Source organism: Falco rusticolus, chromosome 6 (genome assembly GCF_015220075.1).
Source record: "Falco rusticolus isolate bFalRus1 chromosome 6, bFalRus1.pri, whole genome shotgun sequence".
NCBI classification, from domain to species: domain Eukaryota; kingdom Metazoa; phylum Chordata; class Aves; order Falconiformes; family Falconidae; genus Falco; species Falco rusticolus.
In genome coordinates, this window is record NC_051192.1 from 62,973,560 (window position 1) to 63,201,359 (window position 227,800).

Genomic DNA, 227,800 nt, shown 5'->3' on the forward strand with positions numbered 1-227,800 from the left:
AAAATCTGGTACCAAACTAACAAAGCTAAAAAAAGGGGTATTTTGAACTTAAAAGGAAGTATGTTGCTCTGTGACCTTCATACATATTTATAAAGGTAACCCCAGCGCTGATAGTACATTAAAAATCAAGAATAAGCTATCACAATGATCGAACAGAATAGAATGTGTCCTTCCATTACATACCACACAGTCTTTTCAGGCCAAACGCTGTGAAGTGTGCATAGTGAAACCAGGGGCTTCAGGAGCTGTTCACATCAGCATTGATGTTAAAAGAACTGCCTAAATTGCCTGAAGTGATTTAGGCCGAGATTTAAAACCCCATCCTGCTTCTATTTAAAGCAGTGTCAAAGCTCTGGTTCTCTGAACAGGGCTGGGATACCTGTGAAAGCAAGAACCACCTTGCCAGAGTGCACCCAGAGGTGTCTGTGAAGGTGAGAAAGGCAGGTGTGAAACTAACCTGCAAATCATGAAGAAGAGTGTTTATATTCATCATGCTGTCACGGAACACTAGAAAACTCTGGAAAACTTCTGATGGATCTTCAGTATGTATGTCCCATTCTAAAACAGCAGCAAGCTTTACATATGGAAAGGCGTTTTCTGTTTCCGTTAAGGTCCCTATTAGGACAGAAGTGCAGCAGTCAGACAGCAGCAGTATCTTCATTATTTGTACATGTAATTCCACATAAACGTGTGCCACCTTTCCCCAGAACTGGAAAGGAATAGATGGAAGACTGGCAGCACCATCTCCTGGCAGATACAAGAAATAGGGACCACTTTGTACCGGAAAGTAAGGGCAAGTAAATTCTTTGTGGATTTTAAAAAGAGTGTAACAGGAAGTAACTTCACAGGAGTATATTCCCTCCCTAGGAAGATTAACTTATTCATGCTTAAGGGAAGAAAAATATTATGTGTTATTGTAATTATGGAGAACACATACAATTATGAAGAACAAATTCAGGTTGCTTCTGCCTTTAAAAAGCTCTCTCATGTTGGCCTCTCTGCTTTCCTTTATATTGATAGTAATAGCAGATTTCAAAACTAGCACAGCAAGTAAGTTAGTCCAGTTGCAGTGTATTAGTGTCATCCTGGAAGACCACAGAAGACCACAGAAGTTCCCTGTAGTTAGAAAATAAGGCAGTGTGTAGATTTCAGGAGTCGTAGCCAAGTTTCTGTCTTGCTGAGTAAGTAGGGGAAATAGCAGGAAGAGCTATTAATACTGTAAACTGCTGGATCATTAATGTGGAATGCTAATATACGTATTTGGAAAGTGACAACGGGCCAAACAGCACTAAGTAAGGGTGAGGCCTTTGGAGTAATGAAAGGCTGTACAGGGGAGAATATCTATGGAGATAAAAGAAAGGAGACTAAGTCAGATGACTTGGTGAAAGACAGCCATAAGGGAACAGTGGAGAAAATAAAACTAAAAAGGCGAGGAAGAGAGGAATTCTAGAAACTTCTACAGTTTTTCCTTGAACAGTACAGAATTGGCATGCCACAGGACTCCAGATCTCATTTATCAGAACAGGCTCAATCAGCAAGATGGAGAAAACTTAACCTCGTCGATCAAGACCTCAGTATACCAGTCTTCTTGTCTGTTAACTCTTGCAGATCTGTTCTTGCTATTAGGTCCCATGTTCCATGGTATTAAACAAACACAATGCCCGCCTTGTGTTACACAAACATGGATGATGGTTTGTTGTTAGGGTTTTTTCCATGGTTTGGAGGTTATTTTACTTTGAGAAACTCCCAAGTGCCTTTAAGGAAGTTTTTTGCAGATGATCATGAAAATGGAAGAGACTTACAAACTCATTCATTCCATCCTCCTCCCAAAGGAAGAACACTCCTTATAAGACAGCACATTTCCCAGGACTTCACCCTATTAAGACTGAAAAGCCACAAGTAATAGGGGCTCCAATAATTCCCATGGGAAAATGTGCAACTTTATGCAGCCTACCAGGGTGGGGTGGGGCTTTGCTTATCTTTTTAGCTCAGAACCAAGATCAGGCCTTTTTCCTCGGGGCATCATTTACTATTCAAACATTCACAAAACAAAGGTAATCCTCCATCCTCCTCCAGGCCCTGCCACAAAATCTACCTTCCTTTCTAAGCAAATTATTAAACGGTATATTTTAGGAATCACTCTGGTTAGTGGGCTAACCTCTTTCATCAAATACTTGTTCTTAAAGGAACTCTTCTTCTGAACAGGGTTAGCTGTCCCTGCACTTCTCTAGCTTTCATTAGTAACACAGGAAAACACACTTTACTGGCTATATATATATAAAATTATTTTGTTTCATTTTTTAGTCAATGTGCTGTACTCGTGCTGTTCCTCACCAAAAGACACTACATGCAGTTTCCCACTCATTTCTAATGATACCCTATGTATTTATCATATCCTTGTTTAGGCCCTAATCACATTAATAAAATGTCAAATTCCTTAATGGGGGAAGCTAAAAATGCGTTGCTATCAGTACTGAATATTAACACACTCCCAAAGTGCTCTTGTACTGGACACAAGATTGTTTATTTGTCTGAATAATTTTTTTAAAAAAATCACACTCAGACATGCCGTTAAAGTAACCTACTGATACAAAATAATTGTTATTATTAATGTGAAATAATCAATGCTGCTAAATCAATTACACTTTCCCTAGCTACTGTTTACCTTTTTGCTATTACATTCTCTAAATACCTTAATCTAACAACTCCATTGCTATGGGCTTCGTCAAAACACAAATCAAAGACAGTCTATAACCCTAAAAATATTTACAACCAATCAACTTTTATTGTTAAGGTGTCCTTGTGAGATAAGAGGTAAATGGAAGAAACAAACAAATTCATTGGGAAAATTCAAGTGATAGCAGAAAAAGAAACCTTTTCTTTGGTTTACAAGTTACAAAATAGTGAGAGACAAGAAAGCCCACCCATCCACAAAAAAAAAGGATCTGTACTGGGACCTCTGCAGTTCAAGATATGATCTGAACATAGAGATAAATAGTTTGCAGATAAAACAATGCTATTCCCAAATCAAATTAAAGTTGATTCTAAGAGCTGCAGAAAGATCCTGCAATATTAAATGACACCTGATAAAATGGCAAATGAAAATTGTTTATAAATGGCAAGTATAACCTTCACCAGATACTCACAATGATGAGCACTTGTTTAGTTGTTACTACTGTGGAAAGAGATCTTGGAAAGGTGGTGGAACATCAACTACTTGAAATCTCAACTCTGTACTCGGTATGTTATCCCAAAACTGGCTTCTTCCCCTGGTGTGCAAAAGCCAATCCACGCACAGTCGAGATACTTCTGTCTGCGCAGAGATGGGTGCTAGGTGGTAAATCCACAAAGCTAGCACACCAGCTAATACATGGTGAAAAATTTTGTACGTTCTGAGTGACTGTTATCAGTTCTTTCACACCGACGTTCAGTCACCCTTGTTCTCATTGGCTCTTGCGATGCCTCATCTTCACTGGAAGGTGCAGCATTTTCTCTTTACGCATGTTGCGAAGGGCCTTTGTTAGGGGGGGCAAGGGGGGTCTTTCTCTACCCAAGGGCAGTTTTTCTACTATATTAATTAGGATAGTTCATACATAGTTCAAGTGGTTTTCTCTTTGGCCTTATCAATCATTTGGTTCTCCTTGGGCTTATCTTGGTATTTCCTGGTTTGACGGATTTATGGTGTCACCCTATTCCTTCTCCCAGGGCCACGTCTTGTTAACTATTCGCAGAGGTTGATTAATATACTTTGTTTTAAATCCCATTGACCTCTTGTTCTTCATTATAGATATCTTGTTACTCATTATCCATTGATGCATATTTCTTTAAAGTAAATAGTTTTTGAACAACTAGTCATCAAGCAGAGGTCAAAAATTAGGAAAGTCACTAGAATTAAGACATGAGCAGAGGAAAAGGATATATTATATACTTCAGAATGGGTATACTATATCTAAAAAAACCCCAACACATTAAGAGGTAACTAGAACAAGTACAAACATAAAATCATTCCACACAAGGGAAGACTAAACAAATAAGAAAAAAAAAATGGGGAAAAAAAAGCCACAGAGGGTTACAATAGATCTCATGAATGACATGAAAGGAAAGAGTTATAAAAGGTATGAAATTAAATAGTAAATCCTTTTCAAGAGGGTTTGAGAGGATTTCAGTAATCTTAGTGTACCAAGTACCAGAAGCTTGGTAGGTTCTGAAACCTACCAACTGAACTGGGCATAAAAACAGCACTCAGAGATGATAATAAGGCCATAGTGGAAAACCTAAGAGAACTTCCTGTGCTGTGTTCCTCTGCTGGAACACTTAATCACCGGCCTTCTCTCCCATCTGTTTCGAACTAAGATGTTGACTTAAGAAAAGATTCATAAATTAAGAGTAGACAAAATAAACAGTAACATTCTCAACAGATTTTTCTCTGTTCATCCAAGAAACTCAAGGGTGTAACACCTGAAATTCTAACTGTGGTGTATTTTTGCTTAAAATTTTCTTGGCATCTAAGGAGTGGATTGTATCAAATGTTACATTATTTTTTAAAAATATTTCTAGAGGAAAGCTGGAGAACTACTAACTATTCAAACTTACACCTGTTCTGCAGAGATTAGTAGTAACTAGAATTTGTGCATCTGTGGACAGATATGATTTACTATGGAAAGATCAACATGGGTTTTGTCAACATTGTTTTTCAAAAAGAAGTCTTGCCTTATAAAATTGGCATGACAGTTTCTGAATGTGTCAGCAAGCACTTGGATAAGAAGGATTGGAGAGAGGGAGTTTGCTGGGATTTCTGAAAAATTTTCAACACCTTTTTGCCAAAGGCTCTTAAGGAGACAGCAACCATGGGATAAAAGAGACCCCTGCATGGATTAAAATGTGTTTAAAAGACTAAGAGCAAATGGTCAGTTTTCACAGTGAAAGGAAGTCACTAATGCACCTTCACATGTCTGTGCTTATTCATAAATAATTTGAATAAGGAGGTGAGGAGTGGTGAGACAAAGCTTGCTGATGATATTGTGTTATTCATGGAAGGAAAGAAAAGGTGTGGCTGAGAAGAACTGCAGAAAGACCTTGCAATACTTGGGGCTCAATTATCCATACTCATGCTCTATGATGTGAGAGACATCTTAATGGCTCTGGCATAGGACATAATGGAGACCCATGCTCTTCTGGAGCCTCGGTAAGACACCCTCTGGCATCTGAAATAGCACTAGACGCCTACACATGGGCAGCTGAATTGAGCCTTCAGTGACCAGCAGCAAAACGATGATTGTGAATACACACAGATGCAAAATAATGCACGTGGGAAAAACACAATTCTGCATTACACGTAGAATAACAGTGTCTGAACTGACCATTACACCTCAGGAGTGAGATCTTGGAAATTTAATGTTACTTTTAAGACAATGTCACCTCAGTGGGGGTCAACAGCACATCAAACATTATAAATATTTATGAACAATATTGGGAACTAGACAGGGAATGATGTTATGCCACTTTATAAAATCACTGTGTGCCCCTGTCTTGGACACTGTATGCAGTTCCAGTCCCACTACCACAAACAGGAATGGTAGAAATGGTAAAGTTCATAGAATAGCAGCAAATACTTTCCATTGAAAGAAGAACTAAATTTCACTTGAATTTGTCAGTCTGCAAGAGAAACCTTGCCAGACTGAAAGGGGATTTCATGGAGGTTATAAAGTGATGAGTGACACAGAGAAAAAATTGTTTACTGTCCTTTCCAAAGCAAGAAGCAGGGGTCATCAAATGGTGTCATGAAATGCCTGGTTGAAAGCAAAGTGATTCTTCATACATAGAATTAACGTTGTGGATCTCCCAGTCACAGGATGTCATGGATGCTACAAGTTTACAAGCAGTAGAGGGTCAAGTGGATGCACATCTAGAGGAGATACATTGTGAGCTGCTAAGGAACAAGCCAAGGCTTCTGATTTAGAGTCAGTAGATGTAAACTGTTGGAAATTCAAAGCAGACCCACTGGAAGCTTCACCAGCAGTTTGGCCTCTTATAATCTTCCCAACCTTGGATACAAGAAACGGGAAGACATATGTACACTCTTGGTTTAAGCACCGTGTCAGTCCTTATGTTCTTATAAAAAATTGAGTAATTTTATTCATGCTATAGCTATTTCATTATTTCAGGGTAACTAATGAGCAGTGCGGCAAAAAGCAGGATGGGTGACTCTGTCAATTTTTCTCCATTTTTGCTGACTGCATTACTTGCCATCATCTTTGCTAGAGGCATCTGCAAATAGGTTAAGAGATCAAGCCAATTCCAGAAAACTGGCACGCTACAGTGCAGCTGTAACTCAAGTATGTTTTCCCTGTGTTTTTATTGAAGTAAGGTGTGCTGTTTGGGAACAGTTGACTCACGGAGTCATTATTTATATCAAGTGCCACAATCCTCAGTCGTGCTAAGAGCCACACAAATCCAAGTAAAGTTGCCTAGTAAAGTCACCTGCACGAAGTGAGAAAAACCTGTCTCCTGCGAGCTGCACACGCAACTGTAAGAGACATCACTGTGCATGTGAGAAGATGCGGGAGCGCTGGAGTCGTCCCCTCCCCGCCCCGCGCAGGCCTGCATCCCCAGCTCACCCCAAAGGGGCCTGCAGAAACACGGCGCCCCCTCCCTGCCCTCCTTCCCGGGAGGCAGACGGGAGGCCCACTCGCCCTCGGGCACAGCAGTGAGGGCGCCGCGGCGAGGATGCCCCAGGAAAGCGAGTGCCCCTGGGTGGCGGGACGGGGCAACCAGCGCCTCACGCCCTCCGGCCCCGGAGAGAGAGAGCAGCCGCGGTGACGCCTCCCACGCCGCACCGAGGGCGGGCTGCCCCCTCTGCGGCCCCGCCACCGCCAGGCCCCGGGCCGGGCCTCGCCTCCCTTCAGCGCCCGCCCCCGCCGCCTGAAGATGGCGGCCCCGCCTGCACCCACAATGCTCCGCGGGCGGCCGCCGCGCTTCCGGGTGCGGGCCCAGGAGGGCGGCGGGCCCGGCACGGCGCGAGGGGCCGCGGGCGGGCGGAGGGCGAAGCGCCCCCGACCGGATGTGAGCGAACGTAGCGGGCGGACGGTGCGGGAGGGAGCCGCGCCCGGACCATGAGGCTCCGACTGTGGCTGGTCCCTGCCCTGGTGTTGCTGTGGGGGCCGGGTGGGCTGGAGGCGCTGGGGCGCCCGCCGCGCCGGCAGCGCTACGGTAAGGGGCAGGGCGAGACCACGGCAGCCGCGGCAGAGGGTGTGAGGGAGAGACCACTGCCGCGGGGCGGGGGGGGCGCCTCTGCCGAGGGGTGGCGATGGGGTACGTGGGATGTGGAGAGACCGCTGCTGAGAGGCGGGGGGAGGACAGGGGCTCCCCGCTACCGAAAGGAGCGGTGGGCTGAGGGAGAGACCGCTGAGGGGTGGGGGAAACCGGGGGGAGAGGGGCGCAGCAGGCCAGGGGTAGCGGTGGGGGAGACGTCACCGCCGCGCGGCGGGGGCGCGGCCACCCTGCCGGGGGTCAGCGGTGCGGGAGAGGGGGGTGGGCGGTGGGGCAGGGCCGGTGCCGTGAGGCGATGGGGAGGAAGGGGCTCTGCGGCCTGGCCGTGCGCCCTGCTGGGGGGCGGCCCTCGGCGGCGGGCAAGGCCGCGGCTGCGCCCCTGCCGGCCTGCGGGGTGGGCGTGGGGGGCGCCCGGGCCCCCCCCCTCAGCTGAAGGCGGCGTTGGGGTTCGCGGTCGTTGCTCTCTGCGGGGGCCGTGTGTGATGTGACCACTTTATCTTCACATTGAGGTCTGCTAACGAGCTTTTCTCCCAAGAGTTTATGTTGAATTGAGGCAGGATAATCGTACAAGTGGCTTCATCACAGTCCTGGGTGGAGAGGCACCAGTGCAGAGAGAGCCTGAAGCTATTGGAGCTGAACGTGGCTTCTAGAAAAGCTTAACCCGGAGAACCGTTGCTTTATTTAACTTCCCTACACTTAGTTTTGCACCTAAACTTTTACTTCAGAATGAAGAAGTTGCAAAGTTATGTTTGGTAAGCAAAAGCTTATCGCTGAAATGGCAGTTGAGCTCTTGCGAGAGGCAGTGGTTGTGTCTTACCCAGTCAGATGTCCTGTCTCCAGTTGGAGTGGCCGGTGGCGAGTGCTTGTTCCCTTTGCTTGCTTAGATCTCTCAGCAGACATCCTGATGGCTGTGCCTCTGCCCTCCTCTCCCACACCTGAGGTGGGCCTGTGGTTCTGTGCAGATCTCAGCAGCTGGTGACTGCAGGAAGCTGGGAAGGATGGGGTTCATTTGTGGATGCTCCTGGAAGCGTAACAGAGACAGAACAAACATAGCGTGTCCTTTCAACATCAGGCAGGCCAGGGAGCTCCTCATACAGAGATTGTGTCTTGGGCCATCAGATTTTTATGCCTTCTAAAGGTTACACAAATCATAGCTCCTTTATCTAACAGCTTTTGTATTCTTGGCCTCTGTAGCACCATGCCTGGACTATGAGCTCTTCAATTTTACGGAATACTGCGTAGAGGAAGAAGTCCTTTCTTCTGTTTCTAAACTTTGACCATTTCTATTGTCAGAAATGGTCAATATGGAAGAATTATTAATTTCACACCTTTAGTGACTTACAGACCTATGTAATTTGTCTCCTATTTAATATTTTTCTTCCCCAGTGGGAAAATCATGGTCTATATAATAATTCTTAGTATCGAGGGAAAAATTACTTTATTGATCTTTATTACTTTTGTCTGTATACTTTCTATTTGTATCGGATTTTTATTCTTACTTATTTGAGATGTGTGACCAGGACTGCAAAGCAGTATTTGTGATGCAAAGGTACCATGGTTTTATAGTGATTGAATGCTTTCGGGTTTGTTTTCTTTCTGACTATTTTGTGGCCTTTTTTTGTTGTTTAATAGTTACTCCGAGATCTCTTTTCTTTTAATTTTTTTTATTTTTTATTTTGTGAGTGGCAGTAACTATGCTGAAGTACTTTGTTGCATAGATAACATGGAGGTTTTATTTTCCTCATGTTATTTCACATGTTCACACACTGAATGTCATCAAACGTTTTGTTCTGTTGTTCAGTAAATATATAAAAGCATTTCATGAGGGAGCTTGAAAAATCCAGGTGTGCTCCATTAATTGTGTTACGTTTATCCACACACTTCAGTCTTTCAAAACACTAATATATATGGGGCAGCCACAGGTCTAGTAATTCACACTTTGTTATTATTACCTGTTTTTCAGGTAGGGGCACTGAGTGTATTTGTTGATTAGGCCTCTAGGTGATACCTGGAGTGGAAATTGGTCTTGTACTTACCACTTTTCAGGCCACCTCCAGCAAGACCAGTGGCACTGTACTTGCATACCATGATTAGTAGTTGACCAGGTTAATTTTTTCAAATCTTTATAACTCTTGGGTTTATACATTTATGTCCTGTTGACTTATTGCCTTTTTTTTTTTTTTCCCCTCCTTGTTATAAAGCCCCTTTTCTTGAGTCTTGGAGGTAGGTCTTTAGAATCATCCTATCAAGGCAAGCTTTTGGGGATTTTTTTGGTCTCTGCAGTAAATGCTCATGTCAGCTATTCTTTTATGTTTTGGTACTGGCCTTAAGCATTTGTTCTTGGAGCTGTACTTACAGCTTACTTGTTTTAAAAGTCCCTTTGATTATTTAGCTGAGTGGTTTCTTTTGATACAGAAAAAGCCATTTCAAGTATTAGCTTTATGCCTTTTACAAGCTGCTCTTCAAAAGATCTTTGCCTACTTTACTGTGGTTTTAGGTTCATACTTTGCTGGAGTTCTGTTGTCTTCATCTTACACACAGCTTGGTTTTCTGAAATATTATCTTTTCCTTCTGATAACTTCAACTTTGCTATTTTGAGAGCTCTGTTTAACCACAGCTTTTGTTTCGTGAACTGAAATCAGATTTCTGGCGAGCAGTATCTAAGGAAGTTTCAAGGATTACCATTTTGTGATTTCTATTAAGAACTTTCTTGCTTGTTTCTCTGTAAGTTCAGTTTTTCAGGAAGGAAAAAAATGATTATACAGTGAGAAACAGAATTTGACAAGGAGTAGAATAAGGAGATAAAAGACGCGGGTCGTTTCCCAGCATTTTTGAGCTGAAGTAATCTTAGGGTGTGGTGCTCCAGCAGGCTAAACAGATCTAAATCGGGACTGCCACAATCCTGGCCTCAGCTTTCTGATCCCTTCCCCATTCCTGCGAGCACATTCGTGGAGCTAAGCTGCCTAGAAGCTGATTGCTTTTTTTCCATAAGGTGTAGTGTGTCTGCTTTCGGGTGTTTTCTGTTTGTGGTGTCCGCTCCCTGGACTACCTTACAGCATGATTGTCCAAGTACCTGCCCTGTGTGTTGGGGGGTGGTAGTCATTGTGCTCAAGGTGAGGGATGAAGGTAGGATGGTGTCCACCTCAGTTTGCCTTTAGATGATCTGGAAGCTCTTTTTAATAATGTTGGCAGCAGGAATTAATTTCTGGGAGAAGTGTAACTCTACTAGTCAATACAATGACTGTTATTATAGTTTTGCCTCTGAAAAAATAATGTCAATGCTTTTAAAAATTTTATCCCTCTTGTTTATCTCTGAAGATAACCTTTTATAACTATTAAATATTAATGCTGTTTGTCTTGGAGCTCAGACATATCTGGATGATAACAGGGTCTAATGTACTTGAGAAGAGTAACACTGCAAATACTGAGTTTCAGTGCTGTTGAACGTATCTCTGAATGTGTCTAAAGAACTGCTTGAATCTGTTTTACAACACAGTGGTATTAGTAGTCTGTAGCAACTAAGCAGCATGCATCCAGGATTGCCCAGAGTAGAGTCTGTATGTAAAATGTGTCTTACTTAATCTGTTTTGAATGAGATTTTTTTTTTTAATCACAAGCTAGGCAGGGAACTGAAAGAAGTAAGATAGCTGTTCCTTCCTGGATGGATGATATTCTTTGAATCACTCGCTGGTGGTCTTTTTCTACCTGCTGTATTGCACTAATAAAATCTGAGGCAGCTAACCTGGGCCTGAATTGTTTTTTCTCCACAGTGCTCAAATAATGCAGAACACAAAATGAGCTGAAATAATGACCCATTTTAAACAGACTTACGTAATGCACTTGAAAAAAATAGAATTTACAAGTTGTTAAGTGGAAAAAACAAATGTGGTGTTGGTGAATAAATTGGGGGACCCAAGTGATACAGAGGGCAGCTTAACGTCATTTGCAGTCAGTTTTGAATTCTGCTTCACACGTGTGACAAAATGCAGGAAGTCTGTGAGGCTAGGAATGTAAATGGCTGCCAAAGAGTTTAAGGGGCTGGAAGTTTAGCTCGGTGTCAAGAGCATGCAGTGAGATAATTGGTGACAGAATCCTTATGCAAGATTAAACTTTATCCTTCTGGATTGAAGTGTGTTGGAGACTAAGGCAAAACCCAGGTAAGGGCCAGATGTCTCGTTTCCCTGCCATAGTCTGCCATTTTTGTTACTGTTTCTTATCCCATTTTAATATCCTTTGAAGGGAGACAACTGTTTTGGGTTGAGCTAGTTTTGCAGTCTGACTCTGCAAGCTGGAGGTTTGGTGTGTAGCTCGCCAGGCCAAGGAGGAGATTCCAAGAACACACAGCCTAATAACAGTATGCTGCAGCATGTGCTACCTGCCCAGGATGTGGTGGGATTGTTTTGAAATCATTGCAGGAATTTGTAGATGCAGTGTTTCTATAGGTGGTATTACAGGGTAGGTGATAGTCTTCTTACACTGTGTCTCCATATAAACAGCAAATGTTTCATGTAGTCGCAGCCTTACTGAATTCAAATTGTCAGTGTGATTTTGGGGTTGTGGATTGCTAATATCTATTCTGTGGAAGTACTTAATACCAAGGTTTTAAAGTAGTTTTGTTGGGTTTGTTTTCTTTTGTTTGTGTGAATCAGTCAATGTTTCCATTGCCAACTGAAAAAAAAAGTGATAAAAGTGTAATTCCTGAGAAGTACTCAAAGTCAACAAAGGGAAGAACATCAACACTAGATTAGACTAATTATTAAGAGTTACCCTTAACTATTGCAAGATTTTTGTAATGGGAACGTAATCAAGTGCTCAGCGAGTATGGTTTTCAGTAGTGCCAATATGGTCTGTCCTCTAAGCAGCCAGAAAGTAAAATTCTTGTTTGCATTTAAGATTTGGGGTGGTTTTATTTTCCGTTCCCCCCCACTGTAAAAACTGACAGCTTCACTGCTGCTGTTCGTGCTGATAGCAGCAGTGACTCATCTCAGCTTCATGCTTCTGCTGCTCTGGAATTTTTGTGTGTGTGTGCAGAAGCCCCAGCATAGCTTTCTGCTCTGTCTGGAAGGGCCAAGTGAGGAAGCACAGCCAGCCAGCTCTTCAGTGCAGAGTTCTCTTAATGTTACACCAGGATTTAATTGTGTGTTTAGTAGACAGTAGAGATTTATCTTTGAAATAGAAGTTTATGTCTAACTTCTGTTATAAACAGATAGTTTATTTTTCCCCAACTTTTTTATAAATCACAGGACTCTGAGTTTGCCTGTTTCCCAGACTGATCGAGGGAGGTCCTTTGTTGTGTGTAATAAAAGGTTAAAGGAGAGGCAAGTTTCTTTAACAAAGAGCAGTATATCCTGCTGTCCTGTTCTACAGAGTCCATATGCCACACTGAAACCTGCTTATGTTGGGGATATCCTGCAACATTCTCAATGGTTCTGATGGTCTTCCCGATGTCTTTTGTTCTTACCGATGTATGTGACTGTACTGCCCATGTTTATGTCACTTGTGTCCTGCATCTCTTCACAATATCCATCCCTGTTTTCCTGTGCTGCTCTTAGGATGTGTGCATTATTTGTATTTTTTCCCTTCCTTGATACTTGCATTTTTAACATGTGTAGGTATATGGAGTGGGGGGTAGGAAGGGAAGGGGGCTCTTTTATGCAGGGAGGCACCTACAGCTGCCACCCACTCAATGTTGATCCATAATTACTGAGGTGCTGAATGAGAACATGGTATCCCTTGCATTCCTTGGTTTCCTTTCTCACTTTTTCAGATTGTTACTGAAATCATGAAAGTCCTTCCCCCCTCAGTACCTGTGATGTGCCTTGAATTTTGGAAGGTCATGTCTGAGCGAATCTGAAGTCGTATCCACAAGAAGAGATGCAGTCAGATGGGGAGAAGGGATTGGTCTCACAAGTGTAGTCCAGGCAGTAATTAGTCTTCACCTGGAGTCAGCTGCACTCAAACTTACTTTGTGCCACAGCAGGATTTTGTGGTGTGGTACCTAAGCAGAGTATTAAGGCTGACAGTTTTTGGAGAGCCAGACAAATGATCTGTTTCCAGAGAACACTACATCCTGTGACTTGGCTCTTCTTTCTGCAGGATATATGGAAGCATGTGATTTTTGGTTTGGGTTGGGTTTTTTAGGGTTTTTTTTAAGCATCGAGTCTTATGATGCTGTTCAGGTTTAAGGTGAAAAAGCTGTATTGCCCTTGTTTTACTTTGAATATGAAGATGTTCATTCAGTGGCCTTCCTTATTTTTTGTAATGTCAGTATTTGAGCAGGATGTTGCATTCTTTTTTTTTTTTTTTTCTTCAGAATGTGCTTTCTGCTTTCACTAATAGGATAGACTGAGTTACTGAATCAAGTAGATCCAACAATAAATTTTGTTCTCAGTGATCCCCATTTAAGATGTGTTTAGTGAAGAAGAAAATTTGCAAGGTTGCAAGTGTGTGGGGTAACATGTAGGAAACATTGGGGGTATTCAGCTGTATTGAAAACCACTAGAAAGAGCAGTTTAATTACCTGTACAGCTTCTGCTAAACAATTTGCACCCTTAAGGAAATACACTGTCCAGAAACAGATGTGTGTCTTACTGTAAGCAAAAAACTTTGGAGTAGTAGGAAGGGTTCAGCTATATAAACAAGTTTTTCCTGAGGTGAGCTAAAGGGGGTTTTGTAAGCTGTTAGCTTTTCCATGGTTTCCATTGCTGGTGCCTCTGAACGTGTGGTGAGTAGAGAGTAGTTTACCCTGTGTAACTGCAGGGAAAGTATACCATGGAGTAGCTGGTAGACAGTAAATCAGCAGCCTACCTTGCCTCCCAGTGTGAGGTCTGTGTATCTGTACCCCGAGGCTTTGTCTGTGCTGTACTGGTGACTAACTGAATTCAGGCACCTTGTTTTCTCACATGGTTTAGCAAGTTTGGTGCAGTTGGGATCAAGTCAAAAACATGCCTTTTAAAACACTCAGCAATGCTGACGTGGCTGGCTGTTCTTACTAACAGGTTTGTCTAGAAATGTGTTTAAACAGAGTGTAAACCTTTATCCTGTTACCGTTTATAAGCAGGCTGACGTACATTTGGTTCTTACTTTGAACCTGTTTCTCACACAGGTTCTTCTGTTCACATATACCGAATGAGCAAACCAGCAGCCACTCTTTGGTGGAAACAAGTAAATGATTAATCTAAACTGTTAAAAGCATGGGCTGTTTCACGTGGGATAAATGTTTCAGTTCACTTTTTCTGTCTTTGGCAATGGCTCTGTACCAGATGCACCAGAGAAAGATGTAACAGCACGTGTAATGAGCTGTTGGGGAACAGCGTTCCCACAGATGGAACTTCTCAACACATCCTCTTCATCAACAGTCTCCTAAAAGCAGTGTAAACTGTTAAGAGAAGGTACACATACACATTTAGGCATGACTGCATCACCTCCTGGCTGGTGAAGACCATCTGAGTGCTCAGTTGAGATATGAATGTATTTGCCTTCTACCTTAGCACTCCCTGGAATGGTGCTTCTGTCAGACGATCCCACTATATCGCAGCCAGTAACCGGCTGTTACCACAAACACGAGGGCAGCTGTTTTATTTAGGGTGATGGAGACCTGCTTTAGCTCATATGGTTAAGGTTGGAAAGACTCCAGTCTGTGTTTCCTGGTCCAAATTCAGACTGAGGCTGTGAATTATATTTGAAGTGACTATATTTGGTTACTTTAGTTAAAATATTTTAATATGTGAAGAGCAGCATAATTTGGAGAATACAACCAGAAATAGTAACAATAGTGAATACAGAGACCTTCAACCATTCAGGCGCTCCCCCGCTGAACCAGAAAAACTCTTATTAGTTAGCTGCTCACAAGCTTTTGGTAGGTGTTTGATAAACATTGGAAATCGGCTGGAGATCAGTACATGGGTTGTAGTTAACAAGTGCCACACAGGCTAGAGCCCTTTTTTCAGTCTGGGAGACGCCAATGATTTAACAGTCACACTGCAAAATCCTCACCAAGTGTGTTTGCTGTGCTTATTGTAGGACTACTCTCTGTAGGCTTGTCATCCCATCCCAGTGCCTTTTGACAGGAGATCTATTTCTGCTTTTATTCCCTTTGGGATGGTTGGAGAAATAACTGCAGGCATTCCTGCAAACCTCTCTGGTACTCTTGTGGCCATTTTTAAATCCTGAAAGTAATATTTTTTTAAGTATTGTTGGATCTTGTGTTTTAAGTAGAGATATTTTCTATCGTGGGATAATTGTGAAGAGTTTTTAAAAAATATTGTATCTTCTGGGTTAAAACATCATGCTTCTAGATAAGCTTACCTTTCTATAAATAATGCAGTGCAAAAAAATGCTTATGAAATGGCTGACTTGCCACATTGACTTGTTGCTTTCTAGGCAATAGATTGGGCATGAGATCATGGGAATTTACTGTTCTGGTTATGAAAGCTGAGCTGGTTGGAGAAGGATGCCATTGGTATTTGAACTGGTAGTTGAGCACTTGGAGAGAAACCTCTTCTTTTGAAGTATACGTAGTGGCCTCCACTCAGTGAGCTAAGCTGTTGCCCAGCACATTTTTGAGCTCTGTGCTGCTGCTGGGGTGGCCTGCTGCAATGGGTACCGACCATAATTTATCCAAAAGATACTTTCCTGTGCTAAATTGTGAAGTCTAGTGGCAGTAGGGTTTTAGCCTTGAAGTGAGATGAAAGGAGGAAACGGTTGATGAGTTCAAAGTTGGGGGCAGGGCGAGAGTCCCTGCTGTGGATTTCTTCTTGAGAGCTTTGCGGTATTGTCTTTGTCACCGATATTCCTTCCCCGTTTCTGTTCCAGACCTGGGATGTGTATGTTCTGGGGAAGTCCCCATCCAGGAGAGAAGTTGCAATGAAGTGAAGGCTGGTCATCACAAATAAATAAATATTTGGACTATCAGGATGAAATTAGGGTGTCCTTCTCCAAAAAGAGAGGAATGCAGAAATCTAGGAGGGGTTGGGAGGGAAGGAACCACGGGAAAGTGGTTTAGGAAAACCTGAGTCAGCTTGGTGCTGTTGAAGCCCCTGGGAAATGATTCTTGGACCATAGTGAAGATAATGAGGAAGGAATGCCAGAAAGATTATTAAACTTGAACAAAAAGTAGTCGAGTATATGCTTGCTGTGGCTTCCATCCACAGACTGCTGTACAGTTGGCCCCTGTACAGTTCTGTATTTTGTTTAAAATAATGACATTTCATCTTTTATTTTCAGTAAGCCATGATCGTGAATTCATTTTCACAGTATGAAAATTGTACTGAAAAAATTTTAAGTGTTACCAATGTATTTTTTTCCGCATCTGTCTGTCCCTGAATCAGTTCACAGATTTATGCCTAGAGTCTTTACTTATGTTGCAAGTAAAATCAAAAGCAAACAAATTTAGGAAGGTTAAGAGGAAATGCGAACAAGTGCATTCTTGTTTCAGGGTTACAGGAACTAGGAGTGTCCTGTGTTTCATGCGTTAGTTTAACAGAATCATCTTACTCATCTTCAGCGCTCTGTAGGTCTTGTTCTTACTACCCTTCCTGTGTCCCTGTGAGGCATTTCCAGAAGGGTGTTTGTGTGTGCCTTGAGGTGAAGCAGGACTTCTGAAGTTCTTGCCTACCAAATAAAATAAAATTGATTTCTTTGGCAGACTTCTCAGTTCTCTTGCTGTGAAACTGAGACATTTTGTCTTGGCTGCAGTGACAGCTGCGTCTTGCTCTTTGGCATGACCTTCCCCTGGTTCTGGGCTGGTTTCAGGCAGAGGTGGAAAGGGGCAGAAGGAGTAGTGTTTCACAGCTGGGGTTGTGCCCCTCGGGCAGATCTTGTGCTTGGTAAGTCCCCGTGTCAGTAGGTCCTCGAGCAGAGCAGCAGTGGTACCACACCTCTCTTGCTTCATGGCCCACATACCACACGCTTCCTCTGTATCATGAACCAATGTTTAGTGTCCTGTGTATCCACGTTCACTTCAATCGAGGAGTCTGCTCTAGCTGAGTGTGTTGAAAGAATCTCAGGTTTAATTGAAAAAATTCAGGACTAGACAGTTTAATGAGGGGTTTTTTTGTCACAATTAATTTTCCCTGCCTGTCCCTACCCTCCTCCCAAGCGGTTCTGGATGAGGGCAGGTGTCAGACCAGGAGCAATGAGTTATAATGGGCTTCTTCAAGAAAAAGGATGCTTTGAGGAGTTTTAGGTAGTTGCGTACTGTGTGGCTATAGTGAACCAGCTCTGCAGCATGTGGCAAGCTAATGATGAAGGCGCTGTCAGGCATGCAACAACTGGGCACAGAATGGGGGGAAAAACCCACAACACAAAAACAAGTGATGGAAACTTGCCTTTGCCTATAACCTGAAACACGTGGTAATTGGTTGCAGGTTCTCTCAACCTGTGGGTTGTAAACAGAAATCAAGAAATTGCAGCTGCACTGCCCTTCCTGTGTTGCTTAATGCCAGGGGAGGGGCAGCCAGGTGGAAGAAGCCTGGGAGCCACTGCTCCATGGCTTCTGCTGCATGAGAAGGCAGCCGTGTCACCTGTCCATCACCGCTCGTGGGTCTGGTGCAGGACCGAGAGGGCTGTGAGGGTCATCTTTGTTTCTGCAGCTGCCTCGCTGCCAGTGTACACAAGCATGTGTGTACATATGTGGGTGGTTAATTCTCCCCACCTGCCCCCTCTCAAAAAAAAGCAAAGTGATTGCCTTGCCCTGAACAGGTGCGGCTTGGTCTTTAGAGGCACGTATTTTGGGGTGAATGATGGTATTGAGTGTAACGTTAAAAAAAAAAAAAATATTCAGGAGCTATACCAATCTAGAGTTCAGGTTGGCAACCTTGGCTTGTTGCACAAGAGGCAGTAAAACTCCGCTTACTAGTGGTGCTGCTTACTTAAAAGTCCAATAAAACAATGTGATGTTGGTTGGCTGAGTGGTGTAAGCTAGTGATCAGCGGCTCTGAGGAAGTGGAAGGCTGCTGTTGGACAGAAAGGTAATAAATGTTCTGATCTGCAGTGAATTTGGTGGAAGTTTCCAAGGTTACATTATTTTCTTCCTTGGACTCAGGAGGGGATGAGCAGGTGAGGAGCACGATTTCCCCATTTAGTTTCCAGGGGCAGACAGGGAGGGCATTAGCTCTGCACAGCTGTGGCAGTAAAAATGATGGGGTTGGTTGCTCAAAAATTGCTATTAGTGAACTAAATTCCTTGTTTGCCTCTCTCAAATCCTGCCTTGTCTCACACTGTGATTTCTACTTGCCTACATAAAATGTGCCATTACAGAAATGTACAATAGTTAACCTAAAATCAGAGCAGACTGTGGTCTTGCTGTTGAAATGAGAGGTTCTGTTTTGCTGGTTTAGGTGTGCGTTTGTGAAATAGAGAGTGTGTTGAAACTAAAACTTTCCTTGTTGCTCTTCCAGACACAGTTGAGTCCATGCTTTCAGACTACGACATCCTTTCTCAGTCTAGCATCCAGCAACACTCTTTAAAGAAGAGGGATCTGCAGCCTGAGACACACGTAGAGAGGCTCTTAAGTTTTTCAGCCCTGCAAAGGTAATTAAATCATCAGTAATAAAATAGCATAATATTTTCCTTCCGTTTGTGATAATGTGCAGTTCCAAACCCAGAAATAGTTGTCTTGTGTTCTGTCATGACTGTCCAGTTCTTCTAAGTTAGTGATCTGCATGGTTATATGATTTTAAGAGACTCAGAGGAAACAGAAAAAATTGCATTGTATTATTCTGCTGAAGTGACAGTGATTTAAGAATTCTGTTGCTTTGTTCGTAGCTTTAGTTCTGTTCTATTCTGTTCTTTCAATTCTACTTGTTGGGTTGGATCCCATTCATACCTCATCTAGCTACTTTGTCGTACTTCTCGACCGTCCTCTGGTTCTTGAAAATCTGCCTTCAGTTCAGGGAGCGTGTATTGTGTTGCCCAAGAGATGTATGTTGTGTTTTTTTCATAATGCTTAATCCTCTTCGTACCGAGTGTAAATTCCCCCTCAATGAAACACTTCTTTTAATCATTTTTTTAATAAGACAGGAAATAGAAGCACGGGTGAGAGGGGAAGGAGGGGTGGAAGAGAGCAGGGATGAAGGCTGTTGGGATTTTATTCTGAGTGTCAGTCAAGTGCTCCGAGTGTTGAAATGGTGAACCCAAAATGGGAGAGCAGAGTGAGAATAACACTTTGTATTAACAAGTATAGGTTGATTTTGGTCATCTGATGTCTTTGTCTACTGTGCTCTCATGTGCCTTTCCCTGTCTGTCATCTCCAACTACAATTGTCACGCAAGTTGTTGTGCGTTGTTGTTGAATCTCTAAACATTTGGAGGGGGTAATGTTTAAGTACCAAGTATAAAAGGTTAATGGGATCAAATATCTGGCTGTTCCTGTTTTGCACTGCCTCGTGCACCCTGACTTTATCGTGAGGTTGCGATACTGCCAGTGATAATCACAGAATAATTGCAGAGGGCCATGCCAAAAATCTTTGACTCAAAGCCCACATAAACCAAAAGTCCTTGAGGCTCCTTCCACGGAAGGTTCTCTACTTCTTGGGATAGCCTTTAGTTTTTGTGACAATATATCATAAAAATATGCAGAGTTCAAGTTTCTCTTTATGGTCTTCTGACTGTATTATTTCAGAAAATAAGAACTGTAATTTAATTTAAAATAAATGAACAAATTCTGTGGTCTGATTTTCTTTAAATCGTTACCAGTAGCTGTTTTTGCTGGACTGCACATGGAGAAGGTGCATCATGAGCAAACTGTGACTGTTTTGGATTTTGTTTGGTTTTTTTTTTTTATTAACATCTTTGACTCTTTAAAGATATTTGCAGTTATGAATTACACGGTGTATGTTTTTGTAGCCTCCTTATCGGAGGTCATGTGTTCTAACTTCTTTTGGACTCTCAGTAAAATGGAGACTGGATGTATGTGTTACGTGTATACTTTGCTTAAAAATAAATGGAAGTAAATTCTTTTACAGGCACTTTAAATTATACTTAACTGCAACTGCTGAACACTTTTCAGAAAAATTTCAAGCATTAATTGTGGATGGTGAAGGCAAGGAAAAGGAATACAGTGTTCAATGGCAAGACTTTTTCACTGGACATGTTGTTGGTTAGTATGGACTAGACACTGCGTCAGTGCTGAGAAAGCACAGCTTTGCACAAGTATCTTGACCAAAGTAAATGGTGTGTTGCCCTCATTTTCACCAGATATGGTTAGGATGAAAAGTAAACTTAATTTTCTTGCCCCTTGGGTTTTCTGGTTTTGTTTTTGTGGTGGGTTTGTGGTGGGTTTTTTTAGGTTTGGTGCATGGTGGGGTTTTTTGAGCTACTGCATTAAGGTTCTAAGATAGGACTCTTCTGTTTAGTTTGGCAGAATGCAAAGGTATAATTTACTGAAGCAGCAGCTTGTGATTTATTTTTTTTTTTCAATGATGATGGTAGCTTTAATTCCAACTGGAATGTAGGACGTGAATGTTCCTTGTCCCAGAACACAAAGCCCAGGTAGTGGTGATGCAGTGTTGTGCAGATTGTTATATTAAAACGCTTTCAGATGGTTCTTCACAGATTACTTTTCTGTAAAGAAAGAGTGTCTTACTCCACTTTAGTCCAGCACTAAAGCTTCTGCTAAGTTGTTTTGATTTTCATGTTGCCTATGTGATGTGGCGGAAGTCTTTTCCACTGGAATGCAGGCTGACGCCATGAAACTGCTGGCTGATAGCAGTAAGATGCCAGCTGCTTTTGTTGGCAGAAATATTCTGTGTCCCATTACTAACCCCCAGAGTGGTTTCAGCACTTTCTGCAAAATTAGCAATTAAATCTGAGTCTTGATGACTATGACCATTGGGAGGTTAAGATTGCGGGGGAGTGCTGGTTCATTTTTTTTCTTTAAACTGGACAGTATAGTGTTCTTCAGAGACTGAGGAAAGTAATTTGGCATGAAGTTTAGAAACAATTATAAAAATCCAACAAGCAGTGTCTGTGCAGGAGTGCATGCAAATAGAGCTGAATTAATTTATATTTTCCTTGCTTATGTTAAAGGAGAGCATAATTCCAAGGTTGTGGCACATATTGGCAATGAAGATTTTACAGTGAGGATCAGTACTGATGGAGAAGAATACAATATCGAGGTATGCTTTACTGCTGAAAGCTATATTCAAACAATAATTTCTTTGTTGGTTTTTTTTTCCCCTGTGGGTGTTTCTCTTTCTAGCTCGTCACGTTGACACCTCTGTAGCTCAAAATAGACTTGGTGGCGGTGTTTATTTTGGGGCAAGGAGGGAGAGAAATGTGAAACCAATTTGACTTTTGCAAGCGTTGAGTTTTATTAGTGAGTGATGTTCTCTGACATTTGCATGTTTTAGATAAATCACAGGTATGTTTTAAACAGGAAAGGTTTTTAGAAACATAAATGGATAATATTAGGAATTAGTGGCGATTATGTCCTTTAGAATAGCAAATGGTGCAGCTTTTTGAGCAGAGTCAATGTTGAGCTTTCTAAAATTTTGGCTTTGTTACATCTTGGAATTTTTCCCATTCTTAGAGCTTTATTGGAAAATTTGGTATTTTTCCCTGCTCCCCTGTTTCTGTTTTTCACCATTTTCATTGCTTGTTATTTTAAACCATTGGTTTAAAAACCATATTCAACAAATATATAATTAGAGACTATCCTAATGAGTTGTTCAGTGCAGTATATTCCCACGCGCAAGCTGTATTAGAATGGCTGAATAACAGTTATTATGGCTGCGTGTTATATGGATATTGTAATTGTCTCGAAACCCAAGGATATGCAGAATTATGGGTAAACCTGGGAAATCCAGTCATGTTAAAGAACAAAAATGTGACTAGAACACCCAAACCACTGTACTTGTGTTTTACATTAAGAGCATATAGTAGCTGTTTGATTGTGATTGAAAGCATTTTTGTGTTTGTGGTTCAGAGTAATGTAAGCATGTCTCTGTTCTCCACACAGCCATCCCCCTTGCTCTTTGTTGGCTGTGTCTGTACAGCTAAACAAAGGCAGGCAATGGCATGGAGGCTCCAGCTTGCCCATGCTGCTTAGCTATTAGCCTCCCCGGGTCAACTTTGGCCCCTAACCAGCCATGGATGTGACAATGCCCATGCGCAGTCAGAGGTGGTGTGTGCCAGAGAATATTCTCAAAAGGCAGCATGCTCTGTCATTGTCTGTCTTTGTTTTCGTGGTTCTCCTGTACCATTCAGAAAGGCTGAGTACCTTCGTATAAACTCGTGGTGTCCGCACACCTTGCCCTAGGGTGCAAAGCACGTTCCCTCACTTTTGTGCAGCAGACGTGTGGCTGCTGGGCTGGCACAGCCTTTGTGTTTCAGGACCTTTTTGCTGTGAATGAAAGCACAGTATTCTAAATAGCAAGCAGTTCTCTTTCAGCTTGAGACAACGAAGGGCCAGAGGAGACCCAGACCCAGGTGCTCTGCATTGTGGATGTGGGCAGTCTATGCTACTTGGCCTTGCACAAAGAACAGACCCTGTCTGTGTTGTATTTGGTGGTGGTGCTGTGAGCTCTTATATACAGATAATAATAGGGATGTGTCAGTAAAGAAAAAACACGGTTCTTATGCATCTGCTGTGGGAATTAGCGTCTTACATTGGGGTTTCGTGGTTTCCTTGCTTTCTTTGGTTTTGGGGAAGTTTTCATACTTCTAAGTGACGTGGGTAGCTATTGAATGTTGAAGAGCCTGCCTTCTGCCTTGAAGACTGTGTTCTGCTGTACACTTAAATATTAAATACTCTGTTATCTGCCAGCTCCTGTGCTTCTGCTCAGTGTATGTGTTAGCATAGTTTAAGCATCTCCACCCTGGCTGTGCCAGTCTTTATACTGTTATGGAGGGAGCGGAGGAGCCTTGAGATGCCTCCTCAGCTTGCTCATATTCTAGAGGGGAAGAAAAATTCTGTCTTCTACAGCCTTATCAGGTAGCTGCCACCACTTGGAGATGATGATAGATTCTTGGATGCATGTGTAGCATGAAAGAGTTGTATTCTGTTGGCTTTCTTGTGGATGTAGTTTTATCAGTAGGCTTACTGCTGTGGGTGAAATTATTGTAGTCAATGTGTTTGTGTGTGTATACGTAAAGCTGTGGAGAACTGATGGTGCATACGTATAATTTTTTACTTACATAGACTTAGTCTTTGTTTTCACTGTGCTCCTAACTAATTGCATTTTGGTTCTTCCTGTGCTGTCAGCCACTGTGGAGATTTGTAGAAAATGTGCAAGATGAAAGGCTGCTGGTCTACAGATCTGGAGATATTAAAGATTTCTCAAGATTGCAATCCCCCAAAGTGTGTGGTTATTTAAAGCTGAACGAAGAAGAATTATTGCCAAAAGGATTGGAAGACCGGAAGGAAAATGAAGGTGAGTGCGCCTGTCCCTTGGGAGAGCAGAGCCCTTCTGGCTGTGTTGGCCAATAAGATCAGAACCTGGGCAATAATCTGTGTTGCTGCTTCTAGTTTAACTATTAGCTCTTTAAATTCATTGGGGGGGGGGGGGGGGGGGGAAGCAGCACTCCTCCTCATGCTTGTTCCCCATCCAAAAAAGCCCCAACAACTGATGAAAGGAAGAAACTGTCGCTCAGGGCGTGTTTCTTCCTGGCTTGTTGAAAGGATGTGTCACCCTACCAGCGTGTAGGCTAAGGAGAGGAACCTGTTTCATCAGGCCTGAGTAGTGTCTGTTGTGATAGCTGGCAGCAATGGAGGTACGCTTTCTAAGGTGAACACTGAAACAACTCTGTACTTCTGTGCACTGTGCAGCAGGACCAGTTTGGCCTCGGTGGTCACTCAAAGCATCCATCTTCAGCTATGATGGGTTTTTCAGAGTTTTTAGTCTCTCTCTTTCCTCTGTCCTTTGGGTTTGTCAGCTGAGGTTGGGATGATGACTAGGAGCAGGAGGAGGAGAGGCGTTGAGGCTGAGGTTATGACCGTAAAAGCTCTATAGGTATATTTATTGAATAACTCTATTACACTGCTGTACACTCCTCTCCTTACAACAAGTTTGAAGACTGCTATGAAGAAAAAATTTAGGAGTAGTTATAAAAAAAATAAAATCCAACAAACTGACCCCAAACTAAACATCCCTATTCTCCCCACAAAAACCCACCCAAACTCACATTCGTGTCTTAAATAAGGATAATAGACACAGCAGTGTCAGTTTTAACTGAGTGTTTATTTAATTGTATTTAAAATGTTCACACTAGCAAGCATCCATCGGAAGAAAAGAGCTGTTCCAGAGAGCTCCAAAAACACATGCAAGATGTTGGTAGTGGCAGATCATCGCTTTTTCAAGTACATGGGCCGTGGGGAAGAGAGTACCACTATAAATTATTTGGTATGTAAATATACTCTGTTACAATTTGCTGGAATAAATGCAGGAAAAAAAGTTAATTCAGTAGTTAACATACACTTTATACTACTTTGTACAGCATAATGGATTTACATCTCATGGCTGTGTGTGCTTTTTACCTGGGAAAGTGCTAAATCAAACCTTAAAAATACTTTATACTGGTGATAGTGTAGTTAAGTAGTCTTCACGTTTCACTTATAAACAAATCCTTTCCCTTCACATACTTCTTGCGGCTGTGCTATTTGCTGCCTAAGAATTTTTTTTCCAGTCGGAGCTTCAGAATCTGGATTTTGAAATCTCCTGCAAACAATCCAGGTATCTTTAAAGTTCTAGCATGTTTAAAGCTCATGAGTGGCACAAGCAACTTGTTTAGATTCCTCCCCTGCCCCCCCCCTAGTTATTTCAGAATCCTCTGTTCAGAATGATAAAATTAGAAGCGGGTGCAGTAAACAATTTGTTTGGTTGTACATGGGTGTTGTGGGTTAACCCCAGCAGGCAGCTCGGCCCCACCCAGCCACTTGCTCAGTCTGCTGGGTGGGATGAGGATAGAGTTGGGATCAGGAGAGAATTGGAAGGGTAAAGGTGAGACAGCTGGTGGGTTGAGATAATAATAGTTTAATAGGTAAAGTAAAACCTGTGCATACAAGCAAAGAAAAGAAATTGATTCACTACTTCTCATCAGCAGGCAGGGGTTTTCCCAAGCCACTCTTGGGAAAGCAGGGCTCCATCATGGGTACCGGTTACCAAGTAACCCAACCAAAACCAGTTGTCTATCTGACAAGTTTTTGTGAAACAGAACGCCTGCCCACAGACTTTTGGCAGCAGTGGAGAGGGTGGGTTTGGGGGCTGGAGACAAAAACCAAATGAAATAATTCTTGGAGGTCTGTTGTTTGTCAAAAGTCTCTTTCTGAGCCTGAATCTTTGAAATGCTAATCACTCTGTTCCACCTTTGCTTGCTTTTTGACCTTTCTGTTCCCAGAAATGTTTACATTCCCCAGGTGATGGAGCCTCAATTCCTGTGTTTGCAGAGATGCTATTATCTCAGCATCTGACGTGCTGAGGCTAACCTGCTGTTCTGTTTCCTGGATAGATACGTACTGTTAACAGCACAGTGATTGGGAAACTAAAACATAAACTACTATCAAGTGGCTCTGATTGTAACTTCTCGTTCATTTTGCAAGTTTGGTAGTTTTTGAGAAGATGAGAACAGCTTGAAAAGGGAGGTATTGATAGTGAGCACTGATGAGAACCTTGTGTTTGAATTGTAATGGGGAAAATAATAGGTTTTTGACTGGGAGAGGGAAGCAAGCCTCAGGGGTCAGTTAAACTAGGTAAGCGTCATGCTAAAACAAAGCAGTAGAAACAGCTCCCTCCTCTGTCCTTCCGCTCCCTCCTCTGTCCTTCCCCTAAATAAACCTGGAAAATGAGTATATGAGTGAAGTGTTTCCCAAGATGTCTTGTTCTTTAATATTAATCTCTCTACCTAAACAAGGGTGATAAGTGGGAAAGTTTGTACTGCTTTTTTATGATGGAAAATTTTCAAGGATATTTGATAATACTGTCTGGATCCAAGTACTGTTAGTTTTGGATCAGTGAGTATGTCTGTTATGTTATATGAGGTTCAATTTTTAATTTGAAGCAAGTGTTTCTAGATAAGTATGTTGCAGCTTCTCTGAGTGCCTTGATCTTCATTGCATGAAAACTTGGAACTAAGTAACTCGTTTTTCTTTTCTATGCAGATTGAATTGATAGACAGAGTAGATGACATCTACCGAAACACTTCCTGGGACAATGGAGCCTTCAATGGGTACGGCATACAGATAGAGCAGGTATTCACTGAACTATGCAGAGAGTTTCCAATTTAAAGGATAAGAACATGGTTTAGATATCAGGGTTTCTGATAATTTTATCTGCATTAGAACTAAAATAATCAAATCCTACATTAACTCCAGCCAAGAGCACTCTGAAATACCATCTTGCCAGCGGTGGCAGTAATGGTCTGACACGGCATGCCCATTTTCAGTTCCTTGCAGGGTTTGAGATGGGCATTTTCTGGGAGAATCTTTCCATATTTAATCTCAATTTTAAAGTGGTTTTTTTTTCCCCTGAATATGAGCAGTTCTTGTTTCTGTCAGACATACTCTTATGCATGTATTTAATGTTTGTGTCTATGGCCAGTGCTTAACTTACGAAGCCTGAATGGGCCAAACCCGCAAATCCTGCCTGAAGAGCTTTAATGACTGCCTTAGATATGATAGTGTAGAGGCTGGTGTAAGGTAGATGCAGGGGATGTAGTGACTTCAGTTTATATGATGGCTTCTGAATGTTAGTGCACAGAACTCTGGAAAAGGGCATTAAAAAAAGAGGACTCCACCAGCTCAGAGTACTGCAAGAGTTGTGGTGTGGAACGTGGAGACTACTAATGGTACAAGCTAAGCTAGCTGCCTCCGTGCTGGAAAAAGGTCGGCAGGAACAAAGAAGAAGGGTTAGTTGGGCAGGGAGGGGGAAAGAACGTGATGCACTAATTCTAGGTTACTGGGAAAGTGGCAGTCCTTTAAACTGTGTTTTGGTTAACTAGAACTCTGAAATGGTTTGGGGTTATTTATGCTAGGTATAAATCCTGGTTGTATTTGTTTTTTTTGATAGAGTAGCATGCATCTCAGTGTATAGTGTTACAAAGAAAACTGTTGATGTTGTCCTGTGAAAAGGCTGGTGTAGCTACTTATGTTGTAGTTGGTGTATCTTAACTAGCAGAGGCTGAAGTTAGCATTAGAAGCATGACGAGTTTGAGTTTTTCTCCTTGCAATTCTATTGAGACATTTAAAATTACAGTGAAAGCTTTTCTGTAGCTATGAAATTGACCAGAATTCCTCTACATTGTTGTTGCCCTTTTGGAAATGTAGATTATCATCCACAATGAGCCAAATCTTGTAAAACCTGGAGAAAAGCATTACAATATGGCAAAAAGTTACCCAGATGATAAGAAAGATGCCTGGGATGTGAAAATGCTGCTAGAGGTAAGTTGTAACCCTTAAAAATTTGTGCCCCTTGCAGAGAATTACTCATTCATACAGCTGCTCTGTGGTAACAGACTAAACCCTTCTACTTTTCATGACGTGTAGATGTTACACAAAGGCAAACTAGCTGATGTGCCCTGTAGCCCATGGTAAAGGGCTCCGTTGCATAATTACAGAGCACACACCAATTAGTGTTATTAATATGTGGCCTGAGTCAGAAAGGCAGTCCTGATATCTCTGGCCCTGAGACGGGCTGCCTTGTGACCTTCATCAAATTATTGTACTTGGTTTTCCCCTCTGTGTGAAAAGGGGAAATGAACAGACAAATTATGTAAATGAATGCATACGATGTACTTGGGTACTCATTTAATTTTCTACAGCTCTGTAGGACAGCTAAACGGCTGCTTTTTTCTGACTGAACCAGATCTAGGAGGTGCTTGTCTGGCTTATTAGATAAATGTTCTTACCTTTAGACTTGTAGTATGCACTGTGAAGTGTCTTATAAAGATTTAATTTTTCTTTTTTTTTTTTTAAAGCAATTTAGCTTTGATATTGCGGAGAAAGCAGCTCATGTGTGCCTTGCTCATCTCTTCACGTATCAAGATTTTGACATGGGAACACTTGGACTGGCTTACGTTGGCTCTCCCAGATCTAACAGCCATGGTGGCATTTGTCCTAAAGGCAAGGCTTCTTTTTCTTCCATCCCAGTTGTAGGTTGGAAGCTAGTTCCTGTTATTTGCATTTAATCCTCTTCTCCAGCTCTCACAGAGCATGATGTATTGTTTGCCTAGACTCTAGTTACTGGTTTTTGGATAGAGTAGATGACCATTCTCTTGGCTGGAGCTGGAAGAAGAAAGGAGGGAAGGATAAAAGTCACTAAGCTATCTGGTGTGAACAAGCTGGCTAGAACAAACCCTGAACCACGGGCTGCTTTGTCTGAATGCATCTTGCAGTGGTTCAGGAGTGTCAGATGCCGATATCTTGGAAATTTCTTATATTTTGCCCTTTACTGCAATACACGAGCTGTTTGTGCTGTGCTTGAAAGATTCCCTGCTCCAAAAACTGGCAAGAGACAGGGTCTCATGGGTGAGCCTATGAGAACGATAAAGCTATTCCTTTCCCCAAACAAGGATCCCTCTCTCTCCCCGCAAAACCCTTGAAACCCAAGAAAAATGTTTGTCAGTTGTTGTTTATTTCTCACTTCTCTAGCTTATTATAGTCAAATTGCAAAGAAGGACATCTATCTGAACAGTGGCTTAACCAGCACCAAGAACTACGGGAAGACGATCCTCACAAAGGTAGGAGAGTGTCCTCCTCTGCACAGTCTGCTGTATGTGTATGTGTGTTGGTGATGTGTGCCATGGGATTTTGACAAGCTTCTGTGCCCTCTCAGAAACAAGCTGCTGGCTTTCTGATAAGTCAGGTCCCTGGGGACAAGGATGTAGGTCGTAAAACCAAAATCATTGGGTTTTGTTCTTGCTGACAAAGGGGAATCAGGACTGAATTGGAAGATTGAATTCACTGCAAAACAGGAATGAGGAAACATAGCTAGCGTGTAATAGGAGCTATAGTTGTCCAGATATAAACAAGGTTTTGATATATAAAGATGAAATCTAAATGTATTTTGCTTTAAAACAAAACACCCCAAAACAACCAAACCCTCAAACAGAACAAGCAGTATTGTACAAGTAACCTTACATTAAGAATAAAATCAGTCTGCTGACTCAAATAAGAAAAGACTCATGTGTTTGCTACTACAGGCACCTAAAACATGCAGTTGGATGATTGTGTACACTTGGTCAGTTCCATTTGCAAGGTAAAGCAGTGAAAGTAGTGCAGGCAAACTAGTTTTAGTTTGGGCCTTTTAGTGAAATTCCTCTACGTGATTTCTCTGTGTGTCCTGACAAAGTAGAGCAGAGAACAGTATAATGCATAGGGCTTATTAGTGCTAATATTAAGCCTAATGTAAATTGTTGCTGTCTGGATTTTTTTTTTCCCCATACTTGATAAGATAGTAGATATATAAAGGCCTGAATATGAGCTTTGTCTCACTTGTACCAGAGCAGTGCCTGTGTTTGCATCTACCAGATCTTTGCAGTTGGGCATATTTCTCTTCTGTTGACTTCAGATGACTTAGCTGTGCTTTTCTGTAGCCTGATTATAAAGGGAATTTGTAATTGATGTGTGAGCTAAAACTTGGCACAGAAGCTGTCAAGAAACTAGAAAAAAAAGACAGTGAAGCTTTGTGCTAGAGGGATGTTGACAAAGAGCTATAGCTGTTGCCATGCTATTTGCATTCATTGTTCAATCTCCAAGCTGCAGTTCTGTCTTGGATTACAAAGGAGATTGTTTGCTGTCTTCCCAGCAGCAGGCACAGAGCTTGGGATGAGGCAGCGGGAGCATTACGGATTGGTTTCCACAGGAAAAGTGCTGTATGGTGGCCAATTGTGTTAAAAACAAACAAACAAAAAATAAAAAACACCAAAAACCCCTGAAACAAAACCAAAACCCTGCTTAAAAATCCTTCCCCAAATTAAACACAGTGAAGCACAGGAGTGATGTCTGGGCAGCTCTCCTGTCTCTGGCTCTTGCATTAGCTATGCCTAGACACAGACATTGGTGCTGCTCGCTGCAGTACTTGGTCCTCCCTGTGCCTGCAGAGCAGCTGGAATGACAGTTAGCTCATCAGAACTCGGTTCTCTCTCTCCTGAACTGCTCGGTCTCCTTGTGGTTAAGGTTTATTTCTGATCCAGTTTTATTTGTGGTTGTCATCTTGTGAGCGTGATGCCGTCTGCTGGTGAACGTGCTGTGAGGGGCGCGTGGCAAGGCAGAGCCGGTTTGGCACCCTCAGCAGAGGAAGTCCTGTCTTGCATAAATGATGATAGAAATCCTCCCTGTTGGGCCACATTTGCAGATGTCTTTCCTACTAATCGTGGAATAGAAGAGCTTATTCAGCACTCCTAATGTCATCATCCATTTAGAAGAAATAATTCTAATGGCAAGATATGTTAAACAAGAGATTGACTAATTGTAGTAGCCGGTGTTTGTTTGGACTGTTCTTTGTTTCAACTTTTTATGCCTTCCAGCTATTCGAAAGCAATTTTTCATATTTTAAATATCTGCATTGTATTGAAAACAAGATTGAATCTCTATTCTAGGACAGCGTTTTGCCTTTAACAGTGGTTTAGTATTCAAACCTAGTCCTGGAACATGTGTTTGGAAATGGATCATAATTTTACTTGCCTTCAGTTCCTCAATTCTAAAGAAACAACCAAACACACATAAAAAAACCCAGCCCCCCCCCCCCCAACAACTTCATAGCGGGAAATCCTTTTCCATCTCAGTGTATCTTAGAATTGCTGGTGGCCCGCAAATAGCTGGGATCTTCTGTCCTGTCCTGCTCACACTAGTTTTTTTTCCACATTGCTTTTCTCATGTTCAAAAAAGGAGGCTGACCTAGTTACGACACATGAACTCGGACATAACTTTGGAGCAGAGCATGATCCTGACAGTCTGCCGGAATGTGCGCCCACTGAAGACCAGGGAGGGAAATACGTTATGTATCCAATTGCTGTCAGCGGAGATCATGAAAACAACAAGGTATAGCTGCATAGCGTTGCTTCCACGTACGAGTTTCTGCTATGTCAGTGACCCTTTGTGTGGAAGGGCTATTTAGTTAATGATTCCTGTAGCTTGAAGCCATCAGAATGTAATGGATTAGCTATAAAAAGAAAACATCCTTGCATGTTGTTGGGTTCTCTGCAAGATAAGCTCATCTTTGGTTTCTGAGTTTCACTGGAGTTCATAGCATGTCCAGGTGGTTTTTTATTTAGTTTTTTGTAATAAGCTGTGGCCACATGCTGCTAAAAGCAAGTCATCAGCGAGAGTCAAACGCAGGACCTTCAGTACCAAGTAGCATTTGGGTGGTCCATAGCTGTTCTTGTTGGAGAGAGACTGCCGGGCGCCACAGCCATGGCGCTTGCTAGTCTCAGAAGCTTGCACTGGCAGCGTGGACTTGGCCTTGTGCCTGTTCTGCAGATGAGAAACCAAGATTATGGAGGGAACGATTAGTCTGCAGTCTACTCTGACTTGTGGTTCATGCCTAGTCCCGCTGCCGAGAGGCAGCACAGTCTCTCCCTGTTGCTACAACTTCGCTTCCATTCTTGGGTTGCTAGTGCTCCTGAAGCTGTGGGAGAGCTGGAGTTAGCTCTAACCCTGAACCAGACTGCGTGCGGGTGGCCCTGCATTGTAACGTAGCAATGTCCTTTATGGACCCAGCCATTACTTTCCTGTCTTAAAATTTTCCCAAGGTATCAAACTGGCAGTATTGAAGGAGTAACTGCTTTCTGAGGCACCCAAACTGGAGGTGTAAGGAAGCTGAGGCTGTCCTAGATGCCACGTGTTGATAGAAGGGTATGCTCCTCAGTGCTGCTCTTTTCCCTCGTCACTCTAGATGTTCTCAAGCTGCAGCAAAAAATCCATCCATAGGACCATCGAGATCAAGGCCCAGGAATGCTTCAAAGAGCGCAACAACAAAGTGTGTGGGAACTCCAGGGTGGATGAAGGGGAGGAATGCGATCCTGGCCTCTTGCACCAACAGGCTGATCCCTGCTGCTCTGCAGACTGTAAACTGAAAGCTGGCGCGAAATGCAGGTAAGGGGAAGCTGCAACTTCTCTTAACGTGGGAGAGGATGGGCTGGGCTGAAGGCTCCTAAAGCCACCTGCAGTGTCACAGACCTGTTCCTTGCCTTTAAGGCTTAAATGTGTGAGCTGAAGACAGTAAAGGAATTTGGGAAGGGCTGCTGTGTGTATGCACTGTTTGCATACATCAATGTTTATAGCATTCTTTTTCTGACAAGTGTCAAGAGCTACAGGCTTGAAGCAAACTTAGACAATCAAAAATTAATTTTAAAAATATCCTGTGCAAATACAATTTTTGCTTGTATTTCAAGGTGGCTTTGAACCGAGGTCACATACTGGTATTTTCAAGACTGCTGCAAAATGTGTATGAGCAGACAACACAGTGACTGCACTAAATAAGCCCTCTTTCTGTTCTTGCTCTTTGTGGTGTTCGTGGCCCTGTTGCAATGTAGTATCCAATCTGTTTTTTCAGAGTTCAGCGCTGCACCACGTAACAGTAGAGAGCTTGTGCAATTCCTGTTGTTTAGCAAGAAGTTCCATCAATTTTAATGAGTGCTTTTGACCTAAGGTCCTTCTTGCATTAGGTACGGAGCATTGAGTGTAAAGACAGCACAGAATAAAGAGTAGTAAACCTTCAGGGACAAACAGAAGAGGGGAGAAATGTGTAGGGAAGAGTGTATGGAGATCTTCTCCAAAGTTGCCCAGCAAGTGACAAGAAGAGGATCCAAGTGCCTTGAATAAATATGAGTCCCTGCGTAGTCTCTCAGTGTGTTGTACTTTCTGTGCTTTTACCTTTGATAAATGAAGAGCGAGTGGGTGTGTAGAAAGGCAGTTGTGGGAGGAGGCAGAGGGCAAGGGTTTTGAATCAGTGAGTCTCCAAGAAATACCTTTTATTTTTTTTCCCCTTAACATCCTTTTCCCCTGGCTTTGTCATACTTGTACTTCTTTTTTAAAAAGTTGCTTAATAATTCTTTCTTTCTTTCTGATCTTTCCGTAGTGATCGGAACAGTCCCTGCTGTAAAGGCTGTCAGTTTGAAAGTGCACAGAAGAAATGCCAAGAAGCCATAAATGCCACTTGTAAAGGAGAGTCTTTTTGCACTGGTAGGCTGTGGTTCTGTCCCCTTTACGTCAGCTAGCAAAGTGCTTCAGGCTCAGTGTCCTGTTCGATCTGCTTTCAAACTAGTGCCCTTTATGCATCCAGTACATGTAATTTTAGAGATCAGTTAAGCATCATGGAATTACCTTACAATGAGTTCTGTTGTAGTTGAGGAGTCACTCGGTGATTTACTGCCCAGAAGAACATGAAAAATGTTGACTTTTTTTTTTTTTTCCTTCTTTCCCTTAAAAGAAGAAAAAGCAGAACACTGTGTCACTGGGAGGGGACAAGAATGAGCTGAATTTTGCCATAGAAAGGGTGGAATTACTGCAACTCTGCTTCACTTCCCCACTTGTTTACTTCCTCCTCATAAACTTTCCCGGAGGCAAGGAGTCATGTCAGAGCGCCTGCTTTGCTGGTGGTGCCTCCAGGGTCTGCTGCCTACTGCTTAGATGCCAGAGTGCCACAGTGCCAGAGTTGTTGAAAGCCTCCAGAGCTTCCGCTGTCTCTTGGAGGAGCTGGTAGGCAGCCTGCAGATGAATCACAGAATGGTCAGGGTTGGAAGGCACCTCTGGAGATCATCTAGTCCAGGGGTCCTCAAACTACGGCCCGCGGGCTGGATACGCCCCCCCAGGGTCCTCAATCCGGCCCCCGGTATTTACAGACCCCCCGCCGGGGGCTGGGGGGGAAACCAAGCAGCCGCAGATGACTGCCTGCCACTGCATCCGCGCGCCGGCCCCCTGGTTAAAGAGTTTGAGGACCCCTGCTCTAGTCCCACCCCCCGCTAAAGCAGGTTCCCCTAGAGCAGGTTGCACAGAGGCACATCCAGGTGGGTTTTGGATGCCTCCAGAGAAGGAGACCCCACAGCCTCTCTGGGCAGCCTGTGCCAGGGCTCTGGCACCCTCTCAGTACAGAAGTTCTTCCTCATATTCAGGTGGAACTGCCTGTGTTGCAGTTTGTGCCCGTTGCCCCTTGTCCTGTCGCTGGGCACCACTGACAAGAGCCCGGCCCCATCCTCTTGGCACTCGCCCTTCAGACATCTGCAGGCGTTGGTAAGGTCCCCTCTCAGTCTTCCCTTCTCCAGGCTGAACAGGCCCAGCTCTCTCAGCCTTCCCTCACAAGGGAGATGCTCCACTCCCCTCAGCATCCTCGTTGCCCTCCGCCGGGCCCTCTCCAGTAGTTCCCTGTCCCTCTTGTACGGGGGAGCCCAGCACTGGACACAGCACCCCAGATGCAGCCTCACCGGGGCAGAGCAGAGGGGACAATGACCTCCCTCGACCTGCTGGCCGTGCTCCTCCTAATGCACCCCAGGGTCCCATTGGCCTTGGCCACCAGGGCACACTGCTGGCCCATGGGCACCTTGCTGCCCACCAGCACTGCCAGGCCCTTCTCTGCAGAGCCAGGACAAGCTAAGAACAGGCTATTGGGGTTCCTCCTCGGGATGAGTCTGGATTTCCTTTATTTTCCTCTTTTCTTCTGCACACTTAGGTGCTCTGCCCTTTGCTGTAACACAGTCCTCCTGCTCTGTTGACCCCCATCTGTAGGGAACAGCAGCGAGTGCCCCCCTCCAGGGAATGCTCCAGATGATACAGTCTGCGTGGATATGGGGAAGTGCAAGGATGGGGAGTGCGTCCCTTTCTGCGAGAGGGAGAAGAACCTACGGTCGTGTGCATGCAATGGTGGGTGACGTGGGACTGATCTGAAATGTGTGCTTCATCTCTGCTCCTCAGTGCTGGCTTTGCTGTGGGCTTGCCCGTTGGAGAGCCGAGTTTATGGTTTCTGAAAAGTTTAAACCGTTGTTCCTTTCAGGGCTCGTGGTTTCTGTTTAGAAAAGGCCTGTGAATGTCCTCCTGTCTTCTGACAGTCTGGGTTGAAGTCATTAAGATGAGACTTACAGTCTGGCGCCCTGGTTAGAGAGGGCGCTCTCCTATCTTCCACGTTCTCTGTCATAGTGGACAGGAGGGATCATAAGGAGATGTCAGCCAACCTCCAGACCAGGCATGGCACAGGAGTAGTGGCCTCCAACAAGTGGTTAAAGAAAGATTTCAAAGAGGTTAAAGTTCTTGAGAACGTAAGATCCTCAAGTCCAGTCCCCTGCTACTGCAAACCTGTCTGCCATGTACTTCTGTCAATAAGTTTTGCCGCTCGCTTGCTCTCCGTGTTGATTGTCTCTGAAATGCGGGGAGGCAGCTGTGAGTAGGCGGAAAGCTTCAGTGAGGCAGCGCGAGGAAGCGCTGTGAGCGCCGCCACGTTGAGATGGAGGGCATAGCCAAGGAGAAGGGAGCCTAGAGGACCCAAAGCCCAAGAAGTATTTGCATCTGTCTTTTGGATGTGTTTGGAGCCTCTTTGCTGCCCTGGTGATTCCTGCGGTGCTGGGGTATCGGCTTGGAGAGCTTGGTCCCACTGTGTCCCCTGATATGTTGCACAGGGCACGTGGTTGGGTTTTGGGCTTGGTCGTCAGAGTGCCTGGCACGGGGTGACGCGCACAGTCCTGCCCTCCCTGCGGGGAAGCTGGGCAGGAGCATGGTCACCCGGGGCCACGCGGCGTTATGGGTTGCAGGTGACTCTCGGTGCTTCAGAGGAATGAGTTTGTTGCTTCGTTACAGAAACGGATAATTCCTGCAAGGTGTGCTGCCGGGACGAGCAGGATAGGTGTGTACCGTACGTCGATGCTAACGACCAGTTCCTGTTCCTGCGCAAGGGGAAGCCCTGCACTGTGGGCTTCTGCGATACCAATGTAAGTTCTCCCAGCTGTCAGCGCACTGCATGCTCTGCTGCCGCGGCTGGGCGTTGCGGAGTCCTCTGTGACGAAGCCTCTGCTGGTAAAGCGAAGGCAAAGCTTGACGCGCTGCTGAGCGGGGCGATACTGTTAGTACCTCTGCGTAGGATAAATCTGAAAGGGTGTCCGAGGCTGCAGGTGGAGGTTGGTTCTGCAGCAACCTGTGCAAGGTGAAGCTGTTGCCTTCTGCCGTTGCTTATCACCCCCCTTCTGCCGCCCCCGCAGCTCAGCCAGCCAGCAGTTTGTGCGAAGGAGGCGAATGAGCGCTGCTGTAAGCTCGGCTAGGTTTGCAGCGCTTGCTGTGTCAGTTGTTCACGTTAGCTCAATTAATTTTGACTAAAATATTTCAGGTTGGGGAGCAATCACGTGGAAGTCTAGCTTGGTGGTATCTGACAGGGGCAGGGAGAGTGGCGGGTTGCTGGCACTCGGTGACCATCGTTTCCGTGGTACAGCCACACAGCCGGCCGCCTCCCCTGCAGCCGCCGGTGGCTGAAGCCACACTGGGTGTCCGCAGAAGTCCTTTTGGGGGGGGGGGCACGCCCCAGCCCTTCTGCTGGCAGAGCTGGGGGGCCGATGATCTGCTGTGTTAAACCAGCACGGCCCAAGGGTCTGGCTGTTCGTAACCTTCTGCAGCCTTCTCAGGGGGCGATGGGAACTGAGGCTTGTGGTGCTTAAACCTCGCCAGAAGCTTCAGTTTTATGTCAGCTAACGTGGGGCAAGGGTGGGGCAGTTTTTGCAAGTTTCGAACGTTAACATTTCATCTGTTTCGGGCAGCAATAGAATTGAAACCATTTTGCCAGAACTAAGAGCGGTGCAAATGGGCTGCAGCTGCTGGGCGTGAATGTAAATCTGTATGCAGAATGCGAGTCAAGTGCTGCTGTGTCTGTCGTTTTAATTTCATTACTGTCTTTGTATCTTCTTCCCTTTGCAAGAAGGCGGTAGTTAATGCTTAGATTATTTTGTAAATAAGCGTTTACTTTTGCAGGGCAAATGCGAGAAGCAAGTGCAGGATGTGATTGAACGATTTTGGGATTTCATAGACCAGCTCAGCATCAATACTTTTGGTAAGATACGTAACCATATCCTTTGGGGTTTTTTTGAGTTCATGACATGAACCTCTGAAGCCCTGGAGGGAGTTAGCTGGCTGTTTCATTCGTACCCTGTATGCGAGTGTAGCTAGTAGCTGTGTTTAAGCGCTGATCTTGCCTTTTAAAGCTGAAAGGATGGGCCGCCACTTCGCATTTTTCCACTCCGTTATTTTTTAGGCACCTTCCAAGCTTGTAAAGGAGACGATAGCTTCTTGTCTGAATACCAAGAAGTAGGTCAATTAGAGAAAAGGAAATAACAGACAGTCTTTTTAGAGGTCAGCTAGATTCAGCACAGTAGAAAGTGGGCCACTCGGTAGGATTTAAATGCCAGCAGACTGGGAGAGGAAAACCTCATTTCTCTCTTACTTAAGAGAACCACGCACCTCAAGCTGTGTGCTTGAACCGTGGCACTGCCCGGTGATTGTGAGTGGGCCTCCTTGGTCTTCATCCCCACCGTGCAGTGCCAGCAGGTGCCCCCCCCAAGTGTCACGCCATGTCTCACTCCACGTTACTGGCACCGTACAAAACCCTGTTAAGCAGCCGGCGCTGCGTAACTGCGTGTGCTCACTGTACTGCTGTGCCCACACAGTGTAATCTGGGTTTGGGGCTTCCAATCTCGAGTTCTAGGATCAAAAAAATTATTTCTTAGGTAATTGTTAAAGCTATTTAATAGCCTGCTCAGGTAGGGACAGTTTGATGTTCAAATACTTTGTTTGTGGAGGCTGTAAAGTCAGGATTTAGTAACAGACTCGGGGTGTGTCTTGTGTAATTGAGAGGGGGAGCTTGGCTGGCTCAGTGTCGCCTGTTCCCAGTCAATTCACGTTAAATGTTACAGTCTGCCAGCATTTCTCACCAGAGAAGAACAGAGGAAAAAACCTGTTCATGTTCAAATACTGGATACAATTTTCTAAAATTACAGAATTTCTTTTATTTTTGCCTAGTCCTGCAGCTTGTGCTTTTCTGAGCAATTCTGTGGCTTGGCTTGCATGAGCAGTGGCTGCAGAATGGGGTTACACGTGTATGTTCATGAAACGGTGTTTGGGGGTAACTAACGGATTTGACCTGATTTCGCAGGGAAGTTCCTAGCGGATAATATAGTGGGCTCTGTGCTCGTCTTCTCCCTGCTTTTCTGGATTCCTCTGAGCATCCTTGTGCACTGCGTGGTAAGATGTCTTTGAGCTGATTGCCGTGTTGGGTTGAGCTGTAAGAGAACACCCTTCCTATGTGAACTGGCAGACGTCTGTGGGAGAAGGTGATGGGAAGCTTTTAGCAAACCCCAGCGGGGAACCCAGCATATGTAAGACTTACTGCTCCTGCAACAGGCGAAACTCGGGCTTAACTCTGCCGGGCTTGGCAGGCCCGGCGCGCCCGTGACTGTTCCCTGGAGCCCTTCCCATTCTCTCCTAGGCAGGCTTTCTTCCTCCATCTCCTGAATCGTACCCAATTATAAGTTCGGTGATTTCTATTAAGAGTCAAAGTTTTCTAAAGCCCTGCTAAGAAATAAGACGCGTTTTGTGGGGAGACCCATAGCGGGAAGTGGTCCTGGCTGACGTTGGGCGGATGGGTCAAGGGAGAGCTCGCGGCAACGGGGAGCGTGGGCACATGGTGCGGATGGCAGTGTGGGGTTAGAGCAGAGGATTGCTGTGCCCACAAGCACTCCGGGGGGGATGGGAAGGTAGAAGGTAGGGGAAGGGACAAGAGCCCCACGCACTGCTGTGTACCTGCAGGGAAAACGGGGATCTTCTAACTGTGAAACTTAACCTTTTTTATTTTGTGTGTGTCTGTGTTGGTTTGCGTGTGCGTGTGTTTGTTTTCCAATAGGACAAGAAGCTGGACAAGCAGTATGAGGAGAACACGAAGTCCCTGTTTTGCCCCAGTGTAAGTTGCTGTCAAATACGAATTGGCAGAAAGCTCTCCGATGTGTGTTAGCAAATCTGAACCTAAGGTGGGCGCAGAGTATTTATCAAAGGAGCGATGACAGAGAGACGTGGAGCCCTGTGCCTCACGCTGCGGATGGATGGATCAGTTGGAGGGGAAACGGTCTTCTCCCACAAGCCAGTGTTGGACGTATCGAGCACTGCAGCTCGGTGGGGCCTGGCTGTTCCTTCCTGTAGCAGCTGTGCCTTGACCTTGTTGCCGGAGCAGCTCTCCTGCAGCAGCCGCAGCTCCCAGGGCAGGAAGCCATGCCGCTCTGCGGAGCACCGCCTCGCGCAGTGGGTGCCCGTGCGCAGCGTCCCCTCAGCACAGGTCACTTGGCAGCTTCAACCACAAGCCGCTTGTTCCCAGCCAGGTGGTGTCAGCAAAGCGCGAGGCTCAGCAGGGCGACGCTGCAGCAAAACCTCTGCCAAACGCAGCGGCTTTGCTGCAGAGTGGTTGGTTGCAGGAGGTGCCTTCTAGGGGCCCGATGTGCTAAAGCCTTCCAGTTGCTTACGGGAGAGCGGGCCTCAGGGTGCAGGCCACCCATCGGTGACCCTTCTCACCTTGTAGATACCGAGCTGGGAAGAGCAAAAAAAGTGCCTAGATACATTTTAATTACAGCACAGCACAGGGCGCCTTCTGATGTAAATTTCTGGGTATCCTGTCCAGTGCTTTGACACCTCAGTTCTTGATTAATAACTGAAACTTTCAGCTACGGAAATGTCCTTTTGTAACGGGAGGTGGAAAAAAACCCTCCTGCAGAGCTTTCTTGCCCAGCCCCCGAGGGAAGCACACTGAAGTCAGAGGCTGCTGAGGCAGATTGCCTCTGGCACCTGCTCTGGTGTAACTGGAGGTGATCTTAGTTTAGGTGCCCAGTAGTTGGCCTTGAATATCCTAAGAAAAGTCACCTTAGAGCTTTAATACCTGAATTCAGTCAAGAAGATGCCAGAAGCAGGTTGTAGCCTTGTTGTAGCACAGGTACAGTTAATGGGTTCCTTGCACCAGCAAGAGTTCTAACGAACAAGTCTTGTGTCTTTTGGATTTGCTGAGGATTGAGTAGTTGGGAATGCGGTACTGGCAGCAGGTCAGCCTCTCATCCTGCCCGCTGTTGGCATTTACTGATGCCAAAACAGCACAGAGTAACTGCTCAAGACACAAATTTTGTCTTTAAGCAGCAAAGGTATTTATTTCATGCAATGTTAGGGAGCTAGCCGATTTGCATTGGACAAACTAGCTCCCAAGTTTTCAGTGAAAAGTCAGGTAATTTATACAGTTTTCATGAGAGGTTACAGCATCTTTACATGCCTATTCATTTGATTTTGACACCTAATCATTCTGTTCATAATAGGTGGGATCTAGGTGGAGTGAACTTTTCAACTTTCTTTGTTTAACAGTTTCCTGACTCATGGTCTCCTTATCTCCTTCAGGTGCCCACCTTACCTTTCCTATATTCAGAGTACATTCCTTTCACACAAACAGAGCATCACCCAGAGCATTGTACCAAACTCATCCTTACCAATCTTTTTAAGACCTTGCTCTGTTTCATACCAGGGGTTGTGAGGATGTCTTTTTACGCCCAGAAATCCCTGGATATTTTCCAAACCATGCTCAAAATAGAACAGAAACCAGTGGGCTTTAACTTTAATCTGAGGTGCAGAGTCTGGGTATGATCGCAGTGGTCCCCCCGGTGTTCAGTGCAACTTCCTGCACGTGAAGGGGGGAACTCTCCAGTTGGAAGAGTGGGATAAGCTGTACCGTGGCCAGTTTCCCTGCACTGAGCTCTTGGTGTTGTCTGGCTTGACCGTGCATTTCCAGTCCTGGGTTTTGCCAAAGCAGTGTTGGGCCCCAGGGGAGGTGGGGCTGAGTCGTCAGCTCTGTCCCGGTCACCCGTGGTGCTTTTATGGGGAGAAGGAACACGCAGAGATAAAAGGGCCTTTCTGCCGTTAGCGCTCAGCGTAGCTGAATTTCTTGAGGAAAAACCTACTCAACGAACGACTTCTTTTGGATGGTCCCTTGCTCCTACGTTATGTATAAATCTACTGTGAAACTCAAAATCGGACTCCTTTCCCCCCCAGCGCAGTGGGCTCAGCCTGGCTCGCGCAGGGTAACCTGCAGCGCACACGGCTGCTGGGGGCGGCGGGGAGGACGCGGTTGCCTTTAAACCGTTCTAACAGCAGTGCGGGTGCTGCTCAGATGGTGCCCGTTTGTTGCCCGTCCCCTTTGAAAACGGCGCAACAAAAACTGAACCTTGGACTAGATCCCGGTTGCTTCTCCCTGTGACGAGGCTGCTTGTGTCTTGCAGAACGTGGAGATGCTCAGCAGCCTGGACTCTGCCTCTGTTCGAATCATCAAGCCCTTCCCCGCAGCGCAGTCGACCAGCCGGCACCAGCCGCTGCAGCCCATCACGGCTGTGCCGGCTGTCGCTGCAGCACCGAAACAGGACCACCAAAGAATGGACACTATCCAGGAGGACCCGAGCACTGACTCTCACATTGACGAGGACGGGTTTGAGAAGGACCCTTTCCCAAATAGCAGCTCGGCCGCCAAATCTTTTGAGGACTTGACGGATCATCCTGTCATTAGGAGTGAGAAAGCTTCGTCCTTTAAACTACAGCGCCAGAACCGTGTAGACAGCAAAGAGACGGAATGCTAGTGTCTTGCTGCCTTCTAAATGTGTGACTTGTATCTGCAAAAAAAGGATCTAAAACCATTTCATTTATATAAATATAAATATATGTATATATATTTTTGTGAGGGAGTGGGAGAAATAAGGAAGTGACCTACTGCAGATGCTGGTCATGTGTATGACCTTCCTTAAATTACAATTATTAGAGCATTATATCTTTTAAAAAGGAAAATCCAAACTAAAACTGGCTTGTTTTTGAAGCTTTTTGGATTTGTTTTTCTATTTCCTTGACCTTTAACATTTCCTTCAACCTGTGGTGCAAAACCAAATATCCTGCTGGATATTGGATTGTGTATATCAGCCTTTTTTATAATTTAATATTTTGTAGACGGACAGCACTGATAGACAGAATTAAGGGGCTTTTAAAAACAAAATGAAAACACAGCAGTATGTTCCATGTAGATCATTTAGCGATTTAAGGTACATGCCTAAACAGATGCCTTGAGAACAGAATGGGATTAATGAAACGGATAAAAATACAGTCTCACAGCACTGAGTGAAGATGCATGATCAGAATCAAGAAGCTTAACACAGCTTCTAAAGAAATAAAACCAAAAGGATAACAGAGAGGCTGTTAAACCTTGCCCGATGCATGGAAATGCTCCTCTAGCAGGAACCTCTTTTGCCTCTAGCCTTGTCTTTGTGGCTTTTGTGGGAGTTTCCCACTCTGCTGAGAGGCCTGTGTGTCACAGGTGGCTGGTAGCAGAAGGCAGTAAGGAGGGAAATCATTGACGTGGATGAGGACTGTTTTAACCAGCTGTTTACAGCAGCTGTTTCAGTGCAAAAATGTTTCTCCAAATGTTATTTTGAAATGGGTAACACTGTTGTTGAGATGTTCAAAGAGCTGAGCCTCAGTTGGCTGTGCCCTTTGGAAACTCCTGCTGCATAAATAAGGGGTGGTGGTGGAATTTACTCCATTGCGGGGGGGGGGGGGCATTTGTTTAAAAATAGTGAATTTAACCAAAAAAGAAAGAAACCTTTGTTAACAGGGCAAGTATAAGGAGGAGACTTCATGAATTCAAATTCCCACACAGGTCGTAAAATGTGACATTAAAAAGTTGGTAATCTAGTGGTGTCCTCTGATACACCTGGAGATGTGTAAGGTGAGCCAGGATGGTTTAGGTTAGTGGCAGATGGGCTGACAGTGCAGTCACAGAGCAACCGTGATAGTAAAGCAGAATCTTTAATTCTACATACGTTTGCTCCCATAATACTCTGCTGATAGAACTGACATAAAGGGGGACCAAGGGTCAAACCGTTGGAACTGTTACAAGCCTGTGCTCAGCTACGGGGGAGCCACAGCTGCAGGAAGCATCTGTGTGCTGAAAGGGTTCCCCCCCCTCCTCCCTGCCTGAGGATACCTGTTACACTAATACTTGAACTGTGTGCCTTACGGTATTTCTATCTGACTGGCTGTTGTGTTTTATATACTGATTTTGAACTTTGTTTGGGGTTTGTTTTTTTTGTTTGGGTTTTCTTTTTTTGATTCAGTGCAAAGTACATGTGTGAGGAGTTAATTTAATTCCCGGTACAATAAAAGCTTTTTATACTAAAAAAAAAAATAATAATTAGCCAGATGAGCTGTTTCTGTCCATCCTTTTAGAAAAGATGTAAGTTTTTCTGTTGTTAAGCCTGGCTGTGCAGTCAGACTTGAGCCAGTCAGAAGTAACTGCTCCCCTCTGGAACTCAGCTGCTGCAGAGGCTAAACGCTGAGCACCCGCAGGGCTGCCCTGCTTCCCCCAGGGAGGGAGCTGGTCTTGCCCTGTGTGTTATGGTCAGTTCTAATGGTGAAATTCGTATCTAAGGTATGGGGGGGTGCTTGGATGTCTTCTCGGGTAGCAAACCTGTAAAAGAGGAAAAGCAGGCACTTGGGAGCACAAAAATGGAGGTTTGGAGCAGCCCTTGGAAATCACAGAATCCATCCCCAATGTGAGCCTTGCTCTAGACACTGTGAAAGCGGCACCTGCAAGTGCATTTGCAACACCTAGTGCAGGGAGATCCACAGCTTCCACAGGGAGCTTCCTCTGCTGCTTAGCCAGCCCTTCCTGTAAGCATTTCTTACAGAAAGGACAGCCCCATTTCAGATATTCATCTTTATTTATAAATCAAGCTAGCTTCTGGTCTGGCTCCAGGCACATGAGAAATAACTACTTATGCTGCACTTCATAACACCCATTACATAGCGGAGGACAGTCTTGGCCAACTTGTCTGATTTGAGGAAGCAAAGGCAGCCTCACGGCGCAAACAGTGCAGGACATCTTGACGCGCTCTCATCTGTCTGCCTCACTCAATGCGTAACAAGTACATCGCTATCGGCCTCATCTGGTTTGTGCCAATGTAACGACAATGGTGACAATGCTGCACTGTATGTCATTTGCCATCAAGTGAAGGAGACCTTTCAAGTGAGCTTTGGTATTCATCCATCATTTAACTGATACAACAGATGAGTACTACATACTACGTATAGCTTTTGTTCAAGAGAACACAAACTATGAAAACTACCTTCACAAACTGCAAAAAATTGCCTGAAGCCTAGATGAAATTCAATAAGCATAGAAAAAAAGCAGTTTGGGAAATAATTAGCTAGCCAGATAGCAGCAAAAGTGAGGATACTACTGGACCACGGATTAAAATCAAATAAAGAGATGAAACCCCTACATAATTCTGGGCTGTATTAACGTGCATCACCAGCTTTATACCACCCAAGAACACCCACTGCTTTGAAATCTGCGCCTATACACAATGGCCAGGTGTAGAGAAGCTGCTGCTGGTGCCAGAAGAAGTTAAACTTTAAAAGCCCTGCTCTGAACTACAATACAGCACTATAAAAAGCCTCACTCTCAAGCTCAGATAATGGCTTTTACTGCTGTATTACAGCCAAATAAATTAATCTGGACTAACATTAATGGCTCTCAAGAAGCTCCACGCTCCTGCCTCTTACCACTCCCAGGTGTTTAAAGCCAGCAGATTGTATTGACCAAAGTGTAACCCCCAAAGCTCAACCGAGCCGGGAACGCCTCAGGGCAGCCAAGGCTCACTCTCCTCCAAGTCTTCCAAGGAAAGACCTGCTCGTCCCCACAGCTGTCCAGGCTCCTGGCACAGGCAGCAGGCAGACAGACCACCCCACAACACACCCTGTGTGGTCTCACCTTTATTCTCCCACAGAGCAAGAGAGGGGACACGGAAGAGTACTGACCGCGGGCTCCCCACTACCCCACGCGTGCAAGGTTTGCGGCGCGTTGCTGTCTGCACGCAGACCGGCTTTCTCAGGCATGGCTGCTCTGGCTCCTGACCGCCGGGGATCTCACAGGAGACTGGCCTCGGGGTTCGTATGGTCAACGTCGCGCCAATAAGGAAGCAGCGAAGGAAGAGCGGACAGTTTTTTTTCCAGGCGTGACCAAAGTTGTGCTGCTAGAAAGCTGTTGCCTTTTGTTGATAAATGAAGACCATCAGACAAATAGGAAGAGAAATCCTACGGGGGAGGTTAAAACCATGATTTAATGTATTTGCTAGCTGCAAATAGAAGGTCTTGAGTAATGAAGTAAATTCCTCAAAGCTAGCTGGTATATATACCGGTTTCATTTTTCACCGTTTGTATTAATATATTAAGAGAATGGTCTGATGGCCAAGGCCACTGCTATTCATCAGGAAAAGATCTGGGGATTGATGCAGTCGAAAGATGGACTCTACTGCACCAGGGAGCGCAGGAGAGAGAAAAGACTCGGTGTCTGAACTGGAGTTGCCTGCTTGCAGGAAACTGTGCAATCTGTCACATGGACCAATTTGGGTACTTGGCCAGAAGCACCAGCAAGGTACCCATGCCACCTGGTTAAACTTTGAAGCCAGTCCAACCCTGCGCCGTACTAGGTGCCTCCAGAGGCCCCTTCCAACCTGAACTATTCCATGAATCAAAGTCCAAGGAAAAGTTATTTACATGTAATGCACCCAGGGGACATCTAACAAACATAATGGCCAGGGTGTATTAAGATTTATTTCTTACAGCACACTGTGAAGCGTTCCGGATTATTTTTCCTTCCCCAAAGTGTAGTTTGGATATATTTTATACCATTTCAGTGATAATGCAGCACTACTGGTTCCTCTACGCTAAATAATGCATTTCACAATTCATGACTGTTTCAAAGTCTTTCTCAAGACATCATACCTGATCTTTTTGCATCAGCGTCCAGAGGTCGAGCACATCCGTTCCACAGTCCTTAGCTACCTGAACACAGGCCTGAGCGTATTCCCCAGTGGTGGCATTGCAGCGATTTAATTTGTCACCTATCATTCAGAAAAAAAAGAGAACATTTAGCAATTGCAACTGATACAGCTTGATTTCAGTCTTCTGTGGTACATGCGATGCATATCCATTTGTTAAACCAGCAGACATAGCTAATTACAATCTAAATCCAAAGCACCTCAATTTCAGTTGGAAGCTACAGCTCATTTAGTCTCTTTCAGGGCTCTTTTTGTTTTTGAGGCATTTCAAAATACATCTCTTGTTAACAGATGCATGACAGGTAAAAGAGAGGCAACAGCAACAAGCACGCAGCATAAAGCTCGCTTCTGTGCTGCTTGCAGCCTTCACCTTCTGGCAAGCTTCAGGTGAAATCAGTGCACAGATTCAAAACTGTTCATACACCTGCTACCAGCGTGTAGAACAGAGTTGAGCAGATGTAAATCTACTTACAAGTTTGCCTTCTGCTTCCTGGATGGCATTTGACATTTAATATCTCCTTGCAGTAGCCTCCTTGTTGTAACATGCTGGTGGACCGGGGTACGTTCCGGTCCAAAGCTTTACTTTGTGACTGCCAAGCACTTGCGACTGCCACGTTTGTGCGCAGACACCCTGGGAGCTGGGCCTTCAGCATATGCTCAGTGCCGGCTACTGTAAGCCAACAGCTTTGCACCGACCACTGCGACACGTTAGGGCAGGGTATTACTAAGTTACGTTGTTTGGTTTTTCTTCTTATTGGGACCTATAATGCAGTGCAACTCCTACTCCACTCCCTCCTTCCATGTAATGCACCTAATGATTCTGACTTTGCAGTGCCACCTCTTTCCTCCCATCATTTCTTTTCATCCTAAAAACATCCTCAGCCTCCTCAGTGGTCCTTCCTCACCACGGTATGTTTCCTAACTCTTGCTTTCTTCAACTCTCTTCCTGGTTCAACTCTCCCATAGGCTGAGTGGTCATTCAGCCTCCACCACACAGCCCTTCGTTGCCAAGATCCCTGTACCGACCACAACTTCACCTCCCTGCGCGTGACCCTTCAGTCCTGTCCCTTTCCCTTTCTATGACTTCTGATCTAGCAGAGCCGATAATTTCTTACTCTGCCTTTGCCTTTTCTTTCATCGTTAGCATTACTTCTCGACTGTTTCACCTCTTCTTCCATTCTGGAAGCACACAAACACACATCTCCTCCCAACGTGCAGCTCTGCAGGTGCATGTGCTGGGTCTACAAGCAAAGAGCAGCAGCCAAAGGAAACTCAGGGAATATAGGGAGGGGCGTCTCCTGAGGGATCAAGGAGCCAACCTGGTGATTCATCTCGACCCGCACGTACCCACCCAGCTTGGGAAGGAGGACAGCCGGGAGCAAAGGGTTAGGGGACACTCAGAGATGCCAGATGCATCTGGGTGTGTGGGACTGACCTGAAGGAGCTGCCTGTTGCATTGGTCAGCGCCTACCCCCTACAAACATTCACAGCTAACGGGAGACCGAGGGTGAAGAAGGTTAACATTACACCCACGTTTAAGAGAGGCAAAGAAAAAGGACCTGGGGAATGGCTGATCACTCAGCCTCACCTCATTGCTGGGAAAGACAGCGGGATTGCCTCCTTTTGAGATTCATTTCCAAACACATGAAGGACAAGAAGGAACTGTCAACATAAAGTTAGCAAAGCCAGTGCCTGACCAACCCAACTGCCTTCTGTGATGGAATGATGACCACCCAGATGATGAAGAACAGTTCTGACTTTAGTAAGGGCTTTGACTCCATCTCCCACAGCACTCTAGTTTGGAAGCCGTGTTTATTTTTGCACCTCTCTTCACACCTGGATGAACGTTCCTGTGAACACTATCCTTCTGATGCTTCGCATCTCTCCTTTGCCCTCGTATTGATCTGACAAAACTAAAAATAAGCAGAACATTTCTCCTGAATACTGGTTGAGGGCAGATGATGCGATGTTGCTGCTTACTGTGCCAATACTTGTATCTGTGGTCCACAGTCTGAGATCACCTGTCTCCTGTTCCGTCCCTAGACAGCAATCTCTTTTAGACAGATGCTGGCAGATTCAACACTGTAAATGCAAGTTTCCTCCCTTGCTACCCCATAGAAAGGATAGCTGTAAGACAAAAATGAATTAACGTTTTAGAAGTGTTACTTGACAGCTAGGAGCCAGCTAAGCAGCGTTCATGGTGTGCTCCCCTGAGAGATCTTCAACAGGACAATACAGGTACACATTTTGCTAACTACAGCTGTTGCAGCTTTAGCAGGACCTGGGCACACACGCCACGAAAGGCTGCTCTGCACCTGACCTACCCCCTTACGCCCTACGCAAGGATCTACCGCTGTCACATGCACAGCACTAGCCCTGTCTGATGTCTGATCGGATCTGCTACTGTCTTACACAATTTGTGAGCATTACTCTAGGACTTTCTCTTCTTTTCCAAATTAAATGTAAGAACTACCCTGCTAGATGAGACTGAAAGTCCACGTAGTCCAAAATCTGTTTTGCACAGCGATCACGGCTGCACACCAAAGCCCCCTAACGCAAAGTCATGCGATACATAGCCTAATTTAATGCAGTTTAAACATGAGGCCACCTTCAAAACGTCACCACTTTGATTGAGTACACAAGTCAGGATGCAAATACCACCTACGTTAGAGAAAACCCTGCAAATGCTAAGGTGACAGCTCTCTACTTACCTAAATCTAACTCAAAAGACTTATAAACATGCAAGAGGTGGACAAGCTGTCCCAATGAAAAAGAGGAAACACTCTCAGAAGGTATCAGCTGTCGCTGCTGGAGTCAGTGGGATTACAGCATTTTCCAACAGTTGAGTAACATCAAGTAAGCAGTACATCTCTATTTCTAGAGTTAGCTTGAACAACATAATGAGAAATCATTTATTCGCTTCTTGCTTCTTTTTAAGGTACTTCTATTAGCATCCTTAGAATGTGCTATTCTCTGGGGAGATTTTAAAATTTAAAATAAACCTGCCTAGTACATTACTGCTTATCCAAACAGATGTGAAAGACACTGTGCCTATCACAAATTTTTCTAAGGCACACAGTGCCAAAATTTCTTCCATTAATGTTATTTTGGAAGCTGGTAGGACATGATATAGTCTGCCTAGGACATCTTGGCAAAACCTATGTGCTCAAAGGGCAGCCACTTCTGTCAGTTTTATGCATGAACAGATCAATCAACACTTCTGAAAGGATGTTGCTAATTAGTTGGTAGTTACTCCATGACCTTATCCAAAAGCTGTTTAGCAAAACAGCTAGCAGTCCTCTTCCATCAACTCAAAGAACATGACTGCAATCTGGCACAAGCACAAAGCTAATCATCTATCAGCCTGGGATCAGTAACTCACACTCTGCCAGTAAAACGCGGAAATTCTGCCCATCTGTACCATTCTTTTACCTTTGGCAAGACACTCCTTTTCCCAAGCGGACTCCTGAAGAGGTGGTGGTGTTATCAAAATAATCCTGTCTTCAGTAATGTCTACTGATTTCAGATACTGTATCATGCTCTTTAAGTTTGCAGCATATTCCTCCAAAGGAACGTGTTGCTTAGGGTTCAGATCTGTTAGGGGATAGAGCACATGCATTAGCGATGTTAAACTGCTCACAGATTCATTACACCACAGAATGTGCTCTTTACACAGCATATGAATGTGGGCACTCATTTTCAATATGCACTTCACCTCCACCATCGATTCAGGAGATGGGGCAGGAAAATGCTATTCCTCAGTAGCCAAAACAGACGAATCAAGAGGTTAAACACAACACTTCCAACTAACACAAATAAGGCTCGGGGCAGGGGAGGGGAATAATAAAAATCACCTTTTAAAAGATGCTTTGTCTTACAACTCCGCATCTTACTATTAGATAACATAATCACCTCAAGCAAAACTTAAGATTTTTAACTCTCTTGGGATGCAAAGAAACTTTTGGAAATTCCCATGGATGTACAGTCAGTCCTTTGTGCACCGATGTTATCATTTTGAGTAGACTAGCTCTGCATGCTGCTACGCTTGTCTTAAAGAGAATCCAAATGCTACCGTCCCTCATTTCCTCAACCCATCTGCCACGAATTCATCAGACCGCTTTAAAAAGTAGAAAAATCAGCTAGATGCACAACTCCAAGTTTAGCCAATGGATATAAACTAATTCTTGAGCATCTTGAAATTTACTTTTAATATTAAAACTTGCTGAGAGGGAGAGAAACAGAAGGCACTGCATGGTTTAAATACAAATAAAATAATTGAAAACAATCCACTGTAAAAATGGAAAGAGGGCAACCAGATCATAGAGAAGCAGCAAGAAAAGTCTGTGTAACATTCTGTCTTTTCTGCTAAACTGTAAAACTGTCTTAAAGAGAACAACTCATGGGGAAAAAAAAAAAAAAAAGAAAGAAAAAAAGAAAGCTATCATACCTTTCAAAGCACTGTCATTAGCTCCAAAGAAAATAGTAACCGCAGCAGTACTCTCAGCACCAGTACTTTTAGTGATCAGTCTTGGAAGGATCAATTTAGCCCATCTGGTGTTGTACCCTGAGAGCCCACGGTTCACAACATCACATTTTCTGAAACAGAGACAAATATCAAAAAGAACATATCTCTTCTGCCCACCAGAACGAAACTTGGTAAGTTGTGAACCATCCTGTCAGGATACCTGCCTCTGCTTCTCTCAAAGACAAAGAGATATCACAGGAGTTTTCAATGGGATTATAACTTTACATTTTGAAAGTGCATGCGCAGATTGCATGTGTACTATATGCCTGCCACTCAGACTATGAAACCAGAAATACAATCTTGACAATCACTAAGGACTTTTTTCTTTCCAGTCAAGCTCTGAGGGGAAAGAAACACCCAATGAGTATTTCCACCAGTACTGGGCAGGTCACCAGTAAGGCAGCTCCACTTCAATAAATAAATAGATGCCAATAAATAAATATACAGTAAATATTAACTTGCGTTTGTTTTCTTTTAGAAAAGCTGCATGACTTCCTGTGTGCTAGATAAATTACTTGAAATTTAAGCTCTTACCTGACCAGTCTCTCAGCAAGGGATGCCCCCCAGCCATTTTCCTGGAAGGAGAACTGAAAGCAAGGAAAAAGGTTAAGACTTTCACTGGAAGAACTCCCTCCCCAGCTGGTGGTCCCAGCACCAGCACCTTGCCCCAGCATTTCCTCCCTGCCAGCCGGCCCTGTCCCTGCAGGGGTCAAACAGCCCTGGCCTTACTAGACACAGGACTGGCATCAGAGGCAACCTGGTGCCCTGTGGTCCCTTCATAATCAAAACCAGCTGCTGTCAGGCTTTAGTTTTATTTTGGCTGGTGAGGCCCCTTTTTTTAAAAATCTTTTTCTACTTTATTTCTAAGATCCTTTCACCGTGCCTTCATTCTGGAAAGCACCTCTCAAAAATCCTTTCTCCACATGCTGCTTCAGAGTGCAGTTTGATACCTACCTCTTCTAATAGTGGAAAAATTAATGGGAATAATCCTTATTCCCCTGCTGCTGCATCACCCTTCCTGTTACAATGCTGCACAGCGAGTCGGTTCAGACAACCCGTCTCCCATTACCGATCCCCTTTGTCTTTGTCCAAAACTTGTGCCATCAGAGCGGCTCTGCGACCCACCCCACCACGCAACAGAAAGCAGGGACACAAGCTGAACACCAAAAAGCCGGTGCTGCATCGAAGGAGACGTGAGCGTGTCTCCAGGGCAGGAGCTGGATGCAGGGAGCCGCAGGGAAGGGGCACACCAGCAGCTGGGCTGGGGGGAGCGTGGGGGTCAGTACAGACAGCAGGCTCGCCTGCCCGCCTGGAAAACGCCACTGCCACCGCGACGCCAGAAGCTGCACTTCAACCACATCACGCCTCTCACACTGGAACTTCAAGAGTTTCTGCGGGAAGGCTCCAAATCTCCCAGAAAACCATCAGGTGTGAAAGCCCCCGGGGCACTGGCGGGAGGTCCCACGGGGACGCGCCTGTGCCAGGCCTCGCTCCCCTTCCAGCCGCCTCACGGCGCCAGGGCCCCCCGCGGGCCGGGGCCCAGCCCCGAGGGGAGCGGCGGGGGCGCCCCTCACCCCGACCCCACCGGGCAGGGCCCCCGCACCGGGACACACGCGCCCCCTCCCGCCGCAGCCGCCGCCCGCTCAAGGGAAGCCGGGCGGCCGGAGCGAGGAACCGGGATGTTCGTGGGGCCCCAGAGCTCCAGGCGGCACCGGCGAGGCCGGCCCGTCCCGCGCGGGGCTCCCCGCCGCCCTGAGGGGCTGCCGCAGGGCCGCTACCTCAGTGATGGAGTCTCCGAGGAGCACGACGCGGGGCCAGAGCAGCAGCCGCCCGCGGGCGCCCGCCTCCCCCAGCGCCATGGCCGCCGCCGGGCGTGCGCGGGGGGCGGGCCGGCCCCGCTGCTTCCGCTGAGGCGGGAAACGGGCCGGGCCGGGCCGCCCCCGGTTTAGGCCCGCGTTAGAAACCGGCTTCACGTTCCAGCACCGGCAACGCGTTACTGCTCCTCCGCCTCTCCGAGTGAGGCTTACCGCGGGGCGTGAGGTGGGGGCAGGGCGCCTGGCGCGCCCAACCCCCGCCTTTGCGCGGGCTGAGAGCACTTTTTTTAAAAAAACCAAAAAGGCGTAATTTTAAAAATGAGATTTTCATCGGTTCCAAAGAAAGACTTCCTTTTTAAAGAAAATACTTCCGTCTTCTTTAAAAGACTTCATACTCTTAGCTAGCTAATGACATGCAATTTGGGGGGCTGTCACTAATTTTGCTAATACTAATAACACGCTAATACTAACATGTTAATTCTGCTAATTCTAGCAGGCTAACAGAGCTATAAAGCTTATCAGGTGCCAATGTGATCAGCTGAGAAGGGGCGGTGGGGGGGAGCTGCGTGTCCAAGAGGCAGAGGAAGCCCTTCTGCGGCGGGCGGGCTCGCCCGGGGGGCCACGCCGCGGCAGGCCGGACACTGGGGGATAGCCCCGCTGACCCCCAGCGTGGCGCTTGTGCCTGGAATCCTTCCCTAGGGATATGCCGTTCCAGCCTGCCAGGAAGGCCAACCCACCAGCAGCCAGGCCCTGCGGGAGCAGCGGCTGCCCAGTGCCGCAGGAACAGTGACGGCCGCCATCGGAACGGGAGGCTGCTGCAGGCCGCAAGCGCTCACCTCGCTTGAAGCTGGTTTTGTTCAGGTAGTCCCACGAAGGGTGACACCTGTATACATAGACTGAAAGCTCCAATTAACCCCGGTATGCAAACACTGATTCCATTTTAAATGTGTTCAAGCCCCCTTTGACTTCCAGGAGATACAAGCGTGCAGGTAATTCCGTCCTTGCCAGGCACAAAATTATGTACAAGCTTTAATTCTGAGTATATGCAAACCCAGTACATCCAATTTATCCTACAACTGGTCGGTAATCTTCAGAAATATAACACTCTCTCAACTTAATTGTTTTAATTCTTTGTTTAGATAGGTTACAAATTTTCCTTATTTCTTGTATTTGCACATAAGAAAAAAGAACATATGCACTTTCCCTGATTTTACTACGATCTATATGCACAAAGATAGTTGCTATAAGGTTGCTCATCCATTATTTGAAATAACTCAGCACTTTCACAGTCACAGAATTAATACATTTGACTTACTGAAGAAAAAGATTTTATTTACTCTTAAAAAATAGTCCAAATAAATTGAACATTTAAAAGATTTTTGGATGTGACCTAGGTATCTACAGAGGTCAGTATACCGGGCTGAGGGCATCATAAAGCCTCTGTGCAGCCAGTTCCACCATTTCACGAAGGGATTCATCATCTTCGCTTCCTGGCTCACAGTCAACTGTCTGGGAACAAAAAAAGTAGTATATTAGCACCTCATATTCCTTTTTGGCATGTGAAGAATGGTCACAGGGTGAAAGGAAAAAGAAATAATGCAAACTGAAAATAAAGTTATCAACAGCAGCAATGTGTGGTTTTAAATGGTCTGCCAACAAGTAAGACTTCACAGAAGACTTACGCAAGTCCTGCTATGGAACAAGAAGCTTAATCTCGAGTTTTATGTTTGATTAATAACTTGTTTCGAAACTACTATGTAAAATGCATTACGTTCTGTAGATTACATTTAATTCAAAACCAAATAAAACCACACAAGGTTCTGTCCTTGGAGATTTCATTTTATCTGTGAATTCACCAGTGTTGTATTAGGTTGATCACCGGCGTTGCATTAGGTTGATACTGTAAAACACGTGCATTCATCACAGAGGTGCAGACACCTGTAATCAGGGAGTCTCCACACTGTTGTTTCCACACCAGTAAGATAACATTTACATCAAAATAAAACCCCAAAGAAATTAATTTATCACTAACCCAAGCCTTCCTAGAGAGAGATGCCCACCCTAAACATGCAAGCTGATCAACCTTCAGCCCAATCCCTTGACTGCTGTATCACAAAACCAAAGGGCATCATTTGCATAGTAATACTATTCTTGTTCCTGTGGACTTTCTAGGCTGTAAGACTGTACCTTCTCTTAATTCAGTATTGTTACTCTTCCAAACATGTAACTCCTTTCAATCATAAAGGTTTTTTTGGCAGGGGGTTGGGGGGAAAGGCATTTGAAACAGAGAACGTACACTTACCGTTACCTAACAATGCTGTTAAAAGCATGCTAACTGTAAGAGCACTGTTTTAAGAGTTAACGGTGGAAAAAATAAATCCACATGCCCCACCATATAGTCAGATCTATACTAAAGAGTTATTTTAAAGTTATTAAAGTATATAAAGTATATATATATAAAGTATATAAAGTTAAGAAGATACATATGCACATAAAGAAGGACAGATCTTTCTTGTAAGACTTGGTTCACAATGGCACAAGGTTGCCATTGCCAACACAGTATGTAAAATAAGTATTACAAAGATTAAGTATTACAGTGTTGGCAGCTGAGTTGCCATTAGGGTTTCTGTCAGTACGTAAGTCTTTTAACAATACTGACATATACCAGTACAACATGAAAATGAAATCTAACTTCTTGATTCAGCAGTACGCATTTTTTTCCAGTCTTGCTACTTTTTTCTCTCCATTGCAAAAGCTCTTTTCATCACTCCTGTATTTCTCTGTACTACGTATACACTGAAATGTAGCACATGTTTATCAAAAAACTAAAAAAAGATGACACAGCAAGCATGGTGTCTTAACTGCAACACTGTAATTCACTACCCTCTTAAGATAATTAACATTCATTTGTTCTGTTTCCATAGGTAACAAATTTTGGGCAGGGACCAACCTTTTCTTCTGGGTTTGTAGAATAATTAAAAACATTTGTTGTGGTCCCTAAGGACAGCATCTGAGAGCTACTCCAGTGGAATATGTTACTACTATGGATAGTGGTAATACATTATATATTTTTAATATGTATTAATAATGATAGAAAGTCAACACATTAACATGCTTAAGGACACAAAGGATGTGGTTTCAACCATTCTTTACAGTTCCACATTAGTTCAAGCAACTAGTTGTGATAGCTTCTTAAAACAGCCTTCTGACACGCGTGGCATCCAACTCTGAACTTGGCTAGTAAACTATTTCTTTTTGTGAGTATTTCAGGCTTACAGTTTAGCCACAAAAGGATCAAGATGACCAAAAAAAAGTTATTAGCAACATTCCTACTCTTTGATTGTCCAATTATTCCGACCAAAGCCTACGTTATAAGAGCATTTTAAAAAAATGTGTGGGTTAAATCTGTTTCTCCTCTACAAGCTTTCTTTATTCATTTTTATACGAGTAGAGAGCTGCTGAAAAATACTGGGTTTTCCTCCAAATTTACTGCATTTGTCACAGAAACATTGCTAGCATTTTTTTTTTTAATGAAGGAGAAGTTGTCTAGAAATGCTTCCATAAGAAATTCAGTAAAGTCAGCTTGCAGGCTGGATCAGTACTTCTCTCAGAAAGGCTGGGTACTGATCGACTCATGAGAATGTCAATGAAATCAATGGAAAGCAAATAGGCTTAAGTTGTTTTGATACCAAATACAAAAACATTTCCTTAGCAAATGGCTATATGATATTCTAGGCAGCACTGTAAACTAGACGGAAGACTCACCTCTGCTAAACACAGTTCACACAAGTGCTTTGCTGTACATACCCGAGTGTCCAGTGAGACGTTTGCAGTCTTTCCATCAACTGTGATGCACAAGACAGAGCCATCCTTTGAACTCACAGAGTCTTCTCCAAACATATCCCTAAAAAAATAAAAGACCTATGTGTGTAAGATGTGGCCAAACAGCAAACCTATGTTTTTATTTCTATTAAACTTAGGGCTCCAAAGGCATTTTTTCAGCAGAGTGACTCTCCTTTCAGCAACTATTTTTTAACCCACTCAGAAATAATTAACAAACACCAATCTAAATCATTATGAGAATGGGTATCACATGGGTAAGCATTTTAGTGAAATAAATCTTATCATAAATGAAGGGAAGGATTCCTTTGATTTCAAAAGAGGCAAGATTTTTACTTAAATAACAGAATATACATCAGAGCAAGTTTTAAAAGAGACTTGATCCAAAAAGGTATTTTCATAACCATTTATAGCGTAATTTTGGGAGACAATTTAAAAATCTGCTTCTAGAAGTAAAAACTAGGCCCTGTATTCAAAATTTTAATGATGCTGAGAACTTTTTACTGTACACCTCTTTCTTTAATTAATTCCTGGCTTTCACAGAAATTAAGACTGAAGTAAATGTGCATAAAGTGTTTCTAAATAATTGTATCTTTAAACTGTATTATACTAAAATTATTGTATTTATATGATTAACAGTGATAATCTTCCTTTAGAAAAATATATGCCAACTTACTGAAGCATGATCTCCATCCTCTTCCTATACACATCCATATCTACTTTTTTGGAAATTTTATGTACTGCAGCTGAAAAGAAAAAGTCGTTTTACTTTCACAGACATTTGCTGAGAAGGAAAATTGGCTAATTGATACATCTGGTTTCTAACTGATTTTCATGAAAAACAATCCAAAAGCTACACAAAATCTGTTTAAGCAATTTATAAAGAAAATGTTTTAAAAAAGACGGAAGAGTCAAGGAAAGATGTACATTTTAAATATATATTCCCTGTATTTACCACATTTTAAAACAGAAAACTTTGCAAGTCTAATTCTCACTTTTATTGTTAACACTCACTACTTCTAAGAGATTTCCTTTTACTTAAAAATGAAGATAATTACTTTCATCATTTATTTATAATCCCTCCATTTTTTCTTCTTAAAGGAAAATCCTGTATCATGGAGGCTAGGAGCATGCAGAGAATACATAAAGTACAACTGGACAAGGAACGTGAGTAGTAGTAAGAGGCATAGACATTCCTGGAATGTGTTTCAGCATAGAGAGGTTGAAATAAAAATAGCAATACTGGTTTTAGACTTGGATTTGAAATCAAAAGGTAGTTTAAAACAAATAATTTTCTTTTGAATGTTATTATTTAAGTATTTGATCATTAAAGGAGCCAGAGTCTACAGGAAGAGATAATTGTGAAAATCACTACCTTTTCCACTGATAGATAAACAGATAAGGCTTTTGAAAAACTAGTTTTCAATACTTCTAAATCAGCTGAAGAATTCAGAGAACTGAACACAATGATAGTTAGAAATTCTTTGAATAACTTCTTGCAAGAGACCAAGCAAATTTATCTTAAAAATTTACCATCCCTTAGATAAGACGCAGTAACTGAATGTACAAAGCAAAATAACTTTATTCTGGAAATGAGGTAAAAGCAGGCACATCACCAGCTAAGTAACAATAACTTAAGATGTTTTAATTCACTCACTCTAAAATATACAGCTGCAAGAACTATTTACAATGTGGTTTTACTCCCCCCAAAAAAGCCCTGTAAGAAGCCACACCTGAGATTAGTTGGCAGAATCACCACCATGAAACAACATGAGAAACAACACTAAAAGGCACAACATAATACAAAGAGAAATTAACTGGAGGCAGGGCAGTGAAGCTAGATACTGTCATGTACGAACCATACAGAGGAAGCATAGACTACCAAAAGTCAGGCTAATATATACTGGCTGATGTTACAATAAGAAATTTTTAAAATTAGCAAATCAGCCGAAGATTTTTCCAGCCATATAAAGAAAGCCAGCGTTGTGGTTTAACCTCAGCCAGCAACTAAGTAGCCACTCGCTCACCCCCAGTGGGATGGGGAGGAGAATCAGAAAAAAGGTAAAACCCATGGGTTGAGATAAGAACAGTTTAATAATTGAAATGAAGTAAAATATACTACTACTACTACTACTACTAATTATTGTAATAAAAAGGGAGATAATAAAATGAGAAAAAGAAGTAAAATTCAAGGGGAGAAAAAAAACAAAACAAAAAACCGCAAAACAGGTGATGCACAGTACAACTGCTCACCACCTGCTGACTGATGCCCAGCCAGTCCCAGAACAGCGATCCCTGCCCCGGCCAACTCCCCCCAGTTTATATACTCAGGATGGTATCATATGGTATGGAATATCCCTTTGGCCAGTTTGGGTCAGCTGTCCTGGCTCTGCTCCCTCCCGGCTTCTTGTGCCCCTTCAGCCCCCTCGCTGGCAGGGCCTGAGAAGCTGAAAAGTCCTTGACTTGGTATCAATGCTACTTGGCAACAACTAAAAACATCAGCGTGTTAACAACATTATTCTTACACTAATCCCAAAGCACAGCACTGTACCAGCTACTAGGAAGGCAATTATTTCTATCCCAGCTGAAACCAGGACAGAGGAGGGACGAGAAGGAAAAAAAAAAAAAAGTAAAAAAGTACCATCCAAAGAAGTAGCAGAAAATAAAATTATAAAATTCCTTTTTTTGGTTGGTTTCAGTAGAGAACATGAAGGTGTGGCTAAAGGGGCTGTATATACTGAAAATTATCACAACCAAGATAAGAGAATTACATCTGAATTTGCTTAGATCAAGGTGACTGGAAAACCTCAACTGCTAAGTGCATTTATAAACTCAGGAGAAAGGATTTTTAATAAGTTTTTTGAGTCAGGTATGGGACTAAGCACCTAAGGAACACTGATTGCTATTTTATCTAAAATCATTAAGATAATGAAAAGACAAGAGAAGTAATCCAGGGAAAATAAACATTATTTGTGCGTATAGCTCTAGTGCTTTCCATGCTGGTTTGGAAAGAAAAATCTACTAGAAGTGTTATGAATAAAACATCACATGGGGTTCACAGTCAGATCAAGCCTGATTCCTCACTATCAGTCTCTGGTAATTTAAAATTATCAGTTATTTTAAGGATACCTTGTGGATCTTGACCATCAGACTTCGGTAGAGGCTGATACAGAATGACATGAAAAACCCTTAGGTAAGATGAGAAGATGTGGAAGAGTACAGAATTTTTAACATTGGAACTCATTAAAAGGGAGATGATGACAGAATGAGTTGACAGGGAAGTTGGAGGCTGAAGGGGTGACAAGTACAGGATATGGCACAGGATCTAAGACTGCTCTGAAGGCTTCTGGGTTCAAGTGCACACCTCAGATGTGTCCTGGGTTCTTGTCAGAAGGACCTCCTCCCCAGTACTCTAGTTCTCACACAAAGGAAAAACGGGCACTCAGGTCCCCGGTCTTAGGGTCACAGAACATACCCGCTGGACATTACAGACACAGCCCATGAGTTTTTAAGGTTTGACCTTGGGATAACTTAATAAAATCTCTTACTTTTATTGCCCTTTTGCTGAAAAAAACCCAAGAAAACCAACCACCAAATGGTATTACTTTTACGTAACACCCAAGGAATAGAATTTTGTGTTCTATTTGCCTAACCACATCCAAACTGGAGATGAATAGTACTCCAAGATGGATACCCAACTGTTGCTTATTTCACTAGGTAAGCAAACGTACCCAAAGGCAGAATTTATTAAGATTTCTGTAAGTTAAATAGTAATATATATTCCAAGTAATGATGCAGGTAGTGGGAAAAAAGTGATTTAAACCCCTAGAAAACAAAAAAAATATACCTTTAATTTAATGATAGTCCCATCTATCAAAATATCTGTGTCACTGTGTTGCCAAGCTGCCAACATTCACCCTCAGTGGCCAACCCAATATTCAATACTTGCTCCAGTTCCTTAGCACAGTGACATATGTTTTCAAAATCAAAACAGGGGAACAAAAAATATAAACTATCATCAGTAATGATCCCAATAAAACTGCTGTGATTCTTGAACAGCAACATGAAACTCAGTATCTGATGATGCTATCGCTACCCAATAATATTACTTGGTTACAGGGTCTATGAAGTGTAATTGTGAAGTTAGTCTGACTTTTTTTCAGCATTGCCTATTTAACTCTTGCTGATGTACAGGCATAGAAATACCACTCATGAATGGTAATCACAGCTTTCAAATGAGAAATGGAAATATTTAAATGAGGTATCACAAATTGTTTATATACAAAAATCTGAAGTAAGTAACATTTAACTTATTTTAAGTAAGGTCATGTTTCCAGTCAGCTACCAGTTGCCAAGAGAAAGTTTCAACAAATGAATGCAATACAAATAATAAAGACCAAGCTGTAATTCTTAAGTAGAAAATTAATTAAGTAGAAAATTTTACTCTCTAAAAAGTTTTACAAGGGGAGGAAGTACAACAGGGGAATTGCAATCTATTGCAAAGCATTATATCCCTATAAGCTTGATGTAAAAAAATTAAGAAGAAATGCCTCAGTTAAAAAAGCATACACTAAACTTACTACCTTTCTGTATTTTGGGATTTGACTGAACTTCCAGTATCACTGTTGTCACGGTGTCTGCATACATATCATTAGCAGGATTTGCCACCCACTGGAAGGTAAAAAAAATATAAAATCGTAATTTGAGCCCATTATTTGGGCTTAGTGAATAATGCAACATAAAAACAATGTAACAGTCCTTGCATTCTGCCATTTGCTTTTCTTTGAATTCTAGCTTCAAATGACTGTTACACATTTTACAACGAGTTATTAACTACTAACTTGGTATATTCCAGTAACTTCCCATGAAAATACAAGTTGTCGAGTGTTCCTGAACACATTTATGAAATAATTATTAATTACCAGAGTTATGTGGGGGGAGAAGGGGGAAGGAGGGAACACCATTTGACATTTTTTCCAATTACTATTTGCCAAATGAAAAAAGGGCACTGAATCTGCCTTTACACTCCTGAGTCACGACAAAATAAGAAACTAGCAGTGGCTAAATGAAACGACATGCCTTAACACAGGGCCATAGCTCAAGGGAAACTTTGTTCTAGCTTTCCTTCTACTTGTCATCCAACAGAAAACTACTTGAAACACTTAATTCTGCATGGCATCTATATGATACTATTTTGCAGAAACTGGAGAACAAAATACTTCCTTCTCCCTCACCAATGCCCACCTCAAGGACTACCATGCCTGGTTCCTGGATCACAGTAATATTTTTGAAAACCTTCAGGGCTGGTTTTTGTTGGATTTCTATTTCTTCTACATCACCTAGTAAGTGAGAACAAATGGTTAGCAAGAATACAATTATACTGAAAGCAAGACTAACTTCATCTGCATAAGAAAATTCGCCGTTTTAAGAATAAGAGGGGTTGTCTATTACTACAACTGCTCAGAGTAGCCTACAAAATATAAGCACATACTCTCTTCCCTTATCTGACAATATTGTGTTCTTTGTTCTGGATTGTTTGGGGTTTTTTTAGTATGTAATATTGGCCATTTTACTCGTTTTGAATTCTCTCATTTGACTAGCTCAGTACACTGATGTGAATACACCAATTAAAAAGAAAACAAACAAGAAATTTAACGCTCCATTTGCAGAATTAACTAGCTCCTCCTATACCCTTAAAGGATAATCCATTGCTTACGGAAGTGCCTCTGTGTGCCAGGCAGCGCTCAGGTTATGAGACCTGAACACCAACTGAACACACGTTTTCGCTTCACTAATATGAATTAGATGCTGACACTAAAGAAGAAAAAAAATTCCTGAGCTTTAAAACTGGGAAGAAACCTGCAAAGCGTGCTTTTAACAAACTAGGACAGGAGTTGCCCTTAACCTTTAAGAAAACTTGACAGGGGTACCAGGGATCACACTAGAGGCAGATTTAAATTGCTCCTGACTCAGAAAAAGTCAACAAGGCTGAAGTAACAAGGTTATATTCTTGACACTTGGGGAGGGACAGAAGAGGCTATCTATCACAAAGGCGGTCAGAGCTTTTGTTTTTATTAAATGCCATTACCCATTCTATTTTGGGGCTGGAGATAAAAGATCAATTAATACATTTTATATGAGAGTGGCTATAGCACTCACTTTGGGGGCTGACAGGAGACAAAGATCGGCCTAAGCTCTATATTGCTATACGTTAATGATCTTGTGAAACAACTACAGCAGAATCCCCCCAAAAAGGATGTATCATACTCATGAACTGGATCTGGCAGAAGCTGCATAATCTAATGAAAGTTGTAAAATATGAAACAAACTGTGGCACCTCAGTTACTGGCAAAGAAATTTCCACTCAGAAGACCTCTAAAGACTAGAAGTTGTTCTAAAAGTTGACCACTATGAACCATAACCATGTCTGCCCAAATACACACCAGTAAGTTTTTGTAGCTGGTAACAGAGCAGATTAAAAGGGCCCGTGTATGGAATGGCTTGTGTCTGTGTTACAGTGCTCATCGCCAAGTCTGTATAATCTGAAAGAATTTTAGAAAGTAGGTATTAAAAAATATCCATCTGAATTTACTTCCTAAAAAAAATATTGCCACTATAGATGAACAACGGCATCAACACATCTAAAACAGAGTGTTAAAAACGACAATCTGTAAAGAGGAAGGTGGAGCATCTATTGTAAGATAAATAATATATTTGTGGTTAAGAAACCAGTAAGAGCTTGTTATTTTGCCATACCCATTAGAGGCAAACAATGAACTAGAAATTCAGTGCAATTGTTTTCCCCCAAGCTCTTCTGACCTTACATTTAATTAATCTTCTATTTTGAGAACAGATCCATTTCTTTAGGAATAAATAGCATAGGAGTAATGCAAACATTTTCACTGTACTGCAATTTTTTATACTAAAAACTAATGCCATTTTAGAAACTGGGAGAACACTTGATCAAGATGGTCTTTTGTTCTCGCTGGCACGTTTTATGCATATTCAGGCAGAGGAAGAAGTTTTAAGTAACAAGAAGGGAAATGGAATTTGGCTTCTTTTATCTGACAGAAAGAACAGAAGAGATTTTAAACTTCAGTGGACAATGAATCGAATGCTTTTCTTCTCACTACAACAGTTCAGAACTTCAGGTAAAACTTAACCAACATAATCCCAAGATGTTCACTAATTGCTTATCAAACACAAAATTACAGAAAAAACACCCAGTATTGTATGTGTTCTAATGGCAAAAGAAGGATACAGTAAGTTTCAGTTACCTACTGAGCACATCACTGTCTTTACTTACTGGACAGGTCACATGGAGAAAGGATGTGATAGTTAAAATTTCTTTTAACTAGGATCCCAGAAATTCTCTGTCCTTGCTCTGGTTTCTTATCTGCTAAAGATCCCATCACCTGGAATCAAAAGGACACACAGTGCAACAAGGCACTCTGAAGTATTCATAGCTTAAAGGTAACTATGGAGATGAAATACAGTTTTCTCAGAAAGGTCAAACATAGCAAAAAATTAACTCTGAAAATAAAAGGTCAGAGTAACCAACAAACATTCTGAGATGTAACACAAGAAAAGGCTGGAAGAGTGAAGAGAAAAAACAATGACCACCAACCAAATAAATAAGTAAATAGCCCCCAAACCACCAACCAACCAAAAAAAAAACCCCAAAAGCAAACCCCAAATACAAAACATTCACATACTTTGAGTCCCTGGAAAACATACACAATCTGAAATCAATTAAAAAGACAGGCTTGGAAGAAAATGTTTTTATCTCAGAGGAAAATACTGTTGTACAGATAAGAAAATATTCATTTTATACCTTGGCAAGTTTTTCTCCTCTGAAGTTTAATGTCACAGCTTCAGTATTCCTAGGATTATGAACTTCTATGTGAACTTCATCATTATCCTCATATTCCCGTATCAATGCTGCTTTCAATCTGGCCATTTCATTCTGTTCACCATGAACCAAAATCTATGGGAAAGACAGTTTCCCTTTTAGCAGAAGTTATTTGTCCAACTGGACATGTTTAGTAAACAAATTATCCAAGAAAACTGCCCCCTTGTATCTCATTTTTATAAAAATGTAATTTTATGAGGTCACGATACACGAAACATTAGCTCAATTATATTACATAGTTCTATGTGTGTCTTTGATTTCTATGCAATATTCAAAGGCCTAGATCTCACAATTCTGAGTATTAGCAGAAAAATACATGCAATCAAGCCGAATGCATTCCAGAGATTCCATTTAACCTTTCATACACAGACAGACTGTTATATTATGAAAGGTAATTATTAACTTAAGTTCAACAATAAAAATCAGTTAGCTTTACATTTTTGTGTCTGCATGTAGATAAACATAATAAACATGAAATTCAGACAGGATGCTTCACAGTTCACAATTTTCTTTGCCAAGTTAAATCCTCTTTTATTCTGTTATAATTTGTTTTCTTTCTTATCCATGCTGGCACATTGATTCTCCTCCAGTCTCATTACGTTTCAGATCCTACTCCCCATTTTCATATTCTCGACCTTCACACCTCCTGCTCCCTGTGATTTGCTCACGCTTTTCCCCCTCAGGTGCTGCCTTTGTCTTTTGCTGCCTGCTACATACCTTCCATCAATGTTTTCTTGTTTATTCTGGGGCAAATTCAAGTGAATTATTCCAATACCAGTGTCCCAAACTTAATGTTGTCCTACGCTGTATCTTACTTATGCAAAACACTGCTGAACAGGTTACGGACCATACCACTTTCAAGAAAGTCATTCCCAGATACCCCACATGCAGACAGTCAAAAGCAAGTTCATCTTTACTTTGCTAAGGTAACATGATGAAAAATGGTTACACAATCTCCACCTTTTATTATTCAAAGCACAGGGATGCTAGCTAGTGCTAGACACCAGTACCTGCCTTGATGACTCAAGGCTGTGAACTGGTGTGATGAATCCCACTCTGGAGAAATGGGCAGCATGTATACTAACCACATGTGGAGGTTTCAGAGCCCGGATAAATTCACTAGTTTGTTGATAATCCGTGTGAGCAGAGAAAGAAATGTAATCCACAGACATCTTCAATGGGAGTTTTTGCCCTGACATAGTTGTGATCTCTTCAGGTTCAGACATGATGTGCTGGAAAAGAAGAGTACTCTAAATAAAAAATTGAAATCCTCCTACAGACACCACACAACTAATGCTTTACATTTCAGAAATCAATGAGATAATACTGGCAACCAGGTTTAACGTGAGGAACTGAAAAATTCTTGAATTTCACAAAACGTACACTCACAAATGAAAATAGCACGCACAACACACACCGTTTCATCTGTTGCATTCTCAGCTGATCCAGGAGTTCATTCTTCTCTCAGATACATGTCTCTCAAATTTGCACTGAAATTATAACAAGTGTGTGACTTCTATTTCTAAAGATAAAACTAGATGTTCTGGTCACCCTTAGCTGCTGGAATTTGGAAGGAAGGATTTCATTCTCTGCAACTGGACAGTGGCACAACAGCTGTAAGGCAGTCTAACATCTGATACATAAGTACTGTCAGATTTAATATCAACTCCTCTAGAATTAGTTAGGGCTCCCCTCAAGAAGTTAAATGGCGGAGGGGTCTAAAGGTGGATAAAAGTATCTATCATTGTTTCTCATGGCAAGATAACTGCTGCTAGAAAAGATTATTCTGTATAACATCACTGGAAATGGCCATATGCACATTTTCCTGTACTTTTCATTAGTATTAGCCAAAAGCAATTAGTTTTGACTACATAATTATGCATACCTGACAAAAATCTCAGTAAATCCAAATAAAGACACTTGCTATGGGCCAGTTCTTTTTAAACACAACTTGAGTACTAGTTTGTATTAAGAAGTTGTGGTGCATTAGCAACTCACCTTGGCAAGGGTTCCTTCAACACAGTACCCTGCTATAATGACTCCGTTTCTCTTATCTGTGCACCAGCTCTCAAACAACTCTCTGGATAAGCCACTCTGCATCATACCTGGGGAAGCCATCACAACACTTGGGCCAATATCATCGAAATGATCCATACTCTAAATGGACAAAGAGCAAGAATATCAGTTACCGTAACTCACTTAAATGAGGGCAGCCTAGCTGCACCCTTGAACAACACACAAGTGAAGTCCTGTGTGCACAGATTATACCCGATCTTTGTACCAAGTGCCCTGTGCAGGAAAGTGCCTCCAACTGATGCCTGTAAGGAGCAAACCATAAGCACAGAGATCTACAGTGGAAGAAAATTTGGGCATAAGCTCCCCTCGGCCAGCCCTCTATAAACACTGGGATAGCAGGTAACTCAGATATAAACCTGTACCTAATCAGTCTGTTAGGGTAGTACCCACACCAACTACTCAGCAAGTATGAACTCTTCTGTCACCCTTCCTCTTTTGTAAGACAACCTTATCTCAAGCTTACCTTCAGATTACTAATATGCTTGAAAACAAATGGATTGTTGATGTTAATTTGCTTGCGGATTTTGTCATTCATGGCATTGACATATGTCTGATAAACTGCCATACATTTCTTTGCCAAAGAGGAGGCATAGTATATAGGGATATCATGGAGTTCAGGGTGATTCTGCCAGTATTCATCTAAAACAACCAAACAAACAGGCAAACAAAAAAGAAACAGATGAAATTCATATATTTTTGGCAGGCCAAATTCCAATCAATCATCAACTTCAACTACAAGGTATAAAGTATACCTTACGATATTACACAGCAATAAATCTACTTTTACGACAATTCAAGTTTTACCACACCACTGTAATAAAGCTAAAATGTCTCTGTCAAATATTAATTATACATGTAACAGCTAGGGACATCTGCATAGAATATATTGGCGAGAACTCACTACATCAAAAGTTCTGTAGAACAAATCCATGGAATTCAAGGCATAAAGGGATCACCCAGTTACCAAGTCTGGCTTCCTGTGTACCACCAATAGTTATATTTTACAAGCTTAACTGAAATGAAACCAGGAAAAAAGGCTCCACTAACCACAACTTATTTTACCACTGACGACAGTAACCATGACCTTTACTAAACACAAAAAAAGGAGATCTGAATGCAGCTCTACAAACATAACTTACTTGTTTTCCCACTTGGATACAGTTCTGCTGGTCTAAAATCTATTTATATTGCAAAAGTGAGGAACAATCATCCAAAAATAGAGGCACACTCTTTTGGCTGTATTTGTACATTTAAAGAGTACGTCTGATTTGCAGACAAAGCTTTTCAGAACATGTCAGAGAGGCTCACTGCCATGACTGTCTTAATAAGCTCAAGTGTAAGGTGGAAGCAGCCAATAGAAGATAACCAATAGCAGGACTTAGAGTAACATTAAAAGACTGCACCCATTGTCACCATTTTCTACACCATAATGCAGTATTTATTTTTTTTGTCATACACTTATGGAAAGAAGAAAAACAAAAGCAGAAGCCTGCGGGCTCAGTTGTGTAGGCATGCTAGGTGCAATAGCATTTTCTACTTAATTAAGCATCCAATTGCATGTCTAGCTTTACTAGACGTATTTTCAAGCCTATCTTTAGAAACTCACTTTAATAGCTACACACAGTAAGGAGAGGCCAACAAATTACAAGCTACTGGCTACTTAAGATTTAAAGTGTTCAGTTTTTATCTTCTCTATAAAATAAAAAAAAAAACCCTCAATCAATGATAAATAGTAAATAATCCTACAACATCGACACCTATTGCTTAGGTATTCTACGAATAGAATACCCATGCCTAGATCCAAATTTCTTGTTAACATTTAAATACACCAGTAACACATTTTGAAAACAAGCTAGTTCCTAATATTGAGCTAAACTGAAATGGAAAGCAGGAAGAATTTCAAGTATTTTAGGTGACACTTTAGATGCCACACCCCTAAAAATAAGTATTTTAGTTTTGAGATAGTTATCTTTTGATCTTGCCTATATTTGCACGAGCAAAAAGACTAGTGAAAAATCACATTAACATAGTATGAATTAAATGTGGTAAAAGGAAGTGAAGAAGCTGGAAATAATTTATTTTAAAACTGTTTAATCTGAAGTACCATGTAACAGCTACCTATATATTTAATGTGAAGTGGCTTGTTATGATCATGTGTAATTCCCCTCTCCCCACCATTTTTGCTCCGCTTAACAAAGCCTAATTTGCTTTCCCATCATCATTAGGACTTTAGAAATGCTAGAAGTGTGTGTTATGGTCTTCTCAGCTTTTCCTATAAAGAATTCTTCATATAGGTTTGTGAATTAAAGGGGAAATACAGTGAAACTTTGGAACAAAATACACCCTTTTTTTTACCAGTACAGTTTAAATAGAACAGCTGTCATTGTGACTGCTTACTTTTCAGTCTGTTATAATAGTCCCTATTTGCCAAAATCCTGGTTCAACAAGATTCAAAAGTCAAGCACATACTACCATGCTATTACCCTTTCTTTTCTAGGTCTCCATCCCAACTCACAAAGCAGAACTGTCTCGTTCGGTTTATTGGATTTTTTGCATTTGAACAAACATGCATTGTATATTCTCAGGTAATTAACATGCTAGAAAATGACTGAAGAGTTATTTAAAAAACTATGATATCTGAAAGACTGCACATGAAAACATTCTCATTTACCTCTATATGACTTTTATTAAGAGGAGCTGGTAATGTACATACCTAAAATTAAAAGTAGTTCTTGAGCTCGACCCAGGGCAAACACAGGAATGAGACCTCTACCTCCTCTATTTACAATGTCGTGAACGGTATTACAGAATCTTGCCTCTCGTTCTTCCCTTTTTTCATGAATATGAGTACCATAAGTGGATTCCTACACATGGAGAAACCAAATACTAAAAGCACTGACAGAGGCTACCTCTTGTTCTTCTCCTCTGAATCCAACAAGAAAATGCAGAAAAACATACTGGTATTAACATGGCAGGGAGGGGAGGGAGAGGGGTAAGGTGAAGCGAAACATCAAAACCACCCCCATTAAGACAAATAACCAAAATTTCCCCTCTCCCAAAGTCCTCTCAGCAATCTGGAAGACAGATCCTGTTTGCAAAAAGAAAGAAAAACAAAACCAAACAAACAACCAAAAAGAAGTCAGAACTATTAATTTTGATGCTTCTTTTAAAAGGTTTCAAATTTAGCATACTTATTTTCCTAACTGGAAATGCTGCCACTGCTTTGATGAAGGGGTTATCATGTTCACATGACTCAGTAGTGGTACATGTGCCACAGTTCAGAAACACCTAGCCTAAAACATAGGAATACACAAAATACAAGATTTTGACATGACTTAGAATGAACTTATCAGTCATAAAAAGCTACAGAAAGTTAAAGAAGGGACATAATAAATGAAATCTTTTTAAGAATTACTCTGAAAGATCCCACTGTTAATTCCCAGATGCAACTGTTACTTTTAAAATTTCCCCTGAGCTTCTAATTTTTCAAACATAGATTCAAAAGAAAACCATTTTGCTCAGAGAACAAAACAAAAAAACAACAAAAAAAAAAGGAATAACACTCAGGGCACCTCCACCCAGGACTAATTCTCAACATGACTGGAAATAGGTTAGGATCTACTACAGAAAGATATCTGGCTAAATTGGGGTTTGTACAACATATCTAGCAAACCCAAGTCAAAACCTAATAAATCTCCCATCTTGAAAACCTTTGTTTAGAGTCTTAAGGAATGTAATCAGAAGAATTATAAAACGAAAACTAGAGTGAAAAGAAATGCTGGGAGTGTTCTGAACACCCAAGCATTTGGATATTTAACAGACATCATGTACTGCCATTAAATCTCCACTGTCTTTCTCATTACATTTTAGCTTTCATTAAATAATACCCCTACACATATTTAATTGCTGATTAAAGAAACAACTTTGTAAAACTTACAATTATAAGAATATCAGGTTTAATATTGGGAATCTCTGCTGCCATCAGATGTCTGTCTTCCTGTCTTGAGAAATCACCTGTATATAAAAGCTATTGAAAACAAAGAGAAGCAGTTACTCTGATTACAGGTTCCACCATGTCAGCAGTCTTTAAAAAGCTGGTGTATAGGATACTTTTAAGCAAAGATGGTTTTAAGGAATTTGTGATAATAAGGTCACTTGCACTTTAAATAAAGCCTCTTCTGATGTGGACAGTGCTTACAATATTAGACCAAAAGTACTACAACATAAATATTTTAACCACAGGAAGTGAAGGTATTTCAAGCAGTAGTGTAATTCCAAGGGAACATGGTAAACAACTGTTGAGATTTTATCTTTCTTTTGGGACATAAAGGTGCCGTTTTCAGCCTTTTGCATATGTGCACTGTCCATTAAGAAGAAAAAACTGTTGCAACAGAAAATATAGCAGGTCCTAAGTTGAAGTAAAAAGCAGATAAAACTGCATTTACATATCAGAATGCAAATATAATGAATAATCCAATAAAATTACTTATTAAAAATTATTCTAAGATTTTCTGATACTAAAACAACTGTAATCTAGTATTTCCCAAATGGAATGACCATGTTCACCATTACACCAAGAAGTAATTTGTGACTGTTAGTAAATGGGTTTTTAACTGCAGGGTGGAATGCAGCTCTCTGTGCCCAAAATGACGGTTTCAAAACCCAACATTTTTTACTTAATCATTCCATTGATGAAAATGTGAGTAATAACAAAACACATAGTCAGCAACAGCAAATAACTGGTAATCTACTATCACATTCCTCATTTGCATCACAGGAAATTAAAGAAAATTATGGCTATTAAACCCCAGAACTTTTGAGTCATGCATAGTAAGAGGGAAATCTCTTTCTCCATCACGCTTTAATGAGGGGAAAATAAAAAAAACAGCAGTAAGATGTCTAAATTTTATTGCAATCATTGTAAATTCAGTTCTATTTCTATACTTCTTTTTAAACTTTTCGAATTCTCAATCTTTGTAAACCACAAACAAAGTCCTACTAGACAGCAAGCCTCAGGACCACCACCTCTCTTTCCCCTTCAAGGTTGTAGGAAACTTTGCTTGGGCCACAATTATCCTACTGAACTCCAATTCATGAGATTAGTTTCAAGTATCTGTTTTTGACACAGCGCTGCCTGTGATTACATGATGACTTATTTAATTTCTCTGTACCTAAAATTAATAATAATCCTGTTTCTTTAGGTACTTTAGACTGTTACATAATTCACATACTTTGACAAATGCGATTTAAGCACTCAAGACAGGCAGACATGGTAAATAGGAATTACAAAAAAACCCATCTGTTCACAGATTTCACAAAAATGCATTTTTTGTAAGGCTGCATCAGCTATCAGCTATCTCTGAGCAGACCAGGAAGGAAAACTACATGTTTACTGGTTCCATGTCTGAGTCATAATTCGCTCCCATAAAATCCAAACACCCTACCCGGTTCAACACATGCGCCACCTGCTAGTTCTAATCAATGAGAAATTACATGCTCAAATTCAAGGCCTCCCACCAAGTCTACTTGACAGCTCCTGTCACAGCAGTGGGGCTTAACACACAGTAACAAATAATTAATGACTACATTAGAATTCAGGCTTGATTTCAACTTTATAATTAAAAAATACCTTCACACCAGCTATTTCAATCATAAACATGGCTGCTCCCAGAACGTGGCCTGCGTGGTAACACCAGAATTTGATTCCTGCCACCTCTTTCACTTCATGGAAGTTGATGGTCTCAATCTTGTCCATGCTTTCTTCAAGGTCTGTTTCTGTATATAGCATGTCATCCGCTGATATATTACTGGATATAAGTGAAATGGCTAAATATCAGCTCATTTTACCAGCTTAGATTATATAACAGATGGAAAAAAAACTTCCTGGATTTTTCCCCACTGACAGTAAGACTTCCATTCAGTAACGCTGTGTCTCCTACGTTAGAAATCAAGTCCAGGTACTCTAATGTAGTTCACATAAGCAGAGTTAAAGCATCTTTCTTTTGAAATGCCATGCTAGAATAGTCTTTTTTACTTCAGGATCTGGTCTGTATTTGTCTAGAAGTACCAAAAGATTCCCAGCCCTGGACAGAGATGTGCCACTTAGCTTGTAACAGTCCTCAAACACCGAACTAAACCACACATCAGCCCAGAAAACACAAGTACAAGAGGACTGTTTATCAGCTTTCTGACCCAAGCTAGAATCTGCTGAACTGAGGTATGCTCAGGCCCACTGCTCAGGATGTAGGAAAAGTGTGTCAAGGCATGTAATGGAAGAAAAAAAAAAAAGGGGTGGGGGGCTGAGAGAGTAATCTCCTCCCCCCCCGCAACAACATGTAAGTAATAGAGAACTCTTTGTATATTTAATATTTAATCTGACCTTGTCCTGAATAATGATTTATATCTTTAGGGGCTTACAATTCAATACTTCTGTGAAGCTTAATTAAGAACAGACATTAAAAAGCATGCGAACAAAAGAGTGTCTTAAGAGAGACAGACGGGGAGAAAAAGGGATACTATTAAAGGTCCAAACAAGGCAAATGAAAAAAATGAGGAAAGAAGTATTTTTTTTATTGATAGGAAATTATTTGAGAGACACATTATCCATGAGGCAGTAAGAAGATTCATTACTCCTAACCTGGTTCTAATGTTGCTACCTGTGGCGATATCCAGGTTCATCTAGCCACCTTTGGTGGCTTCATCTTCGGTTTCCTATTGGATATATAGGTGAAATAATTCAGGAGGTGAAGACACACCCATGGGTCAGCTTACCTGACTTTGACATAGTCTGAAAGTAGCCATCTATAAATAGCTTTTGTGGCATGAGTCATAAATGTCCTTCCTTTAAAACTTGTTTTCTGCAAAAACCATGGTAGAGCCCCACAGTGATCTAAATGGAAACTTAAAATAGACACACAAATCCAATTAATACACTGACATTATATAACATCAATATATAACATATAATTCAGTAATCCACTGGATTAACATGGTGTCATGAAAATCCAGAAACAGAATTTTCAGTCTTATTGTTAGCTATGCTGGTCTACATTCTATATATTTAGTGACTAGAAATGCAACCAAGAAAAGGTAAGAGTAATACAGGAAATTCCCCATTAACTGCAAAGGTTTTATCTATACAACTTAAAAATTAATACTTTTGTAATTTACATAGAGGAGGAAAAATAACAGGAACCAGGAACACAATATATGTCATAGAAGAAAGTCACAAATGTGATCTTAAGTTTGCATGTTGGACACTACAGACTAAAACATGAGCTACTAAAGTAATATTATTTGGCCACACTTCCAGTTGGCCCTATCTTAAGAATGTACTTTTGAAATACAGGTCAAACAAGCATGTATCATGAACACTCGATATTTTATAAAGACCCTGTTATGACTGGTTCAATCATTTAGAAATGGCTTTCCTTGTCTCTCAGCCAGTAAACAATACTTAAACCACATTCAAAGCTTGCTTAAGTCTCTAAGAACATTCTTCATTCAAAGCCAATCGAGCAAAACCCACAATGAATACTTTTCAGTAGCCTTCGTGTAGAAAACTCATTTTAGAAGCTGTCACCATGGTGTTAAAGCAGGCCAGGTTATAAGAAAGTCAGACATCACAGCGAGCTCAGAGGAGGGCTGTAATGTCAAAAATGGCTGAACTTCCTTAATTCAAAGAAAGTTGGCAACTAAATTTTTGCCATGCCATTACCATCTATGTAACACCCATTTTCAGTCTGTCAATAACCTACAAGTGAACACAGCTCAGCTTATTTGTTCTCTTAGGTGCAACTTACTGACTAATTAGGAGGAGATCGATCTCAGCAGGATCTATCAAATCAATATAAGGAAGAGCATCCATTCCTTCCAGTCCAGGATGGATTCCACAATCAAGCTTGAAAATGAAAGAAAGTTAAAGCTTCTAACAGAACATGTGAAAAACTCTCTTCCATTCTGGTCTAAAATAGTGACTGGTAACTTTTAGAATCATGCAAAAAAAGTACCGTTTCCTTAAACACAGCTTTTAGCATTGGATTTCACATCTCAGGTTTCTGTCTAAACAAACGACTTGCCTTCGTTGAGAAACGGAACACCTTTCACAAGATCCCAGTCTTTGTTCACATTTTGTACCTATGCAAGCCTTCATTCACACTTCAACACCACCTGCATATACAGAACTAGTGTATGCAAGTTATTTCAGCCAACATCACACCTAAGACAACAGCTGGAAGACGCGTGTGTTTATATGTGACTGTTTACACACAACTGTTGGTAAACATTAGCCTTAGGCTCCACTGAAACCTAACAGGCATAAATGTTAGAATCTGTATTTCAGACACATAGGTTCTGTTTGGGGATATGGATTTATTCTGCAGGACAGCCTCTGTACGTCTACAGTCCTATATGCTATATTGTTCCAGAAAGCTACAGAACATGCCTCTTCCAGCACAGTGCCTGACTTCAGTGCAGGAGGCTGAATTTAACCCGTAACATCTTTCTGTGATCTGAAGTATCATAATGAGAGGGTGTACAAACACATTCATGCAATAATTACCATTATTTTTCTTCCTTTAAACTCCAGAATAATGCATGACCTTCCTACTTCTTGGCCAGCACCTCTGCAAAAGGACATCAAAGTTGTAAAAATTAAAACAACCTACACCATACAGATGTAACTGTGTACTGGATGCCTCTAGAGGGATTATTTTTCTGCATAGAAATAATGATTGTACAGTCCTTTTAAACTCAGATAAAGTAACTGAACAGCTACATTTATCTCAATGGAAATGAGACCCTACTTAATGCAGCAGAAATAAAGAAAATCTGTTTGGGGAAAATATTTTTGTCTCTTCTGGTTTTTATTGCATGCCTGCGCACTCGAGTCTCAAAGTACTGTGATGTATGATGAATGGAAAGTTTATGTAGGTAGTAGCATCTTCAGGTTGTCCAGAAGACAACTCTTGTGATGCTGCCAGAAAAACCTTCAAACAGCACTGGGCATCTTTACCAGAAGAAAAAAATTTCAACTTAAAAACACTACAAAACCTATGATGCTGTCAAAGCATAAGAGGAAAAAAAAAATTTCTCAGATAATCTTAAGTAGTGCATCAGGGCAGGACGCAATCCTTCTAACCGAGTATGACAGCTACCCCTGAGCCTGCAGGCTGCCGGCTCCTTGGAGAAGCAACCAGAGGAAAAACAGGACGGGGGAAAAAAGCAGCTCGGGGGATCCCGGCGCCTCCAACAACGTTTCGCTCGGTCCGCCCAGGGCACGGTCCCGCCTCACCCATCCCGTGGCACCACCGGTGCCTGGGGGAGGCGCCGGCCCGCGGCCCGGCAGCAGCCCGGTCCCGCTCCGGCCGGCGGGCCTGCCCGCTAGCCGCCCGGCGGCCCCGGCCCCGCCAGCCCCAGGCCCAGGCCCAGGCCCAGCCCCAGGCCCGGGCCCACCGCGCAGCTCCCGCCGCCGCGCCCGCCCCGGGCGCTCACAGGGGCCGGATGAGCAGCTGATCGCTCTCCTCCGCCGGGATCAGGGCCTCGGCTTTCCGCTTCGCCGACATGGCGGCGCCAGCCCCGGCGGCGGCCAGCGCGCTCCCTCCCGCCGCCGGCTCCCCGCCCCCGCCGCCTTCCGCTTCCTCCCGGCCGCGCCCGCGCCTGCGCCGCGACCCGGAAGCGGAAGGGTGGGCGCGCGGCGGGCTGAGGTGAGGGGCCGGTCGGCTGGGGGCGCGCAGCGGGTGCGGGCTGCCGGGGAGGCGGGGGAGGCCGCGGCAGCGGCGCCGGGTGGAAGGAGCCGAGGCGGAGCGTCCCCGGGAGGCGGGGGGGTGCCGCAGAGGAGCGCTCGGCCCGCGGCTGCGGCGGCCAAACCGGCGCTGGGCGCTGCCCGCCCTGGCGGAGCCGCGTTCCCGCCGGGGCCCCGCCTCTCGCCTCTCCGTGGGAAGCGGCGTTGCCGTCGTTGCCGTCGATCAGGTTATCGTCTGGGGCTGGAGGGAGGAACGGGAGGGAAAGCCACGCGCGGGGCCGCCCTTCCTGGCTTCTCCGCGCCCGTCCCGCCGCAGCACCCGGCCTCGGGCAGGACCCGGCGCTTCCCGCGGCCGCGGGGGGAGGGGCGCACCGCAGGGAACGCGCTATGGAGCTGCAGGAGCTCCCTAACCATCTACCGCGTTGGGAAAGCTCGTGAATTACTATCTGCTGAGTTGTGCCTTCCTCAGAGACGGCAGGCAGAATCAGCGAAGGGGGGGGCTGCTGGATCCGCGCTGGTGGCTGGAAGGAGCTCAGTGGGGTGCTGGGTGCCACGACTCCCTGGCAGCACAGCTTGTCGCGAAGGGTGGCTTTTGGTCTGCCAGAGACCAAGTGTTCGCTTAATGACAAACGCAGCAGCAGCCTGGGGACTGTAATCCAGCACTTCATCGCAGATCTAAGCTCCTCCTTATGCATCTTCCATTCTTTTCTGCAGTGTCGGCTGTCTTCAGTAGGCTGTCTGCCTCCTCTGTCCTCTTCCGTCCACCTGCTTAGCATGTCTGAAGCCCTGTAATTAAAATATTCTTCTGTGAAGCTGGGAAATAGGGGTTTTGTGCTCCTGCTTTTTGACACGGGCCAGCCAAATGTTAAGCAACTGAAAGCAGTAGAGCAGATACAGGAAAAATACTTCTGGAATACACTCGGAACTCCCAGTAAATCAGTTCTAAGGCACTAAATATAACATCCTTCTTGCTTGGAGTTTTCAGGAACATGTTAAGTAGTAATGGCTGCTCAGAGAAGTATTACAGTCAGTAGTTTTTCAGAAGTAGGTTTTTTTTAATGGGAGCATAATCTTTGGAGCAGGGATTGCATTGGATGCATTTTGCAGGGCACTTAAAAATCATTAATGCTTTCAAGTGATACTATACATTTTAAGTTTTGTCTCGTTTCTGAATCTGCATCAATAGAAACTGACCTTTGCAATAGTCTGTAAAGTCGGTAGCAGCATTTTTTTGATTAATCAGAGGACAGGGAAGTTTTAGCAGAGAGGTTGAGGGACTTGCCACAGTCACACACAGAGCGCACCAGAGGAACATTGCTACTTCGGTTCTCAAATCCTTTATAAATTTCCAGGTTTTGTCCACAGTTACTCTGTTGTTTGCCAGGAACTCCTTCCCTTGATGGTATGACAAGCATTAATTTTTATTTTTCCTACCTAGAAGATCTTCCTTGATCCAATTATGAAAAAATGTTTAGAAAAGGAAAAAAACGACACAGCAGCAGCAGCTCACAAAGCAGTGAAATCAGTACTAAAAGCAAGGTAAGCTGAATTTAGTATATACTCTGTTTATGGAAGCACTTTTGTTTGTACCAAGCTGACAGTTCAGTGGTTCGCTTGCACTGATGGTAGGGTATGTTTCCTATATAGGATATAAAATGCCATGTTCCACAAGGACAACTTTCTACTTCTGCTGTTCCTCAGATTGTCTTATGAGAGTTAAACCCCCCCTACTCGTTGTAAAGCCCTTGCATTCTGAGATGACTGCTCGATTGCTTCCACAGTGAAGCCCACAAGAGTTTATGGCAGCACATAGTGAGTGAGGTTTGGAGGAAAAAGTAGTACGTTTGTTCTGTAGTGCTAAATACTGTCGTTAAGAAGATGCCTGGTGCTAGGTACCAAGAATTAGTTTATTCTTCAATACTAGTTGGTTACTCAGGATCTCTAAAAAGTATTCTTCATTTTGAATAATGTGTCCATTTTGTCTGATAGGTTTTGGAATGATCATTTGAATATTCTGGATTTTCCAAGGTGCCGTTTCACTTCCCTTGCACTGCTATGCTATTCCAAGCATTGGTGACAAGCATGTAGTTGTCAATTTCTTCAAGTTAAGATGCAGTACCAGAAAAGTCTGGACATAACCTTAAGGTTCATTTTCTCTTTTTCTTTTATTTCCTCCTTCTTTCAGAATATTTGTGGACTTCTCAAGGGTTCCTGCTGTTTTTGTATCAATCTAATCTACACTGAGGCAGAAAGATAACTTCAGGAAAGAAATAGGTGTTGTTGTTTTTTTTCTCCTCATTTTGCAGTGCTGCTGAAGTAATTAGAACGTAAACACTAATTTATTTTTTTTTAAAAAAGAGTTGAGGCAGGGTATCTAAAAGTGAGTTTTTAATATGTTCTCAGTAACTTTCTGATGATCCCGATTTTTAATTTTTTATTTATTTTTTGTAGTCTGTAGATTCCAGTCTTGGGGGACTTTCCAGGTCTAGTACTGTGGCTAGTCTAGATACAGACTCCACGAAAAGTTCAGGTATGTAATCGCAGTTTGAGCAGATACTTGTGGAGCAGGATTAACTTTATGTGTGTTCATATGAAAAAGCAGAGAATGGAAAGGGTTAAAATATGTATTTTTAATAATTGTGAGTGACTCTGTAGGTAGCCTGTTGACTAATGTATGCATAGCTCTAGGCTTCTAAAACATTAATAATGATTCATCTAGGATTATGTCACTGTTTTCAAAGTAAAGTGTCTGAGTAAGAAAAACTTAGTTGCAGTACCAGTCACGGCATAAATCTGGTGTAACTTTTTGGAAGCTATGTTTCTTGCTTTTACATTTGCCCTGAAATAATGGAAATAAGATTTGATTTCACCTGTTCTTGCTCACTAGATCACAGTGTGTCACTGTTGGACCAAATAGTTCATTTAAAACAAATCTATATAGAAAAGGAGAACCAGCTGATTCAAGGTTGTCAACTAAAAATGTGAATTAGTATAAACAACACTGTATCACAGATTCATATGAAACTGTTGCCTTTTCCAAGGACTGTTGTGAATCGACCCAGGACAGTTCATTAAGGAGATGATTTAATATACTGTGGTAAAGTTTAGTGTTTGATGAAAGTCAGCAAAAATTACGCAATTTAATGTTAGTTCCATTGGCACCAATTAGAATAGTGTTACTGTTCTGGAATTCTTCAGAATTGCTTTGTTTTATTTTGTTGCAGGACAAAGCAATAGTAATTCTGATACGTGTGCAGAATTCAGAGTTAAATATGTTGGTGCCATTGAAAAATTGAAACATAATGAGAGCAAAAGTCTTGAAGGGCCATTGGACTTGATAAATTACATAGATGTTGCACAGGTAAGTGGGTTACAAAAGACAATACCAACAACATCAGAACACTAAGCTTTTAGGCGTATTTCTTTCGTATTATCATGTGATCTGACATCTTTTTATGTAAATTTTAGACTTACTAGAATGAAGTAGCTTACTTTAAAAAACATTGTTATGAATCTCAAAAGCTGTCACACAATTCCATCCTACTGAGTAACTGGAGAAGGTGCACCCAAAAAGCAGTTTTGAAGAAGCAGGCTCAGGGCGAAGGCACTTCTCGTGAGTCATTACTGTATAAGTAGCCCACTTGAAAGTTGTTATATTGTCTTGAAAGTTGTTGTATTGTCTTCAGTGCTGTTAGAATTACTATCCAGGAAATAATACCTCCTCCAGATTTCCTCAGTACTGTAGAAGTTTTCCCATAGAGGAAAATGTCAAATTTCTGCTTACAATCACTTATGAACCCATGACCAAAAAACTTGAGTAATATTTGGGTCGTCCTTGCCAAAGTGTGGTTACCTGTACTTACTTTTGTGCTGAAAGCCGTAACTGGTTGTTCTCATTATGTAGGTGATTGTCTGTATCTTCAAAAGCACAGAATGTCTGTTTATCTTACAGCAACTTGACATTTCAAGTACCTGAATATACACTAAAACTCTTTTTACATAACAAAATTGCTGCCAGTGTGGAACATAGATCACCCAGGGTCAGCGCAGCATGCCAGGGCACACGTTATTTCTCAGCCCATCTGATTTGTCCACAGGGCCAAACTCCCCCTGAGATGATCAGTTCCTTTCTGGAATCATGTAATATTTAGAACACAACAGAGTATTTCAGTTGGAAGGGACCCACAACGATCACCTAGTCCAACTGCCTGACCACCTCAGGGCTGATCAAAAGTTAAGCGCATGTTGTTAAGGCCATTGTCTAAATGACCCTTAAAAAGTGACAAGCTTGGGGCATCGACCACCTCTCCAGGAAGCCTGTGCCAGTGATTGACCACCCTCTTGGTAAAGAAATGCTTCCTCATGTCAAGTGTAAACTTCCCCTAAACATTTTTCACATAATGTTAAGAGATGGGAGGAGTGCAAGTGTGGCAGGCAGACTCCACGCAGCAAGATACGAGCCGGGTCAGTGATGTTGCTGATTCTGTAGGCATAAACACATTTTCTATTATGTATCTTCATTGTTCACGTTCTTCTGTCTGCACTAAAGGCTTTTGTTTGTTTCCCTCCAAAGCAAGATGGAAAGTTACCTTTTGTTCCAGGTGAAGAGGAGTTTATTATGGGAGTTTCCAAATACGGCATTAAAGTTTCAACATCTGATCAGTATGTAAGTGACTCACAACAAACTGTCTTTTTGGTGAGAGTTGGAAAGTTGCTTTTATTTTTTTCACTGACAGATGAACTGTTTGACCAAAATGTCACTTCAGGCTTTAAGCAAAAGTCAAAGAAACAGACAAAAAAAGCTCTCACAGCAGCACTGCTTAATGTTGTTATCTCCTCAGGGCTCTGTATTTCCTAGTTGGATTGATTTGGCTTAGGACAAAAATCCATCCCTTTTGAGATAGAGCACCAGACAGAAGGCAAGCAAGCCCTTCTGCTCTTTGGGCGCACCTTTCTCTCTCTGTAGTTGTCCTGCCATCCTCTCATGTGGAAGAGCAGCATGACTCTGGTGGCCAAGACCGCTCCTCAGCCTGAGTTAGTAATGCAGTTCCTGTGCAGTTGTGGAGAGGAGAAAACAAAGCATGGGGCTTTTTTTCAGTAATACTTGAGTTATATTCCTCTTTAAAGTTCCAGCCTTGCACCCCTAATCCAAGAGTGTGAGTTTGCTGCAGCATTAAAGCCTCATGATGCCGCTTTATTGACCAAGCCTATTTTTCGTTTGCATCGTTTCTTACAAGTAGTTTATTTTCCTTTAGTGCACTTCCAAGTAGCTTTTTTTGCTAAAAATAAATAATCCGGTCTCTTCCCCAGGGCCCTCTAGTTGCCTTTGTGTAGCTTTGTATTGCAGCCGTGTGGTTTCTTTCTGGTGGCCCTCAGGGCCCCAAATACCATAAATACTTGGCCTTGATGATGTCATGACCCATCAACAACCCAGGAATGCCTGTTAGTACAAGCCTCGAGTATGAGGACGGTGAATAGCATTGCTCAATAGCTGAATACTCTGAAGAGAACCAAAAAGTTTCCTTTGGTCCCCTCAGAAAACACCACGCTTGTTTCCAGTGCCTGGGAGGAAGTGTAGTAGTTGTTACTCGAACTTTGAATTCTTTCGGGTTCTGTTTTTGCTGTCTTCCTAAATTGTTAATTCTCATTAAGAACATAGGTTACACTGTTATTTGAATTCCTTTGTACTTTGATAAAGATCAAATAGGTATTTTTAAGACTTTTATCCATCATTCTTCCGTCTTTAAGCTGAAAGCATGCACAAGCTGATAAAGCCTTCTGTGATTAAGCTAGCTTGCACTGGCATTTTATTGCACTGCATTCTACTTCCCAAATTCTGGCTTTTTGCATCTTTTGTCATGGCGGACATTTAGTTTGTCCTTTAGTGTGTTAGTCCACGTAACTTTTCATAGAGCTCCAAGATGGGAAGGTTTTCTCTGCGTTCATACAGAGAATTCAGTCTTTTATGACTTTGGGGGAAAGGCCAATTCTGTGATTTGTAGATGTTTTTGCAGGTGAATAGGCAGCTATTTATTTCAGATGCCAAAAAGAGAACGGATTGCAGGATACAAATGTTTTCCTCATGGATTTCAGCCCGTGTTTGAGAAATTATTTCATTAGTGACCTAAATATGTACAGATATATAATTCACTGGTACATTTCCATTGTCGGTGGATGCAACCGTTAGAAACCAAAGGTGAAGTATTTACATAAGTCACAGAGTCTTTGCCCGCCTTCACATTCCATTTGTGTGTGCTTGTACGTTATATGTCTGTACATACACTTATGGCACAGTTTGTCCACCTGTCACCTCATTTCTCTCTCAGATGTGAAATCCCCTCAGAGCCAAATACTGGAAGGAGGGAAGGAAATGAATTTGTACAGAGTGACTGCGTACTTAACAGAATTCTATCCTCCCTCTTTTAGTGGTAATCCACATGCACATTAGCACTGTAGCAAGTTCCAAGCAAGTAACTAAAAAATTACAAGCAGTTTGGAGCAAAATCATGGCATCTTTCATACAGAGACTGGAGAGTTGATCCACTAAGTTCCGTGTCAGCTCCAGCTGCCTTCAGTATGGTACGATGGTGACGGTATGAATATTGTGATTGTCGAGTGAATGTTTTCATTCATTTCATTCACGAGTGATGGAGATGTTCTTTGGCAAGGTGATCTCAGGAGCTCTGACAGAGGCTTCTCCCTTCATGGTTTCATAGTAGGGATCAATCTCACTGTCCATTTTTACAGCTTCTATATCGAAATGGGCATTTCTTTAGACCCTTCAGCTGCTGGCAGGGACAAGGTGTTTGATGCCGTGAACATGGAAAACGAGCTGTATGGAAGCCGTAAGACCCTAGAGGTGGTATGACTGGAGTAAACCAGATGAGCCTTATTGGCTGGGTAGGATGGCTTGAGAAGAAAGGCTTTGTGTAGGGTAGGTCTGCAGACCTTGCACTGGATGACATCAACCAACCTTTGTGGAATGGCCAAGATCAGAACTGTTGGGACTGTGCTGAAACCCTGCAACTGCAGTGTGGAGAAGTCTCCTGGACTAGATCTCTGCCAGAGTCAGGATCCATGCTGTGGCCAGAAGTGGCCTGGCTATATCCGCATGGCTACCCACCCCCAAAGCAACTAACCTTGTCCATGCCCTCTTCTGGGAACAGGGGAACAGTTTCTCATGCATACGCTTCCTGGAACAAAGGCAGGGGATTGTCTAGAAAAATACTGTAAAAGCAGAAAGTTGTTTTAAGTTACCTCTGTGCCAGAGGTACAGTGTACCACCGGTCCTACTCACAGAGGGCGAGTGAGGACAGGTTGGAACCCGATGTGTGCTTCTGCAGTATGGCCAGGAATAGAGTCCATATATGAATGCAATTCTAAAACAGAAGCAAAAATTAAAGCTAAAACTGTGTTAGACCAACACTTATTTTTTTAAAATGTTGACTACACTCTCATTTAAAAAAATTGTAATTTTGCCAAGGAATACTCTTCTCGGTAAAGAAGTATTCTTTTGTAGGAGACAGAATTAAATCAGGTGGAAAACTGAAATAGCTGTTGCAGTGTTCCAGAGTAACTTTTATTTGCCACATGGTTTCAGGATGTGTTACATAGGCATGCTCTCTATTTAATTGTACGGATGGTCTGCTATGATGATGGTCTGGGAGCAGGAAAAAGTTTACTGGCTTTGAAGACAACAGATGCAGCCTCTGAAGAATGCAGCCTCTGGGTATATCAGTGCAATAGTTTGGTAAGAGTTTATGTTTAAAGTATTTAATTTAGGTATCAGTATTTTGATTGTAAAGGGAGATTCTAAAACCCAAGGCCCTTGTGAAGGCTTTTTGGCAGAAGGGGAATTGCTCAATCGGAAGAGAGCATAAACCTGGGGAGAAAAACCCTGCTGACTGCATTTGATCAGCTTTGAGGAAAAATATTTCCATTCCCTAAAATTGCTAATGAATGTACACGCCAGAGAAAGCTCTTTGCGATTTCAAGAGTGCTGATGTAGCTGCTAAGGACAACCCTCTGTATTTTCAAAGACAAAAACCTTTTAAGATCGGACAGGGCAGGAACAGATCAAGTTAACAATTCTGGTAACAGAGCATGCATTCATAGTTATAAGGAAGGGAAGCGATCCTTTCTTAAGAGTAGGAGAATTCATTGTCAGGATACTTTTAAGACACACACCCTTAGCAGCACTGGGGGAACACATGAACTGACTTTCTGAATGCTGGTATCATGCTATGATGAAAGCTAACAACTCTGACTTGTTTCAAAAGAGTTCATTTAAAACAGCTTCCCACATGTCATCGCAGACCACAGAAATCAAATTAGATGTCATTGTGCTACTCCACTTTGCATGTCTGCCTAAAGAATGATAAAGGCCACATTGCGCTTTAAATGAGTTTTGAGACATTTAGAGGTTCTTCAGAAAGTGTTAATATGTGTGTTTGGGTGTGTTTTTTTGTTTTTTTTTTTAGGAACAAGCACAAGCTATTTGCAAAGTGTTATCTACAGCCTTTGATTCAGTTTTAATGTCAGAGAAGTCCTGATTTTCCTCAGCAGCACGTGACAGTGCAGTACAAGAGGCCTCTGCATAGGGACAAAACAGGGCTCCTCTGTGATACCGCAGACCGGCTGTAGCTATACACAAACCTAGAAGAGATTTGCTGTGCAAACAAGAGCCATGCACCACTGCACATGGTACTTTGTCATGCCCCAAACGTGACTTGAAGGAATTATACCATCTTCGGTTTCCAGGATAATAGAAAATTTTATATTTAACATTATTTTTTTCCTAAATTGTGTTTTGTATATTAATGTCAATATTGTAGAAATGTAAAATAAAACTGACACTTGCTTCTATCTCTTTGTCTGAAAAAGAATTTGTTAATATAAGCTTCACTTCTGCTTAGCCTAGATACTAGAACAAAACGAGAGCAAAGCGATAATAGGTAGCTGTTTGGTTATTTACACCTCTAATTTCATCTTAGGTGTGCTGTCTACACAGTTTCTATGTTCAACTAAAAATCCAGAAGACGTAGCACTTGAGCAAAAAAATGTACTTGTTTGTATTTCTCCTTTATATGTCAAAAGGAACAATATTGCCTAAGCAATGCAGAGTAACAGAAGAGACGTAGCCAAAGTGATTTTAAAAGTAGTTTTATTTTTCCAGACATTTGACTGGTTAACAAGAGTAAAATTTATTAATCATGCTCTAATTATAAATCACTGCATCCAGGACATTGAAAATAAGAGTTGATTTTAGGTTATACAATATGTACAGTTGCTCTGCAACTAAAGAAAATAAAAACAACTGAATTGAATATTATACATCTCATAGCATTCTAAGCTGCATTTTAAGTGTCACTTGCTCCTTTTTAAACAGTTAACACAGCAACCTAATAGTCTGTCTATTAACAGGGTTTTTTTGAATCATTATTTTAATCAGATTTGAAAAGTTGTATGAAATATGCCAAAATTTTGGACTTAAAATTCTTAATTTTATATTATAAATAGATATCTACAGGCTCTAGAATTTCTTTTTCCCTCTGCCAGAGGAGCAAACTTTGAGAAACATGGAAAAATCGAGGGGTAAATTTTGTTTAGCTGCTCTTTATTGGTCCTCAAGATTGTAGCTGTATGCACTGTTAGTGCCGTTATGTTGTGTTCTACAAGTTTCCTGGTTTCTAAGTGACCAGGGAAGAAGGCTGTGATACTTTAAAGTGTATTCCTCTTCTAGCAGAACTCAAGGAAAATTTGCATCGTTTAACTTTACGAGTTGTTACATACACTATAAGATTCTGTGTTAAAAATACTGTACATTAGGAGATCTGTGCAAAATAATATGCCCATTTACTCTCTAGACTCTATCAGGGATAGAAACATACAAAATAGTGTTGCAAACTGAACATATCAGTAAGTGAATAAAACTGTAGTGCTAAACTATTACTCTATGGTTTTACCGGGAACTTTGAAAATACAGACTAATTTGCTTCAACTTGCAACAAAAATATCTTGAAACATTCCAGTTTGTTCCCCATTTATTACTGCAGCAACAGCATCTAGGAAATCAAAGTTATGCATGGACTTGGCTGTACCCACACTTTCGAGAAGCTGTCAACCAACTGTACCATGTAGGAAAGGCAATACAAGGTAAGATCAGTGTTGCTCTTCCAGCACTAACGCAACGGGATTTTTTCTCCACATAAGCATATATGGTGCTGGCCCATTTTCCATTCCGTTCAGTATGAAATGGCCAATTTAAACACCATTTGTCAGAAATTCAAAGTTCTCTTGATAAATCTAGAGATACAATATTCACAAAATGTGATCAAAGCCAATGTGACCTAGACATCAGTTTTTCTTATTCTATGCCATCAGTTGTTTTCCTGTAGCATAAGCAAAACCTGGTACAATTTCACAATATACAAACATCAAAATGACATCATTTTGGTGTTGGTGTTTTGTATTCCATCAACCAACTATGAACTATCCATGGCCTAGCCTTTTTTTTTTTTTTTTTTTCCACAAATTATTAAAACAAATTTAACAGTGTAGCTACCATATATGTGGGTATATTATATAAATACAGAGTGAGTGAGCAAACTATCATTGTTTGCAAGGTAGTGGCACACAAACTTTATAAAACGGAACATAACGTAGCGTACTTGTGAGGTGTCTGATACCCTATTGACCAAGGATAATTATCTTAAGTGTTCCACCAAATATGTTCTCTCTGTGAACACATTGCTGGATGATTTAAGAAAATTCAAGAATTTAAAAACAAAGTCTAATCACTATAATGAGACAAGTGTAAGAAATGCTCTGCAATCCATCATCATAGTTGAGTACATTTCAGGAAGTGCAGTTTTCATATCCTTGAGTTAATGTAGTAACTCGTTAATATTGCCATAGTTTAGTTAGCCAGCAGTAGTCACATTAAATGACCGAAATGGATGTAACGTACATAAAGAACATTCAAAAAACAGGTTCTACACACGTGCAGCATAGAAAAATGAAACAGTCTCAAGCTCACAAAATTAGAACTAGGAAGTTCAACGACTAACACAGATTTCAGATAACTTTACGCAAATATCTACATCCGTTCTGAAAGAAAGAAGTTTCTCTTGTGGTAAACTGAAATACTTTTTTGCTTTTACCTGGCCAAAGACACCCGATTAAAAGTTTCTTCTACAATTGTTGACATCCTGGATGACAGCCAGTGTGGCAAGATGCTGAAGTCCTTTTAGAACTATGCAGCAGCTCGCGTGTTTTGGTTCCAACACTTCAAATGGCACTGAGTGTTGGATAAACTCACTGCCCTGTTAGATGCACACGATTTCTTTGACTGGGGAAGCAACACTGAACTGTGGTACTGTCATGTTACAGAAGGGAGAGTAAAATTACAGTGAATTGATTGAAAAGAACAGTCATAATGTTGTGATGTTCACACACTTAGATGGATTTTGATTGTTAAAGCTTTTCAGTTCACCTTGAAAAATACAGGAAGAATTGTTTTCTTTAAAGTGTAAACTGCTCACAAGAAGTTTTCACATAGAAAAAGTTTTAGAAGTCCCAAAATCAGAATGATGGCAATAAAAAAGTAAGCTACAGTACCTAGGACTTGGGCAGTGCTCTGGCAAGGCATCTGCAGATAGGTAGATGAAATGAAATAGAGCAAAACATATTTCTGTGACCGCTGGAAATGAGAAATGTCTCCACTTATCAGTAGCAATTTAGTCAACAATAAAGTGCACAAATGATACAGGGAAAGCTCCTTTCCGACTGGGATCTCCATCAATATGACCAATCTGAAAGAGTCCAGATATTTTTCAAGTTAATTTCAAAACGCTATTTCAGTCACACCAAAATGAATACCAGTCACCTTCCTGCCTATAACATGCAAGCCTCTCCCTACATATTTTTTGCAGTAGTGGTGTTTTTCTTTTGTGAAGAGGAAAATTCAGTCCTACTGGGTGCACTCATTTTTCAGCTGTAGACGTGTCTTTTTTTTTTTCTAAATTCAAATGTATTATCCAGTTCTTTGAAAGTAACACCTCTTAATGCAGTATACTGCTGCACCATTTCAGCGCATTCTGTAATGCCTCACAGCCCATGTTCTGCCTCTGTTAAGTTGCTTCTTTTTCCCCCACTTACCAATCACCGAAAGGTAAAAGGATAGATGAAGCTTCAACAGTTTTGGGTTTTACATGCATCTATTTGTGTTTCTGCAGCATTATTGTCAACTTAGATGCAATTTGAAGTTCTATTCTTTGTTAGCTAACAGAGTAATGCAAGTATTTTCATGTGTAACAATTTCCCAAGACTTTGTAGCTGATGAGAACCTGGGATGTAAATAGTTGAGATGGTTTCCCAGCTCAAATAGACCATTTCTCCCTCTCAGTCAGCTGATGAGTTAGGACAATACAAAGCTGTCTTCTGAGGCCCACCACCCAGCATCTGGAACAGTAGCAGATTCTTAATTCACTGACACCTCACCCCAAGAATTTCCTGAATCACACAGACCATGTCCCCTGTGTATTGTGAACCTCACTAATCAGGTTTGGTTTTTTCTGAATGAGAAAAGCTGAAAATTTGTCTGGTTTGATTTTTTTTGAGCAAATGAAATGTCTGGAATCAGGTTCCCATGAGATGAAACTTTTCTTGTTATTTGGAAAAACAGCAGGGGACCTTCTGAAGTCAGTGTCAACCTCTAGATTTCATTTCTTTCCAAGTGTGTTGATAGAAAATGCAAAACACTCACCCACCACTCCTGATCTTCTTCACCATCAACCACGATAATATCTCCCTCCGAAAACGTAAGCTCATCTGGGTTATCTGCTACACAGTTGTAAATTGCTTTTACTCTCTTGGGTTTAGTTTTTGACTGAAATATAAAAATATGTAAATGTAAAAAGCAATATAGCAGAGAAGAGACAGAAGAGACTTAGAGCTGGTCTATAGGAAGCTTCAGAACTGCTTCAAACTGCTACTTTTCATAGGTTAGAGTTCAGCTGTATCTTTTACGCTGGGTGCTCATGCTTCAGGCTGAATTTGGCAGCACCCAAAGCCTTTTGGAACCAACGGCACCTCCAACAGGGGCCAGGTTCCCCTTAGCAATCTTCCACTGTGACTCATCCAAACCTGTCCTCAGAGCTGTGTATCACAGCAGTGAGAATGATTTCATGCAGGAGGCAGGCTGATCAAGTTCAAGTGCTACACAGCAAGTGTAACAGCACCAGCATTATCAGAAAGAGGCTTGAGCCACCTGCCAGTATGCCCCTTCTTAATTTGCTAAACCCATTTCAGCAGTGTACAAACCCTCCGAAACATCCTCTGCCTCTCTGTAGTGCTTTGAGGACTGCAAGCTACAGGAGTGTGGTTTGGCAACTCTTCTAATACGTAAGTTTAATAAGAAGTTGCAATACTCCAATATTGCAGTGGGACTCCAATCCTAGTTGGGTTCTGTTTGAAGTGATGCTGAAATTGTTTTGCTCTGCTATCACAGTATCCACTGTCCTAATCTCATACCCCTCTCGGTGCAACCCAAGCCTTCTGCTACTTTTGTTTTCAGCCTCCTCATTCTCTATTGCTGACTGACAATAATGCTACCTACCTAGTCTTTCCATGCAAGGAGTGAAGAGGCACAGGACCTGGAGGCAGGGCATAAGTTCCTACCATGAGTCCACCCTTTTCCCCTCGTTGCCCCAGCCACAGCCAGCAAAAATCTCTCCTTTCTACCCTAAGATGTGAGAGCAGAGCTGTTAAGTGCCATTTAGATCCAGAAACAACTGTTAATGCAATGGGTGTATGGGACAGAGGCTCCAGATGGGATAAGGAAAAGAAGGTCTCATCACCATCCTGGAGACTCCCAGGCACCAGTCCCAGCCTCTAGTCAGGTCAGCCATGGAGCAGGAAGCTTGTAAGGAGGGAAGAGAGTCCACTCACAAGTCTGCTTCTTCCTACCAGCAAAATGCTCTGCTGAGGACAGTACTACCCAACAGCTTCTTAACGTGCAATTTTGTTAGAGCTGAGCGCCATGCAGAAAAAGGAGGATGTGTATGGGGAAGGAGAAGAGGTAGCATGATGTTATGCTCCTCTGTAACTATCCATTTGCATTTCAATATAAAAAACTGGCCCTGCCCAGACCAGGCATAACTTTAGGCTCCAGCTGTTGGGCACACCCTTGTGAGCTGGCAGCCTTGCACGGCATCAAGGCAATTTTGCCAGATGCTCCATCTCAGTCAAGTTACAGTTTGAACCACAGCCACCTTTTAGGTCAAAAAGGAAAAGCTTCACACCAGTACAACAGTGATATAACCACTAACTTCAAAGTACAGTAATTACAGGTATTTCTTGTTCTTTTGGAAGGCAAGGAAATGAAAATAGATCCCATTCCCAGAAGACTAAAAACTTCCAGGAAAGTTTCCCATGTATCTACAATATGGTTCCAAAAATCTAAAATATACATAGAAGAAAAAAAGATGCATCAGGAATTTCCATGTGAAAATTAGACTATTAGGCAAATGCACTGTATAGGAGATAAGCTGCTGGCTACATGCGCACGTCCAACTAGACCTCTTTTTTCTTTACTCTTCAGAAGTAAAGCACTTGTGCAATCATTTCCTAAACCTGGGCTGGCTTCTGGATCCTCTGGCAGGGTAAGGACTCAGCAAAAAAGCTGGAGTATAAGGCTAAATGGAGCGATTTAGCCAAAGTACTTTAGCTAGACTGATCTAGCTAAAAGCTCTTTAGCTGAGGGGCCCTTGACTAAATCTCAGCTAAGATGCTTTAGCTAGATTGATTTAGCTAAAGCACCTTAACTAGCACATACTCCCTAAGCCAGGTTTCCCTTAATTCTTTGTCCTATGACAGAAGAAAATCATCCAGCTGATTTTCTCAGTCTCACAAAATTCACCCTACTGAAGCCCTAGAGACACCTGAAGAGTCAGATCTGTTCTTCATATTACGTGCAATTAATATTAGACAGTGGAGATACTGACTGTTCCCTAGAAACTAGCCAGGATAGCTCATTTCGTCATAACTAAAGCAATTTGTCCTATAAAACTAAAAAGGAGTGAACAAGATAGAGAAACTAATACAACTTTCATTTATACAGAAACCCAGGTAAACAGCCATTTCAGAACCAACGGATGTGTTCAGAGTATGTGGCCAATGCTCACACCTGAATCCCAGAAAACACAACAGAAATTGTGATAAGAGTTCAACAGCTTCACAAAATAAATATGGCAGTTCCCTCTGTGCACGTAAGCAAAAGGGATAGATATTCCATTTTACACTACTCAGACCGTTTTGTTTTCTTGTAGCCTAAAACATGGAAGTTGTTTTGATGCAAGAAAGACAGTAACTTGATTGAACAAGAGTGGGGGAGGCAAGAAAATAGAAGATTTTATACTCCCAACTAATGCAAGATGAACTCCAGATGCCTCCGTGGCTTTTCAGCATTATTATATGAGAAACAGCTAATAGTAGTTCTAAATGCTCAAGATAAACAAGCAAGGCTATGCACACAAATACACTGAAGTCTGTCCTGGAGAGCTATTATTTCAGTAGATGTATATTTCAGTAGAAGGGAAAATGGATGAAGGAAGAGAGGCAGAGAACTGAAGAAGGCAGGTCTTCTCGTTACAGCTCATTAATATGACAGTCGCAGAGCCACGAACAGCACATCTCCTACCTCTCAGTTTATTATTCACCCACTGAACCACACTCCTGCACAGAATGTAAAGCATGAAACAGCCCAGACGTAGTCACATACAGCGTCTCAGAAAGTATGGACTCTCACAAAGTATGGTGATTTACTTACTGCAGAGAAATACTGTTACGATCAAGCGTGTATGAATGTTTTATGTCTATCACACGAGAAAGCAACATAAAACGAGAGCAAGGACCAAAGATCTAGCTGAACTACACATAATGTACAGCTCACCTGACATATGGAAATGCATCCCTTTACCTACGCCAGTGTAAGAATACAGGTATTGACACTAACATGTGTGTTACCATTCATGGTCCTAGATTATAAATAAAAGAAGGCCACACAGTTGTATCAAGAGACCATCTAAATCCAGCATCTCTCTTCTAACAGTCACTGTAAGGCTGGGGGAGGGTGCAGAAGAAGAACATACAATACTTGCAGCCTTCCCCTTCAGCCACCTTCCAGCTGGGGATGTCTCAAGTCAGATGCGGTTTCTGTGTACTCACTAAGAGATTTCTCTCCTGTCACCCAATGAATGAAAGACAAAGAGATGCAAAGAGAATGAACCGCACAAAGAACCAGTTTATTTTGTTCTGAGCTTGACTCCTACTAGTCTTGTCTGAAACCATTTGATCTATTGATGCGAACAACTCTGCTAACTTATATTACAAAAGTAAGCACAAAAGCTCCCTTATTACTTACTTCACTGAAGGTTAAGAATGAAGCTACGTATGATCTACAAGTGACTCACTCACCAAGCTCACCTACAAGTAACTAACTTATGAAGCTTACATACCTTCAGCAAGTTATACCATACATTCTGTACATTGTGTTGGTCACATTTGGACAACAAGTAAAGAGCCATCTTTTCTTTGCTTTCTCTTTGGGTTTTGTTGGTGGCTTTTTTTTAAATTTAAAATTGCATACTATCATATAGCAAATGCAAGAAAAGCACAGTTTTCATAAATAATTAGCACAGTCATGCACATATTTAACACAGGATACGGGTTTTTTATTTTTCATGACTCTCACACTTTCTCCATAACAGGATACACTATTATATCAACACCGTGTCTGACAGAAACCTAGATTGTCTACTTACTATTTGTGATTTCCTTGGCATTGGTGCTGGTGGCTGGATCTGTGCCAAAGTATTTGTTGTAGAACCAGTTTGTGTTACTGGAATTTCACATACAGAAGATGACTCTCCTGCTCCTAAGGTAAGTAAAACAAGTAAATTTTAGGCATGCTTTAAAATAACAGTAAAAGTGATTCTACAAATTGAAACCAAATTAATTATTCTTTAAAAGATACAAATAATTTTATATCCCACAAGTATTTCATTTTTTAATGGTTCCTTCAAAATAAATGAACAGAATTTTTCTATCCTTTTCCTTACCAAAACAGGCCTGTTTTCCCAAAGACAACTGCCTAAGACCTTTAATACTGCAGACATGCTAAAAGAGAAAAAAGCCTATGACACAGATGAGAGCAGAACCAAATATTCCATTTCCCCATTTGCTCACTACAGACTGTGCGCTTTCAGCACCCTTCTTTCCTAGTAAAGACCATCATTATCAAGATGCTGTATCCTTCACAGGAGACTCCTGACACAGATGGCAAATAGTCATTAGCAAATTCCCCTTCGGTATGTCAAGCAAAACAAGAAAGAATCACAGTAAAACCCAATGAAACTAATAGATACAGTGGAAAGTAGGAGAAATTCCACTACAAACACCACAGAATCCACACAACTTTCCTTTGGACATTTTATTAATATGACATTAATGTAACGTCCCAAAGTAGTAGTTACTTTGAACAATGAAAAGTGCAGAATGAATAATGAACTCTGAATTCTGTTCATTATAATGAAAAGACAGATACTGATCTGCAATTTAATTACAAGTGACATTATATGAGCTTTGGATTTTCAAACTAGAAACACATCCTTCTATTCTAAAAGGTGTATCTGCTACCTTGTTTATGACACATGCAAATAAGAGAGTAAACTAAGGTTTTCATAATGCATCCTTTGTTTGAGTGGGATTTAGGTGAGGTTAGGAAAGATAAAGCCCAACTGGAATTGAATCTGGCAAGGGATGTCAAAGACAACAAGAAATGCTTCTGTAAATACACAGGTAACTAAAGAAAATTTAGGGAAAATGTGGGTCCATTGCTCAATGAGATGAGGATCTGGTTACACAGGGCATGGAAAAGGCTGAGAAACTGAATGCCACTTTTGCCTCAGCCTTTACTAGCAAGAATGGTCTTCAGGAATCCCAGGTCCCAGAGACCAGGGGGAAATCTGGAGCAAGGAAGTGTGAAGTCCTGCACCTGGGGATGAACGAGCCCACGCGTCACTATATCTTGGTGGCCACCCAGATGGAAAGCAGGGCCAGAGGCAATAGGCACAAACTGAAACACAGGAGGAGCTATCTGAACATCAGGAGACACTTTGTTACTGTAAGGGTGACCCAGCACTGGCACAGGTTGTCCACGGAGGCTGTGGAGTCTCTATCCTGGAGATATTCAGAAGCTATCCGGACACGGCCTTGGGCAATCTCCAGAAGTCCCTTCTCAACTTCAGCCATTCTGTGATTCTGTTTCTTATTACACGGCCCCATTATTTACATTAATTGGCCCATAACTGTTCATGCTGAACAGCCTGAGGCGTCAGGGCCTACACAATCAAGAGAAACAAGAATCAGAATCATTTAGGGTGAAAAGACCTCTGACATCATCAAGTCCAACCACTAACCCAGGACTGCCAAGTCCATATCACATGTTTTTTGAACACCTCCAGGGATGGTGATTCCACCACCCCCCTGGGCAGCCTCATCCAATGCTTGACCACCCATTTGGTGAAGAAATTTTTCCTCATATCCGATCTGAACCTCCCCTGCCACAACCTGAGGCCATTCCCTCTTGTCCTGTCACTTGTTACCTGGGAGAAGTGACCGACCCCCACCTGCCCACAGCCTCCTTTCAGGCAGCTGTAGAGAGCGATAAGGTCCCCCCTGAGCTGGCTCCTCTCCAGGCTAAACACCCCAGCCCCTCAGCCGCTCCTCATCAGACTTGTGCTCCAGACCCTTCCCCAGCCCCGCTGCCCGTCTCTGGACACGCTCCAGCCCCTCCAAGTCCCCCTTGCAGTGAGGGGCCCAAAGCTGAACACAGGATTCCAGGTGCGGCCTCACCGGTGCCCAGTACAGGGGGACGGTCACTGCCCTGGTCCTGCTGGCCACACTGTGTCTGACACAAGCCAGGGTGCTGCTGGCCCTCCTGGCCACCCGGGCACACCGCTGGCTCACGTTCAGCCGGCCATCAACCAGCATCAACACTCCACCCCAGATTGTTGTCACCTGTAAACTTACTGAGGGTGCACTCAATCCCCTTGTCCAGATCATCAATAAAGACATTAAACAGGACTGGCCCCAACACTGAGCCCTGGGGAACAGCACTTGTGACCGGCCACCAGCTGGATGTAACTCCATCCACCACCACTCCTTGGGCCCAGCCACCCAGCCAGCTTGTAACCCAGTGCAGAGCACACCCGTCCAAGCCGTGAGCAGCCAGTTTCTGCAGGAGACGGTGCCAAAGTCCAGAGAGACAACATCCACAGTCTTTCCCTCATCCAATAAATGGGTCATCTTGTTGTACAAGGAGATTGGGATTGTCAAGCAGGACTGGGCTTTCATAAACGCACCCTGGCTGGGCCTGATCCCCCGGTTATCCTGCACGTGCCACGTGATGGCACTGGGGATGATCTGCTCCATAACCTTCCCTGGCACCGAGGTCAGGCTGACAGGCCTGTAAGCTCCCCAGATCCACCTTCCTGCCCTTCTTGTAGAAGGGCATCACACAGCTAACCTCCAGTCTTCTGGGACCTCTCCAGCTTGCCAGGACTGTTGATGGATGATGGACAGTGGCTTGGCCACCAGCTCCCTCAGTTCCCTTGGGTGGATCCCATCCAGCCCCACAGACCTGTGTGTGTCCAAGTGGAGCAGCAGGTCACTGACCGTTGCCTCCTGGACTGTGGGGACTGCATTCTGCTCCTCGTCCCTGTCTTCCAGCTCAGGGGGCTGAGTACCCAGAAGGAAGCTCGTCTTGCGATTGAAGACTGAGGCAAAGAAAGCATTGAGTACCTCAGCCTTTTCCTCATCCTTTATGGCAATGTTCCCCACTGTATCAAATAAAGGATGCAGATTATCCTTGGCCCTCTTTTTGTTTCTAACGTATCCATAAAAACATTTTTTTTTGTATCTTTTACAGCAGTGGTCAGCCTGAGTTCTGGCTGGGCTTTTGCCTCTCTCTAAACCTTGCCCTGGATAACCTCGTGACATCCCTGTAGTCCTCTAGAGCTGTCTGCCCCTTCTTCCAAAGCTAGTAAACTCTCCTTTTTTCCCCGAGTTCCTGCCAAAGCTCTCTGTTCAACCAGGCTGGTCTTCTCCCCTGCCAGCTCATCTTTCATCACACGGGAACAGCCTGCTCCTGCGCTTTTAAGATGTCCTTCTTGAAGAATGTCCAGCCTTCCTGGACCCCTTGGCCCTTCAGGACTGTCTCCCAGGGGACTCTGTCAACCCGGCTCCTAAAGAGGCCAAAGTCAGCCCACTGAAAGTCCGAGGCAGTGGTTCTGCTGACCCCCTTCCTTACTTCTCCAATAACATCTCAGGATCACTATGCCCAAGACATCCTCCAACCACATCACCCACCAGTCCTTCCCTGTTTGTAAACAGCAGGTCCAGCTCGGGATCTCCCCTGGCTGCCTCACTGTCCAGCTGTGTCAGAAAGTTACCTTCCACAGACTCCAGGAACCTCCTGAACTGAATGATTGTACTGACTGTATTTAAATGTGTAAGGCAAATAAACCCCCCCCACACACTCTCCCTTAGACCGTTATAATGATAGCTTGATTACAATAAAATAAATGTCTAAACCACAATTACCAGTTTGTTGTAGGGAACCAAGTCCTCTGGACTGCCCTTTGTTAGTTAATCCAGATGGCTTCTCAGTCCTGTGCACAAAGTTAGAAATTCATCCATTTGAGAAACAAACAAGAACTTGAAACACAACAATACAGAGTAGTTTCCAAATAATAAAATTCTTGTCATGTCTTCTGTATATTCTGGTGACAACTGTTTTGCTTTTAAAAATACTACTTTGCTTCCGTATTTTTGATTATGCCAATTATAAGATGCACTTAATTAAAAAAGGCAGAAGAACAATATAGGCTTTATTACTGCAATTTGTGTAGAGCTGATTTTCTTTTCCTAAATTCTGAAGTTTCTTTCACTGCTATTTTAAAATTCTTTGTTAAAATCACGTATCCATACCAGTCAGTACATTACAGCAAGCTTCAGGAAGTTGCTTCTCCCTTTTACTTTGTATGGTGTATGCAATCAAAGGACTAGAAAGGGAGCTCAAAGGTAATTTACCTCCATCATTCACAAAGGATCAATCAAATATATTTATCTCACATACAAGCACACACATCTTCGTTTATTTTATAACTATCTAAGTTTGCATAGGCTGTACTCCGCCAAATTTTCAGCATCAGAGACTCCAAAACCTTCCCAGGTAGTTTACTGCTTTATTTCCTTATGCTTACTTTTGGAAAGCTTTCTGTAGTGTCTACCTGATTTTTTCTTGACATAGCTTAAATGAAAGTCTTCTTTTTTAGAGCCATTATGAGATGTAAAAAGGAATGGCATAATCCAACACTATGTATTTTGTATATATTTTATCTATTTTGTATCTATGCTACAATTTCTTTTTTAAAAAATGTAAGAGAATCTTCTTTGTTCCAAACTTTTCTCACAGGTCCTATTTTCTAGACTACTCATTACCTTATTCATCTGCCCTGGTTTCTGCCTCACTACAGCAGTCCAGCTGAGGCATTACTGATGTTCAGTCAACTGGAAGGATGAATTCATACACTTTGCAGGCTATAATCAAACAATACTATCTCTCTTTGACTCTTCCACAGCAGCATGAGTTGTCTGACTTCCTTTTATTTATGACTCACTATGTCCTTGCAGATCTTTCTTTTAAGGACTTTTGCTTAACCACACTCCGCTGCTCCCCATGCTTGTTTTTGTTGTTGATTGTTCCTAAGTGTTGCTTACTGAATGAAATCCCTCCCTTGACTATTATTCCAGTTTCTCAACTGCTTTGGATATAATCCTCTTTTCCAGTACACTTGTACCTCCTAACTTTGTTTCCTGAAAATTTAAAAACAGTTTTTTCTGTTCCAGGTCTCTGTACTCCTGCCATGAATGAAAATATTGAATGGAACTGAACCTAGTCAAAGTATATGAACAATAAATGGCACAATCAGACATAAGATCCCATTATCTCTTTTTTGTTATTAGATGAGAATTAGAAATGGATTACTCTTTGTGGCTTCTCAGTTCTATCACGGCTAAGCATTCTTTAGATATTCTGCAAGTCATACAATCTTAAATCACTAGGCTGTCTTGTGATCTGCTCCCTTAGTGCCTGCCTTCTGTTCATTCCCATACTCTAGAATACATCATTGGCAAAAGTATGCATGCTGTATAGATGACTTCCACGTTATATACCATAAAATTAAAAAGTTACTAATAATCATGAAGTATATTAAATATTAAAATGACATCAGTTACCCAGGAATAGGCTTTCTTTGAGAGATTCTACTAGGAGGTTGTGGGGGCAGCGGTGGTGGGGTTGGCTTTGTTTGTGGAAGAGCTGGTTGCTGTTTAGATTGCTGGTTCAAAGCTTCTATAATGCTGGCTGTTTTTGCCACTGGAGGCGGTGGTGCCGGAGAAAGCACATCTATAGAAGAAAGTTAGACAGTGAAGTGGAATTAAATTCCTATTTACCATTTTATTTCTTGTGTTCCCAGCACAGGATATTTTCCTGTTACAGGATTTACCCCAATCCAAGAAAAATGCTTTACTACCTGTAATCTATAACATAAACAGAAAGCAATCTTTCCATTGAAAGGAGGACCTCTTTGGAAAGAGGTTTACCTCTTGTTCCACCTAGCCAAGGTCAGAGAGCTCACAAGTACTTCAATTCATTCAAGCACTAAAGTACAAACAAAGAAAATTCTTACCAAAGTCCATAATTTTCTTGAAAATACAAGATCAGAATATATTTAATGAAATGCTACTAGTGTTTGCCCATCAAGACCTTCAGTTCATGTTTTATAGAAAAATAACTGAGGGAATAATATCTGAGAAGTTTTATTTAGAGGAATATCAAATCCTGTTACAATTAACATCTAAATAACTTCACATTACATTTAGCAATTAATTAAAATTTCTACTGAATTCTTGAAACCACAACAGCAGCTGGTAACGCATTAAAGCATCTTCTTGCATTCCTATGGTCTGCACCAACCAAGCACAACGTGGAGACATAGCCCCAGGCCTACATGTAACACTCATCTTTACAATTAGGGAGAAATGCGGCATTGCAACAACACATATATAAAAAGTGAAGAGCTCTTTCGCTCTAGTAATAGGTAGTATTTCCTGTTGACCCTGCACTACACCATACAGTCCTCACTAGGGCATCAGAGAAGACAGTTCATACAAAGTTACTGGATGGGAACGACAGGCCAAAGCTACAGTCACCAAAAGAGGAAGTATGAGTTGTGGAAATGGAAAAATAAGCCAACTATGATTAGATACAGCAGAAGGGAAAACAGGGGAAAGTGGAAACATACTTGTAGATGTTACACGCAATGGCGGCACAGGGGGATGAATAGCTGGTGGATCTGATGAAGACCTCTGCCTGCTTATACTTTCCACTCCTAAAGAATTTGTCTTCCACATTGCATTAGATGAAGAAATTGTCTGAATACCACTGCCAAGAACTGAAGGCTGAACTAAAAAGAGAGGAAAATACTGTATTATTATTATTGCTTACCCTAAGCACAAAGTGTTAATATTCACACCCGTGCTTTTAAAAATGGTGTAGCTATACCACTATTTCAGCAATAGGAACCATTGCCATCCTGCTGGAATGCCACAGCAGAAACCAGAGTCTGGTATGAAAAAAAAATGACATACAAGTTTCTGGGTGAAGTCTTACTAACACTTTACCCAAGTAAAATTCATCCGCAGACATTACTTTAAAATACGTCAACACTTGAAAAAACAGAAATTTCTCAAGACGACAGAAGGCAAGTCTTGCTACCTTCTTTAATCCCTGACTGACAGCTGTAATCTTCTTGGGTACTGCAAGAAAAGAACTTTACTCTTGCATGAGCATTAGCAGACATTGCTGACTTAAAGCAAAACATCAGTTTTGTCTTGGAATTGACATAAAATTGCAATTCTGAATTTCATCCAAACAAGAAGGTATAATAGCTAGTCATGAAACAAAGTACAACTTTTGGGGGGCCTCCTAAATGACTCCATTCTTAAGCTGAAGAGCTGCCTCCCCAGTTCATAAAAACACACTACAGGTTTTCTTCATAAAGCCAGTAATTTGCACGTATCATGCCACTTCTCCCTACTCAGCACATGAGCATCATATCAAGAAAAGATGAAACAGAGTAAGGTATGAATAAATATTAGCTTGCAGGAAAAGCATAAAAGGCTCAGAAGACTTGGAGAACAGCCTAAAGCTAAGAAGATAAAGGAGTAATAATACACCGTAAGCATAACATCAACAACATCAGCAATCAACAAGAAGCTAAGATCAATGATACTATTACAGCTTTTAACTAAGAATATAAAATGATAGGCTAATACATTGCTAAAGTAAAGAATATGAGCTAATAATCTAAGCCAGGCAGCATGCTTTCTTGGCACGAGTTGCACTATACCACTGCCAAGTTGTCTGGGGTTGGGAATGAAATTAAAATGACGCTCTTTGAAAAGTGTCATTTAATCAAGGGTAAACAGTGGGTAAAATAATATGGTTGGCCATGACTAAAATAATATCAAAGGGTAGAATAGTCTTTTTAACTACTCAATTGTATTACTAATTCAGAGATAGAATCTAACAGTTAGACTACGCAAACTCCTTGGGTAAATTTTCCTGTTTGGTGGGGGAAACACTCCTTTCCATCAAGGAAAAGAAGTGTCTAGATATTAAGCTTAGACTTTATGCAAAAATGTTAGATGAAAGGAACCCCACCTTGGTTAACTTCTGTATGTTGCTAAACTTCCCCCAGTCTCATGCCACCCTTTTTAAGTAACCCAATACCACGCTGTTCTATCGTTCTTAGTTTTTCTGTCTCCAAGATAACATATTAATCTGACTTTTATGCTGCAGCCACTTCTGTGAGACCAGTAACTTGACTTTTCATATTACACAGACATTCAATTTGCCATCTCAGACACAATCACTGGTATATGGAGTCTTGCATTCTGACCTCTGTACAGTCCTCCCAAAGGCAGAAGCCACTCACATATGCCTAGAACATTCCATGCTAATATCTCCTCTTAGGGAGTCTGAATTACAGCACCATAGAAAACCATGTGTTTGGACGGCCATTTTTCTTGAATTGAACTTTACATAAATTTAGCATCCATGAAAGCTGCTGGATTAATAGAGATACTAAAACAATGAATTACACCGCACATGTACTGTACAAAGAAGACCTATACAGATTTCTCTATGCTTCTTCACTATGATCCAAACAGATTACATATGAAGATAAGAATGATGTGCACAGTATCAGCTTTAATGATAGAGTTTTGCAAGCACACAACCCTTCTGAACCAGGATGAGGCATGTACATTTCACATTGTTTTGCTGATCAGGGTATAACCAGAAATTGGCAGTTAGATTTTGAGTCAGCTACCAGTTCTTTAAAATCATTCAGTTCTCCACATCATGACACTTACAATTTTATTTCAACAACCTTGAAGCATGTATTTAAGAGAAGACTTTGCAAGGTTAAACCCTCTCACGTTCTGCATATGCTCTCCATTCTCACAGGCCTTAAACAATTTTCCACAGCAGTCAAATGCTATTGAAATTGTACGTTTAAACGGAACTCTGACAATGACATCTTCAGGAAGCAGAAGTATGAAAAGATGGAATATAACAAAAACCAATTTGCTGAACTAACCTGACTGCAGCCTTCCTTTAAATAAATAATTTAACTCTACTGAGGTTACCTAGGCATTGTTTTCCCGAACACTATTGTGTGCTTTCTTGCAGGTATACTGAAAACCAAACTCAGAACAGGTTGTGCACATTCACTTCAAGTACATAAAATGAAGTTATCAATAAACTGTTCCAATACTTACCTGTGCAAAATAGCTGCAAAAGAAAACCTAAAAATGTAATAATATAAAAAAAGTTATGATCTCATTCTTCTAACATACAATGATATTGTCTGGTGTTAGTACCTTTGCCAATATTCCTTGGAGGTAGAGGAGGTGCACTACTTGTAACAGGTACTGCAGGCTGAATGGGAGGTGGACTGCCACTGAGTATTGCTCCGTATGTTTCGTTCTGTAATATACTTGGCATAAATCCTCTTTGCTTATCCTTAGCAATGTTTGCTGCATCTCTTGCCAAGGATGCTACATTAGGCTGAAGTTGGTTTGACCCAAGTTGATAGAAGCTGACAGGCCTGTCCTCTCTCCGATTGGGACTGGGTTGCTTAAACACAACAACAGAAGTAACTCACTGATACCACATTAGTTGTACTCATTTTGTTTATTAGTAGATAGAAAGTTAATAGTGTCTAGAAAGAAAAAATGCCTTCTAAGATGCATTTTTGTTGCTTTTAATACGTAATCTAAAAGCTACATTCCGCCCTCTTCAAGGCCAAGTAACTGTGAACATTAACAAAAGAAAGATTAAATGTGAATAGCATTTCAAAACAATTATTTTCTTATTTTCTCCTGTAGTAGAGTCTTATAGGATAATACTGTATCGCTATATACACAGGACTATACTCTTATCGATGGTCAATATAAATATTCAGACTGGATCCAGTAAAGTTTCCCTGCATCAAAATACCAGGTAATATTTTCAAAAGTAAATAAAACCCTGAAGATCCTAAGCCTCATCTGATGTTCAGCAGTATTAGATCCCAAATAGATGAGCGTGATCTCAAAAACCAGACAGAAATGTATCTAAGTATTCTACCTGTAGCTCAGCCTACAACAAACTATGAGCCAAAACTTCTCATGAATTCTTTTTAGCTCACTAATACCATGGGACAAGTTCGTGAGATTACTTCAGTTGGCAGCAGGAATGGAACATTGCTCATCCCATGCAACTTATCAAATGAGATCTAATTAGTTATCTGGGACTTACAGCAAGTCATCTGCTTGCTATGCACACTTATTATTCCTCCTGTTTGAACAGCAAGCGTAGCAATAACTGTTATCAAATGATAATTAAAATAGCTGGAGTTATAAATTCATGGGGCTAGTACAGGAACGGGTTGTAACAATTCACAGCTCAGAGAACATAAGTATGCCTTTAGAAATAGTGTTACATAAACATGTCGCTGACGTACTGTCAGTATGAAATTAAAATAAACATTTATAGTAATAGCATTTAGCCAGAATAAAGATTTACACCAACAGTATCACAAATAAACAATCTATTTTCATCTGAATATATTCAATACTTACTCTGGAGTGATCATGTAGGGCCTTCAGACATGTTATAGCACAACATTATAGCTCAAAGATCTATTAGAATAACGTACTTGACAGCAGATGCATTAATCCCTACGTTTACTTCGGTTTAGCAGCCTTACTCCTCGCTGGCTGACACTCTCCATTCCCTGACCTCTCCACTGTCCCGATTCTGCTGTTTGTTTCCGTCCACACTTGCTTCTGCTTTCTAAACCAGCAGAAAATTATTTTTTGTTTTGTTGATTTGGCTTTGCACTGGTTTACCAAACTGGAACAGCTCAATACAGGCAAAACGTGTGCCAGAATGCAGGCAAAATATGAGGCAGGACCAGGCCAGCTGGTGTGTGGAATGGCAGCAGAAACCAGTTGGATTGTCTTAGCCTTCTTTTAGTTTAGGCTCTCTTTTATAGGAAAACTGCTGAACTAAAAAACCCTTAAATTTCAGACATGACCTTTTCTGACAGAGATTACAAAATCTATTTGATTGCTTTACCAGAAAGAGAGAAGCCCAACAGCTTGACATCTATAAACAGAGCCCAGACGTGATCCTAAGCAACAGCAGTATTCACTAGTGCATCCAATGTAGTCACAGACACAAGTCTGTGATTAATAGTCCTTAATCTCCTTTTAAATGTCCCTGTAGTATAAGCCTATTAATAGTGGGTATTGAAGTTGCAGTTTCATTACTTTAGTTTCATTGCTGAGTAGCAGGGAACTTCCTATATGAGATGGAGCTCAGGGACTAGCCAAAAAGAGAATGCTCAACCGAAGAAAGCAACTGGCAATAATGAAGCGAAGGAAAAACAGATCCAAAGTACACATTTAGGGTGTCCCAGAAAGGGATTTGCTTGATACCTAGTTGTAAATTACCCAAAAAGTTTTACAGCCGAAAAAAATTAAATCTCCAAAACATAACAAAGTTTCAAGCTGCTTTATCAAAAAGAGGTCATTGTTACTGCTGTTACTATCTGAATGGTGGTACAATATATAGGAATACATAAATACCGGGACAGAATATGAAAGCTCACCCAGAAGAAGCTGGTTTTATCAGCTCACAGATTCCAGATTCTTGCACCGATACCAAAATTGTCAAGGAAAATCTTAAGACTCTAAAGGTAGCAACTGTGCTTTGAAAGGGATGACTCGTGACATGTTTTTTGCTCTTTGTTGCTAGTTCAAGTCAAGCACCAGAGGTAATAGCCATCTTGGACTAAAAAGATAGGAAGGACATGGGGAGAAGAATTCTATGCAGACAAAATCTTGCGAAAATGGTATTTTGCAACAGAGGAAACTTATTGGTGTCAAAATTAGTCTTCAAAACATTAGGACAATTCAATGGTTTGATGACCTAGCATTTTTAAAGACATCCTGTGAAGGCAAAAATGAACCTATGGCTGTCAGGATTTAGTATTTCTGAAAACAGACAAATCCAACACACAAGATTTGCTTTTACATTATGAATTATTAGCAATTCATGCCTTAGCTGAGATGGGGACTTTGCAAAAGAAGTATTAAAATGCTAAAACTTGTAGAAAGAAAAAAGTCAAATTTCACTATCCAGAAGAGAAAGGGGTTTTTGCAAGCTACTTTCAAGAGAAAAAAAGGTTGTGCTAACAACTGAAGATTAACTAACATAAAGCCTATTGTGTATTCCTTGTACTTTATAAGGGATGCAGAAAAGGAATAAACAATCATAACACTGCACACAGAAAAAGAACAAAATCATGTGTTCAATACTTAATATGGAATACTTCAAATTACGAAAGTTTCAGAATGTCATTAGTATTTAGGAGCCTATATGCCATTTCAAATTATTTGGCCTCTAGAAACCTAAACCATTTTAAAGTGTTGTTCAGGCATCCCAACATGGTAGTTCGTTCCCTGTTGACATGTTTAGGTGCTGCAGTTGGTCCCTAAATTGGGAAATTAAATTCTGAAAATGCTTTGAAGTTCCTATGCTACTGGAACGCTTCGTAATATTTACAATATGACCATCCTTGGAGATACAAAAAAGCCATCTGGACATGGTCCTGGGCAACTGGCTCTAGTGACCCTGCTTTAGCAGGGAGGTTGGACCAGATAACCTCCAGAGGTCACTTCCAACCCCAACCATTCTCTGATTCTGGACCCAACAGCACCACAACACCATCAGAAATTTCAGGTATGAGAAGAGAGAAAACCAAAAATACTTCTACATGAAGATTTATAATTAAGACCCTACCCTGCTATTAATGGACATAGCTTATTTAATGCACAAGTTTAGTTCTACTGAAGACAAGCTGATGCATAAACTGTTCCAAAATTAAAGCTATGTGCTCACAAACGTGAGAAGATACTATAAGGCCCGTCTTTGGAAAGGCAATTTTCCTAGGTCATGCTAGTTCTGCTTCATGATCAGCAGATCTAAATATTCCTGATGTATTGAAAAAAACTATTGACTCCATTAAAAAAAAAGATACCACATCTGGGTAATCATCATTTGATCATCACATGTTGATATGTTCTATAACTTATATTAAAGAGGAAAAAGAAGACAAACTAAAATTTAAGGAACTAAAATTTAAGCTATTACATTTTACTATAGAACTTTATTTCACAGTGCCTTCATACCTGTAGTAAAAAGTAGTGTTACTGAAACCATTGTGAACATCATGCTCACACATCTATATGTACAGAAAAAAAAAAATATTGATACACACCTGCAGCTTCTCATCCACATCATCATCACTTTCATCAAGATCTTCATGGAGTAACCGCCATTCATATTCTACATGAACATGAGAATTAAATCTTCCAGACAGTGCTTGAGTAAGCTAAGGGAAAAAAAAAAAAAAAAAAAAAAAAAGAAAAAAAAAGACTGTTAACACCTGTTATGGGCAGTACTTATTCTAAAACAACATATTTAAAACCAAACAAAAGCCACATAAAGAAAGAACCTCGGTTTCTAAGTACTAATTTTATTTTAAAAACAGATTTCGGTAATCTGGAAATTACTGTACTGGGCTAAGCTTAAAGAATTATGCTCTGTGACCAAATACAACATAAAGAAATCTAAAGCAACCAGTCTTTTCATTAACCACTCTAGGTCCATTCTCCATTTTCTGAGAATAAGCACCACATCCTATTTGCTTTGCTTTAGAAATTCCAAGTCAAAGAAATTAACTGCAATGGCACTTGTTTTTTTTTTTAATCAGACTCACTTGTGAAGAAGCCCTGAACCCACTAATCCATTTTTCTTGTTTACTAAAAGTAGTGACAGCATACAACTTGTCTTGACAAAAAATCACAAAATGGTTTGGGCTGGAACAGACTTTTGAAGGTTATCTAGTGTTGTGTTGTTGTCCCTACCCGCTCATAGGCTGCGACATCTTCCACTAGCTCAGGTTGCTCAAAGTCCCATCCAATGTAACATTGAGCACTTCCAACAATGTGGCATCCACAACTTCTCTGGGCAACAAGAAAATGGCCTTCATCCATGTCCCTCACCCATAAAAAGTACTTCAGTGATGCCATTTCAGTAAGACATGAGACACTTAGAATCACAGAATCACTTAGGTTGAAAAAGACCTTTGAGATCATCAAGTCCAACTGTGTACCTAACACTGCCAAGTCCACCACCAAACCATGTCCCTAGACACCACATCTACATATCTTTTCAAATACCTCCACAGATGGTGATTCCACCACCTCCCTGGGCAGCCTCATCCAATGTTTGACCACCCATTTGGTGAAGAAATTTTCCTCATATCCAATCTAAACCTCCCCTGCCACAACCTGAGGCCATTCCCTCTTGTCCTGTCACTTGTTACCTGGGAGAAGTGACCGACCCCCACCTGCCCACAGCCTCCTTTCAGGCAGCTGTAGAGAGCGATAAGGTCCCCCCTGAGCCTCCTCCTCTCCAGGCTAAACACCCCAGCCCCTCAGCCGCTCCTCATCAGACTTGTGCTCCAGACCCTTCCCCAGCCCCGCTGCCCGTCTCTGGACACGCTCCAGCCCCTCCAAGTCCCCCTTGCAGTGAGGGGCCCAAAGCTGAACACAGGATTCCAGGTGCGGCCTCACCGGTGCCCAGTACAGGGGGACGGTCACTGCCCTGGTCCTGCTGGCCACACTGTGTCTGACACAAGCCAGGGTGCTGCTGGCCCTCCTGGCCACCTGGGCACACCGCTGGCTCACGTTCAGCCGGCCATCAACCAGCACCCCCAGGCCCTTTCCCACCAGGCACTTTCCAGCCGCTCTGCCCCAGCCTGTAGTGCTGCCTGGGGTTGTTGTGACCCAAGGGCAGGACCCGGCACTGAGCCTTGTTGAACCTCATACAACTGGCCTTGGCCCATCGGTCCCAGCTGTCCAGATCCCTCTGTAGAGCCTTCCTGCCCTCAAGCAGATCAACACTCCCCCCAGCTTGGTGGTGTCTGCAAATTACTGAAGGGATCCTACTTGTGGATCTGGGACTAATAGCTCAAACAGTATAATTCGTGGGCTCCAAGAAGTTTAGCCTTTTCAAAGCATCTGAAAAGAAATGTGGTTTTCTTCTTAAACACATCTAACTTATGATATAACTATTTGTAAGCCTACAACTATTCTGTCTGGAATATATTAGTCGCATATTTAACTGTAAATGTTAAATATTCAGACATGATTCTGTTCAAAAATACACAAACATACAATAATATGCCATACTTACCAACTCTTCACAGTGAGTATGTTTTAAACGTTTAGCTATATCAAGTGGTGCCTCTCCTGATTCGTTAGCTATATTACAGCAAGAAAAGAAAATTATGATGATAGCTGTCACTATTAACATGACCATTGCTAAAGATAAAGACAAACCTACAGGTACATAGTGAAGAACTAGACCAACACACTCTAAAGTTCATCTCTTTTCTTCACATGTTGGTCCAACTCATACCAACCCTCTGAATGTAACAAGCAGTAGCAACCTAACATGTCATATATATGGAATGATAGCCATGAAATGGCAAGTATAAAACTAGACAAGGTATCAGCCAAAACTCTTGGTACTTACTTATCTAGATTTGTTAAAATAACAAGTCTAATGTGTAAGGAAATTTTAAGCTTGAAATAAACACTGAATACTGGTGTGAGTTTTTTTATAATGAAGATTGTCTTCACAGAATTATGATAAACAATTGAGGAGAAAATGCAATTCTTCCACATTCACTGTTTCTTATCTGAAGCAGTGACGAATACGAAATTGAAGTACACATTACCCTTTTACCTATTTCAATAGAAGCCTTCCCTCTCAGCAGCAGTTTGAGGCACTCGACGTTGTCTGTCAGACAGCAGTAATGCAGGGCTGTGCTACCTTTACATGTTTGCTTATCTAGATTGCCACTATTGGAGTACAAAAAAGAAGAAAGCTGATTAAACTTAGTTTCCTATCCTATATTAATAAACCTTTCTCATTACAAGATTTTCAAAGAATAAAATTACATTTGCAAATACTAGAATTAGTTTTAGTATTTATATTACTTGACATAAAAGCAGTATCAATAATAGTTTTCCATACACTTACCTGTTCTGCACTAAAAAGTCAACTATATGAAGGGATGTTCGATCAACTGACCTAACAGCAAGGTGAAGTGCCGTTTCATCTTGCTCCTAAGAATAAAAAAAAAAAAAGAGGACATTTGTTTTTTCTGATCTACAGAGAAGCAGGAATTTTACGAAGACACCAATTAGATCAATTAAAACTTTTCATTTCAAAATATCAAGACATGCTACCATTAAAACATGTCTTGTGAAGACTTTTATTGCTTCCCTTTTGTTTCTTTGAAGTAAACAAAAAAGTGGGTTGAAAACTAATAGATTACTGATTGATTTCATATTTAACATTTTAACACATTTAAAATAATGACAGTGTATAGAAACTGTTTTAGATAATATCTTCTGTTACCATTAAATTATGTCCCTAAAAGGACAAGTGTTCAGAACAGTGTTTCAAATCTTATTTACAAATAAGAAAAAAAAAAACCCAGCCATTTTTGATTAATGAAAGCATATTGCACTTATAACAATTTGTCCAATAAAATTTACAATACTTACATGGCCATTGGCCAGTGGAATTTTTTCTGTGAGATCCACACCGTCAGCATATACTTGGACTAATCCAAGAATGTCTCTTGATTTGACTGCTTCACAAAGAGCGTGCAATTTAGCTGCATTGTCAGCATGCTTTTTCCTTGCGTATTTTCTCTCAATATACTTGGCAGTAATATAATCTTTTCTTGCATTCCTGAAATTGAATATAATTTACTTCTATAACTTTTAGCAGAAGATACACATTAGAATTTCCATAAATACATGCAAGTAATTTGAAATAAAATCTGGGAAAGACTATTTCTCATTCAGTAAAATTTTTCTTTTTAAATATGCATGTAAGACATGCAGTCTCGTATTTCCAGTATGAAACACAGCTACAGAAGAAGATTCAAACATCCAGTATGAAGACAGATGATGAATTTTCCCCTCTGAACTCTGGTGTGAAGCTGAGATCAAGATTACCCAGGTCTAGGTACAGAAGATACATCAAAGCTTCATAATGCTGGTTTGTTAAGAGCAGCCTTGCAGGTTTATGTTTACCTAACTTGAACTCCTACACATGCTGGAAAGAGACAGAAGGCATGGGATACAAAAATATGTCTTACACCTCTGATGCATAGACTATCCAGGCCTTGGATCTGTATTGACAGCAGCGAGTACGTTCTGTAAAGCAACTCTGGATCACAACTGTAACAGGGAGGATGTAGTGGAGTGTTTAGTTTCACCTCTGAACTGAGGTGAAGACTTAGAACACTTGAATCAGCATATGAGTTACCCCTTCTGCTGTTGATACTCAACCAACAAATGACTACTCTTCCAATCACAGCAAGAGGGGAGCTTGCATGCCTCCCAAAGGCATAACTCCTTACCAGCTTTTGGGATGTATGTAACACCGCACAGAAGACATGTAACAAAGTCATACTTTATCATCTAGATACTACATAATGGGCAAAAAGAAAAAAAATCAAATAAATTCAATCAATGGATAGCTCTTATTCCTAAAGCATATGAGAGTATGCCTTCACAGTTAAAAAAAAAAGCCAGTCTTCAGGTTCTCATTTCATTAAATGAAATGTTGATATGCAGAAGTATCAAACTAAATGATTTATCTTAAATATGAATATTTAGAAGTCTTCGTATGCTATTGATTCAGCATTGTCAAATCATTAGTATTTCTAATTATTAATATTCTCTATTATTACTGATAGTACTGACACTTGAATATAATTGGCAAGAATTATTTAAACTGCATGGTTTAATGCTGGTTCTGTCGGAATGGTGAAAGTCCAAATAACGTAAAATCAGCTTAATCCAAAGCCAATTCTTTTGGGCTTGTTTCTGCATCATTTACTAGCTCTTTTCTGATAGAGTAATACCCAGCCAAGTAGCCAGCTGTTTTTGCTGTGTCTCTGCCATCACCGTTCAGTTTTTTTCAAGGAATTCAATTAAATATTCTGTCTTCATTCCACATAGTTATGGACTTAAGTCCTAGGTATAGCTTCTAAACACTAGGTGTTCAGTATCTTTCAGGTAACACGTGCACCTTATTCTGGTTCTGTTTTAAATAGCACAAAATTAATAGCTGTGGTTTTAATTACTACCCTTGTAAGTCTTTAAAATTCCAAACAAGTCATGGCTAATTTGTTTCTGTCCCACAAATCATGATTCAGAGGGCTGGTAAAATTATCTTTACTATTAGGGAAGGTACAATCAGATAAAGTTCAATAAAAGAGGCATGCAAAGCATCAGAAAAAAGGTTTAATCCTTGACTGTAAGTCTATGTGTAAAACATTATGCCTTCCATGGCCTGCTGGTGCAAACCATAATGGCACAACCCATTAGCAATATTACATTAAATGCCTGCCTTTTTCAGAAGTAGTGGCTCTTTACTTACATATCACTGCTTGGATTAGGTTTGACCATCTCATCAACTGGCAGACAGAATTCCATAATCTCATTAAACCCAGCATTCCCAATATTCTTTGCAAGCTGTTTAAAAAAAACATAATCCAAAGACCACTTAGTAAACATGTTCAGTTATTGGCCACGCACATACTAGTGGGAGGACAAGGGAAAATCGGAGTTGGGACTTTTTGTTTCCGATTCCTAGATTCCAGCAAATACTTTGTGCTGGGTAAGAACACACACATGAACTGTAACAGAACAGCTGATATGTGGAAACTTCTTTGTGTAGCAAAGCTGAATACATTTTCTTCCTTTGAGGATTACAGTTCTCTCCTAAAATAATGCTAAATAATTAATGGAGTAAGTATTTATGAAGTCCTTAAATTTTAAATCTGAGAGGCACATTCATATGTCAAACAACTGTGTTCTTTTAAAAAGCAACCAAGGGTAAAAAGACTTGGAAACACAAAAACTCTGTAGCCTCTAGTAATTTGAATTTTAAGATCAGGCAAAGTTTACAGTAAGACACTATGTTCCAGGAGGTTCCCTTAAAATTGAAGAATTAAGTTTTCTTAATTTATGCTTATCCAGAGGCAACCTTCAGGACTGGAACAACATATCATAGAATGGCTTGGTTTGGAAGGAACCTTAAAGATCACCTAGTTCCAACCCCCTGCCATGAGCAGGGACACCTTCCACTAGACCAGGTTGCTCAGAGCCCCATCCAGCCTGGCCTTGGACACTTCCAGGGATGGGGCATCCACAGCTTCTCTGGGCAACCTGTGCCAGTGTCTTGTCATCCTCACAGTAAAGAATTTCTTTCTAATAGCTAATTGAAACCTACCCTCTTTCAGTTTAAAGCCACTTCCCCTTGTCCTGTCACTACACGCCCTACTACCCTTCTTTTAGTACTGAAAGACCACTAAAAACTCTCCCTAGAGCCTTCCCTTCTCCAGGCTGAACACCACCAACTCTCTCAACCTGTTTTCAGGCAGTGCTCCAGCTCTCTGATCATCTTTGTGACCCTCCTCTGAGCCTGCTCTGACAGGTCCGCTGTCCCCTCTTTGGGGACCCAAAACTGAATGCAGTACTCCAGGTGACAAAAATATACTTGTGTTGGAATTATTTTATAGTAACTATTTTTAAGTTACTAAAAGTAATTTGATTACCAAAAGTTCAGATGTTCCCAGCACATCTAATGTCAGTGATTGCATTCTGGAATAGTGAACACCAAGTTCTCTATGGATTCCTGAGCATTCAATGCAAGTTAAAATTCCCAAATTTGTTGAAAGCCAGGTAGGATCTGAAACAGAAAGCACCCACAAAATTAAAATTTATTCAGGCAATTATTTAATTCTAGAAAACTTATTATACAGAAATTAAATTCTGTAAAATAAGATACCTGTATGTGAATTATCTTTTTTATTTATGTCTTTACATTACTCTGTTGGGGTTTTTGTTTGTTTGCTTGTGGTTTTGGGGGTTTTTTTTGTTTGTTTGTTTTTATAAAGGCCATTGCTCTCAGTGTGAGAGCTACTCAAACAGTCCAGTTTGTCGTTCTCCACACAGCTTTCAAAAACTGCATTTTTCCACCACCAATATAATGGTGTCACATTCTCAACTGGTGGTATAGGTGCAGTTCAAACTGAAATAACAACACCTGCAGGGTTGGGGTTTTTTTGTATTTCAAGTATAGACTTCAGACTAAGTGAAGCAGCAGTGATTCTGAAGTACACATACAGCACCGCACTACAATGGTTTCTCACTCAACTATTTAAAACATACTAAAGCTCATCCCTCTCCTTTTGTAACCCTTGCTTGTCTTTTCTCCTGGTATTATGCATTCTTGCTATAACATTCCCTAATCTTCCAGGCAAATTATTAATTTCTGAAGTATTCGACAGCTTAGAATTTCATTTCTTTGATAAAAGTTTGGTAGTAGTTATTTAGAACGTTCTCTTTAAAGACAACAGGATTGACTCTTCCCATAGTTTTTATACAGTATTATTGCTGGAAGTTATTATTGATTTATAATAAAGTGCATATAGCCTCTAGATCTAATGTTTTCAGCTGCAGTTTCAGATCAAAAAAACCCAGTGCCACCCAGTTCTGCAGTGCCACTGTAACATAAAAAAAACACAGGAAGCAGCAAGATTTAAAAAATCATTTGAAGAGGATTAAAGTAGAAATTCATCGATCTGCAAAACCAACACTGTAAACTGGAGACAGCAGGTACATTCTTTTCCAAATAAGCACAGTCTTAGACATATCCCCTGGCTCACTCGCTAAGTCAAACATTACCAAAAATAAATAATAAAAATGTGTATAGGAAAATGCTTCCAGTATTTTACTGCTGTCCAGTTCACCTAAATCTTATGTAAAATACAGGCTAATAAAGTAAGTTCAATTGACTTATATAACCAAAAGTTACAATTAGTAAAATACATGGGAGAAAAATAAGCTTCTTAGTAACTTTTTTCCTTACTGACAATATGCATATAGCACATCAATCTTACTGAAGTAGTGCAATTAAATTGTTAGCATATTCTACTGTGTATAATTTTTGTGATATAAGCAGTAAAAGTGAAAGCATAAAACATCAGCTTAAATACTCTCATAAGACACAGAATTTTTACCAATTAGAAATATGCTTAATTGAGTCACCTTGTGCTCCACAGTCACAACACACATCATTTCCAGTCATCCTCTGGACTTCAGATATAATTTCTTTTGTCAGTTCCTGGACAATATTATTTTCTCCTGTGTTATCATCTCCTTTGAATGCATTATTTAAAGCTTCCTCTTTGCTGTTTTGTAGCACAGATGTCCATCTAAAATGGCAGTAATATTTTGCTATTAAATGTTTCAGCACTTCTGAAGTTCAAGGTAACGTCTCAGTAGAACACCAGTATCAAAAATAAACTTAGCAATGTAACTCACATTTGACATTCCTGTTCATCCTCTGCTTGAAAGTGGTATGTTCTGTCATCTGCACAATAAATAATTCACATACTGATTAAAAAAATAAATTACTGAAAAACTGATTTTGCAGAAATCTCTCAGAAAAATTTAAAATTAATTGATGTATGACTCCTGAAGTCTCTAGTCTCATCACTGGAGTGATAGGCAAAAAGTCTATTTAGCAAGTTTCACTCTTACTATCCACAGTTCACCTATGTTTACTGATGTGGCTTGTTGCTCTTTAAACAGAAACCGTTTTCTTCAGTGCTGTGCTTCTATCACATAAGCAACAGGAGAACAGTAATTTTTCCATGTTTTAGATATAACCTCAGTAATCACAAGTCTAAAATTATGCTGGGGGGTGGTGGTGTGAGTAAAATATAGTGTCTGTACTTGAGTTTATCTATGTATAAGAAAGATTTAAAGTTTCCAAATGAGCTCTTAAAACCACAGTAATCAAAAACGGCAAAAAAAAATTGCCAAACACAAAGTTCAAACTACAACTGGAATAAGCTCTAAGCTGTTTCAAGTAAATCAAGCTCAAAAATTTCAATTTGTTACTACTCTTGAAATTCTAAGCATTATCATAGTGTGCTATTGAAGAAAAAAGCATAATACATTTTAAGTCTGTGAAACAAATGAGATATGATACAATTTGATTTGGAGTTAAAGTTAGAATAGTTGATGAGAAGAACAGAGGTAAAGCTACTGACAAAAAGATATCCTAGGCTGAAGTTTGAAAAATATTCAGGCAAAAAGATACTAAAGGATAGTTTCAAACATGGAAAATAGTAAGAGAGTAAGGATACATTAAAGACAGAAAGGAAAATGCTAGATAAAGAATAACAGATGTTATCTTGCCATGATACAGCAATTTGCAGTATTTAAAAAAACAAGGAATGCTTTTACACTCTATAGTAAATCAAAGTGAGAAAGTGATCTGGAGAAAGGTAAGAGGCCAGTTATGACTTCTCATATGTATGACAGGACAAAAGATAATGTTGTGATAAGCTGATACTGTGCAAGATATGACACAGTCATCAACAAAGAAAGAAAGCGCAAAAGCAAAGAGAGAAGATCACTTGCTTGTGCAGAAATGGAAAAGCTGTATATTGCATACATGGGTACTACTAGTCTATTAACATAAGTAGCACACTTACATTTACTAATACAAAAGAACTTCATGCTCCAGTAAATGAACAAATAAGGAATATTATGTTCTTCTCCCCAAATAATTTGAGATACATATTTTAGTAATGTATTTCTATTGAGTTCATAAATACATTAAAATGTTGCAGTGAGAAAACAAAGGAAACATTCTACTGTACAATTTCATATCATCTCGTTAAGTTCCTGAAACTATTAGGTTTCAGTGGTTTTAATAGGTATACTCTGTCATTTTTGTATCTATTAAGAGAAAACAAAACTGAAGTTTTCAGTATTTTTTCCAGTTACACAGCAACCACTATGCTTAAATGTCATGGTTTAAAAGCTTGTTTTGACCTTGTACAAAAGTGGTAACTTTTCAAGATCATTAGCTATGACATTTTCAATATAAAGAATGATGTCACAGCAAAAATACTGTTACTCTATTGTAAGGTAGCACAAAATGATGTAGAAAGGAGTAAAGACAGCTTTAAAAACAAGTGGTTTTCCACATAAACAGGCAGTTAGCTGCATTATGCTAAAATAAGTAAAATGGTAAATTGTCATAGGAAGGACATTTTATAAAGGCAAGCATTCTACAACTGTGAAAATGTTTAAGTGGGTTATTGACACATCTACAGAAATAATGCAAAACTCTGATATTTGCTGCAAGTAAAAAGACCTAAACAACAAACCTACGTGATATGAGGTCAAAACATTTTTTCTCCTCTGGATTTGTTTTCACTTGGCAGGTTAACAGATTGAGCTTTGCTGGAGGTCGGTTAGCCTATTTGAAGATAAAACATACACATTTTAGTATTTTGATTACTGATGAAGCCCTGCAGTCTGAAAACATAGAGTAACACCCCATTGGTCAAAAAGACTTGACAAATGGCTGTTACTTTAAGGTACCCATGTTTTGATTTATGTTTTCTCCTGCATCACAGTTTGTAAACTACATTTTTTTTTATAATTGACTATTTTGTTCACTCATAACTGGATAGACACTAGAATTTTGAAAGGGGAGAGGGGTAAAGTCACTTTAATTGTCACTATTCTGATCACCTTACCAGTAACACTTATATGAAGGAATCAGGTATGACAGAGAGATTCATTTTATGTAAGAGTAATCCTCCTAACTTTTAGACATTTAGTTCAAAAAAACTTAGTTGTCTAGGTTTTCAATAATCAAACAATTTGACTCCTGCTAATGTCTTTAAAGAATCTAAATAATCAGTTTAGAACAAATGCTCAATTTTAAAACCAGCAAAGTGACACTGAGAAGGAAAATAAGAAATTTGCACAAAGAAGTCTTGCAACAAACATGCAAAACTAAACTGAGATAGTTCATTACTAAAAAATGTAGTGAAACAAAATATATTCTATAGTGATACATATTTTCTAGTCAAGTTCCTCTCAGTTATTTCAGTTCCTTACTGAAGAAAAGGTGGCAGTGTTTTACTAAAAGCAAAATGCACAAGCAAACTTCATTCTGAAAAAGTCTCATAAAGGCTACAAAGACTTTTCAAATAGCATCTCTGTACTAATGTGTTCTTTCTCTTAATTTGCCTGTCCTACAGACTTGGGGTAAGACCTAGAAAGACATGTTTGCAATCCTGACTTGAGGAATGGCTTGCACCTGCTGCAATGGATAACAAGTTTCACTCTTCTTTTAGAATAAATAAATCAGAAATCAAATTTAACCAGAGAGGCTCTGGTCTAGACAATAATACCTGAAAAATAATAGTTCAATCATTACGAATGTACTATTATAAAGACAGCAATATCCATAAACACGTTACTGCACTTGTTGCGTTCTAATATTTTTAACCTATCGAGTTGCTAAAACAAGATATAATAATCTAAACAAGAACTATTATAAAATGAAGCTAAACTACCACATAATGTAATTAACTTGCAATGAATCATAAGAAATGTAGATCTTCTCAATCTCTTCAAACTTATTAATGAAAACCTTTCATTCAAAAATGAAGGGAGAGCAAGTCTGAAGAGTACAGGTTTCCTTGAAATAATTGTATAATGATGATGTTGGCCAAAAAAGAACATCATTGTATCTGAAGACCATTAAAAAAATCAAAACCATGGAGAAACATAAGAAGGAAAAGAATTAACATATATTTTTTTACTGTTTAAAAAAATAAAAAAAGGCTAGAAGCATGTTGTCCTTGAGAAACAGCATGCTCATGCTTTGCCCAACATAAGCAGCAGAATAACAAAGTCATGCGTGCTTTGAAACAACAAACCTGCAGGTCACTTGCTGGGCAACGTAAACAAATTGTACCCAAGAGAGGTTTTGAAGGCAGCAAGATGACAATTAATTAATTGTATTCTCTGCCTAGTAAATAGCTTTTCAAATTCCAGACATTCCTTTTAGTAGTATAAGCCCATACAGTTTTCATTATTTTAGCCTATCAACAACAGTTCTTTGTAACTAGAAGCATGCAAGAAAACTTCTTGAAAACGGAAGCTTGAGCCCATTTTCTCGGTTATATTTAAATATACTTAATATCCATTGCACTAAAGTTCCCAATGTTTATATTTGTTAATGTAACTGCTTGTCCAAGAAGTGTCCAGAAGCTGCCTACAATGAAAATACAAAAAAAAAAAAAAAGCAAACAAAAATAAAAATTTAAGTACTTGGTAAACAAGCCACTGGGCAACTCATATATGCCTTTCTCACAAGCTCTACGAGAATGTAAAAACACAAGTAAACTGCAGTTAAGAAAGAATCAACTTGCCCCCAGTCCTTTGGATCTGAAGCACATTCAGGACCTAACTAGTTTTCTGTAACTTATGAAATATGAGGCTGTAACTGGATCACTAGAAAGCTTCAGAGAGGCCTGAAGGACCAAAACACACAGAACTCATCTCTCCGGATAGGAAAGCACAGCACTAAGATCCATATCAGGATCTGAGAATATAAAGAAATGGCTGCAACAACCTAAAACACAACCCGAGCCAATGTGCTGATCTTGATTCCAAACAAATTCCAAAGCTTTTAACTGAGGACCTCCCAACCTGAAGTAAGCATTAATAAGGGTATCCTTATTAATCCTGACATCTTCATGTGTGGCTGATACCACCTTATTCATGCCTCTATCCTGTAGCCAAGTAACAGCCTCCCTGAACTCACTTCCCCAACATGCACCCGTTACTTGGTGGACAACACACTTCCATCACACAGCGGATGCTGCCTGCGGAGAAGTTAGAGCCACAAGACAAAGGGAGGTAAGGCTGTATAAATTCCTTAGCCACGCTATGCTGTACAGGGATCCTCACATTTGGCAGGATTAGGAGACACTAGAAGCAGAAAACGGTAACAAATGTGTAACTGCTATTACACTACTTGTTTGAAGCCTCAGGGCTTCATTTTCCTGCTCAAGTCTTTGATTAGACAACTAAATTTCAGACTACTACTGAATTTTTGGACACCCACGTTAACACACCAACACCCTGAAAAGATGTGCTGCCACCTTTCATGCCATACACACAGATGTCAGCATCAACTCATGTTCCTTCCTGCAGAAACAGTAACCCTCTATACAGCAAAACGGACTTACAATCCATTCTAGCAAAAAACAGTAAGTGTAGGAATCAAAAGCTGGGGCCTCTAAAAAAATACAAAGGAGTGCCATGATACAGAGCTGATTTTTACAAAAGGCACAAGCAAATGTGTCCACTTACTTAACAGACTGGTTGGCTGATTTTATCGTGCATTTTTTTCTGGATATCACAGTCATTTACTTAAGAATCAAAAGATTAAATGTGATTCTTTTGCCTTCAGATTGTCCTGTTAATCATAACTGTAGATTAAAGTTTTCAGCAGTAAAGAAAGAACAACAACAAAAAAGATTCCTTCATGTAATGAGTTTCTTGTATTCCCTTTTTGCAGACAACGACCAAGTTCCATTTAAACTCCTTAAACACAGATTAACTTTGAGGGATCTGAGGTTCCTCAAATATAAGTTTTTCTCTTGTGACTTCTTGATCCAGAAACCACTTAGGAATTCCTATTTACATGGTTCAATCTGCTTCTATCATAGTTTTTTCTTCCACATGCATTAAATTGCAGTCAGGTAGATGTCAGAAGATTTCCAACTGCTAACAATTACACAAAGGAACCATCAACCATTACCTTGCACATCCAACAAAATGTCTTTTTTTCCATCAATCATTACCTTGCACGTTGCCCTATGAATCCTAATTTCTTTGAAGCTTTTAGTTGTCTAAAAGTGTAACTTCTGCACATGTGCCAATGCAGACACATGTATTCAGCATTACAGCTGGGTGTCTGACAGAGAACCAACCCTATTCTACCCATGCATGCCAACAGCACCCGGCAGTCAGAATACAGCATTTGCAACTGCCTGAAGACAGCCGTTCTAGAAACTAACGGAAACAGTAGTCCCTCAATAAAGAGAGGCTACACGACCAAAGCACAGAAATCCACAAAGAATACTTAGCCTTTAAAGGAAAAGCATTTACAAATTTGTATCTGATAAAGCAAACAAAACTGACAACTGAACTTCTAAGAGATGTTTCATTTTGATGAACAGCTGGTAAGAGAGAACAACATATCGTATTTTAGACACCAGGAGATATTAACCCTGAGAAAGCTTGGAAATCAATGTTGTTGCTTCAAAAGTCTCAGAAGACATTCAGAGCAGCCCAGGAAATTCTTAACAAACAGAAATCACTTCTACCTATTTCAACGTCTATGAAACAAGCATTAATTTTTTACACAAAATTGCAATCAATACATAAGGGGAAAGTAAGCAGATAAGCAAAAAATACTTTTTAGGAGTATATTTTGAAACAAGAGGGTATTCTTGATTTTGAAACATAAAAAGATCAAGACCACACCTGTGAAACCCACATATCTAAACTCATATCCACCTTAGCAACTGACTTCCAGCTACAGCTCCACTGATTTCAGTGGGAACTTACTGCTTCTAAAAATGTTAGACCATCTGGTAGACAGCTTATAAAAAGAGAAGAACAACAGTATCTTGATAGACTCAGTAACTGTACTTGCATGTGAAAGTTTTAAAGCTGTGTTCCACGAGTGGATTTTGTAGCCTCTGCCAGCCCTGAGCTGCCCTAGCTACGCTCCTACTGGTACCACTACAACACATCCAATGCCAAGCGCATTTACAGCACATGGAGACACCAGTATGGAACAGACTGATAGACTTTTCTCTAACAAAGATGTACTCATACACACTCAAATGAGAACAGGGATAAACTGGTAGATAATTCCAAAGCCACAGTAACTACTCTACTTTGCAAGCGCAGTTTTGCACTCCTCCTTAACTCCCAGTTGTCAGTTCAGAAGGCAACAGCTTGTGGTTAGATGCACAAATGAGAGATTGATTCATTTTTGCTGCCAGGGTCAACCTGTAGTCATAGCAACAGGCATAACAGGATGAAGAACAGAACGGTTCATAACAGGATCAAGACACAGTACTGTTCATTAGACCAAGAATGGGAAATAATGTCACTACCAATTTTTGCCTTACGAAACTTTCTCAAAAGTTTTGAGAAAGTAATATAAAAAGAGAAAAGTTACGGGAAAGCAAAACCAGCTGAGTTCAAAGCCAAGTGTACAAGGTCCAAAATATCAAGTTTTAAAACTTTAGGTATAAATATTTAAGAGCTTGTAAATCTGTTTCAAATATTGGTAGCAAATTAAAAGGGACTTCTAACTCTCTGTTGTCATTCTGGTAGAAGTTGCTTTCAGAGTTGATTTTCCTCAACAGCTACACCCTAGGAAAGCTGCCTTCCTAAGAGATTACCACAGAGCAGCAAATACAGGGTAGAAAAAAGATTCAGCATTCTCTCAGTTTGTCTTGTAAATATAAAAAATTGTTTAACCCATATCTAAAAGACTGCTTAATGCCCAACCATATCTTTCCAAAAAAAGGAAGTTAGAATTTGTATTTTTAGATAGTCTGGTAAAATATGAACAGTTTACATGAACTAAATGAGTCATTTAAAAAGCCATTTTATCCCCATTAACAGTCATGAACATTAAAACAGTTGTGGTTTTAGATACTGTGTGTGTCTTAATATATTTCTGAAAGACTGCCTTAAAAAACTATCCATCATGTTCAAAACACTGCATCAGGAACCTAGCTTAATTCCAAATTATAAATATAGACCAGCATAGCTTGCCTTTTTGTATTAGCAACCATGTACATAAAATACTGTAAACAAATACTTACTGTACCATGGGAAATTGTAAGAAAACCATTTTTAACTGAGCACTTCCTTTTTTGCCATACTTTTCTGATTCTGGTTTAAAGGGGGAGAAGAAGAAAAAAAAGTGACTCAGTTTTTAATGTATTTAGTATTACGTTGCTTCAGCTCTTAGGACCTAATTTTTTTCCCCTAGTTATAATCCAGCAGTACTTACCCATCACTTTTCTTGTACAGACTACCATTTCGTTCAGTGCCATGTTCCTTGTTTCCCTGAGGCTGATGTAAACTGTAAGCTGTACTCTGACGAATCTGAGAATCCTGAAATATACAGAACAGCAATTTATAATGCATTCCACACCTTCAACCAAAATATCTCCCCTATTAATGAGCTTCAGAGCCTTTCCTTCCTGCTCTAACCCTACAGGGCCACACGAAGAACATTTTTCTTCCTCAATGAGACAGAACAAGATCCACTTATTTATTCAGAGGGCACAACAAAAATTTGAGAAGTAGCCATTAGCAGCTACATTATCAGTCATTATCACCTGCCAAAATCCTCCTACTTGCTTTTATTTAGCTTTACTATTGGCCTTAATATATGGAGGGGTTTACCAAAAAATTAATTGAGCAGCAGGCTTTCCAACTCATGCAAACACTGCAGTGTACAAAGACTAAAAATTATTATTACCTGCAATTCCTAGTGCACCCTTCCATTGTAAAAAAATTACATACAGAAATTTGAAGAAGTAGTTTTCCTTGTGGGAACTGAGTCATTACTGTCTGAAAGCAGAAGAGACCTCCTAGAACCAGTTCAGGTGGCATACAGGAAAACTGAAAAGTTATTTCCATAAGAACAATAACTTAAACCAAAATTTCTTGTACAAAGTAGAATTCTGGGACAGGAACTGACAAGGATTAACTAAACCCTTCTCACTGTTCTTAGAACGACCCAGAGGCAGGACCCACCTGCTGCAAAAGCCCAACTTCTTAAAAAATAAGAACCTGATAATGAGAAATCTGATGTGTCATACTATATTAGCAGTGGTAACATGGGATGGACTTTTCAATGCATACAGTAACAATGAGTAGTACTTATAATTTTACTGTTTTCTTTTCTACTGTCTTTGCTCTATGGATGCAATACACCTCTGTGATACATGGCGGATAATATAAGTATAGCAAGGAAAAAACCCACAAAGCAAGCAACTCAACTATCTGAACTATTCTAAGCAAAAACTTTAAAGAGTTATTAAGAAATAAACTTAATACTTTGATTAAAAAAATTCCTTTTGCTAAAAAGGTGAGAAAGTGTGTCTCATATAATAGGAATATGATCTTGAGATAAAACCTTTTGGGTTTTCACAGTGCACAGATGATAAAGTACAAAGTGATGTTAAAAGTATAGAAAAACTATCTTCCTAATTCATAATTACAATTAGCTTCATACACTTTAATAGCCTAAGTATAAGACATCTCCGGATATAAGCAGGGGAAAAAGACCAACTAAAACCAAGAACGCACTTGGACTGTGCTTTTCCCCAGAGAATGGCTGCTGAGATGGAATGCTGCTCCTTTACAAACTCCAGCAGGATACTCTGCTACCAAATCTACTAATGCAGCCAAAGCTGTTCAGGATCCACCTCCACAGTAGCAGCAACACATGACAGGTCCAAAATATGACGGGAGGAACAGAGCTACCACCTATACCCCTGTTCAGTGCACTTAGGACTTCGCATCTCCAGGCTGCAGGACTTCAGGCTCGTCCCAAATACAGGCTGCAGCACTCCATGGTGCTCCTTTTCAGCAGAAAAAAACCTGTGCCCACTGCCGTATCTCTCAGCTAGTGATCTAGGAAGCTGTCTCAGGTAGCTACAACATTCACCTGAGGCTTTTGAAGACACTACAAAACCACTGCTTAAATGTCCACACCTGACAAAGCACCCCTTCAGATTAAAACCAGTCTGTTTATCATTCCTCACCAGTCTGTTTACACATAATTATTTGGTTTCCTGGCTGCCCAACATAAAACAGAACAACATTTTAAAATAATTCTCTTTGCTCGTTAAGAACCACTGCATGCATACATTTACTGTCGTCTGAAGAAAATCTCATCTGACACTGCCTATTGTGTCCTACCAATGCCTTGATCTCTGCCTCCCATTAGCCAGTAAAGGAACTCCATTCCCAGGATTAGAGGCCTTACAGGAAATTAATTTCAGTTTTCCACATCCTCAATCATGTAAAATTTTCAGGTGACCTCCAACACTTGCCCATAGCACCATTCCCACTGCTTAAGATTGTGCTGCTACTTTTTGTGCACTATTTTCTGCTGCGTTTCAGCTACGTCCCTTCAGCTGTTGTTTACGCTCAGCTGCTCTGTTTGGCCAAACTGGCAAGCCAGTAATACAAGCTTCCTGCCTTACTTCAACCAGAGAGGAAGCTGCTGTAGCTGACGTGTACTTCCACACATTCATTACTATGAACAGTATCTTTAAAAAATGTAATACTATTTCATAAGAACAACTTAAGGACAAGACAAGGAGATTTTCAGTTTTAAATCCTCGGTTCAGGCCATGTCCAAATCAATAGCATCCCACGTGATTGCCACATCAACGTTTTCCACAGCTCTCTGACAAGCAAGTTCATGATTTTGATCTAGTTCCTAACAGACAGGATGCCATATCACAAATCACTCATCACAATTAACATCCTTCTGGGTAATTTCAGCATGCCTTTTCCATATGCAGGCTCCCCAAAGGATCTTCCCTTGTTTCTGGTTTGCATATTGCACATAACATGAATACAACAGGGTCAGATCCCATGGCCACATCAAGAGAAGCAGAAATAATGTACATTACCTATGGAAGGCAATGGATCACTGCAGGATATAGGACATACCTAGTGCAGAGTACTGTCATTTTAAATCTCCCTTGAACATACCAAGATCAGAACAAATTGAAGTACACAAGCCTAAGAAACTGAACTCTGTCCACTTCATCAGCTTTGAAATGCAGATAGGCATAAAAAAAAAAGTGAATCATTTAATTGCAGCATGTTTATAGTGAATCACTTCACTGACCATAAAGAGGTTTGAAATGATTTCTTCCAAAGTCTTATAAAGATCGTCTGACTTGCAAATCAAGTTGAATAGCGTAGCTAAAAACGAAAGAAATGTAAAAACAGCATTCTGTAAGGATGGTCTGTGACTACTGATGACAGACTCCAAAAACCTATTTATCTCTTCTAATATTTGAACACAACAGAACTTTCCACACAAGGTACTTTAACTTATACACAGCAAATTTTGGCTAGCCATTCCACAGCTCCCAGGGAGCAGTATTTTAGACTGTCCGGATCACTCCTGTGTGTAAAGCTGCCAAAAAGCCTTTACAGTTCTCCAACAGCCTGAGCTTCTCTTGCATTTGCACGATAGCTGCCAAGAGGATGTTTCAGAGATCCATCCCTTATCTGTTACAGCCCCACAGAGCCTTCAACAGATGTATCTGCCAGAACCCCCTGCACGCAACCTCTCCTATAACACAGCTACTATAATTTTTGTCAAGAAACACAAAATTTATCCTATTTTGCAGTGGCCTAAATAGATTCTGGGTTCTACAAACTTGTAGAAGAAGCAGAGCAAATCTAAACACTACAGTAAGACTACCTTCAGACAGCGCACGGAAAAGAGAGAAATGAAGGCAATATGACTCTACAGTTGACCTCGAAACTTGTAGGAGCTGTACAGTTTGAAAAATAAAAGTTTAAAAATTAAAAATTAGAGGGGTGTACACACAATGACATGTCAAAAAGAAGTTTCAATACAAACCAAGTTTGAGAAAGTTCTGTGCAGGAGGAAACTATGTATACAGGCACAACGAAAAAGGTTCACTCTAAGTGTGTGTGTCTTTTTTTTTAAAAACACAACAGAAACAATATTCGCAACATTCTATTACTTCATACATTAAGTCCATTTTAATTAAAAATACATGTATCTTCAAAACCTTGCAAGAACATCAAATCAAGCAACTGGATTTGTTTCCCAAAAGAGAATGCAAAGGAAATTACCAATTCGTCTTACAGCAATTTTCTTTCCCAAGAACAAACTTCTTTTTTCTTTTTTTTTTTTGGGGGGGGGGGGGTGTGGTGGTGGTGATAATACAACAAACAGAAGAGGGAAAAAAAAGGACCAGCCTTTCATACCAACAGAAAAAAACTCAAAGGAAAAATCCAGTTTCTTGAAATCTGAATGGAAATCATGCCAACTATTTTCATTAAAACATAGTAACACTTACTCTCCTAGACTTCGGTCACAAAATGTAAATGCATTTCAGGAAGGAAAAAGAAATCGGTTATAGTGAAGGAAATTACAGTGCAACAAGAACAGTATTAGCGGGTCGTGCAGTCAATTATACCAGGATTGTTTGGCATCCCATTGATTAATTGATGTTTTCAAAAAACTTTCAAAATAATTACAGTTCTTCTCATGCTCTGCAGGTAAGCATCTATATCTGAATTTGCAGAATTAAAACTGAATATAGCACAAAGCACTTTTTACACGTGTATTTTTAAATGCAACAAAACCAGTACAAGTAATAAATTTAAGTGTATTATTACATTTTTCAGTCTCTGAAAAGATGCGTGCTCACCACATCTTACATATGCATTTAATACCAGTATCACCGATAAACAAGTAAACAACAGAGAAGCAACATTCCCAGCAACCGTGAAACCCTGTTGCTTCTATTATCTCTCTTGAACACAAACCCAAATAAAATGGGAAGCCTCATAACACAACCTAAACAGCAAAGACTCCTTACTGAGAGTGGGCAATCAATGGTGAATGCAAAGTAGTCACCACTTCCACTATGACCATTAGTCTTTCGTTCCACCAAGCTCAAATTTGGAAGTTTTTAGCAAATGCACCACCCTGTGAGTCCTAAATGCCAGGCTGAACTTAAGAAAGTGCCTGCAAACTGTACGGGACTTTGTAAATGATGGTTATTATCACAAACTTCACATGGGAACAAACAGCACCTCATAGTGAAGTGTGTTTAAGACTGTCTGAATGCCTATCAGCAATTCACAGAATAACAAAATGGTCTGGGTCGGAAGAGACCTTTGAAGACCATCTAGTCCAACCCTCAGGCCATGGGCAGGGACATCTTTCGCTAGAGTACGTTGCTCAACAGCCATCATCTGGCCACCACTAAGAGCTAGAAGTCACCATAACCTTTACGAGAAGATGAAAACAAGACTGGAAAAGATGAAGGAAGTCTGAGCTCTACAGACTAAACTATTTAATTGTGATCCCTCTCAGAAAAAGAATTTGAAAAGGGGGAAGTAGGATCATTCCTCACTTACTCATGACCCAGCAGCCACACAAAGGAAGCTGGCTGGTATTTATCTATATGAAGAGGAATCACTAGCACTCTGAAACAAAGTGGACCAAATATTTAGGATTAGATTATAAAAAAGATGCTTGCTCTCAGATCAGTTTGCCAAATAAAACTACTCCAGAATTCTTTAAATCTAACACCAATCATAACCAAAACTCAAAAAGTACGTACTTGTTAGATTGCCGAACTGACCCAGCTCTTACACATTTGAAAACTGGCATTTTGCAGTAGAGTAGCAAACTTAGTTGTTATTTTTTGCATATGATAATGACAAAAGGTGGTTTGGGATTTTCAGTTTTACGTATTTATACAGTTTGGAATATTATTGTGAGACAAGACTGCACTAATGGGATGTCCTCAATACTGCCAAAGTTCTTCCATTCTCACTTTAAGCAACGTAGGCACATTTGCCTGTTAGTTCACAGACAGTGCATCATCTTGAGTATTTTGCAATATTGGTAACAAAAAGAAAATATTTTGTAGTATGTCTCATATTTTTAGTGGAAATTCATTTTAAAAAACACCTGCCTTTTTCAAAAACATTTACTATCAGCACCAAAACAAAGATCAATAAACAAAAGAAATTAGATGGCTAATAAAAGTTAAAGTAACTCAATTTCAATTACTAACATTACATTAGAGGTAATTAAAATGGGTATTTCAAAGTTAAACCACCTTATATGCTCACCTCTTTCTGATCAACCTGGAGTGCTGATTTTAAAATATCTCTAAGCTGTGTTAATTGTCTTCTTTCCTCATCTTGTGCTTGTTTAATCTTGAATGAAGAAAAACACAGGTTAAAAATAACATTATTGTTTCTTTCAATGCAGTTCTTCCAAACTTGCTACTTAATTAGTTCATTTTTCTGAGAAATGTTCAGCTAAGAATGAAAACACAAAGAGAAAAGATAAATGTGATCTGTTTATTTTCCTTTCTATCTTCAAAAAGCTTGATAATAGCTAGGATGTTGCTGGGTTAAGACTTTGATATTGCCTCACTGTGTTCTTGCTTCCTTGCGTTCGTTATTTTCCACTTAAGTCAGTAAATATTTGAGAGCAAAGGCTGTTCTCTTAACATTTTACACAGTGGGGTCCTGAACTGAAACTAAGGCTTCTGGATATGATATTAAAACAAAATTTTACTCAAAACCTTAGAATGCTGACTATTAAAAGTCAGCCAACCTGAACCATAATGATGTAAGTTGTACTGCAAAAAACTAAGTTTACAACTTTCACAAATGTGAAAGGTTGCTACTCACTGTATAAAGATCTGTCGAGAGTGTCTCAATTGAAGGCTTGAGACTTTCAACTGCTTTTAACCCATCCTGAAAGAAACTTGAAAAAGAAAAAGCAAACTGTTAGTAAAATTTACTTTGTATTTTCTGTTTTAAAAGTTGCCAAAGAAAGACATGCATATTATTATGTCATGCCATAAACTTCAAAACATTAAACATCTGGTTTTTATACATCTTTGACTGCTCCACCTCTTTATTTCCATCATAGCTTATTTTAAGATGCAAAATCACCAATTAAATTCAGAACGCCCACACAAATTTTCCTCATTCTCACCTCAAATACAGGTTCTCATCCCACTTTTTGAAGGCTCAGAACAAGCAAGATTTATTTGTAGAACAGCAAAAGCTCTAGCAGATCTAAAATAATTGTGACTTCTTGGAGCCCAGTAACTTCACACCTGACACAATCTTCCTACTAAAACAAAAGCCCTTTGTTTCCCAAGCATTAATTATGGCCTATATGTGAACTGAATATGTTACATCTTTCTGTATCATATGCATTTTTGTATTGACACAGTAATGTTATCTATGTCAAGTAACCCAGCTCTTTAAAAAAAAAAAGAGTGAGATTTAAAAAATAGATTTAAAGAAACCACAACTATACGCACATTTGATTACAAATTGCTGCACCATTTGCAACAGAAAATATTTTCATTCTGGGAAGCAGGCATGAAAGTGACAACATAACACAGCATTTATGTTGTTGAAAGTCTATTAAATGGATAGAGCAGACAAATGACATACTACAAGTGAAACTGATTTTAAAAGCAACATAGCTATATAGGGAAAAAAACCTAGATAGATTTAGACTGGTCTTTTAAGATGAAAACTTACTGATTTGAACAGGTTAACAATGGCTCTTTCAAGTTTATAGATATGACTTAATTGATCTATAAGCCTACCACAAAAAAAGTACATCATTCTAATGACAGCTTTGTGTTTTATTACCGAGTCCTTCAATTAATTAGAGTGATTCTTTCAATATAGTTTTATCCCACTGCTTATGCAGTTTATGTTTGAGCACAGACAATTTAGATCATTGCTAGATACACTCAAAAAAGACCATCAAAACTAATGCAGCAGTAGCTAATTACCCAAACACATAGCTTTGTTTCAACAGTAGTTTATGAAATATGCCAAATTATTGCGTGGCACTCCTTTGGAACAACTATTATATTCCATGGGACTAGCTGAACCTTATTACGTGTTTCAGAATACAGTAGCAAAACCAGTAACTAATCTATGACAAAAGCAGTTTGTCAAAAGACAGCAAGAACAGTTGAATCTTAGATTTTGAGAAATCTAGAAATGTGTTATGAAGATGTCAAAAGTTTAAAACAAAGCATTGCTTCACTTATTGTGTAGATAAAAGAAAACTAAAACATACTTGCACTGAGCATGAAAATACTTGATCAAGTTCTGAAGTAAGTCCACTCCTTTTTTAATCTTGATTTCATTGACTTTCAGCAGGTACTGTTAGAACAGTAATTCACAAAAGAAAGTAATTATTACTGCTACACTCTTTTTTAACATTTTATTTTCAGTTATATTTCAACAAGCTTTAACAGTTGCAGATTTAGAATGCCTAAAAGAGAGAATGCGTAAAATAGTGGCTTCAAGTATTAATCACACAAAAGCAATTGTCACCAGTGATTTCTGAACCCTGTAGGGATACTTCACCGTGATTAGTTCAAATTGTTAAAACATCCTTGGTGGCTCCTACTGGAGGCCTGGGTTAAAGGAAGCATAAAAGGGTTTGTCTAGTAAATTTAGGAACCCATTCTTAAACCTAGCAGCCCATCTAGGTATCTATCTCACCAGCTGTTAAATTTACTGCTAAATAGATGTCATTAAGGAAGAACCACTTTACTCTCAAAAGTGAGGGATTATGTTAAAACATTTTTTAAATCTATCTTCTGATTTTATCATTCTGTGTACAAATTTCTTATACATGGTAATTATAACAAATTACAGTTTAGCAAAAGATTTTTAAAATCTACTGTCAAGCTGAAAAAAAAAAAGTCTAATTAGTGTCCTTTTGCATTAGGCACAAAGTCTATATTAAGTGGCAGCTCCTCCCCTGAATTCCATAGCACAAAAGTGTCAGCCATGCCAGCAGAAATAAGATTGACCAACCTTACTTACATACTTAACTGTCCATTAAATGATGACAATTTTTAACCCCTGCTTAGACACTGACCTCCAAGCAAAGGAGTGAATGTCATCTTATTAATGCCCTAATGCATATGGTTTTTCCTAACCCCCAGTACATCCTAAACGTTTAAAACCCACTAAAATAAAGCCGTATCCAAGTGCCATCTCTTTCTCTGCTGGTTCAGGTGAACAGATGATTAGCCTAAATGTAGACACATGCACTAGATAGTACTTAGGAGAATAACCTCTACAGCTCCTGTTAATTTAAAAAGGAGCTCTAGGCATCTGGTATTCAGTTCACTCTCACAATTTACTAATGACTAGCCTGTCCTTATGATACAACTTTAACAGGTCACACTTCTGACTTACTATCAAAACCAAAACAAAGTCCCCATATATGACGATTCAGAGGTAACTGAGTATAAACATCTTTTCTCAAAAAATCAGAAGAAATACAGGATACACTTCAGCTATTCCACATTTAAGGTGACTTGATCCAATTTCACAGACTTCACCCTGCGTTTTATTATCACTACAACTGACTAAAGTGAACTTCTCCTTTACTGTGACACAGGAAGACAGAAGTATTTGTTCCTGGTTGTTTCTTAGGAAGGATACAGATGGACAATTAGCTGGCAACATCCATAAGTTTACTGGGTACTCAAATCTTTTCATCAGTTTTGAGTACTTTAGTCTGACTGTATAGAAACGTGAAGCTTTTCAACCAAGTATCAGTGCACGAAGTTACTAAAAGCCATATTCAGGACAACTGCAGTTAAGCTGTTGGCATATGAGTCAAATTAGCTCTAATCACCATAGTAAAACCATAAGAAACATCCATAGTGTATTTCTGAGTTAATGCACAGAAACAATGAACACAGCGACTTGAATTCCTGACCACAGGACCTGACATGCCCTTAAACGAATCAAACCAAAAATATTCAAATCAGATTTAATGTACTGCAAAATCATGAAGATTTCAAAGTAGAAACATTCTGAAACATCTTGAGAGACAACTGGATTCCAGCCATAGCACTTTTTTTTCAGCACCAGCCCAACAGTGTGCTAGACTGGAGTCTCTCCTCATAATAACACAACAGCTGTCAGCATAGGGAACAATTCAGAGAATGATCTAGGGCTTAAAATAACTTACAGTGAAGCAGTAGTGTACAGGCTTATTTATTATCATCTCTTCGCATTTAATTGAGCTTTGCATTATTTATTTATTCTACAATTTACTTGTTAAGTGAAATTAGAAAAGATCTAAATTCCCTGCAAAGGCAGCACATCAGGATAAAAAAAAAAAAAGTGGCTTAGCAAATGGAGTTCACTAGCAACTTGGCTGTCCCTCTAAGATCACAGCTGCCATTAAACAATTGTGGTTTTCAATTTTTCCCTAAAAACATTAGCAGAGTATGAATTTTACATTGAATCTCACCTCACACATCTGTAACTGGAAGAACCTTCTTTCCTTCTCCATCTCTTCTGCAATTTCAGCTCCACTTATTTCTGTACGGATCATCCCATGCAGCTTAGCATGCTCTTTTTTCTCCTTCTCTATTTTTGTACTATAAGGCAAAGAATCAGTCAATGAAGTGAGAAATCCACAGCCTCTCTGGAAATCTGATTATTCACAAAGTCTACTGACAGATGCAGAGCCAAAGTCTCGTAGCTTTGCATATGACTTAATTCCAGATGACATTTCATTTGAAATTTGACAATGACTAAAGATCAGCAACGACATACAGTAGCTGAAATCTTAATTCAATCATCTGTTAAAATAATGTCCTGACAGATATTCCAAAAGAAGATATTAAATGAGAGGAAGATATTAAGTTTTTGCACTGAAGAAAAAAAATCCTGAAACAAAATAACGAATTCTAATTGGAAACCTAGAGGGATGTTTAATTGCAACTGACCAAACACTGGTTAACAGAGTTCAATTAAGTCACCAGATTTATTGAGTCTTGCCTGTCGTCAAGTCATCTTCTATATATACAGGGTTTTCTAAGCCAAAATCACAGTTGCCATCTCTACTTGCTACTGAGCCAGTTGGCGCTGGGAATGCCGGCCAGCCGGCTGTATTGCAGACTTCAAAAGTCTGCTAGACCAGCTGTCCTAATTCCCTAAAAGTTTCCATGAACATTTTCCAAGAGCTCTGAATAAAACAGGTTCTCCTACAGAATATAAATGAATAACCAATGCCTAGCACACAGTATAACTCCCCTAAACACACTTGTGCATTTGTTACAGCTATTCTCTATATTATTCCTAAAGGTAGTAGCTTAATTACATAACCCAGTTAAGACAAGCCTGATATGGAAAAAGATACTAATAAAAACAAATACATGAGGGTGTTTACTTTTTGGAGAAAGACTTTTAGTTTGCTACTTGTACTGTTCAAGAAGCTGAAAATTCTGGGAAGAGCTTCCTGAGGAAATGTTATATTGCTTTTTAACAAGAGGAAGCATTACACAGGAATACAGGAAGCAGACGAGAGGTACAATTAACATCCGCGCTATCATACCTCCTCTTGGGCAGTCAAGTGTCTCTCAGCTCTCCCTCTGAAAAGATGATGTCTCAAGTGCTCTCTTAACCTGATGTTAACTTTACCTTAACAGCTTATGGGAAAATGTCCTAGATGGTCTACGGACTTCCAGTCAGCAATATATGCTGTACTTACACTTCTCAAGAATAAGGAAATGCCTCCTTCTACACCTCAAGCAGCAAGGGAAAACTAGAATTAATCCCATCCCATAACATTTCCAAGGGGAAGCATTTTGAACAGCAATTCAAAAAGCTTCACTGCACTCTTGGTGCTGGCAGACAGGGCAGAGCCAGCCCTGTGCAGTATTCCAGCAGCCAGCACACCCAGCCAGCACTGCACTCCTCCTCAGCCCATCGTGTCCCGCCAGAAGCAGACGTTCAGAGGGAAGCTCCTTCTCCTTTGAAATAAATGTTCTGAAAACCTTTGCTTGCCTGAATAAAAACTTGGTTCTAGGACGTTCAGTTTTCATCAGAAGTAAGTCTGTACTCCTACTCACTTACTGCCAGGTATGCCATTTTGTAGCCACAGAGTCCAAACACAAGAATTAATGAGACATCAACCGCGAACAGGGGAGATACACCATTACAAAAAGATTCACAGAAAATTACAAATAGGCAGCTCCTTTCTACCACACACTTTAGGAGACTTTACATTGTATCATAATTGGTAGTTCTAAAAAAGTCAAACCTTACAGCAAAGATCCAGGACGGTTTTTGCTCTCTTAATTTCCACGTTAATCTAACAATTCATGAGGCCAGAGAACTCACTGAAACGTAAGTCAAATCTAATAACTATCAATTGCTATTGTACTGTATTTTCCTTGTTTACAGAGAACAATACTCAAACACATGATAACATAACCCTCTCCAAAATTTTAAGAGCTTGTTAACATGTTATAAGGTGTCTCTAAATGCTAGTTAAACCAAAAGACAACTGCCTAATAGTCAAACATTATGCACACTATTACAGCATACATTGTTTTAAGAAATATAATTCCTTTTAAGGAAAGAGCTAGATTTCAGTGAAAGAGTCCTTTCTACTCTTTAAAGGATAAATCTTACTCCACAGACAAAAAGTACTTAAACCAAGACTGACATCTAACAAGTAATTCAGAGAAATAAAACATCCTTGAAACTGTTTGCTAAAGCTTCAGAAAGTTCAGAGATGCTTTACAAAAAAAACCCTCAAACCATCCCTCAGTGACAAGTACCAGAGATCAGTGATGGTGCATTTCACATTTGCATTTCTTTGTTATTAAGGCTTTTAGTCTCTAACTACATTTCCAGCTTCGTGATCCAGAAACCAACCTGTTGTTTTGCAACAGTAATATGCCACCTCCTATCTGACTGATACTACAGGGAACTTGTTTCTAAGGAAACAAAGAAAGCACATACAGTAGCGCTGCATGCACATCTTCTGAGTGCTAAAGGTTGGCTGTGATTCCTACCCAAATGCAAGGGTCAACTCAGCTTCAAGTGTCACTGTATGGTGACATTAACCAAATCCTTCTGGCAAAGACAGTTCTACAACGCACCACTGTAAGATTTTCAAATACTGCAGGGTATTCAGGTTTTTCAGACAGATAATTTAAGCAAAATTCATAGAAAAATTGGGAAAACTCTAGAAAAATCCTCTAGAAGCAGCAAGACAAGCAAATATTTTGTAAAGCTGCTGTTCTGGAAGGTCATATAGCACATATCACATAGATAGACTTCGCTGACTAAGATTAAAAGCTAAGCACATTTCAGATCATTTGCAATGCAGCTGCACATGACTAACATACAGTGAGCTCAGATCTGTGTAACAGAGAAGTAAAGCTGCAATAACGGATTAAGAATTACAACAGAGAAGTCTGTCAGTTACAGTTACAACATAAAGTCTTACACATTAAGTGTCCGCTATATGACTATTTTTACAGCTCCACTTTGAAAAGCAACTGGTTTTCAACGCAGATTTTAATTTGTATTTCAAACAAATCATTTTTTTCATACAAATCATGGTATAAATAAACAATAAAGTAGGCATTTTTATTGTTTCAATCTTTAAAAAGGCCTTATTTTACTGTTCAACATGCCAAAGACTGGTATTTATTTTCAGCTAGTGAACAAGGGTAAACAAATAGAACACCCTGTACACACACAGCAGTAGTGAATTGGCTGGCTGGGCAGCAACTCTTAGGTCTTTCTTCCTCTCCTTCCTCATACAGCAGTAAGCCAGGCTGAGTCTGGGTATGTACATGAGAAGGTGCAGAGACTGGGAATAGCAGCTGGAATGCACAGTCTTGAATGGGGAACACTCTTGAAAATGGAATGCTTCCAAGGGCTATTTTGTTTGACAAAATAGTATTACACATTTTCACTTTAAACATCCTTTTTTTTCTTAAGAATTCCTTTCCAGCCTGACTCTCCAACTTCAGCTCTGGCATCCTACCTTTTAAGTGAAAAACCTTTCATCTGATTGTATCCTACTGCCTGTCGAGGCTGACAGTAAAGCATGACTTTCTTACTTATCACCCAAGTCCTGAATGGAGAAGTCACCAATTCCTTTTGGAAATGTGGGAAAGATTTTTGCTTTCACTCATCCTGCACTAGAGGATGGGGGAGAAGATGGCAGAATGAGCAAAACATGTCCAGACCTCTCCAATATTTTATTAATGATATCTGGAAATTCATTCAAAGCTTTTTCCATTTAATTTGCAGGTAATGTCTTTCAAAATAAAAATACTTAATATGAAATCTCAGACTCAAAGCAGTTTACCGCGGATGCGGTTTACCTAAACTTCAGTAAAGCCTCTGACACCGTCTCCCTCAGCATTCTTCTGCAGAAACTGGCTGCTCACGGCTTGGACAGGTGTGCTCTGCACTGGGTTACAAGCTGGCTGGATGGCTGAGCCCGAAGAGTGGTGGTGGATGGAGTTACATCCAGCTGGGAGCCGGTCACAAAGTGGTGTTCCCCAGGGCTCAGTGTTGGGGCCAGTCCTGTTTAGTATCTTCACCAATAATCTGGATGAGAGGACCAAGTGCACCCTCAGTACATTTGCAGATGACACCAATCTGGGGTGGAGTGTTGAACTGGTTGAGGGCAGGAAGGCTCTGCAGGGGGGTCTGGACAGGCTGGAGCGATGGGCCAAGGCCAACTGTATGAAGTTCAACAAGAAGTGCCGGGTCCTGCACATGGGTCACAACAACCCCAGGCAGCACTAGAGGCTTGGGGAAGAGCAGCTGGAAAGTGCCTGGTGGGAAAGGGCCTGGGGGTGCTGGTCTCTTCTCCCAAGTAACAAGCAATAGGACAAGACAGAACAGCCTCAAGTTGTGCCAGAGGAGGTTTAGATTGGATATGAGGAAAAATTTCTTCACTTAAAGTGTTGTCAAGCATTGGAACAGGCTACCCATGGAGGCGGTTGAGTCTCTATCCCTGGAGGTATTTAAAAGACACGTAGATGTGGTGCTTAGGGACATGGTTTAGTGGTGGACTTGGCAGTCCTAGGTTTACAGTTGGACTTGTTCTTAAAGGTCCTTTCCATCCCAAATGATTCTGTGATTCTATATTAAAGCTACCTTGTTTAGCACTTTCATTCTATGCCACTACTTTCAAGATGTGGCCTCCACTTTGTCTTACGTACATGCTTTATAAGGAAACATGGCAGAAATATCTATGACCTATAAATATCAATGATCTACTGAGTCACATCAGGGCTCTGAAAAAGTAGTTTAGGAAAAGCTTGCAGAATTTTCAGATAAAATTTCAGATATCGTTTAAAAAATGAGTTCACCAAACTGGAAACATCATCACTTAATCATGCATGCTATGCAGACATCTTCACAGGAGACTGTAATAAGAATTTATTCATTCCTCCACTGACTTCCAATGGTATAGGAACAAATCATTCATGTTAGAGATATACCTGGATACAAGTGCTTGCGTTTCTACACAGTAACATAACATACCTCAGCCTACTGTCTTGATCTTATAATCCAATAAGCACATTCAAACAACTTATCCTCTTCACTCAGTTGTGCGTAACGGACCTCATGCCTGGCTTTTCAAGGGAGAATGGCAAAGGAGAGGAGGAAACCAGCCTTTCCAGGAAAATCTTGTTAGTTTTCCTTAAGCATTTATGTTTCATAGCATTAGCACAACACTCATTAGCGCAGGACTTCTGAAGTTAATAATACATTTATAGGCCTAAAATTAAGACACCTTTATATAAAAAGAATAACATTTTTTTATTTTCAGAAAGACAGGTTTAGGTCTGGATTACAGAGAATATTCAGCTAAAAATGAGTAATTAATACACCTCAGTAAGTTTATCCTTCTATTTCCTGTGCAACATTGATACAACATCTTTACCTCAAAATCTACCACAACAGGGCCAATTAAACTAAAGAATGTGGGTGAAATCTGGCCCACTGCCTTGTTGAATACAGTCTGCCTGCTGGGAGAATGAGCAGTTTTTACAACATGTGTACTCCTTCCCCATATGCTCCCCCAGTGCGACTGCCATTGGTGTTTAAGTACATGGGGGAAAACAACTGCCCTGTAACAAGAAGAGCCCAGTCTGCACCAGTTCTACCCGAAGGACACAGAGAGACTAGTCCCACGGTGGTGCTGAGGTGGCAGGCAGCATCGCCCAGCTCTTACATGGGAAACAAACACTGTAACTGAGGTCCTAAGAGAAATGCACTGCTTCTAACTACTTCAAAGCTTTAAAAACACTTTAAAATCTTTATGGCTTCAACTGAAGCATGTTAATGACTGATGGTGAGAAAAGATGAATTATTCATGAATGTCACCTCAGGATGTTCCCAATTTTTGATTGAGGTAGGCTGGCATAAAGCTACAAGTTACTTGCTCCCCTTATTCCCTTGTTTGAGAACAGTCCCAAGGTACGAAGAAAAATGGATCCAGCCTCCCTCAGTTACTTCAGCTAAGGTGATCTTCAGGAAAATACTCTGAGAAGTTAGGTAGCTACAGGGCGAAGAATTTGCATAATAATCAGCATTGATGGATGATGATCCAAGAGCGTTAAAAATGGATCTTAACATCACTCTCTCAAACAAGACTGAATACATAGTAATTTTTAAACACGCTTAATTACATACAGAGCTTGAAGAGGCAGCTCAGAAATTGCTATGGGGAAAAAGCAAAACAAACCCCATTTTTTAATTAGATGAATTTACTTTCAAATAGGTCACACTTGGGTATATTAGCACCTGATATGTCATCACAAAGGTGCAAGTAATAAAGATGAGATATCGAGGCAAATAAGCTTTAATTCTTCCATATAAAGACAACCTATCGAGACAGAAATCAGGATGAAGACACTCACTTCTCCACAGACTACAAAAATACCACTTTGGTATATGGCCCTTAGCTTCACAGGTCTGTACTTGTGACTAGGAAATGCAGAAGAATGGTGTGATTTTGAACATATGACACAGAAGGATATGCAGACAAAGAGCAGCCTAGCAGCTTTGAATGGTTTGTTAACCCAAAGGGAAAACAAAAAAGAAAGGAAAATGAAAGAGACACATATTGGAAGAAGTATCACTGGAAAAGAAAGCTAACTAAGCATAAACCTAGGAATGGCTTTAGGCACAGTCCAAACAAGGAACCGTCTAAGGTAACAGATGGAACAAGGCTGAGCAAACCTATGGCTTATCAACACCTACATCCACCATCCCACTCTGACAACACCAGCTGCAGGTGAGACTGAGGTTAGCTCTCCCAGTCCCTCTGCCCTTTTTGTTAAGGCAGAGACTGTTAAGATATTACAACACAGAAATTCAATTTGCAATTAAGAATTCTTGCAATGACTCTGCATCCACCCATTGCTACAGATAACCAAAATGCACAGCTATAAGAAGTTAGATCCGCTTAGGACAGCCACAGAATCAAAACAGTTATTATCTCAAGAAATCTCAGTGGCATATATAACAGCGACCCAGAAAAACCTCCCTGTTTTCCTATGTCCATAATTTAGTGGATAATAGAGGTGACCTGACCAGACTCAGGCTCAAATTAATACTCTCACCCTAGCTTCAAACCCACGTAATTAGACTTCCTGTCTCTGATTTGTAAAGACCAATACTCAATAATGACAGCTGGCAACATCTTAACTTATCTGGAAACTGATCTTATGCACAAGAGGGTCTGACAAATTCTGCAGTCCTTCCGCAGGGGCAGGGCACTTGGGGAAGTTGCAGTCTGAACAGAACTAGAGAAAAATGGTAGAAGTAAGACAGCTTGCACTGAAAAACAATATTCTCTCACTGCCAAATTTAAGCCGCAATAAGTAATTTCTCATGTTGTGAAACCACCACACAAAAAAACAACCAACAAAACACACAAATAATAAAAAAAACCCCAAACTAACAAAAATCAGCCCCTTGATTTAAAGGATTTTCCTGTACATAGAATTCCCAGGCTCCTTATCCCAAGCCTCAAGCAGATGATCCTTTGGTCTTGATCAAAGTGAAGGATTCCAACAGGCTAGACTAAGAGCTTTAAGCTCTAGAATATTGATGTGGAGCTTTCATCTAACCACTTAAAAAACCTAGAGCACACAGCAATTGTACCAGCCCACCACCTGGAAATATCACAGAAGATGGTAATGGTTCTGGAAGAATTTCCTGATGAACATGTGCTACCTTCAGTGTTTGCATGTTGAATAACCTAACACATAAATGGCTTAGAAATAAGCATTGTCAAGGAGGTGTGCTTCATTTGTTAAAAAATCTTGCAGGAACTACAGAGGTGACTTGGGAAGAGTATCTCCTTACAGTGGGAAAAGGAACCTGTTTTGGATCAAAACCCAAGTGTCTTATTTGAAAGCAAAGTCATAAAGCAGGCTTTCCAAAGGACTGTTGGTTAAAAGGAACAAATAAAAATAATGTCATTGTATCATACAAGCAGCATTGGATCCAATCCCACAGACAGCAAATAAACACCATGTCAACATCACATTTTCAGGTCCTGAATGAAGTAACATACGCTAGAGCATTTCCAGGTGCCTACTGTCCTTAAACTCAAATGAGAATCCCTAAATATACATTTTCCATGGGCGTTTCTACTTCTCAAATACTTACCTAAGTTAAAAAAAGAAATGAAAATATTTCTGGAGTACCTGGCTCTGAAACAGACCACCTGCTCTGACTAAACTGAGGATCAAAGTACAAATCTTTGTATTACTGCAATACACTTATCCTGGTGAAAATTATATCAGAAATTTAAAAGCATTAGAGAACTTGGTCCAGTAGTAATAGTGTTCTTGGTATACAACCCAGCAGCATGCATAGGTATTTTAAATTCTGCACATAAACTTTGTAGGATGCCACTATCAATAAGTTATACATAAGTAAACAAGCTTTCAGATCCAGCAACCAAGTACTGGGACACAATAACAGACTAACTTACAAGACTGTTCTTTATGGCCCATTCTCAGAGATCAACTACTGCCACGAGCAATGACTGGAAATCTTAATTACTTCAATAGCCAATAACTGGCACGGCACCAAATGAGATTGTTCATTAGCATTAATATGAAACACTGGAGCCATCACAATTGTCCAAGGATTCAAACTGTCAGACTGGAGGTTCATCTCAATATTTCAGAATGTCTCATTGTGAAAATCCAGCTACAGTCAAAAGCCACTCAGGTCCTCCTCACACACGGAGCCTACAAGAGTAGTAATGAGACTATTCTCATTGTTATTCACAAAAGGAATAATGAAACTTAGACAACTCGCTAAACTTCCTGCTTTTGTGAGTAAACCACTTACAAAAATGATTTCTGAAGACTGTTTGCCCACGGCTTCAGATGGGCCAACTCAGTGGGCACCAGAGAATCATTATAACTTTTCACAATTAAAAAAATACTAAAAGATGTTGCTAGATTCTTAGCTAGTCTAGGTGGCTGGGGATCTGCAACCTATTTACACTAAACAGTGTCATCATGTGATTCTTCTGCACCTGTATCATCAGAAAAGGTCTGACATCTGCAGCACTATCTCACAAGATCAAAGAAGCTGGATGTGTGACGTGAAACTCAACCGACAGCCAGAACTCAGGTTATACTGGAATAAGGAATAAAATCCACCATGAAATTCTATTTCAGGGACTATCAGCTGAGACAATACAACAGACTTGGCCAACCCAGGAAACAACTGTTCCTGATGTAGGGCACTAAACCACTTGAAGATTTACAAGGTACCAAAATTAATTTTGTTTGATCTTAGGTGCTGAGGTTTGTTGACTCATTTGATTCACTTAGCTGGATATAAAATTCAGTTATTAAATATGATTTTATAGTTGTTTATACTGTGCATCTGGTACCTTCACACAGTGGCTTATGGTAAGCTGGGCTAGATACACAACATGAGACACAGTTGACAAGACTCAGATTGATGTTCATCCACTTCTAGTACACAATACGCCTGCTGAGAGCATCCAGCCTTGGCATTAAATGCAGAAAACATCTGTATCTTTAAACAATCTACACTAATTAAATGTGATTTACCAAGGTTCTGGTACTGGATCAATCTGGAGTCACGTGCAGTTTCGGAATGATAGCAGCTAACAGCCCCTCAACAGCCTTACCACCTCACTGGTAAGTGCCAAAAGCTCAGCATCAAATAAAGCCTTCCTAGAGACCTCAACATTGGGCACAGTCTCCTAAGATGTGCTAGAGCCAGAGACATTAGAGTGATTACAAGGGGTTTAGGCTAAACAAATCCGGAACTAAATCTTGATTTGCACACTCTTGTTATTTTTTGTTAAGACATTTCAACACACTCAGGCATAAACCATACGATTTCTTTTGTGCTCTTCAGCTAAAGAAACTTGCTAATTATAGTGAAGTAATCACTGATGAGAAGAAAAAAACACCACACCACAAATGCTTAGGTCATCAAGTACCATTATGGTACTGCACTTTTTGGTAGTTAAGGATGAAAACACAGGGTGGGTAACTTTTAGTTTTATATAGTAGTGTCCTCCAAAAGTAGAGTATGGCAGAAAAGGAAGGGAAAAGAAAAGGAAAAGGAAAAGTAGTAGATTACTGGGTAGTAATATTGATACTGTAAAAAACTTTAACAAATTTCTTGCCCAACTAAAGCAAAACTTTCTCAATTGAAGTGGAAGAATATGCAGTGGAAGAACAAGCACTGGGAGGTTATGCTTGTTACTTGGAACTTCATTAAGCAAAGAGGTCTACCACAGACACTAACTGTCATGGCACAAAAACATACAAAAGATAATTTACTCATGAAACAAGCTGTATATTACAAAATTTGAAATTACTGTGTCCATGCACTTGCACCTTCACACAGCTCCAGGTTTTAAGAAAAAAAAAGTAAGAACAAACACTTCACTTCCCAGATAAAACTTCTGGCTGGAACCTGAATATTAACCAATGACCTTTACAGATTTCAGTTAGACTTCCCTTCTAAATAAAAGTTTAAAAGATACATACACTTTTGTTTCATAGTCCTTCCAAGCTTTATCAAAGGGTTTTTTCAGGTCCTGTCAAGAAAAAAAACCATACAGTTAAGTTATTTGCGTGAAAAATACTGTAGATCTAACAATGAAGACACAACATGGCCATTTGCAGTGCCTGCTAGAATAAGGGACTTTGCTCTTTCTTGAACAGCTCACCTGAGGATTGTGTAAAAGCAATCTTGCACCTAGGAAAAACAATCTTGTACACAAAATTAATACACTCACTTTTTTTAAAAACATCTCTAGGATGCTCTTTACTATGCTTTTTACAGCTCCATTTTACCCCTTAAAAGGTATAACCACATGTCATCCAAAGAGCACTATGCAATTAATCAAATCAGCTATTTTCTCATCACTCCATCTGTGGCTTTACTGGAAAGAAGTGACTGTCCTGAGGCTGTCACACAACCTCAGCCTTGGCTAAGGAATTGATTCATCCCACTAAAGTTAAAGAAATCAATTTCCCACTGACTTAATGGGAACAGTGTAGGCCATACAGCTCGATGTAACTCAATTCTGTGAGAATTCTGAATTACTTATGTTCCACATTTTTTTCCCTCTGAAGCAGCCAATTTGGATAAAATGATCTTAACAAGTTGTAAAATTATTTCACTCATGTCTAAAACTGCAGCAATTGAAGTTCTGCTTCAACACTGAAGTTCCAGAGATCAGCCAACTACAAAACCAATACGTTAACTATCAGACATTGGAGAAACTTTGCAACTACAGATCAGGAACTAATTCTTACATGTCAGCTAGTTATTTTGACAATTATGAAATTAATTCAAGCAACACTTGATTACTTTCTCAAGTCAGGAACATGGGGCAAGTGTATTGTAACAAATGTATATATTCTGACACAGAAAAAGAGAAGAACAAGAGGAGCGAAATGTGGTAAGCAACACAAAGATGATAGGCATCTTTTACTAAATAATCTATTTATCCTCCAATAATTTACACAGACCATTTTTAGTCTATGCGTATTTTTCTTCTTTCAATGTCCTAGAACAATAGCTGCCAGTCACTTCCTGTTTGTTCAACAGTAAATAAAGTACAAGCCAAATAAGTTTGTTGGCTATAGGCTTTGAAATTTATTATAAACGTATCATTACTTGAGTTCTAAGTTATTATTATTTCAAATAGGAAACATCCTCAGGGCACAAATAGATTTCAGCTTTGTTAAGAAAAATCCTATGCTCATGCAGCCTAGTATGTCTGTCTTAATAATCTGTATTGTTCCAGGTAGGTTTAGAATGCTAAATAAATATATTAATAACAATCCTTTTAAATAAAGTACTATGCCCTTCTCAACTAAGTAAATATCCAAATACTTACCCTTCTTTCTCCACTTATCTATATCTCAGGGCTGCTTCTAAAGCTTGTAAAATGTTGTTTTGTATACACAGTCAAGAGCATGCTGTATGTGAAACCACAAACAGGAATGACTCAATTCACAAAAAAATCCCCAACATCTCCTGGTTGGTAAGCTACTATGTTACTTTAGTAACCCATTCCTTCCATCAAATAAGATTAATAGACTAGCTAAATGTATATATTGTACCAACAATATATGTATATTTATTTATAAATAAGAACATACCCCTTTCACTCCTTTCAGATCTCCCTTCAGCAAACTGTCCAATGGAAAACTGATTATGTTGTTCATATTCTGAATCTGTAACAAAAAAATTACATTAAAACTTCTTAATATATTTTAATGCAGAACAGACACTGCTTTAATTCATGCATTTCAGAAAGTTCCACAGTGAAATCTTAAGACATTATTTTCCTAACCCTGCTTTATGGAGATATTTACCAGTACAGCCAGTAATCAAAGATGGAGGGAACATGAGTTAATTAGACTTACTCTGGAAACACTATCACGCAAGCCAGCAGGAAACCTGCAGAATTACTGCTGATGATAAACATCTCATCCAACAGTGACTGCAAAGTAAGACCACTAGTATTTACATTGCCTGATTTCACTGTTTAAATTACATGAAAACAATCATACAATTTTTCAGCAGTTATACATTTTAAGTTCATCAGTATATTTTATATTGAACTTTTTTATTTTCCAGTCTCTTCAGACCTATTCCATAAAATGTACCTGCAATTTTCACAATACAAGGCACCTTACTCTAACAGAAGTTACAAAGACAAAGAATGCTGGCCTGTGAAAAAGCCACTATTCAAGTACTTTCCATTTATTTTTAAAATGTAATATATCTGCTTTATTTATCTTTATTCTCAAACTTTGAAGCAAAGATTTTATGACATCTTCAGTAAGTAATTCAAGACAAATTTCAAATTAAGACAGCAGTAAAATACTCTTGGTTTTAGATCAGTATTGGTATGACAATATTTTGATAAGGAAAAAGAATGAAGACCGACAGGAGGAGTAAGTAGCATACACCAGGAAAAAAGAAGACTTCATGTCCAATCCTTTATGATTCAGAGAAAATGTTCAAGGTATGGGCCATGATGTCTAGACACAGAGTTTAAACTGTAACATTTCAAATGGACTGCATGCAAGAGTAAAAACCAGAGTATTTTAGAACCACACAATGGAAAAAAACAGAATAACTTTTGCAGCAGTTTGGTGAAGGTTGCTTTGGGATGGGTTTCTTTTTTGGATATTATTATTAGCTGTTCTTTTAAAACGTGATTTTTTTCAAGAAACACTGAAATGCATATATGAAGATGGATTTTAATTTTGCATCATATAGCAACAAAAGCTTCTGTTTCTTCAGGAACAATATGAGGAACATCAAAGGTCCTTTTAGTATAATCCATCCAGAGAAGAAAGGACAACAACAGGAACTTCAAGAATATTTTTTTCTAATGGTCATGCTTCTGCCTCCCCAGAATGGAAAAATACAAAACATTATCACCCTATAGTTACTTGGTGGTCTCACTAGAGAAGAGTCAGGGGTCCCATCCCCAGCAGTACTGCTATTAAAAGAAACAAAGACCCCAAACCCCCACCCTTCCTCTTCAAAGATGCTACCTTACTGAACTTGTTTGAATTTTCAGCCAGCAACCAAAAAGAAAGTGAACGTACATCAATTTCAGAGGTTAAAGAGATCGCCTCTGCATGGGAAGGCTGGAGAAATATAGAAAACCTGGTCTTTAAAACTCTTATCACAAATCACATTTCTCCTCCCCCACCCTACTTCTCCTCCTTCCCAAAAAGCTGCAGGACTCAACAAGTTAAATTTCAGCTCTCTCTCTGGGTTTTTTTCCCCAAATAATTCCCATAAAAATTGAAGGAACAACATCTACACATGCTTAGCTGGCAGTGCTGGAGGCCATCCACCTCGTAGGTTCTCAGCAGTACTATAACATCTGCATATCAACATAACCATGCTCGAAGTTAATAAAATTGTATGTTGTAGATATAGGAGATAAGCAAAAAGGTTTACATCACACAAAACTTAGGTAAAGAAATAAAAAATTATTCTAGAAAAAGACAGATGGAACATGTAGACACATACCCAGTATGGCTATCCAGGTGGACAAGCAGAAGAGGTCTCATCTAAGATATCATTCTATACAAAGTTTTCTACTTTGCTATTCTGTTTTATAAGTATGATGCAGTCAAATGTCTGACCTAAAGATCAACACTTTCCATAGCCTCCATTTAATTACCTTAAAATCCAGACAAATAGGTACAAAGCAAGAATAAAGCATTTCTCAACAGCAGATTCAAGACAACTATTTCTTCCTTAAGTCAAAAAAGAAAAATAATGTCAGACCCTGAAGTATTATCCCAGACACATTCATATAAACATCAATCAGCCTCCCAAACAGTTCTGGATACTTCCTAGAACTTCAAGTCATGGGGCATGAAGTCCAAAGCAACTTAAAAAAAAAGAATAGGAGGAAAAAAACAAACACTTTTTCATTTTTTTTTACAGTTTGGAGAATGCCTGCCTATTCGAATTAATTCCTTTTGTGTGCTATCACCTGTATATTATTACTAGTCTACTGTATTCCCTATGCTCCTATTTTATTTGCAACAAATGTAAACATACATAATGCATTAACTTGTCATTATTAACCTAGCTAGATGAATCATACTTGCTCATATTTATAAATCAGCAAGCGATACAAAGAAGAAAGATCTTTCATGTTTTTCCCCTCTCTCGAGAAGCTTAAGCTGAACTATCTAAAAATACAGACCCATTTTTGGAACTCAGAGAGGCATTAATATGCTGCAGCTCCTACTCTGTGTGTATACAGGGAGCCAAAATGTATGCAACTGCCTCTACTCTGACTTTTTTATGTTTTAAAATATTCTTTAAAAAGAAACATACTCAAAGGTGCAGGAAAGCTTCACAGAAATTAGTCACCCTGCCTCAGAGGAACACTACCAAGTTCCATGTGTTTGGGGGGGAAAAAGAAAAAAAAATATTGAAAACCTAGTTGACCTGGTTTCCACTTCCAACACTGCTGCTTTGGCAGACCCGCAGTTTTCCTCTGACAGCTTCCAACAAGATAAGACGACACAGACAGGGTAATAAATTAAAACTTCCTAAGTTGGAGAAGGCTCAGAGGAGGAGAAAAAGAAATGTCAGTAGGGAGAACGTAAAAATAAACAAAACACGTAGCTGCCAGAAGTGATGGTAGAGGCAACAGGGAAGCCAACATTTGCAAAGGGGAAAGAAGATTTTCAAGTAGTTTAAGAGCCTGTGGCTAAACACTGACGTTCTTCTTTCGCCAGCCCTCCTGATTATTTTTAATGAGTCTTTTCCAGAAGAGCTTTGGATACTGTTGCCTGTAGTACCTGAATTGGTTTTGCTTTCTAAATCCAAGCCAAAAAAATGAAAGCCTTTTCACTACTTCAGAAATTAAAATACTTACCTTAACACGCAGATAAACAGAGCAGATCTTTAAACATTTTCAATTTAAACTAAAATTCAGGTAGTTGAACGGTGTATGATATGACTCCTATTGCCATTGCTACATTCTACATGCAGTCGATGTACTTGGCTATGGGCTTCTCAACCACCCATGAACTTGGGTATGCACAGATGGTGGCAGTACTGCCTGCCAACAAATCACTATTTAAGTTATTTTCATGTTTTTATGGCAAGTACTATTGGATTTAATACTTTCCAAAAGTTTTCCCAGTGATATGAGCTTTAGTAGAACAAGGCCAGTCAACGCAGCAGGGAGCAAGTGGAAGTGAGAACATCCAGTATAGAAGAGACACTGTTTGTCTGACCTTTAAGCTTTAGCATCTAACCCCAAGACTTCAGAAAACCATGTAACAAAGGCTTATAGCACAAACTTTCATCTTTGCACCATGCTTCCCTCTCATACACAAGGACACAACACTGCCTTTCTGCTGTCCTCACACCCTGCCCCAGGTGCAGCGCAGTGGTGTCCCCCATGGCACAAACTGCATCACACCAGGCTGGTGGCTGAGGTGGACATCACCCACCACCCATATATGCCATAGGAAAAGTGACTTTAGCGAAACAGGAGCTGAACATCGCTATCTGCCCACACATGGATCTGCTGGCTCAGCTGCCTAGAAACATGCCTTCACACAAGGTACCAAGTGTGGCCACCATGTACTACTTGGAAACAGTCCCTGTACCACCACCAATATACAAACTACAGGCTAGGAGCTTCTCTAATAGGAAGTGCAAACACAAAAATGACAGGAAATACTTTTTAGAAGGTATTCTTAAAAGCATAAAGTCAAGAATTCTAAAAGCATAAATTAAAGAATTCAAAAAGCAAAGGAAGAAAGAGACTTGAGGTTACTCCAGCCCATCTTCCTTGCCAGTGGAGGAGACTTCCCAACTGCATGCTTTCTAACCTAGTTTATAACATCTAAACAATAAGCTTCTATCACTTTCTCTGGGACACTTCATCTAATATTTCCACAGTGAGATCCCATTTACGTGCAATTTATTATTTTCCTCTTCCACAATCAGTTATTTGTGAGGCAAACCACACACTTCCAACTGTTCCAAGCTTTCTTCATAAATCAAACTATTCAAGCTCCGATCATTTTTTGTTACTGTCCTCTGAGTTTCTTCCAGTTGGATCATTATCTTTCGGGGAAAGAAATAAAGATAACATCCCAGGTAGAGCTGAACCCATGCCACTAAGGAGGAATTATTGCATCTTGTATCTTTACAGACGTAAATCAAGCAGCACTCTCCTTTTTTTCTTCTCACCATTAAGCCAATCTTTCCTCAAGGGTAACAGTGAAAAGCAAAACAACACAACTTAAATCATTAAGCTTCACATACAATACTCCAAACCTCAAATATATCTATCTGTAGCTTTTTTTATGCACTTACTAAGATGAGTCCTTCTAAACAAAATATGCTTGTGAAGGTTCAGGCACCAAACATTTTTTAAAAACTTTGTGTGAAATATTACCCTGGAAAGAAAATTCTGAGCATAAATCACATAATACAGTTCATTATGTAATACAGAAAAGGTATTTCCTTCAGATTTGTTATTTGTTACCCTTTTACATGTAATCAAATCTCCTTTCTTCTTACTTTTAAAAAACTGAAGTAAAACAAGAGCATATGGTCAGAAAAATATTAACACTGTTCTTCCATCTCTCCTGGCTAAAAATCCAAGGATTACTAACAGTAAAACTTCCCACATGGAATCTCTTCCTCCCAGCTACCTTCCACAGAGTGGAAATACTGGATTCCAGTCCTCCAGCATGTCTCATTAGCTTTAAATTTAAACAAATGAAAAAGAACGGACAAGAGTATGTACAAGAACAACAAATACAGAAAATAGAAATCGTTAAGTAGCTACTTCATCTTCACAGAACAAATCCTTTTCAAGGACTGCTGACAAAGATGACAGGCAACTACAGATTTTATTTCTTCTTGGTGTAGCAATCTAAGAATAGGATCTAAAGGAAAAAAACATTTAAAGTGCAAACACATTGCCTTTCCTTGTCCTAACATTTTCATATTAAGATTCACACTTTATTACTTGGCACTAAATTTATTAAGACAGAGTAATTAACATTATAAACAAGTGCCATGCAGACCTAACCTACCTGGGAACTGTGGGTGCTACCATTCCATCAGGAATTAACACCAAGGTTACCATCAAAAAGCAATATTGTACATGCCACCAAAGGTACCATGTTACCTTTGAAAATGCCTCTAGTATTTTCTTATAGTTCACTAGCAAAAACAGACATACTGATAGATCAGTCTTCTTAAAAACATTTCTAATCCAGAAGAAGTTGAAGAAAAGTTTGTAGCTTGATATTGGAGCTATGGCAAGAGAAAAAAAAAACAACGCACAGTATATCATAAAGTGATCCAGACCATGCAAACAATGTGTTAGAAAGTCTAAAGTGAGTAGTTACAAGGTCGTGAAATACAGTATATGTCAAGTCATTTCTCCTCTTAAAAACACGTTTATAAATCACTTCAATTGTGAAGAACCAAAGCTCTTCAAAGTTTTTTGAGTTTTATGCAGTACTTAAAAGTGCACAGATAAAAGAAGCATAGTAAACACATACAAAAAACCCAAGACTTGAACTTTAACTTGAATAGCTTACAACTGAATAATTGGATTCCAAGAAAAAAAACAAAAAACTTCAGCTGTTAATGAAGTATTTTAAAACACTGATGCCTTGGTAAGTCCACAAAACCATCAAAGTCTTTGGGGAAAACTTTAAAAACACTAGAGAAAACAACAACCTAAAACCCTGTTAAAGCAGAACAACTTTGTAACAGCTTTCCTTCACCTTGCTAAAGACAAATTCAAGGAAAATCTTTCTGCAGAAGAACTTTAGAGCTACAGCTCTAAACATCACCCAGGCCAAGAGCTGACAGAACACATCAGCTTCTAGAAACAAAAGCAAAATATATGACAAAGCAAAACTTGACAGTAGCCCTACAGCTTTGCCAGCGTTAATAGCTTTGGCATCTGTTCCAGTCTGAACATGTCCTCTCACTTCCTTGCACATCCCTCACTCATTTCAGCTAAAATCTGTGGAAACTCAGCGCCCTATGAAACTATAGGGATAGGTCTATTTAAAAAACAGAGTACCTTTCAGAACTTTTTTGTTTAAAAGCAGAAGGTTGTTTGGCCCTAGCTACATTTTGGATGAAACTATTTACAACCAAAATGTGTTCAGTGCTAGAAGGAAACCCCAGAGGAGAGGGATGGTTTTACTGCTAACATGCTGAAAGAATTCAGAGCTGAATACTTCACCACACCGTGAGAATACATGGGGCTTCTTTCACATATGCCCGTGACTATAAAAAGACAGCAACCCAAATTATTTCCAACTACTGTATAGGACTTTTACACTAGTCAATACCCTTGTAACCTCTTAAACTAGACACCCATCAGTGAACTTATGAACAACTTTCAAAGTGACAAGTTACCAACAGTTTATTCTAGTGATATTAACTTCTAATAGGCAAAGCTACATAAAACTATAGTTCTATTTTATAATTCTTTTAATTATATAAAATAACTCCTATAATAGAGTTATTTTATAACTCTAAAATTATTTATACATATGGTATTTTCAAGCAATAATGAAGCTTACATCTTTTTTTCTTATGTACTTCTTTCTGGAGGAAACTATTTCCTTAGAAAGACACCAAATTCAGGGACCATTAGGTTCCTCTGTATCTTCAGTTTTGCCAGTCAGGAGAAAACAAAAAGCTTCAAACCTCAACAATATGAAGCACAATAGGAAAGAGCAGAACCTTACAGAGACCTGTCCTTCACCAGACAGTACTAGAGAAGGTGCCTATGCTATCGCAATGTTAACAACAACAAAATTAAATTACATTCATGTCCATCCAAAGTTATTATTTGCTTCAAAAATAGAGAAAACTCAAATAATAAATGGAGAAAAAAACCTAAAGACTTAGCTACTATCTCAAGACATATCCTCTTCTTACACATACAAACTGAAGCAAAAATACATAATTGCTAGTGAAAAAGCAGTACGTAGCAAAAAGATTCAGAAATATTCCTTGGAGAAGACACACAAAAGTTTATGTGGGTAAGAAAAGGTAATAACAACATACATTTCGTTTCCTATAGATACTTTGTTTTTCTTGTGCTTTCCAGTTTTTGGCTGAAAAGCTATTCCTGTCAGAAACATTTTGCAAACATAGTAATTACTGTTTTGAAGAGAACAAATAGCTAAGATTTTTTTTTTTAAATGCCAACATTTTTTAGCTTTTAAAAGTCTTCTTGAAAAATAATACATTAAAAGTTTTTTTCTGAGGAGGGGGTGCAGCTTTTAGTAGATTGCTTTTTAAAACCACCTAAAGATCACATTTCCCAGATCCATTTGCCTAATGAAGTCACCATATTGCAATTAATACATGATAGAGAGGGGCTTTTAGTCAACAGAAGGTATCAATTAGAAGAATTCCATTTCCCCTTCCATATGAGCAGTCTGCCTCTGTATGGGAGACTCAGGATAACTGACTGACACTCAGCAGGGATACCTCTTCTATATATAATCTCAGATAATATTTGTAACTCCAGATATATTCAAATCAATATGACCACTAGGAAATATATTTCAGGGTTGATCAAGTACATTTGGGGCTAGATTCTCTCTCATCAATATCACGAATGGGTAAAAAGAGGACAGCATCAGGGAGTGAATGGGACTGTCCTAAATCCCATCAGCTGGAAACATTCCCCAAAGAACTGATTATGACCAGCTGGCTGCAAACTACAGACATTTGGTCTAGACTCACAAAGGCATCTGATGCGTCTCCATCCCATTGATTACAGCAGGCACAGATTTTTAAATGCTTGTAGGAATCTGGGTCATCTCCCCTTCCTAGCCTCTGGTTTATGAGTTCTGTGGTTTCCAGTGAATTTGGGACTTAGACATAGGAAAGCTCCAGCTAGTAGAATGTAGTCAGAATCTGCTCTTTTTGTGCCCTCTGATTAATGTCAGAATGAGGCTGAAAATTCCCCATTCATAATTAAAACTCCTGTTCGCCCATTTGGCTCCATCCCATTTGGCTCACTGAAGAGTGTTTTTAAATCTTACTGGCTTCAGTTGCAGGATTGGTCCCCAGCAGACAATACTGTCATTACAGCGTTATGTTTGATTTTGTTTTTCCTGACTCTTCCCTAAGAAGCAAAAGACTCTTTCAGGGACACTAAAATCTCCCTTTATAAACACAAATGAAAAGTGTGAAAAAGTAAAAGCAACATGAATGCAGAGTAAACCAAGCTGGGTTTTGCTGGTTTCAGAATTTTAAAGCAAGTCGATATGTGTGTTTTATGATACACATTATAACTACTTTATTGTGGGAAGCTTTTAGACATGAGAATTGTTAGAAGAGGGTTTTTTGTTGGGTTGGTTTGATTTTTGTGGTCATTTGGGTTGTTTCATGTTCTTTGAGTTTTGCAAGAGGAAAGGCTAGAGCATGAAACGTTTTCCTAAGCTGAGAATTTTTTAAGAACACTGGTTGCTAAAACACAAATTGTCTTCAACATGAAGAGCTATTATAATTCAGAAATAGAGCCTTTGTAATGGATTTAAAATTTCTACATATTTTTCTTAAGTAATTCTTACCAAATTTTTGAAGAGTGCAGTTAATTCCTTTGTAAACACAGAAAACTTTAAAAATGCTGTTCCCAAATCTGGGTCATCCCTGCAAACGCAGTTGCCTCCGAATTTCTCCAGTGCTTGTGTATACTGTTCTTCGTTTTCCACATGAGCTTCAAAAAGAACAGAACATGAAAATATCAGTAGATAAAAGGTTATTGAAATTACAATTGAGTGTTTTTTTTTAAAAAAAAAAACTGTTCAGATGATTTCTTGCTAAAAATATTTACTTGATATGCTAAACATTCATTATTTATCTTTTAATGCTGATATGCCAGAAGTATGACGTATCTCACTAATTCTGGTTTATGTCTATCTATCCACATGCTGTACAATGGACAATATGTCATCAAGACAAGACAATCATCTGACAGATACCCATTCTACAAAGACCCACAATACTTCCGCATTGGACCGGAGACTGCATAACAATTCTCAACTCATTATAATGATCTCATAGAATCTTTTGTTATTGCTCTCTAATTTTAACTGTGTGCTGAACAAAGAAATAGAGGACATCAAGTGAGTTGGCAGAGTTCTGGATCTCTACAATAGAAGGCAACAGATCAAGTAAGACTTAGGAAATGGGTCTACAAACTACATTACAGATGAGGGCAAAGCCTCTGTCTGTTAGCTCTCCAATTCAGAGCAGCACTCGGATGTGAGGCAAATCCTAGGAGTCTGCACTTACCACAGGCCAGTTCAGTTTTCAAAGCAGTTTTGGTTCACAACAGCTAGACACCTTTCCGAGACAACAAAACCAGCAGCTCTGCCCCAGAAGTGGTCCAATGCTTAACTGAGACAGCAGGTTCTGAATCATTGTGCAGGCTGCTGATCAATGTAAGTCATCTAGCACACACCTAATGCTTCGGCCCTTCAAAATGCTTTGAGCCATGCATGCTGGGGGATTATTCAGCCCGTGGAATAAGACGAAGTCTGGGCCTAAAGCAAGTTCTCCTGATTCAAATATAATGGAAATCTGAGGGGCCTCAGTCTTAACTACTTTGGCCTACTAATTCACTCCTAGGACACCAGATTACTTGTTTGTGTAGACAGGCATTAAGTTCCTGTCAAAGGAACTTTTGGACAAAGCACACCAAGTTGGCACCTGAGAAAGTTACTGTTGCCCATTTCTTATTCTAGCTGTGGCAAATTTCTAACACTTCAAAGGAAGTCAGGAAAAGAAACCACACCCTAGAAAACAGATTAGGCCTTAATAAGAACAAAGACCCATTCTTGGTCATTACATGAGACCAGGATAAACCCAAGCAATGATCCAGTTTCATTTCAAGCCCTTTTGTGTATGTCAATGCATTTAATATCCAAAGGATTCCTGATGCAATGTCCTTTCTCCAAATTTCTATGAATTAGTTATACAACCTGTTCACTAAACTTAGCACGCTTCAACTTAGAAACAAGCCTGTCTGTTCACATTCCTGTTCGGACAGCCATTTAAGAACTCTGCTTCTCAAGTAGCTACAAATTTTATTTCATTTCCAATATATGAAAATAAAACACTGTGGAGCAGTGGTATAATAACGTGTAATTAAAGACTGTCGTAATTTACATGTAGAACTAAAGTTACACAAACGACATTAATTCTACAAGTCTCTAACATCAGCGCTTGAATTTGCAGCCTGTGAAAGATTGTTTGCATATAGCTATTCAACTAAAAACTAAACTCTAGCACTAAATCGTACTTATTTTTCCTCAGCATCAACAGCAGGGGCTGAGCACTTACCAAACTTCTTGCTACTTGAGCTGCAGGACGAAGTAAGGATGTTCAACTAATACTGTTGTGTGATGTACACACACCTGAACAAGCTTTGAACAAACTGGCACAGACAGCAAACAACAGGATGTGGCAGGTCGCAACTCCTCTAGTTCACACAGCTACCCAGCAAGCTGAATTATTTCCATATTGCTTTCTGCATTCTTACTGCTTCCTGCATCCAGCTTAGCATATTTGAAACCAGGTGAGGGTGGAGGTCAGGGCACAATTCACACAGCAAAAAGAGAAGGCTGCCACTGCATGAAAACAAGGTGAAAAGGCTGCTACCATTCGTTGTAGTTAGATGTGCAATATGCAGGTGAACCATGCTGACTTTTTTACCTTACAAAACAAGCAAGAGCTTTCTATTCCATACAATATCCCCAAGGGTCTTCTATTCCCCAGCACCCTAGGGACCAATTCTTCTGGATCTATGTATAAGATTAAATAAAGCCAACAAAGCAGCAGCTCAACAGCAGTTCAGTGACATTCCCCGGAATGCTGATGATACTTATTGCAGCAACACTATTAGCTGAACTGGTACTTCAAAAGTGCTTCTGAAGAATATGAAATGGCATTTTTTTGTGGAACCTTCTAAAATACTTTCCCTGCATTACGGATTCTTCCTGATGAATATTAGAAGTTTCTCCACAAACCAAAGGCTTGGGATCTATCAAAAAAATGAAATGAGGCAGGTTGGTTTGAGGTTTTAGAGGCTTTTTTTAAGTAAGAAACTAAATTATGTACAAATTGGAGTCACTATCTAATCCTCTATAATGGTTTCCTAAATTCACACATTAAAAAAGAAAGCCAAAACATGTACACTTAATGCTCAGGGAACCTATATTAAAAATCCAGTAACTGTGTTCTTATGAGTGCAGGGCCCCAGTTTTTATTTTGTCAAATGAAACCCCAAGGGCTGGCAAGTGGCTGGGTTAGTGACATTTTTGTTGGTGGAAGAGAAATGCCTCGAAAACTTTCTTGTCAAGACTGGGCAGCATGAATTTAAAAACTAGACAAGGTACTGATTTTATGCAAAAACTGTAGTATTTGATATAATGCTTTAACATGTATACTGATTATTAGGCATACTCAAGCACTCAAAAATTAATAAAAAAACCAACAACCCACCCTCAAATGCAAAAAAAAAAAAAAACCCAAAATGCCCAAAAACCCGAAGGGTGCCAAATAAACATGTAAACACATGACACAGCTGCAGATGAATCTTAAACTGGACTCTCCACAATCAAAAGATAACAGCTTCATTACGTTAGGCAAGAAGGAACTTCTTTTCAATTGCCTGATAAGAATTATACCACAACAGCAGTTCTTGTTATAACCTTCTACCTGAACACCAACATACCCACAAGTTCCGTCAGATATTGGTGGCTCTCCAAGGTTGCCAGGCCTATCTATTTTGCATGTAATACAGGTTTTGTTAGCTCTAATTGCTATGAACTGCATAGCCAGAACAAAAGTCAACAAAACACTGTTTCTGATTCACAAAAACAAATGTTGTTTCTTATTTACAAAATGCTGCTGGATCCACAAAAACAAAAGCTTTTGTTATTTTGTCAAAGATGATGAACACACAAAACTCCAAGAAATTGGCACACACAAAAAAATGCACACAGCAACAGTGCTTTGTATTTTTATCAGCACTGTAAGAGAAATATCTGACTTTGTGCATGATGACGATAAAAAATTGCAGCTCATCAGCTCTCCCTTGTCACGAAGTTCTCAACATACATAACTGGAAGCCCCCAGGAAGGGTGAGGTTTCACTAAGCAGTAGAGCCAATGCAGCTTCTTCCTGCTGCCAAAGAGAGTAATTTCACACCTTCCATGCCCTCAGTTCTCAATGATACATATGCCTTACCATTTCAGGTGCTCATCTAATCCCAGTTAAGTTGATTTCACTGCATATGCAGCTTTATATGAGCTAAAAATTTCATCTAAGGATCTGCCAAGCATGAGGGGGTGGCAGGAGGAACAGGTAGCCCAGACCTGGTGGAAAGAGGAGAGCACAGCTTCCCCACTTGGTAGCAGTAAGCCAGCTAGATAGGTGCAGCTACCTCACAAAATTTCATCCTTACTGAGCTCATGATCAAGCAGCTAGTTCAAGACTGTTATTTAAAATGTACGTTTTCTCTTCTCAGAGTTACCTATATAACTGTTTCCGATTCAGTTAAGATGACTGACTGTTTAAATCCTCCAGTTTCACCGATTCAAACTACCAGGAGTTATGATGTACTTACCCAGACCAGATATGTTTATGGCTTTGACAGATTTCTTCATCTTATAGAGAACAGTTCGGTCAACATCCAGAGCCTAAACCAAAAGAGAACAATTAAATGTGAAATACTGGACTGTCCTCTGGTAAACCTGTACTCTGGAAACCTTCTGTAATTATAACACTATTATGTTAGTTAACTTTATTTCTGTAATTAATCAATTACTTGCTAGTAGCTCCTACCCCCATCCACACAACTGGTTTCGTCCCCTTGTCCACAAAAAAAAATATCTTCCCTCTTTTGCTGGTGACCAGCATCACATATATTCAACACCATCTAAAATGAAACTATCTACACAGTATCTTCTTCCTGTGTTAAATTATTAAAGAAGCTTAAAACAGTTCCAACCCATCGTATGTTCTGACACTGCTGAAGAAACAAGCAGTATTGTTTCCCCAGGCAAAATATTAAAGATGGAATTTAATTTCAGTTTTCCTAGATAATTTAGTTAATTAATTGCACTTCCAACCATATGAACTTTTTCACTGCTATGCTGAACAAAATAAATTGCCTATCTCTCAAATATCTTTCACACATTTTATCACTAGGCAAAGCTTTCAGCAACACAACATAAAATTCAAGATTAAATCCTGTCCAGAAGATTCAAGCACTTATAGTCAATTTGTTTCAAAGAAAGAAGTGCAATGGAAGCAGGCAACCATTTTGCTTACTGAAGTGAAATATGGGCAGATCCAAAAATGTACAATTGTTCTGGAACAGAAAAGCAGAATTATGGTCCCACAAATGTGGTTAAAAAACAAAACAAAAAACCCAACCCAACACTTTGTGAAACTGGAAGATAATTTAAGTATGTCTTTAGACTCCACTGAAGAACAACGCTGAACACTACAAATTGTATTACAAGAGCTGTTTAGCATGATACATGCTAAAAAACCAAAAAGCACCAAATTCATTCCAGTTTTCATTCAAAAGATTTCAGTGCATCACAGCAGCTACACATCTGATCTACCATTGTTTTATTGCTAATAATTTGTGTAACAGAAATGATGCAGAAAAGTCAGTCCCTAGGACCGTATCCAATTATTTTAACATACTGAATGCAAAGAGAAATATTCTCTCTCACATTTCTGGGAGTATTCTTAAACTGAATCCATTCAGACCACAAATCGCTGGGCAAAATCTCTGCAGCATTCCATGGAAACCAACAGATTCTGATGTTGCCTTAACATTAATGTTACACTGTCACAGTACTCCTATATCAATTGGAAGTTTTACCTCAAGCATCTTTAGAGATCACATCTGAAACATTAGCAGAAGTGCACAGGCCTTTTCACCTGGAATTCCAAGTACAGAGGAAAGGGAAAAAAAACTCTAAGAAAGCCCATAAAGGTCACATCAGCTCTCTCACCCTCTTCAGCAATTTGAATTGTATTCACTATAACAAACCTGTATACAGTGAGATCTCAAAGGTTAGATTAGCCACCTGCCTGGATGGGAGTACACAAAGTACATTCCCTCACTGTGTACTCCGTGATTTCTAAAAATAACCTCATAAAAGCACCATCCAATCAGCTGAGTACAGAGGAATGGTAATTTCATCAAAGACTGCATCAAAGGGCAATTACCCTCTTGGAGACAAAGCTAAAGGAATGTCTCCAACTACAAGCCTTACAAGTAACAGTCTATGGTGATTTAACCCCAGCTGGCAACCAAGCACCATTCAGCCGCCTGCTCGCTCACTCATCCAACCCAACCCACCCCAAAGAGGAGGCTGACAGCCAGAGACTCAGAAGTTACAGATTCATTTCCCAGGTAAGTCTCAGATTTGTGCGTGCAGTTGGTAAGTTATTTCATCTTTGCACCTTAGTTTGGACGGGCAGTAGAAGTCAGTACTTGTTAAAAACCAGAAGCGTTGCAAGGATAAACACATTGGATTAATTACGAACAACTTGTACTACTGTGGTTAGGGATCCAGACAGACCTATGGATTCATAAAATCTTTTGGCCCATGGCTGCCTCAGTCAGAAAGCACAGACTCTCAGTAAGAAAAAAACTTCAGGTCCTTTTCCTCAACGAAAGTCATCATTTTGGTTTGCAGCTTCTCTCAACCAACTCCTGCTTTCACTGGGATTAGGCAGTAGAAGAGCAAACACGTGAGGCACCGCATAGCCAGGGTCCAACAGAAACGATAGCTAACATCCCTAACATACCATGATGACAATTTAAGCATCTAGTTATCTCAGCCAGTTGGTCCACAAAAAAATTTGTAACAACGATGACACGGAAAAAAACCAACCACAGACAGTACTGAGGGCAACAGAATAAACAAAACCTAAGGCCCAGATGTGGTGAAAATGTACAGGACTGCCAGGTCAGGCTTCCTTGGGTCCTCCCTTCTTCCCCTGCCTGCCTCTTCAGCTGTGCCAGTGCAGATGCTTGCAAGGATGTGTCGTGAACCACAGGAGAGAAGCAATCCATGTCTAAAATGATGCAAGGGGAGGTGGGGGGGAAAGTTACTTTTCAGTTGCGTCAACTTTCCAACTCTGGCTATCTGGCATCCTCTTGATAAAACACAACACAAAGGAAAACACAATGGGAAAAACAGGAATGAGTACCCAGGTACTCCCGCTGAAGAATCCCCCAGGGCCATTCCTAAACAAGAACTCAGTAGATGCAAGAGTGTGGTGTGCACTCTTACTACACAGTTACCTCTACCAGCTACATTCTTTTAACCCTTATCATTACATTAGTCTCAACATTTCTTCACATATTCATTCACCACAATAGAACAGGCTTTGTAACTTCACCTGGAAACTGCTATCACATTTGTATGGTGTCAGCAGACAGTGCACCTGTAGAATGATGCCGAAATACTCAGAAAACCAGTACAACTGAAGCAGGCTAAATACCACCTTCACTAACACTGACTTAACACTGACTTTACTAGCTGAGGACTTGGTTCAGCTTCTGTTCAGATAGATAATCCACTCCAAAGCCATGAAAAACAGACCAAAATTATCCCAGTAGCAAAGTATTCTACCTTTGTACTGAGGCAACATGGACTCATTATTTCTTCCTTCTCCCAGTCAAAAAAGAAAATCAAAAAAGTGGGGAATTGAAGTGATTTGTGACAGTCAGTACTCCATGGAATTTTATTTACATATAAAACCTAAAAGACTATTGTAATTAGCCAAGTGAACAAATGGTCACAAAAATAACCTACGTTTCATTCTTTAGAAATACTGTTGATTCAATCCATTGACGTGATTAATAAGAATGGGAAGAAATTCAACAGTGAAGACAAAGGTGTGTATCCAAAGGAAAAATACACATATGAACTGGGAAATCAGTCAGAAAAAACTCAGAAGAATAAATTGTTTTGTTTTACCAGATGATGGAAGAATCACCACAGGGTACCAAAGTGTTATAGCCATGAAAAACAAAGAAACGAACATACAGGAGATCTCCTTCTACCAAAACCAAGGAAACAAATTTTAAGAAGTCACTAAATATTACATACTCTTTGAAATGCAAAAAAGGTGTAGGCCCAAAATGTTGATCTTGACAGCTTACACATCTCTCAGCCACTGGATTTTTGACTGTGATAGAACACTTACAGAAAAATTACACACACAAAATGGGAAGCAACGTATGTGTTGCTTTCATCCACCACTAGGTGAAGTATAGAATGGAATAAAAAGTCTTTCTTAAACTGCTCTGGGTTTGTAATTAGATTACTGGGAATAAGCTGTAGCAAACTTCAAATTGGCTAGCTCAAGCAGATAGCTAGAGAGAACTGGAGTGTGCCCATTACAGAAATATAAATAAATAAAAAGCACAAAATGCTTAAATAAATAAATATTTTTAAAAAATTAAAAAGCACAAAATGTAGGAAGACCAGGCTGCCTTCCTGAAATGATCCCCAGTCACCCAAGCTTGTTAGGGCTATTATCTGGGCAACTAATGATCAATACAGTTTTGTTTGGATAATATAGCACTGACTGTCTGTACCTCGTGCTTGTTCGGTTACCCTGACAGACAGGGTGTAGGTAGCCTCTTCTCTCCTGAATGGAAAGGGTCCTACATAAATTCCTTACTGCTGGCAATAAACAGGAAAAAGGGATAAACACCTGGAAATATTTAAGCTGAAGCATAACAACAGCTGAGTGAAAGCTGTACCTGAATAAACTGCGACTAGAAATTGTGGAAAAACAAATCCAATTCTGGAAAGCTTTCCAAACAGGAAATAAAGGGTAACAGGTATCTCACTATTTTAAGAGGTACCTGAGTAAATTTATAAAATATTATTCTTTCCCATTGTGGTAAGAAACTAGACTTGGTCCTGTAGGAGGTTTCTTCTAGTCCTCCATTCCTTTGTGAAGTCTTTTCATAATGCTACATTTAAGAGGGGCTATGTACACCTATGGACTAATGGACAAAATACTGAAAAACTTTGCAACTTTAATACAATATTTTAGTCTTGATTACAGACCAAAAAATGGGGAGGGGGACTTTGCATTTGTTTAATTGAAAGACATTGGTGCTTATTCACAACTAGTATTTCAAAGGAGTCATTTCAGCATAAAAGATTAAAGTGTCAGCTCTTTGTCTGTAGTACAGTTCTTCGGTATTTTCTCATCCTTTTCTTTGTCCAAATCTTAGCACTTACAAATCAGTTTAAATACACCTGTAGCTTTATTATACTTTGAACTTCTAATCCTGTATTTGTTTCATAAATATACATATGCTAAACCTATTCACACACATGCCAAAGCTACCCTCCCCCAATTCAACTGCTTTGTGCACTTTCAGTACAGTGTCAGAAGCAGTGAAATTTAAAATGGCTTCTGATGTTGCATATTCTAGCTTTTCTTTTTATCGATTTTAAACGCCCTGTAAACTTCTGAACCAGAAGTGATCATGTAACTCACATGGTGGGATCATTTTGTCCTCTCATGTAATGCTTCTAGTTTTGACTCAAAAAACTCTATTGCAAGACTGTTTATTTTGGCATCTGTTTATTTCAGAACAATGTAATCAAAGAGGCCATATAAAATCACTTTCATAGTCCCACTCAGTTTTTGCTGATGAGCGCGCAGACTTCCCTCTGGCTAACAACTGTAAATATAGCTTTGATTTAGGGAAAAACACATTCATTCCATACAGTACATAAGAAAAGGAGGTATATCATTACAGAAGTGGTGCTATGCAGCATGAACTGAAACAAACTTGAAAGTGACCTTCTTGAGCGTGCCCTTGTCAGTGCATTATTTTTCCAAACACAGTATTTGTGTCTTCTATTCGCTTACTTTTATGTGACTTCTAATGTTAATCTTGTAAAACAGTTATTAAGGTAAAATACCTTTTACATCAGAATCTATGTGGTGTTGCTGCAGCGTACCTAGGGATCACAGAGATCACTTGTTTGACAAGTCTAAAACAATTATGCTATGATCAGCCTGGTATCAAACTTGTTCTCTTGACATGAATATCAAGACTTCTAAATAAATGGCAGTATTTGATTAAAATACAAGAATGTTAGGAAATTCATTACCAAACCTGGAACTCCTATCAGTATTACTCTTCAAAATGCACAGCCAATCTCTCTTAAAACGGCACAGAAACATGATTTTGCTTGAAAACTGTTTTACCTTACAACCTAAGGCTACACAGTGAAAACGATTAAAAAGATGTTACCATACATGATCATATACACCACAAAAACCCCAACACTAAAATTACCTGCAATATGCAAATATTTTTTTAAAACTGTTCAAGTTGTTTTTTTCCTAGCAAGTTAAGGCTAACATTTTGGCACCCATCACAAATACACTTCGGACACACTGCTCATGTACTTTTCACAAGGTATTCAGTAATACAAGTGTTAGGTATTTGGGATGCCACAGGCTGAAAATTTCAAAATTACAATAATGAAGGAGATTTCTGAGGCCCATATAGAGTGTAGAAGCAGCAATTCAAATCATTACACAAATTATTTTAAAGTTCTATGTGCCTGATGAGAACTGAGCAACAAACATGTCTGTAGTAAGTATACTACGCAGGGGGACAAGCATACCAAAACAAACAAAAGAAAACATGGCTTTTAAAACGAGCACTAGAGAGAACTCGACTATCAGTGATGAGTAGCAAAGCTTTTTTCCTCATGTAGAAACAAGGTCCAGTTTCACTTGCCAAAGGCCAATTTCCATTTTAGCTGCTTCAAAGCTTTGTACTCTGAACAATAAAATGTGCCAATTAATTTTCTTACCAGGAAGAAATCAGTCTGAGGTTACTGAAACTTCCCGAAATGTTATTCTATGTCCTACTTTATATGCCACAATCTGTCCTGACACATCAGATGTTCAAATACCTCACTGCTGCTCCCCCTCTTCCCCAAAAGAACTTCAAAACTAGCATCAATCCAAAAATCTATATTGTCTAAATAGGTCTGTGTAATATACAGGCTTCTTTCTTCTGGAAGGTGTATTGGCTCAAATAAATAAATACACTTTACACATTTCAGGCTGGCATAAAGAATGAATATATTATTTGCTTTTGTCAGTGGAGCGGGGGGAAAAACTGTTCTATTTTTATCTGTATGTTCTATTTTTATCATACTTAATTGGGCAAGGAAAAAAAGCATGAAGTCAGAAACTGAGTTACTGAACATCCCGACAATGATTTTGGCACCTTTTACAGAACCAAAGGGTATGGGGAAAAAAACAGGCAGTAGCAGCATAAATGGAGAGTCTCCAGGCTCCAGCAGTTAATGTTCATTAAACACCCTCTATGCCAAGCTTGCAGCAGAAGTCTAGGTCTTCATCTTAATGCAAGTGTCCCTATACCAGTGCCTTATTCCTTTGTGGCCCAGCAAATAATTGTTTATCTGCACATGAAGAGAAAAATAGCCATATTGGGTCAGATCAACCTCCATTTAACTTGATATCCTTTGTCAGTCGTGGCCAACAGCAGATGTTTAGGTCAGCAAGCACAGAAAAGGATGTATACTTCCTTCCCCAGGATTATCTCCCAGTTTCCAGCAATCAGTGTAAGAAGAAAAGACAGAGAGAGACTCAACCAGAAACACTACACAGCCCAACAGGCTGTTCTCAAGCAAAACAAGAAGCCCAACTTTCTGAACTCTACGAGGGAAAGAAAAGACTTCTCGCAGCTCAGTATGAGTGCCTGCATGACTGCACGACAGCCTACTGTGGGAAGCAGTGAGGGAGGAAGGGGAAGGAGTCAGTCATCATCTTTATTTTTTATTTAAAACAGTTGAAAGCCTCTAATACATTCCTTTCTTCTTACCAACTGCAGCTTCATTTTAGAAAGGCTAAAATTAACTATTTCACATTTTTGGTTATTTAGATGGGGGGGTTGCTGAAACTTCACAGAACTGGATCTGGATTTGTGAAAAGTCTCAAGGTAACCATTTTTTTTCTTTCTCTTTTTTTTTTGTTCAGTATTTTTTAAGAAATAGAGTCTACTGGAAGTACAACAACAACAAAAAAATGTTTGGAAGTACTGCTGAAGTAGTAACAAAATTTTGGGAAATAAATCTTCCTGCTATGTGAAAAATAATCCTGGAGACAGGAACCTATGTTCTTCCCCATCTAACAAACATAGATACATATAAAATATTACCATAGTGACTTCAGATCCGATACAAACAATTATCTTAACCGTTATATCTTTAACAGAAAATGTAATCTCATTCTCAGTTTTCACAATTTGCTTTAAAATATGGGGCTACTCAACAGCCATAAATCCTTCTGTACTTTACCCATTCCAGTATTTCTGAGAAATAATGCTAGAGGTTGCTGCAGTTGCTGAACACAAATAGGAATGTCCTTCCCAAAACCAAAAGGATGCAGGAAGAAACTTTGCCAGTTAATAAGGAAAACTGAAGTGATTAAATAATTACCGTAGAGACAGCAGCGCAAGAATCAGCTCTTGTGCCTTACTGGACTGATTTCAATTAAAAAGCAGCAATAGAAAGTTTTGAATACTCATATCCAGCAAGCACAATTGTTTGGCTTTTCTGGTGTATCTTTACAGCAATCTGATACTTGCTGTAATTAATCCTCTCTGACTCAAAAGATCAGAGACATCCACAGACATTCTATCTCAGTTTGTTATTTTTCTGTTAGAAATTAAATGTCTACACTGCTGGCCTCAATCCACTTTTCTGTTACAGAAGGTGGTATAAAACTTCCTAAAATGTGTTATTCCCCTCCAAAATCCTCCTTCTGTTTTCCTATTATGTCATTTCCTCCCTCCATTTATTACTTTCTTTTCTAAACCCTCTCCAGTTTCCTTCCACTGATCACTTGGGACACTCAGGGAGGGACTGATACAAAGGGTGGAAAAAAACTCACAGGCATAGTCTGGGGAAAGACATTCTACCCTCTGCATGTATTCTAGAAGAATAGTAACTTTAAAAACTTACATTTTAGGTACTTTATTTGGAGTGTGCACGTGAAGAAATGTTCCAGAACATTATATTCAACAGTAGCTATGACAGTTAATTTGCATAAATAAGCTCTTAGGCATGAGACCTGTCTATTTAACAGACTGTGAAGGTACAGAGACAGACACGCAATAAAAAGGACAGGTTTATAGCAAAATTGTCTCTGCAAAGTCCCTTTCCACAAAAGCATTATTTCTCCAGCATCTGGGTTTGTGGTTCTTATGGGCCCAATGCCAAGGCAATCTGTTTGAACAAGCACTGGTCTGTGTGGCAGAAAAAAGTAGTAAACATTTTGGCTCTAAACTATTGTGCATAAAGCTATGGGTATGCACGGTAGAAAGGTAATACCACTGCTTTAGGAAATTAATATTTGTAAATAAAAGGTAATTCTGTTGCAAAGGCAGAAGCTGGAAAATTTGATGCTGCTCAATGTTGTATAGAAAAACACACTTGAGCATGATGACTTTGTACAATTACTTTATTTTTTATAAAAACAAAGAAGCGATGCCTAAAAATCAGAATACTCTAACAAACCACTTCTATCAGTAAAGAGAAATTCCAAATCAGAGGTTCAGAGCCTACAAAATGTTGCATCATTAAGACAAGTCACTACATGATACCCTTGCACACTGACAAAAAAGGTGCTGTATCTGTGTATTAATCATTCAATTTCCTCTCGCCTTTTTTTTTTTTTAAACATAAAGTATGTTGTAAATGGGTGGTATGTCTCTGGTTTGGTACGCTAATAAGTTGGAAATACAACAACTACTTAAGGTGGGGGGGTAGGCAGAAAGACAACAAGCATTTTTGTATAATAAAACCTCTTGCCTAAGAGAAAAGAATAGAGGCCACTTATGCCAAATATTTCTCTAGAACACATCCACCTCCTGCATTAAACAATTTTTATACTGCAAAATATGTTTTCCTTCTCTTTTCATAACTTCACCACCAATATTACAGCCATCTGCTTTCAAAGACAAGATGACTGGACTTTAAATACAGATCTCGTAAGCAACAGAATAGACTTGATGCACTTACTCTTTACAGTGGTTCATTTTTAAACAAAAGGTTGTGTAAATAAAACTCCCTTATTTATTGTTTAATCTTCCAGTTGCACTAGCCAATTCCTTATATTGATATCATGTATTTAGTATTACATGCTTCAACACCCTAAGATACATCATTCTGTAAAACAAAGTGATATCAATGAAAACTCCAATGACGACTGCCTTGAACACCCAATAAGCTTCACTATCCCTTTACCCGTGTCAAAATTCTCTGGTCCTCAGCCTGCCAGAGACTTTTCTCTAGATTTGTTTTTGCATTTCTGTCTGCTGTCAACATCCTTCAAAGCCCTTCATGGTTTGGAGCCCAGCTGCTGGAAGAGGCTGATCCTCCCCCTGTATTACTCAACAGTATTTACGATGAGCTAGGCTGAAGGATTTTCCTTTTGCAGATTCCTCAATTTAGTACTCTTTCCCCTAGTATTAAATCCTTTTATACACCATCAGAGCCAACAAGAATTAATCTTTGCAGAACATAATGCCCTTTTATTCTCCATTTGACAAGCTTTTTGAATAGAGAGTTTTTAGTTATTTACAGGAGTAATCAACAAATGAAACACCACAACTCAAAAGTTGGTCTATCGATGGCCTAATTCAGTTTTAGTAGTCTTCAAACCTTCTACTTGAACCAGGCATACATTCCAGCTGCAATCTCTATAAAATGATGAAAAACTAAACAGTAAGTTTTCCCTATATACGATGCACTTAGTCTACCCTAAAAATCAAAACCTCTGTGGTGTGTGCATAGATCAACTGGATGTCATAAACCAGGGGTCCTCAAACTACGGCCTGCAGGCCGGATACGGCCCCCCAGGGTCCTCAGTCTGGCCCCCGGTATTTACAGAACCCCCCCGCCGGGGGTTGGGGCCGGGGGGGTGTGTGGAAACCAAGCAGCCACAGATGACTGCCTGCCACTTCATCCGCGTGCCGGCCCCCTGGTTAAAAAGTTTGAGGACGCCTGTCATAAACAGACCTGTATCTCCCCATCCAGCACTCCTTTGACTTTTTCAGCATTTATCCAATAATTCTAGGGACCAGAAATTAACCAAGAAGCATCTATACCAATGTTGCACAACCAAATATCAGTCTTAACAGGCCTCTGAGAGCTTCTTAACAGAAACAATAAAACCTGTACATTACAAAGATCTTTGGCGAGGTGGCCATTCTGAAAGGGAATAAAAAGGCACACAAACTTTATCTAGTTCATGATACACAAGCAACTTTTAGGACACCATACTCCCACAATAAAGAATGTTAGGTAACTAGAGGGGACTCCAGAAGAGATGAAGACAAATCACCTCAAATGTACTACTTATTCCTAGGGGAACACTGAACCAGCTGTCAAAATTAGGATAAGCAGAGGCAAAGCAACATATTAGACATCACCTCTCTATTACTAGGATAGAGATTTACAAAAGGCATCTTCCTATAACACTGGTGGCATATTAATTACTACAGCTTAGTTTTCTACAGTGGAGAGCTGCTTCCTTTTACAATTTAATACATTTTGTATAGTTAACCTTTTGGTTTCATTCACCAGTTCTCAAATGAAAGCCCACTGTCAAATGATAAACCTATTTTCTCTTGTAACATTGTAAAATTATTTCTATTCTTTAGTTGCTTCCAGACTTCAGCCGTGATTTTTATTCCACCCTCTCTATAATTCGGTATACCACCTTTGAATATCTCTGCATGGTCTCTCAGTATCAATAAATTTCTTCCTCATTAAAAAGTAAATGCATGATAGTATAATTAACAGCAGCTAATGCAAATATAAAATTAGCCAGCTTACAGCAATCAAACATTCAATAACAGCAGTATCTTCCTCTTTTGGTTAAATGGAAAAAAGAAATTGCATTAACTTCATTTTGTTGAAGCTTTGTCATGCTGTAGCTATCGGTACACAGCTTGAGTTCTTGTTGTACAAACGCATAAACATAATATTCTATGAATTTCCATTTGGGAATTTGATTTTTAAATGAAAGAATGCATCCAAACTGTCATATGTTGTAATTCATATTAGGTGCCCAACCAGACAAATCTCAAGACACTATTACAATCTTGAAAACAATGATCTTAAATTCTGCTGGAATTTCAACAGCTTTAGGTATAACTAAAATTAACAGTTCAGGCACTCCTGTCACTAAGGACAGTTTCCTAGAAGTTTAAGTGCATCTTAAGTCACAAAATTATTAGCGTACCAAACCAGAGACATACACCACCCATTTACAACATATTTGATGTAAATAAAAAAAAAAAAAAAAAAAAAAAAAAAGCAGCTTTCCCCCCAGGGTGACCCTTGCCAAAATAATTAGGGAGTTCACATACATAGATGGTATCTATAAAATGGAGCAAACCATACTTCTCTATACCAATGAGCATTGGGAAAGTAAAATCATATACAGCTGCTCCTTAAGTCGAAACACTGAACAACTTCTGCATTTAAAACTGAAGCAGTTTAGAACAGAGAAGCACATCCAGGCCTATCAGCACTTTTGTTGTGTTCTTAGAAGAACAGGAAACATCTAGATAGAGCAGAGATTAAGTTTATGGAAAAGTAACAAAGTTTTGCCTGGTTTTATCCTTTAGATTCTGAAGAGACAAACACCTGAATCTACATGTAACCAATGTGTCCTTGCACCATCACCACATCTATATGGCTTGGGGAACAGGGAAGGCAGTGGCAAACACTACCACTCCATCCATCGCACAGAGAAGACTGACTGAATATACTTACATGAAAAGCTTGTCATCCACAACCAGAGCAGTTAAGCAACAGAAGAGAATGAGCTGAGCAAAAGAATGAATAACATCAAACAGAAAGCAGCTTACAAAAGATCTACTCCTTCATTGCTTCTTCAATGCTACCGTCTTCAGCACAGCTAGCATCTAGTCTACATGGAGCTCTAAGTGTAGGAGGACTCTACTGGTATTTTTCTGTTGTTGCACAACATACACCTACAGTTCTGGAAAACAAACAAATTATTAAAAACATGTGCTTTGCAAGACTATACTGCATGTTTTGCATGTGACAACAGAGCAGGGGCTCTGTATTTGCATGAGCTAAGGAAATTTCCACTCCTATTGCTATAGCCAAACAGTAATCCTGTTTGATTGAAGTGGATTAAAATGATTAGTAAAATGTATTTGTTTCTAAGTTGACTTACTCAGAATACAATCGAAGTTTCCTTGAAATTGCGTATCCTAGGAAAAAAATCTTTCACTAAATAAAGACTAGAAACCATTTAACATGAGAAAATAGTCCATATTAATGTTTGCATCCCTTCACTACCTTTTCCCCTTTCTATATGCCTTCTAAATGTAGAACAAAGCTTTTAGGAATGTGGAAGTAATTTGTTCAGCTCTAATCACTTCAACCGTTTTGATGTATCTACATGCATACTTAGCATAATGCTTAGAAAGAATTATAGATTTCAGTACTGGAACTACATTGATAATCTCATCTTTAATCAGGGATAGCTGAGGCGTCCACAAACAGCAGATGGTTCTATACACCATACTGCTCCAAGACAATGAGGAGCAGTTTCAGCCTTCCCTCTCAATTTTCTCTTTCTTCTTGGTTTAGTAAGTCAGATGCTAGAATTTAAACTATAGGTTCTATCACAGTAAGTTTTACAGCCACCTCTTCAAAGAACATACTCCAAAGAAATACACTTCACTGCATTGCACAGTAAATATTGTTGTGAAACAGCATACACATATACAAAGTAGCAAATTTTTCAAATTCTATCCAACATCTACATACTTGAAAACAAAGCCTACTGCTCTAGAGGAAAAGCACCAAATTGCACTACGCCAGCTTATTTCCTGCAAAGCGGCAATGCTTGTAAGAAAAAAGCTATTCAGTTACAGTGCTGTATCTCAGTTCCTCCATCAATAAATTCTCCCCCATATGGTAAATTATTTTCTTTTTCCAAATAAAATTGAGATATATACAACAGCTAATAAAGTCTGCATAATACTTAGTACTACATCCCATTTTCTAGATGTATAACATGCAGAACTCTTCTTCCACTCCCCTAAACTACAGGGTAGGTTGTAGCTATGATACCATTATCCACTTTCCTCCATGACCATCCCTGCCTGCCTCCTTCCTATACTGATCCTTTTCACATTAGCCCTCCCTCCATATTCTCTGCCTGGTGTTTTCATCCTGTTTCCTGCATAAACACTGCCACACTCCCCATTCCTTTCCAGTTCCTGTCAATTCTGATGCCTCTGAACTTCCTTAGACTTTTGATGCATTTCCTTATCCCCTCCTTAATGTTTCTGCCAATTCCTGACCCTCCACTCTTCATACATCATCACAGTACTTCTGCCTCTGGATGACTCTCTCAGACTTCTTAGACATTGAAGCTATTACTTTCTGAATCTCACTTTTTCTTGTGTTCCCATTTTTTGTTGTTTCCTAGCTGAATTTACTCCCCCCCCCCCTTAATCCCTACATTGATGTAAACATCATGAAAGAAATCTGGGTTTAGTCCAAATAAAAGAAGCCGATGGTGATCTTAACCACAGAAAATCTTGTATCTAATACCAAAACTCTTCGAGCTCCTATCTCTGTCCCCACTGTGAGTACCTACATAACTACATGCAACTACAGTAAGCATTGCGCATACAGAAGAGCTTGATGCTAACAAATGTGAGACTGCATGGGGAAAAGGCTAGGAAATAAAAGAAAAACAATCCTACCATCAGATTGCAATAAACCCAGTAGTTATGAACATTAAACTTATGTTTGTCCCACAACTTGATCTACATTTTCCAGCTGTGTTTAAGCTAAAGAAAACAAAAAAAACCCCAAACCCAACCTGTCTCAGTTAAAATGGACCAAACCAGAGATTTTAACTTTATATGGAACCTGGGTGTAACCACCCTCTACAGCTTTACAAGTATGATTCTCAGTAATTCTTGTTTTTCTATAAGAAACTGCCAGCACCAATGCAAGAGTAAACAAGGAGCCACACAATTTATCCTGATGTGAAGTTCTTGCACATCTGACTATGCTTCAGCTTAAAAAATGAAAATAAATGTGATAGTAATGTCTTCTTGCATAGCATGGCAGTTGCTGTAAATACTTGTTTATACTATTTTTCAAGCATTTCTGAAAGCAGGAAAGGGAACTGGTTACTTTGCTAGCGTGCCACTCAGCCAGGGATACTTGCAATCTTTGAGTAAGAACATCTCTTCTCCTCAATGTAACAGTCATGGTCTGCATTTTTGCATCCACTGCAATCATTTTTAGTAGCTGTAAATACTTCTGCTCTTCTTTCCATCCCTGCTTTTTTAACCATCGGTGCTTAAATCAGGTATCTTCCTGGTCTTCTGAGGATTTGTTAGGAGTATGTGCCAGTTATCATCCTAGTCCTTTCAGAATCCTGGTAAATAACCAGCTGCAACAGAGTGCTTTAAGCTCCCAGTTTTGTTTAATACTTTGCTTGTTTGCATCTCTATTCCCACTATCCATTCTACCTTCTCCCACACTTTGAGCTCAAAAACTGCAGCAGAGCACTTACTTAGATTTGGCAATACCTACATTATCTTTAATACTACCACATTCTAACTGCCTATTATCCTTTCCTTTTCTCCTCACAACTCTGTGTGCTTAAAGAGCATTTTTTGTTTTCCTTACTGCCTGCTGTCACTCCTAAAGAAACTTCACTTTTGCAAATTTGTCTTTTATCTTTATACATACTTTTAAGTGCAAAACTTTCCTCTGACTACCTGGCGATTTTTTCCCATTTCTGATAGGCTTAGCTAATTTGTGACATTCTTCTTGGGGTCTTTCAAGTCCACAGTTTTTCCCATAACTTTCCCTTTTCTTGGGATACTTCATGAACGTTCTTCATGCTTTAGTACGTAAAGTCCTCAGTTCTGTTGACCTCACCAGCTCTCAGTTTGGTGATTCTTTCCCTTAATATTTCTTTTTGATTTCTTTTGCTTGTTTTGCCTTGTTTTTGCTTTTAATTTCTTTGTTTTGTTTTTCGTACACAATGAACAGAGTCGCAACGACTCAACAAACGCTTCCCTTGTTTGCAGTCTCATCCACAACATCCATTTGATTCCTGCATTTAAATCAGCAATTCTCACATTATGTTCTCCTGTCTCTGTCTGCTTCCTTCTGTAAAAGTTAGCATCTGGGCTTGTTGTCACAGATGCCTGACCGTAAGGTGGCCAAAATACAGCTCTTGTCAATTCCTCTTGCACTATTCCTCCATGCTTGTGATGTTAGCAGACAGCCTGCTTTACCAGACTACAACCAACAGGTTCTCTTAAACTATGCAGATCCCTTCTCCATAGTATCTCTAAAATATAGCCTTTCCCTCTAAGCTTTTTATCCATGATCTCATCATTTAATTTTGATTATTTCAACATTCCAGCCTTGATAAATACAGTCTTCCTCAGTCACATCCACTCACAATATTAAACCTTTAGTCTTCTGTGCAATACTTGTAACAGCACTCTCCTTTGCATCAAATTTAAAACAGTCCGTTTTGATTCTAATCCTTAATAGGAAACATCAATCACCTCTTGTTCACTTAGGACTCCCCTTCTCTCCAATCAGACTAACTCCATCCACAAATACCCATTTGTTCTTTCAGAATCACACCTTCATGTTTTCCTACCAACACTTAGGTTTTACAGCATCCACAAATTCTTCTGACCTGTACAGATCACTAAACACAGAATGGGCAGGGGAGCAAGGATGGAAGATACCCCTACAGCTGGAGAAGCTGCAGAAATATTTAATCCAGAGAATGTCTCTTCTTCCCTCTCTACCAACTTCATGAAGAATGTAACATTTATTTAGAGCCAGTGAGGACTGAGGGCAGGTGAAGACTTGCTGCTAGCCCATCCAGGAGAGAGAACCCAGTTTGGCGTGAAGCCCACCTGAGCCCTAGCACCATGGACAGGGAGGGGGGCAAGGCTAGGGAGCTCCATGGAGCTACGGCAAAGTGCCAACAACCTCTGTAGCAAAGCAGTTTCCAGAAATCAAGAGAGATAAGGAGACTGCAAACATCAAGAAAGTATAGAGAAACTTGATACCCAAGATAATAGAGGGAAGAGCTAACCTAAATAGGGTTAGGCCCAACTTTTCTGGAGCTTCAGGCACAAAGGTTGTTTCTGAGAGCAGGCAGATCGCATGGGTTGTTAAGAGTGAGGCTCAGAAGCTGGGGTGCAGGAGTTTAGATAGAGAATGGTTGTGTGTAACATATATATACATACACACAAAGATGGCAGGTGCAAATTATAAAAAATTAGAAGATTTAAGAGTTGAACCAAAACATTTAAGAACCACTACTCAAATGCATATGAATAACAAGAAACCACCTCACACTGGTTCAGCTACAAACAGTACAGTAGTCAGGTGCACCAAGTTTTCTTGGATTCTTCCACCTGTATTCGTCAACCATGTCCACCTGACATGTGGATTGTAAACGCTTTGGAGCAGGGATTAGAGGCTTTTGTTCTGTGACTTTGCAATGTCATTCAGAATGAAGGCTTCACCTTTACCTAGCTAAAATTGCTGTAAATTATGGTAAACAGATAACAACATGAGGATGAAAAAAGGAAGTGAAGGTGGGTTAAGTCTAAAGCAAAATTAGCCACTTGCACATCTGCTCTCTTTTTTTACCAGCGCAAAACACACTAAATTCAGACAAGATGGTTCTGAGGAATGCAGCAATGCTGAAGAAAAATCAAAGGACAAAAGCCACAGTTAGTAAAATACCTCAGAAATGTACCTATTTTCCATCGATACTTCTATGGGGAATGGGGGCATTTGGTAATAGGAAGCAGATGGATCATCAGATGCACCAACGTAAGGTGCACAGCAATCTACTTACATGGCTTGAAACCGTTTTAACCGACTGCAAATTGTTGGTACTTTAAAGGTTTAAGTTCTGTATTTTAAAATATACACAAAGGTTCAGCTGAAGACCTACAGCTTAGCTCCTGTATTTCTGCAACTTCCATCCTCTATATTCCTCCCCCCTAAAAAAAAGTTCCCACACTCCTTTTGAAATCATCATGCCATTTGTGTCATAATGACTTTTCCAGAAATCTAACCTCTTTGGATGCTGATGACAGACAATCAAGATTCCAAAAAGGAAGCAGAAGTGGAACATCAAAAAAAGTTTTAAACATGCATTTATGGAACTGTATTTAACCATGAGGTAAGAGAAGTCTGCAAATATGTTCTACCAAAGAGCATGTTATAGTGAGCACAAAGATATATTTTATTAAAAAGAAACACATAAATAAAAGTAAATTTCCCAAAACACCACAATATGTGACATTTCCTGCTGCTTCTACGAAAACACCTTCTTCACATAGCTTTCAAAAGCAAGTCAAAATCATGTAGTATAGGAAGACAGAACTCCAGGCCTAAAGACCTAACAAGCAAAAAATTCATGATGGGGAAAAAACAAATTTTAAACACACACATCTGTATGCATGTATCCAGTCTCACATTCGCCCACCCTATCAAGCTGTTATTACTGCTTGCCCTAGTTAGCTTTGCAGAACCAAAATGGAGCAGAGAGAATTACAGAATTTTAAGATAGAGGGAATGAAATTCAATAAACATCGATCCCTCATGCCTCTCCAAGCCAGCTGAAAACCATGGGATTGCCTTAGGTGGCAAGAAATTGTTACCATTTCTGATATAATGCAAGTTTTTTTAAGTGACAGTGAGGAAGAAAAGGATTTGATACTGAGATGACATACTGCATTCCTAGGAGTGGAAATCACAAAAAAAAAAAAATATTTGTAAAATAACGTATTCATTGAGGTGCAATTATCATGAAACAGGACCTATAGAACAAAGGCAAGTAGAGACCTGAAATTACAAGTTATGGCTTTCACATTAATTTCAGGGATTTTAGAGAAATTTCTGGAGACTGGCTTTTAAACAGACCCCAAACAATTAAAATCTATTTCTATCCAGAGAACTAAGACCATCTTTGGTATCACTATACTGTTTCTTTCGGTTGTATGTTCTACATCTTTCCACCATGCATTCATCCTGTCTACTACTTAGAACACATTCAACCCAGTAGCAAGTGCTATTATGCTGGGGACACTGTTTCAGTAACTTATTAAACTTGCCGCCTTGTTTCCGTTCTTCCCTCTTTATAGGGAAACCTGAACATGCAGTGAAATTTAAGCAGGCAGGATAAACTCTGCACCTCAAGTCCTGACTTACATGGAAATGGCATAAGCACATGAACTGTCTGCTACTCTCTGTTTATACAATAGGCTACACAACTGACAGTGCGCCCCACCGCCCCCCCCCCCCCTTCCTTCTTGGTCCACAAGCACTGGACCATGATCAACAGTTAGAACAGAAATAAACAGGTAGGATTTTTATAGGCCTCAGTTCCAGTCTTTATTGTAAAAACATAACCCATGCTGCAAAAAGAAGTGGCATACTTGGATTCTACTCATTAAACCATTCTATGAAGAAATTTCTAAAAATCTATAATGATCACATCTATTAGGTCCACTTTGCAAACTCCATTACACTTTAGGGACTATTTTATTTAACTTATAGCACATAAAGAGAGAGAAGTGTATGTTCTAAATATTAGCAGTACTGAAACCAAATTTTTAAGCGTTCACAGCTTAAGAACGGTCACCAGACATTTTAGATCCTGGGACCTTTAATAGAAACAGTCAACTAAAAAGACTGCATGTCAAACTAGATTACTGATTTCAAGCAACCCCTCCCCCAGTCATGTGACCATGCTTTGTACTCCATCAATTAAAACTTGTTTATCTTAGTCACTATCATACGTGCAAAGATTAAACAGTAACCTGTAAGGGCCTGTGACATATACTGCTCACTTGTAATTTTGCTTAAGCAGAAGCTAAACATTCCCAACATTTTGCTAAGCAACATCCTAATCTGAGAACAATGCAGAAATTATATGATTCCTTTTCCTTTGAAATCATGTTGTGCTCCACAAGCATGCCTTTCCTAATCCCTTCTCCACTACCAAGAGCAAAGGATCAGATTCTCTTTCTCCAACTGTTTGAATAGGCACCAATTCCCAAACTGCAATGCAGGTGCTTCTGGTGATCTCAAAAGTCAAGATCTGGGGTCTGTAATTGTGTACACAACCACATAAACCAGTAAAAATCAGTCTTTTCAACTGATACAAAAAATAAATCATACTCTGCAACTGACAGAGGTCAGTTAATCCAAGTTCTGAAAACACTGATTTAAGGCAATACCACTGCCCACAGAGACACATTGGTAAATTATACACTTACAATTGTCCAACATCCTATTGATTTCCTCACCTAACAAGCCTTTTCCACTCCGCCACTGAAAGCAAGGCCTCACTAACTAAACTTCTAAGACACTATTAGATACCTGCTAATTAACTAAGAATTACAAAACTGGCAGCCAACAGTGTTAACGGTAACTGCAAAAGATTTCCCAGTGGGATCTGGGAACAGCTATCTGTGCTTCCACAGAGCTGAGCTCAGGCTAACAAATCACACTAGCCCCCACCTCCTGTGCTTCTGCACTGCCTCCCCCGTGCCTCTGCTTCCAAGAGAGCACGAAGCTTGGGAGACTCAAGCTGGCTTCATGCAAGTAGTTGCACAATCCATTCCAGAACCAGATTAGCTGGGAAAAGCATTTAAGACAAATGCTCAAAGTATCAGTATTAACCAGTTAATTTGTTGATTTAATACATGTATACAATATCCTCAAAAATGAAACCTTAACAGTCTTCAGTTGATAAACTAGCCCTTAGAGTCACTTGCTGAAGTCATGCATACACAAAGCCAGCAGTCAGCATGGTTTCACCTTACCTATTAACTGTTTTGAGTAACACATTCCAGAAATCATACACAGCCAGACTTCCTAGTTTTCAGAACCTTACTGTCTACTGCAATAGAGCAGCGTGAACTGGAAATTGATGCTTCACAGTACTTGTGACACTGGAAATGCACAGGTTCTTTGTATTACCTATACATTTTTAGACGCATTCTTTATCAAGTCTTCATTCACAACGAGCTGATGAACTAATTCTTGCCTAGCCTTTTAGAAAAAAGGTGCTGAGCACTGCCTTCTCTATTACACAATTTATACACAGCTTTTTATCAAAGGATCACATGTAACCTGAAAAACCAGGTACATTGTGCTGAAGGACCCAAGTATTTCCAAACCAGAGAAGCCCAAGTCTGAAAAATGATTTCACAGTTTTGAAACCATGAAAATTTGTTTGCTGCTCTTGATAAATTACAAAGAAAAAAATTCAGTAGTCATTTCAACATATACTTTAGGACAGCAGCACAGGCAGCAACTGCTGATATTTTGCCAAAAGTGTTAGACAGATCAATACTATTAAAAACAGCTATAGCCAGTGAAATCTCCCATCTCCTGCCTTGCAAACTTTACTTAAGATCTAAGACATTAGGCACATTCTTTATTATCATTATCATAAAAGATAAGTTTTTGTACCTAAGCTAGCAGACAGTGTCTAATATCCAAAATATGCAGATACAAAGATTTTACATACTGATTGAGTTTCTTTAAATATCAAACAGCAGTGTACCACAGATATGACATAAAAACAAATGCCAAGCAGATTAAATAAGACAGGAATTCACAGTATTCAAATTTCTAAATGTGTATCATTCTCCCAATGTAAAAAAAAAGGTCTTGAAGATGCAACTTACTGAGTTCAATTTTTGAAAGACCCTAAGATGCATTACAAATTTCATGCCATCATATATAAATTTTGTATCATCAGACATGAAAATGAAACCAAAAATCTCTGCATCTTTTTTCTGAGAAATTATATAAAATTTTTGCAACCACGCAACTCTAGAAATTAGGGCTTAGAGAAAGACTAATTTTTGTGACACTTGTAATGAACATCCCTAAATCTAGCAAAATTGCTTTTGACCCAAACATTTACACTTGCTTGAATTTAATCAATTAAGCAGCTCTACCTTATAAGTAAAATAATCCACTATTTATAAATATTCTTTAAGAAAAAGTTCTCTGATACAGATTGTTGATCTTAAGACTATCAGGTTAATAAAGTGTTATTAAATCCAGGCCTTTAAGTGCAAGCTTGCAGGGAAGAAAATTACCTCAGGAACAAAACAGTAATTCCCTCTGTGCAGATTATTTTGAATTCAACTCCTTACTTTAGTGGTTTTGAGAACTGGCAAAACAGGAAAATCTTGAAAAGGCTGTTTAAGCACCTAACCTGGGTTTTGTTCGTTTAAGACATGTTAATAATCCATTGCTAGTGGCAGTTCTTTTGTAAGAAGGGGCATCAACTACTGACAAGATTCTTTTTGCTGAAGAGGCTGTTTTTAAAATACACACATACTGCAAAACAAATCAACTAAACACACACTGTAAGGACTGATGTAACAGGTAGATGGAGCAAATTAATCTGCATCACAAGTAAGATTACACACACACAAGTTACTTCAGAGAAGCTGCTAGAGGAATGAAGATACACAGACGCTTCTCATTTCATTGTGCATATATGACTGGGATGTGGAATGTGCCCTCACTGTGTTCAGACCTGTTCCACATTTCCCTCTGATTTGAAACAGGAGGGAAAGAGTCTCTCCCTCTCCCGCTCCAGTGCTGGCAGCCACCCTCCGTGGTAGGGAGGGCTCTTACCATCAGGTTCAGCGGCACGTTTCGAGTATCTTTAAAGAAAGAAAAACAAACAGGTCTCTTCATGAGACAAAAGAGGCTCACACGAAGTATCCGCAGCCCCGGCTGCCCCAGAGGCGGCAGAAACGAGGAGGCTCAGGCTCCCGCGCACCGCGGGGAGGCTGAACCGTGTTCTCGCCCCCCCCGGCAAGGGCGGGCATCGCCCCACGACCCTGAGAAGCGGTTCCTGAGGGAAGGCTACCTTAAAGCATATGTCCGAGAGAGGGAGGATGTTTATATTTTATGTGCGGTGACAGGAAATAAGATTAAATCCCACCTGTGCCAGGAGGCAGGCAGACACACACACACGAGGGGGAAGAAAGGACACTCCAGCCGCCCGTACGGCTGGGGCTGCCAGGGCCCAAGCCCCACCGGCAGCCGGCGGGGCGGGAAGCGGGCGCGGCGGGGCCGAGGCGGTTCAGGTGTCGCCGTGCAGGCGCAGAGGAAGGAGGCCGGAGAGTTCGAGTTCCCCCCCCAGGTAGGACGGAAAGAGGGAGGGAAGGGCGGGCGGAACCGACCGGCACAGGGCTCCCCGGGCGCCAGGAGGAGCGAGAGGACCGAAGGCTCGGGCTTCCCCTGCCCCCAGGCTGAGAGAAGCGGGGGTGGGGGCCGGCCGGCGCCCCTGCCCCGCCGAGGGGCGAGCTCAGAGCGGGGGAGCCCCGCGGGCCGGGGGCAGCAGCGCCTCAGCCCTTCCCCCCTCTCCTTTTCTTTCCCCTCTGCACCTGGGCGAGCCCCATTTCCTCTCAGCGGCGGCCGAGGGCGCTCCTTGGGGCCGGGCGCGGAGAGGGAGCGGCAGGAGCCAGCGCCGGTAGCGCCTTGTTCTCTGCTGCCGCCGCGGCGGGCAGCCAGGCCGGAGGGGGAGCCGCGCAGCCCGCTCCCCGCCCCGCCGCGCCTCCCCTCCCGGGGCTCACCTCCTCGATGGCCGCCACCGTGTTCCTGCACTGGGCCATCCGGGTGGTGAAGTTGGAGGCGGTAGGTGACTTGTAATCCTCATTGGTCTCGGACACGAATTCCGACACGGAGATCTGGTCCGGCATGGCGGGGCGGGGATGAGTGAGGGGAGGGGAGGGGGGGAAGGCAGGCGGCTCCGGGGGGAGGGGAGGGCCCAGGGGGGCTCCCCCCTCACATCGCTCGGCAACGGGCGGCAGCAGCGCCCTCCTCGCAGCCCCGCCGTCTGGAGCGGTGTTGTTCCTCCGTCGCCACACAAGGAAATTCCCCGCACCCACACTCCTCCGCCTCCCCGCGCGGTCACGCAGCACCGGGGGCCGGGCACACGCCCAGCGGCGAGCGGGGGGGAGGCGGTGGCGGCGGCGAGAGCAGCCTCCACACCCCGCCCTCTCTCTCTCGCTTTCTCCTTCGCACACACGCAGGGCGGAGGCGGGCCGAGGCGCGGCCGCCTGACCCCCCCCTCAGCCTCGGCACGCCCGCGGGAGACCTGCCGCCGCGCACTCGCCCCCCGGCGCCCGCCCGGAGAAGATGGCGGCCCCCGCCCTCCTTCCCCAGCCCCGCCGGGGACAGCGGAGCGGGCGGACTGGCGGGGAGCTGCGCGACTCTAACGGCAGGCACCGGCAGGGTGATCCCAGGGACAGGCAGGACCAAACCAGCCGTGTAATTAAGGTCGTGTTTAACAACAACAATAAAAACCCAAGGGCAGGGGAGGGTGAGGTGCGGTGCCTGCCTGACGCGGGAGGGACGGGTGGAAGCCCGCAGGACAGGTGTCCGCATTGTCCCCTCCGTGGCCGCCCGGCGGTGGCGGGGACAGTCTCTTCCCCCCACAGTTCATAATCTTTATTTTTACAGTTAAATCTGTTTTACGAGTTTGCTGCCTTGTTTCAAGGGAGCTAAAGTTGAGAAATGCTGTCGTTCCCAAGAGGTCCATGTGAAAATACTTCCAGGCTAAGTAACATTTATATCTAAATTCTTAGAAAGCTGTTGCTGTACTCGAAGAGGAAGTGTTATTAGAGGAGGAGACGCTTTGTACTCTAAAGCGACAAGGATTAATCGAGGCAGAAAGGGCAAAACTCGGCCCCAGCAGTGGCGTTTGTGACTGATGCGGCAGAAGGGAGACTGGCAAGGTGTCACCGAGCAGGCATGGTGCTTGCTTCTGTTGGGAATGCAGCGGTGTGATCCATCGTAGTGGTTTCTCTTGGCCTCAAAGCCCTTAGGACTTCCAGCCTGTTAGTGCAGAAAGCTTTGGAAGTCTGTTTTGGCCCAGAAACTCTCCCGTGGCTCTTTCGCTCCCCGCTGGTGATACAGTTATTAGCTTTCTGTAAGTGATCCTCTGTTACTGTGATTTAAAACTCTCCGGGGAATTCAGATGAGTAAGCAGGTACTCTTTTGCTGCAGTTTGTAAAATGTCAAAATAAATAACTGCAGGCCTACCTAGACATTACTGCCCTTTGCGATCCTTGCTAGTGTTAAGAGAAGTTCTCCTCTCACATATGTGATGAAGCTTGTCAGCTTTATTATTTTATTGTTTGTAGCAAAGCAGATGAATGAACGATGACTATCTGCATATTCTTTCCTTTTTTTAATTCTTACTAGTTTTTTCATTCTAATAATTCTTTGTTTTCTCTCATACCGTTATATGGAGACAGAAGTTAAAAGCAAAATAACTTGGTATTATAAACCACCCTCCTTGCTAAGACTTGTGCACGTTTCTGTTAATGGGGCATGTACATGTATAAATGGTTCTGGTGCTAATGCATTAAACTTCTCGTCTGTGTTTGTATGTCACATAATAAATGAGTATATCTGTGGCCAGACTGAGTATGAATAATTCATTCTTGCTAAAAATATGTGTGATCTTACATCTTCATTTTTGTGTCAGCTGATGGTGATACGTTTAGAGCAATACTTCTCACGCCATTATCCAAACTTAATAGACTTTTTAAAAATATCACATCTTCCAATGCAGCATATTTATTTAGAAATTCTGAAGGGAATGAAAAACTTGGGGTCTGAAAGACAAATAATACTAGATTTTAACTTTATGCAAGAGCTGTTCTATCAGGTCTTGAATCTGTAGCGCATCAATGTAGTCTCTAGTGGTTGCATCTTCAGTTTTATATTAGAGTATATACAACTAAGACAGTATCATCGTGCAATGAATCTTTAAATTCTGTAGGCCATTATTTACACAGCAGGTTAGGTTAGATGGTTGCGGTAATATCTTCTGATCTTTAACTTCACAGATTCAAAAATTTGCTGTCCCAATGAAACTGCTAGGCCTTTTTGCTTGACAGACTGTATTTGACTCGACTATCCTTCTCCTGAAGCTAAAGACTTGTGCTTGGGTGAACCTTCTAGAAGATATCTAATCTCGGTATCAAGACTCGACAGCTTGGAGAATCCACTGCTTCTGTTAGTGTTTTATGACAATGGCTAGTCACAGTTACTGTGTCTTCCAGCTATTGCTTGTTATTTTTTCGGTAGCTTAAGGAGCTAAGTACTCAGACTTTTCTCCCTATGAGCATTCTAGTACACTGCAATGATACAATGTCTCAGTTTTGTTTCTTGATAAACCAATTTGATCAACTCCCATCTTTTAAAGAGGGCAGAGCTAATTTGTATTGCTTTGCATTGGCCACAAACCAAGATTTGGTACACAGATGGTGACTGTGGGTCAGCTGACAAGGCAGCTTATTACTCTGTGGTAATACTTTTATTAGTGTGTGTGAGTCCTGCATCTCCCACCAAAAGGATATTTTCTCAGCCTTTCCATCATTTTTGTAGTTCTAACACCTCAAGAATTTTTCCTGGTTCTCTACTCCCTCATTGTTATACTCAAGAGTATCATTAGACTTTCTAGTCCCACTATCATATGAGCCACCATGGCTCATCTACCTGTCTACTTTGGCCTCTAGGTCTTTGTGAGCAACATTTAATTTCAGCATCCAGCACCATTCTTGGGATCTGTGAATAAGTGTCAGCAGTGGAATGGCTTGATAATGGGGCAGCTGTGAATTAGGCTTGTTTGTGCGGGATCTGCTACTACTGTTTTGTCTCTAGGTTTTTCCTGATTGTTTGCACATCACTGCTCCTTCTCCTCTGACTTTGGATGCTCCTTTCTTTCTTATCTGCAATTAATACTAGATAAAATGTCGCTGTTGTCTTCAACACAGTCACACAGTTAACAGATGTTCTACTAAAGAGAAATAAATAACAAAACTACTTTTGAAAGATTCAGGCTTTGCACATTGCTGCAAAGCTTCTAATCTTGTGGATATGCATAGACTGCAACTCCATAAAGTGGTGTGGTATTTCAGAGTTTAGATCTCTTTCCCTTGCAGAAGGTATGAAAATCAGAATACTTGATTTGTACAAGCATTTTTTTCCTACACTGACTTTAAACCAGCATTAACGGTTCATCGGGTGTTGTTAAAAACATCAGACCTTCAAAATTGTAAGATAGATTTTAAAATAATAAATTTTCTTTTCTTTTTGGTTATTGAGCCCTTAGAAATCTTTATCTGTATGTCAGAATATTTATTTGTGTTGCTGCCAGTAAGAACCCAAACCAAGGACCAGGTGCTCTGCAAACACAGAACAGTAAGTCAACTTCTAGAAATCTGGGGATCTAAAATTAACTAATGGGAAGGCAATTGAGTGAATATAAGGAAATGCTGGACCATTATTGGTCTGTATGACAGTCTGTGATCTTCACACATGGTTGCCCAAATGTTTCTGAAGACATTTTAATTAAGTTTTCAAGAAAGTTTATGAGATAGATTAGGGTGCTTAAGGGGAATTATTACAAGAATGAGGGTCAGTGTGAGAGAAAGTGCACAAGAAAGTTGTGCCTTTTAAACTGAACAGTTCAGAATTGGAGGTTAACATCATGGATCAAACAAAGGCAAAAGTTAATGTCTGTTTAATGAAAGGGCATGCTAAAGGAGTTGTGAGAATAGCAGGGAGAGAACATGATGAGCTGGCTAGCGTATTCGATGATCCCTCAAGCAGCTGCCTGGGATAGGACTCAAAATGTGTAAGGAATTTTTTTTCCCCACAAGAGTCATGTCGTTATTGTCCTTCAGTGACTAGCTCGATAACAAATTGTTTCATAGTATTTGCTCTGCCTATCTTTCTTTGATATGAGTATTTTTTTCACAGAATTTCTTTCTTTGATAACTACAGATAGTTTGAGAAAGTATTTTTTTCCTGGCCTTCTTTGTAGGTACTTAGTATTTACAAGGTTTCTGAGGTGTATTTGTTAATTCTATTAAAAGTGATTTGAGGGAAAACAACAAGAAGGTGTTTCACAGAAAATCTCATTAGCCTCGTTGCTTATCTTTGAACTTAAAAAATAAGCACGCCAATAAATGTAGTCTGTCAGCTGCTAATTACTGGATGACAATTTTCAGGCTTGTAGTTGTTAAACTGAGAAATTTACATAGTACGTGTAAGTCACATCAGACTTACAGTAAAACAGTATGTGATAAGCCTTGTTACTGGATCCTGTTGTTTCATCCCAAGTCTTACGATTTTTTTTTTTCTTAAAGTATCAATCCCTGGTGTTGTGTTCAGGTAAACCCCTTTGAAACAGGTTCCATTTTTGAAAATCAGTTTGCACAGTTTTGGAGAAAGACTTCTCTTGATTTCTAAAGGTACCAAACCCCCAAAAGAGCAGATACTTGGTTATTTTTAAGTGTCTGCTATGATTTTGGAGGTCTAACTCACGTTTTAATGATACCAATACAGCATGTAGCAGCTTTAGAATAACAAGTGTGTCTGCTGTTTAAGAATGACTTTGTGGCATTCTTCTGTTGAAAATAATACCTATTTGAAAATATACTTGCTCTCATAGGTGTATTTCTAGAGACTGATGTCAACAAATAAGTGTGAATTCTGCAAATTTAAGAAGTTAGTTCAAAAAATTATATTTTTTCAGATCCTTTGGATTTGGAAGTGCCTGCTTGGGAACTTCTGTTTCAAGCATGTGTGATTGTATGCTTTTCCCACTCTTACTGTGTAGTTGTGTTCCCTTGCATTGATCTCAGGCTTTTGTGGAGAATTTACGAAGATCTGTTTTGCCTAGTATTAATAGTAACAACACCACTGCAACTAAAGTGGTGATATGTAGACAAAGGCAAGAAAGAAATCACAGAAAGGACTGTTGGCATGTTGTGCCGTTTCCCTCAAAACACCCAAAAGATACTATTTTAACCACTAGAGGAGAAGTATGCTATGTAAAGGGTCAAACTGGACACGAATGAGTCTACACCTTTCATTTTAAAGGGAATTTTGCATACTGAGGTTTGGCAGAACCACATTGTTTAATTTGAATTTGGTAATCGTATCTTATCGTCACAGTATTTGTAAGGTATGCCCTGGATGAATGTGTGTACTCGTGTGTGTTATATAAGAATGTTTCAGAGGTTTTTTGGAATCCAGTGTTCATTTCAGTGGGTCAGACTGGATATGTTTGCACTGCTTTTTCAGGATGCCCTCAAGTGCTGCCCCTCTCATGATGCCTCAGGCTGGATTGTGTTGTCTGGATCAAGCGGCAGGGCCCTGGGCCATCTCTAGAACATGCATCAGATGGGAAGCCCTCAGGGATACCAACTGCTGATGAGTTATCTTGCTACAGGCCCAGAAAGATTCTTCTAATATTCATGCTGTACAGATTGCATTTCCCCTGGATGGCCTGCTACTTCACCCTTTGTCATTATCCCCAGTTGCCACAACCTTTCCATCTTTGCACTTGGTCTGGTAAACAGGCCTGCTAACACAAGGAGAAGAGAGTAACACAAGGAGAGGGAAACTCCCTCTTTCTAGTACCTAGGCAATCGTAAACACCACTGTGATCACAATAAAAAGAACAAGCACATCATGGAGGGTCATTTCTCAAGCCTTATGTCACCCTTAACCACGTCCGGTCAGCAGCTCAGCTGTGCCCAAAGAAGACAACACAACAGAGGTAGACTATCTTTTTGTAGACATGCCTTTTTGATCTTACTCTGACCCTGCAGCTCCCAATCGCTAATGAAAATAGGTAAGATAGCAGTCTATGGGCCACTTGTGCACTCACCAGACCATATTCAGTATACTGTGCTGTGTTGCATCAGCTCCCTGATGTATAACTTGTGATAAGGTGATTTCTTTTCTGAGAATTTACAGAATTACAATTTGGTCCCAGGATCAGCAAAGTTTCAGGTGACAGGACTTACATGGAAGGCAACCGGACTATGTTTAGGAACGAAAAGACATTAGTTCCCGTGGGCATGAAGTGAAGAGACAAGAGGAATGTTCTCGGATTTAAGACTTTTTAGAAAGAGGGGGAAAAAAGCGCCTGTACTGCTGTCAAACACAAAACACCTTTATTTCTCTCAGAAATTTTCTGTCAAGGAGAGACTCTGGGAAGTCAGTTCAGAAAACGACAGTGCTCCTTTGCCACGCTAGAATTTGGAAACTAGAAAGTGGTCTCTTCAAAAAGACACCTTAGAATACTAGGAAACCCTAAGAAATTAAATGCAATTTCATCTGGCTAGGACCCGAGTCAAGTAGAGAAATAATGTCAAAAACAGGGAACTAAGAATGAATTTCACCTGGCTTTGACATGGAAAATAAACATAGGAATTCAAAGTTTCTCCATCGCAATGAAGCATGGCTCAAAACAGAGTAGAATTTAACAAAAGAGCATTACTGTATTTCATCTCCCAGAGTCAGACTTCCAGTCAAAAGTAAAGCATATGTTATCATGTACTTCATGAATGTCTGTTAAATAAAATGTGATGACCTTTCAGGTGGAGAATACATTGGGGGAAAAAATAATAAAAAAAAAGTCTTCTAGCATGAAGTCTTCTATCCTTGTATGGTGGAGTCCTGGCCTCACCTATTCAAGTTTATGCCAGGTAACCTACCTTGAATGGGAATATCTGGCAGTGGTGAACTAGCTGCCTTGGGTGCCTTTCGGAGGCCATCCTTTGCTGCGTTGGTTGCTTGCCTGCAGCTGATGATCTGGAATCCATGGAAAATGGTAGGAAATGTTAGTGTACCCTGTGGGACAACTGCTTGTTGATGGAGGACATGGCAGGCCCTAGGCAGTGCAGAGAGGAACTCCCTTCAGAGGTCGTGGTTCTGCTCTTGAGTTCAGCCTGAGCAAGTTTCTGCTCTATACGTGTTCCTGATGCTTGTACTTGGCTAGTTTGGCATTTCAGACCTGCAAAGGGTCTGCAAAGAATCTGTAGAACTTGGACCAACCCATGCCTCAGGAAGCTCTCAGGCAGGAAGGATTCTGTGGAGAAAGTCATTCCCTCAAGTTATACCAAGAAGATTTAGTTTGTGTAGCACAGCACCATGACTATACGAATAGAATATTTCAGTTGGAAGGGACTCACAAGGATTATCTAGTCCAGCTGCCTGACCACTTCAGGGCTGACCAAAAGTTAAAGCATGTTGTTAAGGACATTGTCCAAATGTCTTTTGAACACTAACAGGCTTGGAGTGTTGACCACCTCTCTAGGAAGCCTGTTCCAGCATTTGACCACCCACTCAGTAAAGAAATGGTTCCTAATGTCAAGTCCAAACTTCCTCTGATGCAGCTCTGAACCATTCCCGTGTGTCCTGTCACTGGATACCAGGGAGAAGAGTTGAGCACCTCCCCCTCCACTCACCTCCTCAGGGACCTGTAGAGAGCAATGAGGCCACCCTGCAGCCTCCTTTTCTCCAAACTAGACAACCCATAGTCCACAGCCACTCCTCATAGGACATTGCTTCCAGCCCTTTCATCAGCTTTGTTGCCCTCCTCTGAACATATTTGAGCATCCTTCTTATACTGTGGGGCCCAGAACTGCACACAGTACTCAGGGTGAGGCTGCACCAATGCTAAATACAGTGGGACAATCACCTCTGTTGACCAGCTGGTTATACTGTGTTTGATGCACCCTGCGATGTGGTTTTCCCTCTTGGCTGCCAGGGCATACTGCTGACCCATACTGAACCTACTGTCAGCAGGCTTAATGGATATGGATAATGACAGAGAGAAAAGTTTATAGCCAAAAATCCTACATTTTTCTTGGGGATTGCTAAAATATACCCAGAATATTAGGGAGTAAATCTTGCATAGTTTTCACAAATTTTTAAAAAATACTAGGACGGCTGTAAGTGAAAACTTTTGTAGGGTATGAGTCCAATACCTTGACTCATAGCAGAGCTCTTCCTTCTATAATCAGTGAGGAAATGCTGTCTTATCTAGGCAAGTTATCTTAGGAAAGCAACATAATGCAAATGTCTGTTGGTTACGCACAGTCGTATTGACTACTGACCTTTGTCAATAAAAAGCCTCAATTCTCACTTATGAATCTAAATGCCACAAACCTTTTTTTAGCTATTTTTGAGGTTACTCATACCTTTAATAAAATTCTGTCCATGTTTGTTTTTTCTTAATGTTATCTTCTAGTACTTGGCATACTGAAATGTGGAATAAGTTAGTATGAGGTGTCTTAATGTCCTACAAACTTCAGTCCAAGAGTGAACTGCTGGAGAAAGGGGAGCTCAGAGTGAAGACTGGGAGTGGACAAAAATTAGGATTAGATTGTCCTTATGGACTAGTGCTGTCTGCACTGTTGACAATATGGCCTACTCTCTGTGTTTCTAAGGTGTCCCAACAAGGAGATGCTTTACCCAGGTATCACAGCGTCAGAATGGTGATGACACCTGGTTTATTGTACAACAAAACCATGAGATTGTGGAGCATGAGACATCAGCTTGAAGCAAATAGCAAGCCTGCCTCCTCTGCCTTGGCCAATTTCCCAAGGGTTGTGTGGCAAGCCAAGCCTCAAGCTCCCACATGGAGTTCCAGCTTGACTGCTCAGCTTCTTCTTGGAAATGGAGTTGTGTGATCTGAAGGACCTCACAGAACTTGTAGCAGAGTTTGAGAGTTAATAGCCAGTAGCACTGAATGGTGTGATAACAAGGAAGTGGTCTTTCAGAAAGGTCAGGAGGAGAAAAAGAAGAGGAAGTCATGAGGATAGAAAGATAGTGAGGATGAAGGAGTAGTGTATCCTGTCTTGTCCATCCTACAGGATGAGTTGTGCTAATGCAGGACCACCTGATGAACTGTATTTGTGACACCTGCTTAAAACTTTGAGCTGAGCTGTCCATAGAGTTTGGCAGCTCTTGAGAGGACAAAGGAAATCCTCATCTCATCCCTACAGTATATTGCTAGTCCACCTCTGTGCTGCTGGAGGGTGGCAGACTAGAGAAGACTCAGAAGGCAGATCAGCTCTAGACCATGCAGCGCATTCCCCTTGCAGTACAGAGAACACGCAATGTCAAATTAATGTCATATTTTCACTTGTGTGCTCTCGTGTTCTTGCATACTGGCCACAGGCAGAAGTAGTGGTTATTGATTATTCAAGAGAGTGGTTGGTGCTCCTGCTTGGGGTAAGAGAGTTGAGCCAGCACATCACAACTGGCAGGTTTCTCTAAAGCAAATGTCCTTGTTTCAGCTGGGATAGAGTTAATTTTCTTCTTAGAAGTTAGTACAGTGCTGTGTTTTGGCTCTGATGTGAGAACAATGACGATAGCACGCTGATGGTTTTAGTTGTTGCTGGGTGATGTTTATACTAAATTGAGGACATTTCAGTTCCTTGGGCTCTGCCAGCCAGAGGGCTGGAGGGGCACAAGAAATCGGAAGGGGACAGAGCCAGGACAGGTGACCCAAACTAGCTAAAGAGCTATTCCGTACCATATGACGTCATGCTGAGTATATAAACTGGAGGAAAAATAAGGAAGGGGGGGACATCTGGCATTATGGCGTTTGTCTTCCTGAGTAACCGTTACGTGTGATGGAGCCCGGCTTTCCTGGGGATGGCCGAACACCTGCCTGCCCGTGGGGAGTGGTGAATGAATTCCTTGTTTTGCTTTGCTTGCATGCGCGGCTTTTGCTTTATCAATTAAATTGTTCTTATCTCAGCCCCTGAGTTTTACATTCCGATCCTCCTTCCCATCCCTCTGGGGGTGGGGGGGAGTGAGCAAGCGGCTACGTGGTGCTTGGTGGCTGGCCGGGGTTACACCACGACAGCAGGCAGTATAGAAGGCAGGTTTTGAGTGGCTAGCAACCTTGGGCTGAGATGAGTGTGGGTCTAAGTGTCTGACATTTGATGCAGGGGTATTTTCTCACTGGATTAATCAGTTTGTTGATTTGACCTTGACGCTGTCTCTGAGGATGATTTTACAGGGTGGTAATGGTGCAGCCATTCCATCTTCCACTTCAGACTGTGCTTTGTCTATCAGGATTTTTGTTATAAAACTTTGGTTCAGCTGTAGGTCAGATTTTATGGAGTTACCAAATAGGAAGCGCTTTCAGACTGGTGGGAAGTGTATCTGGAATTGTGCATATGTCTGTCTTAAAAGTTTCCATTAATAGCTACTCAACATCTAGTGTTTAGAAATTTTTCTTCTACATCAGGGAGTTTGTCTTGAGATACGGAAGTCAGCAATTCAAATCTGTGGCTTAGGTGAGTTCCCTGCCATCTAGATTTGAGACTTTGTCCCTCTTTTTCAGAAAATGTGTAATTGATGCAACTGAATATAATTGGCAGGCAAGAATGAGAACACTCTCACTGAAAAACAGAGCATGGTGCATCTCCATTGACAGGGACAGATTTTCACATCTGTAGTGCTAAATTAAAAGTACAAAAATACAGCATGGATCCTGGAGTGCAATCAGCCATACTGCTAAATTGTTAGAACAGTCCCTGGCATAGATTTTGAATTCCTGAAGTCTTCCAGAAGATGCATAAGCACACTGTGGGAGATAGGACAGTGTACTGATGTATACTAATATATACTACAGTGTATCGTGTGTTTTAAAATCTCTTAAGACAGACAAGTTCGAGAATGACTGTAAGACTGTTGTAATCATTGGACTTTAAAAACAGCCTTGTCTTCTGTACCAGTTCCGAGTCTAACCTCCCTTTCTTGGACTTTAGCTTCTGAAAGTGAAACATTCTGATGCCTATTTAAAAACAAAATTAGTTTAGAAAGACACTTTGTTTCCTTGGAGAAAAATCAAACAAAAAGTATTTTGGTTAATACAATCCCTATTCTCATGTAGTTCAGTTTAACTGGTGATACTCTTACTCATCTCTTTACATCTGATACCCATAAAGGGACAAGACTGATACTCAGGGGTTAATTCTTCATCCTTTCCCTTTCAGTGTCATGTTTAGGAGCCTGTTTTTGAATGCAGATCACTCCCAAACTGTTGGGCTCATCCTAAATATGTTAACTAATGCTACAGCTGGCACCTTACTTTGCTAAATCTGACTGCTTCAGTCACAGTGGCCCTGCACTTTGTAAGTTTGAATTTAGCATTTTGTGGGTTCTAAATATACCATTGTATTTCCTATGCTGTCATCTAAATAATTACGCAGTCTGCTCTTATTGCACTTACCATAGCCCTATAGTCTTAATTTTGCTTGCATCTTACCTATTTATGCACAACCCTTATTACTAAGTCATTACCTTTCAACACTAGTAGCTATCCGTTGTAAAATGCAGTCCTAAATATGGAATTACTGCCAGGCACTTGTAGAATTCATGGGAGGATCTGGCAAAGTTCCTGCAGTTGCAGGACAATGGATGCAGGGACTATACTTGGATAATGCTGTTCAGTGTTAAGTTAGACTTGATACGATAATGGAGTTTCTTAGAGTGCAATTATAATGTTTTGGAGTACATAATAAAATTACGTGGGAAATGGTAAACCGTTGGAAAAGCAAAGCATAAGGATTTAAATAATCTCTGAGGCTGTTTCAAGAACAGCAGAGGCGCTTAGGCAGTGGAAAGATGCGCATGTCAGAAATGAATAGATTAGGTAGGACCTGAAGGCATGTAGACTTCAGAGCAAAACCAGAATGAACTAAAACTAAATCAATACAGCGAGATGTATATTAATTTTCCAGTCTCCCTTATTACTTATTAAACACAGTTTAAGGAAACAAAATAATTTCATTAAGCAGAGAGGATTGGGATAACTAACTTTAACTCTTTGAGGATAACTTTTATAGTGGTAATAATAAATCCACTACAGGCAAAACATTTTAACTTTGAACTTTATCAATGCAATCATTATTTTGCCACTAAAGAGAAGGCCAGAAAAATCAAATGTTTATTTATGAGGCATTTATTGTGGATAGAGAATTCAATCATAAGCATGAATTGTAAATAAAAACATCTGTGATTAATGGAAATAACAGGAAAAAAAACCCCAAAATACAGATTTTCTAAAGCACTGAATTATATACACTGTTAATGTTTGCTAAGTAACAGACAATCTGAGTGAGGCTTACAAGGTCTTCAATATGTACAAAAAACTAAGAGTGTTATAACAAAGACCCTCTTTCATTGGTGTTAGCAGCAGCTGATCCCTGCCAAGCTTTGTAGGATTAGTGGCAGACAGTGACGAACTTCAATAGAAATGTACAGACTTGTGGATGCCATAAAGTTCAGTCCTTTTACATCAGCTTTATTTGTGTTTGAGCAGAGTTGCACTAACTCTCTTAAGGCATCTGCCAGTCTTCCCTTTGGTGTCACCATCTAATGACAAAGAAGTAGGGAAAAGTGGTAATAGGTACACTGTTCTCAGTGGCTAAAAGAATTTATCATCAGTACCCAGAGGAAAAACAAAAAAAACCGACCCATCATTGAAGTCTAGATAGGAAGAAAAAGGGACATAATCATGATGTGCCTTAAAATAGCAAAAAAAGAGACTGTTGCCTCAAAAAATTGTTTAAATAGTCCATCAAGAAAATACTGACACTTATAATCCAAGGAGATGTAATACCCTATGCTGTAAGTAATGAACTTTTCATGCCTTGGCACAAAAGACTATAAGCATATTGTCAATGAAGAGAAACAAATCGCATACCAGCATGTTGCTTGGTGTCAGTAGCTAGTAAGTTTATCTGATTAAAAATAATAGTTTAAAAAAATCCTTCATTTATATTAACATTTATAATATCATATGAAGGAAATAATAAAAAAAACCCCAGACAACTGACTTACCATTAAGAACTCAAATGCAGTAGTGCTTGTATGCAGCGCAGTTCCTTACTATGACATGCGTAAGGAGTATAAGGCAGCCCCTTAATTCCTCTGCATTAACATCCCAAGTAGCAGTACATGAAGAAAGTCAGGCTCTACAGAACTAAACTGTCCCTATTGATCAGAGTAAGCTGCGCATGAGAATTTGCCCCATAATTGCCATGTGCATGAATGGCATGTCACGGGAACTATCTTCACCAGATTCAGAGCTGATGCAATCCACTCCATCCTGTAGTTTCTGAACACCTCTGAAATGAGGCTACTCTGGTGCAAACTGCAAGCAACCTAATTTGACATTTATAGCTTTTTACAACCTATTTTTGTTGTGTAAGAGAATAATAGATTCTGCAAAAACTTCCAGTGAATTCCAGTATATGCTTCAAAGTATATATGCCATTTTGAAAGCAGCTCAGACTTTTACTGAAGTGTTTTTTAAGTGTTGGGAAACTTGTTGAGCAAATACTACGTTGTTTCATCTCTAACCAAGGGAAAAGAATTGGTGCAGTATTTTGAAAGTGATATATGAGAGTCAATCAAGAGATTTAATATAACATTCCAAGGAAGTCACATGATTTCCATTCACATATTTTCATTATCTTTATACTAACAGACAACACACCCCTTTATTTCCAAAGCTATTGTCTCATGATAACTCTCAGAAGAGAGCCATTACAGGGCACAGTTGTTTTTGGCCGAAGGTAGAGGTGACTCACTCTATAATACCTATCTTTTTTTTTGGGGAAAAAAAAATATTGGAGGAGATTCTTTAATGCAGGATGTCTGATTATTTTATCAGAGTGGTCTGCAGTCCCTGTGGCTTGAGTGGCTCTGTTTTTACATTTCCACATGTACAACTGCAAAATCAGAACAGGGTAGGTACACTCCACCAATGAAAATTCTTCATTTCCTGCATCAAAATTCAAGTATAATATATACACCAATATATAAATACTTCATCAAAAAAACAGTCTAGATATTGACACCTCCTTTTAAAAAAATGGAGGGATACCACTTCCCCCAAGTAGGAAAAGGATAAACATAGCTGCAAACAGTTTTTCAGCTTCTATAAATGTACTTAAAAAAATGGGAAATGAAAATAAAAATACTTAGCCCATATTTATAAACCAGTTATACAGGACCATTTATGGAAACCAGAAAGTGTAGTTAACTTTCACATACATATATAATGAAATTTAAAGTGCGTGTATGTTAAATATGTATCATACTGATGGATTCTTTATAAATGCATAAAAGAGAGATTTATTATTTATATTGCTCCAAGACTGTACTATGTTCTTTTCGGTAAAAAAGCAGGATGATGTGTTTCCTTCCTCAAATAATAGAAAACTCCACTTGAGAAAATAGACTAGATTCTGTACCTTTAAATTTGAAACAAGCTATTTTATGGGGATGAGATGGTGTGCAAAATGAAATGTAGCCATAATTGTTAAGGTTTGTGACACACTGGGTATGGCTCAAGCTGTTATATCTATTCCTATATGCATTCAATTAAAGAGCTCCTCTTCAGTGATGTATTCTAGCACACTCCTGGGAACCAATCCAATGTTTTTAGCTATCTGTTTTACATGAAACCAATTATTGTAATATCTCTAATGTCTAAGTGGTATTGTCGTGAGTGCCATTTTCAGTGTGGTCCAAAGTATTTATTTCTATGAGATTATCTATGTACTCTTCAAATTTATTATGCTTTCAAAAATATCCGTAGAGTCACATTAGCATTTTCGTATCCCACAGCCAAATGTTCAAGCAAAATTTAATATGAGATGAATAATCAGCTGACTAAATTCAGTGCTTTCCACTTCTATTTACGTAAAATGACCTCTTGCTGGTGCTTAACCTCTCTATATCCTCGTTCTAAGTTCCCTGTGACAGCCTCTGTTACAATCCTGTGTTTCTCCCTGGTGCTGTATGATGCTAGCTCAGCTCTGCTGTAGACTACAACCACTATCTGGAAAACTCTGGGAATGACAATGAAAGCAATGTTATAGGTGTTTGCAGAAGAAGGGTTCTGTCTCGTGTTACCACAAATTACTGTTATTTTACAGCAATAATAAAACATACCCACAAGCACTGAGGTCTCAGTTGTGCCACTGTTGGACCATGTGTCTGAGCTAGTGCAGTTCTCCTTTATACAATTCTGCATTTCCAGAAGTAGTCCAAAAGAGTGTTTAGACTTTGTGCATTAACATAATGCTTGTTTGTTGTAAAACAGTATGTCATTTTCATAAATTATTATCAGCAGGTTCTGACTTCTTATTTGCATGAAAAGTGCTGTTTTTGTGGAAAACTCCAACAACTGTGAGGTAGCTAAACATCATTATCATTTCTGTTGCCATTGTCAACGTTTGTTACTGATAGCTCACTTTTACTACTCGACATTGTATAACAGGTTCTGTATAAGCTCTTCAGTGACCTAGTATAGCAGTCCTTTATTGACATCATTTTGTAACAAAACTTGCATTTATGCCAAGAAGTTATACAGCCTATCACCAGAACAAGTGGAAAACTTTGATTTGGTAATGCCTTGAACTCACTTTATTAAAGGAAAATAACTAAAATGTAATAGAGTGGCAAAACACAGTACTTGGATCTGAAGCACAGGAATGGGAGGTATGCAGTGGTTCAGTGGCAAGGTACAATGGGGTGACCTGTTTTTTCATTTGAGTGAATTGACTGTATGTCTTACAAGGAACTTACCGACAAAGGTTTAAAGAAATGCTGTATGTTAGTTTAAAGAAATGCTGTATGTTAGGGTCTGTCTTGTTAACGAGGTCTCAGGATTATTTAAAGCTTTTCAGATTAGACATGTACATACAGCAAAGTGTGCTGTTTCAAAGGAAGAAAATGTACTTACTGGTATGGCTATGGGAAGGCAGTAGCAAGACTGCATCAATAAGTGGACACATGCATGAGTAGCATATTAAAGGCGGACTATAGCAAGACTGGCTGGAAGCTCATCTTCCAGGCTGCTCTTGTCACCTTCTAGTTGAGACATTGCATGCCACAGTCAATTTAGTGTAAAATCTCTCAATGCGCTTCTGTTTTCAATCTGAGAAAAGGAAAGAACAATTCTACCCAATGAATACTAAGAAATCTTCTGTCTTGTGAATGAGCAGGACACATATTTTTTTAAGATCTCAAAAATCCTGAGATCTTATCTGTTCTTTCTGAGTTTTCTGTTGGAAAAACATGCAGTTAACCTTTCTTCCACTAGGACTGGAAGTCTATTGAGTCCACAAACTGGAAATCAGGCTTGAGCAGAATCAGACTTACTGACTCGGTATCAATGAGAAATACACTTCTGTTGGCTCCTGTCGTATGCTTATCAAAAATGCTATTACATTAAGAGTGTTTTGATTCTATATGTAATGTGTAATATAAATAAATTCTTTGACTTTCACTTCATGCAGGGTTGTGTATGCTACATAGCTGAACTGTAGCTGTGTTTGCTTTCATTTTCCTAACTTCTGTTAGTTACATTCTTAATCGCTAGCCTCCACTAACAACTTCTTGAATTAAGCAGTCTGGTGGTGATGGTGATTTTCAGCTAAAACGGTAATAAACATGCATTGGAATAAACATCATACAGTGGTAGATTTTAACAGAAAGGAAATGACTATTTACTGAGTGTTGCTGAGGGGGCTAAAATAGTATAAATAAACAGAAGAGAAGACAAAGACCAAGGGAAGTACAGCCTACAAAGCTCATTTAAGCATATTTGAAACCTCTGCAAAATTCAGATGAAAAATGAAAGGATTACTTTATGACTTTCTTCTCTACTTCTCCTGAAGTCCTATACTGCAGTAAAAAATCAGGGTTTATCATCACATTCAGCAAGGGCAAGTATGTTGTTATGTATTGAGCATTATAAGAGCCCTAATTTAAGATTAACTCTTAAGAAGTTACTAAACATTCTAATGGAAAAAAAGCAGCTGAAACAACAGCAGGCTCCACCCAAAAGAAAGCATATATCAACAGAGGAATTTAAGGGCATTGCTTTGTTCTTTTTCACTTGTCTTTACAAAAGGAGGCAGAAACATTGCTCAGATAAATAAATATGGAATAGGGCACACCCACAAAAGACTGGTACTGTGATCTGAGAAAAAAGCTGAGAAAAAAAAAGAGATTTTTAATCGAGTTTTGGACGGGACAAATTTGAGGATAGGAGCTGTAGAATTATGTACCATTATTTTGATTTTTCTTATATTTAGAGAAAGCGAACCCATTTGTAAATAAAGCAATGAAATACAGTAATTGCCCTAACATCAGCTTCCCCTTCTCCCTAGAATGATCCACCTAGAACCCAGAAAACTGAATAACTTTTTGGATCAAAAGGCAGTAAGAGTGTGTGTTTGGAAGCAGGGGATGGGAAATATTAATAGCATCCAGAATAGAACTGCAGCATGCCAGGAAGTCTGTTCTCCCAGGATTCATTTTACCATCACAAAATCTGGAATCAGATGATCATAACTTGTATTCTACATTGTCATTCAGCCCTGGAGTGTAAGCAACAGCAAAGCACTAAACAACATTTTAGTCTGTTCATTTGGAAGCAACCCAGACTACATCCAGGCTTCCTCCTCCTTTTAGCAGTGTGAGCACACCCAGACAGCTGAAACGAAACAAGCAGTGAGATTCAGGTAGACAAGTGCACTAGTAAAAGGACCAGTTACCTGCTAAAGGATGAGCAAAAGGAGGAGAAGCTTAGCAAAATGAACATTTCCATAGAGGGATTTGAATGAGGAATCAGGGATTGTTGAAGCAGTTCCTATGCTGATCTTCTGCTTCATTGTTATCATTACCTTGCATAGCCAAATCAGATTGTGCAGGTAGTTCAGTAAAATGGGTTTGTTGACAGAATAACTACTGGAACCATTCTGATGCTGCCTTAAAAGACAGGAGGTGGTTCCAGAAGCATTTCTCCAGAGCGTACTTGTTAGTGCAACACCCTGAAGGACTTAAGAATAGCTGGATGAAGAACTCCATGTAGTTTAAGAGTATTAAACCCACAGAATAGTGCACAAATAGATGGCAACATATTCTATTTGTACAAATACAAGTTGTAAAATACTTCTGGGTTTGGTAAATATTAGTGATTTTTTATTTTAGTAACATACATTAAAACAAAGACAATTGAAAGAGCAATTGAAAAATAACTAGAAGACTGAAGGGGAACTGGCACCGGTAGTATGGCTTGCAGAGTTGTCTGGGCCTCTGACTTCTGAGCAAGAATCCCTTCAGTGTAATAAGAGGGGACTCTGATTACAGCAATATTCTTAACTAAATCCCTGTAATCCTCTTCCATATCTAATGAATCTCTTTACTGTTTTGTCTGCTCTAGGATGCAAATGCAATGATGTGTATTATTTATAAAATCATAAAAATTTAGGCAGAGGTGGCACAGCTCACCAATTCATCCCAAGAGTGTACCTCCACATTCCCCATGGGTCCTTGTCTGAGCAGCTCCTAAAGACTTTGAGTTTAATTACTGCAGACAGTTTATTCCAGTGCTCTGCTTCTCACCATCAGAAAGTTTTGAAGACTGTTATGAGGCTTTCCTTTGTCTTTCCTCCACAGAATAAATAGCCCTTATTCTCCTAATCTTTCTTTATGTTTCTAAACCTCCAGTTGCTCTTATTGCTTCCTTATAGATTCTATCCAGGTGATCATGTCTTATGTGGTTTTGTTGAAGTGAGAGCAGATAACGGAGAGTTGGTGCTAGTGGCGAAGAGACCGCTGCATTGTCTGCCACGTTCTGCATATATGCAGCTTCCTCCACCACGGCGGCCTCAGCGTTTGTGCTCTAAGTATGGCAGTTGATATCCTTTCCCAGAAGACCAAGATTCCTTCTAGTGCTGGAAAATACCTTTTACTGAGCAACAGCAGATTGTAAGGGTCACTAGATGGGATGGATGCAGCAAAACACATGATGCAACATGCTGAGTGTGGGGTTTAAACCATTGTAGTTGCCCGTACACGCTCTGTCTTTCAGAACTGCATTTCTCCTTGCGTAGGTCAGCCCTTTGCTACATTTTAACATATTCTGTTACATTTTAACAGATTTGGGTTGCATTTGCGCTTTTCTTTTGCCAAGCAGAAAAGTTGCTATAATAATTTTGGGGGCTATTAAGACAGTGTTGGGAATAATCAATGAAATAACAGCCTCTGGGATATAGGCTGTGCCAGCCCTGTGCCTGGGCTGGCATAGGTTGGGGGTCTAGAATGCAAAGCAGGGCAAGCACCATTAAAAAAAGACTGGGAGCAAGATTCGCAGAAAACAAATGTTTGTTGCTTTCACTCCAGCATATGTGTAATTTCACAGCACAGCAAGCAGCAGTCAGGGATTTTGCATAAAATAGCTGGTCAGGGCATTCTGCACCATTTGCCCCTCCCATTTATCCCGGGTGAGTGAACAAGCTGTGGCAGGCACAGGTGCTGACCGTGGCTCCATTTAGGCTTCTCGCTCTCTGCCTTGTGCCATCTGCTTCTCTTTGCTCCTGCAAATACCATGCAGGAGACAGCAGAGAAGCAGAATCCTGTTAAGGTTAGTCTGAGATCTAACTCTTCCTTTTAAGGGCTTTTCCTCTGGCCTTCAGGTGATCAAGCACATTTTTTACAGCCAATCGCCCCGTATCTGGAGGTCGTCTCACAGCTATGAGACATCTCTTTTCTCATAGGACAAGATGGTTTTGGAGTGGGAGTCCCTTTGTCTTCATGGCTAGAGTGAATTCTTCACAGAGAAGTCTTAGTTGAGTCCTCTCTCTTTTTACAGTGACATGGTGCCTGAAGCTGATCACATCTGGGCTGCTGTGGTCCTGCTGTCCCCCTCAACCCCAGATGTACGTTCTTATCCCTTGTGTTGCACAAGCTCGTGTAATTATGTGGTGAGCTGGCTCTGGGAGCTGCTCTGGCTGAGAAGTAATCACTTTCTTGGTGGAGCCAGCTGTCAGACCCCTGAACTGTGTCCCTGTGTGGTGGTGTTAGAAGCAGTGCTAGCAAAAACAAAGGGATGGGAATGTAGTTGGGAAGTCCTGCAGGTGGCAGGACTACAGCAGCCCAGATTTAGTGCCATTGACTGCCGTACGATTGCGCTGGCCCTTTCTGCATGTACTTACCTTGATGTATGTGATGTAATTTGTATGAGTCTGTGCCTCTTCACACAGCTCTCTGACTACTTCCAGGTAGCCTGCTGCTGCTGCTTCTGTTGCTGCTTGGGGTAGAGGTGAAAGTGGTGTGTTGCTCATGCAGTAGTAGGTTACAGACGGTGATGTTAAACATTATATCTGCTATTGAGCTAGGTGGTAATGGTAAGGTGATTAAGCAGTATTATGGAAACATAGCCTAAGTGTACAGCTTTGCATCACTTCCTCCGAATTCCTTCTCATATCTTCTTCTGAATATTTTTCCAATATGTCAAAGTTACTTTGAATTCTAATCCTGTCAGCCAGTATCCTTTCAGTCCCCTGCAGTTTCATGCTGTCTGCAGATTTAACAGAAGTGTTCTTTAGTCTGTCATTCAGGTTGCAAATGAAACTTTGAATGAAACTGGACCTGGGCCAGATTCCTATAGCCCCAAGCTTGATAGAAAAATGTCACTTGATCGATCCCTCTATTTTAACAGTGGTCCATTAATAATTACTCTTAGCATGTTGGTATCCAGTTAGGTTTGTACCTACCTTCCATTAATTTCAACTAAATGTCTTCTAAAATTCATCCGTCCCAACTGTGTCCCATCTTCACTATGTTAATGTGTTCTCATATACGAAGATGATGGGCATTTTCAGGACAGTTTAATTGACATTTGAAGGCAGCTTATTTCTACACTTAAGGCCACTTGAATGCATAGTATCTATTCCTCCCACAATGGTGGGAAATTAGTGTGGTGATTTCACAACAGAATGACAATAAATAAATCACTCGTTTCTGGACTGTGTGTTCTGTTAACATTTGCAGAGTCTGGAAGTCAGCATCTTCCCCTACCCTTTCTTTCATGCCTGTGAATGAAAAAAATCTGCTGACTTTTTTCACAGAAAAGCAAAAAAAGCAAAGCCTCATTAGTGGTGACTGTTCTCCATAGTTTTGCAACCAGCAAGGCAATTTGTGCTTTTCTTCGTGGAAGTGGGACATGTATGTGGTGTGCCCGTGGCAGTAAAGCTCATGCATTGTTTAAAACAATAGCTCTTTGCACACATCAATAAGCAGTTGGGGCTGCAAACTCAGCTGCTCCCAAAGTATGCCTTTATATCTACATGCTATAATATTGCATCTTCAGTGTTGTTGTTTAAAATACTATGTTTGTTCTTTTATTTCACTGTTTTACAGTTCCCTACTTGCTGCACGTGATTGTAGCTAAAGTGAAGGAGATGGCAGGTAATCCCTGCCTCATGAGTAGTCTCTGTTTAGCCATTCCTTTCAGTTGTAAACTGAAAGCCAAGGGAAAAGATGCATGGCGGTGGAACTCTAGAAGTAATGTCAATTAATAATAGCTAAAAAGAAAATAAAAAGACCACTCAGTCTTTCCTTCCACAATTTTCAGCAGAAAACTTAAGACCAATACAATTCAATTTCATACGTGAACTAGTTGCCACCTCCATTTTTGCGCAGAGGCCAGTGTTTGCAGTCTGGCAGCAATAGGTTGTGTCTAGAGGCAGCTTTGAGTTTGCTTATTGAAAAGGTATTACTTGAAGTGTGCACGTCTGCTGCCAACCTTGAAGACATGAAATCTTCTTTACACATAAGCAGACAATCATCTAACAGAGTATAAAATACTTAATTAGCTTGCCACAGTTGCTTTAAGGTGAGTGAGGAAATGTCTTCTGCCTCTGGATAGCATTTGTATGATGATACAAGTGCGCTGTGGAGGTGGTAGTCAGCTCAGAGATGTTGTTTTCTCTCTTATACAAGAGAGAAATTGTAGAAATCACCAGTTTCTTTTCCATTCTAACTGAATCATTTTGCTGGTTATGATAAAGAAGTCTCTGTAGTAACTTGGATAGAATTAGGTCACGGCAGTATGCAGTCAGTCTCTGAGTCTGCCAGATATTTCAGTTTTGACCTTTACTGTCCAGAGTACTGGAGTTAATTATGACTGGAGTACTTAGCATTTTTAGTCTTCACAGAAACCTCTTAGCCAAAGTGCTTACTAATGATAACATAGTGTCTACTGGTAGCTTCTTGTATATTTTTTTTAAGACTGTGTGGCATCTACCACTGTTGTAGCAGACCATGATAACGATCTTCAAAATTGCATTACATTTAGTTGTTATATCTGGAAATCACTTAGCACAATGATACGGTGTCTGTACGGTATAGCAGACATGAATTCTCTTTGCATTGCACCTTGCTAGGTAATACATATTGCTATATATTCAAGGTAAATATGATACCACTCTGATAGTCGCTATTTTACATTAACTTTCTGGAATATAAATTAATCCCTGATTTGGGGCAGTAACAAAAACATCTCCAGGCAGAAAGACATTGAGTCTGTATCTTCCTCTATGGCTGGCAGAAAATCTGTCGTGTGTGGTACTGCATGTCTAATTGTGACAGCACTTTTGGAAACTGCCAGAGAACCTCCAGAAAGATGTTGATCCTGTCCCACTACTTGGAAGCAGTAGGAAAAAAATACCAGGAAAGGCAGGAAAGCCCTGGTCGCCCACAGAAGGTTGCTATCTTGAAATAGAGAAACTTAATCTGACAGCACCAAATAGGAACAGATTTTTCAGAAAAAGGTTCAAAGTCTCTTTCAAGGAGGTTTCTGCTGGAGAAGCATCAGGTTAATGTCACCTTCAAGCAGGAAAAAATCACAGTAACAATAAGAGCTGTGTGGGAGGTCCTTTACAATATGCCTTGATTAAAGAAAGATGACTGTGTGTTTAATTCTAATTATACTGTCTGAAAGAAGAAATAAAATGTTTAAGAAAAATGTATGTCTAAACTCAGTGAAATCCACCATAGTCTAATAGCTTTAATGCCAAGATGTCTGCCCACAGTCTAATCAGAGAGATGTTTTGTGAAGCAAACAGCTTCTGACACTACTATGGCAGTGTCAGCCAACGCTTGCTTGAATAAAGCTACCAGTAAAAGCTACATAGCATGTAATCTAAGAATTTTCTAAGCTGCTGATTTCACAGCTATGGAGATATTTCTCCTTAAAGCAAAGGAAATAGGAATATTAGTAACAGCTATTGTAGGTTACCACCCTCCAGACTTTTTATGAATGAGATCTAACATTTCAAGCTTTAAGCACTCATTAATTTTATTTAGCTCCCAGGAACTACAGTACCCATGTTATTAAAAACCCTTTGAAGCATCTCAGCAAGTTTCCTTATGAAATACAGCTAGTTAATTCTGGTACAAATAACTAATACTCCTTTTTTACTTAAGGATTTACCCTTCTTTATCAGTTCAGATAAAAATCTGATTGACCCAAAGCATCACAATAAAGCAATGATGCATCCCAGATGAAAAGACAAAGTGTAGAGAAGGACTCCTATAAGGGGGGGTTAATTTTCACAGTTGTAGTTCCTGCCCCAAACCAATTCTTGTCCTGTTTGTTTAAACGTTGAAAGCATTCTTGGTTTTTAAAAATATTTTTTTCCCTTAATGTTCATGCCTTAAGACAATAAATCTACAAATTATGTCAAGGTAACAAACATACTTTAGCTACAAGTTTTCAAGAATATATTATAAAGAGCTATATGCACAAATGTTGTTTTAACACCTCTTCCTCATAGACATCCTGGATAGTCCTGTCATATTTATTGTCAACAAATATTTGCAACAACTTGCAAAAAAGATCTGGCATTTCTCCACAGCCTAAATTCAATGCAACTCAAGATATAAACACCACTGGCTTAAGACTTTGCAGTATATTAGAGACAGCAACTAGGTTTTCAGCATTTGTTTTTATATGGTTCCCTACAGAGACTGAAGAGACTAATTTCTTTCCCCAAGCACAGGAATAACAGATGGTGTCAGTCAGGTAGACCTGCCAGGGTGCATATGAACAGACAATCAGGAGATGAGAAGATTTGCTTTGGAAATACTATAGAGAACAACAGGCAAAACAACCCTTTTCATAACTGCTTGGGCAAGAAACTTTTCCTTCCTTCTCATCCTTCTTCCCTGGAGCCCAGGACAGCAGTAGGGGGATTGTCTCAGATGTATTCAGATGCAGCTTGCAATTTAAAAAGGGAGGTTGGAGCAGGGACCAGACTGAAGGCCCTGCAAGAGGGGCTTGAATTCTGAACTGTTAAGCAAAAGGGACTCTCACAAACTATGTCAACTTTGCTTTCCGGTTTAAAGGCTTGTGATGGATGGACAGTCAGAAGAGCAGACATAAAGCCCTTCTGTCTCTAAAAACTAAGAATATGTTCAAGTGCTGGCTTGAGAAAACACTTTTCTGTGTTGCAGCAAGCTTCTTGCGATTGTAGAGTTCATGGCAGTTTTGTGTCCAAGTGGGATTTGTGGTCCCCCAAAGATGTCCCTGTGCAAGCTCTGGGTCAGTGAGAAGCTGTTCATGAAGCCAGTCACCATTTTCCAGGACAGCTTGGCTATGGTACAAAGTAGTGGCTCAGGGTCTCATGCTGAGAAAGAACAGTTCTGGAAAACATGTAAAGAAGGTGGAATAATCAACTGGCACTGAGGCAGCATCCTACAGCACTTGAGGTTTTCTCACATTTACATTTAATTCTTCAGAGAATTCCTGACAGAAGAGGTTACATGAAACACCATGTATTTTTCAAGGCATCAGTTCATAGAACACCATAAAAAATTGGAATATGCAAATCATAGGTATAGCTTTTCTTATGATGAAAGGTTTGATTTATCTCCATTCATAGAGCATTTTGAGTGAAAGCATGAGGCTGCTTAACCTAGTTTGGCAAAGCCCTTTCAACTTCTGGTGATAGCTCTGCCCATTTCATACCTGCATGACCCATTCTTGATTGACAAAAAGGGTGTGATTTCTCATCATGGTGGCTCAAGCTGAGGCATATCTGTTTGTGCAGGTGTAGCCTACAGTGATACATAGTGCCTGATAAGAGCCCAGCGTGGTGACTGCAAGGTGATGGTGTTTGAAACAGATTGCTCTGTTTCGATACCCTCTCTCTAAAATGGAGTAGTCAGGTTAAAAAAAAAAGAAGTGGAAAATATATTGTAAAAAAGTATTCAAGTGAATGTTGATTTGTTCTTCCTCCTTAAAAGGTTAATATGTTAAGGAAGGACATATTTCACTTCTACGTTGCAATGACTTTGTATAACTTTTATATTTATGATAATAATTCAAATATTTTAGATTTTCTCACTTTAGAAAAAAATGGTACTTTCTGTCCTGATTTAGGACAAAATATTTAAAAAGTCTCGCTTTTTTTCTTTCTAACCAGCTCTAATTATTTATGACATTATCAGCATCTACATGTGGGCAAAGCTGCTTTATTTCAAGCAATTTTGTCAGCTCTTTGAGGAAACTGCTGAATGAGCGAGGAGGGCATAAGAGATACATATTTATAGAGCTCAGTTTCAAGTCATCTTGTGCCTGTGACAGCCACGCACAAGACAGCCTGGACCTGAAATGCTTACACAGGACATCTGGGTTTGTTTGCATCTGGAGCACTGTATTCTTGACACTTGAGATCATAGGATATTGAAAACATGGGTTTGCTGAATATGGTTTCCCATGACCCACATGACAGTGGTCCTCTTCACACAGCTACTGGCCTTGAAAATTCTTACCGCCTCCTAAAAATTCTGTTCCCCTCAAAAAAGAGCACGGGTACTTAGTCCTCTGTTTGATAGCCTGAGTGACTACTGCCAGGACTCCTGGAAAACGGGAGCTTGAGCAAGAAGAGTCAGGTAATAAGTAGCCTTTGTGGTGGATCCATCACAGGAGTTTGTCAAATAGTGTTTGCTGCAGGAATTTCAGAGCTACTTAGAATCATAGAATCATTTAGGTTGGAAAAGACCTTTTTGACCATCAAGTCCAACTGTTAACTCAGCACTGCCAAGTCCATCACTAAACGGTGTCCCTAAGCACCGCATCTACACATTTCTTAAGCACTTCCAGGGGTGATGATTCCACCACCTCCCTGGGCAGCCTCACCCAATGCTTGACCACCCTCTCAGTGAAGAAATGCTTCCGAATACCCAAATCATTCTAAACTTAGATTGAGATTAACCAAGACCACGGACTATTTTGGCTTTACACTGGCTGGCTGCTGTTCTTGCTGGATGCTGCAGGAAGGATGTAGCTCTTTCCATACTGCTGCTCTAAAGCCCCTTGCAACTCTTCCCAGAGACCACAGTATCCTGTTTGTTATTACAGTAAATTATATTCTAGAGTAGACAGCCCTTTCTGAGCAGAAACATTTCTTCCATTCACAGCTGTTCCTCTCCTCCTTGGAGGTTTAGTCTGTTCCAGCTTACCCAGAAAATTTACTCAAACTACCGAGCCAGAAAAAAACCCATAAAAAACCCCAGACCAAAAAAACTGCAAAACTCCTCAGGGAAGCAAACTATGTTATTTGTCTCACTTCTGAAAATCACCCAATGTTTTGGTATCAAGTGGTGGTGTGCAGGAAGCAGGAGCTGAGGACCTTTCGGGAAGTTGCATGCATGCCTGGTCTCTGCTTCCATTGCTTCCTGAGGACTCCGGCACTCGTGGAGCCACAAAGAACCTTGAAAACCCCTGATACTTCAGGGTGTATACTAAAATTCTAGTTTCTTAGGAATACAAAGATAATTTTTTTAGACCTTACCTTTTAATGCCATGATGATTTATAGCTTGGCCTGTAGTATTAGTCACAGTATTTTGGAGTTTATTTCAGTAACTGTTAAGACTTCTGCTTTCAGATCTGAAGTGTGGCTGAAAACCACACTAATGTAAAGACTGGTTTTAGCAATGGGTAGGAAGAGCAGGGATTACCCAGGCTACTGGAAAAACTTACTCCATCCTGCAGTCAAATTCCTTATGCAGTCAAAGGGGAAAGCAGGGGCTTTTAGGGAGTATAAATTAGCCTGGCAACAATAACTTAATTATGGTACAGCCACGAGAAAATGTCGAGACTTCACATTCATCCTTCTCTCCAAAGGTCAATTCAGCTCTCTTCTGAAGACACATACTAAAGGATTTTAAAAACAATCTGTGTCCCTTCCTGCGTGGGACTTCAATCTGTCAAAAATATTCATTGCACTCAAAGGGTGATTTCTGTCCTTGTGTGGATGCTACAGATTTGAAGAATGAGATCATTTCGGTTGGATGCCCACGCTGTTTAAGAATGTGCATCTCTTTTAGAAGTGCAAGAGAAAAACACAGTGTCCTTGCCAGAAAAACAATTAGATAATAAGATTGCATTTTATTTAACTGGGAAAAAAGAATCAGACAAAATGTGATGTGTGGATGATCAGCATGATCAAGAATGCCTGTGACCCAAAAATGTTTAATCTTGAAATGACTGCCATACTGTCTGTGGAATTACCTCTTGCATTGTTTTCCATCTTCACTGTATAATACTCCAACATGCTACATTTCCATGCTGTGCTAATTCTGCTGATTTTATCACAAGTCTCAGGACTGTTGTTTATCTCTGAAGGCCCATTCTAGAACCTATAGAGGAGGAATCTTGATATCATTTTAGTTAAACGTTAGTTTCTGATCACTTTGGCTACAGGAAAAGTTTATAAACATAGTGAAAATCAGCCTAGAGTTTCTATAGTGTTTCTCTGCTGCTCATCTCTTGATTAGGTTCAACAAGGAGAAGTGCCGGGTCCTGCCCTTGGGTCACAACAACCCCAGGCAGCGCTACAGGCTGGGGCAGAGCGGCTGGAAGTGCCTGGTGGAAAGGGCCTGGGGGGTGCTGGTTGATGGCCGGCTGAACGTGAGCCAGCGGTGTGCCCGGGTGGCCAGGAGGGCCAGCAGCACCCTGGCTTGTGTCAGACACAGTGTGGCCAGCAGGACCAGGGCAGTGACCGTCCCCCTGTACTGGGCACCGGTGAGGCTGCACCTGGAATCCTGTGTTCAGCTTTGGGCCCCTCACTGCAAGGGGGACTTGGAGGGGCTGGAGCGTGTCCAGAGACGGGCAGCGGGGCTGGGGAAGGGTCTGGAGCACAAGTCTGATGAGGAGTGGCTGAGGGGCTGGGGTGTTTAGCCTGGAGAGGAGGAGGCTCAGGGGGGCCTTATCGCTCTCTACAGCTGCCTGAAAGGAGGCTGTGGCAGGTGGGGGTCGGTCTCTTCTCCCAGGTAACAAGTGACAGGACAAGAGGGAATGGCCCTCAGGTTGTGGCAGGGGAGGTTTAGATCAGATATGAGGAAAAATTTCTTCACCAATGGGGGTCAAGCATTGTGATGAGGCTGCCCAGGGGGTGGTGGAATCACCATCCCTGGAGGTGTTAAAAACCCACATAGATGTGATGCTTAGGGACATGGTTTAGTGGTGGGCTTGGCAAGTGCTGGGTTAATGGTTGGACTTGATGATCTCAAAGGTCTTTTCCCAACCTAAATGATTCTATGATTCTATGATTATTTTTTTTAAAGCTGGGGGATTAGCAGAAGAGCTTATCTGTTTAGATCCTTACACAGTGGAAAACACCATTGGAAGTTAAGTAGGAGTTGCAACATGCAGAAAGATTATTATTCCAAATTTTATACTGGGGAAAGTGAAAGAGAAATTCTATGTGGTTTGCTCAGCGGTTACATACAGTCCTATCTTGCTGTTGCTAGACATTTTGGATGGAATACAATATGGTCACTATGTTTCCAGAGAAATTATCTCTTCCTCCCTTTACCATTCCTTTTTAGATCATTTCTTATTTAACCATTTTTTATGGGCTTTGAATTTAAGGGACCGTTATCAGAGTTTGAGATACAAGAATTATAGTAATTTGAACAAATTTCAGTGTGTTGATTGATTATTTATGACGTTTGCAGCACAGAGTGTTTAATTATGGCAGAAGGCACTTTTCTTTTACATGGAGTTGTTCAATTACAAATTCTGTGGTGTCTCTAGAAATGGAAAAGAATGACTGAACTTAATAAAAGCAAAAGACAGACACTGCTAATGCTATGCTGGGATGCAGTCAGAAGCAGAGTTCATGGGAAAAGCAAAGTGCTCACACAAAGACAATCATCATATCATCTATTAATTATTATTCAAAAATGTTTCCACCAAACTCTTAATGCTGATAAATGAAAACAAATTCTGAAGCCATCTATGCTGGTATGGCCTTTACCCTTCTGAAGGGGATATGCAGCTTTATTACAACTGCTGAAGACAGAGATAGAGACAAATCTTACTTTGATCTGCTTTGTTGATTCTTGATAATATGCTACAGGGCCAAACAGTTTTTAACAAGGATATAATGGAAATCAGACAATTTCCATCAAACAGCTTTAATACTTTTATGACTAAAATGGTGTGGAAATTTTTAAAAAGGTGAAGTTTCCCTGAATATCTTAATTATATTTCTACTCTATAGGTTTACAATTATAAATATTCCTCTACTTGAGGAGGCTGAGCTATTGTCCTTTCAGCTGTTCTCTGTATGTACGGAATATTGCATCTTGATTCTGCTACTGTCTCCTACTTACAAACCATCACAGTGGAGCTATCATTCTTAAGCCAACAAAAGACTTTTTTTGCACAACATTAAATAACATCAGAAACTTTCAGCACCTGAGGCCAAAAGACCAGCAGGATTTAAAAGAAAAACAAACCCAGTTCTCACAGGGACAACTGGAGCTTTCACAGGCATGGGATGTGAATGCTAAGAGGATATAAACCACCCTGCTTTTACCTTTTTGTCCTGACACCTACAGAGCATGTAACGTGCTGAAGCGCTTTCAGCTCCTTTTATCAGACACTGCTGTAGTGTTACCATGTTAAAGTCATACCTTGTGTTTCTTGACCTCTGGTCATGAATGCCCTTTGCCTCTTTCATAACTGTGCTCCTTTGGAAGCAGAAAGTTTGACGGAGACAGTGAGCCTTTCGTGAGGACTTGGACATGGCCCTGCTGGATGAAGCCCCTCTCGTGCAGCACCGTCTCCACAGTGGCACCGGGAGGTAGAGCGGGCGTCTTGGCAGCACATCTTCGTAATCTGCTTTAACAGGACTGAAAGAGTAACTTAGAAGTCCAAAACAGTCCCTTGATCATCTGTGGGATGCTGATGTAGCAAAAGAAGCAGGAAGAAGATACATATAGAAATTCTCGAAGTCCTTTGATAGGAACTGATTTTTTTCTTAAAGTTAACTAGCAAAAATTGCATTGGAAACAACACTAATCTTCCAGCTGAAGACAGCTAGCATAGTCAGATGTTATAACAGTTAATGTCTGAAGAGAACTTGAGTCATAGAGACAAAACTTACAAGACTCTTCATCCACAAGAGAAAGGCTATGAGACACCCCTACTTGATCCTGTCCTACCCTGCAGCCACTTGTTCCCATGCCTCCCTTCACTAGCACTTGTCTGACCAGCTAGTACATGAGCTCAGGGAGCTGAAACTACAAAAATGTATTGACTTGTAGTTTTTATTTGGTAGTGGTCTTCTGTTTAGTTTAGATTTTTTTCACTGGCCTGTGATAGGATCAGGCAACCATCAGCGCAGGGCTAAGACCAAGGATGGGAAAGGGGAGTGGGACTGCATTCTAGCAGCAGCTTGCCATTGGAATGGCTTTGCTGTGTTTAAAACCGTACCCTTGAACTTGCTTTTTTAGAAAGTATTTCGTTTTATATTTCCAACATCACTGAGAAGAACATCCCTCTTCTGATTTAATTGTTAAATAATTGCAAGGAGTGGGAAGCAGTAAATATTATGTGGTTGTACTGCTTTCTCCTGGGGTAAGTTTGCTTCATTTCTTCCAGAAGCAAATGATGTGAGCCTACAGCTACAAGAGCCTTTACAAATGCATTTTATCTCCCTTTTCTTTCTTACAGTTTGTGCTTTTTTCTGAATAATGGTGTTGAGGGTTGACCCTGGCTGGATATCAGCTGCCCACCAAAGCCACTCTATCACTTCCCTCCTCAGCTGGACAGGGGAGAGAAAATATAATGAAAAGCTCGTGGGTCAAGATAAGGACAGGGAGATCACTCGCCTGTTACCGTCATGGGCAAAACAGACTTGACTTGGGGAAATTAGTTTAATTTATTAGCAATCAAATCAGAGTAGGATAAGAAACAAAACCAGATCTTAAAACACCTTCCACCCACCCCTCCCTTCTTCTCAGGCTCAAATTTACTCCCAAATTCTCTACCTCCTCCCACTGAGTGGTGCAGGGGGACAGGGAAAGGGTGTTGTGGTCAGTTCATCATGTGCTGTTTTTGCTGCTCCTTCCTCTGCAGGAGGAAGACTCCTCATACTTTTCCCCTGCTTAAGTGTGGGTCCATGAACTCCAATGTGAGTCCTTCCCGTGGGCTGCAGTTCTTCACAAGCTGCTCCAGCGTGGGTCCCTCCCATTCGGTGCAGTCCTTCAGGCACAGACTGCTCCAGCGTGGGTCCCCCACGGGGTCACAAGCCCTGCCAGCAAAACCTGCTCCAGCATGGACTCCTTTCCCCACGGGTCCAAAGGTTCTGCCAGGAGCCTGCATCCAAAGGTTCTGCCAGGAGCCTGCATCCAAAGGTTCTGCCAGGAGCCTGCTCCAGTGCGGGCTTCCCGTGGGATCACAGCCTCCTTTGGGCATCCACCTGCTCCAGTGTGGGGTCCTCCAGAGGCTGCAGGTGGGTATCTGCTCCACCATGGACGATTATGGACTAAGGGGCACAGCCTGCCTAACCATGGGTTTCACCACAGGCTTCAGGGAATCTGCTCCAGCCTCTGGAGCACCTCCTGCCCCTCCTTCTGCACTGACCCAAGTGTCTGCAGAGTTGTTCTTACATATTCTCACTCCTCTCTCTGGCTGAAGTTGCGGTTGCACAGTGACTTTTTGCCCTTCTTAACTGTGCTATCCCACCAACCATCGCTGATTAACTCGTCCTTGACTAGCAACCAAAGGACCCTCTTGGAGCTGGCTGGAGCTGGCTCTGTCAGACATGGGGGAAGCTTCTGGCAGCTTCTCAGAGAAGCCACCCCTGTAGCCCCCCGCTACCAAAACTTTGCTACGCAAACCCAATACAAATGGAACAAAAACAGTTTCAAAAGACACAGTTGTTAAGTTAGCTTTTAACAGGAGAACAGTATACAGAGCAATTGTGACAAACTGTTACTGATTTAATTCTGATTGTGCTATTTTTACGTCATACACTTTTTGAAAAGATGGATAGTTTCTTGTTTAATCATACTTACGGCCATAAATTCTTCTCTGCAGTTCTTCAGGGAGAGAATTACTGTGTTTCCCTTCCTCTTCTTAAAAACCATCTTGGAAGAGCCATAAGGACCACTTATCATTTTATAACCTAATATTTCGATCTCTGGATTTCAGAGCATCCACAGCAAGGATTGAAAGAGCAAACCTAAATTAAGTATACTAAGCCCAGCTTGTACTTTCTAGATGATGCATGACCAGCTGCACCCTGGAGCTGCAGCCAATGCTAGTCTTATACTGATAATGAGTTTTACGGGTGCATTCCTGCTCCTCACCTGCAAATCCTTCCTGAGATTCCTACCCTGTTCCATCCCAGTCCACATCCAGCTTGCTGTGAACACTGCTGAGAAACCTCTTTGCTAAATTAGAACAAACTGTACCATCTGGTAACAGACACCTTACCTGTATAGCAATTTTAACAATATTATGTGTTTTTCTGGCTTAGCTATGCCCCCTCCTGAAACTCCCATCTTGACAAATGGGCTAAAATATTGCTTAACATGCTCTATGTTCATAGTGTAAATAGCACGGTGATCCTGTCCTTAGATCCTCCAATGAAAAATGGGTTGAGTCTATAGGTCTAAAATTCCTTTTAATGTAAATTTTCAGCTTGAGGACTTCTACGCCTCAGACACAAGAATTTGCTGCTGTATCATCATAACTTTCAGAATGATTTCTGAGATTACAAGTGCAGCACAAAGCTTTCCATAACTGAATGACATTAAAGGACATTTCTGAAGGAAGCTACAGCAGCCACTCAAGTAAAATGTATTTTTAAGCTGAAAGATATTTTTTTGAAAGAATAATATTAATTCAGACATGTATACAGATAATACATACACCTTCCAGCATAAGAAAATGGCATCAGTGTATTGCAGGTATTTACTCTTGGCTACACCTCACAGTGTGCAAAGTCTGTAAGCAAGAGTACCCATGGACCTTATGCAGCAGTGCCTCTTAGTGATAGAAGTAAATTCTGCATTTAGTTAGTATAGGAGCAGGAACATTTTTACTTGCCTTTCCTTTTATTTGATTCCAAAGTATCTAACGCAGCAGACAAACAATTTAACTTCCAATAACTTATATCTGAGAATTATTCTTACTATTCAAGCCATAGTTCTTACATTTATGGTTATGCATGGACTTGCTCTGTTGCACTTCAGATCATGGTTGAATTTTTCAATCTTAGATATACTTCTAAAATCTGAGTAAAAACTATTATCTGTTATTTAAAAAAAATTCATCTTAAATGTACTGAAGATGCCTTTTGATTACAAAATGTCCAGTTTGCTAACCATTGTAATTTCAAAAGAGATTGCAGTCTGAATTCTTCTTTACTCAGGAATTTTATACCAGCCAAACTGGCTGAAATTCAATGGAAGCGTTTTATTTATACACAGGTATTGATATTACAGTATAACTTTTCAAACAACTTTTGCAACTCACTGGGTTTCATCTTTTAAAAGTGTAACGGAGGCCACCTTATTAGTGGGATACCTGATCAACAGGAGTTCAGAAGGCTCATGAAAGTAAAAAAAAAAAGGAATACAAAAAGAATGGAAGGTACTAAGTGAAACTCATTTAATCCAACATGGTCTCTACAGCAAAGGTTGATTCTAAGTACTCAATGCAGTTTACTCCAGTTAACAGAAAAAAAATCAGGTTTATTATTTATAAACTCAGAACAGTAAACCTTTTATAACATCCAGAATATTTTGTTGGGGGAAAATGTTGCCTAGGTATCTTTCTTCCTATGCCCAGGAATACTTTGTTGTATGGCGAAGTATATTTGGGAAGAAAAAAAAAAAAAAGAAAGAAAAAAAAAAAAGAGTGATTTAACAAGTCAGATGGGGACTATGGTAATGAAGTAAGTATATAATTGTGTAATACATGTGGCACTAATCCCTGAACATGTCCAAATACCTAAGCAGTTAATTCTGGCTTTCTTTTATGCTTTTCAAACATTTGCATTAGAGGCTTCATTATGGGTTGGTTTAGTTTCCTCTGGTTCCTTATCTTCTTTCAGTCTTTTGAAAGACTTTCAGTCAGACTTCTTTATTCCCATTCTGATATTGGTTCGACTTCTCAGACGAGCTGGGGTCGAGTCCTTCTGAGCAGAAGGGAGGGAGGAGCCCCCACTGGTGCTGGGCACTGTGTGCTGGGCAGCCCCTGGCCCCATGGCCAGTGCACAGGGACAGCCTCAGCTCTTCTCCCTGCTTCTCTGTTTGGGGTGGAGGGGGGAGACGTGCTTGCCCATGAGCTTTTGAAGCTGCTACTTCAAAAAAATTGCAGCCGCATTTGGCAGAAGGATTGGGGTTGTAAGGCAAATCAGAAAGCAAGGACATCCATTCCGGGCTGAGAGGTCTGATTTGCAGCAGCATTTTGGCTCTACCAAAGCTTTTCTCCCGCAGGTCTCTGTGAAACCAAGGGAGAGAAGCAGTTGCTGTTGAAGGCCTCCAGAGGGAGATCCTGCCCATCTAAACCTGAGCCCCTAAATGCAGCTCCTTAATTCCGCCCTGAATTCCGCAAAGTTTCATGAAGCTAGATGGCCAGGGTGTGGAGAGGGAAGCTATGTGTACCATGGCTGAAGGACCAGCTGCAGCGTGAGTTCACCTGTATCGGGTGGTGAGAGAGAATCTGAAGTGCAAAACCCACGCTAATCCCTGCAGCTGCAGGAAAAGCTATAACCAGAGTTCACTGACCTTGTAACCCCAGTCATCTGGAGAACCCTTCATTAGGACCAGTAATCGTTCAACACACGAGAAACCAATATTGAATTATCAGGTTGGATATGTAGACCTTACTGAGTGTTAGCAATTCTTTACATAGCTCAAAGCAGTGTACAGAGACACGGAGGGGCAGCTGTGGTCACTAAGAGTTGGTACAAACCAGAAGCTAATCCCTGCCAAGAATGGATGCATTTTGAATTCAGGGAGTTAAATTCACCAGAATGTGGTTATATCTATTTAAATGAAAATGTTATAACTGTGTTTCTGAGATGCCATTCCCCTGGGGTGAGTCCTGGTAAGCAACTACATCTTTTCCAGAATGTAACTTGTACGGAATTGGCGTAGCAATGGCATAAATTGCAGCAGTTTGACCACGAGTAGGAGGGCACATTGAGAAGGGTTGGCTGCCCACAGCAGATGTGATGAAGCCCATGACTAGGCAGAACCATAGTTCTGAATAACACCTCAGCAATTATGGCGAGCAGAAAACATCAGAAAAGACAGTCCTGACCAAACATCCTCAAGGGTGACTATAAACATGACCAACAACTGTTCCATATCAAAGAGCAGTACCAGAACCAAAGAGCCTCAGATTAATCACCTTGGACATGGGTAAAAGCTGATCAAATTGCACTTAGCAGCAGCTGTAGTAGACAAAGAGTTAATTTAATCTATCTGGTAGTTGTTCACTATTGTCACCAGTAAAGTGTGTGTGTCACTGTATTCCACTTCTTTGGAGCTGCAATAGCTACCGGTCCCAACTGAGGGTCCCCTTGCCACCAGGATCAGATGGTGAATGAGCCAAGAACTATTGTCTGAATTGCCTGCCCCGACTGCTGTGTGGCAGCAGTCCTCAGCTGGGGCAGTTTTCATGCCCAGTTGTTAAAGCAGCACTCGTGGAAATTCACAAGCTAAAAACATTAAAGAAAATGAACATGAAGAAGAAAGTGCTAAGCCCTGCTATGTGTGCTCCAAAGGGCTGTGCCCTGATGCTGTGCTCCTGTCCAGGGTGAGGGTGATCTTAACGTGTTGCGTTTTTGTTAGAGCTTTCTAAAGACACTTTACTCCTAAATGAAAACATCCAGGTCTTTAGCACGTTTATATGCATAGCTTCACACTCTTGGTTGCTCTGTCTTGTCTCTCTCAGTGTTTGTGAGGCTCCATCTGAAATACAGCTTCCAGGGTTTGGGGTTTTTTTGGGCCAGTTAGGATGGATGCTGAGAAGATTGTCAGGGGCCTACAGCATACAGCCTACAAGGAAGGGTTAAGGGAGCTGCGCTTGTTTCTCCTGGCAAGAGGAAGCTGAGGACAGACCAGTGGACAAGCCATAAAAGGGTGAATTCAGTGGGAAAGGGAGAGAATTAATATTACATGAAATCCCAGGCCTATCCACAGGGCATAGGTACATGGCTATAAAAGCACGTGTGAAATAAACCCACCTTGGTCACTGAGAGTGTGCAGCAGGTCCACAGCAATCCAGCACACATCAGCATAACATCAGGCACACAGCTGATGCGATGGCCAGCCCCAGCCGTAACTCGCTTGAACAGGAAGACCAGCACATCCCAGTGGTTACAGCATACACATGGACCAACTTTCAGCCAATTTCAGACCGACTTCTTGTTGTGGTTTAACCCTGGCCAGTGACTAAGCCCCACACAGCCACTCGCTTCCTCCCCCCACAGTGGGATGGGGGAGAGAATCAGAAAGGTAAAAGTGAGAAAACTCAGGGGTTGAGATAAAGACAGTTCAATAGGTAAAGCAAAAGCCGGGCACACATGCAAAGCAAAACAAGGAATTCATTCACCACTTCGTATCTGCAGCCAGGTATTCAGCCATCCCCAGGAAAGCCGGGTTCCATCGTGCGTAACGGGGACTTGGGAAGACAAATGCCACAACACCAAATGTCCCCGTCCCCCCCCCCCCCCCTTCTTCTTCCCCCAGCTTATGTACTCAGCATGACATCCCATGGTATGGAATATCCCTTTGGCTAGTTTGGGTCAGCTGTCCTGGCCTGAGAAACTGGAAAGTCCCTTGACTTAGTGTAAACACCACCCAGCAACAACCAAAACCATCAGTGTGCTGTCAGCATTGATCTCACACCAAATCCAAAACACAGCACTGCACCAGCTGCTAGGAAGAAAATTAACTATTTCATCTGAACCAGGACACTTCTATTTGAGATACTTGTAGAAAAATATGTCTAATATATATATAACTATGCAAGTACATCGATAACATAATACAGAGTCATAAGGAACTTGTGACTGCATAGGGCTACAGTGATTCAATGAAAAATATTTTTCATTATCTAATTCAACAACACATAAGGCAGCATCTGACACTTCAAAGAGAAATAGAATTTTCAATTATCAAGTCAAAATAACACAGAAAACCTGCTACATTCACAAAAAAAAAAAGTGCAATGCAAAGTTTGGTAAATAATTCTAAAATTGGATGGAAAATAAAAAAGTAAAAGTATTGATTAAAAATTTTTACATGTTTTAAGATCGTCCTGCTTTGTGAAAATATTTATTTTTCAATAGTTTTTACAGTGAAAAATATTTAATATGGGTATTACCCCACAAATCACAGCTATGCTTTTGTAGTAGAAACACCACACCTCAAAACAAGATTTTTCTGATCTCTGCAGAGGTTGAGTGCATCAGATATGTTCTTCATGAGTTATTCTGGTTTATTAGTTTATCTCTGATCATCTGGTTTAAGGCAAAGTCAGGTTATGTAAACTCCTTAACTAGTCCTTCATCTAACACTCTGCATCATCTTTATTTTTCCTTTTATTGGCAACCACCACGTCTATGTCAGCCAGGTACCTGTACCAGAGAATAATTACACTGCTTTGGCTTCTTGCTTTGATACTCCTTTTTTTGCTGAGCATTTGATCCCTTACTTGTGCTGACAGTCGAGGCCGGTTTGAGTCACTCTCTTGTGAGGATCTTTTTTGAAGATTTGAGTATTATTACAAAATCTGTCATAGTGTGAAACATAGCATATCATGTTCCTGTCTAGAAATTACTTCCCTGAAAGCTGTGACCCTGATCCTGCATACACAAACACATATGAGGACGTTGATTCTTGAATAACCCCCAAAACCACTGTAAATATCTCAAGCATAAAGCTATTTATATAAGCAGAAGTTTGTAAGTCGCGTGTTACTGCAGATACATGTACTAAGATGATTATAATACAATTGAATACACAATTCAATCTGGCTTTTGTTTAATGTGGTAAAAACAAATAGGTGAACAAGGTTCTTTTATTCACGGGCTCTTGAAAACTGTCTTCAGCATGTGTGAATGAGTTTAGAGTGGATTACCTGGCCTAAGTATTTTATAGCTTGGAAAGGGAAGTGAAGTACAGAAAAATAGGAATGAATTGCATCGGAGCACTGAAGCCAATAGGAACAGAGACAAGATTTTTCTCCCTTCCCCGAACACAAAAAAATAGCCTGAACTGAAGGGAAACAGATGCTTCTCACCATCTTAGTCCAAGTTAGGCAATCACAGAATACATTAAATTATCAAGAAAACAGTCATTGATCTATGAATCCTACTTCTGTTCTGTTGGTAGACAGATAGTAAAGGAATAAAAGAAACTCCAAGAATTTAATAATTATTGAGGCTGCAATTTCTAGATCTGTTTATGGAGAATACGGTCAGAGGCTATATCTGACTGGTAAGGACTGTAAATTGCAATGCCTTGCTTGTGAGAGAGGTCTGTTTTACCAGGTGGTAATGAAACAAGCTGAAGGCTGACTGGTTTGGACAATTTTTCTCCCAGTAGTAAGTGGTATATACCAAGTGTCTGGGCTTAATATTTCTGAATAAATCACTACATTTAAGCCTACAGGAGCAATCAACTGTTGTAAAATGTTGTTTATTTTTTCAAACTTTAGTGGTCTGAATTTTTAAATTACCAAGGAAAATATAAAATATTAATTCAAATATTGAATTTCACTTTCTTGGACTAAACAAATGTAGCTTTCTGTGCGGTGATAAGAAATCAGAGATCTGAAACCCATTGTGGTTTGTGTCTATGAGTCTCCATCAACTTTTACCTTCTTCTGACCCAAGTACAGTCACTAAGCTCAAGGCACTTACCCTCGGTTACCTTGTGCCACAAATGTTACAAGCCAAGCATCACCACTGAGTGGAACAGAAAAAGAAGAAAGTGAGGAAAGGGGAATCTGTGCATAAGATCCTGAGATTGTAACAGCCTGAAAGCACAAGTTTCAGTTAGTCAAACCTCAGCCAATGACCTGGAGCTCATCCTGATGAACTTCATGCAGGGAAAAACATGACTCCTCTGCAGCTTAAAGCAGTGTTGCACTGCAGGGTGCTGATGTTTTGCTTGTAAGGAGCACTCTCCTGGGCTTTGATAAAGCAGGGCATCCTACTAGCACAAGTGCTGATGGAGCTGAGTTATGCTTGCTGCTTCCAGCTCCTTGCCAGCACCACCTCACAGCTCTGTGGCCAGCACCTCATTGCCACCAGGCCTCATCATATGTATATGGGCCCCCATAAACACAGCACTACTTGATTCCTAGTTCACGAGGCTTCTGAGTGAAGCTGCACAGAAATATATCATCTGTCACAAGAGTTTCACTTATGCAAGATGCATGAAGAGCAAATCCGAGTGACATTTCTGCTCTTGTGCGCTTGCCCATTCTTTTATCTCTTACCTGTGCAAGCACGCACCTTGAGCACCTCTTTCAGAAACTCGGTTTCGAGGCTGTCAAGCTATATCTTCATCAGTCCAGAAGTGCTACTCTGCACTGTTGACCTCCATCCCAGCAACATTATGATGAATATAGCAATTTGGTTTCTTGGCACAGTTTCTGTGCGATACAGTAGATAAATCAATCAAACAAGCAATCTACCCATTCCAAATGGATAATAAAATACTGTAAGAAATGATGTATTGAATCAGGCCAGAGGTCCATCTAGTTCATTAGTCTTTCCTTGAAAGTGGCTGGCAAAACATGCTTGGGAAGCAGTGGATGCTTCCCTGGTTCACCACCCATCCTTCAGTGATCCGCAGCTAACTGACTTGCTGAGAGATGACATCTCTCTGTTTCACAGCACTTGAAGTGTTTTTCTTCCATAAGTCTAGTTGTTTCCTGGACACGTATAAAATTTTGCTACCTATAACATCCACTGGAAGTGTCCCACAGCTTTTTGCTTTGGAAGCTTGCTTAATTTCCACTTTTTTTCTTAACCTTACTAGCCTTATTTTCTTAATTGTAAGCCTGATGTTTTTCGTTACTTTCAGACTAGTAAATTGATAAATTAAAAAGTTATGGTATGGAATTTAAGGAAGGTAAACAGGGTACTGAGGGATTTAACAAGTAAATAAGTATTAGGAAAGGTGTAAAAACCTGTGATGCTGAAAAATTTTGTGCAGTAATAAGACAAGACATGAAGGGCGGAGACTGAGGAGAACTCTGTTCCAGCTGTGAAGGAAAGTATTTTCCAACAGTGCAATGTATTCCCATCTGAAATATCTAGTAAGAGGTTGGTTGTGTCTAAAAATGGACTGAGCCGAGACCCTTAGGAAGGAGTGGGTAAGGATATGTCTGCATTGGCATTAAATAGCTGCTAGGTGCTTTCTGTCTGCAGTGAGCTCCTTTATGTTCTTCCACACATGGGAACCAAACTGTATCTCATGTTTGTGTCATTGCTCTTTGTGCTTGGCATCTGACCTGGTTTGGATTTTGCTCCATCAGTTTCAGATCAGGTTTATAAAGGCATCATACAATGGTTTTATCTAATCATCATTGTACATTAGAGGAGGTTATAAATCCATTTGTTTGCTTTTCCAGTTTTTCTAGTTTAGGAAATAGTAGGAGTACAATTCTCTGATGAACAGCTGCAGAGCATTAGCTCAATCTGCTCCAGGTGCCTCTCACCACATGTGGGCAATTGTCCTTCCTTGTGTTCCCTGGTCCTCCTAGCCCCTGGACACACACATGGCAGTAGTATGGAAGTAACTTTTGCAGAGCTTCCTGTGCTGTAGGATTTTGCTTCTCCTCCATGCTCTCTAAGAACACACAGATAAATGCAAGAGAAAATAGTCAGGCTTTGCATCTGTGTGGATTTACTGCTCATTAAACCACCAGCATTTCTGGAGCTCGGATGTCCAGACTAGAAATCTAAATAAGTTGGTAAAAATAAACGGGGCAGACAGAACTCAGTGCATTAGGTCTAATCCCGATGATAGCGTGGTGTGGCCTCATTTAACACTGGGAACTGGCAGAGGTAGCAGATAAGGAGAGAGTAGTGACAGATGCCAGTTGGCACCAGATGAGGAAGCTTGGCTATAAACCCCACACTGCGAGTTAATAATGGCTACAAAAGAGGACATACAGACCAAATTGTATGCACTGATGAAAAAGCTTCTTAAAAGCCAGTCTCGACAAATGAAAGCTGGGGTTTTGTATGCCCCAATGAACAGAATATGTGCGCCGCTGCAGAGGTAATTGCCAAAAAAGTTTTTAAAGGTTCCTTTAAAAAAAAAGTCACATAGAATAGAGCTGAAGAAAAAAAAGGAAAGTGAACTTTCTGAACGACTGTGGCTTATGACTGCAACTTTTCAGTCCTTCATTACAACAAAGAGCAGTAACCGGACAGAAAACTGGGTTGGGACTCATCAGCCACAGACTGTCTTTTTAGAATTACTTAACATGTTTGCGCATCACTTTATATTTGCTCTGAGAAGTGGTGTGCTTACACTGACTGGGAGAAATTAAATGTCAACACATATATGTTTGGTTTCTTTTTCTCCTGGTTTATCAGAGTAAACGGAAAATTTCAAAGTTTTCATTACTTACCTTGCAGAGAATGAGGTGCCCTGTGGGGCAGATCGCTTCGCCGCTGTTACTGTGTGGCTGTGCCTCTCACCCTCTGCAGTGAGCTGTCTGGGGCGATGTGGGCAGGAGTCTAGTATAGAGTTTACTTGGAAATAAATGCTTGAAAGTGAGAAGTGGGGCACAGTTAGCGTGTGGGACTAACTGCGACAAGATATTACTAAAAGGAATACAATTGTAGGAATTTCATAGATATAAAAGCATATATATAAATGATTTGGGATGAGATGCTGAGCAAATTGTTTTATCTTCTTATGATGGTTCAAAATAAGGATAATTATACTTACCATATTGAATAACCTAATTAGAGATCTAAACATAGAAAACACATGTTCCTAATGTGATTACCCTCAGCTCAAGGAAGAAAGCATAGCAGAGAGATAACAAGAAAGGGAAACAAAGGGAACATCAGCCCTCGCTCTGGTGCCAGAGTGGCAGAAATGCCTCTGTAGCGTTTAGATGAGGAGTGCACCAGGCACCTTCACAGCTCTCTTTCTCCTTCATGGGCATGGACTTCTATACCAGTGGTTGTTTGGGTGTCAGCACTAAATAGAAATGGCATCTCCTTCATTTTGACCACTTGTTAACTCCAGGATAGGTGGAGTAACTTCATCTTTTCATCTTTTGTTCTTCAATGGACAGCACATGCTGCTAGGAGGACACAGGTTATCACTGACGTCAGATGTGAGATAGGAGATTGATATTTGACATCCATGGTAAGTCCAAGGACTGTGGGGAGAAAGCTGAAGATAAAGTTCATGATTTGTTTTTTGAATAGCCTTCAAAATACAAGACAATATTGAGACAGTAAAGAGTTTGTGTTAAATAAGTATGTGGGTACCTAACTACTGCCTACACTTGATACTGATCAGGTTTCCAACAGGGACAGTCAGCACCCTTCACGTGCTGAAGACTGAATGTAGCCTAGTGAGACCTTGTAGCAGAGCTCAAACAGAAAAGCAGGGATCAAAAGAAAGCCAAACCCTTTTGCAAACACAGGCTTAAACACAATATCCTCCATGTTACTCTTTGTTTCTTTGCTCCAAATTGAAGCAGATTTAATCAAAGTCTTTATTATTTCTCTATGCAATCTGCAGCATGCTAATCTCAAAAAACTCTAAGAATGAGAGTGTTGCAACACTCTCCAAACTAGCCAGCTACAACAAGGTCTTTCACCATCTCATACCAGCATACACTTCATGCAGTCCCTCTGCTGCCTTCTGCTCGTCTCACCTCACCCAGGACCCACTCCCTCTTCTCTTGCTTCTTCCTCTGCTGCCCTCCCTTCATCGGCTCTTAACCCCTTACCAGAACCAGCCACAGCTGCACCTTATCTACACCAGCCAACCCACCGCCCCTGAAGCCAGCCCACGGTTGTACATTATCAATGCTAATTAACCCAGCTTCATTCCTCTACAGGAGAGTAGCTTCATATCCTCCTGGTTTGGCTCTGACCAGCCTAATCTTTCCATTCCTTTTCTGACATATTACATTTAGGTGAGGAAGACTGAAGGTAAGGTCTTGGAAGGCATTACAGTAAAAATGTGCTGGTAGCCCTTGTCAGTAGGGTGCTTGTGGTAAGTACTTGGCTCATGCACATAACATTTTTTTTATTAACTTGGCAGGGTAGCAGGTCTCCTCATAATTTCAGTGAAATAAGTGGTGTGAACATTTCTATATTCTGTAACTGGATCTAGACTCAAGTCTTTAGTCAATACAAATTTATCTGCTGTAATTAATTTTGTTATTTTGGTCTGGCAAAGTTCTGATAAAAATACAGGGCTTGGCTTGAGTAAACTGGGATCCGTCCCACCAGCTCCTAGTTGTTAATATTATTTATTTGCACTGCCTCTGAAGTTGTTCCCAGAAAACGAGACAAACCTCCCTGAAAGCAGATTGTCTCCCTCCATCTCTGCTCACTCCTTAAAAGGGCACCTTGAAGTCTGTTCCCTGATGATCCATGCTCGTTGTCAGAACACGTGGAGAACAGTCCTAACATTAAAAGGTTGCTTGAATCATCTTTTGGTTCTAGGGTAAAAATTACCACGCAGTGTGTATGAGAAATAAATACAGTATTCTCAGCAAATTTTCCCATGTGGTGATAAATATCCTCAGACTGCTAAATGCAAGACTGACCTATTTTCTTTTCTGCTTTCTTAAAATTCCATTAGTTTCTTTTGTTTCAACAAGGTGGACAGAAAATTTGTTTTCAGAGGTTTCTTGGTAGCTGAAATGCCTTGCTTTTTACTTTATGTTTTATTAAAGGCATGCAATAATCCCTCTACAATGCACTGCCTGTCACGTTCAATTGTTTAATTAACTTACTGTGGTGAACTCATTAGGACTGTAACAGTTTAAACCTATTATCCATAGCCAACCCAACATTAGCAATAAAATGTTGGTCTTATTTTGGAGTCTAGATGCTACCTTTCTGCTAGAGGGCAGAAATAGTAAACTGACCATGTAACTGAAAATGTTGGCTCCTTTTTACAGCCCAGAGTCAGTCTCCTCTCACTGTCCAAGCATGTATGTCCTGTTTAACAGTAAACTGATTGAAATAAACTAAGAAATAGCAAACTGTTCAGCAATAAACTGCATAATGTGGTGAAAAACAAAACATCGGTGAATTACAAGTAGTGTACCCATATGATTGCCAAACAAGGCATGATTTGAAATGATACGGATAGCCGCACAAATCACGTTTGCTAAATATTGTTCTAAGTTTGCTTATGGCTGTACAGCTTTGTTTGAGATTGTAGCCGAGTTTGAAATGAGCAAAGAAAGAACAAAAAAAGATTCACATAAAAAAATCTTGGTACGCACATCGTTAATGGGCTCATTAGTACTAGGATGTGAATGGTGCAGGTCAAGTGCTTTTAAGAGCTCAAGGAGACAAAACCTGAGTGTTGAAACTAATAATTCAGTTCACCTGTGGGAGAACCGTACAAACCCACAAAACCCCCACGATTTATGGTTTTCCGTGGTGGTCACATCAGAGTCTCTGCCCACTGCGGTCACAGCACAAGGTTCTCTTGTTGTAAATTACAAGTCCATGCAGTTTTTCAAGTATGGAATCAGTGACTTTGTTCTGCAGCGCACACCACTTCCTAGTCAACAGTCGTCCACTCTTGTGAAGCACTGCAGAGAAAAAGAAGCTGCGTTATTTGGAATGAGTCTTATTTCAAAAACTAAAGAAGAAATGCACTAGGTGGATGATCCAAATGTGATTGTAGAAGGACTTTAAAGGGTAGATTACATTTAGCAGAGTGGCTGGGGCAGGCTTTCTTTGTTTCAGTGGAGCTACGCAAGGGCTGACTGTGGCTCGTAGCTTCTAGGCAGGACTGGGTCTGCCTTAATAAACGGCCGTGCTAAACATAGGGGAGAAATACCCCTCTACCTTACATGCAGATGACACTGATGCTAGATATACTGTGGCTATAAACAATATTTTAACTCTGAGAGCATCTAAAGGTTGCAGTTCCTTGCTCATTTCTGTCAATTTTAACATCTAGACAGGATATTTGTGCTCTAGTTTAGACAACAGCTAACGCTGGGCAGCCCTGTGGCACTTTATGCAGGAGGTCGTACTACAATGACAAAATGGTTTCCTCCAGTCTTGTGAACAAAGATTATACATATATCTGTAAATGACAGATGCTAGAGGTTCATAGGAAGAATGGAGGCAGCTCTCTTTAGATATCTAGAACCGAGGAAGCTGCTTTCCCTGCCTTCTCCCTGCAAAATGGAAACCCTGTCTGAAGGATCTTCAGGTTCAATGCATTAACAACCTATATACAACATTTCTCTCTAAACTTCAGTGCAAAGCTTTTACAGGCATAAAATACTGGCTGAATTTGAATAGAGGTGGGGTAGAGAAAGTACCCATCCTAATTACTCAGTTTGACAATTTAACTCCACTGCAGAATTTAAATTATTTAAGCAGCTATACGTTAAACTAAATTTTTAATCAGTCACCTTAAAGACTATATAAGATAGTTGCTCATAAGCTATAGAGAGAAGATAAAGATTATATCTGCATAGCGCAATGAAGTTTTGTAAGAAGCTTCCCAACCTCTCTCTGACTCGGCTAGTTCAGCTAACCCGTAGAGCAGCATTAGCGTGCCACTTCTGTGGTTATGGCTGGCAAATTGCAGACAAATTCCACTTCTCTGTCCAGTTCTACTCCCCACCAGTCACTGAACTGGCTGAGAAATGGTATGCTTTTGAGAGCTGGTGCGTGGCTGAAGGGAACTGGTAAAGCCTGGAGGCAGCTGGGAGCATGGCTTTGTTCAGCAACACGAGTCTGCAGGGAGCTCGTTTAGAGTTAGCTGTACTATCCCTGTGCAGCAAAGACTGATGGAGTGGAAATTCAGAATGCAAACCTAATTTTTATAGGAAAAGCTCTGTATCACTCGGTAGGCAGAGTGCAAAGAGACATCCCACGTTTTATTATTGACAAATGATTTAAGAGAATGAAAGGTCAAACATGTACAGAAGGGAACAGCAGCTTCGGAAATGCTAACCTTGAAAGTGTCTGCAAAGCAGCAGTTACAGTGAATAGCCGTTGAACATCCTCTTCTGTAGAGATGCTGTGACTCAAAGTTCAGACACCAAATATGTTCAGTAGTAGCTGCATGAACTACCATTACGTTTGCTAGGCCATGACTGGAATAATGGACTAAATACTTGACATCACACTCCAAGTGTCTCACGTTATGTGTTTAAGAAATGAAAAGCTCATATAACTATCCATGGACCTCAGGTTCTCCATCAGTAAATGACTAGTAAAACACCTGCCTGTATCAAGAATCGCTTTCTTCACATACTTGACATGAAAGAAATGTGGGAATATAAGTGCTGAATATTTGATTTGGTAAGGTGTGTTATGTTTTCCCCTTCAAATACACAGTAGGTTTCCTCTGTATTCTGTATTTTTATTTTGTCATTGAACTTGTGTTCATTTTTACAAGATAGCATTGCTCTTCAAGTAAATTATCAGTGGATGATCTGCAAATGGCATTGGTTATGATCTCAACAAAGTCAACTAGTATCTGAAATGGTAGATACATGGCCATGTTAATCATTTACATTACATTGTTTTTATTAAGAATAATGGAATTGATTACTCGTTGCAGCATGTGACAATGAAGTGCTTACTAGACATAAAGGAGCTACTGTAAAATATTTGCTTTAGGCTCTGAGCAACAGAAGTGCAAAATGTCAATGGAGAATTGCAAGGATGTGATACAAAGCGGGAATTTTACATCATGTTAAAAAAACTATCAAAAGTCTTTTGATGCTGGATTTTATCTTGTGGACTGAATTTTTGGAAACAAGTCAATTGTTCCCAGAACATAATTCAATCAGTCAGTTAATGCATATTATAGCTTCCATAACGGATGATTGCTCTGTTCGTACAACATAAAGCATATGCCACGTAGGTG

General features: G+C 40.5%; 5 protein-coding genes across 22 annotated transcripts; 2 read left to right on the top strand and 3 right to left on the bottom strand.

The window, feature by feature from the left end:
- The first annotated feature begins 6,963 nt into the window (after positions 1-6,963).
- ADAM17 (ADAM metallopeptidase domain 17) lies at positions 6,964-43,426 on the top strand. Of its 4 annotated transcripts, none has more exons than XM_037391323.1 (19): positions 6,964-7,209; positions 18,669-18,801; positions 20,234-20,367; positions 21,297-21,385; positions 23,473-23,641; positions 24,480-24,610; positions 26,365-26,454; positions 27,529-27,642; positions 28,179-28,323; positions 28,852-28,940; positions 31,090-31,242; positions 32,096-32,295; positions 33,281-33,384; positions 34,924-35,058; positions 35,986-36,116; positions 37,144-37,222; positions 38,321-38,409; positions 39,068-39,124; positions 41,466-43,426. In XM_037391323.1, the coding sequence occupies exons 1-19, from the start codon at positions 7,113-7,115 to the stop codon at positions 41,814-41,816; spliced, it is 2,490 nt and encodes an 829-aa protein (XP_037247220.1). In that variant the 5' UTR covers positions 6,964-7,112; the 3' UTR covers positions 41,817-43,426. The 4 variants fall into 4 exon arrangements, with proteins under 4 accessions (XP_037247220.1, XP_037247219.1, XP_037247221.1 ...); XM_037391322.1 differs by lacking the exon at positions 41,466-43,426 and adding an exon at positions 39,230-40,450; XM_037391324.1 differs by lacking the exons at positions 6,964-7,209; positions 41,466-43,426 and adding exons at positions 8,000-8,021; positions 39,230-40,449.
- Positions 43,427-44,984: 1,558 nt separating this feature from the next.
- On the bottom strand, positions 44,985-52,503 carry IAH1 (isoamyl acetate hydrolyzing esterase 1 (putative)). Its single transcript, XM_037391327.1, has 6 exons — positions 52,371-52,503; positions 51,127-51,179; positions 50,515-50,663; positions 49,500-49,661; positions 46,012-46,130; positions 44,985-45,321 (listed from the first exon to the last, which is right to left on the bottom strand). Exons 1-6 carry the CDS (start codon positions 52,449-52,451, stop codon positions 45,154-45,156), a joined length of 732 nt encoding a protein of 243 aa, XP_037247224.1. The 5' UTR covers positions 52,452-52,503; the 3' UTR covers positions 44,985-45,153.
- A 1,208-nt stretch (positions 52,504-53,711) lies between these two features.
- CPSF3 (cleavage and polyadenylation specific factor 3) lies at positions 53,712-75,874 on the bottom strand. Of its 2 annotated transcripts, XM_037392420.1 has the most exons (18): positions 75,727-75,874; positions 74,795-74,858; positions 74,037-74,134; positions 73,006-73,134; positions 71,864-72,041; positions 70,172-70,261; positions 68,948-69,098; positions 66,698-66,873; positions 66,157-66,315; positions 65,244-65,390; positions 64,081-64,233; positions 63,553-63,661; positions 62,690-62,788; positions 61,491-61,585; positions 60,830-60,917; positions 56,923-56,992; positions 56,214-56,310; positions 53,712-53,915 (listed from the first exon to the last, which is right to left on the bottom strand). In XM_037392420.1, exons 1-18 carry the CDS (start codon positions 75,795-75,797, stop codon positions 53,814-53,816), a joined length of 2,076 nt encoding a protein of 691 aa, XP_037248317.1. In that variant the 5' UTR covers positions 75,798-75,874; the 3' UTR covers positions 53,712-53,813. The 2 variants fall into 2 exon arrangements, with proteins under 2 accessions (XP_037248317.1, XP_037248318.1); XM_037392421.1 differs by lacking the exons at positions 74,037-74,134; positions 74,795-74,858; positions 75,727-75,874 and having other exon boundaries at positions 71,864-71,913; positions 73,006-73,057.
- Positions 75,875-75,898: 24 nt separating this feature from the next.
- ITGB1BP1 (integrin subunit beta 1 binding protein 1) lies at positions 75,899-84,841 on the top strand. Of its 11 annotated transcripts, none has more exons than XM_037392424.1 (7): positions 75,899-75,938; positions 77,415-77,515; positions 78,428-78,506; positions 79,201-79,337; positions 80,550-80,642; positions 83,577-83,726; positions 84,457-84,841. In XM_037392424.1, exons 2-7 carry the CDS (start codon positions 77,444-77,446, stop codon positions 84,526-84,528), a joined length of 603 nt encoding a protein of 200 aa, XP_037248321.1. In that variant the 5' UTR covers positions 75,899-75,938; positions 77,415-77,443; the 3' UTR covers positions 84,529-84,841. The 11 variants fall into 11 exon arrangements, with proteins under 11 accessions (XP_037248321.1, XP_037248323.1, XP_037248324.1 ...); XM_037392426.1 differs by having other exon boundaries at positions 75,916-75,938; positions 77,418-77,515; XM_037392422.1 differs by lacking the exon at positions 75,899-75,938 and adding an exon at positions 75,959-76,203.
- Positions 84,842-85,122: 281 nt separating this feature from the next.
- Positions 85,123-182,045, bottom strand: ASAP2 (ArfGAP with SH3 domain, ankyrin repeat and PH domain 2). 4 transcript variants are annotated; one of them, XM_037392415.1, is made up of 29 exons: positions 180,282-182,045; positions 157,119-157,191; positions 153,058-153,203; positions 144,082-144,156; positions 142,456-142,505; positions 131,874-132,003; positions 129,669-129,754; positions 128,246-128,321; positions 127,676-127,762; positions 125,884-125,892; positions 121,806-121,909; positions 121,615-121,684; positions 116,069-116,156; positions 114,203-114,251; positions 113,927-114,093; positions 112,432-112,565; positions 111,252-111,346; positions 109,361-109,550; positions 108,831-108,916; positions 108,534-108,649; positions 107,979-108,046; positions 105,997-106,110; positions 102,050-102,305; positions 99,406-99,567; positions 98,339-98,507; positions 96,641-96,708; positions 92,800-92,912; positions 88,743-88,865; positions 85,123-87,789 (listed from the first exon to the last, which is right to left on the bottom strand). In XM_037392415.1, the coding sequence occupies exons 1-29, from the start codon at positions 180,405-180,407 to the stop codon at positions 87,715-87,717; spliced, it is 3,105 nt and encodes a 1,034-aa protein (XP_037248312.1). In that variant the 5' UTR covers positions 180,408-182,045; the 3' UTR covers positions 85,123-87,714. The 4 variants fall into 4 exon arrangements, with proteins under 4 accessions (XP_037248312.1, XP_037248315.1, XP_037248313.1 ...); XM_037392418.1 differs by lacking the exon at positions 99,406-99,567; XM_037392416.1 differs by lacking the exon at positions 125,884-125,892 and having other exon boundaries at positions 180,282-182,044.
- Between the last annotated feature and the right edge of the window lie 45,755 nt (positions 182,046-227,800).

Bases quoted from the DNA above. Each gene is read 5' to 3' on its own strand.
- ITGB1BP1 (XM_037392424.1), top strand. From the start codon at position 77,444: ATGTTTAGAAAAGGAAAAAAACGACACAGCAGCAGCAGCTCACAAAGC. The intron at 79,338-80,549 runs GTAAGTGGGTTA...TTCCCTCCAAAG, and splicing joins ATTACATAGATGTTGCACAG to CAAGATGGAAAGTTACCTTT. The intron at 80,643-83,576 runs GTAAGTGACTCA...ACATGGTTTCAG, and splicing joins TTTCAACATCTGATCAGTAT to GATGTGTTACATAGGCATGC.
- ASAP2 (XM_037392415.1), bottom strand. From the start codon at position 180,407: ATGCCGGACCAGATCTCCGTGTCGGAATTCGTGTCCGAGACCAATGAG. The intron at 92,913-96,640 runs GTAATTGTGGTT...TACTTACCTTAG, and splicing joins TGGTTCCCTACAACAAACTG to GAGCAGGAGAGTCATCTTCT. The intron at 87,790-88,742 runs GTGAGTGTTTTG...GGACTCTTTCAG, and splicing joins AAGAAGATCAGGAGTGGTGG to ATTGGTCATATTGATGGAGA.
- CPSF3 (XM_037392420.1), bottom strand. From the start codon at position 75,797: ATGTCGGCGAAGCGGAAAGCCGAGGCCCTGATCCCGGCGGAGGAGAGC. The intron at 73,135-74,036 runs GTAAGTTGCACC...GTCTATTTTAAG, and splicing joins GATCTCCTCCTAATTAGTCA to TTTCCATTTAGATCACTGTG. The intron at 72,042-73,005 runs GTAAGCTGACCC...ACTTATATCCAG, and splicing joins TCAGACTATGTCAAAGTCAG to TAATATATCAGCGGATGACA.
- ADAM17 (XM_037391322.1), top strand. From the start codon at position 7,113: ATGAGGCTCCGACTGTGGCTGGTCCCTGCCCTGGTGTTGCTGTGGGGG. The intron at 24,611-26,364 runs GTATGTAAATAT...TTTTCTATGCAG, and splicing joins GTACCACTATAAATTATTTG to ATTGAATTGATAGACAGAGT. The intron at 28,941-31,089 runs GTAGGAGAGTGT...TGTTCAAAAAAG, and splicing joins GGAAGACGATCCTCACAAAG to GAGGCTGACCTAGTTACGAC.
- IAH1 (XM_037391327.1), bottom strand. From the start codon at position 52,451: ATGGCGCTGGGGGAGGCGGGCGCCCGCGGGCGGCTGCTGCTCTGGCCC. The intron at 49,662-50,514 runs GTATGATAGCTT...ATCCCCTAACAG, and splicing joins TAATGACAGTGCTTTGAAAG to ATCTGAACCCTAAGCAACAC. The intron at 46,131-49,499 runs GTAAAAGAATGG...TCTGAATGATAG, and splicing joins AAAGGAGTGTCTTGCCAAAG to GTGACAAATTAAATCGCTGC.